Consider the following 255,426-nt stretch of genomic DNA (forward strand, 5'->3'; position numbering starts at 1 on the left):
TGAAGTCGAACCAATCAGTGACACTGAGGAGCATACAGATGGAATTGATGATGAGTTAGAGCTAGATGAGCATGATGAATTGGTTGTTATAGAAGAGCAGACTCAGTCTGAACCACCACTACCAGGAAATATCACCTAGGTACGGAGCTCAGGTCGAAAGCGCAAGAGTCGAGATGATGACCTCTTTGAGTACCATTAAGTATTCTCTATTATACTTATTTTAGCGGAAATAAATTCATATTGGACTATCCCTTGACCCTAAATTCAACTATCTATTGCTTGTAAGGGGAATACTCAATATTACGCCTAGAAATTGCATAATTTATGTAGTCAGAGGCTATCTTATGTTTGCAATTTTTGTAGCCCAAGTTAGGGGCCCGGACCCAGGACTGGGTCGAGAGTCTCAACCCGGACCCAGTACTGGGTTGAAGAACTCGACCCAAAACCCAACCCAGTCCGGGTTGGGTCCGGGTTGGGTCCAGGTTGAACTGGGTTCTGCGGAAGTCTAACTGATATTACCCTAGTAATATCTATTCTTAATAGATTTTCAGATGATTTTACCCTTATAATGAGTGTCCTTCGCTTAAAGTCTATCTATATAATGAAACTATTATTATCTGCTCTTAATGTGAAGGAGTCTAAGGAGAATCTACTGTAATATATCAGAGCGTTAGAAGAGCTCTTACTCGTATATACCCTACTTTAGGTAGCAGTAGGCCTAGATCTCCAAGGAAAAGAATACCTAAAAAGTTAGTCAAATAGTCTTAAGGTGTAAATAGAAGCATATATACATTATTACTATATTTAGCGCTAAAAATACTATGCGAGCGTTAAATATAGTACATGTGACCGGGCAGTCTGGTCAGAAAAGAAAATAACAAAAACGATGGTGTTCATTCTGACAGAGTACTATTGTCGACGGGACTTCCAAGTTAGGGAAGGAAAAGAAGAAGAGAAACAAAGAGAGTCCCAACTATCCACAGAATCCATATCGCGCGCCAGGCACAGTCTTAGCGTTTGTCGCCTCGGGCACGCCAGGCTGGTCACAGTACAAGCTGTTAGGGGCTTCTTAATTAGGGCTTTAAATTATGGTTTAATATGCTGTAGAAACGATTTAAGGTCTCTTATATAGCATGATAAAAAATACCTGTAAATATAGAGCGAAAAGATATTAGGCTATGAAGATTACGCTAGCGCCTAGGATTATATACTACATAAATAACACCTTTCTATATCTAGATCACTACTATTTATGTTCATTTCATATATGTAGGGCGAATTAACTACCATAGAAAATAGACTATTAATTATACATTCCCCATTTGACACTATTATGAGATAATTAATCATAGATCGCCATACATTCATTTATATATGTTTACCCTCCTCATTTATTTTAAACATCTAAATAGAAATGAATACCGGGCTTCTATAGCCTAAAATTCATTCGTTCTAATAGTTATTTGCTTCCTAACCAATCATCGTAACATAATTCTTATGTACATAGGTTAGAAGAACAATTTATAATACTGGAAGTCGATTTATTAGACCACTAACGCCATTAATCTCAATTTTCTCTCTATTAGACCTATTAGAGCGACATTTCTTCATACCTAAATTAATTATAGTCGCTAAATCCCCCGGGGGAGGGTGGCATTTTGGGGTTCATTAGCCAACTTAGACTTACGACTTCTAAATTTGGATTTAGTAATACGCTTCGGATATTTTATGTCTGAGTCGTAGCCTATAAATGAAACAATTACCATTCCTACGTTCTAGGACCCTCTTATAAGCTAGTCGATTACCCTCTCTATATGGCTTAAACGCTTTTATAATTAACGATTTCTATTTTGGCTTGAATTAGTGAAGCTTATCGATAATTATTCGGGATGTGCTAGCGTTGTAGGGCTCTTACGCTCAATTAACTGCCTAGTCGACTATCTAGCGGTAAGTATCTAAAGTGAATATTACGCTTTGAATTGACCTTTTCCTAGATGATTTGGGACTAAACGAGCTACTTCGAAAGTATTTTAAGTAGTCGATAGTTTAAATCTTTCTACGTAGGCCCGTATGAGTGTTTTGAGTAAATTAGTCTTAATGATATATTTAACCGTCAATAACTAACTTGTCCTCAGCTGAATAAAATTGATGGTGACTTACTTTCAGGCTGAGTGACGTTATTACTATATGAGTACAAGGATACAAACACAGAAAAGTTTACCCAGCGGGCTGGTTGAGTATACTATATTAGAACCCTGCCTCAATAATATTGTGGCGACCTTTTTGTCTTCCTCTTGCCTGTGAGGGTCCAGTTTCAACAAAAAGGAAGAAGTGACATTCTACGAAAATCTTCAAACTAGAGAAAAGAAGAACCAGAAGGGAAAAGGAAACAGACAGACTAAATACAGAAGAGCAACAAAGAACGACAAACAGGATCACGTAATCCGGCTTGTGCCTTCAGATCTTCACATTGCCAATATAAAAGTTGATTTCTCAGGACCAGGCAGGACAGTGCCAAAAGTCTATAAATCCTAACGAGATTAATGAAATTGGAGGGGCAGACCTACCGCAAATCAGACATATTTGAGTGTTAGGCTTTCGGCTCGCACCTGAACTAGTAACCCCATTCTGCTCTTTCATTTGGTAATATCGAGACTAGGACCACATAGCATAGCATACATAGCGCTACACCCCTTATAAGAATTCCAACCAATTAGCTTTTAGAAACTACATAATACTAGACTTCGGTGTTCAACAAAGTTTTAAAACCGTCAACATCTATCTAGTTCCTTGTTTTTTCGCGATATGCAATTGATAGCGCTCCTAAGCACATGTGACCGTGGTGATGATTAGATATTCACTTTTTACGAGGTCAACACTAAATGAAGTCAACGAACTAACCAACCGACCATAACATGGTTTACTAATTAAGTTCACCATTTGTAATGCGGTACAAAAAAAGGGCACAAGCAGACTAGATTAGAGTACGAGTAGACGATCCTTTTTCTATTCCTTTTTCTCTCCTCTTTATGTTGCCCCTACCAATATTTACTATACCAAGTAGATAAACCATTGATTGTTCGTAAAATAATAGATAGATCCACTCTATTATTAGTGGACTCGATCGTCCAAATCCTAGGGCTAGCATTAATGATATCGTGGGGATTAAGATCCTGGGTGTGGTATATTTTACAAAATGAATACCGCAGTACAGGTTTCTCATTCCGAAACCTAAATGCACTATCCATTATCTGTTATAGAAGGGATACAGATGAGAATATAGAGATAGTATCGAGTAAGCAGTATGGATTTAATATGATACCCAAGGAGAAAACAAGTCCACCTAAACATGATCGTTGTAAGTTGCGTTCCTTTGTTCTGCATAGACTAGTGTGCGTTACAACGCGGTAGTTTTAGAGTTGCACAGTTTTGAGCAAGACAAGCGGAGCAGCTTCTATTATCTACTAGTCACATCTACTACAATGTAGTAGCAGTTGATATCACGCGAATCCAAGCAAGTTGCGAAGGGGAAGTTTACTTTTATATACCACTAATTACGCTATCTAGGATACTTATAGTAGAGGTTTCCTATGCTATAGGAGATTCTACAAAACATAACTCAACTACTCCTGCTATATCTAGCTATTAGTTTAACTAGCGTTAAGAAACGCTTAATTAAACAATTTGCGATTATTTCAATTATAGCGCGTAGTCGTTTTAGTTAAGGTCGAAGATCTAATGAGATGAATAACATACGATTAGGCTAGTAGTAGGCCAGAACTACATATACTCTATTTTTATTAGTTGAGGTTCGCTCAATATTGAACTAAAAGGGTGAATCGAGAACGCCAATGAGGCCAATTCGGCTATGCCCTCTTGATTCTCGTGGCAAGTCGTTACTATAATATAGGTAGGACGTTGACAACTTGTTGAACAGCATATTTCTAACCGCAGCGAGCTAGTGATAATTATTTTGCTACCAATTATACGACAAAGAACTATAACAAATCGCGGACGAACCATTTCCTTTTAACGTAATGTTCTACGCATTCTTTTCTTTTGTACCCTCGTCGAGGGTAAGGCATATACTGATTATATTTACTTGAATATAGACCTGATTATACTTCGTGCGAGGTCCTAAAAACTATTTTCTTTGACACTATACTATTCACTGGATAGTCCGACGAGGAAATTATTATCGTTGTTCATTATATATTAAGGGGCTTCAAGCCCTTGATTGTTGCTAAATTTCTTAATTACTAAAACCAAGATATTAGAAATTGTGAACGATAATCTAACCCTATAGGAGAACCTAGCTTATAGGATAGTCAATCTGTTAATTAGTAGATCGATGGTCTTTCTCTCGACTATAAGATAGTGAATTAATTTAGTTCACGGAAGTCGATACGAACATAGTTAAGGAGGTTTGATCTCGTACTTCTTAGTATATGAACTCTGCTAACTAGATTGAAAAGTTTGAACCTCCTTATATTATACTAGAAATTTTAAATTTGAGACTAAAGTACCTCGATACTAGAAAGATTCACTTCTTAATATTTAACCCTTTATATTAGCCTTGATTATATAGTATAATGTATCGATTCGTAATAGAGTTTCAATCTACATGGTATAGATGTGATTGGCCGTCTTTCATACTATAGTATAGCATTTAAAATAGCGACTTAGGGTACAACTTGTTAAAGATAAGTACCATATATATTTAATTAACAAGTTTGAATATTGTTTAGTAGATAAAGTCGCGACCGTTATTGCCTTTTATATTAGAAACATGGAGACGCTCTTTTAAACCCTAGTCACATAATATACTAAACCTAATATAGATTGTGCGTAAATAACTAGGTTTATACGTACTCCTTCATAATAATATTATATTTTACATAAAAAACCCTCTAATACCTACGACCTCTCTTCTACCGAATGCCTATCGACGTCCCTATGAATATAGTTTAATATGTTTATACTTTTCTAAATTGTACTAGTATCGAAGAGAGTGGTCTAATAAGGACGTCTATAAAAAGTGCGGAGATCCTTTAGGACCATAATGCTAAAGATTAGTTATCATTAGCTTAGATATTCTAAGCGATTCATAAAGCGATATAGCGGCCGTCCTTCCGTTTCACTTACTATATATGACTAATAGATAAAAAGAATCTAGCACTATTTATATACATAAATACCTCAAGTTATAAGTATACTTACAAGCCTCACGTTTTATACAAACTCAATCTACAGACTAAAGAAGCAGTTGACCCTATCCTTAAATAACAAGCAGTCATCACAAATATTATGTTTAGGTAAGCTTATCAAAATATTTGCGCGGCGCAAAGTCCTTTCTAGCTCCTTTGCTAACATATAGTTTAGGCGGCTGTAAAGGTCCTTTTTACATTCGAATAGCAGCCGCATCTAACGCTCTTAATTTAAGCCCCTATTTCCTTTATTTTAAGAAGTTTTTTAAGGCGAGCAATTTGTTGTGCCCTAATTTGACCTAATTAGAAGAGAGTACGCTAGAAAAATGGGTTATTTCATTCTATTGCATAGAGGAATATAGCTTCATAGAGGAATAATATTAATTGCTAGCGAGGTTAAGCGAGTTGATCTCTATTAAATCGTATATAGCTAAGAGGCAGCGGATGGGAGACTTTTTAGTTTTGAAGGGTATCTAGCAAGTTTAATAATTATTCTTTCTATTGATTGGCTATATTCAAACCCTCCTATTTAATGATACTATGGTTTCGCGAAAGCGATTTGAAACTACACTTCTATATTGTGATAATGCTAAGGTTCCTGCTAATTTCATTTTCTATGGCTCATAGTATTATATTATAGCACGCATAGGGATTTTCCTTATAGAAACGGGTATGAAATTTGTCCTTATCGGCAAATAAATTTAGAGGTTCTAATTTTGTCTTGAATAAGACATTTTAGTACCCGAACGGTATCTATATGACTTTCTATCCTAGAACTTCAATTCTTAATCATGTTGTACTAGAGCACAATAAGGACAACAAAGAGACTCTATGTAGTCTCTATAGGCTAAGCCCTTTATGCTAGAGGACTCCCTCATCTCGCCTCTTTGGATTATAAGTAGTACCTACTAGAGTCTATAAAGCGTAAGCGATGCAAATAGATAACACTAGAAATTGGCCATTAGTATCACCCTATATTTAACGTAAAGTGATTGTTTGATACATTTAAGCTCGAGTAGCTTTCCTTATAACTTCGCTTTTATCGACGCGACGAAATTTCGCCGAAAAAATAATCCGTATAGGAAATAATAAGCAAAACAACCTATAAGGATATTAGTAGTCTTCGTTGATTTGATGATAGCGGATAGGGAGACTTCCTAGCTGTCTTATTGGAACAATAGCTCTATAATGAATGCTTCTACTTTCCTTCGGCCTTAGAAATGGACATCTCAGTGCACGATATATAGATTTTCTACTAAATAAAGAATCGTGAAGATAAAAATTCTAGAGCGGACGAGCGAGAGGGCATATTGAAATAGCCCGTTTCGATAGTAGAACCCGGATGCTACTATAGGTAGAAACATTTAGAATCGAGCCCTCTCTATCCGAGCTCTACTATTTTGGGTATGGCCCACTCGTTCAACAAGGATTAAATTAGCCTAGCTTTAGTAATTGATGTTCTTATAGTCCCCTTAGACGGTAATAGCGTCTATCAAAATAGGGAAGGTCAACCTCCTATGAACCTATTAAGGCTCCGATCATTCTACGCATTATTAGGTATAATATACAAACGTTGGCCCGCTGAGTTTACTAATCAGGTTGCTTTGCTAAAGTTGGGCTTGTATGATTTGCGGTAGGACCGTAGGCGGTCTATACAGAACGAAAGTTCTTATCAACGTAGTATGTCTAGTTGGTAGAGTCTAGGTTCAGATAATATCAGAACTTCAGACTTACAATAAGCACGGCCTATGTTGAACGAAAATGGACATCCAATACTATTCGCGACGCGTTTCTACTGGTCTAATTTGAAAAGAGGTGTAGGCGGTGAAAAGGGGCGGTGAAAAGGGGCGGTGTAAGGGGGGTGGTATTAGACATTTGCGATGCCACTGTAGCTCTGTAACGATGTACTTGACTGAACTATAGAAGAGAGAAAAACATAAGTGTATTCAAATTACGGGAAAAGAATCGGAAACTCTGCCAAGACCCTTTCTCTATACTTCATGTGAGAGATAATAATAGATTGTGACAATTGCATGTATGAGGAGTTCTACTAACTTCAATCTAATACACCGAGCCCTTCTTTGGCATGTTTTTCATCAGGTAGTTTAAAAATGAATTTTCATGTAAAATATACATCTTCACTCAGACCCGTACACACGATAACCGCACTTGATCAGCATCTCTCATCCGCAAAAGCAGCTGGAGATCGACATCTTGAGTGGTAGCTAGAATTCTGCCACGAGTCTGCCCACACGTTTCTCCTGGTTTAGGAATAGCGCGCACGCGATGGTAACGTAACACCTTGGCCATGACTGCCACAAATTCTACCTGGGAGAACTTGTTACCAGGACAGCTGTGCCCGCCATCAGCCCAGGGAAAATAGGTGCACCGTGCCGGGGTGACAATCCGCTCATCAGCTGGTGCAGTTGATCCCAACTTCGGAGTAAGGATTCGCCCAGTTTCTAGCAAGAGCGCTGCGTCAGACTCGGATGCAGATGAGGTTGTGATCCATCGTGCTGGCTTCCAGGAGAATGGATCAACCCAGTAGTTTGAGCTTATGTGGGTATTGATGAGGTTGATGAGCAGTCCGGAATTTTGAGGGATCACTATGGTCTTGTCTTTCACTTTTAGAGATTGGGGAGAGCCGTATGTCAACTTCGGGAGAGATGGAACTGGCGGGAAGAGTCGGAGAGTTTCGAGCTATTTATGTAAGATTGGGGGTTCTGATATGATGAGATAGATATTTGACTGACCATAATCGCTCTGCATCGATTAAGCTTGGGAAATATATCGGAATAATGTCCCTTGGTATTTTCCGGGATTGATTGCAGCTCTTCTGCTACCCAATCTTGCACCTCTGGGTACGCAGACAAGAGTAATATCGCAAAACTCAGGGTGTTGGCCGTCGTATCGTGACCAGCAAAGTTGATCACAAAGATATTACCAAAAATCTCATCAATAGAGAGTCCTTTGGATGACGCACCAGACATCTCGCTTTTGGGACTCTTGTTCTCGATATCCATGGCTCGTACTAAAGTCGTCATTAGACTTCCGGAACCAGGCTTTCCTTCATTCAAGGCCTTGGTCTCGTCATTGAGCATCGTAACCATGTGATTTTTAAAATCCTTGGCTGCCTTGCCAAGTCTTTTCCACCCTTTTGGCGCAAACGGCAGACATAGAATATTTCGTGGGGCAACCATCAATAAAATTGCATTGTCGAGAATAGTTTGCAAGGAGTCACGGTAGTTGGCTGGGCCACTCTGATCATGGGCATTGCGGAAAGGGTACGATTTGCGAAATCCAGTTGCAGCCAGAACGTTTAATGACACCGTGCGTGTATCCCTTGGGACGCTGCTGATCTCGCTCGACTCCTCACCAGCCCATACATCGAGCATTTGGCAAGCTTGCTCGACACTTTCGTCCCATGTATAAGACATGATGCCTTCGTTGAATGGAGCCGCCACGATCTTTCGATGGCGTGCCCAGTCCGGTCCATTAGCTGTGGAGATACAGGGACCATAGACTTCTAACACCTCTGTTGGACAGGAGTAGTTAGTTCAGGAAAATCATTAGAGCATGCATTAGTTCAACGCACTATACATGATGCTTGGACGAACAAAGTCCATTCGTCTTTGAAAAATGTTGTGGATAGCCTCAGATTCAGCCACAATAACGGTGATCTCACGCGGAGTGGCAAGAGCCCAAATCGGTCCATAGCGACGATCTGAATCTCCTCGATCAAGAAAAAACCACCCTCGACGCGAATAACGCCCGAAGCTGCCAAAGGTGAAAGACAACTTGTCGAGCAATGGCCACACATGGGGCTCGAGAATCATCCAAAGTAAGTTCTGGGAGTCAATGCACAAACGCACGACGGGAATGCCCATAGCGGACGCCCGGCGATAGTTAATCTCCATCATAACCATACTCCACCCGAAGTAGATCAGGGCCAGTAAGCCTAGAAACAGCAGGAACATTTCGGCTAGTCTGAGGGCCTCAGAAGAAAACGATGAATGTGAATAATTTAGAAAATTACGAAGACGCGAATAAGGGGAAATGGGAATTTTTGCAAAGGGATAAACAAAGACGAGGTACCCTGGCTATTCGACTGAAACGCTGCCCCCGCTAGCTGTTGGAGCTACTGGTCGGTCACAGATTGTGCCATCAGGAGAGGTACAAGATTAGCAGGGATCTACATACCTTTTTTAATTGACTAATCGCGACGAGAACAATTCGTAATGCCTACGCTAGGCGCTATGATACCCAACACGCTAAGCGGAATCCCTCAACGGAGCGCTCCGCATGCTAGTCACACAGAGCCCCCAGCTAGTATCATCTTTACGAGGAGGAATCTTACTTAGCACATCTGCCCTGTGCACCAGAGTACATTTCAGCCTTCAGGAGCCCTCGTGCGTAGAGTACGACCTGTTAAGGCTCTCCGTGCTTATAGTGGCTGTTGGGCCCGCTCCAGGGCTCCAATCAAAGACCCACGTCTGCCTGAGCCAAATTTAACAGGTTCATGATTGGACTAGCCTTTGGCCCCCAGAAAAAGCTTGGAGGAATAAGGCTGGCCTAGAATCATCGGACATATGTGTTCAATCGTTCCCAAAAAGCTCAACCAAAGGATACTTTAGACGGGTACATATCACCAGAGGAGGCTTGAACCGTGAATAGCCTGGCTGAGTACCTTCACATGAGGTTATCCTGTTCTCTGGCCTGTCTACTGTAGGCTCCACATTTCAGTCCCTACACTCCAGGGGCCGTTGGGAGGCTTATCTATCTGAGCCTACTTCCCTTGCAGTTTGAAAGTCGGACATAAACCCAACCTATTTGCGGGTTGGGTTGCGTTGGGTAACGGGTTCGATGGTTTTTGCGGGGGCCTAGTTATTATTACCTCGCCGGTGATGCTTTTATCTAATCTTCTTACAATTCAAATATATAGCATAGCATATATCCTAATTTCGTCCGACGGACATGACATACAAGGGATTTGCTCCTAGACATGTATAACTGTTACTCGAGATTTGTTCATGATACCTAGACAGCTAGCACTAAAACCTGCGCTAACAGATTCTTCATATTGTGTGAGCATCTGGATTGGCCATATATCGCGCGCCGTACAGCTACTTGTTAGTATACCTTACCTCTATTATTTATAATACGTCTATCTATAGTTTGAGTACCCTTCTAGACCATCGTTCTTCACGTAGCTAATAAGTATTTACCCCAAAATAGTTATCTTATACCAGGAAGGAGAACTTTCTCCTAGCCTCAAGTTACTAATACACTGTCTATGTAGATTATTGATAATTGATCCTCTTGTAGCTTAGGGAATACCCGGGATAGTTAAGTATCTAGTTTTTCAGTTTCTTCTAATTCCTATATCAAGCCAACGTATAGTTAATAGTAGAACCCCCCCCCCCCCCCCCCCCCCCCAAACACAGAAGAGGTAGAAGTAGACGCATAGGTATACGCTAAAATGTCGATCTAGACCTACCTAATAGGTTGTGACTGGTGTCAAATATTGACAACACCTAGAGTAATTAGGATTTTGAACTAGGATATAAGGCTCGAGGAACTCTAATTAGCGAGATAATATAAGAAAACGAGGTTGCTAAAAAGTAGTCCATTTCTATATAAATTTAGTCAATACTAGGGCCTCTCTTGGTGAGATAACATATAAAAGTAATTAACAATGCATTTACTATAGTGCATTAGGGTAGAAAGGATGCCTGTGGAATATGTTTGAATGTGATAATCCTGCGATCTCAGCACATCACTAAGTGGCCTTAGTAGTAGTTAGTGAAGGTAGTTAACTCTGGCACCCTAAGCTAAATATTTAACCACTTGCTGGTCCTGACCAGTTCATTCTAGTCTCAGCTTGGTCCCATAGGTCTTCCTGATATTGTAAATAATTGCTGCTCGACTCTTCAGATAGCCCTGAGCAAGGAGAAGCTGACTCATACGACCGCAAAAATGAATAGCGTGGATGGGACGCAAATGGTATCTCGATCCAAGGCCGGCTCCACCGAAACTGACCCCTTACTCCTTGTCAGACCAAATCCTCGTGCAAAGACAGGGGGCGTTTTCAACCAGAGTACATAATAAGCCAAGAGGAACAAAATTGCAATTACAATCGCACCAGTCCCAGCTAGATCTCCAGCCTCCCATGCAAATTGACGCCAAGCCATTCGCTTCAAACGCTAGCTTCAATGATGGTGAAGATCACCCGTCTTATCCCATTATTGTTCCACATTCTTGTCATCATGCGTCTCCTGCGTTCCCCTTGAAGCCCCTGTAATATATTTGGAGCTTGGTCCTGCATAGTGAGTGGTCCTGTTCAAAAAAATTTCTCACATGCAGCTGTGGTTCCCACGCTTGGAGCACCTAGCATCGTTGAGAGTCTTGACAGCCATGTCTAGTCGCATAAAGTTTGCAGAACCTATTTCGAGGAACGGGTCAAACGAACCCTCAAGGAGGCATCTGGGAGAAAAGGGCTCGGCACGAAGAGTACCGTCCCCAGGAAGTGAAATTGTTTACCCTACAGGATGGAGACTTATCCTTACCACGATAGGGTAAATTTCCAGCTAAGTGCCCGAGGGCTGCTGGATGGCGAAGACTTACCCATTATTTGGCAATAGGCTCCTGATTGGATTTTTTCTCTCCAATTTGGATGTTACTATTGTAAGCTCGTCTCTCACGAGTATCACAGATAGCCTGGAAGGCTTCGAGAAGAGAAGCTGGATTGTCACTGGATATTTGGCCACTTACACAGGTATGAATCAGAATGCAACTGTTCAATTGTAATCATTCCCTTCGCCTCCTGCCCTTTCAGAGAATTAATTCCATATACCTCGACACGACTTCCCATTCCCTATCCTCGTTCTTTATAACTGATTTCAAACCTTTTCTAGGTTCCATGGCAATATGGACCAAAGTCAGCGATATAATTGGGAGGAAATATGCCACAATTGCCGCACTTGTGATTCTGCTCGCGTTCTCTCTTGGATGTGGGTGCGCCCAGACAGTCAATCAATTGTGAGGTCTAGAATAGTCCTATGCTGGCCAGTCGTTCCAAAACTAACCCTGCTGGCGCAGAATAATACTACGAGCATTACAAGGAATAGGAGGTGCTGGTGCGTACGCACTGGCAATCTTATGCACCTACGAGATAGCCCCTAAAACGAAGCTTCCGACCTACAGCGGTCTCATGTCATTCTGTCTGGCCCTTGCCTCTTTGATAGGCCCAATCATCGGAGGTGCCCTTGCTCAACGCTCTGCCTGGAGATGGGTTTTTCTCATCAAGTACGTGAGGGTCCAATGGCTCTGTATATCGAATGGTCAACTAACCATTGTTTTCAGCGCTCCGCTGTGCGCTACTGCGATCATTGTCCTTGTTATCGCCATGCCTAATAACTTTGGTCTTGATCAGCACACCCCCTCATTCAGAACGCGAGCGTCATATCGCTCATTTGCTAATCTTGATCTCGTGGGCTCGCTTCTGATAATGACTGGCTCGTTTTTAACAGTCACCGTCTTGAATGAAACGGATTTGGCATTTTCATGGTCCTCGAGAGAGGCGATTGCCCTCCTTGTGCTTTCGAGTGTTTCCTGGCTTGCTTTCTTTGTCTGGGAATGGCACATCTCGGGCATCCCGGGGAAAGACCCAATATTTCCTAAGCGGTGGCTTTTTGATCGTCCATGGCTGGGCATCCTCATGTGAGCCAAAACCACACTTTCTTTGATGGAGCGATCCACTCTGACTGACAATTTCCAAGTTCCGCGTTTGTCACCGGTGCACCATTCAACGTCGTTCTAGTCTATGTTCCACAGCAAGCTCAGATTCTGTTAGGCAAGTCGCCTCTCGATTCCGGTATATATTTGATTGGGTATTCGGCTGTTGCAGCTGTTGCCGCGGCCCTGGCCAATATCGCTAGCTCCAGAGGACGCATCCCATTCATTTACTCTCTGCTCGTGGGCTGTGCCATCCACACCGTCGGTGTGGGACTTCTTTCGACTGTTGCCACTTCGAAGGGCTTCCACGTCACAGATATTGTCTACGAGATTATTGCGGGTGCAGGAATAGGGCTGACAATGGGTATCCTGATGCTCTCGATACCATACGTAGTCGAGGACAGAGATATCGGTAGGTCTCCCACCGAGCAACTCGCTGATAATAGCTTATGTATTGACTGACTAACCTTTTTTTTCCCTCAACATAGCGATTGCCACTGGCGCCGTGATCCAGTTCCGATTCCTTGGTGGTGCTATCAGCCTCGCTATTGCATCTAACATCCTAAATGGCAATCTGGCGCATCGTTTGCAGGGTATTCTGTCATCGCATGAACTACATCTTTTCCTTGAGAATGTGAAATCGATTCAATATCTATCTCCGGATCTACAGGAAGAGGTGCAGAATATTTTTGCGTCTAGCTACAGTACGCAGCTGAAAGTCATGATCGGATTCGCGGCCGCTCAGTTACCGGCAATTCTGCTACTGGTGAAGCCAGGCCGACAGCTAGCGGCCCACAGAGTACATTCAGGATAATAACGGCGGCCCCTTGGCTTGCCGCTAACTGTTTCCGGAGTCCTGCCTGAAGGGCGAATGTCGTGCTGGCGCTGACAGGGCAAGATCAGGTGACTTGGTCTCGATTACGAACCGGATTCAGTTTACCTCGATGCGTGGGCTATTGGTTGAATAATATCTAAATGAATTGGCTAATTTATGGGCACGCCATCCGAAAAGGGAGCGACGTGAGGACGGAGTTCTATAGCAAGTGCGGACTCTTAATCGTTAACTGTAGCCTGAGCGTTTTACCAATAATATATTCATTGCACCATATTTTCCTTTTTTTTTTTTTCTTTAAAACTAAGATTGGTCAATATCCATGGGGTCGTCGTCCAGATCATCCGTGTTAGTCTTCTTGCTTTCCCTGCTCGCCAAAGTGGCCGAAGTGGAACTCTGTCTCCCAGACCTGGCCCGCGCTCTGAAATCCTCAATCGCTCTCCTTGTCCAGTCGGACTCCCTCGGGACCGTCAACGACGAAGAATCCTGGTATAGAACCAGTTCTTTGCCCGCCGAACTTGCCGATTCCGGGATCGACATCAGCTGGGCGATGCCCGGGAGAAAGATCAGCGCATCCCCCTCGGTGGTGTTATCATCCGCCAGCTCGCGATCGAGGTCGTGAATGTACGTGGTCGTGTTGGTGTCATCCAGAAGCATCGGATCGTGGTCACTGGGAGCAGGGGAGGGATCTGCTAGGAAGGAGAAGAATGTGTCAACCTCGTCTGCGACCTGGGCCAGGGCGCACCATCATCATCCTACCCAGCAGGTGCAGGCGACTGAGTTTCTTGGCTAAGGGCTGCGCGCCATCGGGATCACCCTCGGCCGGGCGTTTCTTCTGTACCCCATCTTTCGCCATCCACCCCGTCTCTTCGCGCTGGTCGGATCGCGAAACGTCGTCGTCGTCGTTGGTCGCGTGGGGTGGCTCGATGCGCGGACGGGGGAGGAAGTTGACTCATCTGGGCTGCCACACCTTTTCTTCCTCTTTCTTTCCTTCCTGCACCACCACCACCACCACCACTCCCACCACTCCCACTACCCGCAAAATGGCCTCCAACGATGGCCCCCAGTGGACGGCGCAGCGAGTGCGCGATACCTTTCTGGACTATTTCCAGCAAAACGGTCACTCCTTCGGTGCGTTGCTACCCCGCCACCGAGAATTTTTTTGGGGCTCTTCCCTTTCCCTTGACCTGGCTGACTCGCTGCTGCTCAGTTGCCTCCTCTCCTGTCGTGCCCCTATCAGACCCAACGCTGCTTTTTACCAATGCGGGCATGAACCAGTTCAAATCTATCTTCCTGGGCACCGTCGACCCGCAGTCCGACTTTGCCAAGTTGAAGCGCGCCGTGAACTCGCAAAAGGTAGGATTCACTCCCAGCCGTAGGCTCGGCCGTGGTTAATTGTTCGATCTAGTGTCTACGTGCGGGCGGAAAGCATAATGTGAGTGTGACCGGCTGTGTTCCACGGGGGGGGGGGTAGGTAGGATGCTAACCAGCCCAGGATTTGGATGATGTTGGAAAGGACAGTTATCACCATGTGAGCGTCTCCGCGAGACATTTGCCGGATCTAAGTGAGATACTGACTGCTGTCAAACGTTCAGACCTTCTTCGAGATGCTCGGTAACTGGAGCTTCGGCGACTACTTCAAGAAAGAAGCAATCACCTACTCCTGGACTCTCTTGACCAAGGTCTACGGACTCGACCCGGACCGTCTCTACGTTACCTATTTCGAGGGCGACGAGGCGGGTGGTCTGGAGCCCGACCTAGAGGCCAAAGAGCTGTGGAGGTCCGTGGGGGTCCCCCCATCTCACATTCTCCCCGGGAACATGAAGGACAACTTCTGGGAAATGGGTGACCAAGGCCCCTGCGGACCTTGCAGCGAGTTGCACTATGACCGAATCGGCGGACGCAATGCGGCTCACCTGGTCAACCAAGACGACCCTAATGTTCTCGAAATCTGGAACAACGTGTTTATCCAGTACAACCGCGAGTCGGATCGCTCCCTGCAACCTCTCCCGAACAAGCACATCGACACAGGAATGGGGTTCGAACGTCTGGTGTCAATCTTGCAAGATAAATCGTCGAATTACGACACAGATGTCTTCACCCCGATTTTCGAAGCCATTCGACAAGTGACTGGAGCTCGCGAGTACCAGGGCAAATTCGGTGCCGAGGACGCTGATGGGATTGATACAGCGTACCGGGTCGTTGCGGACCATGTTCGGACCCTCATGTTTGCCATCTCGGACGGGGTGATCCCCAACAATGAGGGTCGCGGATATGTTATTCGGCGGGTGCTACGCAGAGGCGCGCGGTATGCTCGGAAATACTTCCAGGTGGATATCGGAAATTTCTTCTCAAGACTCGTACCGACGGTGGTAGATCAGTTGGGGGGCATGTTCCCTGAGCTGCAACGAAAGCAGCAAGATGTCATGGAGATTCTGGATGAGGAAGAGTTGTCATTCGCTAAGACCCTGGATCGGGGTGAGCGGCAGTTTGAGCAGTACGCTCAGCAAGCCAAGGTCAAGGGGTCCGATCAACTACATGGCGCCGATGTCTGGCGGCTGTATGATACCTTTGGCTTCCCAGTCGACCTGACCCGCATTATGGCCGAGGAACGCAGCCTAAGGATTGACGACACCCAGTTCGAAGAAGCAAGATTGCGCGCTAAGGAAGCCAGCAAGGGCCAGAAAAAGGCTGCCACACACACAGTGAAACTTGATGTCCATGACCTCGGAAAGCTAGAGAAGATGAACGACGTCCACAAAACGGATGACTCTGCTAAATTTGCCAAGGGCAACATCACTGCTTCCATCAAGGCGATTTACCACGGAAAAACGTTTTACAATAACACCGACAGTATCCCTGATGGAGAGCAGCTTGGCCTAATTCTGGATCGTACAAACTTCTACGCCGAACAGGGCGGTCAGGAAAATGACACCGGTCGGATTGTCATCGATGGACAGACAGAGCTGGAGGTTGGTGATGTTCAAGTCTACGCAGGCTACGTGCTGCACACAGGCTTCATGAAATACGGGTCCTTTTCCGTGGGCGACACTGTCATCTGTGAATACGACGAACTTCGCCGTTGGCCCATCCGCAACAACCATACTGGCACCCACATTCTAAATTTCGCCCTACGAGAGGTTCTGGGGGATGGTGTGGATCAGAAAGGCTCCCTCGTGGCGGCCGAGAAGCTCCGGTTTGACTTCTCTCACAAGTCCGCCGTTTCAGATGCAGAGCTGGAAAAGATCGAAGCCAAGTCGACCGAGTATATCCGGCAGAATTGCGCGGTCTACGCCCAAGAAGTTCCTCTGGCAACTGCCCAGCAAATTTCCGGACTACGAGCTGTTTTCGGCGAGACTTACCCAGATCCTGTCCGCGTCGTCTCCGTTGGGGTCGAACTGGAAGAAATCCTGAAGGATGTCAAGGACCCTCGATGGAAAGAGGTCAGCATTGAATTATGTGGTGGAACGCATGTCCAGAAGACAGGTGATATCAAGGATCTGATTATCTTGGAAGAAAGCGGCATCGCCAAGGGTATTCGTCGAATCATCGCCGTCACGGGCGAGGAGGCCCACGAGGTGCAGCGGGTCGCGGAGGAGTTTGGGAAACGCGTTGACCGACTGGAAGGCCTACCTTTCGGACCTGAGAAAGAGCAGGATGCCAAGCAGATACAGGTGGATCTGAACCAACTCACCATCTCTGCAATCCAGAAGGCAAGGCTCCGGGAGCGCTTCCTTGCGATCAACAAGAAGATCCTCGATGGACAGAAAGCGCAACAAAAGTTGGAGTCCAAGAAGGCGCTGGAAACCATCACCTCCTACTTCGAGTCACCCGATAACCAAGGCAAGTCTTGGTTGGTAGCTCGGCTTCCCATCTCGGCCAATGCCAAGGCCGTTAGTGAGTCTCTCAATCACGTCAAATCCAAATTACAGAACAAGACGGTGTATCTGCTGGCCGCAGACACGGAGCAAGGTCGGGTTGCGCACGGATGCTACGTTTCCAAGGTTAGATTTCACTCTATTGATGTTGCCGACTGATGTTAACTTTCGTTGCAGGAGTTGAGTGACCAAGGCGCATCCGCGAGCGATTGGGCCGCTGCTGTCTCCAGCGCGGTTGGAGGCAAGGCGGGAGGCAAAGGACCGACGTCCATTGGCAATGGAACCAATCCGGACAAGGTCGATGAAGCCATTTCGCTGGCTTCGGACTACCTGAGCAAATTCAAGCTCTAGTCTACTCGGAAGAGGAACACTCTTGGAGAGAGCGCCGTGGTCTCGGATAAAATTTTATCGCCAATATTGTGTTATATCGATTTTGACATGAAGAAGAGATTAACCATGAATTGAGCTCGTATTTCTTGCGCCATAGCCACCGATTTTTAAGTTATTGTAGTAAAACCACCATTCTTACATCTCCCCGCACTGAACAATCGTGACATCCTGATTCGGTCGGTCTTTCGTCGTCCGTGTCCGCTCAATCATGTGGACAACATCCATGCCGTCAATGACCTGACCAAATACCACGTGTTTATTGTTCAGGAATGACGTTTGGGTGGTGGTGATGAAGAACTGGCAGCCGTTGGTGTTCGGGCCCGAGTTCTAAGTGACTCAGTCTTCGTGTCGAACATGGAAGGGGGAAGAAAGAACTTACTGCCATGCTCAAGAGCCCGGCCCGGTCATGCTTCAGCGAGAAGTTCTCATCGGCGAACTTGGGGGTTCCGTAGATGGTACAGCTTCCCGATCCATCTCCGTTGACAAAATCGCCGCCTTGGATCATGAAATCCTTGATGACACGGTGAAACTTGCTCCCCTTGTAGCCCTGAGGCCGTCCCTGGGGGTTCTTGCTCTCGCCGGTGCAGAATTGGCGAAAGTTCTCTGCCGTCCGCGGGGTGACGTTGGCAAAAAGCTCTATCTTGATCCGACCGAGCGACTCGCCTAGGACCGATTTAGTTGAATTGGAACTTGAAGGGGGACAGAGGTTATGTATAACTCACCCCCTAGAGCAATGTCAAAGAAGACGACAGGGTTGGCGTCCGCCATATGTAGGATATGATATGTAGATATGGTCTGACTGGTTGGTGATTGCCTTTTTTTAAAGGTCCAATCAAGTCAGTCGGTCCCGTGACCGCCCAACCCCAGACCCTGCTTACCTCAGAAACTACCTTCCTTCCCCGTCTCCACTTGGGATTTCCTTCGTCTGACGACTACGCCTTAGTATTATTCTTCCTCAACGAACACGACATCCCTTGAATGCCAGGCCGCTCTCGGTCTCGGCCATCCTCATTCAGGTTTGCTTTCTGCCTGCCTCTGGGATTCCGTGTCGCCGACCGGCGTGTTCACTGCCAACCCCCCTCTCGCAGCCAGCCTCCGCTGCATCTAGTCTCCTGAAGCGCGAAGGCATGCATATGCTCGACTGGGGATGAGACTCTGAGAGCTCATTAACTGTCGGGAAGATTTTAACCATCTTGACAACCATCGCCTCCTTCCCCCGTCTCCCACCCCTTCTCCTTTCTTAATCACCCCAAAATGGCATCCACCACGACCACGGCTGCTGCCGCTGCTACGACTACTAGTAATAGTGGCAATAACGGGGGCAGCACAACCAGCTCACCTCTACTTTTCTTCGTCGCTCTCGGCTTTGGCGTGGTATTCACCAATTTATGGTAAGTCTCACGGAACATCCGGGAGGGCATCAATCCCTCCTCGGAACGGTCGGCGTTTGGATAAGATTAGATGTCTGATGAATATGCACGCAGGATTATCGTGGGAGTAAAATACTGTTTTCGCTACAACCAGCGGAACCGTCAACTTCGAGGAGAAGACACTGGAGAGCCCATTGACTTGGTAGCCATGCCTCGAACCCATCGACGACGGAGGGAAAAGAAGCTGATGACGATGGACGAAGTCAACGAGCGCTTCCCGCTTGTCAAATACAAAGTATGGAGGTCTTCTCGCGCAAACCAAGGCCTACCAACAGAAGGAGGGATAACGGCCCCGAATAGCAGGCCCAATAGCCTGAAAGATGAATCGGGTGTAGTCTCTGGGGTCGTGACAGCCGCACTATCGCCATCCGAGAGCGCAAATGGCCGAACGGAATCGAACGCCTCGCAAGCCTCGCAAGACCAACATGCCGGAAATTCGGTGCAGCCGACAGACGAGAAAGCGGCCCCTGTGACTGGTCTCTCTTCCGAGCCACATAGCATAGGTGCAAGCAATTCTCCGCAAGAATTTAAATGGCAGCACAATCTGAACTCGGAGACCGTTGAGCCAGATGAAGATGAAGATGATGGCGATCAGATCCGCAACGCACTTCCTGCTGAACTCTTGCCAAACCCAGGGGACTCTTGTGCCATCTGTCTGGACCTGATTGAGGATGACGACGATATAAGAGGTCTGACCTGTGGGCATGCTTTCCATGCCTCCTGTGTCGATCCCTGGCTGACGAGCCGGAGAGCGTGTTGTCCTCTGTGTAAGGCGGATTACTACATACCGAAACCCCGTGCGCCAGGCACGGAAAATCAACCAACAGGGGACCGGCAAGGTCGTCGTCTTGTTATGGCTAATCTGGATACGATTACGAGGCCATCTCCAACTGCTCGGACCGGTCATCGAGCGAATCCGTTCCGAACGCAATTATCATTACCGGGGCGATTATTCTCACCATCCAATCGAAGGGGGGACCGATCTGCTCCGCCGGATGGGCGTTCGCAACAAACGCCCCACGAACCTCGCAGGGTGGATGAGCCGGTGAGCGCGGAACAGCATACCTGGCCACGCCTAGTCCCAAGTCGCCTTCGGGGCCTTTTCAACCGCACCAGTCGAGGGCAGCCTCCGTCGACTGATACGGGGTTGGCGCCAGCTGACCTTTCACGATCCGAGCGCCGGACGCCTCGCGAACTGGAAGCTGGTCCGAACTAATGGCTCACTCACGAAACCTTCTCTGCATGCTGGATCAACATCTGGAATGTTGACTGAGACGCCTGCTTCTTGTTATTGATGACTTGATATGTGTAATTTATTCTTTCATCTTTGATCTTTGATCTTCTGGCGGGAGTTCTGGCATCCATGCGATTTGGTTTCCCAGGGTAGCCTTCGGGGCTTGCTCTAACCCTTGCAATACCAGGAAGTCCAAAAGAAATCGATGGGGAATCAACTTTGGGCGGTTTCATGACATGAAGTGGAGGAAGCATTTACATTCCAATTTTATCTACAAATGGATAAAGCGCACTTGTGACGAACGAACCCGTGAGCCTAGGTGGTTATATGAAAGTAGATACGTATGACATTTCCCCCTCTGCCTTCAGATCTTTACATTGGGGCCTTGGTGCCGCCCACACCTGCCCCGATCACGCTCGGCAGCTCCTGCTGGCCCACACTGAACAGCATCCCGATCGCGCTGCTGACCATTGCCACAACCAAAATGCTGACCCCAGCGATCAGGAAGAAGGGCGAGCTGATATCCCTCTTCTGACAAGCTGACCCACCCCATTGGATGGTCTCGGTCGTGCCATCGTCTTTCTTCACCACTGTTTCTGTGCATCGGCAGGCATAGCAGCTGTCCCCGGCTCCTGAATTGCCTGATCCGGATTTTTTATAGCAGTGGCCGTGACCCGAGCAATTATTCGTTGCTTCAACACAGGACGAGTTGGAGGCATGGCACACGGGGGTGAGTGTGGACGGCACCGACAAGTCTTGGGCCGACCTTCTAACTGCTCTGGGTTGAATCGGGTTCGGGGCTCGAGAGAGCATGTTTGAGATGCCCCGGCGGGCCAGCTTGTGTTCCGAGTCATTGCGGCGCGGTAGAATCAGGGCGGTTATCTCCTGTTTGCCGGAAGAAGATAATTTGGTTAAAGTGTGGAAGAAGGACTCCAAAGAGTTGGCGACGCGCTCAGAATCACCCGAAGAACTTTGGGACTGAGAGGAGTGATTTGATTAGAGTCTATCAGTTGAATCTGAGGGGCATTCCATTACCTTCAGTAGTATTCTCGAAGCCGACAGTCCGGGGCCGTTAGGGGTCCAGGTTTCCACCGAATCAATGAGTCTGAGAAAGTCGTGGCCGAGCAAGTCCCCCCCGGAGGAGAGAATGGGGTCTTCGGATACGCATTTTTTGGCATTCTAGATGTGAGGTGCTCATTAACTCGGGGCCATTCAAATCTTGGATTGGCATCAGAGAGTAGTTACCTCAGAGGTCATTGGCAGACCGGCCGTACTGTGGTAGGTGCAATGTTTGCCATTGATTGCGGTCCCATCACTTCCGAGGAATGACTCCAGAGCATCGCTGTTCATGAAATCGGAGGAAGCATGAGGTACGCGGATATAGCTTGGTTGGCTCTTTTGGATCGCCGAACCTGTTCGGAGGATCAGTCGTCGCCCACAAATCCTAGGGACCAAACAACATACCCACTTGCCCATCGATCCCCTCGAGCAGCACCAAGCTTCTCTTGGGGGCGTCATGGTCATCGGCGCCTCCAAATAGCGTACCATCGGACTGGACAAACTGATTCAACTGATCCGCGGTCTCTGTTTCCATCTTGCCCAGCACCGCTGCGAGAGAGGACTTGGTCCGGAGCTCCAAAATCAAGTGGGCGACATCTTCCGAGACGGCCTCTTGTCCATCCTGAAGGTGGAAGGTGAAGAGAGAGGCATCAAAGGCGCTTGCTCCAAGTGCACCTGTAACGGCCAGGGCCAGGATCCGGGAGGACCAGCGCATGTTTGAAGAAGAATGGGAAGCCGTGATGCAGAGAGAATCAATTACATAGGTAACTCCGTTGGACGGAAGGCGGGTGATAAGGTCACGTGGCTCTAGACTCATCCTGTGGACTAGCCTGGCCGTCCACGGTTCTGGTCTTCCTCTTTCTTGCTTTCGTTCTTTTCTTCTTTGCTACCTCTTTCACTCCTCTTTTCAATGCTCCCGCTCAGGCGTCTCCTCCGACCTGCGCGCGCCGCTTCCTCTGTCTTCCGCCGCGCTCCATACTCTCATCATACAGAGCCTCCAAATGTCCGTCATGTAAGGTTCAGGCGGCCCTGGATCAGGTGTGTATTTCAACGTCCTCCCTCCTGGAGCCATCATGCTCATGCAGCTCAGGTCCTTCGTCACAAAGGCTTTGCTATACGGCACAGCATTTCATCTCTGGACTACTTTCGTGCTGGTCCGATTCGACGACGACGCAGACGACACCGACTCCGCTCAGGAACCCAGCCAGGTGGCTGCGAGTCGAAATCTCCACGGCGGCAATGAACCTGGCGGAGGCGATGTCGAAGAGGTGGAAGCAGAGAGTCCTCTGTTCATCCCGTTGGGCTGGTCCTGGCTACAAGAGGGCGAGCGGTACACAGCAGCGGACCCGGAATGGCAACAGTTTGTCAAGATTTCCATGGACCGCCAAAAACTTCAAAAGTTGAGAAGTGAGACGACCCTTTTTCTGTCTGACTCCCGAATTACTGACTGTTGCAAAAGAGGAACTGGCTACGATTGTACAGGATTCCGTCTCTGGTCGAATATCGCAAATCCTCGGGGGCCCCATCTCGATCACCGGATTTTGGCTGGTCCATCAGTTTCCCTCCCGCGCTCCACCATACTACATGCGATCAGGGTAAGTGCATGTGGTTGCTTGTGGCCGACTGTAGCACCTGCTGACACCAAACACAGGATCGAGTACTCCGATGACGGCATATCTTGGGTTTCCAAACCTCTGGATCCCGAAATGGGTGATCGATTGCAGAGTTACATGAAACCGGTCCACGTGGCTCTCGCGATTAAGGATGCCTATATGTTGGTCTTGAAAAGGCAATGGACCCGCTTTACCGATCCCGAAGGACAGGCACTGGATGTCGTGGAGGGTCTCTCGGAGGGTCGTCTTTCACCAAACGGTGAAAACCTGGATGCAGTTCAAGAGCGCGGATCTCCCGGTTTGCCAATGCCGGACGGTTTGCAGGAAAAACCAGCACCTAGCTCCGAAAAAGCCATCTCGCACCCATCCTCGATCCTCTCCTCCTTACAACGGCTCCCCTTGCCGAACCTTGGCCCCGGATCCGATCTATACCTGGCGTCGATGGCTTTCAAGTTGCGCTTGAGCGATTACCGGAGCCGAACCCCACGGACTCCTCGCCGAGGCACCTTCTTTATCTCCGGGCCGGTGGGCCTGAAGGGCCCGAATGGATTCTGCCGTTTCGAAGTGAAGGGCGAATATGATCCAGCGACCGGTCAATGGCGAACGGTGGACCTGTTGCTGAAGGACCTGAACTTCCGGCGACAACGGGCGCTGGGGTGATTGGGACAATAATAATGATGATGATCATGATAATCAATAATGTACATAGTTGCAGTAGTTAACTAGATCGCGGGGTGATGACGCCACTCCCCCCCCACACTGGCTGGCATCTGCTCTTCTTCTGCTACCTCTTTTCTTCCTCCTTCTCTTTTCCCTCTCCCTCCTCTTCTTCCCCCCTTGTCCAAACATAGTACCTATACCATGTCTGTGCCGCCCAAATTCGCGGGTATCAAGCTCGCCTCAGCAGGACCCTCTCCCCACACGCTCGAGTTGTGTAGGTATTGATGAATCCGACCAACAATTACATACTGAACTAAACCTCCCTATCCAGATCTCGACTACGTCTGTCCGGTTAGCCTATCCTCGCCAGACAGATCCCATGTACAACCATTGACCGGCCTCTAGTTCTCGGCCAAGCTGTTCAACACCTTCTACGCGCTCCGACCGATGATTGCCCAGCAGTACAGCCCGAAACTCCAGGTCATCTTCCGCCAGCACATTCAACCGTGGCACCCGTCGTCGACCCTCGTCCACGAGGCCGGGGCGGCAGTCCTCCAACTTTCCCCCGAGAAGTTCTGGGAATTCAGTGCGGTCTTGTTCCAACACCAGACCGAGTTCTTCGATGTTAGCGTGGTCAACGAAACCCGGAACAAGACATATGCCCGTCTGGCCAAAATTGCTGGGAGTGTCGGCGTGGACGACAAGCAATTCCTGGACTTGCTGACGATCAGCGACACACCCGGCGAGAATGGCAGTCTGAATAGTGGCAATCAAGTCACCAACGACATCAAATTCATGATCAAGGTAAGCACCGGACTTGGCCATCACATCGCATGTTTCTAATGTCATCTAGGCGGATCGAGCCCTGGGGGTCCATGTTTCGCCAACGGTGTACTTCAACGTAGGAAGTCCCCGACCCCATCGACACAGAGATACCCAAGGTACTGACGAGTGCGCAGGGCGTGGAAGAGCCTGGTATCAGCAGCAGCTTCACGGCCGCCCAGTGGGAGGAATGGCTGGCCAAGAACGTGGTCTGAAAGCCACCGGGACCGTACATGTTAGGGAGACCGTCCACTTCGTCGGGTCAGGCAACGGAGCAGGAAAACAACAGAGAAAAATAAATGAACCATGTCTCATTTCAGAACTTCCATTACGAAGCTGTAGGGGGGACCCTTATTGAACACACTCATTCCGCATGTCCATACCATCATGATGGCCCCCGAATGGTATCGTCTCTCCTGGTGTTTACCAGACAGTTTCATGGTGGTGGATCTTTGTCCCACCACCACCCGTCGGCTGAAAGCCAGAAGCCAGAACCGTCGATGTTCCAATGCACCGTCACCACCAGGCTACTGGGTCAGTGGAGGCTGGTAGTTAAGAGGGCGCCTGCTCGGTGAGTTAGCGGCGCGCGAGAAAATGGTGTCCATGGACAAGACCAACTTGAATAGCAGGATGTGCGGTTCTGGCTCATGCACCTCGTAGTGTTCCCATCCCAAGCTCTGAGAGAAGCAGGTTAGCTTTTGTTCTTTCGGTCGTATTGGGCAACCTCCACCTGTGTGATCCCCAGTGCGCGCCACTCCTCCTCCCACAACAGTTTCAATGTCCCCTTGGCGCTGTCGAAGTACTCGGCCGGGATTTTCTTTAGCATGTTCTTGGGCAGCTGAACATGGCGGTATTCGAACTTGTCATCGGAATACCTGTTTGCGTTAGTGATTGACTTTGGAGGCAGCGGTTCCTCCGGTACCTTGCCGAATAGTGGATTGAGTCGATGAATTCATCCAGCCGTTCTCGCTCGGATTCTAGCAGGAGACGCGGCTTTTTGTTTCTTCTGGTCGGATCGATCTCCATCGGGGAGAGGATGGGAGGATAAACACGCGGTGATATGTGCAAGGTTTCTGTCAAAGACGACTAACGGTGGTCAATTTGACGGATCTTGGGGGGTGGTAGGCGAGGCGCGTGAGCTGATCGGGGGAGGTGGAGGGATGGAGACGCGCTCACCGAATGTATGTGCTATTCCGGCGCGTGGATGTGCACTGACAGGGAAGAGGAAGGGAAAAAACCAAGGGGGAAACGAGCGATAGCAGGATGGTCGACTTGGTTTGTTTTGGAGGGGAAAGAACAAGACCGAGCCGTGAGGTGCCTGAATGCCTGATTGCCTCAGGCGGTAATACCGCTCTGACTAACCACCTGAACCCAGTAACTATGGGCGCGTCTCCCCCAACACGTCCTTCTGCCTGTCGGCTGGCCATTGGGATCTTCGAGATCAGCCATTGCTTTTCAGCGCGCTCTGTGAATCCGACGAACTAGCTTTTTGCTTTCTCACTTTCTTCGCGCATAACTTCGCCACTTCTGCCGGACCAATCCCCAATATGAGCACCAAACGGCGCGTGGCCGTGGCTGCGCCCTCAGAGACCAGGCTCCGTGGACAGAAGCGCCGGAAAGTGTCGGTAAGTTTCTCTTCTGTGGATGTCACGAATGTGGTAGATCTCGAGTGGCCGTGGGCGTTGTCGCTGGACGCGCCGTGCGACGGAGCTGGATGAGCAACATCCGAGCGCAACCCTCGTGCCCTGTCCTTCATGCGCAAAGACCATGGTTATTCAAACAATCTAATTATGGACGACACGAAATAGGATGATGATGACCACATGGACTCCGACACCTCGCGAATGATTACAGATATCGGCTCCGAGCTTTTGTCGCAAATCAAAGCAGCAAAGGACCGAAGGTACGCTACATTCGCGCACTCATCCATGCATTGCTTGTTGCCACAGGTGCTGACACCGGCTCTCCTATAGGGGTCGTCTCATTGCTGAGGAATTTCTGGAGTTGCCTGACCGAGTACGTCGCATTCATCTCACGCGCTCCGCAATTGCCTTCGGAGGTTCTACTAATGCTCGAGCATAGAAGCGGAACGCCGCATATTACAAAGCTATTCCGAACCCTATCGCATTGGATCTTGTCAAGGTGCGCGCTCGCTATCTTCCCCAGTATTGCCTGGGTGTTGCATTTACACCTGCTCACCTGACCCCTTCACAACAGGATAAGTTGAACGACCACCAGTATGATTCGACAGAGGCACTAGAAGAGGATTTGGTCCTCATGGTTGAAAATGCGAAATCATATAACGAGGATTCCAGCCAGATCTTCGCCGATGCGATGCGCATCCGAAGGATGGTCATCGACCTTATGCCCAAATTGATCAAGCAACACGGTGGCCTTCCAGCAGGGGCAAGGGCAAGCGAAGATGCGAAAGACAAAGGGTTATCGCAAGGGGCCTCAGACGGCGAAGAAGATGAAGAGGAGGATGACGAGGAGGAGGAGGAAGAGGAGGAGGAGGAAGAGGAGGAGGATGACGAGGAGGAACACGATGAGGAGACCGAGGAGAGTTTCGAAGGCGATACCCTCCAGCAGGCACAAGATAAGATTATGACAGAGCTGGCACGGCTAAGAGACGACGAGTGAGCATTATGACCGGACCCATTTTCTGCCGTCTATTGGCTGACCCTTGATCCAGTGGCGATGAGGTTTCCTATCCGTTCATCGGGAAGCCTGATCGGAATCTCTATCGTGACTACTATGAGATCATCCAGCATCCTGTGTCTATCAGGAGTATCCAAAAGAAAGTCCGCGGCACAGACATCAGAAACAACCCTACTAAGGTGACCGCGTATCCAACCTGGCAGGCCTTTGAAGAGGAGGTCAGCTACATATGGCGAAATGCCAGAGAATACAACGAGGATGGCAGCGATATCAGCAATCTCGCGGGCATCTTGGAAGTAAGATTATTTTGATGATTTCTCAAGTTCTCCCATTGACGAATCGACCAGGAATATTTTCGACGGCGAGTTGCAGAAGCCAAAAAGCTGGTCCTGGATCCCCCTCAGGTAGATGGAGACCCCGATCCGCCTCGCATCAAACTCAAGATGGGCTCAATGACGCCCAACCCAATGGGCCAAAAGTTGACATTGAAAATGTCTGTGCAGAACTCGGACCCGCCCTCGCGAGATGATGCACGTCGATCCGGCGTCACGGTCGATAACGAAGCGCTGAAACGCCAACAGGACCTTGTCCGAGCGGGATCTGCTAGTCAAGAGCTCGACGCGCACCGAATGTCCCCTCGGACGAGACTCCGAAGAGGCTTTGCAAGTCCGGGATCGAGCACACCATCCGCTGTAGAGCAATCGCAAACCATTTCTATGGGAATCAAGGATGATGTGTCATCCCAGTACGAGATGTCACAGCCTTCTTTGAATGTTCCCATGGGGTATGCCAGACACTCGCTTCCCGGGCCTGGGGGGTTACCCTATCACGAGAGTGCGTTTGGCCCAGCCATCTCAATCCCCTTACATAGTGACCTCTCTGTTGACGATGCGATTAGATCAGACACCGTACCAACAGCCCCCCGGCATGGATTCTCATTTGCGACGGCCTGGACAAGGTTCGTTTTTGGTCACCCAATGCGGTGTTGATGCAGCTACTAACCGTGTCCTAGACGCCAGCTCTGCTCTGATCCAGAATATTCAGATACTCACCCATCCGACGCTCGCCTTGCCGCAAGACTTTTGCTTGGATATCCCTCCGTCGGCCACGGTTGCCCAGCAGTCGATCACGATCAACCTGCCCTCGTCACACAACCTGTTGACGGTGCGGCCTACCTTAGCATCCAGTACACCACAGCGACAGATCAAGTTGGCCACTCTCATGGGCATGCAGCGGCTGAATCCGACATCTGGGGAGGCTACCACTCTGAATTATGATATACAGCTGCCGCCGGGCATGAGCAAGGTCGACGTGGAAGCCATTGCAGGACCGGCACGAGGCGTGCCCAAGACTGGGGGGTCGGAGATCGACTATGAGCGAGTCAGCATCTTCTTCAATGTTTTGCGGTGACTACCGGGTTTGATTTCTCTATCTAGTTATTCAAGGATTATTATTGTAGTTCATAGTTCACCATTGAAGAGTATTGACAGATGACTAATCCCGAATAAGATTCCCACCGCGTGTCTTTTACACGGAACTTGCCTACACCAACTGCCTCAAGGAATGGCCCCAACACCCTCTGTGACTCCCATTCGGCAACAATGATGCCGGCTACTCCGGCCTGGCCGGATGGTCCTTCTTCAGGTTAGTCTCGATGATTGCCACGGTTGCACTCAACTCACTCCCTAACGTTCCTTCCCCAGACGACCCCTTCTCCGTGGCGCACATCCCCGATTCCTTGTTGAGAGCAGAGCTCCTGCGACGAGATGCCGACTCGGCAGCATGTGGCACCACCGAGCGCGGGGCCTACAACACTCCATTGCATGTTATGGCGCTATTCCTCATTCTCGGACTCAGCACATTCGGTACGTTCTCTCTCATTCCTTTTTCTGGGCGGGCCCGGCTGATTGCTGTTCGCGTGCAATCAGCATGCTCATTTCCTATTCTCGCTCGTCGTTTTCCCCGTCTCCCGATTCCACGCCGCTTTCTTTTCATATCAAGACACTTTGGCACTGGCGTGCTCATCGCAACGGCCTTTGTGCATCTGCTTCCGACGGCCTTTGTCTCCTTGACGGACCCGTGTCTCCCTCGATTCTGGAGCGTAACGTACCGGGCAATGGCCGGTTTTGTAGCTATGATATCCGTCTTCGCCGTTGTATGCGTTGAGATGTTTTTCGCCATGAAAGGTGCGGGCCATGTTCATGGGAATGAGTACGATAATCTCATCGGTGAAATTGGGCGCGACTCGATGAGTGATTTTGGACCCGAGGGCACCAGTTATTCGAGACTGGAGGCGAACGAAGCCCCGGACAATATCCGCCTTGACAATCTCGACAACCATCGGGTAGAAGCTGCAGATCGGCCATCTGGTTCATCCCATGGGTCTGACCAGCGGCGCTTAACAGGTACGCTCTCGGATAAAGAGCGCAATGATGGAGAGACTGATGATGATACGCCCGCCAACGGGCACACGTCACGAACGTCTCATCAGCACCTTCGGCCACGTCTGAGTGGAAGTTATCGGCACCAGACGCACTCGGAGCTGCCGATCCAGAACCCACAACGCCAGCTTCTGCAGTGCCTACTTCTCGAAGCGGGGATTCTGTTTCACAGCATCTTCATTGGCATGGCGCTGAGCGTGGCCACGGGCACTTCGTTCATCGTCCTCCTGGTCGCCATCGGTTTTCACCAGACCTTCGAGGGATTTGCGCTTGGGTCTCGAATCGCTTCACTGATTCCGGATCTCTTTGCGCCGTCCTCGATGAAGCCGTGGCTGATGTCACTGGCGTACGGCACGACCACTCCCCTTGGCCAGGCTATCGGTTTGGTGCTCCACAATCTCTATGATCCAGCAAGCACGACAGGTCTTCTCATGGTTGGTATCACCAATGCGATCAGCAGCGGCCTTCTCCTGTTCGCAGGTCTCGTTGAACTTCTGGCGGAGGACTTTCTGAGCGAATCCAGTTATGAGAACCTCAAAGGCCGGCGGCGGATCGAAGCCTGTGTGTCAGTGGCTTGTGGTGCCATCCTAATGGCTTTTGTTGGTGCCTTTGCATGAAATGAGTAATGTTATAGAGTTCAGCCCCCAGGGGCGTTCAGTATTGTCTCGTTTATCTTTTGTATAGTAAATATATCTCTGATGGATGTGCATCTACTGTACTCTCCAAGAAGAATGGTCGTCCGTAATTAGTTCATTTCAATCGATAGCCAACTATATATCTGGGTATTCTATTTTTCACTCCGCATATTCGCACTAGCAGGCGTCATATCGTCCATCATTACCATTCTTTACAGCAGAGACTCAATCACCAGGGCACTCGCGCCGCCGCCGCCATTGCAAATCCCAACACAGCCCAGCTTGCCCTTCTTGTCCTTCAGGACTCCGATCAAGGTGGCCAGGATGCGAGCACCACTGGCTCCGAGAGGGTGACCAATCGCCACAGCACCGCCGTGGATATTGACCTTGTCCTCTGAGAGACCGAGGAGCTTCAGGTTGGCCAGTGCCACCACACTGAAGGCTTCGTTGATCTCAAAGGCGTCAATGGCATCCTGGGTCACTCCTGCGTGCTTCAAAGCCTTGGGGATCGCCAGGGCAGGGGCGGTTGTGAACTTGCTGGGCTTTTGAGCAGCATCACCCCAGCCCAGGATTTTGGCAATGGGCTTCAGGTTAAGCTCCTTGACCTTGGCCTCGGATACCAAGACCACGGCGGAGGCACCATCGTTCAGCGGTGACGAATTCGGCGCGGTCACAGTACCAGTACCGGGGATAAAAGCCGGTTTCATGCCGCGAAGCTTGTCGGGGTTAAGCTGGGGAAAAAGAAAGCCCATCGTCAGCTGGATTCACATGGGCCAATTTGAACGGTGCTTACATTCTTCGGCTCGTCATCCTGAGAAATAGTTACGCCAGGCTTGCCCCTGAATCCGGGAATCTCGATGGGCGCAATCTCGTAATCGAAAAGGCCAGCCTTTTGCGCGGCCTGGGCCTTCTCGTAGGAGCGGATGGCATACTCATCCTGCTGCTCACGGTTGAATCCATGATCCTGCGCACACTCCTCGGCCTGCAGGCCCATAAGCTCCTGCTTACCGTAGGCATCCATCAGGCCGTCCTTCATGATACCATCCACTAGACTCTGGTGGCCGTATTTGGCGCCGGAGCGCATGTTGGGCAGGTAGTGGGGGGTGTTGGACATGGATTCGGTGCCACCGGCCACAACAACGTCGGCGTTGCCGGTCATGATAGTCTGGGCACCGAGGATGACAGCCTTAAGACCAGATGCGCACACCTTGTTCACTGTGGTGCAGACGGTGGAGTCCTGAAGCCCAGCACCGATAGCGCATTGCCGGGCAGGGTTCTGGCCGACGCTGCAGAGAGAAAGGTTAGCCGGGTCCCAACCGATCTGAAGGGTGTGCCACTCACTTGGCCGAAAGGACATTGCCAAAGAAGACCTCCTCAACGTCGGTGGCATTGATACCCTCAGCCCGGTCCACAGCCGCTGCAAATGGCGTTAGTACTGGGAAGTGATATTCGCACGCAGAATTGTACCGCACCTTTGATCGCATGGGAACCTAGCTGCGGGGCCGTCAGACTGGACAGTGAGCTACAAACAGACGATGTTAGCAATTGAAGCAACAACCGAGTTTATCTCTCCGCCACCTACCCCAGGAACGAGCCCACAGGTGTGCGGGCGGTCGAGACGATGTAGACAGGAGGCAGGGAAGAAGACATGGTGGGTGATAGCAGTAGTGGTAGTAGTATGTAAGAAGATGAGAGGGAAATAATGAATCAATCGAACGAGAAAGAAAAGGGGGGAGGGAAGGGAAAGGAAAAGGAAGAAGAACAGAAGATACAGTGTAGCCCACAGTATGCTCGGTGGGCCGGTGTGACTGACTGGACGCTCGGGCCACCCAGAACTCTTTCTACTTATTCTTTCCGTCCTTCAACTCCCACCAACGAAACCACCCAAACTCTACCCACGATGGACGACCTCTACGATGAGTTTGGTAACTATATCGGTGGCGCCGAGTCCGACGAGGAGGAAGTCCAACAGGAGGTCCATGCCTTTAATCTGGACGCCTACGGCGAGGACGACGGCGAGGAGGAAGATGTGGTCCATGACCAGCAATTAATGGAGGTCGACGGTAGGTTATGCCTCCAATGATCCTGGGGCCATGCTCACCCCATCAATTACAGAGGGCCCTTCGAACGCTGTGGTCTTGCACGAGGACAAGCAGTATTATCCTAGCGCATCCCAAGTCTACGGCACCGACGTCGAAACCATGGTCCAGGAAGAAGATGCGCAGCCGCTGTCCGAACCGATCATCGCCCCCGTTCAGCAAAAGAAGTTTGCAATCTCAGAGACCGAACTCCCGCCCGTGCATTTCTCCCGCGAGTTTATGACAGATCTCCTCAATTTCCCCGAGCAAATACGGAACGTCGCGCTGGCCGGCCACCTGCACCACGGGAAAACCGCGTTTATGGACATGCTGGTGAAGCAGACCCACGATCTGACCGACCGGCTAGAGAAGCGCATCGGCCGACGACGGGAAGAGCAGCTCCGATACACCGACGTCCACTTTCTAGAGCGAGAACGCGGCCTCTCGATCAAATCGGCGCCAATGAGCTTGGTTCTTCAGGGAACCAAGGGCAAGTCGCATCTCCTCAACATTCTTGATACTCCGGGACATGTCAATTTTGTCGATGAAGTCGCGACCTCGGTTCGCCTGGCCGACGGCGTGGTGCTCGTTGTGGATGTCGTCGAGGGCGTTCAAGCAAACACCGAACAGATCATCAAACATGCGGTCTTAGAGGATATACCCCTGACTCTGGTTGTGAATAAGATGGATCGACTCATTATGGAGCTGAAGCTGCCGCCGAACGACGCCTATTTCAAGCTGAAGCATGTGATCGAAGAAGTCAACACGGTGATCGAGAGTGTTCTGTCAGATCAGGGCGAGAAGCGGCGCTTGAGCCCGGAGAAGGGCAATGTTGCCTTTGCGTCTAGCTCGATGAACTGGTGTTTCACTTTGCAGTCCTTCGCTCGGATGTATGCAGACACCTATCCACGGCTGGATTCGTCAGAGTTTGCTGCGCGACTGTGGGGGGATATCTTCTACAATCCACGGAGCCGCAAATTTACTCGCAAGGGAATGGAGGAAAACGCAAAACGGTCGTTTGTCAAGTTTGTCCTGGAGCCCATCTATAAGCTCTACTCCCATACGATCAGTGAGAGCCCCGAGGATCTCAAAGAGACCCTGGCAAGCGTTGGAGTCAGCCTAAAGCCGTCTCAGCTCAAGTCGGATGCAAAAGAGCTGCTCAACCTGGTTTGTGAGCAATTTTTCGGCCCTGCCACCGGGTTTGTGGATATGCTTGTTCAGCACGTCCCATCCCCGGTGGAGGGTGCCCAGCACAAATTGGATCGGTACTACACCGGCCCTCTGGACACAAAAATCGCGGCTTCCATGGCCTCCTGCGACCAGGATGGCCCCCTGGTGATCCATGTCACCAAACTTTTCAGCACAACCGACGCGGCCAGCTTCAATGCCTTTGGAAGGATCATGAGTGGTACGGCTCGACCGGGCCAGCAAGTCCGCGTTCTGGGCGAGGGATACACGCCCGAGGATGAAGAAGACATGGTCGTTGCCACCATTTCAGATACGTGGATTGCGGAGACAGCCTACAACATCTCCACGAATGGTGTTCCCGCCGGGAACTGGGTGCTGCTGGGTGGCGTGGACAATTCCATTGTGAAAACGGCGACTCTGATGCCTCTCAAGTTGGATGATGACGAAGAAGCATATATCTTCCGGCCTCTTCGGCACATGACTGAATCCGTCTTCAAAGTCGCCGTCGAGCCAGTCAACCCATCTGAATTGCCCAAGATGCTGGAAGGGTTGCGCAAAATCAATAAAAGCTACCCGCTCATCTCCACCAAGGTTGAAGAGTCTGGTGAGCATGTGGTCTTGGGAACTGGAGAGCTCTACATGGACTGCGTGATGCATGATCTGCGCAGATTGTATTCCGAGATGGAGATCAAAGTGTCCGACCCCGTCACTCGTTTCTGTGAAACCGTGGTCGAAACCTCTGCGATCATGTGCTATTCGATCACGCCGAACAAAAAGAATAAGATTACCATGATTGCGGAGCCCTTGGACGATGGCATCGCAGAGGGGATCGAAGGGGGCAAGGTCAGCATCAAGGACCCTATCCGCAAGGTGGCTCGGTACTTTGAGGAGAACTTTGATTGGGATAAGCTCGCCGCCCGGAGTATCTGGGCATTTGGCCCCGAGGAATTGGGCCCCAATATCCTCCAGGATGATACATTACCGTCACAAGTGGACAAGAAGCTTCTCGGCACCGTTCGTGACTCCATCACCCAGGGCTTCAGCTGGGGTACGCGAGAGGGTCCCTTGTGTGAAGAACGTAAGTATTTTACTCCCCCGAAATCCATTGATATTGACTGACTGACTCTCATTTAGCGATTCGGAACACCAAGTTCAAACTCACCGACGTGTCCCTTGCCGATCAAGCCATCTACCGTGGAGGAGGTCAGATTATTCCCACCGCCCGCCGGGCTGTGTATTCGTCATTCCTGATGGCATCTCCTCGTCTCATGGAACCGATCTATTCTTGTACGATGACGGGGCCCGCCGATGCCGTTGCTTCGGTCTACACGGTCCTGTCTCGGCGCAGAGGGCACGTCCTCTCGGACGGTCCGATTGCCGGTACGCCCTTGTACTCCGTTCGCGGCTTGATCCCGGTGATCGATTCATTCGGGTTTGAAACCGATCTACGGATCCATACCCAGGGTCAGGCCAAGCTCAGTCTCGCTTTTGATAAGTGGAGTGTGGTGCCCGGCGATCCACTAGACCGAGACGTCAAACTCAAGCCGCTGGAAATGGCACCAGCGATGGCCACTGCGCGAGACTTTGTCCTGAAGACGAGGCGCCGCAAAGGCCTGGCGGAGGATGTCACGGTCAGCAAATTCCTGGAGCCGGAGCTGTGGAAGGGTCTGAAGGAGAGTGGCGTTTTGGACTCATGATGATTAGAAAAAAGGGTTGGGTGGGAATCTGGAGTCATCTTATTAGGAGTTTTGCCCATGTACTCTATCTCTAATAGACACTACGCTGGTGGTTGATTTGGTGTCATAGCAAAATGGTCTCATTATCATCATGTCAGGTATTCCGCATAAACATCATGGTCTCGATGGACCGCGGGCCCAGTGTTAAAAGTACATAGATTGGCGGGGAATGGAATCACTTGCAGGTCTCCAACATCTTGGCAATCACCTTCATCAGCGCTCCATTCTCCAGCGCAGCAGCGACCCGTTCCTTATCCGCGAGCTGCTTGTTGACTTCATCTGCCGTACTATGGGTACCTTCTTTAATACGCACATCCAGACGGAAGCGAGGAGGCAGCGACTGCTCCAGGCGAACGCGTACCCCAAGGCCGATGACGGTGGCCAGACTGCAGTGGGTGATGGTGGGAGTGATAAGGACGGTGACGGTCTGCAGAGGCGAATCAGGGACGTTCGGGAGGGTCGGAGTAATTTTGATGTCGGGCAGCGAGACAACAGCCAGCTCTCCCAGCGAGACGGGGTGCTCAGGGTCCGAAACCGAGCCTACGAGATCTGCTGGCTTGTGAGTGACCGCCCACACTAGAGGAGCGAGGTCTTACCGTAAATCTCCTGTTCATCTATCGGCTCCTCAAGGAGATTGTCATCATCCGAGTCTTCTGACTCGTAGGGACTGGCGCAGAGGAAGTCAGCCGGGTTGGCAGGTGAGGGCAGAGCCGACGCAAAGATGCCGGTGCCGTAGCCGGGCTTGTGCGGGACCGCAGGGCGTAGACGGGTGGGCAGATCAGCCGCATTGAGGATGGTCGGATTGGAGTTCTGCATCTCAGCCATGGTGAATGGGTGTGGGAGAGGCAGTGCGAGAAGGAGATGGACGAAAGAGAGAGAGAGAGAGAGAGAGAGAGAGAGAAAGAAAGGTCGAGGGGCAGCGATAACGGGAGCAAGGATCTTATCTCCATCACGTGCCCTCAGCTAGACCAGCCTCGGCCAGTTGGTGTTTGAGAAGCCAACATAATAAGTTGGGGAAAAATAGGGGTTCATCACCATGATCATTCAGGGGCTGAGTCCCTCCTTTGACCTGGGCATTTTGCCTAAAGACTATGGCACCGTAGCGGTGTCCCCATGTCTATGTCAATAACCAGTGAAATCTCGACTCGGGGGGGTATGTCCCCTCCTAGGATGTCGAGGACATCCTTTCCTGTATGATATACATATATATTTAAATATGATTGCATCATCAGGTCCAACCTTCATATATGTAGTATAATAATCAGAGTGATCGGTATACAAACGATCTGCCGCTCTCCACCTTCGGTTCCACTTGGCAACCCGTCCGCCCCTCAATAATCCTCTCGCTCGCTCGCTCGCTCAGCTTCACCTCCTTCCTCAGCGGCACCACCACCATCTCCTACCCCTCCTGTTGTCTCTCCCCTTCGGTCCCAATTTTTCTTCTTCCGACTGTGTCGACACTATGACCATCTAATACCTCTCTCCTGTTCAGTCTGTTCGACAAGCTGCTCATGCTCTCAGCCTCTACGGATCCCGTTCGCCCATCCGCGCTCCCCCTGCCCAATTCGACGGCAATGCGCCCAGCCGTTTCATCGACTTGATTTATCCCCCGTGACCACTTCGCGACTCTACTCCCGACCATTCCGTCCGATTCCCGTGTCCCCCCACACGCCCCAGCTACTCTCCAGCAGGATCGCACTATCCATCGGGCGCTCTGTCGCGTTTGTGTGAACGGGTCTGTTTCGATGACCTGCTCCTGTTCGACGCTTTCTGGACACCCTATTCCTCTGATCCTTTTCCGATGTCTATTGGTTGCTACGACACTACACTTGTGCATATAATCCCTGCTTCCGTTTGCTGTCGACGTCATCTCTGCGAGCTGATACGACCTCTCTCCCCGATCTCAACGTGATTCAAAGGCGGGCCTTTGCACATATATCTTCTTGGATTTCTTTGATATCGTCTTGACTATTCCATGAAATTGGAATCCCCCTAAAAGTATCAATTGTACATCTTCGCCAACTCAAAACTTTGTCACCAGCGATGCAGGGTTACACTTTTACGCCTCCGTCGGGGCCTCCTCGAGAAGGCCAAAAAAGTCCGTCATACCCCAGAAAGCTGATTTGTTTACTTCGTGTCATTCCAAGTGGCCGCTGATCTGATTTCCGTATAGATTATGTGTTCGTGGACGAACATAACCGGCATAAGAGATTGAAAGGTACGCGAAAGAAACTCCGAATCCCATGTGTCAGATGCTGATGTGCGTGATACCCAGTGATGCGGGCATGTAATGGTTGCCGGAAACGAAAAATCAAATGCGACGCAGCCACAACGAATACATGGCCTTGTTCCGCATGCACTCGGCTGAAGCTCGTTTGTGTTCCTCCGGCTATCGGCCAAGATGGAGAGTTTCCGGAAACCCAGGTTGATGCAGCTTCAACAGACGCTGGAGGCAGCTCTGCTCCTTCCGAAGCTTCGCATCATTCTTTTCCGGTTCCTCCGACTTACAGGGACACTAGTCAAGCTGCAATGGGCACGATGCCTTCTTATGACTCAATGGGGATATATTCCCAATTTGTCCAGGCGCCTCAAGGCCAGCCCGGTATATACAGCTCTCCTCCGATGGCAATGCCACAGCAATCATACCGGCAACAACAGCCTTTCCCAGCACAACCACAGATGTATGTGGAGCCGGAACAATCAACAGCGGAGAACCTCAGCGAGGTCCTTGGCGAGTTGAAGATCGACGAATCTGGCATCGGTAGGTTTCCTCCTCTCGCCAACTTCAAAATGCTGTCAAACAGCCATGGGAAACGCCACTGACATTTCCTTCAAGCCCCATACATCAGAAGACAGAGGGCGGACCGTGTCGAGCCTGATGCCCCTGTTCAAGACGATACTGAGGACAGACTTCCGCCTCTGAGCACGGGGGCCGGCGCAACGATTCGTATTCCACCAGAGCTCATGCCTGCGGACGAAGATGTGATGGCTTATTTCAAGATATTCTTTGATGATATTCACCCCTACCTGCCAGTAATCCCCCGTTCCCATCTTTACTATCAATGGCAGAACGATCGGACTTCTATCTCCCCTCTCCTTCTTGAAGCACTGTTTGCGTGCGCGGGTCGACTGTCCGACGAGGCTTCAGAAGGTGCCCAGTGGCTCGCTTTGGCAAACAGTCAGTCGAAACCAATTTACATTCAATCCCGTCAAAACTACCTGTGCTAACTTTATTCTGGCAGGGCACGAGCCAAGTTTCATGGATGTTCCGCGGCTGAGTACCATACAAGCATTGCTTCTTCTGTTGAAGGCCAGAGAATCCCGCCCAAAGAAAGGATATTACTACAGATCCTGGCAGACCGTCAAGACCATTGTATCCATGGCCAAGGATTTGGATATCCACGAGCATTACAGTCTTCACGCGGAAGGCAAGCCTTGTGACCTCAGCCCGATTGAATGTTTGGTGTCCACACGGGTATGGCAGGCTCTGTTGGTCGTTGAAGTCATGATTGGAGCACCTCAAGGTAACTTTTAACCCTCTTGTTCTTTTTGACCCAAATGGTGGTCTAACTGAGTCCTTCAGGCCGATCGGATTTTGGCGTCGATCCAGAGACAGTGGACATGCGTCCGACGTTGGACATCCGAGGTCTCGATCAGTACGAGGTTGACCGCTCCCGACAGCACGCCTATTTTGTTCGTAATGCTCACCACATTCGCATCATCGCGGATGTCTATCACAAAGTAAAGAAACAGAAGGATTGGGAAGCCGACCCTCGCTTTGCACAAAAGAATCCGCTCTTCACCGACTGGCTTCGTAACTTACCCCCGGACTTGCAGGTCAATTACCCAGCTGATGGTTCGCCTCCGTGGCTTCCATCACACTTTGTGGGCAATATGCATTCGCACTGCCACCTTGGGATAATTCTCTTGCATCGCCCGCAGCTGCTTGCATCACAATCATTTACAGCTGGGGGTGGCTGGAAGGTTCACATGTCGCTATGTTATTCTTCTGCTCGAAGCCTGTGTCGACTCCAAGAGGCTATTCTCAAGCAGTTTGGTCTACCTGGTCTGCTGTATATGCAGAGAGGTATTAACTTTGCCATCTATTGCATTCTCACATGTACCATGCTACACCTGGTTTGTGTTCCTTGACACGGATTTCCCCCGTATGCGTCTGACATCTGCAGGTTGCCATCACTTCTCCCGATCCTCAGTTTAACTCTGACGCCCGGGAGTATTTCACTCGGCATATGCGAATCCTTGAGCGATGCTCGGCTGCCTGGCCGATGCCGGAAATCCAAGCTCAGATCGACTCCTTGAGGCTGGCCTTCTCCGCCGATACGAGTCGCCCGTTTGAGTTGAAACCGAGCTTTCCATATGGGAGTCCTTCGGAGCCATATCACCCCAGCCCGCCACTTGACGCGCATTATCATCCGCATCTCAGTCAAGTCCCAGCCAATGTCCAATCCAGAGTGGGTTTCAACATGCATCCATTAACTCCTCCAATTTCGGCTGGTACTGAAGACTCCAAGTCCGACACATCCTCCCAGTTGCAGTCCCTAGGAATGGTGCCCCACCAGCCCCCTACAACTCATCCACTGGATGCACCGTTGGTAGATGAAAATAGTTGGGACCCGACTCGAATCATCAAGTATGTGATCATCTGTAATCTTCTTCGGTGGGAAATCGTATCTTTGCTGACCCAGGATTTCATTTAGCCAATGGGACATGGCCTTCTCCGTCGCACCCTCCTCCGTTAGCACGAATTCGCCCCCAATGCCTATGAACAACGCGGCCCAGAGCGTACCCAATATGGTGCATGATCAGTACGTTCAATACGACTCGCCCACTAAAGTGACTTCTGTTGCACCACAGCAATCTATTTCTCCACAATTCCAACAACCTCCGATGATGATCACGGCCCGAGATTGGCAGCAAAGCGTTGCTAGCGTGTATGACCCTCAGGGCCTGAAGCGGCGATGGAACTACTCGGTTGATCTCGGTTCCCAAGATCATATGATGAAGCGGCATCGTGGATGAAATCTTCTACTGCCTGGATTCCTCTCTTCTGGACGGGCGCCTTTCGGCTGCCCTGTCTTTTGTCTTGGTATATTTATACCTCTTTCATTTGGCTCTCTGTTTCATAATCGGCGCCATGGAACATAAAGCAAGGTGTCATGGAATACAACTAGGGCACAGCGACAGTGGATGGGATGTGATGTTGAGGGCAATGCAGGCACCGCCGGCTACTTGACATGACCAATTTCACGAACTTTGCTGTGCATCACAACTCCCTCTCACCCTCTGCCTTCGGATTCACTGTTTCGGTGGGTTGCATGGAATCCAGACCGTAATTCAATGGCTCCAATAATTCTCTTTGTATCAAACAGTCGGTATCTGTCGTTTAGATCGTGAAAGAAGAGTCGCAGCTGCAGACCGCTTCGTGTATTTGTTTTCTTTGAGGCACTCGGTTTGTAGTTGGAGAATTCCGACTCGAGGGGACCCAAAGGAAGAGACAAGGATTGCAGCGCCAAGAAATAATGACCGAGGGCTGCTCCTAGCATCAAAAGAAGACTTCTTTTTCTTTGTGGCTAGATTCTCGACATATAGATAGATGTGAGGTATCATTTCCTGACATTCATGGCTGAAGCTGCTTAACCCACTCTGTCGCCGTAGACACAATCAACCACGCCGACCAATGCCGATTCTTTCCTCGCGGGATCGCACAATCCTCGCCTTGTCGCCTGGCAGAGGCTTTAGTTCGTCGCTTGGGTCAAAACCGACCGTCGAAGTACCCTTAGCATGCTCAGGCTGCTTGTTTTCTTCGGCCAGCTTGCGAAGTCGCGCTTCCTCAAATGCAGCGACGTCTTCAGACGTGACTGCGATGGCTGTAGGTTTTCGTCGAAGCATATTATTTGATGACCGAGGATGGTTGTAGGAGTCGGTGTGTGTTTGTTTCTGCCAGCAAGAGGAGCGGACGAGCACGTGACCATGCACAGTCTTCTTTCCGTCTCCCCGGCCTTGTTCGTTCTTCATCTCCATCCCTTGGCACACCATGTTCCGCCCACAGCTTCGGCAGGCGCTGTATTATGATCGCGCCCGGACCGCAGTTTTCACTCCTGCCCGTCAACTTTCAGTTACCCGTCCACTGGCTGCAGACAAGAGCCAGTCTCCAGGTATGTCCGGCCACAAGAGACAGCCATGCTCAATTGAACACCCGGAACTTGAGAGCAAAGTCTCAAGCCGTCAATTATTCGTTTATTGTACTAATATCGCCCCCAAACAGCCCAATCCTCCGGGCAAAATCGACGCGGTCCTTCTTCTTCATCGGCCGGCCCTCAGAAGAATGCGCGAGGAATCGATGCACGATCATTCGCGGCACCACGGGCTGGTGGAGAGCCCGCGAAGATTCTTCAAACCGCACGACTGCGTCGGGGCCCTGCAGCCCGCAAGACTGGCAAACCGCCAGCAAAAGGAGGTGTGAAAGGAAAGAAACAGCAACGGGCCCGAGGTCCACGGAGATCTGAAGCGGATGAGGGCGATGATTTTGGAGCATCTGATATCGACAAAATCGAACAGGAGCAAGTGCTCCAGTCTCGACCGCGTCCCACGCGCTACGAACCCCAGGATATCGACTTCTCCACGCTCAAGGAGACCTGGCCCTCTCTCCCAACAGACGCAAATTCACGGTCAGCGGCCGTTTTCGAAAAGTTGTCCAGTTTGAGTGGCCGCTTTGCGAATGGATACGTCCCGCCATATGAATTGGGAAGACGGCTGTGGAAGGGCCAGAGCGTGCTCTTCTTCAGCGAAGAGGAAAAGGCAGAGGCTCTGCAAGAGACTAAGCGGTTGGCCCAGCTGCGTGCCGACAAGTTGACACAGAAGAAGGGTGAGGATGTGGAGCCCAAGGAGATCGATTTCGCACCCATCGACGCGAAAACCACGAACGGCTTGATGGAGACACTCGCGCAAGGGAAATACCCTACATTGGACGCAGACAAGGACCAATTACCCGCAATCAGCAACGTGATGAGGAACTTGCGCAGCAATGGGACCTACCAGTCGGCAGGCAAGCAGCCCCAATTTGTGGCCAAGGTCGAGTCGCTGCTCGCGGGGCCCAAGGTCAAGCGCACCTAGCCATCTGCTGCTTCCAGAGGGAAACTAACTGTACGATATCACTTCTCCTGCCCATATCGGGGCCTCTGGTGTACCTAGATTTACATATGGAATTTATTTCTTTATATTACAAAAGTCTTCACGGGGACAGCTCATGCTTGTTCCAATGCGCGCTTGGCCGCCTCGAATAGATCCTTAACGTCTTTCTGGCCCTTATCGGAAGCCTTTTCCATCTGGTCATGAGCTTTGCGCACATCGTCCGGCCTTGCCACCTTCTTCTTCTGCATATCTTGCAGACGCTTGTGCATCGCTCCGCGCGAGTCGCGGACTGCACTGGCGGCTTTCTCAAATGCCTGCTTAGCAGCTAGAACACTCTGATCCCGGGACTCCTTCGTGGGCGGGGGAATGGCGATGTTGAGCTGGAGGGCATTGTGCGGATCGGGCTGCGGCGTTAGGGAAAGGGTTGAGGAGACAATTGCCGATGTGATGGGTTTGATGTGCTGCCAAAGGAGGTCAGGTAGTCAGTCAACAGCGGACAGATTGAATTGAAACGAAATAAAATGCTCACATCCTCATCGGCCGCCAGGACGGTGACCGTCCGCCCACCCTTGGGCACGACCTGGGCCAGGTCCCCCAGCCTGACGGAGTCATTACGTTCTTTGCTCAGATGAACCCTCAGTCCCTCCAGGGTCGTAGTGTTGAAGCGGCCTCCAGCACGAAGCTTAGACAGATCATCTTTCAGGCGCGCGGCCGCGGCCGCAATGCCGGTGTGCAATTGTGAGAGATCAAATGGGTCATCAGATGGCGAGTCATTGCTAGTAGATTCCGGCTCAGGCGGAGCGCTTCTCTTGGGCTTGTCCTTTTTCTTGTAGAGGGCCGGCGAGTGGGTGAAGCTACGGCTGTGTTGGGGCAAAGTCGGCCGGTGCGGGAGGTATTCTGGGACAGCAATTGGCCGAGCACGAATTGCTACACGTAGCCAGAGCGCGCGGGAGGACTGGGCCACGATGCGGTGCATGGTGGATGGGGTAGTTGAAGGTGTTTTGCTTGGGGCAGGTGGTGAAGCGCAGACGGACGGTCGCCGCCCGCCGATCCAGACCAGTCACTCACTTATATAATACAATATTACGAGGAGGCATTCATTCATCACGAAGTCATTAAATTGCAAAAATAAAAGGCGTCATCTACAGGAAATCCATACTTTTAAAACTGCGCCCAAGGTGTCCGGCTTCGTTAAAACACACAATGAACTGGGGAAATCAAAAGGCCGGAAGTCTATAAATCATGCCATTTACCGAGTAGCCATGGCCTTGGTGATCAGGCGCTTGAGGGCCAGCTCCTTCTTCTTCAAGTCTTCGGGGGTGGAGTCCTCAATCTCCAGTTGGGCCATGGCGTCACTGAGAGCGGACTCGATCTTCTCCTTGTTGCCGCGCTTGATCTTCAGGGACATGGTCGGGTCGGAGACAATCTCCTCGACACGCGAGATGTACGACTCGAGCTGTTGGCGGGACTCGAACTTCTTGGTGAAGGCCTCGTCGCTGGTCTTGAACTTGGCGGCGTCCTCAACCATTTGATCAATCTCGGTGCTGGACAGCTTGCCAACAGCGTTGGAGATGGTGATGTTGGCGCTGCGGCCGGAGGACTTCTCGGTGGCGGTAACCTTCAGGATACCGTTGACGTCGACCTCGAAAACACACTCCAGAGCGGCCTCACCAGCCCGCATCGGGGGGATGGGAGCCAGGGTGAACTCACCCAGGGAGGTGTTATCGGCACAGTTGGTGCGCTCACCCTGGTAGACGGGGAACTGCACGGTGGTCTGGTTGTCAACCACGGTGGTGAAAGTCCGCTTCTTGATGGTGGGGACGGTCTGGCCACGGGTAACGACGGGGGCGAAGATGTTGCCCTCCATGGCAACACCCAGAGAGAGGGGAACAACATCCAGAAGCAGCAGGTCCTGGGTCTCAGCAGAAGTAGCCTTGCCCGAAAGGATGCCGGCCTGGACGGCAGCACCGTAGGCAACGGCCTCGTCGGGGTTGATGCTCTATAGATATAGATTAACACGGGGTTTACTCGAGAAACTTCTTTTGGATCTTACCTTCTCAAGCTTCTTGCCATCGAAGAAGTCGCTCAGGAGCTTCTGGATACGGGGGATACGGGTAGAACCACCAACAAGGACAATCTCGTCAACCTTGCTCTTCTCCAGGCCAGAGTCCTTCAGAACCTGCTGGACGGGCTCCAGGGTGCCGCTGAAGCTCTTGGCGTTCAGGTCCTCGAAACGGGCACGGGTGACCGACGAGTTGAAGTCCTCACCGTCGAACAGGGAGTCGATCTCCACGGTGGTCTGGGTAGCGTTGGACAGGGTACGCTTAGCACGCTCGCAAGCGGTACGCAGACGACGGAGGGCACGGGCATCACCGGACAGATCCTTGCCGGTCTTGCGCTGGAACTCCTTCTTGAAGAAGTCGAGCAGGTTGGTGTCGAAGTCCTGACCACCCAGGTGGGTGTCACCAGCGGTGGCCTTGACAGTGAAGACGCCACCCTGGATGTTCAGCAGAGACACATCGAAGGTACCACCACCCAGATCGTAGATCAGGACATTGCGCTCCTTCTCAGACTTACCAGAGCCAAGACCGTAGGCAATGGCAGCGGCGGTAGGCTCGTTGATGATACGGAGAACGTTGAGACCGGCGATGGCGCCGGCATCCTTGGTAGCCTGACGTTGGTTGTCGTTGAAGTAGGCGGGCACGGTGACGACGGCCTTCTCGACCTTCTTGCCGAGCTTGATCTCGGCAACTTCCTTCATCTGTTCGACCGGGTTAGACCAGTATTCGCCAATGCGAATCAAGATATCAGCCTACCTTCATGAGGACCATGGAAGAGATCTCCTGGGGAGTGAAGGTCTTCTCCTCACCGAGGTACTCAACCTGGACGGCAGGGCTGCCACCCTGATCGACGACCTTGAAGGGCCAGGACTCGACATCCTTCTTCACGATGGGGTCATCAAACCGCCGACCGATCAGACGCCTTTACCACACTAGTCAGAACCATATATTACCGCAGTGCGATGGGGTTGTCACGACTCACTTGATGTCGAAGATGGTGTTCGCCGGGTTCATGGCGGCCTGGTTCTTGGCGGCCTCACCGATCAAACGCTCCTTGTCGGTGAACGAGACGAAGGAGGGGGTAGTGTAGCTACCCTGGTCGTTGGCAACTGCACGAGGCCGTGGGTCAGCGGGCGGAGTTCATTTGTCATTTTTTTCGAATCGACAACATACTGATCTCGACATTGGTGCCCTCGTAGTTGGCAACACACGAGTAGGTAGTACCTGAATGAACCGAGTCAGTAAATAATCGAGAACACACACAATTGAACCGGAACACGAACCCAGGTCGATGCCGACCGCGCCGTCATAAACTTCGTCAGACATTCTCAAGGATAAAGAAAAATGGGGGGGAAATAATCAGAGAGGGAAGGGATGAGAGAGGAAGAAGAGAAGAGGAAAAGAGAGGGGCAGTCCAAGCGAAATTTTTTTTTATGAAGAGAGTCGCCCACACTCGCTTTGATTGGACCATGAAAATTTTTCGGGAGGCGGAGATCACGTGAGTGGGTCTGGAAGGCGGTGAACGGATGATTATTCTCTATAGTTCTCTACTTGCAGTGCCTATGGACCTCAGTTACTTCTACTTCAGCTTCGTCCATTTGCCATCCGAGGCCTGGCCTGTCGCCTCCTCATGCCATTCCTGCTCTTCCAGTAGCTCCCATTCCGCACTCGCCATCTCCCCAAGTAGGACCGCCTTCAACTTGTCCACGATCTTCGTCGGGCTCGGCAGTTTCCAGGTCCGCATAAACTCAGTTCCCTCCGCGGCCCCGAGGAAGGAATGTGCTGTGCCGTGAGAATAGTGTCCCAGCATGGGAAATGACTTGGTCCGCTGGATCGTCGTCTTGGGTGAATCTTTGCCGCCTGTCATCTGGGTCTGAGTGTCCCGACCCGCAAAGGCTCTCATGAGAGTTGACGCCGGCGTGGGCGGGGCGACCAGGAGCTGCCACATATTCTTCCCAATGTCACACACGTCTTCCCATGACTCCGAGGCCAGGTTGATGCCTTGAGTCCGACAAAGCCAAGCGACATTCCAAGCGAGCAGCGTGGCCCCTTCGAGAAAGAGAGCATATGTTCCCGGGTCCTCCTTGACGAGCTTGGTCAGCGGTTTTTCAATTGTCAGAGGCCTGGGGCGTGGCAAGTGGATGCGTGACTCGGCGGTTTTCGATGCCGTCGGACTGGATGAGGAGGATCGAGAAGCCTTGTCCGGGGTCTCGCGCGCGCGATACGACCCAGCCGGTGCGTAGATAGTAGCTGTCGGGTAGTTTCGGTGTGGGAGAGTCACTTCGGCGGGAAGTCGTAATGACAAGTAATGTGAGACCAGGACAAGCAGGTGGGCGATATTGGAGAGAGACGTCGAGATCTGGGCTGGCGTAGCACCTGCATACCTCTTGTTAATACACCTCCCCACAGAACATGACCGTAAACTTAAAACTTACCATTCATGTCTCTCAAGTCTTTGATCACGATTCCACCAATTGCATAGCCTCCTGGAACTTGTCCTTTCCTCGAGACTTTCTGTCGTAAACCGTATAGATTCGCCGCTTCCCGACAAAGGAAGATGCGTGCCTCCGCCGTCTTGCTGTGCAGGGAGTGCCATAGGTGCTCCGTCCTCTTCGTTGTGTTCTGGACGCCTGTCAGAATCCCCGTTTCTCGCTCCGAAAGCTGATACTTGGCGGATTCCGCGTCAGAATGTCTGCGTGATAGGCGTGCCTTGCAGCCGGAGACGTGGGCCTGTTTGTCCCTGATCTCTGATCTCAAGTCATCGATCTGACGAGAAACGACCTCTCTTCTCGATGACAACTCGGCTTGCCGAGTAGTGATCGCTTGGATGGTCCAGCGTCGCGACGAGTCAGGAATGGACTCCACAGATCTCTTTTGATGATTTCCATCGGTCACTACTGATTCGATCTGCTGCCCCAAAAATTCTCGCTCCAGGAGAATCTGGGTGCTGTCGATGCGAAGCTGATAGAGCTGGTTGCGGGCACATGTTGGACAGTAAAAGGGCAGGCGAGCATGAGGAGTGCGGGAACATGCGTGGCAACTCATCGCTGAGTGTGGGTGTTCGATGTCGGTCGCATTTCCATGCTGGCCGGGGGAAGAACCATAGAGGTGGTCATCGGGAGAGTGTCATGCCGCATGATGATGAAGTCGCATGGTCAAGTGTGAGCGGATCACCTGACAAGGGTAGTTACCTAATCCAAACATTGATCGGTTTCGACCCTCCCTTCAACTTCACCATGGATAAGGACGAGCATCTGGTTCACGGCTTGGAAGCTTGCGACTGGGAACAGCTGCAACACCGCTATACCGACGCGATGGATGAGTATGGCCGAATGGAAGAGAATCTGCGTGCCGAAGCTGCAACACTGCTCGAGGTAGAATCGTCAATCACCACACAGAGCTTCAAAATCCTGACCGATCTGTAGATCTTTACGGCGTGGTCTCAGACTACAGTGCTGCAAGATGAAAACAGAGCTTTCAAAAGGTTCGACTATCTCCATTTTCCCTTTTTGGAGACGAATCTGACCTCTGGTAGGTTCAAGACTCAGATGCAGCATGTGCAGCACTCGGAAGTCAACGTGGAGCACAAGAAACAACACTGTACGTGAACAGTCCTTATTTTTTTGATATCAGACCCTGACCTGGAGGCCAAGACATGGAGGTTGTGAAAGCCTTTGAAAGTGCACTGAAATTGCTCAACGAGCAGCTCAAGGGATGAATGCCCTGCTAAGGGTGACGCGATATCTTTCGACTTGATTGATCATGGTGTCTGCTTTACCTCGGTTCATGGATACGAAGTTATGAAATGAAAGCAATGTACTTTTAGTATTAAAATCACTGGTTGATCGCATAATCAAGAGATAACTGTCAGTGAAGGACTTATACAAGCACGGGTGGGGTCTACTTTAAGAGAGGGATGTTCCAACTGAACAGAATATGAAGATTTAAACACCAATATAAACGAAAAATTGATTGTTAATTGAAATATCCATCAAATTCAACTCGCCCGGCCACTGATGTCTTGCCAAGTAGCATTGAAGCGTCTGCCAGTGCTGGCCAACAGTCCTTCCTCTTCTGCCTCCTCGGCGTCTTCATCGAGCTGTCTCTCGTCCAGTTTCGGCGAGCGAACCAGCGAGGTGACAAAGACAATTAGATACAGCCCTACAGCAGTCATGTTAGATGTTGAAAGGATAAAAAAGAAGGAGAAAGTCCTTACCCAAGAAGAAAAATTGCCCCCAGAAGAAGACAACCCCAAAGAAAGGGTAATTCAAAGTAACGCGATTGAGGAATGTGCTGACAACACTCGGCGTGCACACTCGCTGCGCGGCAGAGTTATTTGCTGCCAGTTCCGAACATGGTTTGATAAGCTCCATAGCATCTGAGCAATCGGGTTGTTCCAGAGGAGAACGAGGAGTGCGATCACAGAATGTCTGTGGGCCAAATGTTGCGTACTGGGGGGCAACCACCATAGAAATGGAGTAATTCAGAGCCAATATGATCAGCATTACCAGGGCAGTCGCCAAAAGGAGGGCCTGGGGAGAGGTATGGCCTTTCCGAATTTGAAAGATCCGAATCCACAAGAAGCGAATTCCCACAGCAGCAATTCCAACAACGGAGCTGCAAAATAGTAGCAGAACGAGAATGGTAAAAATGACATAGTCGATGGGGAATACCTTGGCCGATTGAACAAGGGCCCAGTTAACCGGATTGAAAATATTGACGTGACCAAGAATATACCCACATCGGTGCTTGCAGACGGAGTTTTTGGCCTTGTCGATTGCCGTCAGAAGCATCGAGACCCATATGATGAGTGCAATCAAAAGCATGAGAATGCCAAACAGGAGCTTGAAGGGGCGGAAAATTGCCCCAATCTTGTACCATGCCTTTATCAACCAACTGCGACCCTCGCCCTGGGCCTCTTCAACCAGACGCTGTCGCCGAATGAGAGTCCGCTCTTCCCTTATCAAAGTATCGAGCTCCCGACGGTCCTTAGATGATAGATGGTCCGGATTCCCCCCACAACGGCCTTCTAGTTGTCGCTGCCGCTCACGATTTGTCTCAAGCAGCACTTCCGTGTTGGCTTGTAGGCTTGGACTGGAGATAGATGGTGCAGACTTGATCAAACTGATAGGGAGAAGAGCCAGACCCGAAGAAGTATACAGGACGTAGAGACAGAGCCCAATGGTCATCAAGAGCCCAAGCGCAAAAGTCAGCGCACGCTCGCCGTCTGAAACTTTGTTAGATTTGCGGACCGCTGCAGAGCCTCTAGGATTGGCACTCACGATTTTCCGTCAGCAACTTCTTGAAATAATCCAAGTCCATGCCACTTTTATTCTTTGACGACACGGGCACGAAGAATCCGACGACGAAAAGGATGATTACGATCGCAACAAAGGATATGGTGTACTTAAGGGCACCCCAAAGACGCTGCCCGATCGTTTGCTCTCCCGTTTCATTGGAAACCTCGTCATATTCCTCATACCAGAAATAAGTAAAGGGAATGACCAGGAGACAGAGGAGGGCATCCAGCGAATAGAGGACGTAGTAGACGATGGTCAGGGAATAAGTGATCTTATCGACCTCATCCTGGGTGGCCCAGTCCTTGCGCCGGCCCAGTTTGGAAGACGTGGTCGAGGAAACAAGAGCGACATCCACAGGTAACAACAGCGCCGTCGCAAGAAGACAGGTAATGGAGACAATGCATGTCAGCGTTACTGATGGCGAGCGGTCTCGAGGGGTCTGGTAGATATAGATAAATACCGAGGCCACTGCAAGCAGAAGGATGATCACCACTGCATACACAACCCCGATCAGGGACGTCTGGAGCAGCGCCATCTTGAGTAGATGCCGTCAGTCGCTAGCTTTGTAGTTCATATAGACAGACTGATGCTATTCACAGCAGCAGGAGTTGGTTGATTGAAGAAGGATGGTTGTGATCTAGTGCAAGTTCTTGATTTCCAGGTTGTCGTCATTTGTTACTTCGAGATGCCGCTAGCCCATAGCGGGGATAGCGTGTCCCGTGACGATAAGGAGTCACCTGATGTTATCAATCAACTCCGTCGCGTTTCTGCTTGTCCTTGTTGGGTCCCTCAATTCAATTGCAATGATCCTCATCCAACGAGGACTTGAGGCCGTTCAAAAAGTCTGAAGCCGATCTGCGCATCGACGCGGCTGGGTTCTCCAGATGCAGTGCTATACGGAGCTGTTACCCCCAACCGGGGTCACCCATGCCGTGGCTGTTCCTTTTCTCTCGGCAACCGCCCGGAATCTGATTGTCGTTAGAACATCTCTTTTACAAATATTCACTCTGGTCAATGTGTCTCATCAACCGACATCTGAAAGTGTCGACAATGCCAGCCAAGAGACAACGACGAAATTAGTTCTCGAGAAGGAGTACCCTCTCCCAGGAACGGTGACAGATTTGAGCCGGGTCAAGGTCTTGAACTCCAAAAGTGGTGGTGAGGCTATTTTGCTTGCAGTTCGAAATGCCAAACTTAGCTTGATCGAGTGGAACCCCGAGCGGCATAACATTTCTACGATCTCCATCCACTACTATGAACGAGAAGACTTGACCCGCAGCCCCTGGGTCCCCGACCTGAGCCAATGTGGCAGTATCCTCAGCGTGGATCCAAGCAGTAGGTGTGCGGTCTACAATTTTGGGATTCACAACCTTGCCATTCTGCCTTTCCACCAGGCCGGAGATGACCTGGTGATGGACGATTATGGATCGGAGCTCGACGGCGAACGCCCTGGCCGCAAGGATGAAGCGGAAGCCGACAAAAGCAAAGACACAGCAGCACACCAGACTCCTTACGCATCGTCCTTTGTTCTGCCATTGGCGGCCTTGGATCCGTCTTTACTGCATCCCATAAGTCTCGCATTTCTATACGAATATAGGGAGCCGACATTCGGCATATTGTATTCACAAGTTGCAACCTCCAATGCCCTTATCCACGAGAGAAAAGACGTGGTTTTCTACACTGTTTTCACGCTAGATCTGGAGCAGCGGGCGTCCACGACTCTACTTTCGGTTTCAAGATTGCCGAGCGACTTGTTCAAGGTGGTTGCCCTCCCGCCCCCCGTGGGTGGTGCTCTGCTCATTGGTTCGAATGAGATTGTGCATGTTGACCAAGGCGGCAAGACCAACGCTGTGGGTGTCAACGAGTTTTCCAGACAGGTCTCATCATTCTCGATGACAGATCAGTCAAATCTGGCCTTCCGACTGGAGGGCTGTGTGGTCGAGCGCCTCGGCGGCGATAGTGGTGACCTGTTGCTGGCACTTTCATCGGGGGAGATGGCACTGATCAAGTTCAAGCTCGATGGACGCTCAGTGTCCGGCCTCACAGTTCACACTTTACCTGCACATACAGGTGGAGATCTTTTGAAGTCAGCTGCATCATGCTCAGCTTGCATCGGTGATGGTAACGTCTTCATCGGTAGCGAGGACGCAGATTCCGTGCTTTTGGAGTGGATCTCTGCAAAAAAGCTTCGGGCCGAGTCAAAGCAAACAGCCAACGGCCATGAGGATTCTGCAGAAGATGACCAAATGGATGACGATGTGTACGAAGATGATCTGTATTCTACTGCCCCTCAGATGACAGAACTCGACCGACGTACATCGTCCGCGAACTCGACTCCTGACTTCTATCATTTCCGATTTCAGGATCGGCTTTCCAGCATCGGCCCTTTGAGAGACATCACTCTAGGCAAAGCTTTACCAACCGCGAAGAGCATGCATTCCACACACATTGACGGTGTTTCCGCCGAGTTGGAATTGGTGGCAGCCCATGGTTCAGACAAAGGGAGTGGTCTTGTGGTTATGAAGCGAGAGATTGACCCTTCTACAACCATGTCTATGCAAATTGATGGCGCTGATTGTGTCTGGTCGGCCACCGTGACCAATGTCAAAGGAGTTTCGTCCAATCCCAATCAAGTGGAAAGCAGTGCCTCCCGTCAATATGTGATTATTACGCGGCCCACAGATGAAGAAAAGGAATCATCTGAAGTTCGTGTGGTAGAGGGGCAAGAACTGAAGCCTTTTACAGCCCCCGATTTCAACCCGAATGAAGATCAAACGGTCGATATCGGATCGTTGGCAGATGGTACCCGAGTTATTCAAGTCTTGCAGAATGAGGTTAGAAGTTACGACATGGGTAAGTTTCCTACCGAAAGTATAAGTGAGAATGGGAAGGCTAACAGACCACGTAGATTTGGGTTTGGCACAAATCTATCCCGTGTGGGATGATGAAGAAACTAGCGAGGAACGCGTGGCTGTGAGCGCAAGCTTCGCTGATCCCTATGTTGTGATCGTTCGGGACGATGCAAGTCTCTTGCTCTTGCAAGTGGATGAAAGTGGTGACCTTGATGAAGTGTCACTTCCTAATGAGATCACTTCATTAACATGGCGCTCTGCCTGTCTGTATCATGACAAAACTAGAGCCTTCGCGATCACCGAGCCGAGCTCCCATAACGATACCCTGATGTTTTCACTGGACGTTGAATATAAGCTCTCGGTAAGCTGACCAGTTATGACCATCTAATTGAAGTTTCTAACCAGGCCTTGCAGATATTCCGACTGTCTGATTTGAAGCTGGTATCGGCTGTCGAAGGCATTGATTGTCTGCAACCAGTACTTTCAGCTGAACCACCCAGACGGTCCAATACACGGGAAACTTTGACCGAAGCGATTATTGCCAATCTTGGTGACCAGTCTTGCTCCTTCCCTTACTTGATCGTATGATCGTCCCCATTTCGTTGCATATCCCTTAGATGCTGATTGAGTCATCTTTTAGCTGCGGACCGACGGCGATGATATTTTTGTTTACAAGCCAGTGTTAACACCGCCTGATCTTGATGATGGGGGTTTGAAGAGTCTGCGATTCTACCGGGAAGCCAACCATACCCTGCCGAGGACGCCTTCACAAGCGACTTCTGCTCAACAAGACGAGAATCAGCAGCGATTTAGGCCTCTCCGAATCTTGCCTGACGTGTCGGGGCTAAGTGCGGTTTTCATGCCTGGAGAATCGGCGGGATTCATCATCAGAACGCCGGCGAGCTCACCACACATTATGCGCCTCCGAGGTGGATTTGTTCGATGGCTGAGTAGCTTTGATTCGTCAGTCATGGGCTGCGAGAAAGGTTTCATCTATGTGGATTCCAAGGTAAATTATTTTCTCATCGATTTGGATCCTTCAAACTAATGGCCACTCTAGGAATGCGTCCGCGCCTGCCAATTACCCCCAGAAACCCTGTTCGACTATTCGTGGACGTTGCGCAAAGTTCCCCTGGACGAACAGGTTGATTTCTTGGCCTATTCGTCATCCTCCGAGACCTATGTTCTCGCAACAAGTCAGCAGGTTGATTGGAAACTGCCAGATGACGATGAGCTGCACCCTGAATGGCGCAATGAATGTGTGTTGCTCTTTATATGCGTTTGAAAGGATATTATCGTGTGCTAATGCAAGTCTCCAGTGAATTCATTTTCCCCAAAAGTCACCCAGAGCTCCATACAGGTCATCAGTCCTAAAACGTGGACAGTGATCGATAGGTAAAGCCTTCTGTGATGTTTATGGCCGGGATATTTCTCTAATCTTCGTTGTCCCTTAGCTATCCTTTGGATGCCGCTGAACAAGTAACTGCCGTTAAAAACGTCAGTTTGGAGCTTTCGGAGTCTGGCAATGATCGCAGAGATATGATCGTCGTCGGCACTGCCATTACCAAGGGTGAAGATATACCAGCTCGTGGTTGTATCTATGTTTTTAGCGTGGCCAATGTGGTCCCGGACCCCGAAAAGCCCGAATCAGGCCGCAAACTCAAGTTGATCGGAAAGGAGCCCGTGAAGGGCGCGGTTACGGCGCTGTCGGGCATCGGCGGCCAAGGCTTCGTGATCGTAGCTCAAGGCCAGAAGTGTTTGGTTCGTGGATTGAAGGAGGACGGCAGTCTGCTTCCGGTGGCATTCATGGACATGCAATGCTACGTCAACGTCGCGAAAGAACTAAAGGGCACAGGGATGTGCATCCTAGGAGACGCAGTGAAGGGACTTTGGTTTGTCGGATACTCGGTAAGCTTGTTCCCACTTCCTTTATTCGATCAATCCCAACGAAGGATCTAACACCCCGCTCAGGAGGAGCCTTACAAGATGACACTCTTCGGCAAGGACCCCGAATACCTGGAGGTGGTAGCCGCGGATTTCCTTCCCGATGGAAACAAGCTTTACATTCTGATCGCCGATACCGACTGCAACCTACACGTTCTACAATACGATCCAGAAGGTACGTTATGGATAAATAAAAGCTTCGCTAGCTCGGTTTTTGGCATTAGCTCACTGATCTTTTCCCTTTCAGATCCAAAGTCCTCCAATGGCGATCGACTGCTCAGCCGAAGTAAATTCTACACGGGCAACTTTGCATCCACTGTGACCCTGCTACCGCGTACTGCCGTTTCATCCGAGCTCATCGCCCCCAGCGAGGACGAAATGGACTTGGATCAGAGCCTCTCCAAACACCAAGTGCTCGTCACGGCGCAGAATGGATCCCTGGCGCTGGTGACCACTGTCGCGGAAGAGTCGTACCGCCGACTGTCAGCCCTGCAGTCACAACTAACCAACACGTTGGAACATCCTGGTGGGTTGAACCCACGCGCATTCCGTGCCGTGGAGAGTGATGGCACCGCGGGACGAGGGATGGTCGATGGCAACCTGCTACGCCAGTGGTTGGACCTGAGCCGGCAACGCCAGGCCGAGATCGCCGGCCGCGTTGGTGCGACGGAGTGGGAAATTCGAGCTGATTTGGAAAGCATCGGTGGGGATGGACTTGGCTATTTGTGATCCCTTTAATGAAGGGGCGTATTATTAACAATCAAGTCATCCATCTATTTCACCCAATTTCGCAGGCTCAGATCCGATCGTAGTTAGATCTTCCTTTGTTGCCCTTTCTACATATTTAATTGAACTAGACACAATTGGACAGATCAATGATTTTTCGTATATTGCCAAAGAGATGCTGCGGATTGGTCACCGTCGGAAGACGAGAGAATCGGCATCACGATCACTGCGAGTAAATAGCGGCGTGACATCATAACACGATGGGATATAACAGGAAGAGACAAGAAAACACCAAGGCGAAACCGTAAATCCAAGGTTCCCCCACCTCCAGGGCCTATAAGCCAAATCCCAGCGGCCCAAGTCCCAAAATAAGACAAAAAAACACACACAAAACTCCATTACACGCCCTTTTTCGCCGGGTACCCAAAAAAAAAAAAGAAGAGAGACCCCCCAAAACCCCCCAAGTGGTATGCCGTATCCATATCCGTATCCGTAACAGTTCCAAATAAGCAAAAGCACATGCAGCATGGCAGCATTGAATAAATCATGTTTTTGGTTTCAAGGGGGAAAAAGAATGGACGAGTGGTCTAGCAGAGCGAATGATAAACCAGACGAGGAGCAGACCTCGATTTGCAAAATGCAGATGCAACCGCAAGAGATATAATGAAACGAAACGCCGCCACTGTCCTTTGGTGCGCCAGGCTGATCATCAATGAACAAGAATCAGAAGACATCTTCTGCGGCAAAGTAGCGCTTATTCCGCCCACGGGTGGCGGCGAATTTCACCTCGGGCATGTTGGTGTGGTGGACGACATGCGGCCGGTAGACTGCATCGACGGGTGCCTGCCAGTCATCCAGTCCGAGAGGGAAGTACTCATACAGCAGATCGGTGCTCTCATTCGGGAAGGGCAGCGAAGATGCAAACTGGTGCGGCAGATTAGCCGTCTCCAGTAAAGGCAAGGATGACACGGTGCTGCGTGCCGGGCCATGGGAATGAGACATCTTGCGCATCTTGGCCGGCGGAATGGACGAGTCGAGGTTGATGGCCCGCTGCGGAGGCATCTGTTGAGGGGAAATCTGCTGGGGAGAAATTTGCTGGGGAGAGATCTGCTGAGGAGAGATCTGCTGCGGGGGGATCTCGCTAGTATTGTAAGAAGTCACCATTGTGGAGTCTAGTTGAAGATTGGGATCCCCGCCCTCTTCCTCATCCAGCAGGGACAAGTTGATAGGTGCTGCAGCACCAACGGACACAGCGCTCACACGGCGTTGGTGCTCAGCTGCCTGAGAAAGTTGTTCTGGACTGGACTGAGGAAAGTAGGATTGATGAGCCTGAGGGATGACATTGCTCGATGCGGACTGCGGGATCGACGTCCAGTCTGGCGTCATCTGTGGTTGCTGAAGGATGCTAGGTGGGGGGGACGGACGTTGTCTCTGGGGAGCTACTCTGCACAGCACCTGATGAGGCCTTGGCCTTGGCAGGGGTGATGCTGGCGCGGCGTGGGACGGACTCGCTAGTTGGTGTGCGGTTGAGTGTTGGCGCGTTGTTTGCTTGATTCTTGCGAGAGGCGGCAGCACTACCACTCAATGGCAGGTCCTTGCGGGACTGGAAGTTCCGTGGGCTGCGGCCACGAACGATGACCGGCCCCGACTGCACCTCCGAGATGGAGATCTTGGCGCCGGTCGACAACGTGGCGACCACCTTGAGCCGAACCACAAAATGTTGTTGTAATTCCTTCCGACGTCCATTGTTGGCGGTAGCCACGCGGAACTGCAGACGCTTCCAGGCGATGGGGAAGGTCGCGTAATCGGTGTCCAGGTCCTGTCCGGCCATGATGTCCAGCGGAATTGGTGGCGGTTCCTTCTCCACCTTGGCACCCGTGCTGGGGTTGCTCTCTTCGACCGCTGTGCCAGAGTTGGCAGCGGCTGCCGACGGAGTTTTCCATGGCACAGAGATGATCTTCACCGGGTTCCCCTCGACAGACTCGGTGGCCGAGACGGTGAGCTCCTGGGCGAGAATTGGAATGCGGTCGCCTTGATCGGTCATGATATAGCGCATCCCTCGCGGCAGGGTGACGGATCCGGTAATTTGGAACAGATTGCGACGATAGCAGGTCAGTTCGGCGCCTTGCTGAGGCGGCGCGTGCTCGGAAGGCGAGGTTGTATAAGGCGACTCGGCCAGGAAGAACATCCCGTGTAGCTGCGCCGACACGGATAATGATGTCCTCCGCATTGAGTAGTCGAGCAGGGTGAAGTGGTAGACTGGCAGGGAAAAACTGAGCAGCTTGTTGTTGTGGTCGATGGAGGAATCTTGGGGTTGCTCTGGCGGCACGGGGTCGAAGGGAGCGACCATATCGGTGAAAGGGTCCTCATATCCGGACGGAAAGCGCTTGAGCGAGTGTGGGATGTTATTTTGTTGAAAGGCGATATCATCGCTGCTACTCGCGACCCATCAGCCCTAGTGTCCTCGGATGGACGATCTTCCCTCGTGGGTCCCGTCCCCCCGTGCGATCGGATGCATCACTTACCTGACAAAGGTCTCCGTGTCGAAGTTGGACCGGTGGTCTGGCAGGTCCAAGCCAGGCATGGCATTCAGATAGTCGGTTCCCTGGAGATTTCCGAGGGACAGCGGACTGGCCAGGTACGGCGGCATAGCCATGGTGTCGAAGCCCTCCATGGCGAGGGTTGGGGGAGATGCGCGCTCGAGGATAGGGAGAGGGAGAGGGCGCGTACGAAGAGGAAGAAGAAAAGAAGAACAAGGAGGGAAAAGAGAGAGAGTAAAGAAGACAGGGACGGGAACAGAAAGTTGGGAGGGAAAGAGAGGGAGAGAAGAGAGGGAGAGAGACCGAGAGAGACGGAGCCGGAGACAGTCGACGATGGGAACGGATTCGGGGAAAAGTGGGACCGTTTTGCGGAGACGAACGCAGCGGGTTAGACCGGTTTATCGTGCAGGGTGTATAGCACGATGGCGATAGGAGCGGACAGGATAGGACAGGTAGGAGAGGATAGGTCGGATAGGATAGGATAGGATGCAGGAGAGAGGATGTGAACAAGTGACGAGGGTTTCCCCCGTACTAATAATCTTCACCTTTTTTGCCTCCCACTGCCGACCCTGAAGATCATAGTCTTGCACATCTTCAGATACCTACAAGGCTCTCCGGATCCCAAATAAAATAAAATCTCTAAAATGATTCTGCAGGGCACTCTTTTCCGCTCTTCCTCTTCTCAGCCGATCAGCGACCGTTCGGGGCTGGACCACCCCGGGGAGGGGAAGCAGAGGATTACGCCCCCCGTCCATGATCAACATGGGCCCGTCTGACATGCAGCGCTGGCCCAGACGATGCCCACACACCAATCACTGGGGCGGGTGTTGGTTTCGGGTCTCTCGCGTTCTCCGGGGGGTTGCCCTACGCCAGCCTGATTGGGCCCAGCTCCGCCCAGGAACCGGCCTCTGGACCGTCGAGGCACACCACGAAGAAGTCGCCTCGTGGGGGCCAATCACGGCGGCGATGTCCGTCTTTCATCATCATAATCTACTTGTTGGTTCTATCCCCCGTTGATGCCTCAACCCCCCAAACACCCAAAGAAAAACCACCGAAAGACAAAACCCGGTCACGACCGTCCTGTAATCTGCCGCTGGTGAAACCACCCCCGTCGCGGCTCGCCTCGTGTGGAACCGTGGAAGACTCACGCTCTTGCCTGATCCAGGGTGGGAAACAAAACCCATGTGAAAAGAGGAAAACAGGAACGATAACAGACAACCGCCAGATAAAGCACGAAACAAGAGGTGAAGCTCTGGTGGGCGATCATCGAGCTCCCCCCCCGATCCTTCATCTCCTGTGCATTTGCCCGATCCGTCCATTTTTAGGTCGCTCATCCGCACTCACCCCTCTGGCGATCCGGTGATGCCGAAGCCCTGTTCCTGCGCTGGAAGCTGCAGTCCTGTTCCGCCCAATCAATGGCCGGGTGCCTCGGGACCAGCATGTTGAAGTTTAGAGGGCCCTGTCCATCATGACATCTTGCCTCCCCCCCCACCCACCCTTCTGGAGATCATTGCGCGCTTCCCGATGCGTATTTGTGCCCGAGCAGACACATCGGAGCAAGGGTATACATCCGGCGAGGATCGCCTCGAGACCTCTGCGCACTGTTCTTAGGCGTGTACGAGTGATAGAAAGGCACAAGAAAAACTAGCACCCCGCCTAACAAGAATGGTGGGATGCCGGTGATCATCGAGTCGATCGATCTAAGCGCGTTCAGGGAGGATCTGGTCCACATCCAGCGACCCAGCGACGCGGTCGACCTCTTGCTGTCGAGGTATGCAGCGAATGCAAAGTGCGCGCCAGGAACAACTGAGATAGAGTGGTACTGGAAGCATACCGCGCCCTGATCCCTTGGTACGGCCATTTCCCGAACGAGCAAGATAGAGGAATGTGGGCCGGCGCCAGCCCATGACCGGCAGCAGAATCCACCCATTCCCGGTTCAGCTGGATTCGAATCAATCTTCCCGTTCGGACCATGTACTCTCTCTGCATCTGTTGCGGGTATCAATTCCACATGCTCCTCGGATCTTTCTTTTGCCCCCGCGACGGGTGCATGTTTGATCGACGAAGGATGTGAGAGGATTCAACCGTCCATGGTCATGACATGGCGAGGGGAGATTCCTTATCGGCAGAGGTAGCGGCTATTGTTTCTATTCTTTTCTTGTGATGTGCAAAACACGAAACAGGCGCACCCCCCAATCCGGCCTAGGCGAATTCACTGGTCTGTAAACTCCGGGCCTGATTTGGCCCCGATGTCCGAGGGCAATCCCTCGTTTTCGTTTCACGGTATGGACGTGCCCTAGCCAGTGAGCCCTGCAAAGCCCCAAAGCCCGACGGTTTTCTGCTTTGGCCCGCTGACGGGCACACGGGATACACGATCGATAGAGGATCATTGCTGTCTGCAGACCCTGAGCCGGGTGCCGTTTCCACTACACGATCGCGCACCCCGTGCCGAAGCCCTCACTAAAAGCGGGAGGCAAAAAGTGGGTGCTTGACTTTCCAAGCGGAGTCCGGCTAAGCCCCCAAGGACCCTGGTCCCTCCGTTTGAGCCCAACGGACGTCCGGGCCATTGAGCGTTCGCGGGGAGGGAGGTGAAGTGGAGTTGGGACAGGAATAGTAGTTCACTAAGGTGCTAGTCGCGGCCAGCCAATTAATTCCCAACACCCTCAACCCATGGACGGGAGTTCATTATACCAGTCGTCGCAAGGCTGTTCTTCCCCCACCCCTGCGACGTGCAGCGGAGGGCGCACAGAAGCCCGAAAGAAGGACGCAGGGGGAGAGTTTAGTATTTTCGAGACGATCTCCCGTGATGCTGCTCGTGCAAGCTGCGGTCACTCGCTCGCTGCAGGCATCCAGAAAACTCCAATTGATTCTACGGACAGTACGTTTCTGTGCGACCCGCATGCGGACTCGATGTATATGTCCCGAACCAACTTTCGCCGTGGCCAATAATCGTGGTATATGCAGGAAACTCCTCTCGGTCACAAAAATAAATAATAAATCAAAAAAAGAGTCAACCAGTCCATCCTTCCGAAGAGAGAAAGAGAAAGGAAAAAGCACCCCCCCAGATAACCCCTCCTCCAAGTAACACCGAACGCGGGATGGATATCATAGACTGTGGTGGAAGGCGAAAATCAAGCAGCTAAAATTAGAAACGTGTAGAGACTATCACCAGCCCCCGCACTTCGGTCAGGATGAATGCATGATCGTCCAAGTAGCGGCGTCGCAGTTGACCTCTTCGAAATTGTGTAGCATAGTAAATCCCATGGTGGATAGACAGTCGAAGTTGCCGTCGCCGTCGACCTGCAGGACAGCGGTCAGTATCTACCGAAAAGATTGAGCCCACTATCAAAACGGAAGGAAGCACCTACGCAATCCATGACCACCGCATTCGCTTTTAGCTTGCGGATCTGTTTGATAGCCAACAGAATCAACCCCTGCATGACGGTGGCGTATTCTCCTGCATAGGGGGAGATGACCGGAGAGGAAATACCGCCGACAGATGTCTGCACTGCGCGCAGCGCTGGCATGTGTTCGGCCAACGCCGACCGCTCATTGTATATCACAACGCTTCCTAGGACCACGCCATCCAGCGGACGCTTTGCGCGGATGATGCCGCAATTGGGTGCACCGCCTAGAGCCATACGGTAGATGTCGATGACTCCCTGCCGTGCAGTTGTCTTGATGTGGTCGAGGATCGCCCGCGCAAAGTCCCAGCCGTAGACGAGGTCGTAAGTCACTTCCGCGTTCTGCAGACTGGTAGCCAAGCCCTCTGGGGGAGTCCATGAAGCCAAGTTGTGCAGCACTACGCTGCAGACAGGACGCGACAGCGCGGTGTTCCAGCCAAGGTTGGCGAACCACTGCCGTAGTCGCTTGCGCTCCACGGGGTTCGCAGTCGGAATGCCCAGGTAGATTCCAGGCAGGCGCGATCCGAGCTGGAAGCGTTTCATGCCTTTGCGCTGTAGAAGGGTGCGAATAGCACGGTTGTGTAGCGAGTGTCCGATGGACAGCTTGCGCCGGTCAGGGTCGACAATCAGACAGGCAATGACGCCGGTGCCGGTAGACCGAAAGAAGTAGGTCGCGCAGAATCCATACAGCGCCTGCGTGCTGCTGTTGCGGACCACAAAGTGTGCTTCATCGATCTCTTCCTGGCGCAGCAGAAAGCTGTTGGAGGTCACGCCGAGCAGTTCAGAGCGTTGGCCAAGAGCACAATCGCCCCGAATTGTATCCAACAACACATCCAAAGCATTGCCGTCTCGCTCCTCGTTCCAGCTCTCCACAAGCCAATGTTGCCGTGACTGATGGATCTTCTGACTGCGACTAATCGAGCCTGGTAATGCACCCGTTGGCGTCAATTCGCCGTATAGAACCTTGACCAGTGCTTGGAGTGCCGTCTCCGTGAAGTCGTATGTACAGAGATAAGTCTCAATCGTTGGATCCATGGCGAAGTCATACGGCGAGCTGACCGCCACCACGATCACTGGCTTTTCACGACGTTCCCCGGACGGGGAGTATTGGGACTGGCAGATCATCGAAACATGTTTGGTGAACCCTTGTTGGTAGAGATTGCGGTTGGCATCTGCCGTGATCACGATAACCGCACTCGCCCGATTGATAAGGTCCTCGTGGATAGGACGCACGCCATTAGCCGTGTACGAGGTGTGCAACACACGCCCGCTCCTCTGTCGCGAAAGCGAGCGCCCAAGTTCCTTGAAGACACTTTCTCCACTCATCACCGAGGCGGTTCGGTCCCAAGACAGCGAGCCGTGCGGGAAATGACTGTTTTTTCCTGACACTGATTGTGACACTGCTGATGCCGGCAGTGGCTTCACCAACGGAGTCAAGAGCAAAAGTTCCTCGCCGGCATCGATAACATTTGACAGGGGAAGAAGGTTGTGCTTGTCCCGCAAGACCGAGATGGAGCTGTTGTATGCTCGCGTGGAGAGGCTGGTGTGGGATGGTTGCATCTGAGTGAGCGAGAGGAGTCCCGGTGGGTTTAATGCCTGGTCCCAGGAAGTGCAGCGAGCCTTCAGATTGAGCACACGGCGCAAAGACTGCTGAATCCGAGGTCGGCCAATAATCCCGTTCTCCACACCCAGCTTTAACCCGTTGATAGCTTCTTGTTGCACGGGAAATGACCGACAGATGATGATAACATCGCACCCAGCATTATTTGCCATCACCGTGCCACCACCAACACCAATATTGTGCGTCAAGGCCTCCATCTCGAGACACTCTGATACGACGACTCCTTGAAAATCGAGGTCTTTTCGAAGAAGATCATCCACGACTTGGTCGCTCAGACACGCGTGCATGACATTCATGCCAGCGGACGACATGGATACCCCACCTACCATCATGGCATCCAGCCCGTGGGTGATGGCATTGCGGAAGGGTACTAAGGCGCTCAGGCTGAGTTGCTCCAGCGACTCCGTGATGATGGGGACGTCGGTATCCGAGCCGAGAAACTCCAGGTTGCCGTAAGAAGGGAAGTGCTTGCCACAGGTGACGAGCCCTGCTTCTTGATATCCTCTCATAACCTGCACGCCGTATTGTGAGGCTTCCTGGGGGTCGTCACCAGCGGTTCGGACGCCCAATGGTTGATTGCGCACATTGGTCAACACGTCCAGCACCGGGCCGAGAATCCAATTGACCCCGACAGCCTTGAGCTCCTGCGCTGTTGCCACTGCCACTTCATGAGCCAGCGACTTGGAACCAGTCGCCGCAATGCCCATGGCGCTGGGAAATTGGCGTATATAAATTTCGTCATATAAACTGTTGACGCCGCCATTCTCTTGATCCAGAGCGATCAGTAATGGGACCGGATGGCCAGCATCACGGGCGATCGTCTGCAGTTCAAGAACCAACCGGGTTGTCTCCTCAGCGGCTGGAGTGGGAGAGTCAGTAAGAGCGGTCAATCAATGGCAAGGAAATCGAATCATAATACATTTGAGATTTTTGGCCGTGAGCAGCACGGAGCCCAGGTGGTAGTCCTCAATGAGTGAGCGGATCTGGGGGGTGACCGTGGTGCCATCAAAGCCCATCATAAAGAGCTGGCCCATTTGTCTGGGGAGTATGTGTTAGCTGGAGGTAAACAAGCTGCCTTCCCAAAGGGGAAATGAGCTGAATCAGTTGCGCGCCCTGGGGTCCCACAGCCACACCACGCCCGTGGAGGCGGGAAATCTGGGGGAAAAGCTGGGGGGGCACAGGGGGAGGGAGCATGGGGCACCGAGTGAACCAGGCCCAGAGACGGATTGCGACGAGGCTGATCGACATACCTATCCAGATCCTCCCAACCCGGGGGCAGCAGCATGTCCTCCATCGGGGCCATGGTGGCCCTGGGACGAGGAATGCCAGCCAGTGTCCCCCCTCCAGGCCGAGAGCCGCGATCGGGGGGCGGGGGCGCGATGATGGAGGATGCAAACAGCCAGAGGACACCAAGCTCGGAGGGAAACGTGGGATGGGGTGTGCACCGTGTTGGACAGTTCGTTCGTTACGTGTCCAGGGGAGGGAGGGAAGTTCACGCGCAACGTTGCTCTCCGCTCGTTAGCTCACTGACAGCAGTCGATAAGATCGATCCGATAACTACCATGCAACAATAAATGCATCTGTCATCATGGTCACGTGTGTCTCGGTCTGGCCCGAGGCTCCGCAGTGTATGGACAGTGGCACCGCAGTCGGAGACCCCCTTCTCTGACCGCCTACGTTCTGCCACCTCTATTCTGCCGGCCTAAGACGCTGCCAGGCGTGCGGGCGTGTCCGGCTGGTCTCCTCTAGGAAAGCGGTAGGGCGTATTGGTCCAATACATGAACCCGTAACTGCACAGATGCAACCGTCGCACTGGGGCTTCTTGATGGGACTGATGCAACCAACCGAGATGGAACCATTCCATGCCCTTGTTGAGAGCCAGCACTACGTACAGACAGAGACGCTCTCAGTAGTTTGTTAGTGTAGGGATTTACCTAGGTGGTAACTAACTCTGGGTCCAACACTACTACCACAGTCACGACGTAACAGCCATGGCGCTTTGGGGTCTGGAGCCTTCTTGACTTGTTCATCCTTTTGACTCTTCTTCTCTCTTCCTCTCTTGAACTTCATCCTTTCTCTCTTACCCAACACTCTTCTTGACTCGACATCTCCCTCTCAGCCCTATTGTTCCCTTTGACCTGTCCGAGCGCCCTCGGTGACGTAGCCATCATGTACGTGTCTCCACAATTGTCTCGGACTTAATCCTGACAGCTGCCAGGCGTGTCATTATCAGAGAAGATCCCCAGACGGCCTCGGAGTACATCGCCGAATACATCATCAGTATGTCCTCTCGATCGCCAATGATGATCTCGACACTGACAGATCCCAAGGCCGCATCAAGACGTACAACCCGACCGAGAGCCAGCCGTTCGTGCTGGGTCTGCCCACCGGCAGCAGCCCGGAGATCATCTATAAGATCCTGGTGCAGCGCCACCGCGCCGGCGAGATCTCCTTCAAGAATGTCGTGACGTTCAACATGGTATGTTTGTCCGGAGGCACTGATTGAAAACATATTCCTAACTTCCCACAGGATGAATACGTGGGGTTGCCGCGCGACCACCCGGAGTCCTACCACAGCTTCATGTACAAGCACTTCTTCTCGCATGTCGACATCCCACCTCAGAACATCAACATCCTCGACGGCACGGCGCCCGATCTCGCGGCCGAGTGCGCATCGTTCGAAGCGCGCATTGCCCGCGTGGGCGGCATTGAACTGTTCCTGGGTGGCGTCGGACCGGACGGACACATTGCATTCAACGAGCCCGGCTCGTCGTTGAACAGCCGCACGCGCGTCAAGACTCTGGCGTACGATACGATTCTGGCTAACTCGCGCTTCTTCGATAACGACATCACCAAAGTCCCCCGCATGGCGATGACGGTGGGTATCCAGACGATCATGGACTCGCGGGAGGTGGTGATCGTAGCGACGGGTGCGCACAAGGCGTTTGCCATCCAAAAGGGACTCGAAGATGGAGTGAACCACATGTGGACACTCTCGGCTCTACAGCTACATCAGCACCCGCTGGTGGTCTGTGATCGTGATGCCACGCTGGAACTTAAGGTGAAGACCGTCCGGTACTTTGAGGGCATCGAGCAAGCCGGCACGGATGCGCGCACGCAGGGTCCCGCCCTCGTCTATCGTCCTCGCACCTACGTCCCCGCTCCGCTGCCGACCAAGAGGCCCTCGCCGCGCCAGCAGCCCACCCCCGACGGCACGCCGCAGAAGGTGCCCATGGATCTGCGCATCAACACGGAGCTCCAGCGTTCAATGGAGGAGGACGAGCTCACACCTGACAGTATGTCCTCGCGCATGATCGACTCGGCCGTTGGTGGCCTTGACAGTACGCTGAAGAACGACCTAGTCCTTGACCGTATGGGCGCGCGGATGGCCGCCCACTGAAAAGGTTTTCAAATTCATAGCGTTATTTTCTGATTTCCTATCTGGTCCCTAAGACAATGTGTTTTCTGGGGTTCTTGATCTTTTCCTGCTTTCTAGTCAATATCGGCATGGTTTTCCGAAGATCTTATTTTTCTCTATGGTTACGGAGGTCGCGGAGTTTTTGTCTTTTATTTCTCATTTCATTTCACATCTGCAAAGAGAATAGATACGTGGTGAATATCACTCCAATCAATATCCCATATGACATTATTTTGATACATGAACGCTCTACCGAGTAAAAAATGGATTGGCTGGGATGGACTTTTGTTGCTAAATACATACACTCTATCCATGCAATCAATCATCGCGACATATACAACATCTTATAGCTTGGCAAACACCGAGGCCACCGCACCGCTCATATCGACCAGGGTGCTCTTGTTCTGCATCCAAGACTCAATGCCGCGGCGGCCATTCTCCACGCCCAGACCGCTCTTCTTCCATCCACCCACGGCCATCTCGGCGGGACTCTCGCCCCACGTGTTCACCCAGGTGATACCGGCCTGGAGCTGGTCGATGATCCGGTGGGCCTGGTTCAGATCCTTGGTGAAGACGCCGGCAGCGAGACCCAGCTCGGTGGTGTTGGCGCGTTTGACAGCCTCCTCGACAGTGTCGTAGTACAGGATCGACATGACAGGTCCAAAAATCTCCTCCTGGACAATGCGCATCGAGTCATTGCAATCCGTGAAAACAGTCGGCTGGACCCAGAATCCAGCCTGGAGGTCCTTGGGCACGGCCGGTTTCTCGGGACCACCACAGAGGAGGGTAGCCTTGTCAGTATCGATTCCGTGGCGGATATACGAGACCACCTTCTCGTAGTGAATAGCAGAGCTCAGGGGACCAAAGTTTGTCGCCTCATCAAAGAGCGGACCCGGCCGCACATGCTGGATCTTCTCGAGCAGGCGCTTCTCAAAAGCTGCCTTCATCGAACGAGGGACAAACACCCGGGTACCGTTGGTGCACACCTGGCCCGTGGAGTAGAAATTGGCCATCATGGCACCGTCAACCGCACTCTCCAGGTCGGCATCAGGGCAGACGATCAGCGGGCTCTTGCCGCCCAGCTCCATGGTCACGTATTTCATGCTGCCCGCCGCAGCCCCCGCCACTTTCATGCCTGTGGCAACCTGGCCAGTGAACGAGACCTTGGCGATGGTCGGATGGCTGGTCAGGTACGCGCCCACGTCACCAGCACCGTTGATGACATTAAATACGCCGGCGGGCAGACCAGCTTCTGTGTAAATCTCCGCAAGGGTCTGTCCGTGGAGCGGGGTGTATTCACTTGGCTTGTAGACCATGGTGTTGCCGGCGGCAAGGCAAGCAGCTGATTTCCAGAGGGCACTAGAGGAATGTGTGAGAGGGCTTTCTCTTACATAGAAAGGGAAAATCATACATCTGAATAGGGTAGTTCCAAGCTCCAATACCGGCACATACCCCCAAAGGCGCCTTCTTGGTGTACACCCAGGCATCCTCGCGCAGCTGGGTAGTCTCTCCGTTGAGGCCGCCACCGCCAATAAAGTTGGCATAGTATTCCAGGACATCGGCACCGGTCACGACGTCGACAGTACTCGTCTCCGTAAAGGCCTTGCCCGAGTCGAGGGTCTCGGTCTTGGCAATTTCATCGTTGCGTTCGCGGAGGAGGGCAGCGGCCTTGTGAAGGATGCGGGCACGAGCAATGGGCGGGGTATTGGACCATCCCTGGAAAGCCTTGTCGGCAGCCGCAATGGCAGAGTCGATGTCGGCGTGCGCGGCGATCTGGATGTCGGCCAGCGGGGTTGCGGTGGCGGGGTTGATGGTCTGAAAAGTCTTGCCGGACGAGGCCGCACGGACCTGGCCGTTGTAGTAGAGCTGGCGAGTCGGGTAGGGGAGGGACATTGTGGGAGGTGAGGAGGGAAGGACGGAGGAGTTTCGGGAGTAATGATGATCTGTTTCTGGCCTCGGACCAGAGATTCTTCTACACACCGCTAGGGTCACCGCCTGTGCAGGCGATGGCCGAGCCGTTAGGTAACGGGTACAAGTGGGGCCCGCAAAGGTTGTATGGCGCGGGCCAGTAATGGGTATTCACGTCGTCGTCGTAGGAGGAGAAGTAGAAGTGAATAATTAAAAGTATAGTAGTGAGAGTGCTACGATGGGCCACTGAGGCTGTGGCGTGAGTCTGGTATCACTTGTAGGAGTACGAGTACAAAGTATGTGAGGGGAAAGTGAGGCTGGAGCTCCGAGGGAAAAAGAACGCTAAAGAGCCCCAATTCGCTGCATGACGTAGGTGTTGGACTATCTATACCAGGTAGACGTTCCAACCACAATTGACATGGATTCACTGGTTGAGCTAATGGGTGATAGTATAGTTGCATAGATCGGCCTATCGATATCCGACTCGCTTATTGCAGTCTCCAGATACAGACGCAGATACAACTCTGAATCCATGTGGACCTGCATTATCTAATGCACTCCACCTTCCAGATCGCCGCCACTCACAATGCGCCAATCGTCGGGTCCAACGAGAAAAAAAAACCCAAAAGCACACGCGAGGGACGGCCGAATCGGGCTACTAGAGAGAGAAGCCACTTAAAGGCCTTCCCGCTCTTTCCCGTCACTAGACTTTCCCCCTCTGCACCTTCACTTTCTCTGCCTGGCTCCAATCCCATTTCAACATGGCCACCACTAACGAACTCCCCGCTGTCGACGTCAACTCCTACGACTATGTCATTGTTGGTGGCGGCACCGCGGGCTGTGTCATTGCCGCACGCCTGGCGCAGTACCTGCCCAACAAGCGCATCATTGTCATTGAGGGGGGTCCCAGCGACTACAACGATGACCGCGTGCTCAACCTGAAAGAGTGGCTTGCCCTGCTCGGTGGAGAGCTCGACTACGACTATCCCACGACCGAGCAGCCCATGGGCAACAGCCATATCCGGCACTCCCGCGCCAAGGTGCTCGGTGGTTGCTCCAGCCACAACACTCTCATCTCCTTCCGCCCCTTCGAGTACGACTGCCAGAACTGGGTTGCCAAGGGCTGCAAGGGCTGGGACTTTGAGACCTTCACCCGCCTGGCTGACAACCTGCGCAACACCATCCAGCCCGTGCACGCCCGCCACCAGAACCAGCTGTGCAAGGACTGGATCCAGGCCTGTTCGTCGGCCATGCAAATCCCCATGATCGACAATTTCAACGACGACATCCGCAAAAAGGGCGAGCTGACCGAGGGTGTGGGCTTCTTCAACGTCTCGTACAACCCGGACGATGGCCGCCGCAGCAGCGCGAGCGTTGCCTACATCCACCCCATCCTGCGTGGTGAGGAGAAGCGTCCCAATCTGACCATCCTGACCAATGCCTGGGTGTCCAAGGTGAACGTGGAGGGTGACGAAGTCACTGGTGTCAACGTGACCCTGCAGTCCGGTGTCAAACACACCCTGCGCGCCAAAAAGGAGACCATCCTGTGCGCCGGTGCCGTGGACACCCCGCGTCTGATGCTGTTGTCCGGTCTGGGTCCCCGGGAGCAGCTGTCCTCGCTGGGAATCCCCGTGGTGAAGAACCTACCCGGTGTCGGCGAGAATCTCCTAGACCATCCGGAAAGTATCATCATCTGGGAGCTCAACCAGCCCGTGCCTCCGAACCAGACTACTATGGACTCGGACGCCGGTATCTTCTTGCGTCGCGAGAAGCCCAACGCTGCCGGCTTCGACGGCCGCGCCGCCGACGTGATGATGCACTGCTACCAGATTCCCTTCTGCCTCAACACCGCTCGTCTGGGATACGACGTGCCCGCTGACGCCTTCTGCATGACCCCCAACATCCCGCGCCCCCGTTCGCGTGGTCGTCTTTACCTGACCTCGGCCGACCCCTCTGTGAAGCCGGCGCTGGACTTCCGCTACTTCACCGACCCCGAGGGCTACGATGCCGCCACCATTGTGGCTGGTCTTCGGGCTGCCCGTGAGATCGCCAAGGAGGCTCCGTTCAAGAACTGGCTCAAGCGCGAGGTGGCTCCCGGCCCCAAGCTCCAGACCGACGAGGAGCTCTCCGAGTACGGCCGTCGTGTGGCCCACACTGTGTACCACCCTGCCGGAACCACCAAGATGGGTGATGTGGCCAATGATCCTCTGGCGGTGGTGGATCCCAAGCTGAAGATCCGCGGCCTGAAGAACGTCCGCATTGCGGATGCCGGTGTGTTTCCCGACATGCCCAGCATCAACCCCATGGTGACCGTTCTGTCCATTGGTGAGCGTGCCGCCGAGCTCATTGCCGAAGAGGCCGGCTGGACACCCTCTCAACCTCGTCTGTAATCGACGGAATGGTGATGTGAAAAGTGTTGCTTTCTTTTGTTTTTCGTTTTGCATATGAGCGAGCGGCGCAGTGCTCCGTCCGAGTCATAGATAGAGGGTCCACGCGAGACGTGGATTGTTCTGTAATCCCTTTCCACCCCTTCACCATCTGCTAGACAGAGTGTGAGATTCTTCCGTTCATGGATATTTATATATGACATGCAGTTTTAACTAGTATATCTTGGACATAGGAAGTTAACTCATGAAGACTAAAATATACATGCAAGTTCCAATGCACATTTACAGATACACATATATATATATATATACACATTGATATCTGAATCTATCATCATATGCTTTCTTGTCGTGCTCTATGCGATCTTTCGCTGGAGATAAGAAAAAAAGTGCAATCAACGCCGAAGATCCATCCCATCGCAGAGAGAAACCACCCATAAAATGTTGGAAAATACGCAGATAATGACGTCCTGGGATATTCAACGCCAAGAAAAAAATTTCACATCGCCGCCGCTTTATCGGTATCATGGATTTTGACCCCAAGCTTCCACACCTGGTCAACCGTCAGTGTCCGACCCGAGTAATCGTCCTCCTTCTCACCCAGCACAACTAGATCGGCATCAGCGCCGCTCGCCAGGGATCCCTTGACGCCCTCCAAGCCCAGCAAGCGTGCCGGCGTGGCCGTGACGGCATTGATCGCGTCTGCCGTGGAGGAACCCGACCAGCGACGGAAGTTGTTCACACACTCGATGAGCGTAGCCGAGCTGCCAGCAATCTTATCGGATCCCTCCAGGGTCAGACGAGCGCCGGTCTTAACAATGCGCTCGCCGTTGGTCCACTCGTACACACCATCCGGCAAACCACAGAGGCGCATTGCATCCGTGACCAGCACCAGCCCGTCCGGATGCGCGTTGTACGCGATCTTGATGGAGGTAGGATGCAAATGGATGCCGTCGGCAATGACCCCGTAGAACGGACGGCGCCGCTCGCTCTGGCCCAGTAGGCCGAAGATGCCCGGGTTGCGGTGGTAGAAGGGCCGCATGGCGTTGAAAAGATGGGTAATCATGCGCGCGCCCTGGTGCGTGGCCGATACGGCCTGTTCGTAGGTGGCGTCCGAGTGACCGATGGAGAAGATGATACCACGCTTCGTGATTTCAGGAATCTGCGACATCATGTCACCCACCTCGGGGGCGGCGGTGATCATCTTGATTGGACCGGGGTTGTTCATATGCTCCGCGCCGTAGCAATGCAACAGATCCTCCAGGTTCTGAGCGGCGCGCAACACTTCGGGCTTGTGGATGCCATTGCGGCCGGCGCTGAGGAAGGGGCCCTCGACGTGCGCACCCAGGGACTCGGCGCCATCTTCGGGGCGGAGCGTACTCGCTGAGGGGCCAAGAGACGGCAACACCTGTCATAGCCATTTAGTTTTCGCAATAGACCGTCGAGAACATCTCGCGCTTACCTTCCAGTAAACCTCCGGCGTGGAGCTGATCACCGTTGGCAGGTAGGACGTCACACCGGTGCGGGCCAGACCGTGATTGACCATGCGCAGGCCCTCATCGTACTCCTCCTTGGTGTCACAGGGCACCGAGAAATCAAAACCCTGCGCGCCGTTCAGCTGCACATCGATCAGACCGGGGGCCAGAATGCGGCCGCCCAGATCGATAATCTCGTCGGGGGAGAGGTGAAGTTCATAAAAGGCCTCCTGGTCCTTGAGGATCTTGCCGGACAGCGAGTCGATCCAGAGATCCTGTTCGACGAGCTCAGCACCGCGCACCAGTCGGCAGTTGGTGAACTTGGTGATGCGCGGGTGGGAGGCCGTCTTGCCGGGCATGATGGTCATGGGTGGATGATTCGTAGGATGGGGAGTCACCGCGAAGCAGCGGGGAGCCATGATATAATGGGGCCAAACATATTAGGGTAGGGTAGACTACCATGACGATAGATGGATGCAACAGTAGTGGACGGACGGTATGCCGAGTCCGAGAGCAGAGACAGAGAGCGAGAAGGATGTACCTGTGCGGGTAAATTGTGTGGGGAGGTACATGTGGTGTACAGTGGCGTGTACCTGAGCCCACTGCGACGCTAAAAGGTTGCATCCCGTATTTACAATACAAGGTTTGCATCATGACCAATGGATCATCCGGACGGTCGCATTCGGCAAGGCTGCCTCTACCAAGTCACAGAGCCTCCAGTTTTCGACATCCCCACAACTTCTCCAGTCTGGCGGGGAATCGGTCGACTTCCGAAGACCATAATGAATCATAACGAGGGTGTCCCACGTCGCATGCGACATATCCCCACGGGCGGGAGGCACAATGGAACAGACACTGCTCTCCCCCGGCGATGATTTAACTAACCAGTATGGCCTCCATCGATGAGAAAATCTTCCGTTTTCATGTTCGCTCTTGCCCGACACCCACCCACCCCCAGACACCGGAATTGGCTCACGGGGCCCACCAAACATTCCAGCCGTGATCCTTGATCGGATCGTTGCTCGCATCCCTTTCTGGCTCGTTTCTTCCTCTTTTCCATCATGGCCAAGGTCCAGTCCGAGCTGGAGATGTCGGAGAACGTGGCACACGAGTCCACACAGAAGAAGCAGCAAGATGAGCAATATTCAGAGACAACGACCATCCAGAGAGACGACCCCGAGGCCGGGCCCGACCACGCCGTCGTCGGCCCGCCATGGATGTACAAGCCGATGCTGACCATCGGCTCCTTCCAGCTGCCGTGGTTTGCCTCGCCCGAAACCCAGCTGGTGCTGGTCTCGTTCGTCTGTTTCCTCTGCCCCGGCATGTTCAATGCTGTCTCGGGGCTCGGAGGCGCGGGCCAGCTCAAAACCACCGATGTCAACAACGCCAACACCGCGCTCTACAGCACTTTTGCCGTCGTGGGCTTCTTTGCCGGGTCGGTCGCTAATCGCATTGGGCTTCGTTTGACGCTCTCGATCGGTGGCTTCGGCTACTTCCTCTATGTTGCATCGCTCCTCTCCTATAATATCAACCAGAATGCCGGGTTTCTGATCTTTGCCGGCGCGCTGCTCGGCGTCTGCGGTGGTCTGCTGTGGTGTGCACAGGGTGCGGTGATGATGAGCTATCCCCATGAACATGAGAAGGGCAAGTTTATCTCGATCTTTTGGGTTATCTTCAATCTGGGTGGCGTAATTGGCAGCCTGGTAAGTTTTTGAATATTAAGCAGCGCCCGATTAAAAAAAAAAGATCTAGCGCTGATATGACATTGATAGATCCCTCTCGGTCAGAACATACATTCCAAAGCTGGCAAGGTGGACAATGGCACCTACATTGCATTTCTGGTTCTCATGGCAGTAGGATTCGTCCTCTGCTGGGGCCTCGCCGACGCGAAGCACATCATGCGCAAGGATGGGTCCCGGGTTATTGTGATCAAGAATCCCACCTGGAAATCCGAGTTCCTGGGGCTGTGGGAGACGCTTCGCAGCGACTCCTATATCATTCTCCTGTTCCCCATGTTCCTGGCCAGTAACTGGTTCTACGGGTATCACTTCAACACCGTCAACGGCGCCTACTTCACGATCCGCACACGTGCCCTCAATAGTCTTCTCTACTGGCTGATGCAGATGGTCGGCGCGTTTATCTTTGGCCAGCTGCTCGATCTGAAGTTCTTCTCTCGGCCCATGCGCGCCAGGCTCAACTTTGGCTTGCTTTTTATGATCACGATGGGTATCTGGGGCGGTGGCTATGCTTTCCAGAGACAGTATACGCGGGAAATGGTCAAGGATGACAAGAACTTTGTCAAGACGGACTTCACAGACGGCGGCTATATTGGTCCCATGTTCTTGTACATGTTTTACGGCTTCTATGATGCTGCGTTCCAGACCTGCACCTACTGGTAAGTGGACGAACGACTCGGAATTTCACCCAACCCTTGCTAATTTGCTGCTTAGGTACATGGGCTCGCTTTCTAACAACGCCCGGAAGCTGGCCAATTTCGCTGGTTTCTACAAAGGAATCCAGTCGGCCGGTGCAGCTGCCATGTGGCGGTAAGTTTTGATCCTCATTTCCTCCGGTGTCCCATCACTGATAGCCCTCACAGCCTGGATGCTGAAAACACACCGTTCATAACCGAGTTTGCCTCATGCTGGGGTCTGTTGCTTGGCAGCATGCTAATCGCATCGCCTGTGATCTGGTTCAAGGTCAAGGAGAGCACCGCGGTGGAAGATGACCTGCGCTTCTCGGACGAGACGGCCGCCGACGTTATCGGTGATGAGGATAAGCAGCGACCTGCAGAGGAGCTTTGAGAAAAGAAAGAGATGGGAACGTCAAAGCCGAATCTTTTCTGCGTGATTGTATTTTTATATTGGGCGAGTGCTACGATACGTCTGTAGATATAAAATCTCCTAAAAATCCATATATCTATATGTTAAGCAATGCCTATCGCGACATTTAGATATTCGGATAAGGCTCAATTGTCCCCTGTAAGCACTAAAATAACCCTAAGCAAGCCACTCGGGCCCGAGCGTCCATCACGCAATATTCATATACAGACAACGCACGATCACCGCAAAGAAACAGAATTAGACAGGTACCACCATCAACGTCGGCAGCGACTCGTAATGTGTTGCTGAATTGGGGCCATGAGACCCGAAATTCGGACTGTGTTTCCATCTGAATTGGAAGGTCCAGGATGTTCAAGAGGACTTGGCTATGCTTTCCATGGGTTGAATATGCAACTAGTTTCACTTCTACTACTACTGTCTCAGGGTCTTCAGCATGAACTTGATCTCCACAATCCACGCCAGTCCCTGCCGATCAGATCCAGACTAACGGGCACTGCTGCCTAGGCAGATGATGACAACGTTCCCGTACCGATGTCTTGCATCCATCACATGTGATGCCGAGTTCCAATCGGCCCGTGAGACATGAAGATCGGATGCATTGCACACAAAGTTATGTTGTTTATGAAAATTAATCATTTCCATTTCCAATTGCTATGATTTGCCCGAATAGGTATCCTTCTATCACAAAATACAACACAGACATCACTGTCGTCACGGACATTAGAAGAAGTAACGCGCCGAGGAACACCGCTCCCATTTTTTTTTTCTGGTGTCGGACGCACCAGATCCTCCCAAAAAAATAATAAGACAATAAGTAATTAAAAAATGTCCAGGATAAAAAAGGAGTTAAAAAAAAACAAAAGCACATGCTTTACTCGCCCACGGTGAGTCCAAGATCCGTGTCCAGATCGGCGGAGAGACCGGCCGGGTTGCGTGCGTGAGCCTCGGCAGCGCGGGCCTCGGAGCGATCGGCACGGTCCAGAGTCGCGCCGTCAGTCGATTTGGGATAGATAGAATCGAACATTGCGTTCATAGTATTGTCCGTCATAGTGGGGCCGGATGAAGCGCCATTTTCGTCCGCAGCAAAAAAGTCATTGCCTGCGTCGTCGAAGTTGATCAGGGCGTCGAAATCGTTCTGGGTCACTTCAGCGTCGTTGGCCAGGTCCATCAGTTCGGTCAGGCTCATTTCAGACTCCAGGGCAGGCATGGCGAGGGAATCTTTTTGCGTGAAGTTCGGGTTGAGGTTGTTTGTGCTGCCGTTGTCGCTACCGTCGGAGTGTGGCGGGGTCGAGGCGAATATACCTGAGGCGGTCCGCGCGCCGGCGGTTGCCTCCTTGGGGTTGGGGTAGGTCAGATCTGGAATCTTCTGGGCGAGAGAGTCGGGCGGTGGTGTCAGGGTATCAAGGCGGCTGCCTTCGCCGGTGACGTTGCGTCGGGTTGACTGCACGTCCTGCGGAGCAACTGTGAGTTGGATGCCGGCCTTGCGAATCGCGGCCTCCAAGAACGATGTGGCGAAGTCGGCCGACGCGTAGATCTCGCGCAGGCGTTGGAGGATGCGCATGCACTGATAGAAGCGCTGGAGGCTGGTCATTCGAATGCTCGGGTCGCTCGACTTGATGTCCAGCAGATGGATAATGACTGCCGGCAGGAGCACCGTGACTCCAGTCGTAGGGTAATACCGAGTCAAGTCTAGGCTATGAAGGTCCTGGGCAATGTTGGTAATTTCCACTGCCGCATATCGTACCTTGTTTCGCGACATGTCCTGCAGCTCCGCGTCCATAGATGGATACGGGATGGCCGGAAGAACCTGGGGGCGATGTAGCGCACTAGATGTCGTGAGGTAGACCATCTTCAGCAGGGCACGATGTGAGTGCAACACCTCCTCTGCCTCGGACAGTTTAGATCCGCCGGATGAGACGTATTGGGTTTCCACGGGGAGGTTGGCCAGCCAATCCTCCAAGTCCTGATCGCAACGGCGCACTTCGAATGTTTCCGCAGTTGACTTCTTCGGAACAAGCATCATAGTCGTCTCCATGGTGCCGCCGAATTTGTGACTCAAAACCGAGTACTGGGCTGACAGGACGTGGCTGACGCAAAGGCACAGCTTGGCCTTCTCGATGAACATGAGAGCCAGCTCGCGCTGGTGACCCACGTTCTGCAAGATCTCCGAGTTGCCCACCATGCTGACAATTTCTGGTGAGAATGGGTGGAATTCAAAGTCGTCCAGGGTCAACATCGGCACGTCGCAGTCATCGTCCTTGACGCGCATCGGGCGCCGCATGCCTAGGGCAATCAGCCGGTCGCGAGTGTATGTGCTCCACCAGATACGTTTCCACATCCGCTGGCGGCGAAGATCCATTCGCGAGTTCCCGGGGTCCCGGTGAAGGCCGATGGTGTGAGCCAAAGACAAACTGACTCCCATCCAATGCCAGGTGTCCTTCTGGTCGTCCGGGGTTTCGTACCAGTAGGTCATGAGAAGAAGAGACTGCACCAAGGAGATGCGGTCGACTTCATAGTCGAAATCATAGAGCAACCGAGCGCGTTGGAAAAAGATTTTGCGAGCTGCTTTGCGAGTTTGGTAGCCCGCGGCCTGCAGATGCTTCATGTCAATGAAGGCCATGCCAGCGAACATAACCGCCTGAAACAGCAGTAAACTGATCCGGTGAATGCCGTCGTTGTGAACGATCGTTTGCAGAAACTCCTCCAGATCCAACAAGGGCATGTAGGTGTGTACGTAGTGGATGTAGCTCTTCAACAGTTCATTCCGCAGGGCCACATCAGGGACGGTCAGCGCTCCTTTGGCGGCTAGATACTCGATGTCCTCCTTTTGCAGTCGTGCGGGCAGACCGCGAATATAGTCTGGGAGATAGACACCGCCGCGTGGGCTACCAAACGACGGGTCCAACAGCTGCTGAATCTGCGAAGTGACGTTGGCTAGGGGCATCGATGCTGGCACGGCCAGGTTGGGTGCCATGCGACGACGGTAACGGTCATCGGAGCCAATTCGCTGCACCTGGGTTTGATCTGGACCTGAGGTCAGCTATATACAACAAGGATTTGGTGGGAAAGGACGAACACAGCATATGCGGCATATGCTCCCGGTGGTCAATATCGACCGAGGTCTGCGAGGGCGAGGTGGGCTCCATCTCGTTGAACCCCAAGGAGTCGCTCAGTCTGTTGTGCAGAGTCAGATTGTCCTCCGACGCCTCGCCGGGCGAGTCAACAATCTGATTGTTGTTGTCTACTTCGACCCGAGATTTCCTGCGAGGCAGGCTCTATTAGCCTCAGGGGATTCTTTTTCTTTTCTTATTTTTTTTTTAAAGAAAAATTTATGATTCTTATCGACTTACTTTCTGCGCTTGCTCTCCGTCACGATGCACTCGACCTGGTCGAGGCGACAATTCGTGCAGGGCGAGCCGTTTTCTACGACATCGCAGCGCACCTTGCGGGCGCGGCAGCAACAGCATGCTTTGGAAGCGCGGCGCTTGACGGGCCGATTGTGGCCCGACAGGCCGGCGACAGAGGCCTTGCGCTTCCCTTGCGAGTCAGATTCGGTCATTGTCGCGGTGGCATTAATAGTCATAGTGTGAATGGGGAAGCGGCGTGGGCGGACATGCGTGTGGCGAAGCACATACGGTGTTGTTGAGAGAGTATAGTGTGGTTCGCGCGCCCGCCGGGGAGAAGGATGGTTAAGTATGCGGGAGTTAAGTTGAGTCTGGGGGCCCCGGCAGAACCGGGGAAAAGCCACTGGACTAGTGTCTGTTCCCCACCACGAGAGACATTTCCACCTTTGTCCCACAGGCGTGTCGTCACTCTGAGCTCGGGCCGGTCACGTTACCCCTCTCGGTCCGTTCGGAAGGTATTCCTGTTTAGGTGAGTCGGCTGTATGCTACGATTCTTATTAACTATGAAATGTTTCTCATCTTTGGGGATGATGATGAATCTGGCAGTGGTACTACTATCATGATACTCGTTGGACCCAAGGAAAAAGAAGACGAATAGTAACCATCCTGCCAGGAAAACTTCTCCAGTGGGCCTGGACAGAACTCCGAAATACTCCAGCAAAACCCCGATCCCGTGTGTGGTCGTGGAGCGAAAAGGGATCGGAGCCGCTAGCGTAGGGGGGACCAGTCGAGGCTGCCAGACAGGCCGATGGGCGGAGAATGGTTGGGCCTGGTGGGGGCGGTGTCGCAAGTAGGTCTGTTTTGGTGAGAGGCATGATTCTTCTTTCTTGGAAGCCCCATCCATCATCATAATGCCTCGAGAGATGTAACAGTGTCACAGGGTGAACTCCTCTATCAGCGGTATAATTGCCATGGAGAATCTAATTGATGTACTATTTAGTATAGGCCCCGCCAGAGTGAAAGAATTCTGCTCGAGTCGCCGAGACTGATCTTCCATGCCCCTGACCCGTCGTAAACCGTGGCAAGGGCCCAGATCACGGATTAGATAATAATAATAATCGCCCGGCGTTCGACGTTTCTGTGGGACCGAGTCAATCATTCCTGCAGCTGGAGAAGAAACTGCCGATTGTCGGAGAATTCATTATGAGTTTGATCATGGTCAAGGATGGCATTGTTCTTGTGCTTCAATTGTCCCGGACATGATTGGTTGGTATTGCCCCTCGGCTGACTACTGGAGAGAGCCAGCCCTCGTTCCGCGGATGCCAGCAATCTTCGACCACTCCGTTGTGCGCAATAATAATGGAGGACTGTGGGGAATCCCAACGCCTCTCCAGGCCGGTCGGGGCTTTGCGGGGCGTGATGCTGAGAATTCTGCGCTCGCACGCGGATCCAGTAGTGGGACGCCAATCATGGTCAGTATCGCTGGAAATTCCGAAACCTTGCACAATTCCGCTGTCTCTCCCAGATCCAGGTTCCATGCCACGGAACACCACCCGATCCCTGTATACAATTAGTCAGGTCAGGCAGGTATGTGTAGTTCTCCCGACTCGGCCAGGCCAGCAGTGCCGAGTCTAGCTTCCGAGTCCACGTTGAGTAAGGGTCTTGCCATGATTGGTAAGGGCGAAACTCTGCACCACGGATAACCGGATATGTAGGTTGCTGTAAGAAATCATTCACTGCAGGATTGCGGAGTGCCCTATCCCACGCCCTCGGACTTCTGCCCGCACAGCCTATTAGCCCCCATGGATTCCAGGGTTGGGGAAAACGGCTGATCGGAGGCTAGCGAGTACATAGTTCCCCAGTCATCCCACGAGCGCGGACGGGCCTGTGGCACGAACAGGACATATGTTGCTCGACTGCTCCGTACTATGGAATTATTTCCCCACGCTTTTTGACTTCGAAGAGAAGCCGATATGGAGGGCTCGCCCTGTCAGCAGGCTCGAAATCGACTAGGGGGAGGGGGTGGCGGTAGCACCGCTTGGAGCTCCCACATGGTTGGGCTAGACTGAAGCCGATCGCAACACGAGGGGAAACGGCGTCGTCATACCTAAGCAGTGAAAGTTGGTATTGGCTGCCAACTCGCTCACAATTCACAATAGGTGTGGGCGTGCATAGTCAATGCGCGCGCGGCTCATAACAGGCTGCTCACACACCAAAAAACCGGGTGTGGACTTTGGTGGATTTGCCTCCAACGGGAGTGGTGGCACTACTTACCTAGGGTTAAGCTCGGACGGGCGATTCGCGGGCTGACAGGCGATTCTCGGGGTCAGACTGGGTTGGATGGTGATTCGCTATGCCTGTGGTGCCAGTAAATAGCATCATCACATTTAGTAGATACTCTACAGGGTACGTACGCAGTCATTCAATAAATCATATTCACATATTCACAATAAAGTACGCCTGGAGGTACCAGGTCTTGAAGAATCATAACATTTCCGAAACAACGAGAACACCAACATCGGCGAGGGAGGGGAATCAAACGAAGAGAATCCAAAAACACACTGAAAATCATACAAGGTCTAGTATTCACTCATATGCCGCCACGGCCCATTCTCTCAATCGATCCCATGATCCCTCCACGGCCAGGGGTGAAGACTGCAATGCCCGACTTGCCGCCGCTGTTGGTTCGCGAGTGACCACCCGGAGCACCGTATCGGGGGATGCGCTTCTCGCCGTGACTGGGGTGACGGATGGACCCAGATCGACCAACGCTGCGACGGAGGGTGTCGCAGTCTTGTTCAGCAGATCCATCATTATTATCGTCCGCAGGAGCAGACGAGGAGACGGACGGTTCGCGGACCGGGTTTGGAGGCTGGCTTTGCTGAATAGCAAGCCACTCGTCCACCGCAGCGACCAGCTCGCCCTTCTCAGCGCGTTCGGACTTGAGTTCAAAACGCAGGTGGGCACTGTCTTCCTTCAGCGCGGCCATTTCCTGTTGCAGGCCCTTGATCTGCGCCTCCAGGACGCGCTTCTCGGTCTCATGCTCGTCGTTCTCACGGGCAATCATGCTAGCATTGGCAGCAACCATAGATTCCGAGGTTGCGGCGTCACGCTCAGACCGAAGACGCCTAGCTTCCTCGCGAGCAGTCGCGAGTTTATTTTCAGCCTCGCGCACGCGCTTCTCCCAGCGTCCCTCATAGCTCTTCTTGAGCGCGGCGACCTTGGTCTCATGCTTGCTCTTGTACAGAGTATGCAACTCACGAGCGACTTTCTCCACGGCGTCCTGGACTTCCCGCGCGGTATCTTCAGCGCATTTGGAGGCCGGAGCTGCCGAGCCAGATACCTCTGATGCAGAGGTACGGGCGGCCGACAATTGGCTTTCCAGCTCGACGAGCTTGCCCTCCAGCTGTTCTTTGCTCTTCTCAGCCTCCTCGGCCTTCCGGGTCAGACGGTCTCGTTCGCGCTCGCCTTCGACTAACTCTGCACGGACAGACCGCAAGACACTTTCCATCTCCTTGCCCCGGCGATCCCATTCACCTTGCTCAATCTGCAGAGCTTCTTTGCGCGCAGCTTCGTTCCGTACTTCTTCTAGAGCTTCACCGACGCGTCTTTCCGCATCGGCTATCGCCTTCTTCAGACTGGCGACCTCGGCGTCCTTTCCACTCAGCGTGGCCTTGAGGGACGAGATCTCAGACATGAACCCTGATTTAAGAGACTCCAATTCCCGGGGCGTGATGGTGGGGATAGAGCGAGGAGTCGGTGCAGGTGGAATATCAAAATCCAGTAGGGACGCCTTCGACGGAGACCGAATAGACTCCCGTAGTGCCCTCAGAGGTGACCGTCGCGACGGAGAGTACCGGCCACTCTGCATGGAGTGACGGGGGAGGAAATTCATGTGATCTGTGAGATCAAGCAGGTTGGGTGTTTCGCCCGGATTGTCTGTCTCCTGAAACTGTCTCCGTCTTGGGGTAGGGGATCCAACAGGCGGGTCACCGTCAACTATCGCACTGCCTCTGTATGCCCTGCGCGCTGTTCCCGGGGTGGCCGGATTATGGCGGTCTGTCAGGGCCGGACTGGGCGCAATGCTGTTACGCATAGCTTTGACAGGTGAGGCACCCCGAAGGCTTGCAAATTCAGTCATGTCCACATTGGGCACAGCGGAGAAGGTGCTGAGGCATGTGTCGTCCATTGAGTCATGCATATCATCGTCACCAGCTGGGATGAAGTTTTCTTTGTTTGCGATTCCACTATCGCCATCCTCTCGAAGCACAGTGCTCATTCCCTCGTTGTGCTTGTCTTCCATCACGCTATTGGCTACCGTTGAGCGGTTATGGGCGGCCGAGACCATGCTCTGGTTGTCGATGAGACTGGGATCATCGTCGACATGGATGTCAGGATCGCCCACTCGACTCACCATGCCCTTCTTGCATCTCTCGTTCATTTGCGTCTCATCCCCATGATCCTGTGGGGTCTGGTCAAACGACCGCTTTCGGGGCGTAGCCGTAGCGGAATTTCTACGATAGGGCGACTGGGACATGTGGCGCAATTTCTGAGAGTTGATTGCATTTTCCTCCGGCCAGAAGGGTGAGCTAGCACCCGCGTCGATGACCGGCTGTGCATCCAAGTCAGGCGATCCACCTTGCAGTTCGCGCAGCTTTTCGAAATCAACCGTGTCGTCCCTACCCTCAGGCCGGAATGGGGAGCTTGTCGGGACGTCAAGTGCAAATCTTTTATTCAGACCCGGTGACATGGCCGGCTGCACCTGACGCAGCCTTTGGAAGTCCACCGTCTCCTCACGAGCGTCAGGCTGGAAGGGCGAGCTAGTGATATCATCTGTGTCGCGCTCACTCAGACCAGGAGACATGCGCTGGATCTCGCGCAGTTTGTGAAAATCGACTGTGTCCTCGCGAGTCTCGGGTTGGAAGGGTGAGCTCGGGGCCTCGTGGAAGGAGTCGTTATCATTGACATCATCATTATCATTCTCGTGATCATTTTGGACGTAGAAATCGTTTTCGTCGACGGGGTACTCATGAGACTCCATATTGAGCTCCAGGGAATTCTTCAGCGGACTCGAGGGGAAGGGGCCCGCAGACATGGGCTTGGTGAGAAACGGCGAGGAAGTCAACTTTGGGGAGTGGGCTCGCACGTTATGGTGGGAGGAGGATAAGGGGGAGAGCGGATTTGACATGGTGCGTGGTGCAATGGTGGTCGTTACCTGGCGTTGCAGATATGCAGAACGTCAACACGAGCCTGTGGTGATGCTTTGTTGTGGCGGTTGCCCAGTCAACACCGCTAGTCCATATTGGGTCATCCGCTCTGTATACCGGCATGAAGTCAAGGAACACGCGATAGTTCTCTCTCGAATACACTGTCCTTCTATACACAGTACTAAGATCTGTGGGTATCTATCTATTGATGTTTCTCTGCCTTCATCGGACCCCTGAACGCCACCTCTTATATCGTAACCAACAATGATTCGTAGACCGCCAATCAGGCCCGTCCCAAAGCTCCAAGCTTTGTCCTCCCGTAGGCACCGCCCTTTGCCTTTCTCATCTCCAAGGCCCGCCGATAGGGTGGAGCCGTGGGCGGTTGCACCGGATCTAGACTGACGTGGTCTGGCGGCAGAGTGTAAGATGCGTCAGAGTCCCAGGCGGAGAGATCGCCACAGGCGATAAAAGAGGGGATCCATCGGTTCTCAGTTGCGAATTTGTCAGATGACACTTGCTGTGCTGGTGGTGGATTTGTGGCCGGGTGAAGAAGCCGGACCTCTGTGGTGTGATTGGGCGGAGCAGTACTCGTTGAAGTCGACGATACGCCTGGTTGCTGAACACACCTGGCTTCCGCATTTTCATCTTGTCCATCAGGCACTTGAACACCGACATTGCCATTTTCTGATAGAGACACTGGCGCTGCGGCCCCACCAAAGAGGGGGTTCTTCAATGCCTCCATTCCTGCGACCCCACCATGGCTGACGGGTGGGATGAAGCCCTCACAGACCACGAAAGCTTCGAGGCTGCTTGCACGACTACTCCGTGGCTTCGCTACGCTGACTCGCTCGAACACAGTGCGCAGCTGTGCATAAAGCAGGTCGACATCGCGGCCACGGAAGATTTTGGCCACAAATTTGCCCCCGGGGCGGAGCACGCCTAGCGCCAGGTTGAGTGCTGCGTAAAGCAATTGAGATTGAATATAGATATCGAGGTCATGAAGACCCGTCACATCCGGGGCACCATCAGAGATCACCAGGTCGACCGGGTGAGGTTGTCTGATGGCTGCTGGCGCCGGAGATGGCGAAGCAGAGGAAGAGGTAGATGAAGATTCGTAGGCCTCCGGGTCCAGGGCACGCAGAAGAAGAGGGATAGTCGAGGGGTGGGTGATATCTGCCTTGAGAGTCGTGATGCCCTCGAGGGGCGCCATGGGCTGCAAATCAATCGAGACGATTTTGACATTCTTGCGAGGCTTTAGCTCCGAGTTTGGCGTGACGTCCCTGTTCATCTCAATGTCTGAATCCACTGTTGTGGCACCCTCTTGTAGTGCTTGGCTTTCCCTCCGCTTCTTCTCAATCCATGACCGTCGACCAAAGCTCTCGCCCTTGATAAGCACTCGGCTCAACACTTGGCTCCAGCTTCCCGGTGCAGCGCACAAATCCACGACGCGGGTGACGTTGTCTGGGTTCTCGTACTCGAAAAGATCGAATTGCTCGTCGATCTGGATGAGCTTGAAGGCCGAGCGCGCGCGCCAGTTCTGCTCCTTGGCGAGGCGGTAGTAGGCATCGCGCTTATCCTTGGAGGATTTGCCCATAATGAACCGCAATGGTGAATATAAATGAGAATGATGATGAATAATTAATTCATGGACGTGGGGAGCGATAAGATGCGAAGGCGGCCATTTTTTTCTGCCGCTTTTTTTTTTCCTTTGGCTTCGGTCGTTTCTCCCACATCATCCCATTGCTTTGGCCAAACTCAACCAGCATCATGGGCCAGAAACGAGGGAGCGAATCCAAGACCCAGGCGCTGCAATCAAAGAAGCGCCGGAAGGCCGCCAAGGCCTCTGCAGAGGACGATTCTTGGGACGGACTTGTCGAAATTGATGATCTCAACTGGAAGGAAGTCGCTCTTCCTGATCGACTAGAAGATGCCCATGGGTTTTTTGGGCTCGAAGAGATTGACGGAGTCGACATTGTGCGACCGGAAGGCTCTGGCGAAATCCGATTCAAGGTATGCTGTGACTGAGTTCATTGCCGCAGAGCTGCTGCTGACCAATGCGCTGGTTGTTTATAGGCGAAAGCCGGAAAACCGAAGAAGTCCATTCTGAAGACACCCTCAGTGCCAATCGAAAACAGCGATGCAGAAGAATGGGCGGGTTTTAGTGACGGAGAGTCATCCAATGAGACTGCTGGCCCGGCCCACAATGCGCAAGAATTGAAGGAGGGCAAGGAGGCGAATAGAAAGGAGGCAAAGGAGGCCAAGAAGAAAGGACCCAAAGCCAAAGAACCGGCACAAGATCGGAATATCAAATTGGGTCTCTCATTTGCAGCGCTCCAGGAAACAGAAGACGATGATGGCGTTGATGTATCGACCTGGGATACTCTTGGCCTTTCCCCTGAGCTCTTGACGAGTCTGTCAAAGTTAAAATTTGGCAGTCCGACACCGGTCCAAAAGTCCTGTATTCCCGCGATTTTGAATGGGCATGATGTCGTTGGAAAGGCGTCTACCGGTTCCGGTAAAACTCTGGCATTCGGAATTCCAATCCTCGAATATTATCTCGAGCAACGGAGGGAGGATGACGGCCAAGAAAAAGGCCAATCGTCTCCAATAGCGCTTATACTTTCCCCTACCAGAGAACTGGCGCATCAGCTGGCTAAACATATCGGAGACCTCACTACGAATGCCCCGGACACCGATGCACGAGTTGCTCTTTTGACCGGAGGTCTGTCAATTCAAAAGCAGCAGAGGCAACTTGCCACAGCTGACATTGTCATTGGCACACCGGGCCGAGTTTGGGAGATTCTCAGCACTGGGCAGGGGTTGATCCGCAAGATGCAACAGATTCGATTCCTCGTCGTTGATGAAGCGGACAGGCTCCTCAGCGAAGGAAATTTCAAGGAGGTCGAAGAGATCCTTGCCGCCTTGGATCGGCAAGAAGATGGAGATTCGAACATGGATGACGATGAGGACAAAAAGCAAGAGCCCAAATATCGGCAGACTCTCGTGTTCTCGGCTACGTTCCACCGTGATTTACAGCAGAAGTTGGCAGGGAAACGCCAATGGACTAGCGGTGATCTCCTAAACAAGAAGGAGTCTATGGAGTATCTCCTCAAGAAGCTGAAATTCAGGGAAGAAAAGCCCAAGTTCATCGACGTCAACCCCGTACAGCAGATGGCAGAGGGACTTAAGGAGGGCATTGTCGAGTGTCCTGCGATGGAAAAGGACCTTTACCTCTATTCTCTTCTCCTCTATCATCCCAAGCATCGAACCCTTGTCTTTACCAACTCCATCTCCGCCGTCCGCCGGCTCACCCAACTTCTTCAAAACTTGCAACTCCCTGCACTCGCTCTTCACTCATCAATGGCCCAAAAAGCGCGACTGCGCTCAGTCGAGCGGTTCTCTTCACCTACGTCAAATCCTAGCTCCATTCTTGTGGCTACTGACGTTGCGGCACGCGGTCTCGATATTAAAGGCATCGACTGCGTTATCCACTACCACGCACCACGCACAGCAGACACCTACGTCCACCGATCAGGACGTACGGCCCGCGCGGGAACGACCGGTAAAAGCGTGATCATCTGCGCCCCCGAAGAAGTTGTCGGAGTTGCTCGACTAGCCGCCAAGACGCATGTTCAGAAGTCCAACGGCAACGGACCAACGAAGAAGCTTCCCCTGGAGTCCATTGAAATCGACCGGCGCGTTGTCTCTCGCGTGCGACAGCGAATAAATCTTGCCAAACGCATCACTGACTCCACCATCGCGAAAGAGAAGATCTCTGCGGAGGATAACTGGATGCGAGCTGCTGCCGATGATCTCGGCGTTGAATATGACAGTGAGGAGTTCGATGAGTCGAAGGGTAAGGGTCGGGGTCGTGGTGGAGGACGGCACCAGCGTGACAAGCAGGCTAGTAGCATGACCAAGGCTGAGATGGCTGGACTCAGAGCAGAGTTGAAGCAATTGCTCTCGCAGCGGATCAATATTGGGGTCAGCGAGCGCTACCTGACTGCTGGGCGGATCGATATTGAGGCTCTTCTTCGTGGAGAAGGAAACAAGTCGTTCCTCGGGCACCTTGACCCACTGAACTTCTAACCCTTCTGTGTATATCCTATGTATCCTCCAATATACCAATTCGCCTTGCTTAAGAATCCAAAGGTAGATACTGAAGCTACGGTTCCATAAGAGAGGCCAGGGGAAGAGAGTGAAATGACAGGCAACTATCATGGTTATGTAAATATTGCTTAGGCTGCCTCATATGGAACCTATACGTACAACGCCCACGGTCGATTCCCAATGCTGCCTAGATGCATTATTTAGAGGCATCTCTACAAGAGCATTAACAAAAATTGGCACAATCTCGAGGTCGAGGGCATCAAGCGTAGTCACTCCTATCGTTTTAAACTGCGTCTAATTGATCGAAGCCCTAACTGGCTCATCGGTATCCTTATCGTTGCCGGCATGCCGAGTTGATACGGGCCGAACTACATCCCGATACTCGGCTTCTGCCCCACTATTGAACAGAAAAATCAGTTTGCGGGCTCTGAACAAGAACTCAGGTGAGATGTTCATTTACATGGGAAAATTAAAATACCAAAATATCCTAGCGAATAATATATCCATTTGTCACTGGGGAAAGAGAGGTAGTGGCCTAAAAAAGATCCCGAGTCCGATTGCCGGAAGATCTCGCAGGTCCACTCGGCGCCATAAATCAAAAATTTCCATCGCAAGCCTTGCGATCATTCTTTCACCTAACAGGACTGCCTATATCTAGGTATCGACCATTGTTTGCACCAAGCTAGCTGCTCCGAAACCCGCTTCCACATCTGGATACTCCCTTATTATACTCGACGTCACAACCAGGTACTTGGTCTGAGCGCAGCCTTATGGTCACCGCTAACCCACCCCGTCTTAGATCCCATCAGCGAGGAGTATATACTCTGCCGCAATGTCTTATTTCCCCCGAGCAGCCCGAGAGCTGCTTCGCCAACCATCAATCGCAATTCCTAAAGTCCCATCCTCGCCCTTCGGGCAAATCGCCCATCTACACCAGAAGGGACCTGCACGATCGGCAGTTGTCCACGAACAAGCACTCCCACAAGTCCAAACACAAATCCCTCCAGTCAAAGCGGCACAATCCTCACAAGTTGAGCCAGCCAACATCGACACACTTATCTCCCACATTCCTCTGGTCCAATCTCTGCGCGCAGCACACAAAACCTACAAAGAAACTCGCCCACACCTCGCTATCCCACCACCGATACGGCAGCACCACTTCGTGGGCGGGAGTCTTTCTGGGTCGGGGAAGCTGGCCTTCCAACCGTATATGTGGACCAGCTCTACCCCAGCCTCTCAACAAGAACCAAATTCCAAATCCGGAAAGGGTACATCTAACAGCAACGTGACATCAATCTTCCACATCGGCAGCGATCTATGCGGGCACCCCGGCTTCGTACACGGCGGTCTTCTGACTGTGCTATTTGACGAGGTCTTTGCGCGGTGCGTCTCAGCATCCTTCCCGAGCGGGTTGGGAATGACAGCAAATCTTAATGTGGATTTCCGGAAACCTGCTCTCCCAGACCGTTTGTATGTCCTCCACGCGAAGACAGTCAAGGATGAAGGACGAAAGGCTTGGGTGGAAGGGCAGATGACATATCTTCCCTTGCCGCTGTCTATACCTTTGGAGTTCGGCGGCATTGTTCCCGATGCCACGGAGGCGTTGACGGAAGAGAGTGAAGGAGCTGTTATGGTTGCGGAGGGCAGGGCGCTTTTCGTAGAGCCGAAGTTCGCAGATGTGAGTATTCAATCCTTATTCACTGCCCTGTGTCCAGGTGTGGTCGGCTGACATGATTGAATAGTCCATGGTTTCGATTTATCGGAACTAGACTGTGGAGAGACGAGTTACGATATAATGTTGCTGGGTTCTATAGAGGCGGATTCTAGACAGATACCTTATTATAATAAACACTATAATGTTTCTTGCAAGTGCCACCTATCGCGGTCTCAGGGACCACGTATATCTCTACGAGGGTTAACCAGCTGAAAAGGAAAGATCGTCCATTGCTATCTAATACCGGGATGATAAAGGCTTGTCCCTCACCTTGATGACGCCGATCAACCCAGATGGCATAAAGAATCAAGGAACAAAACAAACGCCCGGTTGAAACAAATTTGGGGGAGTGGCGAAATGGGAGGGGGATACAATCCGGAAAAGTGTAATCAGGTCATCGCATCATGAGAAAAAAAAGCACGTTCGCTTTCAGTCTTCGTCAGAGAAGACGCGGTATGAAAATCATTGAATTTAGCAATGCCGGCAGTGCCAAGTGGTAGAGCAGAGGGGAAGGGGGGAAGGGGAAGAGGACCGAGGTATGTAATTTACGACAGGTGGAAAGCACCCTGGCCCTCTTTGATGGCGACTGACAATCGCTCCTTCAGGAAGTCCAGACTGCTGTAGTCTGGCAGCTTGAGGTAGTTGACGCAGGTCATTACGCTGGGAAGATAGTCATCGGGTGTGTATGGCGGTTCGCTTGGGCGGCAGACGACCGTGAAAATGGGGGTAAGACTCTTGAATCCTGCATTTCAACGTTAGTCTCAGCTGATCACCTAAACTGTTAGAAGACTTACCGCCGATGGGTAGTTTCGGGCTACCCGTAACAAACTGCAGGAAATCTCGGCGCTGCTGCTTGCCCATCTCGCTCATGGTCTGGAGCAGGTTACGCACACTGCGGCTGTCCATGTTGAAACCGTGATCGGCCTTGATTGAGTCTGTGAGGGTTTCGATGGTCCAATCCTCTTCAGCCTGCCCGAACAACATGACAAGTTCGTTCGGGGTGAATGCCCGAAGGGCAGAGTAAAGGAAGACTTGGGAAAATCCGGTTCGGAAGGCATCCACCTGGCGCCGAACACCGCTGCCCAGTGTCATGTCCACAACTCTGTCAACATAGGTGTCGACATTCTCTATGGACAGCGGAACGTTGGAACCATTTGGAATCAGGTCAATGTTGGGGTAGCCTGGCAGTGTAAAGTCAAGGCCCAGATCGTCGACAGAAACACCATCAATCAGCACCTCCTGCAGCGCCTTGGTTTTCTCTGAGGAAGACATTGACTTGCTCTCTTCAATGTCGCTCTTGGCACTGGCAAATCGTTGCAGCATGATCAGCGACTTGGCAAGGTCCTCGTCCACTGCCTTGACAGTACCGAGCGACGGGGCGACGGAAGAAAGATTATCTGCAATTCTGAAGAAGGCCGGGTTGAAGGAGATATCGATAATCCTGGAGTCGAGCATGGAGCGCGCAACAAATTTGCCCAGGATCTTGAAGATATTCAGCTGCTTCTTGCCAGATTCCGAAGCAGCTTGCTCATCGCTTATGGGCGCCGGGAACAGACCTCGTTTGCCATATGCGTACTCCCCTGCGGAGTCGCCATCGTTCTCTCTCCAAATCTTAAGTTTCTTCTTCGAGAATTCCTTGGACACCGTAGAATAGAACTCAAGAGTGGGACCCAAGCCAGTTCCCACTTCCTCGAAGTACTCCACTTCCAGAATGCTTGCTGAAGACCCGTAGAGCTCCATTACCTTCATTGCAGAGTCGAGGATACGTGTCCGTGAGATTCGCACCTTTTGACGTTGGAGACGACCAAGGAACGGCCTGTCATCGCGTCGCAGATCACGGCGGCTATCCTCCCCGCTCTGAGAGTTGTGCCATCTCATCATCGCCCGAGAATAGCCAAATGCGGTAGACTGCAAGAACAGATGCCTGGTCTCGAAGGGGAACAGGAATGGGAACAGTCGAGATAAATCTTCACTCCAGCTGGGGAGGCAGCTGCTCGCCACAATCAAAGGCTCTTCCAGTTGCCGGTTCATCTTGGCTGTGAGCTTGGTATTGATGAATTGGGCCAAGGGCTCCGGCGTAATGGTAGGAAGATCTCGGGACACGGTAAGAATGTCATCGATTGTGGCATTCATTTCATGCAGTACACGGAGGAGACGAAGAATTGACGCAGTGATGGTGTCCTTATTCAAGGAAGAGGGCATTTCAAGGCTATTTCCCTGAGCCGAAAAGTCGGGCATGCTAGTCGTAAGAGTGGACGGCTCCGGTGGCGGCGGACCAGGAACACGTTTGAAAGTGACAGTGTGAACAGCAGACCAGACATTTCTGGCATAGCCTTCGCCCACGTGTTCACGATTATGATGAACAGCACGATAGACGGTGGTCTCACTTGAGATAGGCTTGCCGTCCACACTGAACTCAATATGCCAGTCCTGGGGAATCGAGGCCATCGCAGCGGCGTAGGAAGAGAAGGGGCGCCCAGCAGTAGCCAAAGAGCTGCCACCCATGGGGGTAGATGAAGCAGTATTTGGAGCCGACGAAGACGGCTTGGAAGCCGGAGTAGACTGAGAGGGAGTTCCCACTCGAGTCCCATCCTCTTTCCGGGCCGTAACCTTGCCAGAGGATCCAACCTCCATATTGACGGCCGTGGGATCATGAACATTGTCATCCTCAAGGTCGTTTTCAAGATCGTCAACGATAGCGTTGAGCTCCTCATCCTCATCAGGTTCATCAATCTCGTCTTCATCCTCGCTCAGTTGTCTTTCGTCAGCACACTCAAGGGGCTCGTCATCATGCTCTCCGTCCTCCTCCTGGAGAGGGGAACGGAGACGAGATTGCTGGGTAGGAGCCGTCCGATCGTCATCAGTGGGTTCGGTTGCTTGACCACGCGCGCCTCCAGTGCGGGTTGGAAGATTGCCACCCAGCTGTGATCTAGGCGAGTTGGACGCAGCAAGCTGGTCGCGAATCCGAGCAGCGTTAGCGATCTGAGAAAGAATATTGTCTCTAGATCGTGACTGCCGAGGACGCTCTGACATGGTAATTCGTGGCTGCAGGAAATCTTCGAGGGCCTTGAACGTAGCAATGGCATGGATCGAGACCATGATGTTTCTGTACGGGCGAGGCACCTCAGACCCATCCTCAGCAACGAGTTTTAGCCGAAGCTGTTTGCCCAGCATGTACGTCGCGTTGCTGCGGGTGTTCTCCAGTGAGTTGTGGCTGACAGTGATCACCTCAAAATGTTCAGTTCGGCTCAACAGGTCCTGCAGCTTTCGAATCAGAACACTGAATGGTGTGGTTGCGGTACTTTGACTCTGGGCCTTCTCAGAAATGGATGCGCCCATAAATGCCTGCAAAAATGCAGCTCGCGCATTGCGAATGCCTGGAGCCTGCAAGTTACCAAGAACATCCAGCAGGACTTGGATAATGCCAGAGTTAAGCAGCTCCGAACTCGTAATGCTTTCCAGAGCATCCCCATCGAAGTAATATGCCAGTTTCTGGAAAAGAGAAAGGCCCTTTTTGTTTCCGCGATTGGAGAAACATTTCTCGATGTCGGCAGCCAGCGATTGAAGCTCGGTCAGAATCTTCATAGCCGCCGCCCGAACCGCACCACCGTTGGTGGCTTCATACATCTTGAGGAAAGCACGAGCATCATGAATAACAATGTCGTTGATAGCAGTGTCCATTTTCTTGAGATCCTGGCGTCCAGAAATTGACGAACTGTCTGATTCCGACAGATCGTCGTTGTCCTCGTCCGGATCATCATCCTGATCATCGTAATCATCGGCATCCTCATCTGCGGAATCATTGTCTTCCTCGGCTGCCGGCTTGATTTCATGAGATGAGTCAGCTGGTGGTTCAATAGCCGCAGCGCCGGAAGAGCCAGGGAGATCTTTGCCATTTGAAAGGAGTCCCTCTGATAATTTGACAATTTCGGATATGACCCCTTCGCGATGGAACTGGTGCTGATAGACGTGCTCGAGTCGCTGGAGGAGCAGCTCGGAGCACCGAAGAGCCAACGCAACCAGAGACGGATGGTCCTTTTGAGAAAGAATGGCAGCAAGGAAAGAGGCATACGGCACTGTACGCAAAGCGTCTTCAATGAGGGTAGGCTCCAGGATGTGCAGCATCTTTAGCTGTGCAATAAGAACCTTTTGCCGAACATTGAGATTGACCGTACTGGAGAAGGCGTCGGTTAAAGTCGGGAACAGTATCGTAGCAAACCGCTTGAGTTCTGACTTGCTCTCGGCCAACAACTTGCGCCTCTCCTCTGCGGTTTCTTTTGACCTGGACGACTTCAAGCTGACAGACATGCTATTGTCAAGATAGGAGCTGAGCACGGTATCTGTCCGCGAGCCCTCACGGTTGGGAATGCCTGGCAGCAGCTCGCAGATAACATTAAGTGTCTCGAACACCTGCTCACGCGGCCGGTGAATCAATGCCTGCATGACCAAAACACTGTCCATCTTGACGGCCGTGTTATCCACGTCTTGAGGGGGGGAGACGCCTGTCAGAATTTGGTAGAGGGTATCGACCACGTCCATTGTGAGCAATTCATTCGACAGTCGAGGGCTGGCCTTTGCTGTGATAGCCAACACGCGAAGGAATTGAGTGTGGACATGAGGACCAATCAAATTTGTAGTCCCCGGAAGCAAGAGTCGGAGAATGGCTTTCAGCATGGCTGGTTCAATCAACTCCTCCAGATTTGTATGGCGATGTTTGAAACTCTCAACGATACGCGAAACACATAGACAGCCCTGCTCGACAACTTTCGGATCATTGCTCGAGAGAACATTGAGAAGAGTGGGCATCACATCTCGAACAACGGGGAACGAATCGTGGGGGAGATTGCGACAGCAGTTGGCCGCTGTTGTCACAGCAGTGCGTTGGGTACTTGTCGGGAAGAAATCCAGGTAAGTCAGACAAGCCGTGAGCCCGCCTTCGCGTACGATGGACGCAGGAAAATCGACTGAGATTTTGGCCAGAGTCTAGAAGAAAGCAACGTCAGTCATAAATCGAAGGCAAAAGATGTCCAACTCTCACGCTTAAGGCCTGCTCGGCGAGGTCAATGAACTGTATATCCAGGAGTTTTTGACACAAGATGGGCACTGCCCCCCCGTAGACAACGTTAGCGACAGAGCCACGCAAAGCCTCCATGAGGTTGGCAAGACAGCGACAGGCAAGCAGCATAATCTCCGGATTCTCTTCGCCAAACTGGTTTGGCTGCATAAGTGCCACCAGCTCCTTCACGTACGGATCGGGCGAGAACTGGCCCGACAAATTATCTTCGTTCGACACCAGCAGGAGGTCCGACAACTCCTGGAGGGCGATCAGTTGAACGGAGGGATCATCCTTTTCCCTCAGATTACAGAGAATATCTCGAAGGCGTGAAGACATGCCAGACATCATGCCACTGAGGGCACGAAGGGTACTCTGCAAACCCATAGGGCCCCGGCTACCGAATAGGCTGCTATGGAACGGGTCCAAATCTTCCTCGTCGAAAGCCGAGGGATTGGTGTCATCATTGCTATCTCCCGTTGGGGACGCTTCCCGTTCTTCTTTGTAATCATGTTCCTCCAGATCCTCCTCCGCATCTCGCATTAAGACGTCCGGGTTTGCCTTTGCAGAGCGCTTCTTCTGTCGCCGGGGTGGAGGAGACTGCGTTGCTCCAAGTCGATCTGCTACAGGCAGATGATGCCGTTAGTATTGAGAAACTATAATAGGATATCTTATTCGCTTACCATTTCGGCTCGTTTTTCGACTCGGAGCGGGTGGAGACGTAGCGTTCTTGGAAGACTCCTCCGATGGTCGTGACGACGGACTATTCAGGTACAGTTAGCTTCTCCTTCGGTTTCCAAAAGGGTCTTAAACCCACCCCGGTTGTGACATGGCTGGGCGGCTGCGGGCGCCTCGGCGAGCAACTGCGGCAGCAGGGCCAGCAGAAGTAGCCGATTGCGAGGCTGTGGTCCGCTGTCTCTTGGATCTCCGCGGGGGTGAAGGTTGTGCTGGCTGGTCTGGGATATCAGAAGGGCGGTCGCGACGTGAGGAGATCTTGCGTTTTCGAGATGGAGCCGAGCCAGCGGCCGAGATGGGGGCAGCACCGGAGTCGGTGGAGGGAGGAGGATCTGCAGCGGTTCTCGCGGACGAGCGAGTGGTTCTGGATGACATGAGAAACTGGCCTTCTTAGGATCTCGATGGGTGGATGACGTGAGAAGAGAGGGTAAGGAGACAACACCGAGGTAGGTAGTTGGGAGAGAGAGATGACGAAGGAATGTGGAATCCTCCCGCAGTCCGGAGAATCCACGCCGAGGAAGTGGAGCAGGACCGCGGCCAAGGTGGGTAGAAAAGGGACGAAGGAGAGAGTTCGGTCGTCCACGGGGTTCTCGCAGGGTGGGAATCCCGTGGAGATCGAGGGTCGGGGGGTTGGGGATAGATAGGTCAAGTCACGGCGAAGAGAGAGGAAAGTACCTCAGGGCAGGAGAGGTGGCAGCTCCCGCGGGAGAGACGGTGGGATAGTCCTCAAGGGGGTCCTGGCGGTTGGCGGAGGGCCTTTGCCTGGCCATAAGTCGTTGGGGAGAGGGGGTTGGAGGAGCTGGGATTGGGTTGTGGTCAACACCGTTTCAACCCGCCATCCGGACACCAGTCGAAGGCTAGCCGAGACGGGCGAGAGGATGAGTAGGTCTGAAGAGTGGAAAGCTTTGGCAGCACAAAGAGAAAAGAGTGGATGGGAGGGAGATGATGGACGAGTAGGGATGAAGGGGAGGAAGAAGATGTGATGTGGTGGAGGATGTGGTGGTGACGACGGGAGTCGGGAGAGAGTGCAACATTCGTGCCTGGCTGCCTTAGTGTTCAAACGCCCTCTTATTATCGTTACTACTCCCTAGGTAGCGATATCCTTCCTATTCCAGCCAACTATTTCCATTCTGCCCAGTCTCCGATCGGGCATGAACTGGCGAGCGCTGCTCCGCGGATCATAGTCCGGGTCCTAGTAGTTACCTAACGACGGTAACTACTATATACTAACTACCGTGTAGGTAGTATATACCTCCTACATGTAGATACCGGTATTCTCATCATTCATAATCCTCATCACCGAGACATAGTATTTAATCGAATCTAATCATCTGTTGTTGTCCACTCTGGTTCGGTGGTCTAGTTCTGTCTCTCTTGACTCACCGAACACTTCCCTTTCCTCCTCCTCCGCCTTCGGCTGTTTCGCCCCTTCGATTTCGCCATCGCTTTTCTTTCCGCCTACTCTTCCCTCTCTCAATCTCTCTCCTTCTCTCCCACATTTCTCTCACGTCCCCTACGAAATTGTCCTCTCTTACCCCAGATTCCTCCCGGAATCCCTTTCCCAAACGGCTGTTCCTACCCCGGCCCCTCCCCCGCCATGGCGACGGAAATGATCGGAGGGCAGAGTGATGATGTCCACCAACCTCCAGCCCATATCCCCCCAGCCCCGATGGAGGACTACGTCTTCCCCGAACTGCGCTTGAAGCGCAAGATGGCCGACCCCGAGAAGACACCGCTGATGCTAATCGCGTGCGGCTCGTTTTCACCCATCACCTACCTTCACCTGCGCATGTTCGAGATGGCCGCGGATTATGTCAAATTCAGCACCGACTTTGAACTCCTCGGAGGATATCTCTCGCCAGTGTCTGATGCATACCGCAAGGCTGGCTTGGCCAGTGCCGAGCATCGGTAAGGAAATCTTGCTCTCGGAGCCGGTCGCACTGGAGCGCTGATTATAAATCCAACAGAGTCGCAATGTGTCAATTGGCAGTAGACCAAACATCCGACTGGCTGATGGTCGATACGTGGGAGCCGATGCAAAAGGAGTATCAGCCCACCGCCGTGGTGCTGGACCACTTTGATCACGAAATCAACACCGTCCGGGGAGGCGTGGATGCCGGAAATGGAACCCGGAAGCCCGTACGGATTGCTCTGCTGGCGGGCGCGGACCTGATCCACACGATGTCTACTCCTGGTGTTTGGAGCGAGAAGGATCTCGACCACATTCTGGGCAAATATGGGGTATGTGGGCTGCCTGTTCTTCTTGTTTCGTCTGCTAATCATCGCATCAGTCTTTCATTGTGGAACGCAGCGGTACCGACATCGATGAGGCGCTGGCGAGCCTGCAGCCCTGGAAGGATAATATCTATGTGATTCAGCAGCTCATCCAAAACGACGTCAGTAGCACCAAGATCCGGCTCTTCCTCCGGCGGGAGATGAGCGTGCGCTACCTCATCCCCGTGCCCGTCATCCACTATATTGAGCAACACCATCTGTACGAAGATGACGGCACAGCGGAGAAGGGCAAGGAACGGCAGGACGCAGGGAAGTCGGGTTGATGCCCAACCACCCATTGCAACCAGCGATACGCAAGATACGATACCCTCTGCCGGCGGGAGGTGAAGCGACGACATGACAATGATTTTTTCCCTTGGCGTTTTCCAGGAAGTGGACTGGCGGCTGTCTCACCTGCTTGATTATTCTTTTTCCGATGTACATAATGCCTCGTTCCAGCCTTGATTGATATACCCTCTGTACATATGACGAGGATAATTAGACCTGCCTAGACCCGTCACGGTGTGGGAGTATATGTATCCGCTGTAGTAGATCGGAGTTACTCGATCGGGCATCTAAGGATTCACCATCGGAGATTCGGATGACACCATCTGGGCATCTTACGGATGTATACTATCTGCAATAATCCTATCCGGGATATATTATAAATAGAGGCTGTGTAGAATTTAACGAATGGTACCCAGTCAATGTACGAATATCCTCCTCACTACTAGTATGTCTGATCCGTTATCATCCTTTATCGATCACCTCCGATCTTCCTTCGCCTCCACAATTTCCACTCCTTCAACGCAGCCCGTGTTGGTCTGGGCAGCCTTCGTCCATCAGCCGAGATAAATTGGTCTGACTCTCCCTAGCCCTCTCCATGATGGACTATTAGCCCTTCTTCTCTCTCTCCCCCTGCCCTCCATGTCCTCCCACAACGGCCTCTCGCCCTGGCCACTCACCCCACCAGATCAGAGCGATCCTCATTCTTCCCCGACAAATCAAGATGTCTCCACCGTGGTAACAGCCATCCACGTCCTCTCCACCGAGCGAGCCGCCCTCGCCCACCTCGAACACATCTACCAGACCGATGCACGGGCACAGCAGGATCTCGCCCGAGCCGTGGAGCAGATCGCGCGCAGCGTGCGCGAGGGCGGGAAGTTGGTAGTTTGTGGAGTGGGCAAGAGTGGCAAGATCGGGCGCAAGATCGAGGCGACGATGAATAGTTTGGGGGTGTATAGTGCGTTCCTGCACCCGACGGAGGCGCTGCATGGGGATCTGGGATTGGTGCGGCCGGTAAGCCTGATCTCCGTCCATTGTGCATGGATAGGGCTGACTGACTCGGGATCTAGAGTGATACAATGCTCCTGATTTCTTTTTCAGGCCGTTCGCCTGAGTTGATTGCTCTGTTACCGCATATTCCGGCCTCGGTCCCTGTCATTGCGCTTACATCTCACACTTCGCCATATACATGTCCCTTATTGTCTCTGCATGGTCCGTCTGGGATGGGAATTCTGCTTCCTGCCCCTATTCATGAAGACGAGGGGTTATCTTTTGGTGTGGGTGCGCCGACTTCATCTACAACAGTGGCTTTGTCGTTGGGAGATGCATTGGCCATCGCTACAGCACGGAAACTTCACACGACACCCGGCAAAGGTCCAGCAGAAGTCTTCCGAAGTTTCCACCCTGGTGGAGCTATCGGGGCAGCGACAGCCGCAGCAAACACGCCGACGACCGCGCCACCCAGCGATACAACGACGGCATTTGACTCCCCTACTTCCTCCGTTTCGACCTCCTGGGATGACCCCGCCGGCGGCACTATGATCCCATGTTTTTCGTTGCAACCACCGCCAAAACCTCGTCAGATTCCTCGATCCATGCTCGTTCCTATAGATCAGATCCCCACAGTGCCTCTTTCATCCGCATTGTCACCTCATGATATCCGCTTGCTCGACATACTTCTCACAGCAATCCAACATCCCGACGCCAAGTCCTGGGTATTTCTATCTTCGTCGGATATTGTGCCTCCACGGCGATTTCGCTCTGTTCTCGCACAGTACGATAACGTGGATAGGCGCGTTTGCCAGATAGATACTAAAGTGTCTGTACCTCGAACAGAATGGTTGCTGGTATCAGACTCGACGTCCCTGGAGGAACTGCGCCAAATGATCTCCACATCCCGAGACGGGCCTGACCCGGTCTCTGTCATTGCGGTGGTAGATGATATTGCAAATATGACCAGGTGCATCGGGGTGATGGAGGCGGCCGATCTGTGGGATGAATGATTTTGTTGAATCTTGTATATACTATCTGCATGGTTGCATCTGGTTGACGATGTTATGCTCCTTTCACTTCTGTCTTTTCTGCATTGGATTTAGATCATGGCATTGAACAGTCCTGCCATGTTTTGTTGGATTCTCTATTGTTAATACAGAGACAATGCAATAGCTAGGTAAAAATACATTTTATACACTCCCTTCAAAATCAAGCCTTGTGAATGGGCTTAATTCCCTTATGAATTGCCGCAATTCCACCCGTCAAATTCTCATACCCTTGCCCCGGAATCATAAACCCAGCCTTCTGGATCATACCCCGGAACTCCTCCTGGCTAGGAAACCGCTCAATGCTCTCCACCAGATACTGGTAACTATCGCGGTCACCAGCGACGATCTGCCCGATGAGGGGGATAGCACTGAAATTCCAACGCTTATACACCGCATCAAAGAGCGGGTTATCGACCTTGCTGAACTCCATGCACGCAAAAACACCGCCAGGCTTAAGAACCCGGAAGGCCTCATTCAGCGCCGCCTGCTTATCCGTGAAATTGCGAATCCCAAAGACAACGGTGTACAAATCAATCGAGTCCGACGGGATGGAGGGTATGCTTTCGGCGTTGGCTTCGAGGAAGGAGAGGCGCGGCGTGTTGTAGTAGGGTGTTTGTACGGAGCGCTTGCGACCCTCAGCGAGCATGGAGGCATTGATATCGCTGATCGTCACGCGGGTGTCGAGATCGTGGTTGATGTTTGTGGCGTGGTCGAGCATGCGGAAGGCGATGTCGCCGGTCCCGCCGGCGATGTCGAGGATGTTCCAGCCCTTTTGGGCGGAGGGGTCACGCGCGGGCAGGGAGGAACCTGGGTTGAGGGAGCGCACGAAGTGGTCTTTCCAGAGACGGTGGATACCCAGGGACATGAGGTCGTTCATCGTGTCGTAGGAGGCTGCGACGGAGCTGAAGACGGCACCCACTGGGGGTCTCGGTCAGCCCCATTGCTGTCACTCGTAAGCAGATTGTAGACATACCTCGCGACTCCTTCTCGGATTCGGGCACATTGGTGAACCCAAAGTGTGTCATGCGTTCATCCTGTTGGGGCTTCGTCTGCTCCCGGACGATGGGTGCGCACGAAAAACAGCGGTAGGAAGCTGGAGCATGGAAGACATGCCGGGTGGTGCCAGATCGCAGGGCGCGAACGAGGCGTGGTGACATTGTGAATTAAGTAGTTGTGTAGATAGGCAGGTAGTTGGAGCAACAGGGGTTTTGCCTGCCACCGACGATCCTGCCTGACTTTTCCGCTACGGGACCCACCTCGGCCTGACAGTGTCTAGAGTAAACAGCTGGTACGTATAGGTATAGGGAATAATAGCAACAGTTAATGAGGTCGGATTTATTGGGTGGGTTGCAGTTTGAACAAATTACTGGAGACTTCCTATGAAGACATGGTGTTACTCTAACAAGAAAATGTATGTATATAGAGCAGTCTGTCCACCTATTGGACAATGAAGTATAAAAACACCTGGAATATGATTCCTAATCTTATGAATAACGGATTGTGTGTACTTGTCAATCCCAATCATCAATAAATACATACATACTCCCAGAACGACGCCCGTTAAGGTCCATTCTATGCAAGGACCGGATCGATTCACCCAATCACCACTTGTTGTTGAACACTTTTCCATCAACATAGTTCACCAGCTCCTTAACCGGAGAGAGGTGATCATGACCCGCACCAAAGAGCATACCCTGGCGCAGAACCTTGCGGTAGTTCTTGCCCGGAGATACCTTTCCAAGCACGTACTCCTGGCGAGTCTCAACGCGCGTGGGGACGGGAATAGAGCGGCCCACAACGGCCTCCATACCCTGCCAGGCAAAGGTGATGGCCTCCTTTGCACCAGCGGGAATCCCGGCTTCGTCTAACATCATAATGCGGGTGTTGGGATAGTTCTTCTGGATGAACGCCGTGATATTCGGGTTGTATGCACCACCGCCGCACATGAAGATCTCCGCAATCTCCAGATCCTTCGGTGCATAGCGACGGTAGTGGTCCACGATGGCCTGGGCCGTGACACGGGTGATGGTGGCCACCACATCATCAGCACGAAGACCCTTGGCCTCGGCCTTGGTGATCAGCTCATGCGCGAGGGTGTCGCGGAAAACTTCACGCCCGGTGGTCTTGGGAGGGTCCAGGTCAAAGTATGGGTGGCGTAAGAAGTCGTCGACGAGCTCCTGGTCAACGGTGCCACGCGCACCCATCTCGCCGTCCTTGTCGTACTCACGTTCGCCGTTAGTGTAGTGGCGCACCACGGCGTCGATAAACACATTGCCTGGGCCGGTATCAAAGTCATAACATTCGTCCACGCCGCCGTGAGTATCTGGCGGAATGAAGCACACATTGGCGATGCCGCCGATATTCTGGCATGCCCGTAGTTTAGTTGGATGGTGCAGCACCAGCGCGTCGAAGAATGCAATCAGTGGAGCGCCCTGGCGTCCGGCAGCCTGATCACTGACACGGAAGTCTGTAACCGAGGTGATCCCGGTGCGTGAGGCCAAAAATGAGCCCTCGGCCATAGTAAGCGCGCTCCGAGTCTCCCCCGGCTCGGGCATGGAAAGCAGCCAGATAGTCTGGCCGTGGGAGCCCAATACATCGATGGTGTTGATGTCGACCTGATAGTCCTTGCAGAATTGATGAACCGCAGATGCAAACGTCTCGCCCAGTATGACATTCACTTCTGACAACTCGGAGGGCGAAGTCTGGTTATGCAGAATCATGTTCATTACCCGCTTCTTGATTACCGGCTCCAGTGGGATTTCCCCATACTGTACAGAGTTACGTATTAGTAGTGCTTTGCGGATGTCAGAAAATACTCACCTTGAGCAGTTCAAAGTGCATTGGCGACTCGGGAGTCTCCTGGCGGAAGCGGCAAAGAGCACAGTCGATACCGTCCTTGATTAAATGTGAGCTTCATCTTCCTATAACGGAAAGAACAATACTCACCATCGACGTCCCGCTGTTCAAACCCAGGACAGTAATGTCCAAGGCATGGCCGGAGGTGCCGTTGACTGTGTTTGATGTCATTTGAGATTTACTATACGAAGCCAACAGCAATATCGGAGGAATCGGAGAAAGCCATGAGGGAGCACTGGGTCTTATTTAATGAAACCTTGAACCCACACCCCATCGCTAAAACGACCGGATGGTGGAGAACACATGCCCAGCGCAAATCGACATCACTTTTGACATCCAATTGGCCTGATCCCCGAGAATGCCGTTTCGGTTGAAGGGGTGATCGGCAAAACGCTTAATTCCCGCTCACGGCGAGACACCGAACAAGGGCTCACCATTCGAAAGCATGGGTAAACGGCTATACGCTTGAATAAATCGTGGAGGAAGCTCGTCCCCACGCTTCGTAATATCAAGCGCATCCCGATCAACTGGGGACGCTCCGCTTTATATATGATTCGAGATCGCCCGATGGCAACCGGCCGATGAACTGCCGGGCACAGCGACATGGGCTACACGACTCTGTGGAAACGGCTCTCGCCACGGCAACTGAATGTTGCCATCCAGACTTTATCACTAATTTCGATCTTTTTCGAGGGCTATGACCAAGGTGTCATGGGCGGCGTCAACGCCTCGCCCGACTACGTGACCACGGTGGGCATCGGGAAGCCGGATGGCACCGTGACAGACACCACGCACCAAGGCGGCATCGTCAGTGTCTACTACTTCGGCGCTATCTTCGGCTGCTTTGCTGGTGGCTGGCTGGCAGACCGAATCGGTCGAATTAATGGCCTTTTGATTGGCGCGTTGTTTGCTTTGGTCGGCGGCGCCTTGCAGTCTGCTGCTCAGAACTCAAATTTTATGATATGTGCTCGAGTGGTGACGGGAATTGGCACTGGAGGCAAGTTTATGGGTGTTTAGAAAGGTGCCTCATACTAACTCTCATCATTGCAAAAACAGCCCTCACCGGTATCACCCCTGTCTTGGTGTCGGAAACCTCTTCGGCAAACCATCGCGGGGGGTTTCTCGGATACGTCTTCATTGCCAACTGTGAGTTGAACCAAATACCATTGTGGCAGACATTTCTAATTTCATCTAGACCTAGGAATATCTATCGCGTATTGGATCTCCTTCGGCCTCGCCTTCGTCAACAATGGATACTCAGCTGTGCGATGGAGGTTTCTCCTGGCCTTCCAGTGTTTCCCTGCCCTCATCCTTGTCAGCTTTATCAAAATGCTGCCGGATAGTCCCCGATACCTTGCGTCCGTTGGTCGGAATGAAGAGGCGCACGATCTCTTGCAGCGTATTCGCAACCACAAGGCCACACCGGAAGAGATTGATCGGGAATACTTGGAAATTATCACTTTGGCAAAGGACTGCCAACGCAGTTCTCCCATCCAGTTTGCAAAGATATTGCTTGGGAAGGGTTCAAAGACCCATGCAAACTTGGGCCGACGAGCCTGGCTCTGTATCTGGCTTCAGATCATGGCTTCCTGGACTGGTATCACAGTGCGTATATCCCGAATTTTCTCTCAGATCTTTATTAACCTACGTTGCAATCCAGGCCGTCACTGCATATTCCCCGGTCCTTCTGCGCCAAGCTGGATACAGCACCATCAAGCAGAATGGTCTGGCTGGAGGCCTTAATACAATTGGAATTATCGGCACAATTATCAGTGCTCATATTGTTGATCGCCTAGGCCGCCGTCCCTGTCTGATGGGTGGCGCGGCTGTTTTGTTCGCTGTCAATCTCATTGTATGTATCTGTCTCTCTATGTGTTGTCTATTGCTAACTGTATTCCAGGCTGGAGCTGTGTATGAAGGCTCGTTGCATAATCCGGAGAAGGCCGCCCAGTACGCCCCTGGTGCTGTGACCATGCTGTTCTTGTTTAACATTGGGTGGGTTATCTATACACCACTTCGAACCCTTTTCTTAACTGACATGATGGGATTTGACAGTTATGCTGCTACCTGGGGGACCGTCGCATTCCTAATTCCCACAGAGATCTTTCCTAGCGAACTGCGAGCCCAAGGAAATGGCTTTGGGATTACTGGATGGGCCATTGGCGTGGGAATGACTACTTTGGTCAACCCGATCATGTTTGATACTATGAAGGTATGTTTGCCAAGTAGTCTTTTGCTATTGGCGCCGCTGACCATCTCATCTTAGAGCCGAACATACTTTCTCTTTGCTGGTCTCAATCTCATTTGGATCCCCATTGTCTACCTCTGTGAGTCTGGCCCTGGAATACCTAAAAAGATGCAAGCTGACAATTGGTTTAGTCTACCCGGAGACTCGTAACCGCTCCTTAGAATCGATTGAAACACTATTCTCGACTTCAAGTCCCTTCTACTGGAAGATGGAGAAAGCATATGAACTGCATGGTGATGTTCTGGCCGAACACAGAGTCAACAAGGGCGGAGCTCCTGATGCTGGAAAGAATGCGCGGACTTCTTCTGAGAAGCCAAAGGTGGAGAGGATTGTGTAATACCACTTGTATCTTGTACATTATAGGGAGGGTGTTCTTGGTTGGTTGAATTTGGTTCTGTGAACGGGACAGAAGGGAATAGATATAGAAAATCCATAGTTCCAAACGAGCTTATTGATCCCGCATGCAATCCTTCGATGTGTCACGAGATCTCAAAAGAGCGTTAGAGCAATACCCTCATGGAGTTTACTTGATCCTAGGTACGACCGCCCTTAATCAGTGTATAACTTGTAACCTAACTAACTAGATGAGATAAATTACAACTCGATATCTCAACAACAATAGCTTTTTATAGTATCCTCATAGTATTTAGATCATATCTAACCTATTTCTGAGATTTAGACACTGTGAGATTCTGTTCAAATATATATATCTAGCGCATGCACTCCTATATTTGTTAGTAATGCAATAAATGTCTGTTGAACTTTGTTTTCACTTCGTTTGTACTATTGATGACGCATAATAGTTTTCTACTAATAATAACATACAAGGAACTTGTGGTTATTGAAAAATTGAGTTACGAAAATCATGTTTTTACTATGGTTGTTTTGGGGTGCGGCGCTCCCTTCTGGATTACATTACTTACGGGTTCCAGGTGATCGTGCGCCAAAAAACACCTGATGGTGGGTCAAACGGAAAAGCTCCCTCACATACCCGCTGACTAAGAACGCGTGACTTCATACTTGCTGACTCATCTCCTCAGTGCGGTCTCGCGGTTCTCTTCTTTTGTTCCACTGCACTTACTTTCTTGAGACAAGAATTAATCGCAAGGGGGGAACTTAATTGATTGATGCATTTCTCAGTCTTGTCCTACATTCGACGACATCGATCTCCTCTCCCCAGACAGACTACACGTGTCGTAGTACACTAGGCGCTCCTTACTGTCAAGCTTCGTGCAATCTGCAAAGCTCCGCGCCTTTACCCAAACCTCCTACCAACCTGGAATGATCTAATGAATGAATGAATGTCGCTAAAACCGCAAAAACCACGGAAGCTGCAGCGCATTTCCAAAGCCTGTACGTATCCTCTGGCCCCGGCCGATCTGGGGTTCTCCACTCTTTAGTTTGGTGACCTGTACCCCGGATATCAGACACTAACCCACGCAATGCAGGTGACTTCTGCAATAGACGCAGTATAAAATGCAGTCCAAGCGAGGATCCGCTAGGTCGCTGTCAGAATTGTGTCGATTTTGATGTGTCGTGCACCTTTAATCGCCCGGCGAAACGCCGGGGCGTCAAGGCCGGCACTCGCTTTAGTAGTAGTGACGTTCAACTCGGGAGGGAATCGGTCGATCATGGTGTCCCTTCCTCAACAGCATCTGGATACCGAGAAAGAGCCTCCGCATCTCCCGCTTCTCGAAGTTCCTACCGTTTGTCAGTCTCTGGCGACCCCTGGCCTACTTTCAACCCGGGTTGGTTGGCAAGAGAGGGTGATGACGAAGATGCGGCGCTGCGCAGTTCGTGGAAAGCATTTGCCATTGCGTGTGACCGGCAAATAATGAACTTGGTCCAAGTTTATTTCGAGATCGTCTATCCAATGTATGGCCCGTCAAATTGTTCCAGCTGACTATAGTGACTGAACAGCTCATCTCTAGATTTCCATTATTTCACAAGCCGTCGTTTATCGAGAAGATCAATCGCAAGGAGCATCTCCGCAACCAAGGGCTTTTTGCCTCAACGATGGCGGTTTGCTCCTTGGTCTCCGGTCGTGCGCGTGACGGTGCATTGTACTCAAATAAGTGGCATCGAGAAGAGCTCATGGATCCACCATCCGAAGCCTTCTATGCAGCAGCGAGGGACTCTATTCCTCGAGATCTTGTGGCTGCTAAAGGAATTAATTATATGCGTGCTTGTGCCATTCTTGCTATTGCCAGCATTCAGAATGGTCAAATCAAATGCATGCAGAAGTATTCTGGGCTGTATCACACGCTGACGTCGATGGAGGGCCTTCATGACGAAAAGCTTTGGCCAAAAGATTTAAGTCCCATTGAAATCGAAGAGCGTCGGAGACTGGTACGGACTTTTCTTTTCTATATATTGCTGCTTTACTGACCAACGTGGCAGTTCTGGTCAATCTATACCTTAGATATCTATGCAAGTGTTGTGTGGGGAGGCGTTATTCGATACCGCGAGGCCCATTCATTGGTGCGCTATCCGACTGAAGTGGATGACGAATTCATCACAAGTCAAGGCTATAGCGTGCCACCAATATCACCGGAAGCAACATCCTTTCCTCCAGGCGAAGCCACCGTGGTATCCCACCAGCCTGTGAATTGGCTGCGTGGTTGGAACTTTACCACAGACCTTTATCGCATCCTTGAGCACGTTATTGATGGAAACAGACGGCGATTTTCTTCAGTAAATGGGACTACACAAGTCTGGTCTCTATTCAGCCCAACATCCATGTCGGAACCAATCGTTATGGATAAAGTCCTCACTCTGTACTCTGTACTTCCGTCACAGTTTCGAGAGACGCCGCCAATTACAGGAGACATGTCTAAGGACTTGTTTGGATTCCAGTCCGCCAATATCCAGGCGACACTACAGCTCCTTCGCATGGTCCTTCTGTCTGCGGAAGAGATTGGCGTCGAGCGAAAATGTGACGTTGCAGGAGAACTGCTCAGCGTATTTTCGAATGTACCAGTGGAGTATCTGAAAGCGATCAACTCCCCTCTGGTATGTCTTCTTCCCACTACATATGTCGAATAAGTGCTAATAGTCTCTAGCTTCATCACCTCGGCGGTATCGGTTATATCCTTGGGTCTGTCATGGAGGGAAACCTGTGTGAAGCATCATACATCCGGGTTCGCACACTACTGTACGTGCTCAATCCATTCCCCTGTCGTTGCATACAACCCGACCTTTGACTGATCTGGAATGTAGTCTTGAAATGGCAAATTTACTTCAACGTCTCGAGACTGGCCTCCACCGAGCTGCCGGCACCAGCGAACGACTACGGTCTCAGGTTGATCGACTAGACGCTTATATGCGTGCCTCGAGGATGTTAGATCTTACAGCAGCAAGCAACGCGATGCAAGTATCAGACACAAAGGCCGAACTTGCTCTTCCCTCAGCATATCCACAGGCCAACCCGCCCGTCGGAACCACACCTGCTGCTGGCTTCGACCAGATGCCACAATTCCAGCTGCCACCAGAACTGTTAGCAGATTGGCCATGGCCGTTTGATTCTTCCAATTCCGAGGGATTTTTTCCTCTGCCGTTTGAATGATATTCTACTGGGGTTTTGATGCTGGGGTCTAGGGAGTGTGGATTTATAACTGGATCGGTATGTAAAGCGGATGTTACAATATATTGTGCGAGTATCAATAAACATATCTGAAGTGAGGATGCTCCTTGTCTGTGAGATCCTGGAAATCTGCGGAGGATACACCTACGGGTGCTTGGGATTCGGATGGGACTTTTCTGGCCTTCTTGCGATTTTCTCTAGCCAAATAGAGCCTGATGGGAAAATATGTCAGCTACGGGTGCTTTATTGCCTCCTGAAGTAAAGACTTACACCATTAGAATCTCGATCACGATCATGAGGGCAACGCTGACGTAAAACGCTCGGAACCCAGTAGGATACGTAGGGGCTTGGCTGTCAATAAAAAACTGTGGAGCAACAATTTGTCCAACAGCATAAGAAATGAACATCATTACCTATTGATCAAACGTAAGTGTCAGCATTTTGCTATAATCTCAAGAGACGGGGAAACTGACACCACAAGTGGCCTTCTTAGTAAATCCACCAATATTCGAAGAGATCAAGCTCAAGCACATAATATATGGAATAGTGTTGACGTAGAGAACTATTAACCACGTTAGATTTGCTTTTAAAAGGCGGTTAAAAGCATGGATACTTACTATAATTTGGCGCAAGTCTCTGTGAGACAGGTAGAGCTATTTGTAGAAAGAAGAGAAAGTTAACGGAGTAAAACTCAAGCAGTGGAATAGAACTTACTCTCAATCAATACACTTCCAATCAGCACGATGATATTTGCAAGAATCATCATCATGCATCTTGTATTAGGAATAACCTGGGAGATAACACCGGCCAGGACATTGATGAGTAGTTGAATTCCATTGGCAGGCATGCCCATAACCACGGTCTCGCGGTCTGAGTATCCCAAACCTTGGAGAACAATCTTGCCAAACTGCTCGTCTTTAGCAGAAATCTCAAAAGGATGTGCCTCATGGACTTACAGCAGTCAACCCCCCTCCGGGAATACATTGTAAAAAGCTCTGAGCACACAGCATCCAGACTTGTATGTCAAGGAGAGCCTCCTTAACCTGGTATAGTTTGTATTTGCGATTTTCAATACCCGTGTGATTTTGAGCAACCTGAAAAACTTCATTAGTATGTCAATTATATATAAATTCCTGACAAGGGACATACTCTCATAACGCTAATTTTTCTTTCACGCTCTGTCAAGAACCAAGCAGTCATCGGAGAGGTCGGCAGGAAGAAGAAGAGGAAAATCCCCCATGCAATACTGATGGGACCAAAAACAAGAAAAACAACCTGGTAATTTGGATTAGATTTGAGATTTTATCAATCGGAGAAGGAGGCGTCGTACCTGCCATGTGGCATATTGACTTCCGGTCCACGCTCCCCCGGACACAGCATATGTGATCGAGTCGGCTATAAACCCACCGACGCCTCCACCGGCCCACCAAATCGAAGCGCGTAGCGGTTGCTCGCCTCGAGTCCAGTATTGAGAAACTAGAATTGTCAAAATGGGGGAGTAGCAAGTCTCAAAGACACCCAAGAAGAACCGACACACGGACAAGCCCGCGAAAGAGTTGGTCGCCGCTGTGCATGTTGTAGCGACACCCCACAAGATGATCATCACTCCAAAATATCTGCCAATTGGCAATTTTTGCATCAGAATCGAGCTTGGATACTGCGCAAAGAGGTATCCGAAATAAAAAATTGAGTTGGCCCAGCTATATTGTTGCCCTTTCAAGTGCTGTTCCCCCGAGCAAGTCATTGTCAGTTTAGTTTGCGAAATAGCTGCAAGGGTAATTGATTTCAGGACGCACATCGCCGTCCAAAATTCCAAAGATTGAAGATTCTCCCAAAGCCACTTTGTCCATGAAGGAAAGAATATATGTAATAGCCATCTGCAGAGAGGCCCGTCAGTTCTCAACGAAGCTCTGTACCCGATATATTCTCTCTTCAAAACATACCATTGGCAATAAAATGAGATCAAGCTTCCAACGAACAACCCGCGCCTCATCTGCAGAATATTCAAACATGTCTCCTCCAGATGAAGCGAAAATTTGCATTGAGTCATCCTGATTCTGGTCTGGTGGACCGTCTTTCGGGGTTTCGACGCGGGCCTCGCCCGCCTCCGAGTGCTTCTCCGTCATATTGTCAAGTAGCAGACACGTATATGGCAAAAGGGAGGAATTCGACAAAGTACATAGCCAGTGCTGGTATATCTTGCCACAGCATATTTATACGTAGCTTTCAATTTAAAATCAGCTAGCAGAGAAGGACTATCTCCCCGCATAGCTGATCCCTGCGCGTGTGGAGAAACCGTCGGCTCTGCATTCCGCTTTGCCTTTTCGGGAGCACTTGGCGACCCTGTCGCTGATAAGCCCTAATTAGGAAGCGCCAAGTAGATTCCACGCTAGAGATGGATATGAGAACACCCACATATTATTATTTGGGGTCAAGTGACAGGCCATTAATCTTCCATTTGTGGAACACATAACTGACTTTGGTTGGTGCGTTCTTACAAGATAGCGTCGCTAACAGCACCTAAAAAGGAAACTTCCCTCATAGCCAATCACGATACTTCTGTCTTTACTTTAAAGATCAGGCAACAAATTGCCGTTCATATAAGAGCACGCTTCTGGATGTCCACTATTAGTGAAAAAAATTAACTTGAGCGAGCTCCAATCTGCGGCACCAAACTAAATCATCATGAGGACCGCAGTTGATTCTTCTTCCTACCAACATGTGGTCGTTCGAGGCCTACCATACGAACGTGGTTATTCTCACGGCCAGCAAGCTGCCCCCAAAGTCAAGGCCAATGTGGAATACTACAAACGGCCCGGGAAGCTGACTGAACAGTAAGGAATCTAATAAGCATTCATTGCACGCTTCTCTAATAAATACCGCTAGTGCATTGATGGAAAAGCTCATTAAGGATGTGTATATTCCCAACATCTCCGCGCACTATCCTGCGGCCCTCGAAGAGATGAAGGGTATTGCCGATGGTGCTGGTGTGTCGCTGGAAGACATCGTTCTGCTGAATGCTCGATATGACCTGGCGCGAGTGGATAACCCTGAAGACGACCAAGCGAACGAATGCACGAGCGCATTCTTTCTCAAGGAGACCACACAGAGCGGAGATGTCCTGAACTGCCAGAATTGGGACATGTCTGCGCGGCTGTGGTTGACGGACTGCATCATCTACCTCGAAGTGCATCCAGACCCGTCCGAGGCGAAGCCGTCCATGTTTCTGGTCACTGAAGCCGGACAGCTGGGCCGTTCCGGGATGAACTCATTGGGGATTGCCGTGACAGCCAACTCACTCATGTCTACCGAGGACTATGCGCCCAGCCCCAAAACACAAAAGCCGGTGATGCCAATGTCTTTGCTTCGACGCATGATCCTCGAATGCAGTCATTTATCTGAGGCGTTCACCTTGCTTGAGAATTTCCCACGCCATGTCTCGAATAATCTCACCCTCGCCACCGCCGAAGGGTTTGGTATCTGCCTGGAGATAACTCCTAGCCGAATTCACAAGGTCTACTGTGACATCGACGACAGTTACCTCGTTCACACGAACCACTTCACGGAAACTTCGTTTCTGGCGCGCCAGGATGTGAAAGACCGGTATCCAGGTGGAAGTAGCTGGTTTCGACGCCAGCGATTCGAACAAGGCATCCGGCCATACAAGAACGGCCTCGTCAGCAACGAACAGCTGATCAAGGCTTTCTCGGATCATCTGAGCTATCCTGAAGCCTTGTGCTGTCACCCGGATAAAAACCCACTTGATAAGGTCATTGGAGGTTTGCCTGGGTACCCGTTCCGAGGATCGACTGCCACAGTGGCCTGCGTGATCTATAATCTTTCCCAAAGGACAGTCACGACGTGCAAAGGACCTCCATGCCAAGGTATTTTCAAAACTTTCCAGCTTGAAGGACCGGTGTCGCTGGAGGATACTGCGCCCAAAAAGAATGGTAGTGAATGCAAGGAGCGTCGAGAAGTCCCGTGATGTGACCCCGGATGGGGAATGTACGAGGTTGGTGGTTTTTGCATTATTCATAGAACTGATATTGATATAATCACAATTCAAAAAAGATCTTTCATACTTGCCCTGCTGCCATTGCTATCCTGCCATTGGATAATCTGTTCCAATAACTCTCTGCTTTTGACCACATGGAGACCCCATTGATTGAGATCTTTCATATAATCAAGAATCCAGTCTTGATAGACCTCATCGTCAATTTCGATTCCAGCGACAAATAAGGGGAGGGGCCAAATAACAGAGCGAGGGGATTCAAGGGACTTCGATTTTCGGAAAACCCTGCAGAGACGGACAATCTCTCGCGCCGCGGATTGGGCGTCTGGATCTGTTCGAACAGTTGGGTTGGTGACTCGGTTGAGCATTATTGTAGAGGATAGGCAAAGTGCGCGGACGGTCATGATGTGAAAAGTGCTTGTGTCAACATTTTGGGCCCAATTTGAGCCTAGCATATGCGAAGGAAAGACGAGTTCACACTCCTGAACAAGTCTTAGTTAGCACTTACGAAAGAAAGAGTCTAGTAAAGACAAAAAGCAACTCGTGGTCACTCACTGCGTGGATTCTCGCTAGGTTAGCACGCAAAGCATCGATTTTCGCCTCTCGCAGCTCCTTCAATAAGGGTTCGGCGTTACTACTGGATGGCTGTTTCTCGCTTTCCCAAACCTCAAAAGATCGAAGTTTACTGAGGTACGAGAATATCACGTCGAACTTTTCGCGACATCGTTCCTTCCCCAGTTCCTGGTCATTTTCTTCCTTGGGAAGACCGTTTCCAAAGCATTCCCGGAGATAGGACTGCTGCTTCCGAGGCCCCCGTAGAGTTGGAAGGGCGTTCAATTCAACCAACAGCCCCATCAGGTCTTGTTGCTCATGGTCGGCAGGGTCGACACTCCCACCCAGAAACAGAAAACGTAACTCCATAAAAGCAAGCCAGATGACGATCCGAGACTCGATTATCCCAGGCATAGTATTATTTTTCCAGTGCCGGCGGAATGTCACTTTAGTTTCATTTATTCGGGCGATAAATGAACTGAAATCGCCCACGATGAGATCGTGATGACATAGGAAGAATGTGGTCGAAATATACTGAGAGAGTTTCTCCGACGAATCAATCGGAAAGGATGCTGGAGATGTGGTCGAAGATCGGTCACTCAGCTCATCGGATAGTAATTGAACAAATTGCGACGCAGTGGTGTAATGAGTTACTCGTGAGGATTCCGAGTAAAGTCCCAAACGGAAGAGATATGCATATGTCCAGCTGAGGATACCATGGAACAGTGGTGAGTTCGGAATTGCTTGCGCCAAGTTGATGAGATAGTGGTAACAGCTCCAGATAGAGCTTTTAGTCGAAAGCCACTCCGGGACTCGGTTCATGTATTGACTCCAGACTACAAAATCCCAAGCTGGGTCTGTTAAACTAGTTAGAGGACCTGAAGTAAAGTTGTCCTCAGTACTTGATTGTGGAGAGTGCAATATGGAAGGCGGAAACAGGACTTGGTAAGCGGCAAATGGGTCCATTGGAATAGTCTCAGTGCCCTGTCGTTGCCGAGCAGTTGTAATAAGATCAGCCCGTCTGTTGAAGTTGTCTGGAGCAATAGATGCATCCAAGCTTGATGTTCCCATGTCTATTCGGAAGTTATCGAACAGTTCATCGAACATTGAGCCCGAAGGCGTGTCGCCGACGGAATTTGCTTGCATAGGTGATTGAACTCCATGACCCGGCGTCTGCCTATTGCATGAAATGAGAGGACTGGAAACCTGAAATTCCGATGGATCATCCTGTCTCTGCTGAGATGTGGACCATGATCTGAAATTCTGATGGAAAGAAGAAACACAGGATAGCCGTAGGCGGCGACAAGCGTCACAGGGCGTGGAACGCGAATTACACTTGACTCTGCGCCGGCGACAGGTGAGGCAACCGGCGACGGAGCGAGATCCTCGGCGCGCTGAAGTTTGGTCGCTCCCTGAATGTCTCATGGTGTGTCCGGATGGGATTGTCCGGCGGTGCGGAGTTGACCATGTTTCTCTCCCCCACGCTCTAACCAACCCTGGAAAGTCAACCCCAATCCGTGAAGCCTCAGGCATCACAAACATTGTGTTGATGTCCTTGGAATGAAGCACGTCCTATTTCTTGGAGTGCCAGGCCATATTTTGTTTACCACAGCTTTCAGTATGGATTATATTGCAACAATAAGCTGGAGAATGTCAAAGGTGACCTCTAACAATGTATGTATGCATATCACTTATCTCGATAAGTTTCCACTTTAGTTCCGGTACTAATTGTATCCCACTTTTTCAAAGCACCGCAGGGGGAAGAACCCCAGACTGGCCCCGGATATATCATTAGGAATAAATCATAACGTCATCCAGCCTCTCTAACATCGGGCTCACCTTAACCCTCAGACAGGGTTGTAGCTTGCCAAATCTGCCGAAGCAAAATCTGGGAACACGCGTGTGATAGTTGCATCGTACTAGATTAGATGACCTCTACGTCTACGGCATTCCGGACATATTGTTTAGGGGACATAGACATTTACGCGAATAATAGTACAAGTGCGAGTATCATACAGAGCCATCGATAAAAGTTCGGTGATAGCGTTGCGCCCGATGAGACTGGACAGTCAAATGAGACGACAGCGGTGACGTGCTGCGCCAATCGTTTACTCATCCTTGGATCCGATGGCCAGAGCCTGCTGAGCGAGCTTTTTGTTCCGCCGAAGAAGAGCGGAAAACTTCTTGTCCAGCGAGTCCACCTCCTTGCGGGTTCCTTCCAGGTCTTTCTGCGACTTACCCGCGAATGCTTTCAGTTCATCATCCGTTAGGGCCGCAAGCTCTTCCAAGTCAGGGTTGTTTCCGGACGCAATGCCTCCGCCGAGGAGGTGCTTGGCGGTGGCTGCGGCGAAAGATCGCACAGCAGCCGGGGTCGAGTTGACCAGCTCGGCAGTGTTTGCGACTGCCCAATTATGAGTGCGAGTTGTGTCCGCGTCCATAGCAGACAGCACATTCGGTGGCAGCGTGGAGGCGGATTCGGGCGATTCCGCCGCAACCAGCGCTGCATTCGGGGATGTAGCGCCCAGTCTGTTTGACGTGTCGTCCACCCAGCAAATGTTAAATTTCTCGGGAGTCGCGAAAAGCGCTTCGAGACCACCACTGCGATTGCTGGGATCGGGTCCATCCAAGGTAGGATCCACTACATCATTCATTCTCTTCTCCAGCTCGATGTACTTATTCTCTTCTTCAGTCGATAGATGGGGGATCACGCAGCCACGTGGGGTGATCAGACATCGATTCTTGGCCTCGGTACCAATGCGAACAAACTCCCCGCGCAAAAGGGTCTTCCGATGGTCCTCGGTCAACTCAATGGGATGTCTGAGCAGGTCATAGTCATCGGCAGTGCACTTCATGTCGACACGCTGAGAGAGGTTGGCGGGGTTGAACAGCGAAGAAGTATGGAGATTCAGTTCCTCAGACCTGTGCATAGCAGCAAGCAGTTCATGAAGTGGCTTCGTTCGTTCCAGGAAAAGATCTCTAATAGAAATCCCAGTGGCTTCAGAATCCCTCATCAATTGTTCCACGGTGTTGTGTGAGCGCCACTCCTCCACAGGAGCCCTTTGCTCGATGGGCTGCTCTGGCATTGTAGGGGTCTTTGCCTCTCGGGCCAGTTCTTCCTTTTCTTTCACGTTCTTGGAAGAATCAGTTTTGGGTTGATTCTTCTTTGGAGAAGACTTGTCTGGCTTGGCTGCAGTCACACTCTCCGGCACAGCGTCGGCAGCTACGCTACCAGACTCAACAATGCTGTTGGCAGGCTTCTTGGTTTTGCGCTTTCTTCCAAGGATTGGAGCTTGCACAGTTTCCTCAACTGCAGGAACGGTCTCGACCTTCTTTGCCTCTGCTTCTTTAGCCTTCTGTCGTCGCTCCTTCTTGGCTTGGCTCTTGGTAATGGCCCGAACTGGGGCAGAGCCGATACGGTTAGAAGCTGGAGGCGAGCTGGCGCGAGACACAGAACCGGACGCATAAAAGTCAGCCTCGGACCCAAACTCAATCGGGGTATCCGGACGACTGTTGGACGATATGCTTTGTTTGCGGGATCTTGCGCCACCTGTTCCCGCAAACGATGCGACAGATGGAGCAGTCGGGACTGGTGGAGTTTCGGCCTTGGGGGTGTCCACCACACGCAGTACACGAGGTTGGCGAGGCCCCGAAGAGTCAGAAATTCGCGATGCAGTAGTGAATGGCGAGTTCGGGCGCGATCCAATTGCAGAGGCTTGAGCAGGATGCGACTCAATCTTGGCAGAAACAGCTTCTTGAGGCTGGGCAGTACCAACTGACGTATTGAGCTTGATCGGATTTACTTTTTCGACGGAAGACAAGTTCGCCTCAGAGCCAAGTCTAACAGCGGAATCAATCTTGCCGGGGGCGATTGAAAAGTCGTCCTTGAGGCGGCCTTCAGTCTTGGTGGCAGATTTCGGCACGGGCGAGCCAAACGATATCTGAGATGCATCTTTGACATGACTGGAAGGACGTGTTGTATTAACACCGATGGGAGGGGTTGAAGGGCGAGACAAAGCGTCGTCATTTTTCGGTGTACCAAATCCAGAGGACAATTCTCCACCCAGGCCAGGGGGCGGCATGGGAGCAGGGGATGAACGATTAGAAGCAGTCAGGTGGTCCTGAAAGGTACCCGAACCGGGATGAGCGTGGGGAACCGGCAGACCAGGGGGCAGATTTGGGGTCCCGGCGCGGATGGACGAGTCGCTGGATTTGAGAAAGCCAAAACTGTCGACAGGTCGGCGTTCTTTCGACTGCATACCGAGCGGAGGAAACTCCTCATCCACTAGAAGACCCTAGTCAGCGTTGGTTCTTCCCACTCAAATCCAGTGAGTTGGTGAGCGAAAGGTTTCCCCAGAATGGTATTGGCAGAGGTCAACAGAAGGCGAAGGAATCTCACGGTCAAGACAACTAGGTGATTGATGACAGACAGCGACGACTAATCGGGGATACAGAACACGCAAACAATGGTGATTACACGACGGGCCCCGCTCAATCACGGTCAGGTACAGAAGAGGGCTGAATATCTATACAAACCGCCGGTGTGAGACAAATTTTTTCAATAGCGCCCTGCTTTGGTTTGAAAAGGCAGGGCAGGGAGGTCTTAACGTACATTAATCCATGATCGGGCCATCTGGGCAGTCATCAAGACGCCACGAATAGCAGATCGAAGCCCGAATGCAAAATGATTGAAAGGGATGAATGAGAGCCACCGAACGAGAAGGGAGACCCAGAAGACATGCGAATATGTCCATGTTTGAAATGCAAGGAAACACTTGAGCCAGAAGCACGGGAATAGAGCACAACAGTAAAACAAACAAGGCCCATCACCAGACGCCAAAGACAAAGCTAGCTCGTTCAGAGCCGCCTGCCTTGTGTGAAAGAAAACAACAACAAACAAATCGAAATGCAAACCAGACACCATGGGAAGAAATGATATCATGTCATCAAGGGATACAGACCCGGTCAAACAATGGAAAAGGACCAAGGAAATTTGATGACCCAACGAAAGGCAACGAGATAGGAAAGATGCAAGGACGTAGGAAGTTGGGAGAGTGATGATCGCGACCTTCAAAAGCGACCGATTCCGCTGCCGTATACCATCGAAGGATTGTACCCACCTTGGCCTTGACTCCCGTACAACGCTTGCCCAGCACCAGCGTTCGCGCCGACCTGATGCATTCTCGCTTGCAAAATGCTCGGGTCCGCAAGATCTACTACACCACCTCCGCCGGAGGAAGTGTTAGCGTGTCTGTGCTTCTTCCCCTTCTTCTTCTGCTTCTGTGGGCCACCAGATTCAGGATATGCTCCCAGCTGGGGCCCATAGAAAGAGCTGAGAAGGCCATTCGTAGGAGTCATGGGAGATGGGGTATTGTGCTGTTGGAAAAAAGGAAATAGGGACTCACGCTTAGTATTTTCCTGGCCTTGCAAGCCACCCACATTCGTGCCACCTCGGCCACGCAACAACTCACGCATCAGCTCCGGCGTCGCTTCTTGCTTTCCGATGTTGGATCCGAGTCCAAGGTTGTTGTTTGACGTGAAACCATGTCCTTGTGCAAACATCCCACCTCCGCTAATGGGGGGTGTACCAGCGGTCTTCAAGCCTGGCGGGGGGCCCTGAGCACCACTTGCGTAGAAACCGCCCGCAAGAGCCTGTTGAGGACTGGGAGCAGACAGGGGGTTTGGAGTTCCGGATTGCATCTGACCCAACAATCGTGGGTTGGGGACATTCTTCGAACCGGCCTCGTTGGCAAAGGCGAAACGGGACGACTGCCGATTCTGCGCCTGTAAGGCATTGAACTGCGCCATTTGACTATGTAGGAGACCTTGACGAACCTGAGCAGCTTGATCCAAGGCAGCAGAGCTCAAGGGATCAGCTAGACCAGCCTGCTGGTTGCTCGCAGATTTCAGTAGCATCAATTGCTGTTGCTGGAGGGGGTTAAGCTGCGGCCTGCAAGATTCAAACCTTGGAACTGGTGGCTCGAGGCAGAAACAGGGGAGCCGACAGTGGAGTTGTCTGCAGTGCCTTGCTGGGAAGGTGGTTGGATAGCTCCATGGGATTCACGGCTTTGACGACCTCGGGGTGCATTGGCCTCTTCTGGTTCTCCACCCAGCTGCAAGCTACCGGCTTCAGGTCCCTCATCTTCGGTGGAAGACTGAAGAAGCTCATGCTCACGCTTGACGCGTTCTTGCTCAACCTTCTCGCGCATTGCCCTTCTCTTCACACCCCCGTACGGATCAATGAAAGACGGGTAGTTTAGGATCATGGCAGCTTCATCTGGTGACAACTCGGAGGCCGAGAAAACAAACTTGAAGTCGGGAGACGTGACTGCTTTCAACAGACTGTCAAAAGGTGTTTCCGCCTTGATAGGAGCTTGGCGGGACGCGGTTGCCAGCGATCGAGTGGGGGGCAGCGATGGTCGTTGGGCATCCTGAGTAACCGGCGAAGGTTTCTCACTGCGCTTGTGATCTTCAGTGGAGGTCGCGATTGTGGCGCTCACAGGTCGTGGGCTCTGAGAAGCCTGGCTCCCGGTAAGACTGGCTCGCCTCGTCCGACTGATAGGAGCGTTGGTGTTCGCCCAGCTTGCGGATGAGGGCAAGGCCGGTCCATCTAGAATACCAGGACGGCCACTGATGGAATCGTCCTTACTCGGCTGACGGCGTATGGGGTGGGAGACCGGTTGGGTGGCACGAGCACTGGGGTGAGATGGGCGTTGGCTGGACAATGTGTTCATCGACGAAAGATCCTGACGGCTGTAGCTATCACTATCCTCTCCGGTCTCATGCAAGAATGTGCAGTTGCGGTTATTGCACTGCTCATTGCGAAGAAAAGACGAGCAATACTTGGTCGTTCCGTATTGAGCCCTGTTAGCGTCGAGCAATGTTAGCACAGGTTGACAGGCCTTTTGGTACAGCGCATCATCTTACCTTAGAACCCGGTCACCATTCGCCGATCCATCCACGGCAGCGATGCATGTAGCAGCATCGAGCTTCCGCGAGAACGTAACGTAGACACCAATACCCTGATTGGGATTGCCGCCAGGCTTCGCCTTGCTGACCACGATCTTTTCGATATCTCCATATTGCCCAAAGTAATCTCTTCCACGGAGAGTTTGGAGAAGTTGATTTTCGTCCCGTATCGTCGGGTTGAGGCCGATCACGTAGACCAGGTTCTTCTGGACAACGCGAACCCCGGCCAAGTTCTTTCGGCTGGACGCTTCGATTTCTCGTTTCTCTGCCTCCTTCTTCTTTGCTGCTGCGGCCTTGCGGTGTTTCAAGGCCAAGTCTGCTTTGAACCTGATGCGAGAAGACGATGTGAGCAATTTTAGTATAGGAATGCTGGGGGAAAACTTACTCATCCGCATTTGGAACCTTGTACTCGATCGTGCTGTCGTCGTAAGAGCGTCGGCAGTTCGGGCATCGACCTTCCTCGCTGTGGGTTTTGATATTGTTGTAGCAGAATTGGCAAATCTATAGAGCGCCAAGTATCAGCGGTTGCACGGAGGAAAATGAACGCCAGGTTCCAGCTGAAGGACTGGCGCATGCTAAGGGGGTGTCATAGAACGTACCTGATACCCACAGGGACAGGGCTTGAAGTTCTTGTCCGAGAGATCGAACTCTTCGATGCAAAGGGGGCTAGCGGGGATGTCAGTGCCGGAGTTGCGAGTTCTGAAACCCAAGGTAAACGTACCAGAACTCATCATCGTCGTCGATGACTGAGTCGATCTGTTGGCGACTAGACATAGTCACGGGAAATCTGCGATAGAGCGAAAGGCCAAGTGGAGATCAACCGTCGAACAGATGGGTGAAGGACGGGAGGAGAGAAAAAAACGCGCTCGCCTGGAGACGATGGGTGAAAAGAAGAGAACGGAAGGGGAGTGGGAGAGGGGGGAGAGTGGACGGAAGGAAGGACGCGATACAGGCGAGAGATGATGGGGAAGGAGGTTGAGCGGCGAAGGAGAGAAAGAAGGGAAGGAAAAGAAGCGCGGCTGCAATTTGCTGGCATTGCCCGATCGCGTTAGGCCCGACGGGTTATGTCAGCATATCCACGTGACTGGTTACTCTCGCCCAACCCAACTCACCTCCCATCACAATTCGTGCCCTTTCCTTTCCAGTTGCGACCGCGCCTGCCATTGCCCTCCCGCCACCATGGCTTCTGCACGCTCTTTGATGCGAATGGGCACCGGCCGCTCGGTGGCTTCGGCCTCGAGATCCTCAATGGCCGGCCGTGCCTTTTCCTCGTCTTCCCTGCACCACGCTCCCAAGGCATCGACTGCGCCGGGCACACCGGAGCCCGAGAACATGCGGCAGGCCCAGCGTCCGCGTATGTGGATAATATCAATGGCGGATCTCTCATACAATTGAACTGACTTTTCTTCATCTTCCAGCCCAGGGACCTCTGCGTGCCCCGGTCATCAACCCCACGGACAAGTACCAGGACAAGGCCGACAGCCTGCATAAATATGGACAATATGTCATGTCTTGTCTCCCAAAATACATCCAGCAGTTTACGGTCTGGAAGGATGAGCTCACCGTGTACACTGCCCCAGCGGGTGTTCTCCCCGTCATGAGCTTCTTGAAGAACCACACAGCGGCCGAGTTCACCCAGGTCTCCGACATCACCGGCGTGGATTTCCCGACCCGCGACCAGCGCTTCGAGGTGGTGTACAACCTGCTCAGTGTCCGCTATAACTCCCGCATCCGCGTCAAGACCTACGCCGACGAGGCCACCCCGGTGCCCAGTGTGACCAGCCTGTTTGAGGGTGCTCTCTGGTACGAGCGTGAGGTGTACGACATGTTCGGTGTCTTCTTCTCGGGCCACCCCGATCTGCGCCGCATTATGACCGACTACGGTTTTGACGGCCACCCACTGCGCAAGGACTTCCCGCTGACGGGATACACCGAGCTGCGGTATGACGAGGAGAAGAAGCGCATTGTCATCGAGCCGCTCGAGCTCACCCAGGCCTTCCGCAACTTTGAGAGTGGCAGCACTGCGTGGGAGCCTGTTGGCGCCGGTCAAAACCGGACGCCCGAGTCGGTATGCAAAATCCCGTTCTGAAGTGGGCAATCATCGCTAACTCACCGGATCATATAGTTCAATCTTCCGACCCCGAAGCCCGAGGAGAAGAAGGAGGAAGAAAAGAAATAGAAAGGCATTGTATGCGTATTACTTTCCTTGCCATATTTGTATGTACATACCAGTCTGCGTTAAATCGACGGTGTTTCCACGAACGTGGTCTCCAACTCAAGAATGTCGCAATCCTGTAGACTTCGTAATTCTTTTCGTACATTTCGCTATCATTATCAACAAGAAAATTCACTCAAATCTAGCCCATTAGCAAGTTGCGAGTGTGGTGTGTCGTGACTACTACTACTACTACTACTACTATTATCAGTCTTGGCACATGATCCCGCCCAAGCGCAAAAAAAAAGTTACCCAGCACCTTCTTTATTCAACTCAACCAAAAACCGCCCTCCGCAACAACCACCCTCATCCTCCTCTCAATCGCAGTCTTTGGCTATCTCGGATTATTGTCTCGTGCGATCTAATAACATCCACCATGCCGAAACGCAAGCTCTCCGAGCTCAACGGCCCCGCGCGGTCCAGCGACGCCCGCAAACTCTCCATGCAGGCCGTGCGACTAACACACAAGTTCGACCTCGGCGTCCAGATTCTCATTCGCGGCCTGAAGGTAGCGCGTGGCTTTGAGCGACAGAAACTGAGCCGGCGTGAGAAGACAGCAAAGTCGCAGGAGAATGCTTCCACGACGTTGTCACGGCTGGCGGAGGAAGTGAAGGCTTTGAAGGTGTGTTTCCAGGTGCTGCTCAAGGTTTTGCTTTGACAACCTCTATCTTGGGAGCCTTTACTAAACACTGGATTTATTTGCCAACAGGAACTCGACTACCAAGTTACCGCAGAGAAGTACCTATTCAAGCAGCTTTCCAAGACAAAGCGGATTGCCGAGACATCTGCGTTCGGCGAGTTTCAGGAATCGAAGAAGATCTCCACAGAGGGACCCAAAAGCACTGCCGAAGCGAATATCCAGGCGCGACTGTTCAAATCGACCCCCGTACAAAAAGTGATGCCGGACATCATGGCTGGAATTCGGACGCTGCTGAAGTTGGAGGAGCTCCCGGCTGGAAAGCAGCAGAACGCTAAATCCAAGACGGGTCCAGCGCAGAAGGATAAACACGCCCAGCGGAAGCCAGAAGAAGTGGAGGCCGAGTCATCGTCAGCGGGAGAAAAGGAAGCCAAGCCCGACTCCAAAAAGAAATCTCTTTCGACTACGCAACGCATTCTTCCACCGGAAGCAGATCAAAACATCTCTGGCGCAGAAGGATCAGAAAGCGAGGACTTTGCCCAATTCGACAATCTCGTGGGTGGCTCAGACTCCGAAGATGAAGACTCCGAAGAAGAAGCCTCCGCCAACCACGACCTCCGGACCCAACGCAACCTCAAAGCAACAGCAGCAGACGACATCTCCATCTCATCAGTCTCCCGCTCCCCCTCGCCCTCACCCTCCTTTTCCGCCGCGGAAGACGCCCCACCACCACCAACAAAAAAGCCAAAAGACAGCACCAAACCCTCCAAAGCCCCAGCAAAAGACACCACATTCCTCCCCTCACTAATGATGGGCGGATACTGGTCTGGCTCTGAGTCCGAAGCAACAGATGACGAAGCCGCAGCGGGGCCACCAAAGCGCAAGAACCGGATGGGCCAGCAGGCTCGACGCGCGCTATGGGAGAAGAAATACGGTGAAAAAGCGAATCATGTCCAGAAAGAAATGAAGAAGCAGAAGAGGAACAGAGATGCTGGGTGGGACGTTAAGCGTGGTGCAATGGATGCTGGGAGGCGTGGTGGACGGCCACAGAATCGCCGCGATGAGCAAACGGGTGCTAATACTTTGCCTTTGGGTAAAAGTAAGAGTGCGGCGCAGGATACCGGGCCGTTGCATCCTTCTTGGGAGGCGAAGAAGAAGGCGAAGGAACAGGCGTCCACGGCCTCGTTCCAGGGAACGAAGGTTGTGTTTGATTAGGATTTTCCTAGAAACTAGACATGCTGTCATGCCCAAAATCTTTCATCGCCAACTACATGAACATCGGGGGGTCTCGGTGTGACCTGACTTCATCAGGGCGCGGTACATCGTCAAGGTGCGGCCGGATACATACAAGTGCAATCATCTGCATACAGACCTGAACTAGATATTATATTCATATGCATATTCGGCTCTGAGTAGCTTCAGACGAGTCCATGGCATTATAGATATTCTCTCTCACCAAAATTAAAAACAACAAAGTACAGACTGAGCTGACATTCAACATAAAATGGTATACCGAGCAGTTAAACAAACCAAGCAATGACAAAAACGCTGAATGCAAGTCGACAAAACACAAGGTCACTCATTCATAAACTGCAGCCAGTGCGGATCGGCAGCAACTTCATTCTTCACATCCGAACCCACCATGCCAGGCTGGTGAGTCTGCGCATCAGGTTCAAAGAAGGGGATGGCATTGAACTCGCCGAGCTCCTGCGGAAAATTCGACACGAAGTGATCGAAGCCATAATTTGGCATTTGGGATAGCGACTGCTGGGAAACTGAGAAGTTATCTGAAAGCCCGCTGCTGGGAACATCCCCCCCAGGATATCCTGATCTGGACCCATTATGCCTGGATCAGAGCCGTTGCGGCCGTCGGCCATTACTGCTGTTGACGGTGTTATGGGCAAGCCGGGTACGGCCGCGGCCGCGGCGGCTGCAGCGGCGGCGGCAGCAGCGGGAGCATGGAGAGAGCTCAATCCTTGATGCGCGGGTGGATCGTTGACAGCGTAGACTTCCTGCTGCTGTCTGGCGATGGTGGACGGGGAGACAGGCCCGGTTTTCCAAAGCATCTCCCAGTTTTTGAAACGGTCGTAGGCAGACTCAATGCCCCCATTGCTTTGGGTCTGCTGGGTCTCGCTCCACACTTCTAAACGACGAATAGCGCGCTCGAGCGCTTCAATGACGCTGACTGCTGAACGCGCCGAACCAACACCCATGGACATGATCTTGATCAAGGAAATACCCTGTTCCAGGGCGGCGCCAAGTCGTTCGGTCCGTTTGGTCAGACCTTGTGCCAGGATCACCAAGAGTGCAGCCCGGCAGGAACTAAACTCAGTGAACGAAGCACGAGCAAGTCCAGTCTCATCACGGAGAAGTCGACATAGATCAATGATTTCCAGGGCCGCCTCCACACAATCGGTGACGAGGGCCACGCGGTTCTTGGAAAGACCGGATGAACCCTTGTACAGAGGCGCATGAGGAAGACCCTTGATGTTGCTGAACAGGAACGGTCGTCCAATGAAGACTCTGGTCAGACAGTAGTCCAACTTCAGATGGACATTGGAGCGGAAAAAAGGCTCTCTGGGGTTGAGATCGCGACAATCTTCCGGTAAAGTCGACCACCACTCGACCAGATGTTTGCGCAGGTTGAGTAGCCGCTCAAGACAGTCCGGCTGCTGGGTTTTGCGACAGGTCCGGAGAGAGGTGCTGATCGAGTGTTAGTTCGAGTAAAATTGACATAACGGGGAAATGCCTACATTTCATTCGAGACTTCTCCAAGCTTTAACGTCAATGTGATCAAGGTCACCATGTTTGTGTGGTTGGACGGCTGCCCTGCGGGTGTTAGACCGGGGAAGTCTACTGGGGGTGGTGCATCGACGTCGGAATCAGCTAAAGAGGCTGGCCTGCCATGAAGAATGCTGATCCGCCTGGGAAATTGTTAGAGTAGGGATCAGAAATCTAGAGGCAAGACTCACTTCTCAATCGTATAAGCCGTCCAGAAAACTCGATTCCGCACTTCAATTATCCGTGGTGAAAGCCCTTCCCCATGGTATCTCCGATGCATCCCATTCTGAATTGCCAGCTTGAGAGCCAGACCGAAATATGTATAGCATAGCCCCGATGTGTCCAGCGGGAGCAGGTATGTCCCAATCAAAAGACACGCCTGCACGCTCCGAACAGAAGCTGTGGCAATGATATCCGGTAAAAGCTTGGACGCAAATTGATAGAACGTCAGGCCAACCTCGTCCTCCGAGAAATGGTGGTCCTGGTTCGCCGCAGAATCATAGGGCAAGCAATTTACCGGGGTGGATGATTCCATATGGGCAAACTGCGTGCCTACCGCTAGGACCATCAGGATAGCGCACACCGCTCCGGCGTCGTCGGGCAATAAACCGTCCGGATTCGTATAGCAGACCGCCAGCTTCTCGCGGAGCCAATCTTCTTCAATGTAGAAGTTGTTGGTCTGCGCATATTTAAAGAAGATCTGGACCAGGAAGTCTGCCACATATCGGGGTGGGAGACAGGTGATTGATGCAGAGACCAACGAAGACCCAGATTGCAGCTGTGTCGATCGCCATCGTTCCTCAAATGGCTCGACTTCGGTGGTAGCCTGGAAACTCAATTAGCACATATTTTTGGACACTCAAAGTAACTCACTTCTGGGGCCGCAGTCTTCATCCACTCGTCAATCTTCTTCCGGATTTTCATGGAGAAATTCAAGTAAGAAAACTCCCCGGAGTATTCTTGCAACGCCCAAGTCAGTCTATCAAGTGAGCCTCAAAGCAACATAATAACATACGGGTGGTATTATCAGGCAAAGCCTTGATAGTGAAATCCTCCTCGTCAATAGCCAAATCCTCCATGTCATTACCATCCATCTGATTCGAGAACACATCCGAGTCCGAGCTCCGATGTTTGCCTTTCAAATCCTCGGCGGCCTGGCGCAGGGAATGGATATCGAAGGTGCTATTAGGCATGTAATGCGACAGGATGCGTTCCATGAGTCGCACCCTCTCCGCCTCAGCAATATCATGACGATTCAAGGTCGCCGCTCGCTCCAGGAGCCTGTCATGTTCGTCCAGTCGTCAGACAAACCAGCGCGAATCGAAAACGAGGGGTCGAACTCACGAGACACTCGCCGACCGGCTCTTCTCGCTCTGGTCGATATGCGTGAAGAGACATTGTCTCCGATAGCGCAGGCACCGGCGACAAGGGACACCGCCCTCGCATTTCTCCTTTACTCTCCGGCAGCCGTCACACCTGCGCGGAATGCATTAGCGAACCCGTGCGGGCACCACGGGGTAGAGACAGCATACGCTCTGACGGCTCGTTTGCGATTTTCTTCAGCTACGCGCGGGCGCTTCTGCTGGTGCTGCGCGGGAGTCGAGGCCGGGTCGTCCATGGCAAGCAAAATCGAGTCACAGAGAGGCGGCCGACATTGCGGAGGTGCGGAGCCGAAGCGGAGACAGAAAGCGGTGCGGGCGTGGAAATAGTCTCAGACTGCAGAAGTGCCGAAAGTGCCCACCGACTATACGATAAACTCCAAAGTAAGGGTTACCGAGTTATCGGCTGGGTAGTTTGAGGAAGTGAGTTCTGATTCTGTCGGAGGCACAGAGGAGGCGAGAGGGGATCAGCTGGACGATAATGCTACTGTCATTCTAGGGTCTCTTTCTTCTTGTTCTACGACGATGTACTATTGTCTATGTCTGATGATGCGCCTGTTTCAGATAAGACGCCTGTTCAACGGGCAGTGCTTGCCAAACGGCCCCCAGAACAGTGGGGGCCGTCAAACACGAGGTGTGGCTCAGGAACCATCGGCCGATCTGCCTTGTAACAGGCATCGGCAAAGCATCCATCCTTGCTGAATTAGGCAGGTGAAGGACATGACAGGCAGTCTCTTGACATCACCTCTATAGGCCAGCGAGCCGATCCGCACTGCCGTCAGAATCCCTCGACGTGCGTGCCCAGGCCCATCTCGCGCCCAACCTCTAGCACCTTCTTCCCCACCACCAGGTCCATGAGTCCCATGCCCACGCATTTGTAGATGACATTGCAATCCGGGCGCACGTCCAGCGCACCGCCTGGCCCCAGCGCCCCCAGTAAATCGCCCATTTCGGTCAACTGCTCCTCGTGGATCTGCGCGGTGATGAGCTCGCCTGCCTCCTCGAGACAAGCGGTCTTGGAGTCGACGTAGATCTTCCCACCCCCTGACAAGAGCGTGTCGGTATCAATCTCATGCATATGCGGCTTGTATGAGCCGATGAGGGAGATAAATCGCTGTTTCGGAGCAGCTTGGAGCGCAGAGAACGAGAAGTTGGGTGCAGGCGATGGAGTGCAGCTGAAGATCACGTCGCAAGCTGCTAGTTCTGCGGTGAGTCGGGCCTCGTAGTCATCCACGCCCTCCTTGGCGAGCGTAGCAAATTCCACATGCGAGTGACTCTGGCGCAGAGGAGCAATGACATCGCGCTCCGTTTCCTCCAGACGCTTCCAACCCCGGTTCACGAAGGTGATGCGACGGATCTGGTCCGGGTACAGCAACAGAGCCAGTCGGGCATGCCATTCCGCCTGGCGACCAGATCCGAAAATAAGAATGGTTTCTTTAGAGATTGCTGTACACCTCACGAAGAGGGTCATCGTGGCCAGCGCCGTGCGAAAGGCCGTCACTTCCGCCGCAGCGAGAAGACCCTGCAAGCGACCCTCTGGCGAGAAGACATTGATGACCCCACGAATCCCACTGCTGCTGACGGTGACAATCTTGATACCGGTGCTGGCAGTGTCGGAGACCGGCATGAATATGCAGGTGTTCTGATCTTTGGTGGTGAACACGGTGCGCAATGGCTGGTGGATGAGCTGCTCCGATGCCGGAGCTGTCGATTTGGACTCAGCAGAGATGGCAATCAGGGCTTCACCGAGTGCGGTGATGAGTCCATGGCTTTGTTTTTGAGTCAGGCTGCGGAAAATCTGGGCTACGTCTGGCTCGGAGAGGACGTGCATTTTGGATTGAGCGGGTATGGGGCTGGCCGGGTTGATGTGTCCGCGGCAGTTTGTGAATCAAGTTTTTTAGGTGGCAAACTTATTGTTGTCTGTGTCGATAGATGGTTGCGTCGGACAGATTCTCACAGTGGTCTTGCGCAAGGAGATGGGGTGTAGGAAATGTTCCGCACATCAGATGGACGATCCGCGGGTTATCTGGGCGGGGTGGAATCGTGGAGAATGCTACAACTATGATTTATTTACAATAATGATTCTACATACTCGGTATCCCATTAATCATAAGAATAAAGTTGGATTACTATCATCATCGGCAGCCATAACTCATGAGCAAACACGCTAACACCATCTATAGGATGCATCCCAAATGCAAAAATGCAATCAACCACAACAAAAAGAAACCACCAGTCGTCCGCAATGCAGCAAAAGCAAAAGAGAAACTAAAAAATTACGCTTCAGTTGCCGCCTCTGAGAATCATCCAGCATCGGCGCTTCAACTCGCTCATCATCGCCAGCTGGGACTCCTTGGTGCGCCCGACCGCCTCGGTATTCTCCATAGCCCGCCGCATGAGAAAACCCATGCACTCCTTGACGGATCCCCACGTCAGCAGCTTGTAGACATGAGGCGCCTCAAGCGGTGTGACACCGACAGCGGCTTCGGCGCTCTCGAAGCCCTGCACCAGCTCGCAGCTCACTTCGTCGGCCATGCCTTGCAGCTGGGCGTAGCTCAGATCCACGTCGTAGTTTTCGCCACGAGTCGCCTGCAGCATGCGCAGGGCGTGGGCCTTCTTCACAGATTCGCGGTTGTGCGTGGCGATGATGACGTTCACCGATGGCAGTTCCGTGGGGGTATCCTTCGCAGGAGGCTGCAGCATGGAGTTGTAGCGACGAGTCAGGAGAGCCTCGACAATCCCGTCGTAGCATACGTCTGTCTCCTCCTTCTCCGCCCAGATCAGATTCCTCGGCTCCGTCTTGAGATATGCACCGCGGACGAGCTTGACACCCAGCGTGTAGCCCTCGCGTCGGGAAGTCTCAAGGTGACGGGCCAGAGTGGCGGGTGTAGAGCGCAGGTAGGCCTGGTAGGTGCCGTAGAAAGTGGCGCGGCCCGGGGTCTTGGTGTTGCAGTATTTCTGGTACTTCATGATCCAAGCCTCGATGCCAGGTTGCACGGCTTGCTCCTCGGCGTCGACGAGCAGACGCACACCGCGGGCGACAGCCATATCACAGACTTTCTTGATCGAGACATCCATGAATTCAGTTGGTGGAGCTTCCTGCTGCAGCAGGCGGAGGGCGTCGATGCCCATTCCGGTGAATCTAAGTATCGCGTTAGACAGATAGTCCAGAAAGGTTGGAAGATGAACTTACTTCAAAGCAATGAAGTCGCCTTCATGGGCCATATCAACAGTGGCCAAAGTGCCATCCAGCCACATCTGGATCTCCGCGCGAGCAGCCTTCGCATCATACACCGCATCCTGGTTTTCGCCCACCAGAATCTCCCGCGCATATCCCAACAGAACACCACGGCAGCCCAGGGACTTGATATTCTGAATTGACTGCTGCACTTCGGCCTTGTTCTCGCCGGCATTAAACTGCTTGTAGATGGTGTGCTTGACCAGCATGTTCAGGAGCGGGTTCTTGGCGACATCCCACAGTGCGGTGCGTGGGTGCGCCAGGCGAGACAGGGTATATATGCATGGCTTGAGTAGGATGGGGGATGACGAAATAGACAACACCAGCAACGATCTCAACACGTTCGCCAGCGGCAACTTGGCCAGTGGCGCGGCGAGAGCCTGCCGCGGCGGCGGAGCGGGAGCAGGCGCGAGAGGCTGCCAGAGCGCGCTGGTCGCAGTGGCCGCAACCGAGGAGCGGGTGTTGCTCGTTTCACTGACAAACCTCTTGCCAGCCCGGCAGGGCGCAAGAAGGGAAGCGACCTGTGGGCGAGGTGCAGCTTTCATTACTAACTTTTGTGGCGGACGAATTATACTTGTGATGTAGGAGATGAGGAATAGAAAAGAACAGGAGTTCCAAAAAGGATTATGGTTGGTAGGAGGTTTGGTTGAGAGCCACGGTCGAGTGAACCTGATATGTAGGCCCAAGCAGGACTAGTTATCTACACTTGCTGGACAAGGGCCGGTGGCAACCGCCTGCCACCGGTACGGTCGGGGAGAGGGCGATGACACACAGGAACCACCCGTAGCTTCTGGCGCGGAAGATCGGGAAACGATGGCACTACGATGACCGACCGAGTATACCTCTCTGGCCGACTTGGATATTTTCCCCGGACCGCCAGGCGGATGGCCTGGTGCAGAAAGACTGCATGAACTGCCATCCTCATCCCCGCGGCCATGCTTATCTCACACCTGGTCTGTAGGGTGTCGGGGGCCCGAGTCCCTATACGGACGCGGCCCGGTTGGAGATTGGGTGATTGATAAGAATGGCAAAATGACCGGCCCGGTGGTGAGTGCGATGGGGGTCACGTGGAGACGGCTATTTTCGGCTGGTTGGTTTGATCACGAGGTTCCACAGCAGATCATGCTATGGGGTACGAGTATGATCATCACGGGCTATCTACTGAGTGTTGGTCAATTTTTGCTGTTCATCGGTGCAAGATATGGTGGAAATCACTCCAGACGAGGTTGATCCCTGTGCACCGGGACTCCCTCTCCTATAGGCTCCGCAGCGACCACCCACCCGCCGATCCGCAGCACTGAATCTCATCTTAAAACCAGCCACCAATCAAACCGCTCCCACCCCGGCCCGCTGGCCTTAAGCCTCACCCGTACCGGGAGACGACAGAGTATATACCGGCACCAGTGGCTGAAGTCACAATCATAATGTCATTATTGTAAACGTAATAATTACTATGTCACGACGAGAGTCCATCCTACCGATAGGACACGCCCCGAGCGAACCCTGGCGCCGAGGACAAGCGCCGATCGGGCTCCAGTTTCTCGGCCTGGACACCCCACAAATGGGGGGGGCACCTTTTCTAGAACGGGCGAAGTTTTCCATGCACATGTCTGGCTAGCCCTGATACTGATACGCCCCGTTTAGCCAAGAACCCATTGTAGGTACCCTCCGATCAGACCCGGATCCGGTAGGGGAGTCTCGTTTGTGTTTCTGCTTCCCCACAAGTCAGACTCATCGTTCTCGCCGTCTTTATCCCTCACACCCCTGGGGCATAATTCAGTGGCAACTGTTTCAACTCTCTTATTACGCGGGGGATCCAGTCCGGGGAACGAGAAGAATAAAAAGAGCACGCTCCACCCCGTTTTCCCAGTCAATTGGGTTCTAGGGACTGTTAAAGTTTTCTTCCCCCGTCTATCTTTTTTTCTTTCCCACACTCAGTCAGCGACCTACCTTCTGACACTTTTCAAAATTCCTGCCCACCATGGAGACATCACCGAAGGGTCTGGAGGAAGGCATATCAGCCACCCCTCTGGAGTACAATGACGAGAAATCGATGGGCCAGGTGGATCCCATGCCGAACTCGCAAACCCACCGTGGACTGAGCTCCCGGCACATCCAATTTCTGGCATTAGGTGGTTGTATTGGTACCGGCCTGTTCGTGGGAAGTGGTGCGTCGCTATCGACCGTTGGTCCTGGTAAGTGTCCTTCATGAACAATCGTTAGGGAGATGTGAGAGCTAACCTTCTTGGACTGGAAGCCCCCCTGCTCATGGGATACATCGTCATGTCGACTGTTGTATATTTTGTCATGAATATGCTAGGCGAAATGACAACCTACCTACCCGTCCAGGGAGTCTCCGTCCCGTATCTCATTAACCGCTTTACAGAGCCAAGTTTGGGGTTCGCCATTGGTAAGTCCTGTTGGTGGTGAGTGGTGGAGAACCGTTCTAACTATGTGGCCAGGGTACAACTATTGGTACTCCTTCTCAATGTTGCTAGCATCCGAAGTCACAGCCGCCGGATTGGTCATCCAGTATTGGCCAACCTCCGTAAGTGTGGGCGTGTGGATTGCAATTATCCTCGTGGGTAAGTAAATCACGTCGGGATGTATCTGCCTCTTATCTAACGGAACCCAGTGATTCTCGTTCTCAACATCGTTGCCGTCTCATGGTACGGCGAGGCGGAGTTCTGGTTTGCGTCTCTCAAGATCATCGCCATCATTGGTCTCATCATCCTGGGCGTGGTGCTTTTCTTCGGCGGCGGCCCGAACCATGACCGGCTTGGATTCCGATACTGGGAGCACCCGGGCGCTTTCAAGAAGGGATATCTCGTGTCCAATGTGAACACCAGCCGCTTTCTAGCCTTTTGGACTGCATTGATCAAGTCCGGATTCTCGTTCATTTTCTCGCCAGAACTCATCACCACCGCCGCTGGGGAGGCTGTCGCCCCGCGTCGCAACATTCCCAAGGCGACCAATCGCTTCATCTACCGTCTGTTTGCCTTTTACGTGCTCGGAAGCTTGGTCATCGGTGTGACTGTCGCTTACAACGACAAAAGCCTCCTTTCCGGTGTGGCCAGCGGTGGCTCTGGTGCTGGTGCTAGTCCGTTTGTCATTGGCATTCAGAACGCTGGTATCCATGGTCTGAACCATGTGATTAACGCTGTTATTTTGACATCTGCTTGGTCCTCGGGGAATTCCTGGGTGTACGCTGGATCTCGTACGTTGTATTCGCTTGCATGCGAGGGCCAGGCCCCGAAGGTGTTTACCCGCTGCAACAAGAATGGCGTGCCCTACGTGGCTGTTCTGATCACCTGGGCGATTGGCCTGCTCGCCTTTTTGAACCTGTCAAGTTCGGGAGCCGATGTTTTCTACTGGTTCACCAACATCACCACCGTGGGCGGGTTTATCTCCTGGGTCTTGGTGGGAGTTGCTTATCTGGTTTGTTGCCCTCCCTCATTTCGGTATGTTGTGCTGACCAGATACCTACAGCGTTTCCGAAGTGCCCTGCAGTTCCACGGGCTTCTTGAGTCCCGGCCATTTAAAACTCCCTTCCAGCCATGGGGGACGTACTATGCCATTTTGATGGTGGGGCTGCTGGCCATCACCAATGGCTACGCGGTGTTCTTCCCGGGCTCCTTCACGGCGTCGAGTTTTCTCGTGTCGTATATTGTTTTCGTCATCTTTTTCGTGCTCTATCTGGGCCATAAGTTTTGGTACAAGACGCCGTGGATGGTCAAGGCGTCCGAAGTTGATATCTTCTCTGGTAAAGAGGAGATTGACCGATTGAGTGAAGAGGATTTTGAGAGACAGCCGCGGAACTGGCTGCAGCGGGTGTGGTGGTGGATTGCATAGATAAAAGTGGACACTATAAATTTCTCCATAGATCACTAGAAGAATTTTCATTGCTCTCTAAAGAAGATGGCACCGTAAGAAGTATTTGGTACCTACTTCAGCCCCACAAGGTTAATCTCACCGGCCAACCACTCTTCAGTCCCGGCCCGGTTGTGCCACCCGGGAGCGCTGCCGGCCCTGCTCGCTCGCCGATGTGGGCCCGGCCACTTTTGTACTGGGTGATGTACTGGGTACCTTCAAGCCGGTGGTAGCCGGTACTTAGCATCGCCCACGGTTTTGTACCCCGCGTGCTTCTCCAACGGACGCATTCTTCTTCCTCTTCTTTACTTCTTTTCCTTCCCCTCTGCATCTTCCACAGTTTTGGTCCGTGGTTTATTGTACCGCAAATATCCAAGATGCAGTCGGTTCTCATGCGTGCCAGAGCTCCCTCCGTTGCGCGGTGGCAGTCGCTCACCTCGCGCGTGTCTCCAAGCTCGCGGACCTTGGGCACGTACGCAACTTTCAAGATTCCGCAGATTAACAACGAACCAAACGTAAGTTTTTTGTTTGGAAGCAATGACAATGTTGACTCTCTCTCTAATGATGGATTTTAGAAACACTATGTGCCTGGCTCACCGGACCGCAAGGGATTGGAAGATGCGCTCGCCGCCACCAAGAAGAATGCCCCGCACACCGTGCCTCTCGTGGTTGCAGGGAAGGAGGTAAGTGCTTGGTCGACGAAAAAGATACATGCAGCCATCTAACCCCATTGCCTACAGATTAAGAGCTCTCAGACCTTGACACAGACCAATCCTGCCACCCATGCTCCGCTCGCGACCTACTCTAATGCTTCCAAAGCTGATGTCCAGTCCGCCATTGACGCGGCTCTGGCTGCTCGCAAGTCCTGGGCGCAAACTCCCTTTGCAGAACGCGCCAGCATCTTCCTGAAGGCTGCTGATTTGATTGCGACCAAGTACCGTTATGAAATCATGGCTCTGACTATGCACGGCCAAGGCAAGAATGCCTGGCAGGCCGAGATTGACTCGGCTGCTGAGCTGGTCGATTTCTTCCGATTTGGCGTCAAGTACGCCGAGGAGCTGTATGCGCAGCAGCCTGTGCACCATGCGCCGGGAGTCTGGAAGTGAGTTCTTTTTTGCCCTCATGAAGACTACTTTTTGCTAAGTCTATACCAGCCGTCTTGAGTATCGTCCCCTGGAAGGCTTTGTCTATGCGGTCAGCCCGTTCAACTTCACTGCTATCGGTGGAAACCTGGCTGGCGCGCCCGCGTTGATGGGCAACGTTGTGGTGTGGAAGCCCTCGCCGTCCGCTATTGCCTCCAACTGGCTGGTCCACCAGATCCTGCTTGAAGCTGGGCTTCCCAAGGATGTCATCCAGTTCGTGCCTGGAGAGGCCGAAGAAGTGACCAGCACTGTCCTTAACCACCGTGATTTTGCTGCCCTCCACTTCACGGGCAGCACGGATGTCTTCCGAATGCTGTATGGCAAGATTTCTCAGGGTGTGGCGGATGGCAAATACCGCTCCTACCCTCGAATCGTCGGCGAGACTGGTGGCAAGAACTTCCATCTGGTCCACAAGTCGGCAGACGTCCGCAACGCGGTGGTCCAGACCGTGCGTGGTGCCTTTGAATTCCAGGGCCAGAAGTGCAGCGCCACTTCCCGCGTATACATTGCCTCTTCTATCGCAGACTCGTTCACGAAGCAGTTGGTCGAAGAGGTGCAGAAGCTGAACGTTGGAGAGCCGTCTGAGTTCACGAACTTCTGTGGCCCTGTCATCCACGAGGCCTCGTTCAACAAGCTTTCCGGTGTCATCGAGGAGGCGAAGAAGGACCCTGAGCTCGAGCTGCTGGCTGGCGGCACCTATGACTCCTCGAAGGGTTGGTACATCCAGCCCACCGTCTACCGCACCTCGAACCCAGACCACCCCCTTCTTTCGCGGGAGCTGTTTGGACCCGTCCTGGTGATTCATTCGTACAAGGATGCCACCGTGACGGACTTCACCAAGATCTGCGAGAAGATCGACAGCAGCAGCATCTACGGCCTGACGGGATCCGTGTTCGCGCAGGACCGCGGGGCCATCCAGGTTGCTGACGACGCTCTGCGCAACTCGGCCGGAAACTTCTACATTAACTGCAAGAGCACTGGTGCTGTTGTCGGCCAGCAGCCATTCGGTGGTGCTCGTGCCAGCGGCACGAACGACAAGGCTGGCAGTGCCAACTTGCTGTCGCGCTTTGTGAGCTTGCGCTCTGTCAAGGAGGAGTTCTGCCCTACCTACACCGTTGCCTATCCCAGCAACGCTAACTAGAATCATTTCTCCGCGTTGACATGGCATGTCTTATGATATACGGACACCATCTTGCATTTTACCCTTGGCGTTATGTTTCTCCCCCTAAACGGGAAATCCAGTGGATTGTTTCAGTGGCGGAAATGGTTTTCATGTATAAAATTCCATCCATAGTCGCAAAAATGGTCGATTTTCTCTATGTATTGCAATCAGCCGCACAATTTGTTAAGAGCTTTTGCATATTCTCCATAGCCTTCTTCGCAAACGCATCCATCTCATACTTCTTTCCTTTCCCCTGTGGACCCGCATCAAAGATCTCCATCGAGAACCAACCCCGAAACCCCGTCTTCAGCACTGCCCTAGCCACATCCTCAATGGGCAGATATCCCCCATCATACGGCATGGGTCTATAATCATGACTCCACCGCCCACGGGGTCTTAGTCCATCGATAGTCTTATCCTCTAGCGGCGGAGAGACCTTGTACGCATCCGAGATCTGGAGCAGGTAGATCTTATCCGCCGGCACGGAACGGGCGAGCTCGCACATGCTGGCTTCAAACCGCCTACGGAGCTCCTCTTGAGAAACATTTTCAATCAATCCAGACTGAGTGGTCGGATCGCCCCATTCGCTGCCGCCTGTCTGGAACGTGTCGAGACACAGTCCGACGTTCGGCTTGTCGACGGCTTGCACAACCTCCCAGACGTCTTTCCAGCCCGGTGCGTGCGTGGACCAGCACCAGTTCTCGTAGGCGAGCCGAAAGTTATGCTTGGCCAGCAAGTCGGCTAGTTCTCGGAGATCAGCGACAATGGTGTCGCGCGCCGTGGAGATTTTGGAGACAGGTGTATCAGTCGCGCCCACCTATATCCCCACAAACTATCATAAACAACCAATCTTTTGCGGAGATGAAAAAAAAGGAAGGAAATCAAGTACATACCTGTAATAAATCAGTTCCCACAACCTTCATAATCTCAATCCAGCCAAGCGCCCTCTTAAACGCGTCCTCCCTCTCCGGCGAGCCCTTAGCCCAGCCCTCGAAATTCGAAAATGGCTGCAACATCATGACCTTCAGTTGATTCGCATCGCACAATTTCCGGATCTCCCGCGCAACCGTCAGAAGCTCGGAGTAGTTCTCCGGCTCGATGGAGTGGTTTAGCACATGGGAGCCGTAGTCGAGTATGTCGGGGAAGGAGAGCTCGATGGCGACGAAGCCTGCTTGGGCGATTGCCTCAAGCTTGCGCGGGAGGCTGTCACTGGGGCTGCAGCCTATTGAGCAGGTGGCGTAGGAGAGGGGGATGCGTTGGAGGGAGGATAAGTCGATTTTGGACGCCATGTCTTTATTTTCGAGTCTGGTGATATTCTGGTGAAAAGAACGATCTGGTGGACTTTGCACAGTTGCCACGAGATATTAGGCCAGATTGGTAATTGAAATTGCGACTGAATTCAGTAGGAATACTGAGCTTCCTGTCTGTTTATTCTGCGTTCATCATGATGCAGTGGGGTTGTTTTTAGGGATGATTGCGCATGTCGTCAAGGTTGCATCATTCGTCTCATCAGAACAACCAATTCTCATATGCTTTGTATTTTAGCCGAACCACCTGAATCATCTCCGGAGAAAATGTTCCGTCCCGTTCTTTGTGCCTGGAATTCCACCCAGACCTTAAGGTGGTCGTCTCTCAAGAAATCCTGATTGGCCGCCATGATGTAACCTGGTCGTCTAGTAGCAACAACAACTCGGATTGCAGACCCGATTGCCACCACCGATTATTTGCTCAAGAGATAGATGTCTCCCACTTGATACTGAAACGCTCTGCTCTCGGCTAACCTGACCCTCCTATACCCTTCTGAAATAGCACATCCGAAGGACAAAATATCCAAAATGCCATCCGCAGACCCACTTCAGAGATTCAAGCGTATTGGGGTCGTGGGTGCTGGTAACATGGGCTCAATGATGACCTTTGCCTTCTCGGAGCTGGGGCTCGACGTCTCAGTCTGGGACGTCGAAAGGAAGAACGTCGATCAGATTATAGATTGGACCAAAAAAGCGAAAAACGTCAAAGGCAAGATCGAGGGTTTCTACAAGATCGAAGAGTTCACCAGGAGCCTTGAGGGTAAATCAGATCGAAAGCTATTCATCTTCTCTATCACACACGGCCAGCCCGCTGACTCGGTTTTGAGCATGATGAAACCGGACTTGAAAAAGGGTGATATTATTCTCGACGGAGGCAATGAGAACTACCGTCGGACTGAACGGCGTCAAAAAGAGTGTGCGGCTATTGGAGTCAGTTGGATCGGAATGGGGGTCTCTGGCGGATATCAGTCTGCACGGCATGGACCCAGTCTGTCCCCTGGTGGAGATGCCAAAGCGCTGGAGCTCGTCATGCCTCTGCTGGAGATGTATGCCGCCAAGGACCGCAAGACCGGCACGCCGTGCGTGACGCGGGTCGGCCCGGGAGGCTCAGGGCATTTTGTCAAGATGATCCATAACGGCATCGAGGGTGGCATGTTGTCGGTGCTGGCTGAGGCGTGGTCCTTTATGCACCACGGGCTGGGGATGGACTACGACCAGATTGGAAACGTCTTGATCAAGTGGAATGAAAGCGGCGAGCTGCGAAACAACTACCTCGTCCAGATTGGCGCCGATATGTTGAAGAGAAAGAGAACCACCCAGGGCGACTACAAGGGCGAAGGTGCCAGCCGAGACGATGGATACGTGTTGGACGACGTCCTCGACAAAGTGGTGCAGGACGATGATGGCACCGAAGGTACACCTTTCTGGTCGATCATGGACTCTGCAGCACGCCATGTGGCGTGCCCGACTCTTGCCGCGGCACATTATCTGCGAATCGCAAGTGGCAATCGCGAGGAGAGACTGCGCGCGTCCAAGAAGCTGCACATGCCTATTCCCAAGCCAATTGAGAAAACTCAGGACTACAAGAGCGTGATTGAGAATCTCCGTTGCGCGGTTTATTGTTCTTTTCTCGTGTCATTTTGTCAGGGCCTGGAGCTGATTGCTCGTGCGTCCGAGGACGAAGGCTGGGACATTGATCTCGGTCGGTGTCTGCAGATATGGCGCGCGGGCTGCATCATTCAGTCCGAGTACATTGCTGACATGTTGCAGCCCGCGCTGACGTCGAACAAGCGTCTCACCAACATGAAGTTCGTGGATGAGGTGGCCCGCGAACTGCACAAGAACTTTGATGCGCTAAAGGAGACCGTCATTGAGGCAACCCTATCGGATCAGTATATTCCCGCCATCTCGGCGAGCTTGGAGTATCTCAAGTATGAGGGGAGCATGGCACTGCCGACCAAGTTCATGGAGGGCCAATTGGACTACTTTGGTGCCCATGCCTACAACAAGCCGGGCATTCCTGGTGAAGATCCGGGTCCAGTCAAGAAAGGGCCACATCATTACGAGTGGAGGCCTGCGTAAGCTGGGAGAAGCTGTTGCCGATAGATCTAGCTGCAAAAAATTGTACACATTATGATGGTCCTTTCCTTAGGAATGAATGCCTCGCTCTAATTCATAGATCAGATCTGTGGATGCCTGCTGCCTCAGGCATTTAGGGCCCACCCCGCCACTTGGTCTGCGTGTAAATTCTGGTCTTCACCACATATTTCCGGTCGCAAGTTCGTTCACTTTTCTGAATCTCAAAAAGAATCCGCGACCTAGTTGGCCCGCAGAATGACTGCTCTCCCTGATACCTACGATGGTACGTGTATCCTGCCCGCCTCTCCCTCTCGAATGCCCCGCTGGGTTGATTTAGGCTGACAGATCCTCAATCTCACAGGCCCTGTGCCGATTGCTGTCATTGGCGGCACTGGTCTTCGCGAGCTGCCCGGCTTCACCCAAGTGGCCTCGCTGAACGTCTCGACGCCATGGGGCGCTCCTTCCTCCCCCATCACTATCCTCCACCACCAATGCCGACACAATCACAAGACCGTTGCCGTGGCTTTCCTCAGCCGGCACGGTCTGCACCACCAGATCGCACCGCATGAGGTTCCCGCTCGTGCCAACATTGCTGCCCTCCGCTCAATCGGCGTGCGCAGCATCATTGCCTTCTCCGCCGTCGGCAGTCTCCAGGAGGAGATCAAGCCGCGCGACTTTGTCATCCCGGACCAGGTGATTGATCGCACCAAGGGTGTGCGGCCATGGACCTACTTCGAGGGTGGTGTGGTTGCCCACGTCCCTTTCGGCGACCCGTTCGATGAGGGTATTGCCAAGGTCGTGCGCGAATGCGGACACAGTCTGGAGGGTGATGGTGTGGTTCTGCACGACCGCGGCACCCTGGTCTGCATGGGTATGTGACATTCTCCCCACTGACTTTCGAGTCGTCGCTAATATTCCAACCTTTGATACAATAGAGGGACCTCAGTTCTCCACCCGCGCCGAGAGCAACATGTACCGCTCCTTCGGCGGCAGCGTGATCAACATGTCCGCCCTCCCCGAGGGCAAGCTGGCCCGCGAGGCCGAGATCGCCTACCAGATGATCTGCATGTCCACGGACTATGACTGCTGGCATGCGACCACCGCCGACGTCACGGTGGAGATGGTTATGGGCAACATGAAGGCCAACGCCGACAATGCGCGTCGCTTCGTGACGGCCGTTCTCGATGCCCTTGCCGAGGATGTGAACGCCGATCTTGTCCAGGCCAAGCACCTTGCTGGGTCGATTAAGTTTGGTGTCAGCACGCCTCTGGAGCAATGGAGCTCGGAGGCCCGGAAGAAGATCGATTGGTTGTTCCCGGGCTACTTTTGATGTGGACCGTTTACGAACGTATGGTTTTCGGGGATTTTTGGGTTTGTGGATATATGTTTGATGAGTATATCTTCTTGATAGATACTTTATGGATAGAATGCCCTTTGCAGGGCAAATGAATATGGCATGACTATGACGGCAATCGGCCTCAGTTGTAATTGCTGTGTTATGCTACTATAATTTCACCTGTCAAACCGGTTGAAATTCCATCCTTCCATATGCCCCCGACGCTCATCCCCCGGTCCCATAGATCCCAGGCCCCAGAGCCTCGGATCCCGCCAGTGTCAGCCCCGTCATGCTCATCACATCAAATGGGAGCTGGAAAGAGTTCCAAGCAGAACCGCAGAACTCAAACGAATGTTATGGAGAAGACATGAATCATTCGACCACGCTGAACAGTCACAAGGTATCATTTGCAGCAAGGCTAAGCTAACTCCGAGATACGATGTTTGAATGCTGGGATCGATACCGTTTGACCTGAGCAGCGGAGCACGATAATCAATGGTCATGCAGGTGCATATAACGCAGTAGCCACTGGTGCTACTAGAGTAAGCACTGACCAGGTCTCAGAAAACTGAAAAGAAAAGGTAGGAGAGAGAGGGGGGAGGGAGACGACCAGTTTAGAAGACAAAAGCGAGAAGAAAGCATTACTATAAACAAAATCCTGCATGAGAGGCGTTAGACACCCCCAGGCCACAAAGCAAACGGAGATACATCTTAGCACCTTCTCGCCTGGCAGGGCAAGAAGACAGCATTGTACACACGGAGGATAATAAGGAGGTTGGTTTTCTGATTTAGAAACGAGAAGTTACATTGTTTGACAATTTAGAGACAGCAACGGCCAAATTAATATAGCTTCATACCAGTGCATCAGAAAAGGCAAATAAGAAAGCAGTTTCTATTAAATCATCTTGAATTATACCAACATTAGTTCAAGCCCAAAAAGAAAGGAAGGAAGCTGGCAGAGCAAAGCTGAATAGCGAGAGGAATGATCGCGTTGTTTGCATCCGAGTAGGGACCGGGTTTGATTGTCCAGCCCCAAGGAGCTCCGACGGCGAAATATATCATAGCTAGACCATGCCATGTCAGTGTATCCGCGATAGAGTTACAAACAAGAAGTACAGCGAGAACTTACCAGCTGATATGACAAGACAAATTGCCCAAGTCCACTTGAACTTCTGGACCATCTTGTCCAACCCAATGTAGAACCCAGTTGGACCGGGTTCCTTGGCGGTAGAGGCCCACTCGATATTGATACTGAATGCGTGGCAGAGGAGGGCCTTGGCACAATTCAAACTGATACCGCTGAAGTAAATGATCAGGAAGGGAAGCCACTTCAGAGCATTCAACAGGGCCCTCCAGAATGTTACTTCCTTCAGCTGGTGCCGAACCATGCTGAAGGCAACAGAGGCAAAGCCATTGAAGACAACTACCAAAGAGCACCAGATACCCCACGATGGAAGATAGTAATGGTCGATTTCGGAGTTGAAAAGACCGACTAGGAAGTAGTTGACAGTTGCCAACAGCATGCCTGCCGCAAGGGCGTAATCTGGGACAGGTTAGCGTGTCTCGTTGGGCAAGATTCCTGACAGCCTTACAGGTGAAAATATAGGATATGATGGTAACTTTGCTTGTAATAGGCATGTTGCTCCAAAGAAAGCGCAGGAAGAGCCTCGTCACTGGACCCCTGTAGAACCATTGGTAGCTAATTTATAGGTGTTAGCATGCAACACCTTGATAGGTTGAGTAAAGCTAGTATCACTCACAAGGGATGGAAGACCAGCTCATTACAACCGTAGGCGTATTTCTCCCACCGAGTCAACTCGTCGTATAGTGTGAGAGACACGCCTTCCTTAAAGCCACCGTTGTGGTAGGTCGCCAGACGGACCACCATGCCTTGCATCTGCAAGCGAAGACTGATATCAAAATCTTCCGAGACATGTGCATCAGACCACCACTTTGTCTGGCCGTCCTTTGGATCGACAAATTCAATACTCTGCAGAGCCTTCCATCGAAGAAAAGCATTGTGACCCACAAAGGGAGAAACATCGCCAGAGCCAACACCATATTTGATAGCAGTGTAGACGACGTTTGTGAAGTATGCAACTATCAAAAGGGTGAGACAGAATGGAAACAAGCCAAGATCGGGGAAGTGGGAGACACGTACTGCCGTTCTCGAACGTGTTGTGAACAACTTGCATAACACCTGATCCATGCTGGAGAATCGCCACTTCAGGACTCTCATGCATCTCCAACGCACCGTAGAGAAGAGAGTCAACGGGAACTCGTGTATCGCAATCAATGCTGTAAAGAATATTTAGTGATTGAATGAATATACTGCAGAATAGACTTACAGTAGGATAATCTCCCCGATGCGAATATTGCCCTCGGCCCCTAGGGTTTGTTAGTGGACTTCCAGGAGTTGTGTTTTCAAAAACTGACAGGTGCGACCTTCATCAGCAGCGAGCATGTTATCGAGCGCCTGCTGGTATAGCCGATCATCGTCATCGACCGTGATATCCTCCATGGCACAACCTCGCTGTTGAATATCTAATTGTGTGAGACGAGCTAGCTCATCCTCAACACGGTTTGAGAAGGCAAGACCGTAATTCATGTTACTGGCTTTCTTGAATTTGCCTTTACGTTCAAATCCAATCTTGTTAGCCAAGGCTTGAGGCGTTTCAAGATCATCCTCTTTCTCAGTATTCAGGTCCTCGCCAGCAGGCTTGGACTTGCGGAACCATCCCAAGCATGACCGGCTTTGCTTCTTTGTTTTTTTGTTTGGCAAACGTGCCGTGTATCCAATTCCGTTTTCTCGGTAGTACTGCCTTCGTGCCTCCGCGAGCTCTGGCTGGATGCATTGCATGCCGTCATCATTGATAAAGACAGAGGCGGTTCCTCCTTGTTCTTCATAGTATTGGACGGCGGCAAGGACACTCATCATTGTTGGCACAATGACACTGTGCAGTTCGAATTAGTATCTAACGTCGAAGGAAGTCAAGCCAGCTTACCCTTTGAGACCTTCCTTATAAACAGGCATTTGGATTGTAACATGGGGCAACTCATAATCTCGGTGTGCCTTGGGGTTGGGTTTGATGGCCGAATGAAACTTGGAGTTCTTGAGACAAAATCCGGCGGGTAGAAAGAGCTGGAAGACACTGGTGACCAAGACGATGAAAAAGAACTAGAAGCTGTCAGTATACTCCAAAATGAGATAGAAAAGACCCATACCAACGAAAATAAACCAAGTGGCGGGATTGTCGCGGCCTGAAGAATCTCAATAAGCGGCAGATCAAAACGTAAATAAGCGAAGAGCCTACCAAAGCAAAACGAATATAACCACCATCCCAGCTGTATTCATTTATCAACTGCGGACTATAGTTAGTTAGATGCACAAAGATAAGATTCCAGAAGACTCACTCTGGATACGCCAAGTGCTTGTGTCAGGATAACCAGCATGATTGCCAGACTGATCTTGACGGCATGAACTCGGAGTGTTGGCCTGGGAGCTGAGTTGCTTTCCAAATCTGGAGCGTCAGCGTCATCTTTTTCTTCCAATGCGACAGCTCTGCTATAGATCTCATGTTTCTCATCTAGCGCGCCGCGGACAGGGGTGGAGGGAATGTTGCTGTCGGCCTTCGTTGATCGCAGCATATCCGAACTGTTGAAATCCATTGGGGAAGAACGCCCGGAGATGCGAGGAGTAGTCGATGTCGAAATTCGAGGGCCCTGGTAGTTATCGTCATGCTTAGCAGAAAGCAAAAAACCTCCAGGTGAAAAACTCACTCTTCCACCAAGCTGTTTCTCAACATCAAATGCTACGTTTAGAATAGCACTTGCATCGTGAGACCAGATCAGGACCACACGCTCTTGTATAACAATACATGCTCGTGAGAAATGGACCAACGCAGGGTCCACATCGCTAAGAGAGGCCACAATTGGGATACGTGCGCTGGTGCTGTCAACAATGAGACTTTTCTGACCCGGAGTGATGGTGTCGATTATGGCGGTAGTTAATCTGGAAGACATGGCCACTGCGGCCGTTTCGTTCAACCTAAAGATCGCATCTGCCAGCAGGGGAGACACTTCTGCGGGGAAGAAGGAATATCCTCGGTCTGGGATCTTAACTGCGACGCAAGTTGAAGACAAGCCTTGCGACCGAGAATTGCCCTGCGCCTCGTCGAACCAGCCGAGAAGGGTTGCTCTTCGAGCCAAATACTGTGACATCTGTACAAATTAAGACATGCCGTGAAGCGAGCCAACTTGAGATTAAATCAGAACATACCGCGATAGGATCATCATCTTCTTCGTTTTCAGAGATTGCGTGCGAGACCAAGGAATGAGCCACAGATGGCGTCCCTCGTCGAGAGCGCGAGCTTGCGCGCGGAACAGCCATGGGAGACAAGACTCGTGCGACCTCAGCAGTATCTAGACGGGGAGTTGAGGATCGAGAGGAAATGTACACAACTTCAGTTCGGCCTTCATTCTCAATAGAGTCATCGCCTGCTGGAAGCGGCCAATGTTCTGGCTTAGATGGTCCATTGGAAAGGTCGCCGTCTTGCGGATTGACATCCATTGTAAACCGCGACTGTGTTGAGAAGAGACGTGCACGGAGATTGTCACAAAAGGTGCTCTGGCGGATATCAATGGGCTTCTTTCATATCTTACAGGCGAGACAGGTGGGTAAAAAAGGAACTCGGAATATAAAGATATACACAGCTAGGAAATCGTGAACACGAAAAAAAAGTAGAAGATACCGACAAGGACAGCACTCCCTGGTCTAGACCCGAACATACAAAGCGGCAAACCGACGGTCATCGCCGATACATTTGATTTAGAATATAACAGGCGACACGACTGCGCCAGCAAGCGCTATTGAATGTGGCACTTGCAAGTTGTGCTGAGCCAACTCTCGTTTCCATAGGAAAGGCCCAATCGTCGAAGAGGATAGCCTCACGGCCCTATGCTAGAGCGGTGCCTTAGACAGTGTGGATCAGGCTGGACTTCAGCGGATCCACGGACACAGCTTCAGTATTCGCGTAATTGAGCTTGTATTAGATGGTTAGTAGAATCCAGTCTCGGTCACACCGAGTTGACAGCGCATACGAGTAAGCGCTATGTGAGCCATTCGGCCGGTGAAAGGTGTACCTGGAACGGTGCAAACAGACTCCACGGGTAATTTTGGGCGAGCCTGAAGCGCTCTGGTACTTTTGTCCAGAACCCCCTGGGAGTTTTGCCGTGATAAGTGGCTTATCGGGCTGTTGATTGGTGCTCGGGTCTCTCACCCCGGCGGACCGACCCTGGCTGAAATCTAGACTAAAGCTGGCTGTATTAGCGGCCCGCACCTTTGAGCTTGTTATTCTAATGTCCTTCCAGAACCGGTAGTAGTGCTTGATAACAACTATATTTTTGGCTGGTGAAGATAAGTGATTTATTTTTGCCAGTCAGACTTGCAGCTCTACAGAATAATCAATCATACATCATTTTACCCGACAACATGTAATGCGCCTCCACACCATGGCAAGTTTGGCGTGCAGAAAAATCGTATCAGTATTCAAAAGAGAACTAAAGAACTAGTAAAGAGATCTAGAACGATCAACACGCTCCCTGCTGCCACATTCGGACAGATTTGACGATCATGGCCCGGTCCTCGGGCTCGCCCCAGCTCGGCAGCCAGGTATTATTTGCCAGCCAGAAGTCTCGTGCGGGAGTCTTGCTACCATCCGTCCATGGCTTGCCTCCAACATCATCTCTGGAAGATGGGAGTAAATCATTAATTGATGCTTAAGAACATCGAGAGAGAATAAACTCACGGGAAATATCCGTTGGTTCCGCCCACAGCGACATTGAGAATGAGATAAAACGGCTGGTCAAAGGGCGTGTTGTCTCTGCCAGTCTGCCAGGGGTCGGTTGGTGCAGAGCCGTTTACCGTATCGTCGGCAAAGTCGCCATACGTCCACATATTCTTGTTCTTCTTAAAGTTAAAGAAGAGAACTTGCTGTAGTGACACAAAACTATTAGCATAGGCATAACCCCGTCGATAATCAAGAACGTACTCGGAGGCGGCCATCAAGCCAAGTAAAGAGGTAATCTTCCGACCACTCCAGACCAAAAGTATGAAAGCCATCGGAGTACTTGGTTCTCTTGGCCCCCCATTCGCCATAGCTTTTCTCGTACGCATCATTCTCATATGTTGTGCCCCAGTGCATTGCTGAACTGATAATGTTGTTCCCCAGTGGGTATATTTGCGCATCGTTGCCCCTGCTTTCAGCGATATCGATCTCGCCGCTAGCTGGCCAGGGGCCATAGACATTACCCTGAGGCATCATCCTGCATAGATAAGTACGTGCATATGCCTTGAATAATATGAGGACAAGGTAAAGCATACCAAATAGCTGGCCATAGCCAATCCCCAGCAGGAAATTTTGCAACCACCTCGATTCGGCCATACGTGATGGTTTTCTTTCCGAAAGTAGTAAGACGGGCAGACTGAACTGGATTGATAATCTCGCCCGAGGTCGCATTGCTGTGGACTGCACATTCTGAATTCTGGTTCAAGTCAGATACTCGCTGGTTTTTCGAAGTGCATGTTCCCGCGGCAGTCAAATTGACAGTGTACCCGTTCATCAGTTGGCTCGGAGTGATATTCGTGCTTTCAGTGGTCAGCGTCGGCAAGATATGGAGGCCGTCAGAATCAACAAATGAATTCTTGGAGTCCGCAGTAGTCCAGTCGAATGAACCAGTTCTAGATTGCAATGATTAGATGAGGGACAATCTCGGTGGAAGTCGTCCACTCACCCAAATCCATTAAGCTGGACTTCATGGCTCCATACATCTAGATTCAGTGTGGAGAAGTCATCATCGAGTATCAAACAGTACTATAATTTGGTCATTAGAGCCTGATTTCGAGTCTGACTTTCTAGAACAAACAAACCTCATGCCGCGGAACGGTAACGTAAGAATTATAGCAGATGTAAGTAGAAACCGCTGGATAACAGTTACAAACTGAATAACAAAACCTTTCCAAGGGACATTGTACTTACCGATTGCGATAGAAACGCAGGTATAGAAGATAATGCTGTCCCAGTTTGGGATTCGCTTGCCGCCCTGAAGCCAGGGCTTTTCAAACCTGAGACAGTCAAATAAGCCACGGCGACTCGCAAATGAGGAATGCTGCTTACTCTCCAATCAACCGCGAGCTCTTGAAGCGACGTCGAGGACGAGTTGCTGCCGGTTCTTGTGGTAGGATTAGTAGCTGGTTTTCTATGCAACAGAGGCCACATACCCTGAACTTCGGATACAGCTGATGATGCTGGCCTCCGCGACCGAATAGACCGAATGGATGGAATAGGGGTCGCGAATGGTGGAGTTGCGAAAGGGTTTTGAGAAACGTGGAAATTCTCTGGAGTATCTGCTCGGTCCATCATGTTGGATGTCTATGTCCAGCTCTCGATTACTATTTTTTTCGTATGAGTATACCACGGCGAGAAATGTAAACTGTCGGTTCCATCTGGAATCATAATATAAGATAGATCGTCGCGACCCATTTTTTGACTACGCCTCCCGACCGATCCAGATTTTCGCTCTGGCTATCGACGATAAGTGAAGCTTGGTGCCTTTTTTGTTCTTGCGGTGACTCGCGAAAATATCTGGAAGAACCAGCCGAGCGATAAAAAAAGCGTGGCGTGGCCATTTTCAAAAGTACTAGAACTGCTAGGTGGTGACTAGAGAGGTAGTAGCCGAGCACCCGGAGTGATTGGTCTAACACAAAAGCGTGGCCAGGAACATGATCTTCCCTGGGATTCGCCGGAACCCTATTGGCCCCACCGATCCTATCGCATAAAAAACCCTATTTCTAGGCTCATTATTGACCGTTGACCTGCAGCGTGTAACTCCGGTATACTTAGAACCGGCCGAATGTTCTCCGATGACGTGTCTTGGTAGATTTTCAATTTTGAAAAGATAGGTTATTTTAGCAGAAGCTCAGCCGCAACTATGAGAGAAACACTAACCATGAACTCGCTTGCAAGTCACCTACGTTAACCACGTAGCTAGCGCTGAGATCTACATCGAGGAACGACGAAACTTGCATGAGGCATCTATGTACTAGTCGGTCTCATATGCTATGAATATATCTAACACTAAGATAATAATTCCTATCGCCCTTATTTCTGCCAAATAGAATGGACTTTATATTCAACCAAAGCATAGCTTGCTACAAACCGGAGTCGCCGATAGCCAAAACATGACTTTTTGGGCTGAAATTGACGAGGTTGCCTGATACCAGCTCATCGAAGACAATGACCGGTATTTCCGTAACCACACATCTCCCTGGTGGCTTGACACGTTCGCGGATTCTCGCCAAAGACGCTCATTGATAGGCCCGTGAACTCCGTCCCCACCGCTGAACTGGCAGAGGAGCTGAAGAAAAGCTAAACCAGGCCGAGCCATCTCTGCGGGTGTTTTTGGCGGCGCTGAGAACATGCTCTATAGGGTTTGGTGGAACTGGTCACACTCATGCCTTCAGCCCTTGGGCGCATTTCTGGCGTCGCTATTGAATTCTGTGTCTGGGAGAGGCACGGGAGCCCCGAATAATATCTGCGTTGATTCGCAGTTGAGCTATATAAGGCCACTGCGCACCGTGTCATCTATCTCCAACCCCGATCTTGTTATCATATGCAACATCTCCTCATTTCAGCGAGATCTTTTTGGTACTTCACTTATCAAATGGCTGCACTTACGCTCCTTTTCTCCACTTTTGCTGTGGCCTCTGCCACTCCGACAGGCTTTACTGTATGTTGAGGCCCACTCCCACAACTTCGCAAAGATATACTGACCATCCAATAGGCCGCTTTGGTCCCCAGACAATCAGTCTCCAATAATGGACTCTGCGGTGCATACAACGGCACTGCTACCTGCACTGGCAGCATCTACGGCACCTGCTGCAGCCAATTCGGATACTGTGGTAGTGATACCGACTACTGCGGATCCGGCTGCCAGAGTGGCTACGGCACCTGCGGAGCCGATACCACTCTGAGCTGGTACGGTCTAGGGTGCTACTCCGACAGCACCAATGCTCGCGCCCTGAACACCTCCGTTCTCGTCTCCGGCAACACCGTCGAGGCATGCCAGTCAACATGTGCTGCTGGAGGCTTTACCTACGCCGGAATGGAGTTTGGAAGCCAGTGCTACTGCGGTACCGCCATCGAGAACGACTCGGAACCCATTTCGTCCTCTAGTTGTAATATGGCATGCGCAGCAGACGAGAGCGAGATCTGTGGCGGATCGAACGCTCTGAGTTTGTATGTCATCGTGCCTATCTGGCAGAGCGTGGGATGCTACTCCGACACCACTCTTAAACGCACTTTGGCTGAGTCCTACAATGTTGGCGGTAATACTGTGGAGAAATGCCAGGCGGCGTGCAAAGCGGGCGGATATATCTATGCCGGCATGGAATTTGGCACTCAGTGTTTCTGTGGCAACACTATCGACAACGGCGGTGCCCCTACCTCTGGCTGTGGTACCCCATGCCCGGGCGACGCATCTGAGACCTGTGGCGGAGCCAATGCTTTAAGTTTGTACTACCTTTTCGGGGGATCTGAACCCGAGGAGAAGAAGTAGTTCGTCACCTATTTAGTTGCTCTTTGGCTTTCGAGCTATTTTTCGGCTTCATATTCTCTTGTTGCAGTGGAGTATAATAAGTGTAGTGATAATGCTATAAGTTGTTTATCTATTTGAATTTTGCGTACAGAAAGGGAGATAAAGGTCACTTGTGAAGCCTAAGCAACTCGCCCGCGAATCGATTTGGAATCAAGCGCTTTCAGCTTTCATGTCCTCTTCAGCCTGGCTCTTAACGATCTCCCTGACCTTCTGCCATGAGTTCTCTACCTCGGTCACGCGTGTTTCCATTGTTAGGAGAGTTTTGAGCTCGTCGGGAAGAACCTGCTTGTCGAAATCGAAGCCGGGTTCGTCCTTTAGGGCCTTTTGCACAACATCAGAGAACTTCGCAGGGTGGGCAGTTGACAGAGAGATATGATGCTGTTGCGAGCCAACCCGAGCGATCGATCGGTTGGCAGCGGTAACTGCGACTGCCGAATGGGGATCAAGGATGTATTTCGTCTTTTGGTAGCACGACTTGATGGTTTCGATGGTCTCTGCATTGCTTACGCGGTCACTCTCAAAGGTTGACCGTCCGTTGTCCAAAATGTCCTTGGGTACGGGACCGAAGCCGCCGGTGCTTTTTAAGGACTGATACCAGGCTAGGACGTCTTGAGCAGCTTGTTTTTTGCTAGCTTGATCATCCATGCCCCCCTTCGCGGCATGTTCTCTAGCGAGGAACCACATGAGTCTCTCAAAGTTGCTAGAGACTAAGATGTCCATTGCCGGGCTGTGGGTCTCTTTGCAAGCGTCGTCATTCTTTTCATATCGGCCAGTCGTCCAGAAACGATGTAGGATGTCGTTTTCGTTGGTCGCCACTTCTAGCTTCTCCACAGGCAACCCCATCTTAGAGGCAAAGTAGCCCGCAAGGATGTTGCCAAAGTTTCCAGTAGGAGTCACGAATTTGACCTTGTCTCCTAGCTTGAACGATGGTGATTTCTTGACCAGCTGGAAGTAGGCAAAGAAGTAAAAGACGATCTGGGCGAGAATTCTCGCGAAGTTGATCGAATTGACGGCACCGAGCTTCAAGGCCGCGTTTGTATCAGCATCGCCAAATAGAGCCTTGACGATATCCTGGCAATCGTCAAAGGTGCCCGTGACAGTAAGATTGTGAACATTCCTGTCTGTACAGGTTGTCATTTGCGCCTCTTGGATTGCGCTGATACGCCCCTTGGGGTACAAGATGGTAACTGAGACATCCTTCTTGCCCCGAAGACCGTAGATGGCTGCGGATCCGGTCTGTTCCATATGTTAATACGAAGTCAGATCAACGGCGCATATTAAACGTACATCACCACTTGTGGCACCGACCACGGTCAGATGGTGGCGGTCTTTCCCGGTTTTCCCCTTATTTTTGCGGACCAGGAAAAATTCAAAGAGGTTACCCAGACACTGCAATGCACAATCCTTGAATGACCAGCTTGGGCCGTGGAATAGCTCAAGAAGGTGAATGTTGTCGTCCTGTAGATGTACTAGGGGTGTAATATCGTCTGCGCGGAATGTCGAGTAGCTGCGATCAATGATGGCTTTCAAATCGTCCGCGGGAATCTCGGCGCGGGAGATATAGAGGCTGAGGATTTGGAAGGCTGGACAGGCGGTTAGATATACTCATTCGGGCATAACAACTCATACGTACCGAGCTCTTGGTAGGAGAGGTCTGCCCAACTCCGCTACATCGCCGTTAGCTCTCGTTCTTCTCCAATGGTCAATGGTTCCCTACCCAGTCCTTTGCAATTGGAACCTCATGGGGCAGGAACAGGCCGCCGTCCGCGGCGAGTCCCTTCAAGACAACGGTCTCGAAGGAAAGCTTGAACAGATCAGCAGATGGTCAAGGAGCCACACAGTATTACTCACGCCGTAGTCACCGCCTCTGGTCGAGAGATATTTCTGGGATTCAGTCGCCATGATGATGCAATTGTCCTTCGAATAATTGATATCTGTCTGTTCTCACGGCAAAGTTTTTGCCCCGCGGAGGCCGGCATCGGCCGTGACTCAACGGAACATCAATGGTCCGGTCCGGTCAACATCTAGTCGAACTCTTGAGCTCGGGGCCTAGGGCTAGCGTTCATGTTGATTCTCAGATTCTTTATCTAGAATTAAGAACAATCACCACTAGCTCGTCTCAGAATTGGTTTCTGCTGAAATAATGGTAAATTCAGACTCTAGAAGCGTGACAATATATAGTGGGGGACCCATTCAACCCCCACTTTCACCGCTTTCCCACATCCATTCCCGAGCAACATCGACCGGGGTAGCAACTATTTTGCAATAGATGTCAGAGATGTGTTCGTAGGACCACTAGAGGTCCATCACGAGCGGAGATTCGGAACTTTTGGGCTTTTAAGTCGGAGTTGAGCCAGGGCGATTCGGGCTTTTTGACGCGTGATTGGACGCCGGCCGAAACTATTTCCTCGACCTTCTTGAATGGGATAAGCTTGGTGCCATCGGAGAGGTGCCGACGCGTTTGGTCTGCCTATCGCGATCGGCTAACCTCGTTGGCTCACGGACTCCGCGCAGCAATTAGTTTGGATATAAATACGCAGGGGGGAGGGGAGAGATATTTTGTTGGAACATGGGCGACCCTATCGCGAAACACCCCTGTAACCTAATCGCAAGAACACGGCCAGTATGGGCAGCAATAGCAGATATCGCATCGGTGTTGATGTAGGAGGTGAGCGAAGAAATTCTGCAACCAAATAAGAGAACTCAAACTGAGAAAAGAGATCAGGCACCAACACCGATGCCGTCCTCATCTCCCTCGACCCTGTTTCGATCATCGCGTCTCATAAGGCACCAACTACCCCGGATGTCACGACGGGAATTATCAATTCCGTTCGCGAAGTGATTCATGCGTCGAAGGTGTCTCTTAGCTCCATTGGGTGCGTCATCATCGGTACGACACACTTTGTCAACGCTGTCGTCCAGCGCTCGGCAGCTCTTCGCCGCGTCGGTGTTGTAAGACTATGCGGCGGTCCGGATGAGGGCTTTGGGCGCAACATTCCACCGTTTGTCGACTTTCCTGTCGATTTACGAGCGTGCATCGAGACGCCTCACAAGTATTTCTGCAATGGTGGCTATCAGATCTCCGGTACTGAGATCAGCCCTTTAGACGAAGCGGAGATTCGTCGTGTTACGGAAGAATTAGCTAAAGACAAAATTACTAATGTGGTTCTCTCCGGGATGTACGCCCCTTTGAACCATGCGCAAGAGATTGCCGCTAAAGAAATCATGGAGAAGACTGTGGCGGAACATGCGGGTTTCAAGCCACGGATTACTTTATCTCATCAAGTATCGGGATTGGGGTTTCTGGCTCGCGAGAACGCTGCCATTCTGAACGCCACTTTGAGGCCTCTGGCAGAGAAGACCATATACGGCTTCCAGAAGGCCATGGAAGATATATTCCAAGGAAACCCCTACACTCTTTACCTGACACAAAATGACGGTAGTGTTCTCGGTGCCTCCGAAGCAGTTGAGCTACCTATTCGCACTTTCAACTCAGGCCCAACAAACTCTATTCGTGGTGGAGAGTTCCTCTGGCGCACTGCAGAGAACGCAGACAATCAAAGTAAAACACGCACGGAGCCTTTGGTGGTCATTGATATTGGAGGAACTACATCCGACAGTGGCTTACTGCTTCCAAATGGTCTACCTCGGATGAGTTCTGTCATGAGCCTTGTGGGAGGTGTCCGCACGAACTTTGCACTTCCAGCTGTCGAAAGTATTGGTCTGGGTGGTGGCACAATCATCAGAGACCTGAGTAATGGGGAACTTTCCGTGGGGCCAGATAGCGTGGCTCTGGAACTCTTACAGAAAGCACGGCTTTTTGGCGGGTCATACCTCACCTCCACCGACATCGTTGCTGCATCTGAGCTTCACATGCCTACCGGGGATAATCCCTTCCAGGGAATGGGTGATCCGAGCCTTCTTGCAGATATTACTCCCAAGGTGGTCAGCAACGCTCAGATGCTCATGCGACAAAAGATTGAGGAGGTCGTGGATCGAACCAAGATTCAGAAGGGAGATGTGGACGTCTTGATTGTCGGTGGTGGAGCGCCGATTGTAAACACCAAAGAGCCTCTCATCGGAGTCCGTATGGTGCGAACGGTCAAGGGCGGCGAAGTAGCCAATGCGGTTGGTGCTGCTATCTCACAAGTATCGGGTGTCATTGATACTGTTGTCGATACATCGAACTGTACACTCAAAGAGGCACAAGAGACCGTTTCTCAGTTGGCGATTGGCAAGGCTATCGAGAATGGAGCCAAGAAGGACACCGTTCAAGTCGCTGAGGTGACCATGTTACCTATTCAGTACGTGGATGCGAAAGCTCGAATCTTGATACGAGCTGTTGGACAACTTGACATTGTTTCTCAGCAACAAGAATCGACGAAGCCCATCAATGCGCCCATTTCGGAGGGATCTGAAGAAGAAACCCCAAACATGCCCATGTCGAAGACGATTTCGCAGCTTGAAGCGGAGAAAGTGAATATCCAGACTTACCGACCTCAAATCAATGATCAGCAATGGATTATATCCGCCACAGATCTCGATTTCATTGCACGTGGATGCAAAATTCTGGGCTGTGGTGGTGGAGGTGATCCCTACCAGGAGTATCTCAAAGCAAAAGCCATTATCCGCAACTCACCTGGTACAGTCAAAGTGGTCTCTCCCGAATATCTCCCAGATGACTCGTTGGTAGGCTGGACCGGCTGCATGGGTAGCCCAGAAGTGAGCATGGAGAGGCTAGAAAACAACGAATGTTTGCAGGCGCATGACGAGCTCATGCGAGTCACAGGAAGCCCACCCGTGTCCGGATTTGTGGCGCTCGAGATCGGCGGTGGAAATGGCGTTGTCAATCTCAGTGTTTCGTCCCATTATGGCGTGCCTTGCGTCGATGCCGACTATATGGGTCGCGCGTATCCGACTTGCTGGCAAGTGACTCCAAATGTTTATGGGTCACCCAGAGGCGATGCTCTCGTACCGACGACTATCGCCAGCGGAGATGGGTCGTTTATCACTATGACCAAGTCCCGCACAGACAGGCTGGTTGATAAGTCATTGAGAGCTGCCTGCGTGGAGATGGGCTGCCGTGCCGGTAGTGCCGGCCCGCCAAAGACTGCCAAAGTGGTTAAGGAACAAGCAGTCACGAATACTATTTCACTGGCCTGGTGGATCGGACGAGCAGTCGCTTTGGAGAAGAACATCACCGACAAGGCTCAGCGTATCATAGATGAAGTTGGTGGCCCGGAAAGCGCCTCCATTCTCGGCCAGGGGAAGATCATCAGCGTCTCTCGAGTTCTCAAAACAGGCCATACATACGGTGTATTGGAAGTGGAAGGCTCTCTTAAAGACGGAACAAAAGCAATTCTCAGTGTCCCGTTCAAAAACGAGAATGCTTTTGTCGAAGCCGTCACTACTGAGGGTGAAAAGAAAGTTCTGGCGGCTGTTCCAGACCTGATCGCCGTGATCGACGCGGAAACAGGTGATGGATTGGGCACACCGGAGTACAAGTATGGCCTTAAGGTGGTCATAATTGCCATTGCAGCCTCACCAAGGTGGACTGATACGAAGAGAGGTATGGAGGTGGGCGGGCCTGGGTCAATGGGCTTCGAGGAGATTGGATATGTTCCGATCGGGAAGTACAGCAAGCCACGCAGTGTAATCGAGGTCTTTGGTTGATATCTGGAGTATATACAAGACTTTGCTATCCATTGATTAGAAATTATTAGACTTTGAAATATAAGTGCGCACTAGATACAGAGTTCCGATTGGACACACTGAGTAACGAGAAAGTTGCGCTCATTGGATATTTGGTAGCTTCCACGGGAGTAGCATCAATGAATCAATCCCCCAAGGCTTCAAAGTCTGCCTGAAGAGATGAACATATCCCATCGACGAATAGATCCTCCTCCTCTAGCGGCACCCCCAAGGCTCCAGCTTGCCAACTGACGGCACACACCAAGCTACGTCCCTTGACACTGACGATGTTAAACACAAGCGGTGCGCTGAGAACATTAGCGGGCTGCGCAAACACCATCTTGCTGATCTTGTATTTGGGACTTGCACCGTCGTCAGTGTCATCAAAAGCAAGTAAGTTGCTCACTTCGTACGAGCCATCCCGCCGCTGCCCGACTTTTCCCAGCGTCCAATTCCTGATACTGGGGGCGTATCGCAACAGGCCAATTGCTTGGTCCTGCAGCCTTGTGGCGCATGCAGCGAGCTTCTTCGTCATCGAGCTTGCAGCCGCCCACATCTCATCCGACAACGCAGGCGTTATGTGCGTTAGACGCGGAATTACCTCGTGATGGCCAGATACAAAAAGACCCCAGGTGTAGCCTGGGGTGCCAATGGATCCTCGCATGTCAACCGCCGTCTGTGAGACGAAATTGGTTATGTCAGGGTTGGGAATGGCTTTGCTCAACGCCCGGACAATCAGCTGATGCACTATTGCGGTGAGTTTGGCATCATGGCTTCTCGACACCTGCAGAGCCTTTTGTACTATCGGGGCCTCGATCTCAAGGAGTCTCACTCTGCTGTTGAAGGCGGCCGGGTCGAAGCTCATGCGCGAGCCAGTCCAAGTACCGGCATCGACTGTGCTGGCGGCTGCGCGGAGCCCGAGGATTCCGGCTAAGGATTTTGGCAAGTATACTGCCATCAACGGCCCAAGTAGAAACTTCCAAGATATGGGAAGTCTTTCGGGTGTGTCAAAGGGTGCCGAAAGAGTTCGAGTTGGTGGGGTCACTAAGAAAGACCTCTTCTCATCCGTACAGGTCTTTTGTCGCCATGCGTCTAGAAAAGTGCGATGAAAGGCTAGTCCGACCATGCCGTCCCCGAGAGTATGAGAGAACGCAAAAGCTATAAAGCAGCGCGTCACTGCGGAGTCATCGGGCGCCACCAGTGGGAGGACGACGATTCGCCAAGGTGGAATATCAGCAGGCCATGGCCGGTCGAGTATTGGTGGCAGGATCTTCTGAAGAGTTGCCGTCTCTCCATGACTATCGCTGTCATGGATTATAGAGATATGGTCCTCGAGATTAATAGTGGAAACCCCTTCGTAGGCTGGCTTTTCGGTATGCTTGTCCTTGACGACCACGCTTAGATATGGATACGTCAGGATGCAGTGCTTCAGGGGCGGAATGAAGGACTGAGCCGAGTTCACGTCTATCTCTTCACTCGCAACCTCGTAAATTGCTCCAATGACGAGCGCGTTGTAGAAACCGAGGTCTTCGCGACTGATGGTGCGGCGCTCATTGGGACCTGCTTTTTCGTTAGCGCTGCAGATGTACTCCTGCATACAAATGGCCACTAACTTGCGAATCTCATGAACATCTTAGGCTGCGACAGCCGCGAGGGTATCCTAATTGATTGAATTTTCGTGCTGTAAGCCGCCAGGTCTGTTCAGTTCAGATTGTGGCTAGCGCTGACTGAGCCTGTGGATCTTCTGGCGCGACCCGATAAGGAAACCGCCCGAGAAGTGGTTTGGAGGGAACCTCTGCGTCCCTGACACCAGCGAAAGATGTGGATCTGAAGACGATCGATCTATGGGGACAGGCTGGTGGAATTGAAAATTGAGTTTGACCCGAAGACTGTCTTCAAGGACAGTCTTACTCAGTTGGATGTAGAGCAGGCTAGAGTGTCTCGAACATATTGTTTTTCTATTCCTTCCTCAATTGCTCCTGGCACTCACGGCACCTGTGGAGTATGTCTCGCAACATCCATTATGGATTCACGCACAATGAAGTGTGGAGATGGGCCGCTATGGGACTCCATACATTTACCCCAGTGAGTTGCCCTAACTAATTGAACTCCCCCTCTATTGAGATGGATTCGGTATTTTCTCGGCCGTGAATAAGGTGGCTAAGCATAAATCGCCATCTGGGTCATCAGTGCTGGCCCGGGATTTTCTCTCGCCTCCCCCGGAAATGGCAGCCACCTCCCAGGTTTTTCTCCTGAAGCTCCCGATCGCATCGGTGGCGCCCGGGGAGTGCCCACGTGACTTCGATTTTTTCGGGCGTAAAAAAGTCATCCCCCCCCCCCAAATAATCTTCAATTTTGTCTCTTCCAACCGTTCAAGCTTTCATCCCCAGCTCCCTCCCATCAATAGAGCTTCTTTCCCTCCGTCGCCTTTCGTCCCTGCGACTTCTTTGAATCCGACCCTCACTCTCCTCCTCCCTCCCTTATATTCCCAATGGATCACTCAAGGGACCCTTGCCCGTGGGTCGCCCTCAGCGACTTCGGCGGTGCTTTCTGCATGGGCGTACGTCTCGTCAACAACCGTCTTTTCAACCATCCAAGCTAACTCAGCTCCAGGCGATCGGTGGTGCAGTCTGGCACGGTGTGAAGGGCTTCCGGAACAGCCCATACGGTGAGCGCCGGATAGGTGCCCTCACAGCCATCAAGGCTCGCGCTCCTGTGCTCGGTGGAAACTTCGGCGTGTGGGGAGGACTTTTCTCGGTAAGGAAGGATGTGTGACCCATCTTGAAGGTCTATACCTAATAAATGATCAGGTGTTCGACTGCACCGTGAAGGGAATCCGCAAGAAGGAAGATCCTTACAATGCTATCATCGCTGGTTTCTTCACCGGTGGTGCTCTGGCTGTTCGTGGTGGTGTCAAGGCTGCTCGGAACTCTGCAATCATGTGCGGTGTCTTCCTGGCAGTCATTGAGGGTGTTGGAATCGGTTTCCAGCGGATGATGGCAGACAACACAAAACTCGAGGTATGATGATCGTGATCGGCTTCCCGTGCAGGTTCATCCGCTGACATGGCCATCGTTATAGCTGCCCCCGGCGCCTTCGACCGAACAGAAGGCCCTTGCTTAAGTCGATTTTCCACCCACACCCCCGGGCCTCCTCCACCTCCCCTCTCGGCGGCCTGCTCGCTTTTCCTTCTCGCTGTATCAAAACTCACGTCAAGTCTCTCTTCTCAGGAGTTTGGTTTGGGACATTATCATCATCATTTTTAAACGACACGGCATAGAGATTTCCTTTTTTTTCCCCGGCATTTTGCGCTTTTACCCGGTTAATGTCTTCTTGAGCGCTGTGGTCCGACCCGATTTCCAGCGTCGGCGTGTGTGTTTTTCTCGGCAGGCAATTATGATCCTGCCACGAAAGAAAAGCTCCTCTTTTCATCCCCCAAAACCAAAAGCATTCGGATGGGATGGTGATGGATTCTTGTACATTAACACATCAGTGCGCAACTTCACTGCATATACACATTTTCAACTACTCATGAGATCAATTGCCGAGTAGGATTCTATGACTAACTGATAGCCTATCTTCTGCCTCAACCAGCACTAGACCAACGCCAATTCAGGCAAAAGCCGCTCCCCCGCATCAACCACCAACTATTAATTCTCGCTCCCCCCGCCGAACCTGGTTACACCTTGGAACACACGCCAGCATGTCCGACCTACCAACCTTCAAGCCCGCATTGATCCTGCACGGCGGCGCAGGCAACATCCAACGCTCCAAAATCCCACCAGATCTCTACGCCAGCTACCACGCCTCGCTACAATCCTTCCTGCGCTCGACCTACGCGCTTCTCAATGAAGGCGCCAGCGCCCTCGACGCGGCAGTGCATTGTGTCTCGCTACTGGAAGATGACGAGCTGTTCAATTCCGGTCGCGGCAGCGTGTTCACCAAAGCGGGAACCATCGAAATGGAAGCTTCGGTGATGGTCACGTCGCTCCGCGACGACCCTAATCAGGAGGGCCAGGGCGCAATCAAGCGCGGCGCAGGCGTGATGGGGATCAGGAATGTCCGCAATCCTATCCGTCTCGCTCGCGAATCTCTTTTACGTTCTGGCGTCACTGCAGACGGCGAGCCCTCCAACGATGGAGGGTGTCTGCACTCCCAGCTCGTCGGGCCACATGTCGAGAAGATGGCTAGCGAATGGGGGCTCAAATTTGAGCCGGACGAGTACTTTCGGACGCAGCGCCGCTGGGACGAGCACCGGCGCGGCCTGAAGGGTGAGGAAGATCCCATCTTTATGAGCCAGGGTACTGTGGGCTGTGTCTGCTTGGACCAGTGGGGCAATCTGGCGGTTGCAACTAGCACGGGTGGAATGACCAACAAGCTTCCCGGCCGGATTGGCGATACGCCTACGCTGGGCACGGGGTTCTGGGCTGAGTCCTGGGAGGAAGCATCCAGCGGTACCGCTGGGAGTGGTGATTCCAACGCCGGTGCCTTTTCGGTCAACGACCTGGTCCAGGAGGCACGGTCCTGCATGACGGATTGTTTTCCCGGTTGCATGAGGGATTCGCCTTCTCCGTCCCTGCCCGTTCGAGAGCATTCCGCATCTGAAAAGGCGCCGCTACTGTATCAAGGAGCCGCATCTCAACATCGAACTAAGAAGCGAGCCATTGCCGTCTCCGGAACTGGAAACGGTGACTCGTTCCTTCGCGTTGCAGCCTCCCGCACCGCTGCCGCCATGCTACGATTCGGCTCGTCTGACAAGTCCCTTGCTGACGCAGTCACCGCCGTTGCCGGGCCAGGCGGCGACCTGCAACGCTCCGCTGGACCGCGTTGGAAGAAGACAGGTGAAGGCGAGGGCGGTATGATTGGCATCGAAGCTGACACGGGACCCGCTGCTGCTGATAAAAAGCTTCGCCGTGGCAAGGTTGTCTTCGATTTCAACAGCGGGGGCATGTGGCGTGCTTGGGTTGAAGAGGATGAGAATGGGAATGATGTCGAGAGGGTTATGGTTTTCAGGGGGGAATATAAATAATCTCATATAGATGGCGGTAACTAGAATCTGACATCGTTGTTGGCATGGTTTTACAAGATCCTTACATGTATAACCCTGTAGATGACAGAGCGAGGTGGGCCTCGCGCATAAGCTATCGGGGTTTAAGTACAGCAACTCATGAGGAGAAATTCATCATATCATAATCATGACCATCACCATCTACCAACCCTCCAACGGAGTAAGCTTGGCCAAAACCCCATCCTTCGGCGACACCGTAGCACTCTCTCTCACTTCCAACTTGGCATCCGGGAACTTCAATTCCATTTGAAAGTGACCGACCATAGCAGCAAGCAAACAAGCGAGCTCCGACTGGGCGAATTTCTGCCCAATACAGCTGCGCGGACCATGCAAGAACGTCAAGAAGGCATAGTTGCTCGTCGCGCCACCAGTATTCGCCTTCCCCGGACCCATAAAGCGGTCCGGGTTAAATTCCTCTGCATCAGGACCCCATAGTTCTTTCATGTGGTTCGTGACCTCTGGGGCGATGATCATAATGGTACCCTTGGGAATCGGGTGGCCGACCAGCGACGTGTCGCGAGCGGCTGCGCGCAAGGTTGTAGGCACAGAGGGGTGGAAGCGGAGGATTTCGTTGCAGACTGCGTTGAGGTAGGGGAGGTTATCCACCATGGAAGCGTTGATGGGGTCTGGGTCTTCCGTTGATACGGAGGGTAGATTTGCGCGGACTTCTTCGCGGAGACGAGTTTGCACGTCGGGATTCTTGCACAGAGCATAGACAGCCCATTGGAGTGCTGTGGCGGTGGTTTCGTGGCCTGCGCCGAGGAAAGTCATGAGTTGGTCGACAAGGTTTTCCTCATCGAATGTGCCGCTGCGCAGTGCGACGGAGATGATATCCACGCTTTGCTGCGCATCCGGGTCCTTCATCTTCTCTTTCTTCTGTCGGATTGTCTGTCGGGCAACGTTGCGGATCGTCTCGCCGCCCTCGTTGATATCCTTGTTGCGCTTTGTGGGGAGTTTCTGCATATACTTGCCGGGGATGAGAAGGATGCTAATGACGATCAGGATCTTGGTGAAGAACCCAGGCGGAGTGAAAATCTTCTTGTAGCCCAGGCTGAGCGGATTGGATGGATCCCGTAGCGAGTCGAAGTCTTGGTCCATGCCTGCTACGCCGATGATGTCGAGCGTGGCCCGGCTCGCCCAGTTGCGGATCTGGACCGTGTTGTCCTCCTCGGGCTTTCTTTGCGCCAAGTCCATGTCGATTCTTTTCACCATCTCTACGCTCTTGGCCCAGAATATGGGGTACAGATCCTTGATGTGGCGGAAGGCAAATGCCGGCATCAGGTTCTTGCGTTGGAGCTACTACAATGTTAACGTGCCTCCCATTCAAAAAGCATATCTGTCATACCTTGTGCTCATCGCCCTCGGCAAGCAGGATGCCATCACCGGTAACGCGGCGCAAATTATCACGGACCGGCCCAGGCTTCTCAAAGTCATAGACCTTTGTCACAAGCAGCTCGCTCAATGCCTTGGGGCTGGTTAAGAGGACGCGCTCCAGATTGCCGATTCCATAAAACCGAATGAGTCCATCATTGGGTATGGTTTTTACCCATCCGAGCATCCGCTCATATGGCGTCTGGAACACGTTCGTATACCCATGGCCTGTGAGCAAGCTCCGTCCCTGAATTGTGTCCGTTAGTTGCATTCAAGGAAGCAATGGGACTGATCCATACCGCGGGAGCCGGTATGTGCTTCAGAGGAGTGAAAAGCTCAGGATACAGAACGACCTGGTAGAGAATTCGGGACACGGTGAGGATGGAGAAGAGCACGGCGACGGTCACTATGCGCGAGTCGTAAAAGGCGTATTCGGGCTTGAAGTACATGGCGGCGGCCACGCCCACGTACAGCGCGCCGAAACCCTCGTTGACGCGTCCCATTGTTTTTTTCAGTGGGCAAGAGGACCAGATCGCATGCACTCACTCGTTGGTCGAATTAATCCTTCAGCACCACCCAGGGGATCGTTACGGGCGAGATTCGCAAAGTAGTTAGGAATTCAATGTTGCGTGGTCAAAACTCGGCCCGTCAGCAAAATGTCGCAGCCTCGGATTGGATTAGCATATGATAACACAACCCACACCGTTCGGTCTCTTTGCAAACATCGACTGACTGACGGACTACTGGCTGACTGTGCGATTGTCTTTCTGGGCGCTAGGTTGATAGTTCCAAATTTTTTTAGAAAGGAACAGGATACATCAGGCATCCATTTATTGTCGCCGGAGACGGGATTTCTCAACACCGACGGGGGTGGGATTATTCGCAACCCTTCCCTCATTAGGACTACCCGCTCGTTGGACCTAGGCATGGTTATTGGGGACAGATCACCACTATGGAACCATGAACTCGCAGATCAAACCCCCATTATTACTCTCCAACCCCCGTAATCCGCTTGAACTCGCCCACAGTGTGCTCCCACACCTGCGTGTCCATTCCCTGTCGGCGGAGCTTCGCCAGAATACCCACAACCTTGGCCTTAGTGCCTTCCCCATCCCAGTTGACACTATACACTCCACTACCACTCTCCCCGTCCGTCCCCACGGCTATTTGAACATCCCCCGCCACGGGGACCACCTTGATGGACTTATCCGCAACACGGGCGGGATATTTCGCACTCGTCGCCAGGAACAGATGCCGCTCGCCGGCCTCCTTAATCGGGATGCAGAACAGCCATCCGAACAGAAACAGAAAGACGCCCATGATGCTCACGTAGATGTTACTGGTGTCTTTGCCAAGGCCCGTCTTCACAGCGCCTGGGTAGTCGTGGATGAAACTCACTTCCGGGGCGCGTTGGGCCAATACCTCGAGCGCTAGATCTGTCATGGAGACGAGGTGCGCACGCGCGGCCAGGAGCGAAAGCTTCCTAATTTGAAAATCCTCGGGGTCTATTGCGCCTTCTTTGCCGCCCGCCAGCACGCTGACAACGCGTCGGAGACTGGTGGCCTCGCGCAGGAGTGGGAGGAGGTTGAGTGCGAATCGCGTGCGGGCATAGTATCCGATAGCGACGGGGATATGCATCTCCTCCGATGTTTCTTTGGGGTCCTCATTAGCATCAAAAACTAACTGTAGACTATCACAATGCGTACCAGTATGGAACATGGCAGTCCCGCAACTGAGGAAGAGCAGATTGATGGCATTCTCCTTGTTCTTGATCTCGCGACAGACCTCATCCACCGCCTTGATGAGACTGCAATCCGCCTTGATGAAGATAAACTCGCCCTCTGGATTTAGTTGGCGGCATTCGGCTTTGATGCGATTGCCTGCGTCTTGCGAGCGCCCGACAAAATACACACGAGGCTGACGAGCATTGCGTGCGAATTCCTTTAGAGTGCTCTCGCCGATCCCGCTGGTGGCTCCGACGAAGACAGCGACGAGACCGGGCGGCAGGGACGTCGCGATCTGAGCATTTGAGGCCTGGACCTCGGATAGGGAGACCATTCTGGGCAATATAGATAAAAAATAAAATTTACGACTGGACTGCCTTGCATCAGGGGTCCTCTTAAATAGGAATCCATCATTAACATTCTTTCGTCGGAATATCAAGTTGTCATTCACCTCGGATTTAAGGCGGACGGGCAAAAATGAGCCCGTCGGCCCGGGGGGCAACAAACCTCCCGACTCCAAATGGCATCACATATCATTAAAGCATGGTGTCGTCCGTGAACGTGTGTTGCAGTGTTTGAAATGTCTGTGTCTTGGTTTGTACATTGATATGGTCTCTAAATAATTGGAACCCTCCTAAGCAACTATAGACTGCAAGTCTGATGACCTAACTGTGGCCTATTGGCCAATTGACTCAACTCAAGCAGAATCAAACAACCCAAGCAACGCACCCCCAACTCCAATAATCAGCGGTGCATACCCCCAATGCGCTCCTTGGCCCTCTCCCCACGTCCAACACACAAATCCATCCGCCAAGGCCACCGCACCATTAGCAACAAGCACCCACCCCAGGGACTGGCGTGTTCCCCAGAAAGAGCAGATGTAAATAGCGACTCCCATGAAGATGTCGCGGATGCCATAGATATACATTAAGCTATCGACTAGCTGCCTCTCTGGCAGAGACGTGGGATAGTCCCATGCGAAGAAGGTTAGCCCATGTTGCGGGCGGAGGAAGGCGTTGAAGCCGAAGCCGATGGAGATGGTTGCGATGGTGTTTGCGGCGAGGTGAAGGGCTTTGTTTTGGGAGAGTGGCATTTTGTTGGGAATTATATTTTGGATGATAATGATAAATTCTGGCTTGGTGGATTGAATCCAACGATTGACGACGGCGTTGTTTGCTGTACCTGGTAGATGGGAGAAAACGTGAACAGGGAGAGAGAAAAGATGGCTGGGGTATCGTTGCCATTATGTACTTTCGCGATGGAGCAGCTAGGACGCTAGCCGTGCCGAGGGTCCACCATTCCTGGGGTTTAGAACGTGCTCCGGGGTCGGGTTTAAAGTTTTGAGCTCGTGGGGAAGTCGGAACTGGTCCTATAGTGGTTGCTCGGATCGATTTCTATGGAACAATCGCATTTAATACCCCCCCGACTCTCCCTCCTCCGCCATCGGCTTAAACGAAACCTCGACAGGCTGATTCCCAATCCCCCGTTTCCTTGCCTCCTCCAAAATGGCCACTGTCGCCGTCGCCCCGATTCTCGTAACCCCCAAACTCATAACGTGCAACAAATCATCCAACGTCCGCACCCCGCCGGCCGCCTTAATCTGCACTTTCTCCCCAGACGAAGCACGCATCAACTTGAGATGTTTCACCGTTGCGCCTTTGTAATTATACGATCCATCAGCCTGCTTGACAAACCCATATCCCGTCGAGGTCTTCACAAAGGCAACCTCCAACTCGGTACAAATCTCACAAAGCCGCGCAATGTGTTCCGTCTGCAGATAATCATTCTCAAAGATCACCTTGAGAATCGCATGGTTTGCCGTGACAGCCTCATTGATCAACCGGATCTCCTCGCGCACATACCTCCAGTCCCCGCCGAGGACCTTGCCGATATTCACCACCATATCGATCTCGGCGCCGCCGGCCTGCGCTGCGGCAGTGGCTTCAGCGACTTTGATTTCGGTGGTGCTGTTGCCGTGTGGGAACCCGATGACGGGGCAGACGAGCACATCGGTGCCTTCTAATTCTTTTTTGGCAAGCGAGATTAGATATGGTTTCACGCAGGCTGTCGCGACGTGGTTTTCTTTGGCGATCTTGAGGCCGGAGAGGATGTCACTGTCTGTCATGGTTGGGTGGAGGAGGGAGTGGTCGATCATTTTGGCGAGCTGGGGGAGCGAGACCGTGATTCGGTTGGTGGTGGTGGTGGTGGCCATTTTGTGGAAGTCTTGTTCACTTTATCTGCTTTGTTTTCAGCAAAATGGGGGGAGTCGAGGGGCTCTTTTATACTCCCGGTATGACTGAGGGGGTCCCACTGTATCAGAGAAAATGGCTCTGGTGGAGACGGAGCTGCTTTGCCACCTATCATTGGGGTTATTCTGGGGCAGGCTCACTATTGTAGAACGTTCATGGAATCTATACTACGGGGCCATATTGAAACAGAATATACAGCACGAAGTATATCACTAGACTGAACGCAATCTTTGTTCATTATTAGTCGCTTTTGATTCAACATGTCTAGTCAAGTATGTCGATCTTATCCTGCCGATTTCTTCAGATACACACCACCTCCCCGACTCGAGAATCCCCACCGGATCTGGTTGGCCATGGAGATTTCCACATCCAATTCTTCGGCCCAGGTCCAGACCAGTCCCGGGTTCTTCTGGAACCCACGACCGACAAGCACGAAATCCAGCCCGTTGTTCTCCAACAGAGAATTGGCCAGAGAAGCATTGCTGATCATCCCGACGCTACCAACCTGGATGCGATCCCCAACAGCCTTCTTGACCTCCACGGCAAAAGGAGCCTGGAAGCCCGCCTTGGCATGGATGTGCTGCGCCTGGTGGTTGCCGCCACTGCTGATATCCAGCACATCGATATTCCCGCTCTCAGCCAGTGCCTGCGCGAAGCGAACAGTATCCTCCACACGCCAGCTGGGTTCGTTGGGCATCACCTCCTCCAGCCAGTCGGTCGCCGAGACACGCAGAAACACGGGCATATCCTTGGGCACGTTCTCACGGGTCAGCTTGGCAATCTCCATGGACAGACGAGTGCGATTCTCAAAGCTGCCGCCGTACTCATCGGTGCGATTATTCGTAGCAGGAGAAATGAAGCTCATGAGCAGGTATCCGTGCGCATTGTGGATTTCCACAAAGTCCACCCCGGCCTTGATGGCACGCTTCAGCGCGGCCACGTAGTCCCGCTTGAAATCCTCAATATCGGATTTAGTCATGGCCTTCGGGGTCGGGAACCGATCGGTGAAGGGCACGTTGGTCGGACCATAGACCTTGTCCGGCCATCCGCCCACCGCGGCGGTCGCCATATCGCCCGAGCTTAACCAGGGCGCGACAGTGCTCGCTTTGCGGCCGGCGTGCGCCAGCTGGATGCCGATATGCTGGTTCTGGCTGTGCACGAATTCGACGACGCGACGGAGCGGTTCGATCTGCGAGTCCTTCCACAGGCCGTGGTCTTGCGGGGTGATGCGGCCCTCCGGTTGCACGGCGGTTGCTTCGACCATGATGAACCCGGCCCCACGCTGGGCAATGCCGCCCAGATGCGCCATGTGCCAGTCCGTCATGTGTCCATCGTCGGCGCTGTACTGGCAGAGCGGGGAGAGCTGTCAAGCAAGATATCAGCCAATAGTTCGAAAATTTTCGGTGGACCAAGAACACTCACCCCGATTCGGTTCTGGAAGGTTAAGCCCCGCACCTTCATGGGCTGGAAGAGCTTGGGAGGCTGTGATCCATCCGATTGCGGGATCGCGGCAGATCCGGCCGGAGGCACTTGGGCCGGGGTGTAGTAGGAGATACCCTTGGCGGGCTTATTGGCGATGTCGGGGTGATTAGGTTGGGCCATGGTCGCGAAGGAGTGTGAGGGAAGTATGTAGGTGGGATGCAATGGAGCATTTATATAGACCTGCCATTTTGTCCGTCTTACTCCACCGGCTTATAAATGCGCTGGTTCGCCGACGTCACCATTATAGCTCTGATCGGAAGCGGAACCCGCTTTGAGGAAGAAGAATATCGGGTAGAAGTCCGATAATCGCATCCTGCGTTGGATGTGCCCTTGTATATGAAAACCCAGACGGTGAACGGGGTTACGCGAGTCCCTGCATTCAATTCATTCATTGGGCCTCAGACGGCGGGAGTGACGGAGTTACGCGAGCCGCTGGCGGGCAAACCAGAGGCGCTTACTGGTCCCGGCTAGCGTTCCATTGTTGTTGCAACGGCGGAGTGGGTGCCCCTTTTTGACGGCGAGGGTGAATAACAAGTGTGATAGTTCGAAGAATTATCGGAGTCGTCACGAATCAGAATAGCCAGAAGAGTACAATGACAATTATAATCGAGATCATCATGATCGGGCACCACGATCAATACACAGTAGATTTCCCTTCACCGACTGACGATCCATCAGCCCTAAGACGAACCCCTTCTCCACCCCTGTGTTTCATCGCTTCTGCTCTCCTCTCTTCCACACTCTTTCGCTCTTTCTTTGTCCCTCACACGCGACATTCATTCTCTCTGGCACCATCACTCGTCGTTCTTTCATCTAGCCGCATTACAGTCGACATTCTTTCTCCACCATCGAGCTCTCGTCGAATCCCATCCGCCCCTTGTTAGCGCCTGCGATCACCGAGAGAACCACTCCAAGCGCCGGTCCCGTCAATCACAACTACATACAACAACTGCAGTGCAGGCCGTTCTGAAACATCCCTGGTCCGGATCGTCCAGGCGCTGCGTGGAACTTGCGTCAGTTGCAACTCGACCTGGCCCCTTCAACATTCCTTTGCCCGGCCTCCCGCTGTAATGCGCCATTCTCGCCTCTAAGACACCCATTTATTCAGTCGCTCTCTTTTGCCGGAATTTCCATCCTTCAGATTTCCTGTCCGTCTCGCTCTTCCGATCCGTGACTTTTTTCGGCTGGTCCGAGGAAAGTCCATATCTGTCCATCTGTGATCTCCCCACCCGTTTGCCGCCTCTCGATCGCTTCCTGGCAGGACCAGGCTCATACCGACGATGTCTTGCTGCGGAGATCGCGAAAAGGGTCACGCCAAGTTGGAGGAAAAGTGGGATTATGTGGTACGTGGGCAATGAACATAGACAGGACGGGTGTATGATTGACTGACATTGCCAGAATCTGGACGACTTCAAATCCGAATCTTGCTGGACACCCTTCTCCTACTTCTTCCTTTGGGTTTTTCTGTTTGTCTCGTTGGCTGTCTATGGGGTCGACACGTTCACCGCAGTCAATCTGATCGCCTTCTCCCGATGGGCCGGTCGAATCAAACCGGCCATCCCATTCTACATCTCGCGATGGATCTTTGCTGCTTGCATTCTCTTCTCGTTCGCTCTCTTGGCCTACCGTTGGATGAACGCGATTCGTGCGATGCGCTCAGGCAGCATCACACGCAGTTACATGGATCCCCTTGCGGTTCGCGTTCAGAGTTTCCGCATCTTTGGCTCCAAAGGTCGTGGCTGGAAGCGATACCTTGTCTTCGCGGAATTGACAAAGAGTAAGAAAGGTGCGGAGTACGTCGCCCTGTACTCATACTTCTCTTTTCATTCCTGGATGACGACGGTGTTCGCCGATGGGCCGCGGCAGGTGCTCAACGGCATCACGCTGTATTCGGTGACCAAGATGGATCTTCTCCCGGGGGGCGAAAATGCCCATAAGGACGATAACGCTTCGGGAATCAGCCAGTTCTTCAACAACCTCCAAAGTATGGCCGATGACAACGTTCTCCAATTGGTGGTGTTGCTTGGCATGCTCTTCACGGTGATCATTTGGATCATCTCAGCTTTGAGGCTGGCCTCGGCAATTGTGCTGTACCTGATCTACCTGTTTCACCATATCCCGGCCGAAGATGGTACCTTGACCAGGTATTGTCGCCGCAAGATTAGCACGCGGCTGACGCGGATTGTGCAGCGCAAAGTCAATAAGGCTCTGCAAAAGGGCTTTATGTTGCAGGAACGCACACCCACTCAACCGAGTCTCGCGAATTTAGATACGAAACCGACGCTGCCGTCTCTCGACCAAGACAAGGGCCCAACCGTGGCTACTATATCGCGCAGTACCACCATGACCACCCTGCCGCCTTACACGCGATCAAATTCTTTTGCCCCAGAACAGAACCCCACTCTGCCAAATCTGGAGTCACCTTACTCGCGATCAAATTCTGCGGCCCCAGAGCAGAATCCCACTCTTCCAAATCTGGAAGGTGGTTTTAATGCCAGGCCGCCGCTCACTCGAACAACCACTCAGTCATCAGCTTATTCTGAGTCGGCTTCGTTGATGGGCCATGCGGCGACGATGGGATATAGTCCTCTGGACCGTCAGAACTCGCCGGCGCCACCAGTTCCACCGCTGCCGGCCTCCATTCAACCTCCCAGATCTCGAGGTACTCCTGGTCCGCCGCCGTTTGCCAACGAGTCCGGCCGCAGCAGCCCTGGGCCGGGGTATCGCAATTTGACTGACAGTACCCCCGGACCTGGCCAATATCACGCGTTCAGTCCTGCCACGGACCCCTATGCTTCCCGGTCACACACACCCGGCGCTTCTATTTCTGATGACTATTTTAGTCGCGACGAAAATCCAACTCGCTATGACGCCTATGGTGCTCCTGGCGTTGCACAAGGCGGAGAAGACGACTATTACGCTCGATCTGGAACCCAAATGAGTCAACGTGGTACCCATCGCCCGCAGGCTGGTCCTTACCAAAGATCTTTCACACCAGCCAGCACGGGGGGAACGCCTCCGCCCATGAGCGCTGGCCCCACTGCGCGATCCATGACCCCGGCAAGCTACCGTGGAACCCCTCCCCCGCCATCAGGCGGACCAGCAGTACGACCTCCACCTCGAAATTTCACACCTCTCAGCCAGACCAGCACCCCTGGTCCTCAACAAGGAGATAGCAGCGGTGGTGGTGGCGGGTATGCAGCCTACAGCCCAACATCGATGGGCCCCCCTCGACCACCACCAAATCGGCCAATCCCTTCCGCGCCATCAGGCTACCAACCCTTCACACGCGCAAACACCGCCTCTCCTTCCGCCATGAACCGCAATGCCAACAATGGCACTCCCCAGGGATATGGGTTTACTCGCGCAAACACAGACCAGTTCTGAGCTGAAGCGGAGCTGCCGTAAGAAACAGAAAAAGGAACGTCGATTTATGAAGTACCAACTGCAGAAGAGCTGGCTCTGTCTACTGTTGCTGTCCCTGATGACCGGATCGGAAGGATTCACACTCTCCTTGTTAATACTTCTTCATGACCAGCGAGCGAGTCTGAAGATTATTGTACATATTCCAACCCTAACCCCATACCCACGCGCCCTTTTTTGTCGGTTTGACGGTGTCTATGATGGATCTTTTGCTTCGAATATGATATGGATTATCACCTTATTTGATTTTGCTTGGCGTAAGATGTCGTAGATGGTCGCTATGTACATGTACATATGGGCTGTTGCTTCTGCTATTAAGTAGGCACTTAAGATACACATTAGAGCCCTTTGATTCGCTCCTCCCTACCCTTCTCACACTGACTCTCCATAGTAGAAATCCCCTATGCTTTCTTGTTTCTAGCGTGACCGCCAATCACAACTAGTTAGTTGTTATCTAATTGCGAGGCTGAGTCAATCGGCTCCGCTCTCAAAACAACACTTTCATTTCTTGCATCTGTTACCAGCGCACGAGATGCCATTGCTTGACCTCCCGCCGGAGGTGATGGACCTCATCATTCGCGCTCTCTCGTCAGAAGCAGACATCAACGCGCTGGCTCAAACAAACCGAGGCTTCCACGCTCTCCTGAACCACTACCTCTACTCTGTCAACATCCACAACGGCGGCTCTGGACTAGTATGGGCTACCCGCAAAAGACAAATACGGGCAATACAAAAATTTCGGAGCAGCGGCGATATCGACGAGATACATACTAGTTACACTTTCGAGGCATTCCTACTCCTGATTGAGGACAATGACTTGGCCACGGTGCAAGTTTTGGTTGACCTTGGTTTCGTCCCAGACATCCCAGATCTTCTAAGTTTGGCAGTGACCCTTGGACATGAGGATATGGTGCGGTTGCTAATCGCCTCGGGTACTAATCCCACCTGCCCCTACGCTCTCGCCGAGGCTGTTACTTCTGATAGGGTCTCTATTGCAACCTTCCTGCTGGAGAGTGGTGCAGATGGACACCATCGGCACTATGACGATGGCGTCACCCTGCTGCATGTGGCTGCTCAGGCTGGTTATGAGACCATGGTCAGACTTCTACTGGACCACGGTGCCTGCCCAAGGGGCCGCAACCATCGCCAAGAGACTCCAATCCATCTAGCAATGGCCGAGGGCCACGCCGGTGTTGTGAAAATTCTTCACGAAGAAGTAATGACAACCGAACCACGCGACTCAGATGGCCGCACGTTTCTACATGTGGCAGCTCTTGCTGGCAGCGTGGATATGGTCAAGTATCTGCTCCATCACCGCGCCGATCCAGAAGCGCTCACCAATCAGCTGGAAACGCCTCTGATGCTAGCATCGCAGGGTGGCTGCACAGAGGTCGTCAAGCTTCTCCTTAACAAGGGGGTATTGACTGAATTAAGTGATCACGGTGGCTGGCGCGCATTGCATCATGCGGCGCGTGGCGGACACGATGATGTACTGCGGGTTCTGCTGGAGCATGGAGTGAACAAACAGCCCTTGAGCACATCGACTCCTCCGGAGACGCCGCTTCAGCAAGCTGCACTGGAGGGACACCTGGGTGTTGTGACGCTTATGCTTGAATACGGAGTCGAGGTAGACCCGGATGCCCTAGAAACTGCTAATGTAAAAGGCCACCAGGCTGTGGTCGAGGTATTGGAAAATTGGGGGAGGTGATGCCAAGATCCATTAGCTGTCTGATAAAATATAAAATCCATGGGGCTCACTGCAAACAACTAGATTATGTATAGTTATACCTCCCTACAAAGTTGGTTAACTATACTACTTTCTGCCTGAGGCACCTACTGCGACGGGCCAGATAATCTCCGATGATCTTATCTTTCCCGTTGCATCACCCTTACTCTCCTTCCCCCTTGCATCTGCGAAAGCGTGATACGTCGCCATCAGCTGCATCGGTCGCGTCTCCATGCTTGTTCCCCAGTCGAACCCTCGCCAAGCTTGAGCGCGCCACGGCTTTCCTTCCTTACGATCTGCGACGCAGCCCTGGATAATGCACGTCGAGATATCTCCGCAGTCGTCAGGATGAATGGTGAACACCGACAAGTCAAGCCCCGCGCGTTGACATTACAAGACAACATGAATGGGATCTCCAAGGGCAGTCAGGACCCTGCTGGAAACAGATTGGGCAACGGTCTTAATGGAAATACGAAGTCTTCTGGGACAGATGCAACGTCATCGCCTCCACCGGACAATGATAGCATGGGAACCTCAGCCTGGCCCGATATTCCCGCCGACGAGGAAATCATAACCCGAGATCTCGGCTTGAATGACCATGTCGAAGCGAATAGCACAGCCTCATCGGGCTGGCACTCCACGAATGGGACACATAAAAAAGAACTTCAGCCAGCGGAATCGCCAGACCAGGGTCTGGGTATCCTTGTCGAGCATACCCATGACGATACAACGAATACTGGTCGGTCATCGGTCGTGGATGTCTTGGAAGGCCAGAAGATCACGGCGGCCCTGGCAGAGCTCACCGGAGACGGCTCGTCGCAATCGGCCGAGGGAAAGGAAAAAGTGATAAAACTATCTCCAGCGAAGATCCAAGAACTCACGTCGTCACCGGACTCGATTCCCTACCGTGTTGCAACACCAGACACAAAGCCCGGCAGAAGAGGGGTTTCGGATTACGACAATATCAATGCGGTGATTTCTCGATCCGAGGTACCGGATATCGAACAAGCACCTATCAGTGCACGGACAGCCGTCACGGATAGCGTGCTGGAGGCTCGGCCAGGTAAAGATGTCCCCTTCGAAGAAGCATCTGTACCGGCAAGCCCATTGTCCGCTCGGCAAACCATTCCTCCATCTGCTCGAAATCGACCCCATCCATCACGCACATTTTCAACACCTGCTTCTTTGCGACGGACACTACCTGTTTCACCTAATAATGAACGGTTGGCACAAACTTGGGCTTCACGGCCGAAACAAGACAGGCCCACAACAAAACATATGGATCGCGAGTCCAAGGGCCATCTTGGCCCGTCGCCCCAGATCAATGAGACACCTTTGTCTTCTCCACTGCCGCCATACCCATTGCCTCCCGTTTCAATACCCACGTACCTCCAGCTCGAGCTCGCGTCGGGTCGCCCATCTCCACTGTATATTCATCGCTCTGCAACAAGCGACTTTCCCTACGAATCGGCACATGTGAAGCTTGAGAGGCTGATGAATTTTCTTCGACTGCCTTTCGAACTGGAGCAGGTGCTTTGGTTTGGCGCCCTCGCGTGTCTCGATTCATGGCTCCATACATTCACCATTCTCCCTCTTCGGTTCGTCAAAGCTGTGTATATATTGGCCGAGTCTTGGGTGATGAACCTGGACGCCGAAATTCGCTTTATCTGGAACTTCGTTCTCAATGGAGTTGGACGAGTCTGGCAAAGAAAGATCCAATCGTCTACGGACGATGCAGGTGAAAGACGTGGAAGCGAGCCCGATGCAGCCCCTCGACTCGCATCTAGCTCCTCGGTAGCGCCAGAGTCTACTTCGGTTGACCGAGAATCCAAACATCGACACGGAGACTCTTCACGGAGGAGACACCGCACTTCCGAGGTTCGCAAGCATCATCACCATCATCGAAGGCGTAAATCGATGCCCTCGGCGTTGCTGCCCGATGACAAGGCCGATATTTTGACTGGCCTTCTCATGATTGCCACTTGTTGTGTTTTGATGTATCTCGATGCGAGTCGGATGTATCACTGGATTCGAGGACAGGCGGCCATCAAGTTGTACGTGATTTACAACGTCTTGGAAGTGAGCGACCGGCTGTTGGCTGCTATTGGACAAGATGTGCTTGAGAGTCTTTTCTCACGGGAAGCACTCGAACGTCGACCGGATGGACGCAGCAAGATTTTTCGTCCATTTGGGCTATTTTTGCTTTCCCTGGTTTATACTGTGACACATGCCACATCACTCTTTTACCAGGCCATGACACTCAACGTGGCAGTGAACGCGTACTCCAACGCCCTCATCACTCTACTCATGTCAAATCAGTTCGTGGAGATCAAATCTACAGTCTTCCGCAAGTTTGAGAAAGAGAATCTCTTTCAACTCACCTGCGCCGACGTTGTTGAACGATTCCAACTCTGGCTGATGCTCACTATTATTGCCTCTCGCAATATCGTGGAAACAGGGGCATTCAACTTCGTTGGTGATCTAGGGCTCGGGTCCAGCATTTCCAGCCAGTCCTCGTCCACTGCCACCAACAGCACACCTCTGTCAACACCGCCCCGGACCGCGTCGTCTATCATACCTCAATCGTTCACCTTCTTTCCGTCGTCAATATTGACCTCTCTGAGCAATGCCAATTCTTTCCTCCCGACGCTGGCACAAGTCTTGGGCCCCGTTATGGTTGTTCTTGGGTCCGAGATGCTTGTGGATTGGCTGAAGCATGCGTACATCAACAAGTTTAACAATACTCGTCCCGCCATCTATGGCCGTTTCCTTGACTTGCTCGCCAAAGATTACTACACCAATGCCTTTGGTGATCATAATCTCACCCGTCGTCTTGGTCTACCTGTCATCCCGCTGTCCTGCCTGTTTGTCAGGGTTTCCGTGCAAACGTACCAGATGTTCCTCGCGTCCCTGCTACCCCAGCATCCTTCATCCACCGTAATGGATTCCGCCTCCCTTTCATCCATCCACGACCATTACTCCCCAGTGCCCATCCCGTCCGGACCGCCTTTGAGTCTGCGGACCCTCCTGCCTGCCTCCGCCGCGCACTTCAATACCTTCGTCCGCACCGTCCTAGCCAACCTCATCCCTACCCCCGCGCAATCAGTTCAGATTTTCACCGTCATCCTGGTCCTCACAGGATTTGTGGTCCTACTCATTCTCAAGCTCCTCTTGGGTATGGTCCTTCTTGCCTTCGCCCGCTCCCGCTATCGCAAGATGAACCTATCTGAAAACGAGGCCCCGCCATCCCATTCCTCGTCTCATCCTCAGACGGCCACTGGATCTTCGGCCCCACGCCACCGCGAGTTTGCTGTGGAAGGCAGTCGTCGTGTCGGAGGCTGGGGCATGGTGGAAGTAGGCGATGAAAGGCGTCGATGGATTTATGCGGATGACCCTGACGGGCTCCAGCGCCTCAAGGAGAAAGAGGAACGAGACAAGAATAAGGACGGGGATATGAACATCGACCATGTGCAGCGGTATGAGATGGTTGCTAAGAAGATCTGGTAGTAAGTGGCGGTATGGTGTATTCGTGTAATTTAGATGTATAGCATAGTAAGCGCCATAATCATCGTGAATTCTTCAATATTAGAGCTCTAGCTATGTATAATGTCTCAATGTCTAGGTCGTACAAAAACACTACCATCTCATTCAAGACGGCAGATTCCAAATAAAATCTAGTCCGCCCCCCTCATACATAGGAAACTGCCCGCCGGTACTGCTGATCCCAAACGGGGCCATGGAAGGATCAAATGGAAGTGAAAGCCACTCGTCACCCGCCATGTCGTTCAACGAAGGCATGAACCCCAGCTCGGGCGTCAAATTCTGCGACGCAGGCGTGCCCATCGGATTCGCACGGTCTGCATTATTATTATTGCTGGTATTATCCGGCCAAGGTGGAGGAGCCATCGATGATCGTCGCGTTGTGCCTTGACTGTTTTTCATGACTTTCGACGATGCCAGGAGATTGCGCCGTAAGCGCGAGACGTGCATGTCTAGGAGAGCTGCGTAGCGGGTACTCAGGTGGACGTCGTCAAGGGCATTGGACTTGAGCGCGTCGATTGCTTTTTCCAAGATCTCCAGCGCCTCTTGGAGCTTTGCATGCCGCGTGCCGAGGCTGAGCGCCTTCATCAGGAAGATCGAGGCGCTGGTGATGCGCAGCACAATTCGCACAGGCGAGAAACGCAGCGCCCCTGCCTCGGCGAGATGGGTCACTTTCTGTAGAATCTGGCAGCATCCATCGATGACTTCCTGGATGTATTCGTAGTCGGTGGGATCGATGGTCATAGGCCGCATTTCGTCGAAGTGGTTTGGCTCTGTGTCTGCCACGGCGCGTTCCACGACGGCCTGCATGCCCACTGAGTGGGTGTACACGCGCACGAAGTTGTATTCGATGAAGAGGTCGTTGTAGAATGCTTTGTCCAGGACTTGGGGCTGTAGGTACTTGTCTTTCCACTGGTTGAGCAGTGGCCGGAAGTGTTCTAGGAGGCCAACATATCGGCCCGTGAGAAGTTGTTGTCGCGAGAAGACGGCTGATGGGAAGAACATGTCAGTCACTGATTTGGCGAGCTTGGTCAGCTCGATCCACGAGTCCATGAACGTGAGCCAGGTGTTTCCTGGCTGGCTGAGTCCGCGGGGTCGGCGGCCTCCCAGGATGGCGTGGTTGAGAGACTGCGGGATTGGAGACATGCATCCTATGCGCCAGGCGAGCTGGTTAATATACACGTATAGAAGACGCTGGACGCGCTGCCTGCGCAGGGTCATTTGGTCGACCCATTGCTGTTCTTCTTCGGAAGAGCAGTTCGTATCGCTATCGTCATTGTCGAAAATGCCCAGTTCATGTGCAAGAGAGAGTCCGCACCCGAGGAGCATCCAAGACATCTGGTCCGATCTTCTGGCGGGCTCGATCATATCTTCCACCCATCGACTCCCAGAGTTATTGTCTCCGTTCTCTGAATGTTTCAAATTCGGGGCAGGAGAGATCAGATCGTCATCCCACCCGTCCGTTTCAGGAGGAAAATGTAGAGACCGAGGATGCCACTCAGACATCAGAAGAAGTGCTTCGACAGTCCCCAGGCTTCGGACCTTGGACTTGGTGGACTTTTCTTGACCGAAGATGAGTCGCATCGTTAACTGTTGGCAATGCTGCCAGAGTCGATGGTGAATGAAGAAGTTTCTGGACTCGCCGCCTGCCCCGGGAAGGATATGATATCGAGAAGAAATCATGAGTATGGTACAGCATAACACCGGCTCTCGAGTGATTAGCAAGTAGTGATTATTATGATTGGCGTAGAAATCAGTCAAAATTGGGGAGAGCCAAGACATATTCTTAAAGAACCTGGCAGTAGTGTTAGTTATGAGCGTGAAAAAGATATCCTGAGGAGCTTACATATCAATATAAGTGACAGCCTCCCGAGCGGTAAACCAGCCCTGTTTCACGAATCGACACGCTTCCCATATATCCAAGGTCTCTCTTGCAGCATCGGATAGCTCTACAGGGCGTCTAACCCTGGGCATCGGCTCAAAGGCCGCGGGACTGTCGTAGTTCCTGGGAGTGGCTCGTTTTGTAGCCCTCAAAGACGCATTACCAGTAACTGACTCGGGCGTTGTGTCATTCTCGTGATTTTCTTGGTCATGCGCAGTTGCAGCCTCGAACAAGATGTTCAGCGCATCATTCCCGCTCGCGACGACCGTCCGCATCATCGAGCTTGCTAGGGTGGAATTGGACCGGTGTCGATTATTGGGATCATATGATTGTGATGGGGAGTTGTCGGTGTGTCCATTATGCTCGTTAACAATGGGCTCTCGGCCTCGTGAGTCTAGGGGAGTCTGTCTCTGAGGTCGAGCGAAGTTCCATCCTGACTGGAATGGACTTGTCGCACTTGGAGTGTACGGCCCGCCACCGGGAGTTGATTGTAGATTGTGGTAAGTCGAGTTACCGTCTGGCGCAACGCCATGATATGAATGTTGGATATTCGACTGGTCTAGAATAGTTTGTGAGTCTGTCCTCGCATGTTGAGGCGAGACACCATCTTCGTTTTCCTCAGATGACCGAGCTGCATCACCGTTAGCACCTACCCTAGAGACTAAAAGTGGAAACTAACCTCGTTTGCGAGACCTCTCCCAAGCGCGCTTCTCCGGGAAAACACATTGCCTTAGCTCCCTCCGGCATCTCGCACACGGTGGGCCGATGGGTAACCCATCCGGCCCGGTGCCTAGGTCGCACTTCGCCTTGCGTTGCCGACAAGGAATGCATGCCTTGTAAGTTCGCTGGTAGGGCCGGTCCGGGCGGGGTGGCCGAGTGCCGTCGTCCATGCTCAACGAGCCGTCGCTGTGCGGCTGGATCAGGGAGAAGTTGATGATGAATTCTCCGTGGTGTGGAGAGTGAGTGGATGAACGTTGCAAACGCGCTCCAGTCGCTACTGCTAGCACTGTCACCGGCCTGTCTGGCTCGTTGGTCGAGACTCAATTGGAGCCTTAGAGGTTGCAATGTGGTTTGTCGTGAGGTGTGGGCGTTAGCCGCCGGTATCCGATGCTGACCGCTCAGCAATTCGGGGTTACAACTGGGACGGGCTTGGTCTGTTTACGCAACGAAATTGAATGTTGGGGTCAGAGACATTATTCGCAGAATACTACCTGATTACAACATGCAGGTACCATCCATTGCGAAACATGGTTTCTACTGGAATGGTTACACGCTGCGTGCAGCGGGCCACATGGAGATCGACCTACCTATACCTCGGTATTCCGCAGGAGCTTGCATGCAATGCACGACATAATACTAAGACAATCGTCGTTTTATTCGCACCCCTGACATTGTTAACTTTAATGTCGACAATTGGAATAGGGTACTTGCACTAAACATGAGATCCGTGAGAAACGGGCTCAGCAGAAGATTCTTTCGTACTAAGCGGCCCATCCTCTCAACGGCACATACAATACGACAATTATGGAGATATTTACCTACCAGGCGGTGATGAAGTCATTCAATAATATATTGATTGGCTCCATAATAAACACAGAGGGAAATCAGCGGATATGCAGGTTGAGTTTCAGAACGTGAACACTCGGATGATTACAGCGGGGCTGGTCAATACGAAAGGATTGACATTCCTGAATAACTATAATTTCAGTGTGATTGGGGGTGCACCTCCGGCCGTTGTAGCGTTACAGACTGCCGAATGAAAAGGTTTGGCTGCTAAATTATCGAACTATACGCTACCTCTAGTCGATACGCTGGAGGAGTTGTTTCTCAATGCGAGGATCGCACTGATGAATTCTTATCTACTACAGCAGGTCATGAATTTCCCATTCATCGAGTCGCAAACCAAGGTTGAGATACCCGACTCAATGGCTAATTCATGCTTTAAAATTATTCATCCCCCATGTCCCCCACCTGAGCCGTTTGCGACCATCTTTCAATGCTACAACATCTGCGTCTACTCTCTCCTGATCCTCTGGCTTTCCTATGGAGTCGCCATAGTCCTCACCCTTCTCAGAATTGCTTCTGGCATCTCTCCATCGTTGCTAATACTGGCTCTTACACGAAAACTTTTCCAACAATTCTCTGACTTTCTCGTGCCATCTCTCTATCTGCTCCGGTCAGGGTCGCTGATGCGGACGCTATAGACCTAACGCCAGAATATGTGAATAATCTGATCGTATCTTTCCGGACTATTATATATCTGTTTCTGAGGATGAAGATGTACCGATGCAGGACTATGGAGATTCCCAAAAGGCTGTATGGTCTCGAAACAGGATTGGATTATGTATCTTTAAAGTCGGAGATGAAGTAGGTTATAATGATGAAACCCTATCTTGTGCTAGAAAGAACTTACAGTAAACGGAATAAAGTAAAAGATACCCCTTTTTACCCTAGGACGAAAATATAATTGACTATTATTAATAGCTTCCCGTAAGACGGTCTCCGAGCATGCCCGTCCGGCCCAAAGCGGCTTCCTGCTTCCCCAGATCAGTCCCGGAACCCATTCCGCGCCAGTGTTCACACCAAGTATAAACCCGTACGCCAGTCGCGGAGGTTAAGCATTTCACCATTTGTCCAAGACCTCCTAGACAGACCAAATAATTACCATGGCCGATGATCTCACGCTCTACACCTACTTCCGCTCGTCCTGCTCAGCGCGGGTCCGCATCGCCCTCCACCTCAAGGGCCTCACTTTCACATCCGTCTACGTCAATCTCCTTAAAGGCGAGCAGTCTTCCGCCGAACACAAAGAAATCAATCCCTCAGGAACCGTCCCAGCACTCGTGGTCAAGCGTGTCTCTGCCAAGCCCTTAACAATTACCCAGTCTCTCGCTGCACTGGAATACCTCGACGAGGCATTCCCAGACACAACACCCCTCCTCCCCTCAGACCCAGAAACTCGCGCTACAGTGCGCAGTCTCGCATCTATCATTGCATGCGATGTCCAGCCCGTGACGAATCTGAAGATCCTGAAGCGCGTGGCCCCGCTCGGCGCTGATCGGGAGGGCTGGTCGAGGGATTTGATCGAGGATGGTCTGCGCGCATATGAGGCTATTGCTGCCAAGTCGGCGGGCAAGTTTAGTGTTGGGGACACGATCTCCCTGGCGGATGTATGTCTGATTCCGGCGGCTTGGGGTGCTGAGCGGGTGGGCGTGGATTTGAAAATGTTTCCGGTTGTGAATGAGATTGTGCAACGTTTGGAGGGGGAGAGTGCCGTAAAGGCGGGGCATTGGAGAAGTCAAAAGGATACGCCAGAGGAATTTAGAGTAAAGCAGTAGGGATAGGCTCTTGGTTCTTGTCACTGTTGCAGCAAGCGACCCTTAACGATGATCGATGCCAGTGATTCGTGTATTTCATTCATTGCGAAGTTTCTATTTACGACCCATCAAGATGATTCCCATTCTTTTTCATTTCGCGTTGTCTAGAGCGGGTGTGCAGGCAAGATGGTGCCGACACAATCACCGAAACCGACATAGTTCCCTTCGGAGCCAGCCACGCCGCGTAGAACGACCGTGTCGCCATCCTCTAGGAAAAGACGCTCCGACCCATCCTCCAGCTTCAGCGGGTTCTTGCCATTAGTCTGTTCCAGCAGACTTCCCTGGGTCTTGGGCTCCGTGCCTGAGATAGTGCCCGAGCCCAGCAAGTCACCGGTGTTCATATTGCAGCCCGTGATGGTGTGGTGAGCGAGCATCTGAGGGAATGAAAAGAGGAGGTTGCGAGCATTAGTCTTGGAGATGGTCGTGGGCTTACCGCCCTTGTTGGTCAGCTCGACTTCAAGGGCGATGTCAAAGGCGCTGTCCGCGTGCTTCTCGCGCAGATACGGCAGCAAAGACTCGCGGTTTCCTGGTTCCAGGCCGGAGGCACGGAAAGGCTCGAGAGCATCAATCAGGACCACCCAGGGCGTGATGGTCGTGCCAAAGTTCTTGGCGTTGAACGGGCCCAGTGGGACGTACTCCCAGGCCTGAATGTCGCGCGCAGACCAGTCGTTCATGAGCACCAGGCCGAAGATGTGGTCTTCGGCCTCCTCGATGGGGACAGGCTTGCCGAGATCATTGGGCGTGCTGACGAAGGCGGCAAGTTCCAGTTCGATATCGAGGCGCTTGCACGGCGAGAACGTCGGCACTTTGGGGGTAGCGGCCGGGTTGGCCAGGATCTGGCCGTTGGGACGGTGCAGAGGCGTGCCCGAAGTTACCACCGACGAGGCACGGCCGTGGTAGCCCACGGGAAGGTGCTTGTAGTTAGGCTGCAGGGCGTTGTCCGGCCCACGGAAGAGCACACCAATGTTGTAAGCGTGGTTCAGGCCGGCATAGAAATCCGTGTAGTCGCCGATCTGCATGGGGAGGTGGTTGGTGACCTGCGACAGAGGCAACAGGGCCGACTGCTGTAGCGAGGCATTATCTTTAAGCACCTGGGGGAACTGGGTGTCGGCACGGAAGACGTTTTGCAGATACTCGCGCACCTGGCGGTGCACGGGGCGTCCCAGCGCTGCGAAGGCATTCAGAGTGGGCTGGCTGAACACACCCAAGTGCTGCTGGATGGCGGGGAGCTGTGCAAAGCCGCCAGACGAGGCGAAAGCGCTCAGGTTGAGCGCATAGTCGCCGATGGCAACCGCGGGGACCCGCGAGGCGGACTGGCCTGAGATGATACCGAAGGGGATGTTGGCCAGCGAGAAGGGCGAGTTCTTGGGGATCTGGAGCCACGACGCCATGATGGATAGAGATGTGTGTGTGTTTGTGTGTGTGTGAACCGTCAGGAAATAATGTTTACAGCCGAGTGGCTCTTTACTACTTTAACTGCGGGTTGTTGCGCTGCCCATTCCGGGACAGCGGAAACCCTCCGCGCCGGGGTTGTATGGATTGGGTGCGGTGTAGGGTGGCTATGACGCTATTCCCATTTTTCTGTCCACCGTATCTGATCTATTAATGAAATAATAACAAGGGCGGTAACCCTATAGAATAACCCTCGAATCATTAATCTCGCAGAACCGACAGTTTCCGACAATTCATTATGGTGTGGATGGTCGGAAGACGAATTAATCATAATGATGACGACGGGACGGGCGTGTGGATTGCACTCATCTAGACCGAACGGACTAACATCTCTAGGACAACCCCGCTTAGTCCCGGCAATCATGGATTCCGCGGTTGCGGACATGCGTTGCCGCGATGATGATATTATTATAGTCAAGTAACAGACGGGCTCAACTTCAACAGCATTCTCTCCAACCATGCCCGTCACTAACTTCGCCCATCCGGATCCCTACGCCTACCAGACGGGCTTCGACTCGTACCACGAGTATGTGTCATTGATTCATCCGTTGAGATCTAGCTACTAACCGCGACCAGGACCGAGGCCGTCAAGGGCGCCCTCCCCATCGGCCAGAACTCGCCTCAAAAGGCACCGTATGGTCTATACACCGAGAAACTCTCGGGCACTGCATTCACGGCGCCGCGCCACGAGAACAAGCAGACATGGGTCTACCGCATCATTCCCGCCGCGGCGCACGAGAACTTCACCGCTGAAGATGCGGACTCGTATCACACTTGCATGACCACCGAAACGCACAAGCTGCACCACATCCCCAACCAGCTACGCTGGAACCCCTTTGATCTCAACGAGAAAGTTGACTGGGTACATGGTTTGCACCTGGTAGCCGGCGCCGGTGACCCCACCCTCAAACAGGGCATGGGTATTTTGCTATATGCGGCCGGCAAGGATATGGGCAAGGAAGCCTTTTATTCGGCGGATGGCGATTTCCTGATTGTGCCGCAGCACGGTGTGCTGGATATCCAGACGGAGCTGGGCCGTATTCTCTTGCGTCCGAATGAGATCTGCGTCATTCCCCGAGGTGTCCGGTAAGCACTCTTCCACAATGGCTCGAATTCATATTGTTAACCCCCTGTTAGATACCGTGTAACCCTCCCCTCAGGCCCGGTACGGGGCTATATCTGCGAGCTGTACCAGGGCCACTACCAGCTTCCCGAACTCGGGCCCATCGGCTCGAACTGCCTCGCCAATGCGCGCGACTTCCAAGCGCCCGTCGCTGCCTTTGACGATGAGGAAGAGCGCAGCGAGTACAGACTGTACAGCAAGTTCAACAACACGCTCTTCTCTGCACGCCAGGACCACACACCCTTCGACGTGGTCGCCTGGCACGGCAATTACTACCCGTTCAAGTATGACCTCGGCCGGTTCAACACCATCGGATCGATCTCATTCGACCACCCCGATCCCTCGATCTTTACCGTACTCACCGGTCCCTCGGACCATGTGGGCACCGCCATTGCAGACTTTGTTATCTTCCCGCCTCGTTGGCTGGTCGCGGAGGGGACCTTCCGTCCACCGTGGTATCACCGTAACACTATGTCCGAGTTCATGGGCCTGATCTGCGGGAACTACGACGCGAAGACGGGCGGTGGGTTCCAGCCCGCAGGTGCAAGTCTGCACAATGTCATGAGCGCTCACGGACCGGACTCGGCTGCCTTTGAGGGAGCGAGTAATGCGGAGTTGAAGCCGCAGAAGATCGGGGATGGGAGCTTGGCGTTCATGTTTGAGAGGTATGTTGGCTTCCATTGCTGTTACGTATGCACTGTGCTGACCCGATTTTTTTTTTTTAATTAGCTCTCTCATGGTTGGTGTCTCGGAGTGGGGATTGAAGACCTGCCAGAAAGTGCAGGAGGAGTATAATGAACATAGCTGGAAGCCTCTGAAACGGCATTTCGTGAACCCAGACAAGAAGGCCTGATTGAGATGAGCCAGTATAGGGAAAATGTGATGCGTGTATGGATGCTCTTAGTGAAATAGTCTAACACAATACGGGATACTTTTGGACCAATCTCTAGCACCCCCGGTGGTGAGGATTGAGAAATATATAAGTGATCTAGAAGTGGACTGTTGTAAAAAGATAGATATTGATTTTTGTATATTTTCTACCATCCCACTATTTACCTGATCTCACTGGTATCTCAGGCGAATCATGCAATCACGGTTTGGGTTCCCAAGGCCTGCCCATATGTCTGCATGCAAAATCAAAGTGCGCCAAAAACTGGATCTCTCGATGTTTCTCACGCCGCGAGTAGTAGAGTAAGCTTCCAGTACTTCCAAGCTGTCCATAATCCAAAAGGACTTCTTCTGGTATTCATCGAACATATCCAGCACATGTTCTGTGATAGGCAAAAGAACGAGTCTCGCGGAATATCGAGCTAAAATTAGTCAATACCAGCGTAGGGCCGAAAAATCCTGCGTGCTTGTTATCGGCTTACCGTATTTTAGCCGCTTGTTGTTAGAAGATCCCTGACCTCTGACGCTCCGCACGACCCCGCTCCACGTATCTTGGAAGAAGCTACTGAGTGCAACCCGATAAATATCAACCATCGAGCCACCGGTTTCCTTTGCTCCGACTTGTCAAGCCCATCGACTGAATCCTTGGAATCAAAAACAGTCTCGAATCATTAAATTATAAAAAATGAGCATCGACATAGTTCAAGGCAGTGATCTCGAATTCATTGCACCACCCCTCAAACATCGCGGCGACGGCCTCGCTTTCAAGAATCTTTTCCGCGGTGAAGATGGCACGCCCGAGAACTACTACCTCGCGTTAGCGCGGCAACGCGACTTCTACTCGCCCCGCCACAAGCACAACTTCGACCAGTTCCGATACGCTGTGCGGAACGACGTCTCCATCGGCCCAGACATGCTACTGCGCGAAGGCGAGCTGTGCTATCACCCCGAAGCCGTGCACTATGGACCACAGAAAGATGAGGGCGGAGACCGCGATGTCCTCGTCCTGCAGTTCGGCGGAGCCAGCAAGCAAGGATATCTGTCGTTTGACCAACTGGCGACTGCGCAGGCGGCGTTGAAGGAGAAGGGCCGCTTTGAAGGGGGCAGATACTACGCCGATAGCGACGGTGCCGCGTCCGAGGGTAAAGATGGCTATGAAACGCTCTGGGAATACTATAACCACCGGCCTCTGGTATACGCCGAGCCTCGATTCGATAAACCGATCATCGTCAAGCCGAAAGGGTTCGACTGGAAGCCATACACCAGTGCTGGCCAGGGGGTTTTCAAGAAGACGCTCGGAGTGTTCACTGAGCGGGAAACGTGCGTGCAGATAGTGAAGATTGTTGCTGGGAACAAATGGCACGTTCGCGTCCAGGATGCGATCCAGCTTCTGTACGTGCTCCAAGGGAAGGGCGTGGGATCTCAGCCGACTGGAGGCACAGTGGTGCTGTTACACGAAGAGAGTGCTATCCGCCTGACGCGGAATTCGCACGATATCCATCTTTCAGCAAGTACGGACGTCGAGATCATGCGGTTTGTTCTACCTACGTTGTCCTAGAGGCAGAGAGCAGAAATATGATTTGCCGTATATACATTGTTTTAGAGATGGCTCTGTGGACCAAGGTATGTAGGGTGAGATATATAAATCAGTGTAGATCATGTTCAATCCAAGCAAGTCACCCCTCAACCTCCTTTCTCATCGCCTCCTTCACGATTGCGCCGCACATCTTCGCATACGGATTCGTCTGCACAGCTAACTGTTGTGCAACCTTATTCCCATACCGTCCCCCAAGAAAGAAATCCTGACTCGCCATCTCCTCGAGCTGATCAGCGGCCAGTCCGCGCAGTCGCTCCGGTCCCCCACCGGTTTCTTCTTTCTCTCCGTTCATGTTCTTTTTCAACCGTGCCGCTTTTAGTAGCAGGTACCCACGATGAGTGTGTACGTCTGCTAATAATCGTGCTTGTGCGTTTGAGACTGGGTCTGCGGGGGAGCGTGGTGTGGCGAGGGTGATAGCTTGGCCGAGGTCGTTGAAGATACGGGTGGCGAGGAGGGTGGATTGGGGTGTGAAGAGAGAGTCGTCTGAGTTAGAGTCTGTGTTTTTGGTCTTGCTTTCGTCTTGTACGTCTGCTAGGAGTCGCAGTGTTTGTGCGCGGTTGGTGTATGCTGATGGATAGGTCGGGTATTTCTCGACGAGAGCGTCGAAATCGCCGACCGCAGATTCAACTATTTCTCGGGTTGGGCTATCACCAGATATTTGGCGGATTATTGATGCCTCCCGCTCTTTGAGCGAGGCCAAGTCTTGCTCAGAGATGGATACACTTGACGGCCATGGTGGGAGCGAAGGGTCGATCACAACCCCGGATGAGGGCGAGGACTCGGCGTCGAAGAGAGCCTGGAGGACTGCCGCATCATTGGTGGTGAGATGTGGTTTAGTTGTAGTCATTTTGCTGATTGATTGTGCTGTCAGAGTAAGTGCAACAACTAAATTCAGTGGTGATGCCGCGATGATAATATGGCGGATATTCCCGGCAATCGGCGGGTATTTCGCCAAAATCCGTGGTCAGCCGAACTATGAACCACCAGCTTCACAGAATATCCGAGCCATGGTGGCGGCTACTGTGGGCAGTCCATATGGATGTGACTTAAAGGTGCAGTTCTGCAGCCAGATTTAGGAAAGTTCCATCATCAACTTCCATCACCAACTTGCCCCTTCGAAAAATACTTGACAGAGAAACCAAAAATGGCTCCCTCAGCCATCTCAACCAGCCCTCCCCCCTCCGAAACAAACGGGACCTCGTCACTGGCGAGCTACCGGGGCTATGACTATATCCACTGGTACGTCGGCAACGCCAAGCAAGCGGCAACCTACTACATAACCCGCATGGGATTCAAGCGGGTCGCATACCGCGGCCTAGAAACCGGCAGCCGGGCAACATGCTCGCACGTCGTTCGCAACGGCGACATCACCTTCATCCTCACCTCTCCACTGCGCTCGCTGGACCAGCTCGAGCGGTTTGATGCCGAGGAGCAGGAGCTACTGAAAGAGATGCACCGACACCTTGAGAAGCACGGCGACGCTGTCAAGGATGTTGCGTTTGAGGTGGATGACGTCGAGGCCGTGTACTATGCTGCTGTGAAGAACGGTGCAAAGGCCGTTTCGGAGCCGAAGATTCTCGAGGATGCCAATGGGTGTGTCAAGGTCGCTACGATCCAGACTTACGGAGAGACGACACATACTCTCATCGAGCGGAATGAGTATCACGGCGTCTTTATGCCGGGGTATCGCTCTGAATCGGGCGCCGAGGATCCTCTGGCGAAGTTCTTGCCCGGCGTGCAGTTGAAGCGAATTGATCACTGTGTTGGGAATCAGGACTGGGATGAGATGGACAAGATCTGCGAGTAGTAAGAACCCCTCCCTCCTTTGTCTCTACCATATCATCAACTAACAGCCATGATCCAGCTACGAGAAAGCGCTCGGCTTCCACCGCTTCTGGTCCGTAGACGACAGCCAAATCTGCACAGAGTTCTCAGCGCTCAAGAGCATCGTGATGTCATCCCCGAATGACATCGTCAAAATGCCCATAAACGAGCCCGCCAAGGGCAAGAAGCAGTCCCAGATCGAGGAGTACGTGGACTTTTACAATGGAGCGGGTGTGCAGCACATCGCCCTCCTAACGGACGACATCATCCGCGACATCACGAATCTGAAGGCGCGCGGCGTCGAGTTCATCAAGGTGCCAGAGACGTATTACACGGACATGCAGGCGCGTCTGAAGAAGGCCGGGCTCGTGCTCCACGAGGACTTTGAGACGATTCGGAGTTTGGATATTCTGATTGATTTTGATGAGGGAGGGTATTTGCTCCAGCTTTTCACAAAGGTATGTGTCTCTATCTCTATATCAAACTTGGTTGTTTGGTTGGGAGTGAATGGGTGACTGATTTGCGGTATAGCATCTCATGGATCGGCCTACGGTGTTCATTGAGATTATCCAGAGACACAACTTCTCCGGATTTGGGGCTGGGAATTTCAAGTCCCTCTTTGAGGCTATTGAGAGGGAGCAGGAGCTGCGCGGGAATCTAATTTGATGCGGACGGGGACAGTTGCTTTGACCCAGACTGGTTTTTTATATTTCTTACGATTGCATCTAGCGCATCTCTATGTAAAATTGCTCAATACCATCGCATAATTGATCTGAGTACCGTCTCTTTGCTTGGCGTGGACAAAGTGGGATATGATGCTGGACCAGCAAATGCAGTGCGTGAACTGCTGCTCCGTGATCACTTCTTTTTCGATGAGCTGGAACCACCAGGAACTGTTGCTCCTCGCCGTTTGTATTTCCGAGGATCTAGACCGTCAGGACATATTCTCGTATCATTTAGACAGACACATACCTTTCCGGCTCATCAGCGCCCGGTTTCGGGTCCCCTTTCCACCTTCCCAGAATCCGCTGCCCGCCTTACCGACAAGAACTGCTTTGCAGATGCCACAGGCTTCGGGTCTGTAAATCTGTTCGCGGGAGCAGAAGCCACTGTGATTCGTTAGTTTATCGCTTACTTATTTCCACCGAGGAGAAAGGCCAACATACCAGATCATGCGGTTGGCGTGTTCATTGGGATGATCTGTTTCAGCGTCATGGCATCTACAATATCGTTAGCATGTCCGCTTGTACTACGATGCTGTCAACTGCCAATTAAACCATACCTGTCACATGGAAATACTTTGGCACAACAGCCGAATCTGAACCAGCGGTAGCTTTTCCCGTAATGTTGACAGCGGCCACGCCGGGGCAGCTCCTGACCAGCGACAATACCAAGGACCTCTTTGGGCTGTTATTTGGTCAGTACAATCTTCAAATATCTTTAAGGGGGCTTCTAGCCTTCTTCTTCAAAGGAAGAGCACCGCGGCCAGATACTTTTCGAGTATACGAGTTAGAATGAAGTCGTTTCAACGCTTGATTTCTTTGACTCACCCGCTGCGGTCCCGACAACCAGGAACTTGACTTCTGGAATCTTTAAGACTATTTTAAAGTAAGCGGTAGGCTAAAGTTTGTAACAGGTAAATGCTCACCCATCTTGCGATGGCACTGTCGGCAAATCGCCATGGCGCTTTCTCCACGAACGGCCGACACTCCCGGAGAAGGATATACAGTTGAACACTCTGAACATGTTGGAATGAAATGACTGTTCTAAAATTAGTTACCGAGCCAACAACAGAAACAAAAGGCTCACCTTGGAAGAAGATCCCCTACAGTGCAGCCATCTAGGTCCAAGTAGCCAGCGCGATTGGAGTGAGAATGCATCAACTGTCGCCGGAAGGCTGGAATAAACTCAATAAGCCTCTGGTCCGCAAAGTAGCTAGTTAATTGGACTCACCAATGCTCATGGGATTAGCGCATTTCTTGCACGATTCCATCTTTGGCGAAACATCCTTCTCATCCTTGGCCTGCGGCACATTCTTCACATCGAGTGGTTCTTTGCATCGTTCACATTTGACCGTGATATAAAGATTGGTAAGCTCCAATAGCTCGATGCCGTACAGCTCCAGGAAAGGAAATGACAGAGCAACACCTTTGCCAGGAGGCTTGTCCACGATTGCAGGGACAGGTGCGCCACCATCCTCCTCTTCCTCTTCTTCTTCTTCTTCGAAGGAGTCCTCGTCATAACTTGATTCTTCTGTGGTTTCATCGTCACTGTTTCCATCTGGAACAGACCATTCAGGCGGCCGCGGGATGACATGTAAATGTGGTCGATCTTCTGTATCTGCCGCCAGACCGTCATGGACGGGTGGAGCTTGGGTGGGTTCATCAACGGTTTCTAAGACTGGTAAGGGCACATCTTCAGGCTCCTCGGGAAGTGGCGTTTTGGCAAAATTATGCAGGTTGCTGGCCAAGTAGTTGATCTGAGACACCAAATTCAATTGAGAATTCTGCTCAATCCATTGCGCAAATCCCATCTCCGCTGATCTTGCCTCGGTGCTGTCGACTCCTTGTATCTCAATAGAGCTACGTTCCAACGGATATAGTTGGGGAACCAGCAACTTCACGGTCTTGACAGCTTGAAGTGTTCGGGGTAGACGGTCTTGTTTGGTCGGCTGAATGGGGACGACGAAAGAGACTCCATCTGGCCTTTTCTGAAACATGGGAAGTCTCCCTAACCGAGCTTCAATCTGCTTGGTTTCGGTTGCCCGTCGTTTCTCAGCCTGGGCTCTCTCTTCAGCTGTGTAAGTGGGTTTCGCAGGTGGCGGTTTTGGTTTTGGCGCTTCCGTTGCAACCTTCGGCGCTGCTGTTGTGGTGTGCGATACTGGAAGTCGGATTTGAGCGTTTTCAGAGCCTGCAGCCCCAGTGCTACCACCGATATTTGCGACAAATTTCAGTTTTGGGCCCCTTTCGAGGGTTGTAAGCAAACGCTCGAGCTGTCTGTCCAGAGCCTTCATCCAATTGAGCAGATTCCCTTGGCCACTTGTCCGCAAGGTAAAGTCGACAATGTCATCAAACCCTCTGGCAACGTTTTCTCGGAACTCGGGTGCCATATCGGAGTTCGTGACCTGCAGCGCCGGTCGCCCTTTCCCTGGGTATGAAGAAGGGACATGAAGAACACATTGCAAGCTGTCCAGCTCAAATGGAAAATCCGGATCTGACGGAGCCAAGCCAAAGGTTAGAGTCGATCCCAGATCATCGCCGCTTTCTTGAGGGCGGAAGCGCCGCCTCAACTGGTTGATCTGAAACTCTCTTGGATTCGTCTGTTCAACTTTCGACATGGGCCTTTGAGGTCGGGCAGTACTGGTCGACGGATTTCCATCCACAGTCAAATTTTGGATGTTGGCGGCTACATCTTGGACCGAAGGCTGGGCATCATCCTGCGGTCCGGACGGCTGTTCAGACGCGCTCTGGTTTGATGTAATGACAGAAGCGTCATGAACATACGGGCAAGATGCGCCAGCACGGCATCCTAAACGAGTGTCAGTTTCGAGATGCTCTGAATAGACATTCCAAACAACGGCCTCCTGTTATCGCTCTCATGACGATATGGCCCCGACTGGCATGCCAGGCGTGTATACTTGCAAAACAACACCAGGCGTATACGAAATACCAGGACAAGTACATACACCTCGTATATCCTGCAGAGTGAAGGACCTACCTTTTTTGGAAGCATAAAAGCGGCACTTGATAGGCTTGCGGGGGTGTGATTGGGGCGGCCGAGGCGACCTGTCTGGGTCCGGAACGCCTGGCGACTGAGCCGCTGACAAGTCATCACTTGTAGAAGACGGCGGCTCTGGCCCTAGCATAGTGGTGAGCGTGTGATCAAAAAGGTTGCGGGCCGCGGAGTGCCTGGTGGTGGGGGGCGAAGAGACCAGCCCTGAGCGTCAAGGGGCGGAGTGCATATCACCAACAGGAGGACCAAAAAAGATACGAGATGACGACTTACGGTGAGCGTCAACTGACATGGGGAAGGGCGGCAGTCGATCGGGGCTGGATTGCCAACGCAGAGATCGGGTGACGGGCAGTGGGCACGTGACGGAGAAGAAGTGAAGCCGTGGTGCAGGTGAAAAATCAAGGCATACGGCGTAGGGGTGGAATGTAGTACAATGGAGCAGATCGTAAATATAGCAGTCGTCTCTGCAGAAAGCGCGTGGATGATTTCATGGCGGGGCCCGCTTAGTGCGGGTCTAAACACGTTTTGACTCATTTTGAGTAATTCTGTCTACACCACCACGCTTCCAGTCACTCAGGATCGATAGTTACTGTGTATGCCATCATAGACCGAGCAATGGGAGGAGTCATTCGACTGAAATTACTTGATTATTTCCATGGGACTGCGTGGCGGCTACATTATCTTGATACTTGCAGCGTTACTATAGTATCGACCTGAGCCACAGGCCATAGAGCAACATAGCGATCTAACAATCTATTCCTCTCCAAATATCTCGCAGCAGTTGGAGCAGAGCACCGTTGTTGGCATGGCTGGGCACTGCCGTGCTGTTGGATTCCGCGGCTTCCCTCGGCGATACGCTCGTTAGTTAGCATTGGGGTATCCCCTGCGGTGCGATGACGATGCCGTAATATTCTCCGGGTGAGTTGAAGGGAAATCCGCCGTTGAATACACTCTACATGTACGTATAACAAAATAGGCAGCGCTAGACTACCACAGGGAAATATGTTACAGATGGCTCGATCGATGTGATGCGAAAACATCAGCAACTAATCTTTCGGGCCATCCATGCAATGGATTGGAGTCGGCTTGTGGCTGTCTGTGCAGCACCGCTGGACATGTCGATATCTGCCTGAAGCTATTATGGGACTGAAAAACGAAAAGATCAACAGTATATCATGCACAACCACGAAACCCTCTCGGAACTCCCCGTCATCGGCCACATGGTCAACCCCTGCTCCTCCCGAGACGGCCATGCTCCTTTCCATAGTTCTGCCGCTACCTTCCGATAAACCCTGCCTTATTTCCCCCAACAAGAGCGGCGGCCTGAGCTACGACTATTGTCTCCGCTCACCCGCAGAAGAGGGGTCTGTTTTCTAGAACTCAAGCACCCCGGTCACTTCGATCGGGATGCAACATCGGCCCCCTGCCAGTATGACTCAGGTGATTTTACGCTACGGGGATGGCTTCTGAGCCTGTTTACACCGACATTTACTTTTTTCCTCTGCTGCGTGAGGGGTTATGACAACTGCGGCAAATGAGACACGCAGATTAGCCAATAGTGATGTAGCACGGAAATCAGAGAGCCGGGAGGATCCCCCATATTATCATATTATCGGGATGGAAAGTTCCGACCGAGCAGTACGCGGGGAAAAGTTTATGGTGGCTTGCGATAGCGGCCCTCACCATGGAGGGTGGCACCCTCCCACATCGTTTCACACCCTGGTCGCCTCGGCGAACATACAACGGCGTATCCAGAGCCCTGGGATTCGGTTGAATATGATCCGAAAGAATATTCGAAGATTTCTCGGGTACAGGAGGACAAGCAAGTACGTAGGTATAAAGATACATCTTGGCATCAACTCTCGTCCGAAAGCAATTGTTCCTGCCCCAGTCAGACAGAACAAAAGCTTTCTTTTGGGCCAGCGCCATGTGGCGCGAAAAGACCCGAAACAGTGGAAGCGGAATCGCCGTCAGGTATGGTCAGGTATGTAATGGGCCTCGTACGACGCTAAACCCCTTGCGGGGCACCGGATCGCCCCTTCTAGAACGCTTCCAGAAACTGTTCACAAGACCGTGGGTGTGCGGCGCTCTTGACCACGGCTGTCTGCGTTGGGATTGTCGGTTGGGAAATCTTCATTCACCCCTTTCATCAGCGTGAGTACGAGATGATGCAATCTTGCTTTCGCGTTGGGAGTCTGAACATGTCCACTTGTATTTCAACAGAATGGTCTGATTCGCCGGAGCAGAGCACTCCCAGAAGAGTCGAGACCAGGGCGGGGCGCACGTGATTTGATGTGCTCGGCAGGAAACTGTCCCGAGAAATATCAAAACAGGCGGAGGATCGGTCATCGAGCTACTATTCTTATCATTCGGGATTGACGCCCAACTCACTCGGCGTTCAGCGCCTGGTCTCGTCGGGCTGTAACTGTAGGATGGGGCGGAAGCAAAGGATCCGTAATGACAGCAAATGACATCAGGTAAAGGCCGCATAATCACACACGTACAATAAAGGCAAGTCTTGTAGAAGATAGGAAGTAATCTATTCCTTGAATCAAACAGGATACAGATGCAATCAATCCAATTGAAATTAGCCCAATTCCGGCTTAGTGTTTGACAGTCAAATGACCCCTACAAGGTCGGATTCGGCTTGCCGACTCCTTCGCGGACATGTCAGTGGCTTACGGGTACTCCGCAGGCGATATCAAGCCAAATCCTTTGAGCTGAAACTCAAACCAATGCCAAAACATTGAACACTCTGACCGATCATTTCGCACAAATATGTTGATCTCATGCATCCCACATACACACGGCATCAATAATCCGACATCTCTAACAACTAAATAGATACAACGGTCATAAACTACATCAGTTTCATGAAAAACACACTGATACTCGGTGAGACGAGGCGAAAACTACACGCGTCGGAACTTCCGACGAATCATGCCTAGTCCCAGTTCTCTGGAAGGTCCACTGGGTATCCACCAACTAAGTCCTAACGTAGACAAGATGGGACAAAACACAGCTGAGATTCGAAAAACGAGTGATATTCAGCTGGCTAGAACCTTTTGAGGGACTTTAACGTCTCCCTCTTTTTTTTGTTTGAGTGGAGGTGGCTGGACTCGCTCCGATGTTACCGGCAAGCGGCTCTGCAGAGCCTCGCTCGTACATGGATCGCGACGCGCATTGATTTCTTAGCTTAAGCAGTTACCGCTGCGACCGCGTGTAATTGGGCAGATGTGCATGTAGCTCTCTACCTACAGTGTTACTTTCTTAAAGAACCCCACCGCTATGTTGTTTGGGTGGCCGGATACAAGCCGACATGCTATGTCAGGCTGAACATGTATGTAAAAGTTCGTGGAGAAAGCATATCCTAAAAAGGAGGCGGTGTCGGGCGTTTTAGGAATCTGTGATGGGTGTGGAGTGTTCCTAGGTTCTGGAGCACAATCCCGGATCCACACTTCTCGAATTGATGCAACATAGCCTTTCACGTCAAAAAGGGTTATTACTACTTACTATTATTGATTATTAACTAAGAAAATAAAGAAGGTTCTGTAATTACGTCACTCGACAAAGATTCCTAGGGAGGACAACATGAGAGGCTGCCTTTTAACCGGAAGTAGTTCCCATACTATTGAAGGTGTATCTAAACTATGGATGGTACTACTGTTATATACGGTCATGTGCATGGCAGGAAGAGAACCACATGACCAGCTCTGGATTGGGGGCCGAGGTGGATCCGACGGGCACTACGATAGCATCTACCTCACCTTGACTTATGCATGATGAGACAGATAAATTTAGACCGAGGTGCAATTCAAACATCCGGATTCCTTTGGTGGATGTTACTGCATATGTCCGTATTCATTGGACATGGCAAGCTTCATTGGCAGAAGTTCAAATCAAATCAGACCAGCGAACTACAACAAAGTCTTGACAGGACAAAAAGCGACGAATTGAAGTGCAGCGATTTGTATAGAATTACACATACATCGAGAACACTCCCATAGCTATTTGTGGTGGTTTTAGTATGGAGCCGATGTAGAATTAGATCGTAAATAACGATCGGAGATGCTCTTTCAGCCTCACATTCTCCTCATGGCAGTAGTTAGCCCAGAGCCATAACGACAGTCTTTACTCTTCCAAGATGTGATTTATATGAGAGCATGTATGTATGATGTGCGCCTCTCCGCCTTAGCCTCGCCGAGGAAGTCTCCATCGCTGCAGCCAGACTGTGTTGAGAAGCACGCGCTCAACCATCCACGTGGAAATTCAGTCCGATCGCGAAAGTCAGGCGAAGTGCGCATCATGAATCAATCTGATTTATATACCAGTAACAAGATATGTGGTAGGCATTAAAGACGAGACCAAGAGTCCTTCCTCGCGTTTCCTTCCCAACTTGCTCTGTCCGCATCTCACTCCATACTCCATAGACCCCACCCAATTACCCCCGGTGGAGACATCACGCTGTCAAGTCAAAACAGATGATGAAAAAAGATGTCATAGACCGACATGCAGACATGTGGAAGCGATCTGTGCTGCTAAGAACTCAAAAAGGAGATCCCGGGAGGGGGCTGGCCAGGGATCTAGGCCCTTGCCCTAGAGAGGCAGGTAGCGAACCTGATTGCTCCAGGCTAAGTTTAGTTCAATCTATGAAAGGTACTTTTGTTCCCCTCTCCCTCCGGGCCGGGGGTACAGGATCCCAATCCGCACGGGTGGAGGGTTCTCAGCTGATCGTGCCCGGTCACCGAGGGTCTGGGTTCCCTTCCCATACACCCCCGATCCTTCGGTTGGATTTCAGTTGTTGCACACCTTGTAAGCGATTGTCTATTTCTGCGATTTCCCTCTTAGGCAGGTCCCATTTACATACAGTAACTAATTTCCACCTGGACTAGTTGCCTAGTTAGTTAGCTAGCTAGATAGAACAGGGATGTAGCTATAGCTACAGTACATAGCTCCCCTTTAAAGCAATGCTTACTTTCTGCTCCTGATAGATACAGATAATGGTAAGTAATCTTGAATTCAGGACTTTTTCCCCCCCCCACACCACCACCACCACCCTCCTTCATACGTGTCAGCGCCACAGACAATGCGCTGCAGACGCCAGGGCGGCTTGAGTCAACCTCGTAGGGAGATGCCGTTATGAGCAGGGGTAGAGGCGCCGGGAAACATTTTGCGGACCTCTAGAGATCCATAGCTGGACAGCGCCTACATATAGCTATCAGCACGTAATGGGGAGAGCTCCAGACCGCTAATTCCTCCCTGCGTGGCGCCAGCCTCACTTCATGTCTACATACTAACAACAGGTCTTTAGGTATGATTGTGCATGCGAGTTGTGTCCGTTCCAAGTTTTGATTGAATTTTATTTTACTTTTTGGCCCGCTGAAGGAGCACGGGTGTCGTGATAGTTATCTAGCGTACACAGGGAGACAGCATGTGAGAAAGGAATCAAGAGATCGATCAGGATGGTGGCTGGAGGATGCGGTCTCGACCCCAAACCACCCAACGCTTGGCAAATCACGATAAAAACAGAGATACAAAGCGCATGATCATTGGCAAGTCAGATCCTTTGGCCGAATTGTTTTTTGGGAGGGGGGAACTTTGTATCAAGATTCTTTCTTACAAGCCAAAAAGGCAGCATTAAGCCCCCAATGTGTGTTTGTTTCACATGAGACCCGAGAGGAAATTAAGAGGCTGTACAAGAAAATTAATATCGTAAAAACCAAAATAGTAGTACTAGTAGTAGTAGTAGGGCCGGCGCCCAGCGAATGCTGTGTAAGGATAACACCCCCCAAGCCTCCTAACAAAAACATAAAATCCAAATATCCAGATGTGTGCGCCCTTGATGCAAATGCAGGTTCATAATCGTACGTGGATGTTGTCACATGAGACAGTCCAACAAGAAAAAGAAAAAATCACCACCCCTTGACATGGTACTCCCAAGGCCCGAAATCAGTCGTGTAATTTGTCCAAGAGCCATTTTTAGCCAGGTCTTTGTCCTTGGGCTGGCCGCCCGGATTGGCATTCGGCCCGATATTAGCTGAGGCTTCGACTTGAGCTCTCCGAGGGTCTGGGTACTCCTGGAGGTTCTTCATGTCGTGGGCGGTGTGTCGGCGTTTGAAAGCATTGGCGGTTGCGCTCTTTTGTTGGCGCTCCCACAAGAGGTGTTTGCGAAGAGACTCTGTCAGCTCGGTTGCAAGCATATTGCGTCGAGTGGTGCGTGGAGAATGCGCGAGAGATTGCGTCGTTGGCGGTTTCATGACGATGGGTTTAGATCGAGGAACGTCGGGGCCGCGCATAGTCAAGTTCTCTTCGTCGTTCTCTGGTGGAGAGGCCGGAATAGATGGGCCATTAGGTGATGTCAGGCGCGAGCGCTGTAGCGCGGGACTAGATCGGAAAGCGTTGTTTTGCATCCGTCCCGGTTGGTGCATCATCATTGTAAGCAGCGAGCGCCGCGATACCAAATTAGGTCGGGAATCCACCCGCTGGAACATTTCTGGTCGCTCTCGCTCATCCACGCTGGACCGTCCGCTCTCCGTCACTGAATCTTCCCAATCCGAGTCTTCGTCATCCTCGATGGCACTCTCCGAAACATCGTCGTCGGTCTCGATGGCATCCTCGTCCAAGCGGCTCGGGCTCTTGGGATGTCGTATAGTTCGTGATGTGACATGGTCGCTAAACGAGGCCATCTTCTTGGCTGGGCTGGGTTTGCTACCCACCGCGGGTGAATCAGCGACAGGGTTTTCCGAAGCAACCATGCGATCTTCAAAAGAGCTCTCGTCATCGTCACCGGACGAACCACCTAGTGTGAACATTCCGCCCTTTTTCTTGAGTGGTGATGGCTTTAATTGCGTGGTGGATTGAGAGGGGCTAGGGTCGGCGGATAGCTTGGCCTGCGATCGAAAGGACGACGAGATGTGGGAAGGTGAGAAGCCACGAACAACGCTGGGGGATTTCATCAGACCGGGACAGGGAAGAACTCCCGAAGACGAAACACTAGTGTCGGACGCGGTAACTTGCGTCGAATCGCTGTCGTCGTTGCCTTCCGGGGCAGTGGTCGAGCATGACTCCGTCGAGTCGTGGGGTTTTTGGGTCGGTCGTGGAGGGAATATAACCTGCTTGGCTGTCGAGACAGCGGAGGGAGGAGTGGGAGTAGAAGTCGACGGGCGTGGGGTGATGTCGACCACGGGCGCGGTAGGGCTGACCACGGTGGTCAGAGGTTCTAGGCACTTGCGTTCTTTGATGTTGAGAACCATGCGCTCCAGATCTAGGGAAGTGATATGCTTCTCCTTGCCCCGGCCTAGGCTGGCCATCGAGTCATCACGAACGACCGCTGGCCGATAGTCCTGGCATTTGGGTCGTTTGATGTGAGCCTCTATCCGCTCTGCTTGATCGGATGCGGCCGACTCGACACTAGCGGAGAGCTCCGGAGGCTCCCCGGCTTCCGAGCGAAGGAGTGGGAGCACGGAGGTATCGCTGGATTTCTCGGGTTCGACGCAGAAGGTTTCGCGAGTCCATAGGCGCCAGCTGAGGTTTTCGAGTCGACGGCCCTGATCCATGTAGTCGGCACATTTTGAGAAGACTGCGTCCCGAGTTAGTTTTTGGTTCCAATTTCAAAGACAATTCAGCGTCAATCTCACCCATCCACATGCCATGCAGACTCTGTGCATTTGCGGTGTCCACCTTGTGGATATTATCAGCGTCCACCGTTAACACCGGTGTTGTAAAACGCGACGGCATTCTAGCGACGCCACAGCTGCTGCGGGAGCGTTTACTGTCGATTGATGTGATGTGTGGGAGTTGTTCCGGGGTCGCCGTCTCCCCCGAGAGTGATCGTACGGCGCTGAGGAGCGGTGGTTCAAGAATCTCTTCGGATCCGGCGGTGTTCTCGTTAAGATCGGAGAGAGGGCGGTCTAGATGCTGACAGGGGGATGTTTGCAGCAGATCGAATTGTATCTGGCGGCAGAGGTATATCGAGTGCTCAGATACGAGTTGAGTTGTCAAGAGAGGGGTGAAGAAGAGAGAATTCGTAGAGGCCCGTCAAATTTCCGTCCAGAGCGCCACTCGCGATGCGGAGATCTGGCAGTGGGTTAGGGCGGAGGTTATCGGAACGGAGGCGTAATGGGAGTGGGTCGGTCGAACAGCGGTGGGTATGTGCCGCGTTTGGGGTTGAGAAGAAGAAAACGAGAGCGAGAGAGGATGGGAATGGGAGATTGGGGTTGATGAGTGGAAGGCGAGGGAAAGAGGTGAATGAAGGAGGAGGGAAAGGGACGGAGCGAGATAGAAGAGGAACCGAAACCGATAATTATGACAGAGAGAAAGAGAGGGGAATTATTATTTATGATGTACGGTACGGTAACAACCAAAAAGGGAAAATATTAAATGATTTAATCGAATTACTACCGAGGGTCGGTGAGAAAAATCAGTGTGTCACGAGGGACGGGTAAATACCAAACGGTCATTACCGGTATGGGCCCCGGCCTGTTTCCGTCTAGAAGGCGCTTCAGATTCCTTACTGCTTGTGACTTGGAGGGAAGATGAACTGTCGCACTTGCTGGTTGGCCACTGGAGAGTCCGGCTGATAGTATTGCTGTGTTGTCTCTTCTGGTCACGGAAGGGTCGTTCAACGAGCGAGCAGAGATCGGGACGCCACGTTGTTCTAGTGTTCAAGCCCCCAATAATGGCAATATACTCATGAAGGAATCTCGAACGGGGAGGCATTGCCGGGCATCATCAGGTGGCGGAGGGAGCACTGTCTCTTACCGCTCTTTTTTTCTCTTTTCTTCGGTGTCTTCCGAAAGGACACACCCTAGTTAGGTAGAAGAACCTACGTACAGATTAGAAATCACCTTCCAAACGGAGCCACCGTCACAAGCTCTCCCAACACTTAAGTTCTATGGAGGAAGTATGTCAAAAGATTTAGCCGTCCGGCGGTGCCCCGGACTGACGGAAAGGCTCAGAGCTCCCGGGGGACTGGGGAGGACGGGGCCGATCGATCCTCTGGTGGCCCCCTTGGTCAGAGAGTCACACAAGATGCACGTTTCATCCATCATGTGATGTGAGTCGGTCTGGGGTAATTGGATGTCCGCCAGCCGTCTCCGCTACTGACCTCGCACTACGACCGTTCTCCATATTCGGGTGGTACCAGTAGATGGAGCATATCCCAGTCGATGCTGTGGCGAGAGTCGTAGTTAGTTGCTCTAGTCTATCCAGCCGAGGCAGCGCAGCTGAACAGCTGATAAGGAAGACAACGCATTGGTGGCAAATCACGGGTCACGCGGTCACGAGGGCATCACCTGACATGGGGTCCAATAGTAACAGTATAGGAGTAGACAGGAGTAGTAGAGATCCTATTATTATTGTCGCCGTGTAGATGAATTGGTGGCGACGTGCTGTCACATTACCCTGAGCCCGTCAGGTCTCCCGGTGCCTGGATTCGGCGACCCGCGCCACCCCGCCGACCAAATGTGACAGCCCTAATTCGCATCAACAAATGAGCGCCCCGATTTCAATGCTTTTTCTTCGTGTCGCATCTCCTGTCAATAATCACATTCCGTTCCCCTCGCCCGCCCTATGTACCCCGGCCCGCCCTCCCCGGTAAGGTATAGATTGTATGTTGTTCTCTGTCCCGGATCTGCGCAAGGGGCATCAATCCGGGGATCGCGGAGGCGGCATCCGCGCATAGTTTCGTCGCTCGCCCTTCTAGACTCTTGGTCAGCTGAGCGGTCGATCGAGGGATCGTAGAGTTAATCTGTAATGAGCTGGTAGGATGCGTTCATGCCAGGAGGGAATGCTGCGATCCATGGGTTCCTTTGTTGTTTATTCTGGGGTAAACTATCGACTATTTCCCGTGTACCCCGTACTGCAGGAAGGGAATGAATGACACAGTGACGGCCGGGCGAAGTATCCAAATCGAGTAGTGACTGACTCGTCTAATGGTTCGATTGCAAGCCAGCCGGAAGGAAGATTTGCCTTTCCGGCCGATCATCTTGTACTTTGGAGAATCATCTGTTTCACCTCAACCCGATCAATATGAAGAGAAACGTAGCTGTATCCCCAATGCGATACATATCACAGGCGATCAAGAGAGCCTTCTTTCTGATAAATTCGAGATCGACCTATACTCATCGCTGTCTTACCCTCAAGCCTCGATATACAATTGAGAGAGACCGTCGCACTCACGCCGAGCATGCCTCCCAACGTTCTAGATCCAGCCCTGTTTCTCCTTGTTTATTGATATGTGAGGTAATCTCTCTCCCCTTGACTCCTGCAGGGAAGGGTATGTAATCGGGTATCTGGGAGCCCTAGCATGCCTCTGTTCATTCTCCGACAGCTGCGGACCCACTTCCCGGTACACGGACTTGAATCTCCAAGGGGTGATTTGTATAATGTTATCCATGTGCTCTGGCCCTCTATCTCTCTGCGACAATGCGAGGGCAGAGCCTCCTAGTCAGGGCGACAATGGGTTGAAAGAAAACTGTGTTAGTTTTTACAGTATCTGGTATTTCATGTTTCTGGTGTTTCTGTACCCCCGATCCGGCCAGACGTTGGTCCCAAGACTACACTCCAGATTCTTTGTCCAAACCCGGAAAATTTTTCAGACAGGGGCTGGGAGACGGATCGAACCACTCAAAGGGAGGGTTACGTTCTGGTTCGTTGGTTACCAACTGCCTAACTGTCCATACCGTTCTTGCATGCACGCAGCCGTCGTGATCTGGAGTCAGCCTCACTTCCCAGAGTTATCAAATCGAATCCTCAGTCTCCCTAATACACTGAGTTCTGCTTTTTCGTTCGCCGGACAAACAACGCCACGATCCGCCAGTTTTGCAGCGCTTTCTGCCAATGATCCCAGCAACAGTAGCTATTTCGGGCTATATGCAGCAGCTTATTGGACCAGGGGCGGCTATATTTTCTTGAAGTATTCCTTCCCCTGATTCGCGGCGACGATCAAAGACAGTTGACGTAAAACGATTTGCTGGCGAGCTCATGTAATTCACTAGGGCCTTTGTCTGTCCATGTACAGCTGATCCGTGGGGTAAAGTCTAGACCATCACACATTTGCCATCCTTTTTGTAACTGTCTATTTGCCGGACGCCACGGCGCGCCAACTAAGATCGATGGGGGGTACCATGATGGCTGTTTGCATTTATTGGGCGCTTTTTTCCCCGCCCACTAAAGAATAAACGGCTGTCTACTGACACATGACGCCTAAACACAGAGCCCGGGTTGATGTTCAGCCTAATTTCTGGGCTTTGTCACCTGGCTTTTTCCCCGTCCGCCACGGCGCCTGTTGGGCTTCGGGGCTCCGTCCGGGGCGAACGAAACACGAAGAAATGAGTCTCGCTTCGCCCGATGGCTTGCAGGGCATGTCGATCATTTTTTTGTTTTGTTGGGCTCTTTGTTGAGAGGGCGTAAACGACGAACTTAGTCGTAAAATTAACACCATGTGCCAGCCGGATGCTGATCAATCCCGGGTCTCCTGTTTGTTTACTACCCCAGATTGTTCCCGCCGCGTCCGGACTGAAGGACAACACAAGAAATAAAATGACCCGTGTCCGGTCGCATTTTGCAGACGAAGTATCGTATCGTCCGTCGCTGAATGAATACGATACGAACTCCTATTTCTTTTCTTTTTGATGAGTTGGCAGTCGTGTGATGGGATCAACAGCAGCCCGAAATAGAGACGAGAAGATATGAGACGGGATGAAGGGCGGCAAGAGAGATCCTAAGACCCGGGCGCCTACGAACAGAACGCAGCCACGTCAATGAGACCCCCGCGCCATGTGATGAGGGAGGAGCGGGAAACCCGACACTCAATCATGAGGCTGATGCCCTCCGTCGCCCGTCCCGCATGGAATCCCTATTTTTACCGCAGGTCATATGAACCACGCCGGCCAGCAGCTAAAAAATTCGAAGGCAAGGAGAGAAGAGCCCATGAATGGCATCATTCGCACACAGGGTCACGTTAGGCGCATTTTCAACCGAAGCCACAGACCAGGTCTCACCGGTTGCAATATGGGCTTGGACGACGAAAATTGGAGACCATCTCCCGGATCGGAGTTCTCAGATGCTACTGTCACACCGTACCGCCGATGAGTTCGCATCGGAGCCGTCGACGCGGGTGAGTTCGAAGTTTAACCTACTTGACTTGACATTCAAGATATTTCTGTCGGATGTCGCGGTATTCACGACTGGCACAGCGCTAGTCGGGGAATGTTTTCTTTTCTTGCGCAGCATGAAATCGAGCTTGTGTTCTCGTAACTATCTCCTGAGCGGTTATGCTTGAGCTCTGATGATTAGTGTCTCTCGGGTGACGCTTAGATTAATTTATGGCATGTTTCACCTCCAAGATTGCTGATTACGAACTACAGGCCTGCAGTAACGTTATCGCATACGGCTTTCGAACACATCCATACAGTTCGCTCTCCTGAATTCTTGACAATTTATTTCTAGATATTCGGACATGTCTTAGCCCTCTTTCGCCGTGAACATCAAGGTTTCCAATTCATGAACCACGAGTCGCAGGAATCGGGTTATACTACTCGTGAAATCATGGGTCGGGCCAGGCTAAACTCTGATCTCGATTTAAACCGGCTCAAGCAGCCTTTTCTGACGCCTTGTCTCTCTTTCCTCTAAAAAGGGACATAGAGTTGACGCAGCGGACGGACGGCTTTACTCAGATGGCGACTTCCATAGGAGATGGTGGAACACTTTCGTTTTTTGTGGCTGCTTATTCTGATCTGGACTTACTAGTCGAATAACACCGAGCGGGTGAGTGGTGGCTAAGCGTTATACATTATACCATACCCGTGGTCTTTTTTCCAGGGAGTCCTATAGGTTGGGTAATTTGTAGTGTTGCGCGATGTATGTCCGGTGGTTCATTCACCGTGTGAGATGGTAGTGGGAGTAACTAGAGCCCGGACTTGTGTAGCTGTTACACTTATCAAGATATTCCGTGGAAGTCGTGGGTTAGTTAACTTGGATGTGTCATAGCTCTTCCGATAGCTTGTCCCTATCTACACTTGTGCAACAAATGATTTCGTCATAGCTCCCGTTTCGGCTAGTGATGCTCGTCGCAACTAGGATCCGTGTGTAGATCTTCAATTTGTGACTCTGCGATCATGACGACGTACAAAAATCGATGTACACATTACCACTAGCAAAGAAATAAATTAAATGCTGTCAGTTGATATTCTCTTGTCGGGTAGGTCTAGATTGTGAATGTGATAAGTCCAGCCTTTTACCGAGAACCACTTGCCGCGGCAAGAAGTGTAGATCATCTGGATCGTGAGGTCACCACGCCCAAGTGCCGAGCGAATCTAAGATACATCCTGGGGAAATAAAGTACAGACCGAGGTATGCATGAGACCAAAAGAATTTCCTGATCCCCGGAAAAAGGGTGTTCAAGCCTGCTTTCTCTTCCTTTGAATCCTTCCTTTCACCTCGGCTGACACGGCGGTGGCTGGCTCTCGTGAATACAGACAAATGCACATAACAATTCTAGCTCTTTCTCACAAGCTTTCATGAATCTCTATTGCTCCGATTAGTCTGCCGCCCGCATGAAGATATTTCAGCGTACAATAAGCCAATATCCTCCTTTTGTATGACATCTGGTCGTGCTGGTACATACACATCTACGGAGCAGTATAGACTAATACGTATGCATATTCGTGCGATATAATATTTATCCATTGCTTTCGCTGGGTATATCTGGTTGAGACCCAGGATTTTCTGAGTGAACAGATCCCCGTAGGTGTTATTATGTCTGACAGATTTTGCGACCTGGAACTCCTTCTTTTTGTGTGAAAGTATCCCATTTATGTTCGACCACCCCAAAACCCGGGTCCGCGTTGGCTGATGCCCAGAGCAATGAGAAAGCAAAGAGACAAGAAGATAGGATCCCCCACATGGGGATCGTCAGAATGCCGAGAGACTTCGTACGTCGAACGGGTTGAGATGAGGAGACTGACAAAATATTTTTTCGGAGAGTGTCAATGGAGGGTCCTCGAACCGAAATAAGTAATCCTGGAGGGCGCAGAATTGCCAGAAAGTCGCAGCGCCCAACACTCCTCCAAGTTTATCCTAGAGGGTTCTTGTCCGCCCTCTTTCCCCTAGCTAGGTGGAAACCAGGTGATTAGTGAATCCTACGGGGCCCTCAAGTGGAATAAGAAATAAAAGCTTCTTTGAACTGGCTCCTGGGCGGATCTGTTTCTACCGTTATACCAAAAGATGCAAGAACCCTGCAATCAGCCTCGCTGTCCATGTTGACCTGGATAAGGGGGGAAGTTAGTTGAATCATTGGAATTCGAGAGAATACTTCACTTTCCCATCATCTGAATGCGATTAATATGTACTTGCAAGTCCATAGGTGGACCCGTATGGATCGGCAATCGCTCAAGCTAAGTCAATTTCTGGAAAGTTCGGGACGTATGTTAGCGTTCGATTGACAGTTCTGACTGGGCCCCAAGGATTTCAATAATCATTATTAAACAGAAAATTATACGTCCTGATATAGGATATATCATAACTGGGCCTTGCATTTTTTTACCACATGTTTTGTGGGTAAGATATGCGATTGACCAAAAGTATTTTTATATGGTTCGAGGTCCAAAATATACATCTACTACTCTTTGCTATATTTCTTGAACATTACTGCTGGAACAGACCGAAGAACAGCACTCCTGAAAAAATAGCGACATTCCATATTATAGAGAAAAGGTAAACATCCACTTGAATAGATCTAGGGACATCCCGGCATGACAGATCATCAATCCTTTTTTTCGTTGCCACTATAACTTTCTATGTAAGAGACCATGCTTTACATAAGGCCTAATAAGAAAAGACCTTTTTTTTGAAGATTCCACTGCTACCAGTCTATCCGCGAATGATCTAGAACTCCTGGTCATCATCACCGGAGATGATGACATTGTTGATCTATGATCTATTAGCAATATTCACAACGAAGCTGGTGAAAACCGTACCTTGAGGACCATGCGGCACAGCTGGGTCGCGAGCAGAAGCTGCTGGCGTTTCCCGATCAGCGGGTCAATGGCAAAGTGCTCCCTCATGTCTGTACCCAGAAAGTTAATCAGAGAATATTATGGAGGAAGAGGGTGGCCTACCGTTGGTACCGGTCATCATGCAGTCAACACCCAGGCGGGCATTCTTCTCCTTGACCTGACGCGACTTGATCGACGCCAGGGTCTCAATCGGACTCAAACCAGAGTTCTCGGCCAGTGCCATTGGCACGGCATCTAGCGCATCGGCGAAGGCGCGCATAGCGTACTGCTCAATACCGGGGCTCTAGAACAAACAATTAGTCAGTGAGTCTTAGGAGAGAAATGGTAGGCAACGCACATTGACAGCAGCATCCTCAACGGCCAAAGAGCAAGCAATCTCCGCTGCACCTCCACCGTACACCACACGGTTGTCTCGGACAAGGTTGCGCACCACACACAGGGCATCGTGTAATGACCGCTTGGCCTCATCGATAATCTTTGGATCAAGTTAGCCACTGGTATGATTTGCTGAGAGGTTAAACTCAAAAACTCACCATCTTGTTGCTTCCACGGATGAAGACGGTCACTGCTCGGCTGTTGGCACACTCCTCAATGACCAGCATCTTCTCCCTCGTGGTTCCAAAAGTCATCTCACGGACACGACCCGCAGTGCCCAGCTTGTCCGCGCTCAGATCTTCAAATCGTGGCACGATACGGCCATTTGTGGCAATGGCAATCAGCTCGATTTCGGGACCACCAACCCACCGAACAGCAGGCAGGTGGTTCTGGAGAAGCAGATGGTTGGCCTCGTCATCAAAACCCCACTGGCAAATGACCAGATTGGCACCCGAGTCCTTGAGATTCTGGATCATCTCCGTGAACTTGTTCTTCTCGTAATCCTGAAGCTTCTTGAACTCCTCCACGGACGTGATGTCCAGCTTGTGCTTGGTCTTGGGCTTCGGGGGCTCGAACGGGCAAGTCAGGATGGCCAGCTTGGCGTCCCGGACCTCATCGGGCATCTGAGGGTGCGAGAAATCCTTATCGACGATCACACCCTGGACCAGTAGCGAGTCCTCGAGAGAGCCGCCCACTTTTCCGTCAACCTTGATCAGCTCGAAGTCGACATCCTTGCGCTGCAGGTCCGCAACCGAGAGCACGGCATCAACGGCGATCTTGGCGAATTGGTCATGAGACTTGGAGACACTGATAAAGTTTTAGCGTGGATCAAGAAGACAAAGGGGAAGTGGCGCATACATCTTGCTGCCCAAGCTGGTTTTGGCAACCTGCAAGAGGTTGGAAGTATCGTCACGGGAGAAGGGGATCTCATCACTGATCTTGTCAAGCTCTGCGATGGCAATCTCGCAGGCCTGGTCGTATCCGTCTGCTATCCGAATGGGGTGGATGCCCTTATCGATGAGTTCCGAAGCCTGTTCCAGCATGGCCGCTGCCAGCACCACGACACCCGTTGTCCCATCACCGATTTCCTCATCCTGCGACTTGGAGAGCTCGACCAGCAGCTTGGCCACGTTATTCGTGATTTCCATCTATCAAAGCCCCAGACATCAATATTGCTCAACACCAATTGCGAATGATAAAAAGGGGTGGTGCTGTCGTACCTGACCGAGAATGGTTGCGCCATCGTTCGTAACCGTAATATCCCCGTCGGGGGAGATCAAAATCTTGTCGAGACCGCGGGGACCCTATATGACAGAAATCAGAGGCTGCTCATCCCAGCACAGGTTCGACCACCTACCAGAGAAGTCTTGACAATGCTGGCCACTGTCTTGGCGGCAACAATGTGCGACTTGACGGCCTCGTTGCCATGTACTCTCTTCTTCTTCCCCTGGCTGTATGATAGAAAGGTCGCGGGTCAGCGCAAGGTATAGTTGGCGGGCAACGCATCCCACATACTCTCGGACCACAATGAACGGACGCCCATTTTCATCCTTCAACATCTGGGCTGGAGTGGGTGTCAGTCGCTATCACAAAAATCGGCCGTTGAATGTTAATCACCTTGAGATAGATCCAGCTCTGTTCCGTCCAACAGTCAGTAACCGCACGGTAAGAGGAATGAGGGGCATGAGATGAGGGAGGCGTACGCATTGCCATATTGACGGCGGGCTGCCACCGGGCAGGAGAAACAATTCCGCAGCGAGAACACTAGAAAGAGAGAATGAAGCAAGGAGAGTGGTGGCAGAACAACACAGTAGTCGAGGAGTTGTTTCGTTGTGGTGGAGGGAAGAGTGAGGGATGAAATTCTGGAGACACACACCCGATCGGGCTAGTCGAAAGCTGCTTGCCTAATCCGACGTAGCGCCTGCCCTTTCCTTCCGCCTTTATTCACGCGCCTCGCGATTCACCAATCATTCATTGTCCTCGTGAACTTGTCTCTCCTTCTGCTGTTTCGCCCATCTAGTGCCCCCGAGGTGTACGCCTCCAGTCGCCAAGCTGTTCAAACGATTGCTTCACCTCGTTTCCCCCTCCTCGCCTGGAACCATGCCGCGTGAGTGTTTGCGCCTGGATGCGTCGCGAGCGCGGTCGAAGCTGACCCCAATTCCCAGCGCCCCTGGAGGACCTTGAATCTGACGGTGAGGATCTCGGCGATATCCCACACGGTGGTCCCGAGACCGAGCAGGAAGACTCGGAAGAGGATGGCGAGGAGGAGGAAGGACTGTGAGGCGCCGCGTTGGATCTCTGGTCGATTTCAAGCATCTAATAGGGTCATAGATATGTCGTTGAAGATATCCTGGATCACAGATTTGTCAAAGTATGCCACATCCACCCCGCCAATGGTACCCTTCCACGCGCGCTAACCAAGATCACAGGGCGAGCTTGAACTATTGGTGAAGTGGAAAGGATACGAGGAACCCGAGGATCAAACATTCGAGCCAGAGGAGGGCCTTTTGTATGCTCTTTATATCTCTCTATCTCAATTGAAGCCCTGTTCACATGTCCCTACAGAGAGGGAGCCCACGATATCGTCGCCGAGTACTACAAGAGGATCGGTGGCCGCCCCCGGCCACCTCCCAAGCCGGCCAAGGGCCCAGGACGCAAGCGCAAATCCATGACCGATCCAAAGCCCGCCCCGTCACTGGAATCACCACTCTCGCCAATCAAGCGGCGCAAGCCATCCCCCAAGGAGGAGGCAGAGGAGGCAGCCAAGAAAGAGAAGGGCAGTGAGGAGGTCGGCTTGAACTGGGTGTCCAAAGCCAAAAACTGGGAGAACCAAGTCGACTCCGTGGATACCATTGTGCGCGACCCGGATACCGACACTCTCTTTGCTTTCCTCAAATGGACCAATGGCAAGCAGACGAAGGTCTCCATCCAAAGTTGCTACGAGAACTGTCCGCAGAAGGTATACTTCGATTTCAATATAGCTCGAATGATACTGTTGCTAACGCTGTTTCTTTCCTCAGATGCTCAAGTTTTATGAATCACATCTGTATGTCTTGGCTCTGCTGGAGGTAGGAGATGAGCTGCTAACCTTTTCTTGGCTAGTGTTTTCAAGGACGAGAACAAGGACGAGAACAACGATGAAATGAATGGAAACACGGTTACGAATGCGAATGCGATGGATACTTGAGCGTATCATCTCGTTCTGTGCTTGTATCGACCGGATAATGGCTGGCATGCCTTGGCCTTCCATTTTCCTTTTTAATGCTCACCCCATGCCGCTTTCGCTCCCTGAGTATCATTGAGCAGAACCCCGAGTGACCTTTTGGTTTCGGCATTGTGAGATGCCCTAGAGGTCTGAGGCTTTTTCTGGTGCAACGTCTAGAGACATGGTGATTTCAACATAGTAATTTCGAGCCAACGGGATTAGCCTAGATTTGGACATGGCCTTATCATTTGCCATTTCAAACACGCTGTTCAAACTACGTAGTCTTAAGCCTCCGCCTCTACTAACTAATCAGGGGATCCCTGACTCCCGCACAGCCATCAACATTCCGATTGGCCAATTACAAATACAATATCAATCATGACCTGAATTCTCGCCAGATTTTTATCTCGATATCATTGAATGCTTCGCTCCACCCCCGGCGCGTTGCTTAGTCCGGCTTATCGGCCTCACCAAAGAAGTCTGGCTGGGGATTTTGATCTTCGGAGGAGCCATACCTTGAGGCCAGAGATTGTGTATTTTTCGCATTCTCCAGTATCCCCATTCATGATAATACCCATTGGTATCGGCGTTCCCAATCACCTGCTCATTGTCGGGAATTGGGTTGCCATCGTTCTTCATCTCACTGCTAAAGGCATAGCCATATTTTGAATCTTACGTGGAGACCTTTTACTCTCCACTTGGTCTATCGATGTTATTGGGAATGATTCATTCCGGTTTCAATCATTCTCCATTTCACGTACTTACTTTACAAACAAACGCCGTTTCCCTTATCCATTGCTACCCGCTGAGACGAGATGTACCCGCAAAAAAGTCATTAAACTCGTTCTTTATCCCCGTGCCATGCTCAAATATTCCCATCTGGCAGTGACCGCCTCGTCTCCATGTTTTTTCAGCACGCGCTCGACGCCGTAACTATCACCTCCCTCAAGACACTGGTCGTCCTCTGGTGTCCAGAACCCGCGCATGTCGGTGGGAATATCCTTTCCGGCAGCGACGAGTCTGAGGACTTTGTCCGCGATTATGGGATTCATGCTCGTGCATCGCAGGGTATTGATCACTTCCGATTCATCGACGCCGTGTCGTGCGATTCGTGAATCGATCCACAAATTAATATCGTGAATACCAACCCACTCGTCATAGTCTATGTCTTCGTCTTCGTCCTCGGATTTCCCATCGTCCTCTTCTGGCTCTGGAGGAGATGGGAAGAAAGGGAGTTCGAGCAGAAATGCTGCTGACATCGCTGGCTCACTTGGTGGGGGCTTGCTCTGGGTTGCAGCAGCCTCGGCTGCATGTGGTGACTGGGTAGGGTGAGTAGCAGCGGGTTGAGTGGGATCTGGTTGGTAATTCCGCGGCAAGGGTATTGCCAGACTCGGCGATAGTGGCCTGGATTCACGAACTTCATGCGGAGACTGGCGCGTTGCCGGCGTGGCATTTATTAGAGTAGTCCCCGCAGATATCCGCTTTGGAGATGGTGCCAGGTCAGCACCAATTGGAAAGACACTGGATGGTCCGGGAGTAGAATCGCGTTTCCTTTTGGGAGTCCTTGAGGAAGCCGCTTGTAGCTTCGGCTCCTCTACCCTAACAGCCGGCTCTTCTCGATATTGAACGACTGCCCACCTAGGGGGATTAGACTCGATTGGTAGAAGATCTTCGATTGGCCTGGGTTCACCACCTCCTGGACGAGGACTGCCCCGAAGTCTCTTGACATAGCGAGAACGCCAGGACTGCCAAGGATGCTGGGGATACTGCACGAAAATGACAGTTAAACGGTGGTCCTTCTATAGTGCACACTCACACATACATATTTCTCGAGCTCTTGATATACGCCGTTACCGTTTCCCCCCGTACCTGTAATCTCTTTGTACGCTGCAACCCAGTCAAAGAGGAGTTGGTCATCTTTGAGCGTGTAGCCTGCTCTGGTGGCCTTTGGGGCGATGTAAGAGGCACCCATTGGACGCGGCCCTGAGGGTTGTACCTGGTAGGGTTCAAAAGGCTCCAGCTGGCCTTTCTCGACGGTACGCTCTACCCACATGTAAGAGTAGCTGGTTTCGGTAGTTTAGTAAGAGTGAGTCTATCATGAGGTGACAAGAGTGGCCTTACGTGTCAAGAGACACATCATGGCCCTTTTTTTCAGGGTCCACCAATCTGATGTCGGCATCTTTGGGACTTATCACTACACGGCCGCCGTGATGCTATGTCCGAGTCAGCTCGATGGTCGAGACACGAACGAGGGAAACCATACTTTGATCAACTCCTTCAATGCGCGTCTTCGGGAGACATACGAAGACACCCAGAAGAGTGTTCCGTTGAACAAGTTGGACAATGGCGCGGCCATGTTGAGTTTCAAGCTCACTTGCGATTCACTGCGACGCGTCACATGCCCCCGTATCGCAGGGCATGCTCTCCGGACAGACGCGACCAGTCGAGCGGATTGATCTGTTTAGCAATCTATGGTTGGCTGATGTTCTGGAAGTGAAGTCGAGGTATGAATGAATGACCGCATGTCTATCTTTGTTGGGCCCGACGGACCAAGACACGGGATCACATGACCGTGTGGTGCCTGACAGCCGCATCAACACGAAGTCTTCCTTTGTTTCGGTGCAGGTTGCTGGGACAATTCATCCCCCGTCAGAATGGGCACTCTACGGACTGTGGCCCTGACCATCCTGGGGATCTCGGCGTTTGTCTTCATTGCCCTCTTCGGCAGACTGCCGCTATTCCGGTGAGACGGCCTCAAGTTGTGGTGAAAGCAAAACTAACCTTCGTCCCAGCAAAACCCCCGTGGCTGTTCTACACCGGGCCCTGTGGGTATATATCCCCAATGGAATTAACTTCATCGACTCTCGCCTGCTTGGGGGTCGAGTAGTGTGGCTGTGGAAACGATCCGGCAGTTACGTCCTCAATGAGAACCATCCATTAGTCTTGGTGAGTGTGACAGACCCATCAAAGAACGACCACACTAACTCCGATCGAGATTTTCTTTTTGTCCTTGCTCTTGATTGGCGAGTATATCTTCCTGCCACCGGCCTGGCCCCGGCTCTCCAGCTCTCACAAGTCCTGGGTGCTCGCCGTGGTCGTCGTACCATATTTTCTGATCTACAAGTGCGTGGTGACCAAGTCCTTCATCACCTCGCAAAACTACGAGGAAGAGATGAAGCGATATCCCTACGACCGGGCCCTCTTCCACCCAGGGAATCACTGCAGCACCTGTCACTTCCTCAAGCCGGCCCGTAGCAAACACTGCAGCATCTGCCGGGCCTGCGTGTCAAGACATGATCACCACTGCGTGTGGCTGATGAACTGTGTCGGGGCTCAAAACTACCCCTACTTCCTCTTGCTGCTCCTGTCACTTTCCGTACTGTTGATCTACGGCTCCGTTCTGGGCTATTCGCTGCTCTGCCAGACCCTGGAGCAGTACGTGTCGCTCGATATGCGCGAAGATATGCGGGGGAGCTGGGTAACCTATATCAATGTCTGGACGTCGGTTATTACCTTTGATCCCCAGATCGGGACGGTGTTTTTGTTGATGCTCATGACGGCCCCGTTGACTGTCGCGTTTCTTGTCTACCATACCTATCTCGTCTGGGCAGGCATGACGACCAACGAGAGCGCTAAATGGTCGGATTGGAAGGAAGACGTTCTCGATGGATTCGTCTACAAGGCCAATCGGAATGAGATTTTTGGGCTATCGTCCCGGTCAGACTGGCCGGTCCATAGCGATCAGATTCTGGTCGTCGACGACGAACCTCCACGAGGCGAGTACGTGTTGGCAGCTGCCTCCAGCCGGATCGCCCATCAGGGTCGGCCTGAGGCACCGGTGGATGTGCGGTGGAGGCGACTGCGTAGTATGCGGGATGTGGACAATATTTATGACATGGGATTTTGGCTCAATTTGCGAGATGCCATGGGATTTTCCGTGCGACAATAATAATAACGAATTTATTGACCTGACGCATCTTCTACATAGTCCGGAGTGCTGCTATACGTACATAGTTGCTCCCAGCGAATAGCGGGACCAAATTCTGCGGGCGGAAATTTTCCCGACCTTCTCACCTTCTTCCTCACCCACGCCCTTTGTCCCTGCCACGTCCAACCCTCGCAGGCAGAATGGCGGAGGCCAAACCCCGTTGCACTCCGGCGGAGCTAATGCTCAAGGTCATCCTGGCCGGCACTCTGAGCCACTACGAGACTCGAGGCATGATTGACGACAAGCGCCTGGAGCACATGCTGGCCGCTGGAAAGCAGATCTTGTACAAGACACACCAGGAGAGCGATGTTCGGTAGGTACATTGTAGTTATTGTGATTGATAGTGCTAATAGTCTTGCATAGGCACAATCTCGGTATGTCGCCGGACATCTGGAAAGGCCTCACCGACGTCCTCACCAACGCCATCCCCGTCCTCGAGTCGCAGTCCTTTGCGTGGAAAAACCCTGCCTCAGCAAACTACGACCACTCCTCCTCCAACCTCATCGCGTTCCATTATTTCTCGCTCGTCAAGGACATCGAGCGTCTCAATGACCTCTGCACCATCGCGCGCAACCTTCTGGCAACAACAAAGAAAGCACAGAACCTTGCCGCGGAGAAAGGGTTCGACCAGAGGATTCTTGCATTGATTGACACCTGTGTGCGTGTAACGGCTCGTGGATTCGATGGAGAAACAAATGCACGAAATGAGGAACGGTGGCAGAAAGTGGTCAACCTGTACAAGCGGCTGTTGATTACCTGCCTCCAATACCTGCACAATTTCATCATGCATAACGAACAACGGAAGATGGTGCTGTGGCTGGATCTTTTTGGGTATCATTCCACTGGTGATTCGAACATTATTCAGCCCAAGGAACCGTTGGACCAGATCAATGGTCGCGCGGAGGGAGTGGCACCCATCGTAAAGACTGGAGAACGCGTGGTGAACCCTCCCATTCGAGCATTATATGATCAGACCGCCGAGGACTTGTTATTGGAGACTATCTCGAACTTCCCTCGGGAGCCATCCACGATCAAGGAAGAAGCGGCGATGTTGCTTCTCGCCAATATCAAGGACCACATGGAAAAACTACTAGGCCGAGACTTGACCGCTATCCAGGAAATGGGCAAGGACCCGGTACAAGTCAAGGAGATCCGCGCTGCATTGACAGCTATCCTGGGCGCCAAGGTGGATGGGTGGTCCGATCTTCAAGACCGCGCTCGTGATCTCCCACCTGCGCTTCCGGAAGATGAACCTCCGCGCAAACGGCCGATTCTGACGATCGACCGCAGTTATACCGCTGGTTACCCGCGCATCTGCTGGGCTGATATGCCAGACCTCAATGAGTTTGGTGCACTTGCTGCTGTGGATGCACCGGTCACGGAAGAAGACACCAGCATGCCACGGTCAGCTCAGTCTGCGGCTGAGACGCTTCAAGAAGCCAAGGATGAACTTATGGCACGGCTGCAGGAGTCGTCCCAGCTCGGCGGTGATCCAGATGGGGACTATGATCACGACCATGATCATGACCACGATCACGATCACGAACACGACCACGATCACGACCATGACCACGATCACGACCACGACCACGAACACGAACATGACCACGATCACGACCACGGCGATGTAGGGACAGTGGGCGACGACGATTCGCGCAGTTTGGAAGCTGTCGCTGACGGAAGTATTGAAGAGGACGATGAAGAAGACGATGAGGACGACGACGACTACCGGGGTCGACCAGGCGATCAACAGCGTGGCCTTCTGACCGATATTCCTCTTGTCTTGGGACCCGCGGAGATTGAAGCTCTACCTATGATTGTCCAGGCCGGCATCGTCGACAGCTTTGGGTTGAAGGGAGGCGAACGCAATGGTTCTCGGAACATGCAAGCCATGCGGTGTCATGTTCTGCTCACCCAGGAGACGGGTCGAAACCTGCTGCGCGAACTTCTGATCTTCATTGCGGCATGGGACCTCCCTGACGATGAGCTCTACTTCAAAATGATGGTCCAGATCATGGAGGCCGTGCTCAAGAACGGACTCATGTCTCACGCATACTCGGACTTTGGCCAACCCAAGGACATCATTTCTCCCGCGCAGGCAGTGGTCATCAAAATCCTCACCCACATCTTTCGCTCCAAGTACTCCCCGTCCCCGGTCACCGGCTCCTCGCAAAAGCGCGTTCCCTCGCCACTGTCGCGCGTCGACATCCTGACTGTGCGCTACATCTTCACCATCTTCCGCGGTAACATCATCCCAGAAACCTGCGCCCTGATCTACCTGCAAGGCCAGATCCGCGACGGCATGGCCCTGCCCGAGGACTTCCCCTTAAATCTGTGGGACATGGAACGGGTGTACGAAGGCGTCTATCAGTTCCTGGAGTTCTTCGCCGTGCTCACAGAGAACAACGACTGGAAGAACCTGCTCGTGAAATGGGAGATTGTCTATGACCTGGTAACCCTCATCAAGGAGCTGGAAGCCAGCATCCCCAAGGGCCAGCTCAATTCTCTATCCTTTGGCTCTGTCCCTCCGCCTCCCCCACCCCCGCGCAGCACCTCGCGCAGCACCGCCGAGTCTGCCCTCCCCACCGCCCCCGTGGCCGTCGAGCGGCCCTACGACCCTAACGACCCCGATCCCATCGACACCTGCGCCGCCAGCGTGGACTCCCGCCCGGAATCCCCACCTATCTCAGAAGACCCCTCTGAATTCGAATGGCGCAACCTCAAGAAACTCGTTGTCCTCGTTCTCTCGTCACTCGTGTGGAAATGTCCCGAGGTGCAAGAACAGATCCGTCGACATGGCGGCGTCGAGGCTATTCTCTGCTGCACGGCTTTCGACGCCCATAACCCTTACATCAAGGAGCACGCCGTTATGTGTTTGAAGTTCTTGCTGGAGGGGAACCGCGAGAACCAGCGGCTTATTGAGGAGTTGGAGGCGCGCGAGGTCGTTAAGGATGAGGGAGGTGTTTTGGAACGCAGTGGTGTTCAGGCTATGATTGATCAGGCTGGTAAGCTGGCTATTCGGCCAAAGGACGGTGGTTTGTTGATCCACGAGTAGATTAGATGGTGTGTTTGCGCTGAATGTCGGCCCACAGTATAGATATGAAGATGAATCCTTGCTCTTATTCCCGTTTCCTCCTAAAACCAACCGCCTAATAGAGGAACAGCTTTCTCTACCAATGTTCTTTCTTAATGAAGCCAATGGTATCTGATCTATGTTGATAGCAATTACCCATACATCCCATCCCACTCTTCCTCCTCATCCTCCTCCACGATCTTCTTCCGCGCCTCCGCCTTCTCCCGTAATTGCTTCGCAAAATCCACCCGATCCAGCGGACACGTCCCGCGCAGCCGCAGCCAGGGCCGCACGCACTCCAGATCGAACAGGTGCGTCGGGTGGCAGGGGAGCTGGACGACAAGCGGGTATTCGTCTTCCAGGAAGGGGTTGTTGCAGATTGGGCAGGTTTGCGTGGCTGTTAGGGATGATTTGGGGATGCGGTCGAGCACTGCAATGAACGGATTAGTTTTTCTTCCTTTTTCCTCCCTGGTTTAAGAGGGGTGGGTAGCAAGGGAACGAAGGAAAAAGGAAGGAAGGTATATCATACTATCGCAAAACTCCTCACTAACACCCTCCACCTCCCGCGGCGGTGTATCCGCCTCCTGGAGTAGCGTCTGAATCATCTGCGTCAACAGATCGCGATCTACACCCGCGCCAGTGCTGGCGCTATCGTCGCCGCTGGCACTGGTCTCCTGACCCCCCGCAGCGAAAGTGGTACCTGCAGGGTCTGCACCACTACCAACATCGGCGTCGCGGCGCATGACTTCCAGCGCCTCAGCGAGGCTGTAAAATGCGGCGCTCACATCGCCGGGTACGGGCACGGCATGCGGACGGTGGTCTGGGCCCGGGGTGATTTCGGAGAGAGTTGCGAAGAAGGTGGAGAGGTCGGGGCGGCGGCGGCGTGGGGAATGGGTTGTTGTTGAGGGGTCAGTTGTGTTGTGTTCGACTGAATTGGGTTGGGATGTTAGCAGTGTGCTTTCTTCTGTGGTCTTTCTTGTGCTGGATTGGAATGGATTGGAGACGGGAGGGTTCTTTCTGGGAGGATGGAGGATGGCGTACTTTCGTAGGTGGACATGTTGGCGGTGGTTATCTGGTTGGAAGATCCAAGGAGGAAAGGAGGAGCGATGAGCCCGGAATGGGCTGGGCTGGGGGGAAATGTCACACAGAACTGTTTGGGGAATTGGAGAGGAAGAAGTGGAGGAAAGCCGAGGAGAGAGGTGTTGAGGCAGCAGACTGATAACGCAAGCGTGAGTGGGGCAGATCTACAGCCAACTACAACGAAGTAACTACGAAGTATATAGGCGAAAGATGGAATATTCAATGTCTAGCGCAATGCCCATCAGAATAAATACTTGATATCAATCGTCCTGCTCAGCTCCAACGCCATGCCAAAGCCGCTGGCAACAACACAATAGAGAAGTAAGCAAAATTATGAGATCGAGTCGTATCCCCCGTACCCTCATTCCACCACAGGATTTCTCTCCTCCTGTTCCTCCGTAATCCCGGAGCGCAAGTAAGCATCATTGAAAATCTGCGATAGACACATTTGCAGTATGATCGAGATAGCCTCCAAAAAGTCCATCCAATATGCATGGGCCCATTCAATGAGGTGTTCCGGAACTCGAGGGTACAAATAGCGGGCGATCAGGTTGTCGATTTTCATCTGGGTGTCGTCGTGGATGCCCAAGGACGCGTATCGGGCTGCCAGTTCTTCCAAGATTTCATCCATGTTCGTTGGTTGCGTATTGTAATCCGAGCACTAGCAATTCAAATATGTCGTAGACTAAGGGAAGCGACCAAATATCGATCTCTTCAAGTCGGAAAGGTCTGGGCGGGTGTATCGACAAGGTGAGCAACAAAGACCGAATATATATATATATGTATGCCCTATTCTGATATGCAACGCCAAATGAAACCTACCGAACGCTCCTATGAAAAAAAAAACAAAATTTTTTTTAAAAAAAAATCACTGAATGACCGATTTCCGCCGGGGCGACTTGGTAGTCAACAACTGCCTCATGCGCCGAATCTTTGCCCACCATTCACGGTCCGCAGTCTTCTTTGCCTCGTCATTTTCATCGTCTTCTCCGAAATCTGCCGATGGGGTACTCGCGTCCGTCTGGACTGTATCCATGGGTGTCGTCGAACGGAGGTGACGGCGATGCTTGACCCGTACAGCTTGCGCCACGAGCTCCCAGCCACTCCGTAAATCCTCTGTTCTCTGGTTTGGCTTGCCTGTGCCGCTCTGGGCGATCCGGTCAATCCATGGACAGTACTCCATGTGCTCGGATGCCACGTCCAAGGAAACGTAGACGGTTACATCGCCGTTGGCCTTGGGCTTGTACAGCCAGAGACCGAGACGGCGGAAGCACGCTCCACAGCCGACAAGACCGGCGGCTCCATCGGATACTGCATCCCAGCCGAAAAAGGCTAGGGTAAATGCCGCGCGATTTAGAGGAGTCTCCGTCGACGACAGACCCTTGGCTTCTGTGCTGTCTTGGTTCTCACTGCTGGCTGCTTCGTTATTCTCTGCTGGTTTGTCGGACGTCTTCGACCAATCCTCGGGCAGGATCTTCAAAAGCTCGTCAAGTTGAAAGTTCTCTGGTGTTTGCATAACATCATCGGCCGGTAGCTTATCGCCCATCTGCAACATGTTCAAATAGCGTTTGCGAAGCCCCGCAAGGGCAGAGTCGGCGTTGGTCAACGGCAGATGTTGAATGGTGTCTAGTAAAATGTTAAAGAGGGAAATCCATCCGGTATCGTGGCTGTACAAACCATCACAACCCCTGTTCCGCCACGGACAGCTCTCACCATGGCCATCATGTAGTAATTTCGCGAATTCTTCGACCAGTTTTGCACCTGCAGGAGTGTCATTTAACATTCCCCCTTCCTTCTTTTGTTTTCATCGTAAACCACTTACGGACTTCTTTCCGCTCCTGCACCTTCTCCGCGTCATAGCCATCCAGCTCATCAATCTCATCCGGCAGCTTAACCACCACGGAGCCACCACACCCACTAATGCAAGACACGCGCATCGCATCCGTGCAAATCCAACCACACTTCGCCCATTGTACCTCGTTGATGGGGTTTGGTTTCGAGGTCCACCGGTCCACACGCCGGAAGGTCTCCAGACGCTCGAGGAAACGCTCGCGATCCCAAGGCACGAAGCTTGGGCGCTTGTTCGACGACGCGGATGCGAGCCTGTGTGCAGGCCGGGAGATCTTCTGGATGGAGTTGCGCACTGCAGCCAGATCCGATTGGTCGCCGCTACTCAGTCGGACTTTCTTGATTGATAGGTTCGCGGGGAGGCGATCTTGCGCCGTCGCGGACGTTGTGGCGGAAGCTGTTGCTTTGGAGACATTGTCGGTGATGGGCTTGGAGATGGATTCTAGCATGCGGTGGAATTTGCGCTTCTTGGATTCCACGGCGTAGGACATGTTGGGCGCGCGGAGGGTTGGGCGAGGTTGAAAGGAAGGTCAGGTTGCGGCGAAGAGTAAGAGCTGTGGGTGCCTCAGGCAGAAGGTCAGGTCAGCTCAAATCAGCTTGTTGAAAGTCAGAAGGCTGACAAGAAATAGTTTGTTAATACCGTTATTTAGTAACCAGGCAATTCTCTCATTCATCGTTAAGTTTGTAAAATACCTCTTGTCAGTTCTTGAACTACGACTTGCTTGAATGACGAGTGTCGTGATTGGCCCACTCTTTATCAGCAACATTCCCTTGATGCGTTTTCTTCTTCCTTTCCGCACTCTCGACCTCGACCGCCATGGCCTCGTTGGTACCAACTCTGCCGCTATGGCGCACCCTTGCACCTCGTCTCTCCAGAGACCTCTTCACCTGCCGCCAATGCCTGCGCAACCAAGGCCTCGCGGCTAAACCTTTGCGCCGATATCACGCCGTGCCTTCCCCCCAGACCCGAGTCCGGTCCACCATCCTGAACAGCAAGAACCGCCAATTTTTCACATCCAGTCTGAGAAAATCGGCTACTGCATCGACCTTTGAAAGCGCTGCTGCAAATGGAGCTAAGGAAGCCAAGTCCACGTCAAGCTTCCCCGGCGTCAGCGATAAGTCCGTTGCGTACTGGCTTCTGGGCAGTGCTGCCAGCGTCTTCGGAATTGTGGTCTTTGGTGGGCTGACACGACTGACTGAATCGGGGTATGTTCTTTCTTCACAATTGTGGCACTGTGAACATTTCACTGACAAGCCAATCCTTACCAGACTGAGTATCACCGAATGGCGACCCGTCACCGGCTCTATGCCCCCCATGAATACAGAAGACTGGGAATCCGAGTTTTCGAAATACCGCGCCTCCCCGGAATTCCAGTTGCTGAACCCACACATGACCCTGTCTGAATTCAAGTCGATCTACTACATGGAATGGATCCACCGGCTCTGGGGCCGGTTCATTGGGCTGTCCTTTGTCCTGCCTGCCGTGTACTTTGTCGCGCGCAAGAAGGTGTCCACGCCCATGGCGTGGCGTCTGGCAGGTATTGCAGGTCTTATTGGATTTCAGGGCTTCCTGGGCTGGTGGATGGTCAAGTCTGGTCTGAAAGATGACCTCTTTGCGCCGGGCAGCCACCCGCGAGTGAGTCAGTACCGGCTTACAGCACACCTAGGCGCGGCGTTCACGTGCTACGTCGCGATGCTGTGGAACGGGCTTGCTATCCTGCGATCTCACCGGCTTCTGGCGGATGCGACTTCGGGCCTGGGCCAGCTCGACATGTTGCGTGATCCGCGCCTAAAGCTATTCCGCCGCTCTGTCGCGGGCCTGGCTCTCCTGGTTTTCGTCACTGCCATGTCTGGAGGTCTGGTGGCCGGCCTGGACGCAGGTCTTATTTACAACGAGTTCCCCTATATGGGTAAGGGCCTGACACCACCGAGTTCCGAGCTGTGGGACGCACACTACTCCCGTCGCGAGGACCGCTCTGATCTCTGGTGGCGCAACATGCTCGAGAACCCGTCCCTCGTCCAACTGGATCACCGCATTCTCGCCATGACCACTTTCACGGCTATCATGGGTCTCTGGGCGTACACGCGCCGCTCAGCAACGATGAAGCGTCTGCTGCCGCCAGCCGCGAAGAAGGGCGTGCATGGCGTTGTGGCGTTTGCCTTTATGCAGGTCGGTCTCGGCCTCTCCACTCTGCTCTATCTTGTCCCGACCCCTCTGGCCTCCGCCCACCAGGCTGGAAGCTTGTTTCTGCTCACCTGGGTCCTTGTTCTCGGTAGCCGCGTCTGGCACCCGTCGCGGACGGCGAAGTTGCTGCAAATGGCAGCCAAGGCTCGTGGGCAGCAGCTATCGCACGCGGCTGCTTCCAAGAGGCTGTGATTGAAGACATGAAGTGTCGTGAAGCCATCCAATTAATTGTGAAATCATTTCCGTAAGGTTGGGTAGCTCATCGTGGAACCTGTCTTGTACCATCTCCATTCATCTTCTGCTGTATGTTTTTATTATAAATCTCTTTTCAGCCCCTTACTATGTAAAAAAAAGACCGGATTCAAATCCAGTGAACCGCATTATTCTTCCATTGACCAATTCACCATCTAGATATGGTACATTTAATCAATTCGTGCACTCATCCCATTCCGCCAATTCCAAAAGAAGCACACAGATAAACAGATCCTCCAACCTAATTCGAATCCGCCGTCATCGAGGACGAAAATCTCGCGCGGCGCCCCGGGTTGCGCCGAACCCTCCGCGACTTTGCCCTCTGCTCATCCTCAACACTACTGTGCGAAGTCCACGATAGTGTCTCCTCGGTATCCATCGACTCATCCGGTCTCGCGTAGTCGAGATCCGTTGGCTCGGGCAGCTCTCCACTGGTTCCACTAGCATCACCGCCGCCACTTGCGGAGGATACGTCTCGAGAGCCAGATCCAGACGGAGGAGTCGCGCTCAAAGAAGACAGATCAGATGTGCGCGTCAAATCACTCGGCTCGGAGCCAAGGCTATCATCGGCAGTACTAGCGCCACCACCAGCACCAGTAGTCGTAGTAGGTGTAGGTGTAGGTGTCGATATATGTCTCTGCTGAACAACAACAGAAGCCGAAACCTCAGAAGCAGGCGTATGGAGTGTGCCCAAGTAATGATGCGAGCGATCGCCGCCCTTCGCTTCGAGACAGAGCCGGCAGCACTGCCAACCACAGGACAGGCAGCGGACCATACCGTTCTTGTTGCGACGGTCACACTTGTCACATTTCGCCGTGTGGGCGGCAACGTTGGCGAACTGGACTGCCACGATTTCTGGGCCGGTTGTCTGCGGAGGTGGGTGCCATTCTGGTCGAGGAAGAAGGAGTCGAGGCTGCTGGTGCTGAATCCGGGCCTGCTGCTGCTGCTGCTGCTGGTAGTTACGCTGGAAAGAGGTGGTGGAAGGAGTGAGAGGAGTCACAGTCACAGAACTGGTATTCTCATGAGGTGGATACTGATAGTGGTACGTCCTCTGCGGCGTATGGCAGTAGTAAGCCTCTGCGCAGTGATAAACCTCCTGTGTCTGGGGGTATTGGTGTTGAGCAGACTGAGCAAGAGATGTGTTGAAGCGCGTAACTGCACTGTGCCACATTTCTGTGTCCAGGGAGATATAAATGTTAGCATGTTTACTTCCTTCACGACCGATATGCGCTTCAAATGACGAAGCAGACCAGATTGTTCATCGTCTCCATTTCGTCATTTCTCTTTCATTTTTTCGGATATGCTCACCTTCAAGGTCCACCTTGGGCTCGCGGCGTCTGTGCTCCTGGTAAATAACATCTCGCGCATGTACAGAATGATATAGCGCGTAGGCCACAGGTTGAGAGCTCAGATATGCATCAGCCATGATGGGAGGACCACCCGGTCGAAAGCCCGAGTAGTAGTACGCCTGCAAGATAGAATATATCAGTAAGTATCGTATCCCAGCGAGGTCTGCTCTGCTTGTAAGAAAGACAGAAGAAAAGACAAGAATCAGACATACATTGTGACTCGGATCAGGAAACTTTCGTGGGCCGTGAACAGGATACAGCGGAAAGTCATTGGTGATGGGATTTGGGTCGACCTGGAAGCGGAGTCCGTTGTCTGCCTCGAGCCAGTAGCCTGGATGGCAGTCGATGAAGATGGCGATGCCCTTTTCGTGGACGGAAGGGAGGTGGCGGTTGGGGTCTTGTGGGAGGGGGACGGTTGTGTACTCCATCGTTGTGGTTGGTGAGGATACCTGATAGATGAAAGACGGTTATGGGGAGAGTGAAAAGGGGAGTTGAAGGAGAGGAGAGAAAGAGGGAGAATGATAAACAGAGAGTGTCTGTGGGAGAGAGAGGAGCAGGACGTAAGGCAACTTGATAGAGGATATCATCTGGCCTGGATCGACGGTGACTTAGGGCTGTTGGCAACTCCCCGAGCATTTTAGGAATAGAAGGAATATCCCGCCATCCGGATTCTTCTACATCTACTTTCTAGTGGAGAAGATTTGAATGTTCTTTTTTGGAAACCCTAAGTTCATCTGATGCATTCCTCGTATAGAACCATTTACCATTTGCAACCACATCATGCGAGACAACCAGGAAACGAAAACTCCCTGGTATCAACATTCCATTCCATCCTGGACAAAGATTCATTTCAATTCAATTATTTGTGGGCTGTATATTCATCGTCAGTGAGACCGGCTCATAGAGATTGGCGGAAATCAATAACGTACGAATTCCCTCCTCGGGCTGGGGCTCAACGCCAGCGACCTCGGCAGCAAGCTTGTGCTCGGACTTGGTCACATCGTCCTTCATCATGGGGAAGGCCAGCACCTCCTTGATGCTGTAGTTGTCCGTCAAGAACATGACCAGACGGTCGATGCCCATGCCCCAGCCACCCGTTGGGGGCAGACCGTACTCGAGAGAGTTGCAGAAGGTCTCGTCGATCAGCTGGGCCTCGTCGTCGCCCTGCTCCTTCTGTCGGGCCTGCTCCTCGAAGCGCAGACGCTGCTCGAACACGTTGTTCAACTCAGTGTAGGCATTGACGATCTCCTTCTTGCAGACGAAGGCCTCGAATCGCTCGCACAGACCGGGGTTCTTGCGGTGGTACTTGGCCAGCGGCGACATCATCTGCGGGTGGCCGGTGATGAAGGTTGGGTTGACGCAAGTTTCCTCGATGAACTCGCCAACCAGCTTGTCCAGCATGCGTGCGTTGGTCAGAGGGGGCGAGCAGTCCACGTTCATCTTCTTCAGCATGCGCTTGAGGAACTCGTTTGTCTCATCCGTGTGCAGCTGGTCGCCCGGCGGGAACTTCTCGCCGCACGCCTCCTCCAGCGCAGGAATCATCTCCACCCGCCGCCAGGGTGCCTTCCAGTTCACGTTGTACTCCTCACCGGACTGGGTGTGGAACGTAGTCTCGTAGCCACCAGTGACGTGCTTCACGAGGCCCGAGACCAGCTCCTCCGTCAAGTTCATCACATCGTACACATCCGCATAGGCCCAGTAGAACTCGCAGGTGGTGAACTCGGGATTGTGCGTGAGGTCAATGCCCTCGTTGCGGAATTGCCGGCCCAACTCGTACACACGCTCGAGACCGCCGACAATCAGCATCTTCAGGTACAGCTCGGGAGCGACGCGCATAAACAGGTTCATGTCCAGGTCGTTGTGGTGTGTGACAAAGGGTTTGGCCGTAGCGCCACCGGCGATGGCGTTCATCATGGGGGTTTCGACCTCGGTGAAATCACGGCTGTCGAAGTAGTTGCGGATGTAGGAGACGATCTTGGCACGCGTGCGGAAGATGTTGCGCGAGCGGTCGTTCATGATCAGATCCAGGTAGCGCTGGCGGAAACGCTGCTCCTTGTCCTGGAAACCGTAGTGCTCGGAGGGGATGGCGTGCAGGCAGGGCGCCAGGAGGATGACCTCGGAGGCGAAGATGGACAGCTCGCCATCGTCGCGGTTCTTGGGGTTGGTGCGGCCGGGGAAACCAACAATACCGATCACGTCGCCTCTCCGCAGGTGCTCGTGCTGGTCCTCGAACGACACGCTACCAGCCGCATTCTGAGCCTGGCACATGACCTGGACCTTGACACCCTCGGCACGAATATCGTAGAAGATCAACTTGGTGCCGGAGGAACGCTTGGTGTAGATACGGCCGGCGATGCGAATGGGAACGTCGGGCTTCTGCTCGCCCTTGGCCAGGCCGTCGTACTCCTTGAGGAATTCACGCAGATCGTTGGTGACCTGGAACTTGTGCGGATACGGGTCCGGCTTCTTGGTCTCGCACAGCTTGTTGATCTTCTTGCAGCGGATTTCGAAGTATTGCTGTTCAGCGGAATGAGTCAGTCTGGCTTATCGGAGTCATTAAGTGGGAATTTTGGTACTTACGTTGGGAGTCAGGTTCGCCTCCTCCTCCTCCTCTGACACCTTCTTCTTCTCAGCCTTGGGAGGAGCAGCAGCCTCCTTCTCCTTCTTCTTGGCCTCCTTCTCGCGGACCTTCTGGCGGCGCTTCAATTCCGACTTGGACACCTTCTCGCCGGTGACCTCATCGAGCAGAAGGTTGGCCATGGAAGCCTCAGCCTCCTTCACGGGGTTGGAATCCGTCATGATTGTGGAGGGTGGTGCTGTGTTCAAGGTCGGAAGTGGATGGTGGGATGAATCATGATCCAGGCGGGAGAAATTTTGGGGGAGGGAAAGGCTGCCCCGCCGCTCATTGGGCCGTGCATTATATACAACGCCCTTGCTTGCGATGACTCAATTCAATGAGTGGGAGATGGTAGTCAACTAGTGGGAATATTCTTTATGGTTTCTAGTCTTGTACCTGTATTTCTTTTCTTGCTGTAGTATCCTCGTCGCATCATGAGCGGCATTCTCCAAACGGGAGTCAGGGCTTAGGGCTAACTGATAAACAATAACCAATCAGAGCACTCCAGTCGAGCTGGGCGAGTTGTTATCGCCCCGCCGGCATACGATCTATATGAATTCAACCAAAGCAATCTTTTTCATATTCTCACTATCCCAGATATTCCTACAAGACACTTTTTTATTCCACACAAAACTTCGAAACCACTGACTCCCAGTCTCAAAACACCACCACTCAAAACCCCCACAGTTCCAATTCACCATTTTTGTAAATCGCCATTCACACCCATCCACAACCAAACGCCAATCAATCATTCAAACAACACGTCGCTCCAGAAAAGAACTTTGCTCCAGCCCTAAAAAACACCCAATCAACCCCTTATTCGAAAGAATCCATCTTGTAGTCATCCTGCTCCACAAACAGAGTATTATCCGTATCTTCATCCTCCGGGTTGCGGAAGGTATCCAGCCATGCCAGCGCCTTCTTGACCTTCTCGTGCACCTTCTGCAGATAGTTGCGACGGTGCTGGCGCTCTGGATCTTCTGCCATGAGCTCAAGGCAACGATCGAATGCTAAGATGGTCCAATGATTAGCCGCGTTCGGAAGAGAAAGAAAGAAGGGAAGGGATAGGAAGAGCAGGAAATTTACAGTTCGGGCCGAAGATCTTCAACTGAGCGTCAATGGCACCCACGAGCTCATTGCGACATTTCAAGAACAGCTTCATATAGACGGACTGTCCGATGACGTCGAGGAAACGGGAGCTCGCAACGTCGTAGTATGCGCGAGCTCTCTGTACACGCAGTTAGAGATGCCTCTATTTAATCCTTCGTATAGGAGGATCGCTTACCGCCATCATTTCCACCTCCTGTGCAAATGGGTCCGGACCAAGATCTTCGAGGGAAAGCTTGCTGTTCACCACGGGACTAGCCTCATTGGTCGAGCTAAACTGAAATCCACGGAGCTCGAGGTAGCTCTTGCCGCGGGCGAGAAAGCGGGCGCGAGTGAGCTCCTTCAATGCCGTGTTCTGAGCCTTGTTGAGCTGGTCGATAGCCCGAGTGAAGGGCTTGCCGTTCTCCATTTTGTAGATCTCACGTCCGTAGGCCAGGTGCTCGGATTTAAGCTGGATCAAGTAGTTCATGATACTGCCTTTGACTTCCCGGTACAGGCCGGTCTGATGGTAGTCACTAAACACTTTTTCGACCATGTCCAGCAACGTGTTCTGGACTTCCGTATTGGTGGCATCAACAAAACGATGCATCAAGCCCTCCCAATGTTCGATACTGGCACGCTGCAGGGTTTCAATAGCACGAGGGTCAATTTGGTTCGGCATACCAGCCGAGCAGAACTCGTCCTTGATGTCCCTAATACCCTCCCAAGTGAATTTCTTTCCTGGTCCATCCCACACGCTGAAATACAACAATTCGTATCCCGATGCGCGGACGATGACTGCCGACGAGGGGTTTACCTCTGGCGATCGCGGCTCGGCGATGGAGATCTTGCGTTTCTTGGGCGTTGCGCCTGGGCCGTCAAGAACGACACAGTCAGAGTCCCGAGCCAGAGATTCCTTGTCAGAAATTGCGGGCAATACCACAGTGGGACGGGTTTTGGCAAGTGCCAGTTGGAAATCGTTGACAACCTGGTTCCAACGCTTCTGCAAAGAGTACTCCGAGGTGCCGCTGCCGCCATCAATATTCGCACGAAGTTTCTCCAGGAGCTCGCACCGCTTCTGGTAGATTATGCTCTGCACGTTTTCAATCATGCAAGCGGGAAGAGTGCCCAACTCAGCATCGATGGTGGCCTCTTTCTCCCTGATCTTCGCAATGATGGACGGTAAACATTTCTTGATCTGCTTCAAAAGCAGATCAGACAGTGCGGACTGGAGCCGCTTGGTGCCGAAACGGTTCCGATACATGTAGAGATCATCGGTCCACAAGCCGCCGGCGAAGAATCTCTCCTCTTCCACACGCGCCTGTGTGTGGTCCACCGCAGGGTTGGGGTTGTTACGCACGACGAAGTAGCCATATCCAACCGTGAACTTCAAACCTGCAAGAATGTCCGCCCACTGTTGATAGTTATCACGGCCCGAAGGCACTCGGTCGGGCTTGGTCAACACACCGAGGGTGCGGTCATTGGCGCCGCGAATCTCACGAATCAATCGGGCAGCGTTAGAGTTGGTAGCATCCTCGGTCATGGTGACCGCTAGCAAAACAATACAATTCTCCTGAGACACGTATTGTTTGACAAGGTTTTCAACGAGCTTGACTAGATATTGTTCATGGGCGTGCTCGGGCTGGCTAATCACACCGGGAAGATCGTAGAACGACAGATTCGGGAATCCAGGAGAGCAGATGTCCAGGCGAACAACGTTCGGAGAGAATTTTACCAGTATCTCTCGAGAGGTTTTGTCGTTACGACCGGGAACGTAATCATGGAAGTCGCTGCTAGGGTTCAAGGTCGCCAGCTGCGCCCACGATAGAGCATCCTCGACCTCACTCTTGTCTGTCAGAGTGACAAAGAGTTCATCCTCTTGGGCACCACCCATCAGGACCCAGGGCCCCAACGGCTCGGAGCGGCGAGGGAGCTTGGTCATCTTTCGATCAGGATCGTAGATATATCTTTGCGATAGATAGATATCGACCCTCCACAGCTGGCCGGGCTCGCTCTCAGACATGTTGATTTCAAGAGGGCAGCGAGTGCAGGTGTCAGCGCTTCTAGGGACCTTGATCTCAGAAATGCCCTCGATAAGAGAGCTCTTCCCGGTACTCTGGTCGCCAACCACGCAGATTTTGGGAAGGGCGATCTTACTATCTTCGATTCCCAGGTGGCTGAGAGCCTGGATCTTCTTGACCAAGTCCTTCATGTCCAGGGCGAGGAGGTCGAACGTGCCCCGCGCCATAGAGGGGAGAGCATTAGGGTAAGACATACTGAGCGGAGCTGTAGAGAGTGAGGTCATATCGGCTTCTTGTTCAGCAGGTATGGCTAGACGGCCAGCATACTCACCGCTGTCTCCTTCACGCTTGAAAAGAAGGGAGGGTGTTGAGAAGGCCGAGTCCATCCAATCTTGCGTTGATGGAGGGAAGAATAGAGAGATGTTGAACCAGACTAGAAGATGGAATGAAGAACACAAAAGAGGGGAAAAGAGAAGAGAAGTTGAAAGAAGAACAAAGAGAGAGGAAGAAAGAGAGAGGAAGAAAGAGAGAGGAAGAAAGAGAGAGGAAGAAAGAGAGAAGAAGAAAGAGAGAAGATGAAAGAGAGAAGATGAAAGAGAGAAGATGAAAGAAGAAAGAGAGAAGATGAAGGAGGAAGAAGAAGAAGAAGAAGAAGAAAAGAGCACGGAGGGGGAGCTGAAGGAACAAAAGGAAAGAGAGAAGACGGAGGAGGAAGAGAGAGTAGAAGAGGAAGAGAAAGAGAGCAAGAGTCTACAAACAATCAGGAAGTTCATGTTCTGTTTTATACCCAGAGCCAACATTGAGTGATTCCATGTTTACCTAGTATGCCCAACAATAATAATCTAGATTATACATAATGGTTTACTGCTCAATTTCGATTTTCAAATAGACGCTGCGCTGAAGTAAATGGCACGACAGAGAATAATTATCATAGCTGCATCGAAGGCCACATGGTGAGAAGAAGGAGTAGTTATTTTCATCAAAGTCCAAACAAAAGACCCAAGATTCTGACCAGTCTCTTTACATGATGACCTCGTTGGCGACATCCTGCATCATTGTGGTTAGCGACGTTGGCGGTTAGGGAATCAAAGAGACATCATACCCGTTTCAGCTCCTTATATGGCAGACACACACAGTTCTGCACCCGAACCTCATCGCCGACGCTGCACTCCTTGCCGAGGATCGTAATGCTCTGGACTTTGACGCCCTGCTTGACGATGCTGGTCGAGTGACTGCCAATGGGGATCGGGGTGCCTTCGACGCGCGCCCAGGACCCGACCCGGCTCGCCCAGCCAATGATCGAGTGCATGACACAGGCGTCGTGGCGGATCTCTGCATCTTCGAGCACAATCGAATCCTTGACACGGGCACCGGGACCGACCACCACGCGCGGACCGATGGAGACGTTCGGGCCCAGTTTGGCGGTAGGATCGACGGTAGCGGTGGGGTGGATATACACCGGGGGCACGATGGTGGCGGACGGTGCCGTAAGCTCCGGGGACTCCGCCTGGAAGGCCTTCTGGAGGTACAGGGCGTTGGCGGGGACGGCCGAGCCGGCCGACTTGATCTGCCGCCAAAAGTCTTTGGTCTCGTGGACAAAGAATCGGTTGCTATCAGCCAGATCGGACAGGATGTCCTGCTCCAGGCGGAGGACCTCGTTCTTCTCGGGATCGTCCTCGTCGTCCGTGGCGGCAATGAACGACGACTCGAGGTTGTCGGAGGACGGGTACGACAAGATGCGCGGGCGGGTGGTGCGGCGCTTGATGGCGCTGCGGATAGACGGGAAAATGCACTCCGTCGCAAAGAGGTACACACCACAGTTGATCAAGTTGGAGATATGCGACTCGGGCTTCTCGACGTAGTGCAGGACCCGCTTGGTGTGCGAATCCGACACGATGCATCCAAAGTTCGTCGCGGCCTCGTTGCTCACCCGCGTGCCGAGGATGACGGCCTCGGCGTCCTTCTCCTCAAACAGCTTCAGCATCTCGCCGAGCGGGAACGAGCAGCACACGTCAGCGTTCAATACGAGTAGCCGCTCAGGCTTGCCCTTGAGGATCGCATCGCGGAAGTGGTACAGCCCGCCTGCGGTGCCTAATGCCGTATACTCGCGCAGATACAGGATGCGGAACTGGGGGAACTCCTTGGCGGCGTCCTTGATAAAGTCCCGGAACACGGACTCGTCGTAGTATCCCACCAGAATGACCTCGCGCACCTCATCGACCTTGGCTAGCGCCTTGAGGCAGTGGTGAATGATCGGGTGACCGGCGACTTCGAAGAGGGGCTATCGGGGGTGTTAGCGATGGGCACGGATGCATCACTGGAGATGGGCAACGCACCTTGGGGACATCGAGCGACAATGGGCGGAATCGAGTGCCTCTGGAGGGACCTCCGACCTGTGGTGGGGTCCGTCAGTCCATGTTTTCTTCCGGGGGGGAGAGCCATCACTGACCAAGATCACGGCCTTGGTGGAGGCCTGGGCTGGGTGTTCCCGCACGGGCACTTGCAGCATGGTGTAGGGAGAGGTGTAGAGAATATGTAGTGTTGACAAGGGTCAATAATAATGGTGAAGGTGGTCAGTTCCCGGCCAAGCTACCACGCCAAGCGACGCATGCGGCGGTGGGGCGTCTGGCCCCTGACCAACATGATTGGTGAGGGAACTAACTATGGATGGATGTATAGAGCTGCGAACTACGCGATAAGCGCTAAGTAACTTGACAAGAGATGATTGATTTTCATTCTTAGTGACGTTGCTCTCAACCTGTCAAGGGGAGCGCCGATCATGTTCAACTATGTCTTTTGTAGACGCCCTTGTTGCGCGTAATTCCACTCATTCTCTTCGCACCTCGTCAACATGCGCTCGAAACAGATGCCTTTCGGGCCCTCGATTTATTCACCGCTATCCTTTCATATCATTCGCACCATCGCCTTCGTGTCATCCGCTGTCGCCGGTACCATTCTGAGCGTGTTTATCTACCACCTCCATAAAGATGGCTACATGCTGCCATACACCTTCCTGGTGGTAAGTAACGACCTCGCTGATTCCATAAATCAACCAAATCAACATATCCATTAACAACCTTGGAATCTAGCTCCTGGTCTCAGCCATCCTCTCCCTCCTCACCATCTTGCTCACCAGCCTAATTCAATGCACCTGCGGCCTCTCGACCCAACTATCGACCACACTCAACACCCTCCTTCTACTCCTGTGGCTGACATCAGTAGCTTTGATGAGCTGGAGCATGTCTGGTACTATATTGACGCAGTGCAATACTTCCGACTGGGGCAATGGCACCGGTATTGCTGTCTGTCGCTCCTACAAGGCGCTGTATGCATTTACGGTAACAAGTATGATGGCGTGTATTGCGTCACTGTGGATTGATATCCGCGCGCAGGGGATACAGCGCCGATATCGACGTGGTCAATATGGTGTTGTGATGGGTAGCGAGTTTCGGTTGGGTGAGGATCCTGTTGGTGGGGATATCAAGCTTGCGGAGCGAAACTATGAGCCTGGGCCTGTACCGGTGTCTATGCCTGCAGCGGCGACTTTTGATGAAATTCCTCCGCCATCAACGTCCCAGACTGGTCAAATATACTCCGCCACGTTGGAACGGGACCACGCGCGTGAGGCGCAGGAATACTATGAGGCCGCGTCAGCGCGGAGTCGACACAGTGCGCCGCAGGGGAGGTTTGGTGCGGGCGCGGTTGGGCGTGGGCATGGATATGGTCATGCATTTCCAGAATGAGTGGACATAACTGTATAGCAAGATGTACCAGCACCGATTTCTAAAGAACTATCTCGTCTACACGAACATAACTCTGCTCTATGGCCCGCCTTTATCTGCGGTCGTCGGGTCAGGGAAGCGGAGAAAGCCACATCTTCTCTGTCATTCTCCGTTGTTTGTTAGCCGGTGCTTGCAAAATACGACTCCTGCCAGTCACCCTTCCGAGTATTTCTCCAGATCTCTGATCGTGGACTGATGTTTGAAATGGCAGTTAATCAACCCATGTATCGGGCAGGTCTGGTTATCGCTGAAAATTCCTGAGTGAGTACGAGAGGACAGACCTCCTCTGTCCTCCTGTCAAGTAAAATATGCTCCAACGGGAACATGCACCTCAACGTTCCGCAAGCAATTCGATGATTGGAAGGATTTTCGCTCTGCGATTTGCGTAAGGAATACGAACAGATGCCGACTATTGACACGGTTAGGACTGGCCAAGTTGAATTCCGCATTTGACGCTGTTTGTCGTGATTGAGGCTCTGGGCTAGCGATGTCCATTTTTTAGTCACTGGGTTGAACTTAAGCTAGGATTTGACCAGGGTATGGTTAATTAGGGCTACGGGAGAACGGGACTGGGGGGATGCATTCGATTTCGTTCTTATGTTTCCTTTTTCTTTCTCTTTCTTTTTTGAGAACTGTGGGAGGTCTGTGAATGGTGCGTTGATTCTTTGCTGATTCTTTGCTGATTCTTTTTTATTTTGGAACGTACAGGGGAATCAGATTGCTCTATCTTTTGCAACTCGTCGGTGTAGTTGGTGCCTGGATCCTCAGGGATGTTCAGGCCCCAACGTCCAGACCCGCGCAGAGCTTTGTTCCTGTAACCACTGACTCCTGCATCTCCCAGTGAGCGCATTTTAGAACATTTTATTCTCTCATTTCTCATCAACTCCCACTTCACCTCGCCTCGCCCCACCTATCAACCTGACCTTGGCAACCATACACCGAAAAATGGAGTCTTCTACCAGCTCTGCAGCTGTGAAACCGCCTTCGGCACGGCCAGCAGTGGACAGCAAGGACAACGCAACCGCTTCGCTCACCCCAGCGGCCGAGCAAAATGGATACCCCAGTGACCAGAAGCGGAAGATGACAGAAGAAGAGGCATCCGCCGTCGAGCAATCCAGACAGGCATCTGGACCCGCTTCAAAGCGCAAGCGACTCCAAGAACGACACCAGGCACGCAGACGCGGACGCACACCACCCCCTCGGTCTTCTCCCGCCGTGACCGTGCTCGCAGTCCGAACGATACTATGCCACGCGATGACTACACCCGGCGATCACGATCCCCACTCCCACCCCGATCTCCTTCGCCGGACGCACAGCCGCGACAGCGGAAACGACCTGGTGGTGGAGCGCGCATGGGGCTGGTGGATCCTCAAACGATGCGCCGTCGGCAGGAGGAGCGCGACCGTGCACAGGAGGAGGACGCGATGCGAATGTCTCGTGATCGAGGGGTGTCAGATGTGGTCCGGCAGCACTACAATGCGGTTCCCCAGCGAGGGCGCGAGTGGCGCAAGACAGAAAGCAAGATCAAGGGGCTTCGGAGCTTCAACAATTGGGTGAAGAGCACGCTGATCCAGAAATTTTCGCCGGACGAGGAGTTCCTCTCTCGCTTCGGCAAGACCGATGAATGGGCGAACGACGGCAGCTCGGGCCCGCCCCCAACAGACGACAAGCGACTGCTCGTGCTCGATCTGGGCTGCGGCAAGGGCGGCGATCTGGGCAAATGGCAGCTGGCTCCGCAGCCGGTTGATCTCTATGTCGGCCTTGATCCGGCTAATATCTCCATCGAACAGGCGCGAGAGCGGTATAATGGCATGCGGAGTGGTCGTGGACAGCGCGGCCGTCGGCCCCCGCAGCCGATTTTCCACGCTGAGTTCGTTCCAAAGGACTGCTTCGGCGAGTGGCTGGGCGATGTCCAGATCATCCAGCAGGTGGGAATTGATGCCAATGCTGGACCCGGCGGGTCGATGATGGCTGCCCGCTGGGGCGGTGGTGGTGGCTTCGATATTGTCACGTCCATGTTTGCCATTCATTACGCATTTGAAAGCGAGGAGAAGGCTCGCCAGATGCTCCGCAATGTGTCCGGATGTCTCAAGAAAGGCGGCCGTTTCCTCGCCGTGTGCCCCAACCCGGATATCATCAGCAGCCGGGTCGCTGCATTTCACAAGCAGCGCCAGGAGCGCGAGGCGACCAAACCCGCCCAGCCGGAAGGTCCCGAGGATGGGGAAGTCGAGGAGGATGACCGAGCGCAATGGGGCAACGATATCTACCGTGTCCGTTTTCCGGGACAGACACCCGAGGACGGTGTCTTCCGGCCGCCGTTTGGATGGAAATACAGCTATTTCATGCAGGAGGCCGTCGAGGAGGTTCCTGAATACGTCGTCCCGTGGGAAGCATTCCGAGCGTGAGTATCCTTGGGAGGTTTTGGGTGCGCGGCTGACTTATTTGTGGCTAGTTTGACCGAGGACTATAACCTGGAGTTGCAGTACCGCAAGCCGTTTATGGAGATCTGGGAGGAAGAGAAGAACGACCCGGAACTGGGCCCACTGAGCGAGCGCATGGGTGTCCGAGACCGTGCGACGGGCGCGTTGGCGATGACCGAGGAGGAGAAGGAGGCAGTCAGTAAGTGGATGTTGGCCTGCTGGGTGTTATATTTACTGACTTTTCCAGGCTTCTATCATGCATTCTGTTTCTACAAGGTTTAGCGGAGATCAAGGGCATATTTGTATTCTAGTAGACAATCCAATAGTTATACCATGTGCCACATGTTAGATATAGTTCCAATAGTGGATGTCGAATCGACTGCCCCAGGCACTAATGATTACCCCATTCGGCCTAGTGCTATCGCGTCGCGTAATCTCAACTCTTTCATCATCTTCACCGTCAACCCTCCATTCAACGAGCAGGAGAGCATAAATCCCCTTTTGTCCACCATGCTATCGGCAACACCACGCCAATCGGCAACGCCGCGCCGATCCCGGGCGCCGCAATCACATAACCCATCCAGCGCGGCCCGCAGCAGAAGACAAGAAAGCCTACCGGCCTCACGGCCGCCTCTACCACCCTACGAACTGCCCGAAGCGCCTCTTACAGCCGAAGCCCATCGCAAGCTAGCCTCGCTGCTTGAATCCCCATCTTTGCGCCATCTGAAAACTCACATCCAGCACGCGACGGAGAAACTCACTGATTCGGCGGGCGAGATAAACGACCGCCTCTGCGACGCGAAGGTACGATACCAGCGTAGCAAAGATGCTCGACGACGCAATGAGGAGAGTGCAGATGGTAACGAAGAAGAGGGGACTGCCGAGAGCGATGAAGAGCATCGCCGTCTCGAGGACGCGGAGACCAAGGTCAATGCCGTTACTGAGCGGCTCGAGGCTAGGATGCGTCTGATGATTGATACAGAGGGGAAGTTGCAGGGTCTGACAGATGCTGTTACGGATGTGCAGATGGAGGAGGCGCAGGCGCAGACTGCTGCGTTGGGACCTAGACGAACTCGGAGACAGAGGCCGCGACATGGGAATGATCAGGAGGAGGAGGATAATGATGATGATGATGATGATCAAGAGGATGAGGATTTTGAAGACACGCCGGAAAGGGAGGTGCGAGAGCGCAATGCGCAGAATCCGCTTAGTCGCAGGGTGGAAGACGCGATTGCGGAGAAGGGAGGCAAGTGGGAGGATCTGTCTCTCACAGAGAGGTGAGTGTTTTTGACCCCTTCTATCACTCCAACAACCCATCAACGGTGCTAATCTTGACCTGCAGGTATTCAACACACAACGCCTACGTCGGCTTTTACCGAATGGTCCACGACTCCAAATTCCCCGGTGACGAAGTGCCGCCGCTCCCACACTCCTCGACCTGGTTCTCGCACCTCGAAGACCTACATACGCAATCCTCCCAACACCGAAACACCAGCACTAGCCAGGCCCAAGCGCGACGATCCCGCAAACGCGCCCACAGCGTTGACTCAGACGACATCGCCATCGAGCGCGAGCGCATCTCGCTCAAATGCCCACTCACGTTACTCGACTTCCGCGATCCAGTTACCAGTACGAAGTGCCCACACAGCTTCGAACGTGCCGCAATCACGGACATGATATCGCGCAGCAACTCGTATGCTCCCGCTGGTGGGAGCGCGGGTGGACGGCGTGTCCGCATCGTCAAGTGTCCTGTGTGCGACATCCCGTTGTCGCTGGCTGATCTACGGGCTGATCCTGTGTTGTTGCGACGGGTGCGCAGGGTGCAGGAGCGGGCGGGTGATGAGGATGAGGATGGAGATGGAGGCAGGGATGAGAGTGCGAGCCATGGCGGTCTGTTGCTTACAAGTGATGGGCCCAATGGAGGGGATGAGGATGTGGATGTTGATTTGGATGGCGAGGATCAGAGGGAGGAGAGGGAGAGCGCTGCTGCTGCTGCCGTTAGGATCAAGTCGGAGCGGAGGAGTGTGGCCCCAGAGCAGAGAAGTGTGTCCTCGGAGCAGATGAAGGTTGAAGGGATGGAAGATAGTAACGATGAAGCAGATGGATCATCGGAGGAGGAGGATGGGAGGACGGACTCTTCGGACGAATAATACTTTCCCTTTCAGGAGACAGGAGAATATAATTCTGATGGAACGCATTTCATTTACCGGAATAGAAGTTGTGGGAACAGCATCTGTCTGCCCGGGCACTATAGAACGAGAACCGGGGCTCTAGTGGGAATGGATCATAAACACGTAATAAAAAAGAGCTCTGGCTCTAGCTCTCTCTTTGGAATTGGCAACGCAGAAAGTGTGCACTGGACAAAAGAAATAGACAAAAAGAAACGGAGTCATCTGCGGTCGACGCAGGATGGACGACTCGACACAAAAACAACATGGCACTAACAATGTCCGCACAACGGAGAAGACCCAGATCCGGTCATCCATTGCTCGGAGAAAGATCAAGGGATGGGGATAGTGGGTATTGGTATTCGCTCGTGGAGGAAAAAGGAAAGAATAGAAACAAACAAACAAACATCAAGTTCGTCAGGGACCAAAAAAGCCATCGCTTTCCGCGGAGAAGAAAGTGACCCAGTCAGCCAGCCATTTCAGCTGTCCGGCACGGGCACACTTGCGCAATCCCCTCCGAGGCGATGAGCACACACGCAAAAAACAGATCTTGTTTCTCCGGCGGGAATTCTCCCCAACATTGCTTTTCCGGCTGGCATGTCAAGGCAGAAGAAGGCGAAGCAGGGCAATCTACCGTAGATAGGGCGAACGGATCATCTTCCCGTCAACACTCAAACCTTCCCGGATGTGTAATAGAAAGAACCTAGCGGAACGGGTCTATCGATTCGACGGGTGGGAGACCATCAATCACAACTGCGACGATGATGGGGATGGGGATGGGGACTCGGCGATCAAAAAACGCGGGCAAGGGGACCGGGTGATAGGAACGGAGCCGATTGAAAAAAAAAACGATGCAGACCTAGACGATTCGGCTGTATGAAGAAAGCGTCGCGGGAAATCGCCTATTTCGTGATGAGGTTCAGATAATCGGCGACGATAAGGGTGACCATCCTGATTAGAAAAAGAAAATATGGGGTTAGTGGGGACACACGATCAACCACGAAGTGGGGGCAACTAACGCATGAGGCGCGATCCGCACGTAGTATGTTCCAAACCCGCGGTAGAAGCGCAACCAGCCCTCCTCCTTGACGACCTTGCGGGCGCAGTCCAGCAGGCCACGGTAAGGAAATTTCCCGGTGTTCGGGTCCTTCTGCTGCTTCTGCAGACGGGTCTTGATGAAGTCGAAGGGCAGAGAGAGGAATGAGGCGAAGAATCCCGCGATGGCGGATGCTGCGAAGGTCTGGTTTTGCGCGGTCAGCGTCGTGTGCTGTTTCAGCTGCTGCTTCGCTTCCGCGAAGAAGGTCAGCTGGCCGAGGTTCAGTGCCATGGCGCGCACGACTGTGGGCAGGGCGCCGGCCCACAGCGCGGCGATGCCTTCGTGCTTGGGGATGCGAATCAATGCATCGAAGACGGAGCGGTAATTAGCGCGGGCTGCAGGTGGCTTGAGGCCGTCGGACTGCATGCGCACGAGGGCTAGGTCCGCCGGGTTTCCAATCATGGCTGCTACGCCGCCGGCCGTTAGGCCTGCGGCGGCACGCTCGGCGAAGGTGACCTTGCGATCTGCGGCGTCGGCGCGCACAGTCAGGGCTTTGATGAAGGTGTCGAAGAAGCCGAGCCGGGCAGTAGTGTAGACGGCTTGACGGAGAAGTCCCGCCGAGAGACCCGTGTACAGGTCGAGGACCTTGCCCGAAGCGATGATTTCGCGAGTCACGCCCAGGGCGGATGGGCGCGGACCTGCCCGCGCTCCCTCACCGGCTAGCTGGAGACGCACCTTGACCATGTCGACGGGCTGGATCACGCAGGTGGCTGTCATGCCAGACAGGCCGCCGTTGACGAAAGGGAGTGCGGCACGGGTCCATGGGTGACGCAGAAAGTCGGAGGTGGTCTGGGATGGATTCTCAATGGCGGACTGGGTAGTCTCGGCCGCCTGGCTGGCGGCATCTTTGACAGACTTGGATGCCATGGTCGTGGCGGACGATTCACACCGGATCTGGGATATGGTTAGTGTTGTGGACTAGACGGTAGATTGGTGGCCAAGGGCAGAAGAGCAGGCCATCAGCGTCCCCTGCGTTGATGCGGGCGGAAACGGAGAACTCAGAGGGGAACCCCAGACAGGGAACAGACAGGGGAATGAACCTTCTTTTCGTGATGTAGATTGGGATGTGGGAGAGTTCAGCGATGGACAGGTACAGCGAACTCGATGACGTGAACACTGAACTTCAAATGTTGAAGGTAGCACAAGAAGAGACGACCGCAGTGAGAAACCAGGATAGAAAGAAGAACAGAAGCAGAGAGGAGAGGAACAAGCCGATGAGGAGGCGCGTCACGGGCAGTCAGATGATGCGGGGAGGGGGCTGTACTGGACTTTGTACTTCTCTTCTGGTCTTTGTATTGTACTGGTCTCCCTGCTCTCCGGATCGGGCGGCTACTCTTGTCCCCGGGCCCATTAAATACTGTACGATCGAGTATGCCCTCTTGGTCTCTACGAAACAGCTCCCCACCGTTACGTCGATCCGCCGGGGTTGTCGCACGAGGGACAACTGTCGCACTCGTGGGAATGCGGGGGACAGGCAACGGTCATCCCTGTTGAGCAGACACCGCTATTTATGGCTACTCTGCCCATTCCCTCTTCTTTCTATCCCTTGCTTCTTCTTCTTCTACTTCGTTTCTTCTTCACTCTCCATCCTTCTTGTCATCTTTCTCCACATCTTCCATAGCGCCACGAGCTAAACTCGGAACCCCACTTTGTCGCGCTATCCCCCTTTGGGCGCCCACGAGAACTGCTCGGGAAACCGCCTGGCCCGATTACACAGTACAGAGCTCGGTCAGCTTGGCCTGACAGCACTGCTGCTCTCCGCCTGCCCGGATATCCGAGGGAAACAGGCATCTTCTCGAGACAAGCCCTCGCCGGCGGACAATGAATACCCTTGACACCGATGCTCGCGGAGTCGTCATTACTCACCCATTAAGTTAAGGCACGCTTCCTATCTTCAACCAACTCCGGGAACACTACGCGGGACACCATCTCCCGACAATTCGGCAAGGCAAACTCTCAATGGCAATCCAGATCGGCTATTCCGCACAACCAACACCTGCGGTTATTCCGCCTCAGTAATATTCTCCCGCCACGCAATCCGCGCCTCGGGCCAGTACCCGAGCACGTCAACGACCACGGCAGTTAATCCAATCGGCGCTCCACAATTACATTCACTTCGGGAGCAGCGATGTTGACCTGACCATGGCCCACTCATCCACCTAGCCAATCTCCTGCTCCCGCATACCAATTGACTTGCCCGTTCTTAGCTAGCTTTTGTTGAGGCGACGACAGGGCCCAGCCTCGACCCACCGGATCTACGCTAATGTTATGATTCCTCCGATTCGGGATGAATTTTTCTGCCGATGACCGGCATTTTCTCTGCGGTATCATCACTCGGCTATCATCGCGGTGTTTCTCGGCGCTGGGTTTTGTGACTGTTTTAACTTGCGGCATGCCTAAGGCGTCAGTGCTCTCAAGCCTAGAGGGAGAGTAGAGTTAGAAATACGTGATCGTCTAGACAGACGATCCAACAGGCTGACGGACTCACCAGTTCCTATTCTCGGTTCAGCACAAGCTTGCCGATTAGATAAAAATGAGCCTGATCCATATGAGTGTGACAGAAAGGCGTTATCCGTAGCCTCAGAGAGGCTATCGGTGTTGTAAAGGGGTCCTAGCCTGGGACCGCCGTCTTGAACACGCACTGACATGGTCTTTACCTATCCAAGTAACAGGCTTGAACTGGACGGGAAATAGGAATTGGTGAGGCCGTCGTCCTGTTGGGGCCGAGCTCCTGTACGTAGGATACGATACGTTTTCGGACTTTGCTTTGGTCCGTTGGGGGTCGATCCAACTAGATCGCAAACCCCGGAGATGTCTAGAGATGTGCTTTGCAGACAATTCTCTATAATGGATCCGTCGGAGTCTAGACTACTCTCATTCTCACAAGGCTAAGCTAAGCAGCCGATTAACCGGGCATTAGTATTGACCTGCCAATGTACACGCTCATATTTTCTAAAATATAGTGAAGTTAAGTCATGGACTACTATTAATAATGTACCCAAGTAAATACCTACATATCACCTCATTTGTTATTTTCCGAGACAATCATGACCCTCGAGGCCTGGAATCTGTATACTCCGTACGCTATGAAGTCAAACGGACTCCTCCGGTATTCCAATCAGCAAGTAGTCGCAAAACCCGGACCTCCGCGCCAAGCACAATCTTTGCACCGGGTTCCGCCGAATATAGTACCGTACTACATACACAGTATAGTAAGTAGTGCCAATCCAATTCCTACGTACAACACGTGGTATTCCTCCGATATCTGGAGTGTGTAAAAGATGATGCCCACCGCGGGATCGAATCCTCCCCGCCAAATATCCGTCGGTCCTCCTCCGCGGAAAGGGTTGTCGGCAAGGACGCACAGCTCGGAAGCCTTTCCGCCACCGGCTGGGAGAGAGGAACCGGCAAATACGTCTGTATGTGTCGGGCGGCGGCTGTGAGGATGCGGGTTGCGGGTTCTCGGAGCGGTGCGCGGCAATGTTGATGGTTTCTCGGTGGGGGGTTCAGCAGTGGGGGACGTGTCCACTCTATGGAGGGAGAGTGTCTATTTATTTCTCTGGACGGGAAGAAGCAGGTCAGCTGTTGGTTCTAGAGATTTGGATGGCTTTTGTTCCTCTAGGATTAAAATAATACACCACAACACCGGATGACGGTAAATTGGGTGCAGAAAATGGCTACCTTAAGGAATTCACGAGGCCCTTTGTACAAGATCTTGATCATCCACACGAGATGTGATACGATTGATTATGAACTTACTGAGCGCTCAGGGGTATTAAGTAGTCAGCTCAGGCTTCACTCAAGAGGGTGGTCAGAGCAGATAATCAGAGGTGACGTGAGACATCATTCTATTAGGCACAGTCCGAGTCAAAAACAGATTCCCCTTCTTTCACTCAGGAATTGTTTCCTGAACCCTAACAGAAGTGCATTAAACTGCCTTTAGTTACTCTATAAATAATCTCTGCTTAGTTGTATCATATTAAGTGATTTCGCTAAATAAGTCATTACAAGATACTGTAAATCTCCATAGGGTCGGGTAGAATAGTTCTGGCAAGAGTATCTCTCAGTATGGAAGCCTGGCATGTCAGTCGCCCACTCACTCCTCCTGCATGCACACGGTCTTTGTCTACTCACTTAACTATCACTCATTTTACTTTATATCAAAATTTCATTCGTTACTAGCGTCTGTTCAAAGCTGACAACCCCACCTAGGCTGATGGATCTCCCAGGGTTTCGATTGAGTTTAGATGTAAGTGGAAGTCGGCACTATATCGATTACCCATCTCAACCTGCAGAGCTCGAATCATGGGAACAGGAGTCGTAGTACACCCCGACCCCAGGATATTTTCGTAGCCTCTACGACACGCGATCCACCGGTAGCCCTACATCTCAGCTATGCACCCAAAGGGCTCTCAATTCTTGGTTGTCTGATTAGTCACATTAGTGCCTTTTGTTAACTAGCTAACTAACTAACTAGTTAAGTTAAATTAACTAATTAAGTTAACTAACGTAACTAAGTTGGAAACCATTGTAGAGCATATGCTAACCCAGTCCTGGCGCCAAGCCTACCGACCCCTCCTCAGCCACAGATAAAACCCTCGGTTTCAGACAACTCTCAACCTCATCGTCACCTAACCAAATCACGAGAGGACAGGGCTTCTGCTCCCATGCTTCCAAATGGATGGGGTTTCTGCGATCGCAAGCGTGATTGCGGTCATTCAGCTTGCGAGGAGCGTTGTGAAAATCTGTGCGGGGTACATTCAGGAGGTGAAGGATGCACGAGACGATATCATTATCTTACAGCAGACGATTATAGGCCTCCAAGACGTTCTTCAAAAACTTGACGGATTGATTCAACGCCCTGAACATGCAGATCTACGCACCTCGCCGGTGGTCAATCATATCAGCGACTGTTTTTCAGAACTCAAGGCCTTAGAAGAGGACCTTGATCCAGGAAAGCGGGAAAAGGTGATGAATTGGGTTGGGTTTCGAGCCTTAAAATGGCCTCTCAAACGTACAGAGATGGATAGAATCATCCAGGTTCTCGAGTCATACAAATCATCTTTCACTCTATCTTTGCAGATTGACCAGACGTAGGTTACTTGATTGAGCACACTCAGACCTTGCACCACCAGCTCATACTTACCTAGTTCTCGCATCACCGACCTGGCTCAGAGTGCAAATCGTATCGACGAAAAGTCGGATCTTGAGAAGTTGCCAATTGCGCGTTGGGCCGCATTCAACTCATACGTGGATCAACATGAAGATGGATGTCTTCCAGGGACGAGATCTGATCTACTTCAACAAATTGCAGAATGGGCTGCCTCACCCAAGGGAAAATGCATCTTCTGGCTGAACGGGATGGCTGGGACAGGAAAATCGACAATTTCCCGCACGGTTGCAAAATCGTTCGAGCAAGACAACCTACTAGCTGCCAGTTTCTTCTTCAAGAGGGGCGAAGAGGATCGAGGGAATGGCATGAAGTTTTTTACCACAATTTCTAGACAACTAGTGGACCGCATTCCTCAAGTGTTACCTAGCATTCGGAAAGCAATTCGCGACGACCCCGACGTTGTAGCAAAGTCGCTGAGGGAGCAGTTTGATAAACTGATTCTTCAGCCACTTTTGAGTTTGGAACAAGGCACTCCCCATATCCCAACGGTGGTGATTGTGATTGATGCATTGGACGAATGTGAAAATGACAATGAAATACGGGTTATACTGCAATTACTACCACAGCTACGAAAGTCAAATGCGGTGCGTCTACGTGTTTTCTTGACAAGCAGACCTGAAATGCCAATTCGCCTGGGGTTTTCGCGGATTGGGGATTATGAATATCAACATCTGGCTCTCCATGAAATTCCAGAGGCAGTGACAGAAAAAGACATTTCTTTATTTCTGCATTACCGATTTGCCCATATCAGAGAGGAGAGAAGGATGAAAACGAAGCGTGATGAGAGGGATGGAAAAGGCGAGGAAGATCAGAGTGACTGGCCTGGGAACGATATTATTCAAATCCTGGTTGGGATGACAGTCCCGTTATTCATCTCGGCTGCCACTTTGTGCCGATACGTTGGAGATCCAAAGTGGAACCCTCAGTTGCGCCTTAACGACCTCCTGAAGGACCAAACCAAATATGCAACGAAGATGGAAAAGATTTACCTACCCATCCTTGCACGACTTCTTGATGGCCAGGATGATGACGAGTCAGAACAGCTGGTACAAGAATTCAAGGAAATAGTTGGTGCTATTGTCCTCCTTGCTGCCCCCATTTCGGTCACTGCGCTCTCCCACTTTTTTGGCATTGACGAGGAAGTTATCAGCATTCGATTGGACTCGTTGCAGTCCGTTCTCAACATACCAGATGACCGAGATCTGCCGGTCAGGATTCTCCATTTATCTTTTCGCGATTTTCTGGTTACCTCCAAGAGTAGATTTCACGTGGACGAACCGCAGACACACAAGAATATCACCGTTCGTTGCCTTGACACGATGCGAAGCTGTCTGAAAAAAGATATCTGCAACCTAGCAGTCTATGGAACCCGAAGATCAGAGATCGAAACACAGTCCATCCACCAGCATTTAACACCGGAATTGCAATACTCCTGTCGTTATTGGGTACATCATCTAGTGCGAAGCAAGGACCAACGCACTGTAATACATGTGATTCTTCTATTCCTTCAAGAACACTTCCTGCATTGGGTGGAAGCAATGAGCATTCTGGGCCTTGTATCCGAAGTTGCTGGGATGATCAACGTATTGCAGACAGTTCTACATGTAAGACCTATTGAACTCCTTTGTATATTAATGCTAACGGCTTAGGACGAGGACGATTCCGCAATCTCCGATTTTCTTCATGATGCAAAGCGATTTGTACTGAAAAATAGACAAATAGCCGATATCGCGCCTCTCCAACTTTATTGCTCCGGTCTTTTGTTTGCACCCACAGAGTCAATAACCCGGATGGCTTTCGAATCAGAGCTTCCTAAGTGGATATTTCGGTCACCTGAGGTTGAGGAAAACTGGAGCGCCATGCAACAGACTCTTGAGGGCCATTCGGCTTCGGTTCAGTCTGTAGCGTTTTCCCCTGATGGCCGTCTCCTAGTGTCCAGTTCCTCTGATCGGACAATCCGGCTCTGGGATTCCGCCACAGGCCTCCTACAGCAGACTTTAGAAGGTCATCTAGGAGCGATTCCATCTGTGGCATTCTCCCCTGACGGCGGGCTACTAGTTTCCGGCTCATTTGACAATACTATCCGGCTCTGGGACCCCGTTACAGGAGCCCTACTACGGACACTCGAAGGTCACTCAGCGTTAGTTCAGTCAGTGGCCTTCTCCCCCGACGGTCGATTACTTGTGTCCGGCTCTAGAGATAGCACAGTCCGACTATGGGAGACCTCGACGGGCGACTTGCAGAAGACTCTCATTGGCCATTCAAATTCCGTTGAATCTGTGATATTCTCCCCCAACAGCCTCCTACTAGCGTCCGCTTCTAGTGATAAAACAGTCAGGCTCTGGGATGCCACTACGGGAGCGTTGTATCAAACTCTTGAAGGCCATTTAGGAGCAGTTTTATCAGTGGCATTCTCCCCTACTGACTGGCTGCTGGTATCCGGCTCCTCTGATAACACAGTTCGGCTCTGGGATCTATCCACCGGAGCCTGGAAGCAGACTCTCGAGGGTCATTCGGGGCCGGTTCAATCGCTAGCATTCTCCCCCGACGGCCGGCGGCTAGTGTCTAGCTCTAGGGATAACCGAATTCGGCTCTTCGATCCCGCTACAGGCGCCCTACAGCAGATTTTTGAGGGACATTCGGGAGCCGTTCCATCGGTGGCATTTTCGCCCGACGGACGGCTGCTAGTGTCAGGCTCCAAGGATAAAACAGTCCGCCTCTGGGATCCGGCTGCAGGTGCCTGGAGACAGACTCGCGAGGGCCATTCGGGAGCGATTCAGGCGCTAGCATTCTCCTCTAATGGCCGGCTGCTGGTGTCCGGCTCATTCGATAACACAGTCAAGCTGTGGGACACAGCTACGGGAGCCTTACAGAAAACCCTTAAAGGCCATTCGGGACCGGTTCTATCGGTTACATTCTCGCCAAACGGCCGGCAGCTTGTCTCTGGCTCCTTTGATAACACTATCCGACTCTGGGATTCCGCGAGGGGAGCCCTACAATATAGTCTTACGGGCCATTCCGGGGCGATAATGTCATTAGCTTTCTCCCCCGATGGCCGGCTACTAGTGTCCGGCTCATTTGATAATAGAGTTCGGCTCTGGAATCCCGCTACAGGCGCCTTACAGCAGACTCTCGAAGGCCATTTAGGTTCTGTAATGTCAGTTGCGTTCTCCGATGATGGTCAGCTACTGGCATCCGGCTCTAGGGATAAAAGCATCCGACTTTGGAATTCCACTACGGGCGCCTTGCTGAAGACTTTTGAGGGCCATTTAGGAGCGGTTCAGTCACTGGCATTCTCTCCCGACAGCCGATTGCTGGTTTCGGGTTCCTGGGACAGGACCGTTCGGCTCTGGGATCCCACTTCGGGTGCCCTACAGCAGACCTTTATGGTTGAAGGGGTAGTCACGCAGCTAGAGTTTTCAGAAGATGGTAGACATCTCAGTACTAATCTGGGGCCCCTCGAGATCTGGTCCTGTCGTGACAAGCATGCCCCAAATCTACCTCGAACCACTCTCGAGATAACTATACAAGAGGACCGATGGATAAGTTTTAACGGTATGAAAGTACTGTGGCTTCCTTCTGAATTTCGACCCATGTGTTCAGCAGTTAAACATACCACTCTTGCTTTGGGTCATGCATCAGGGCACGTTTCGTTTTTAGAATTTACGAGCCAAATAAAGCCTTCTTGAATGATCAATCTCTTCTCAGAGGTAGGGATTGGGGGCATCGAAGAATCGTGAACTGCTCTATTCTCCCAAGAAAATGTGCAATAGAACCTTAACAGATGCCTAGAATATGCTCATAGCTATTAGAGTTATCTGTTCTCAAAATAGCAGTGACGCAAGCAGTAAGAACAAGAAAGAAGAAATCCCGAATATGTTAGATAATCCGGCCAGAGAGCAGTCGCATCTGGGGCGTAGCTGGGCATCCTTGAGCTTCATCTGCTGTATAATACATCAAGCAGCCTTTTCTTTCCATTCTGCCCTAACCATAACCACAAGCGCTTTAAGGCATTTCTGCAGCAGATTCCTTGATACCATCCTTCTCGCACACTATGACAGTCGTCTTTCGTAGCGATTCCTTAACGGGATTAGAGCTGTGGAATATATGAGTGAGCTCTTCGATAGAGCGACCCTTGGTCTCGGGCAAAGTGAAGAACATGAGAGCGAATTCGAGGAAGTGGAATAACACTGCGACGCTGAGTCAGTAACAACATTAGCTCGGTGAGAGAGTAACCGACTCACAGAAAATTGTATACATCTTCCAACCAATGTTCTTTAGGGCAGTCGGGGTCGCGTAGAAATTCACAAAGTTAGCAGCAGCGCTAATAATGCCCTGGAAAGCCATGCCTTTTGCACGGATGTTGTTGGGAAGGATCTCCGCGGGATACACGGTCTGCAACGTGGACCAGGTAAAGGAGAAAAAAACGCCGTAGAGGAAGATACAGGCGATGAAGCCGTATCCCATACTCTGGGTAATTTCAGGTACGGGAAAAGATGCAAGAACATTTATGGGGATATAGACAAGACCAGTGATGAATGTTCCCCAGAGGAACAGCTGACGACGGCCCCACCGGTCGACAAAGACGGTTCCAATGAGACCGCTGACAAAAGATATTACGGTGTTGATGGCGTTCATAAGCAGCTGCTGGCTTGAGCTGGTAATCCCGGCATTCTCCAGCATAACCGGCATGAAGTAGCTAATGACGGAGCCACCAATGAACTGGGAGAAGACCGAGACCAGGAAGATCAGCCAAAGTCGATAAAGATTGGCCTTGGTGCTGAACAGCGCTTTGAAGTCCCACCAACGGCGGCCACCCGTCTCAACTTCGAATTGATAGTCCTCTTCAATTTGAGCACACTCCCAATTGACGAGAGGCGAGCTTTCCTTGCCACTGCCGTGGTATTTGACGAGCATGTTGCGGGCCTGCTCCTGCTTTCCTGCCGCCCATAGCCAACGTGGACTCTCGGGGAGGAAAAACACCGTGAAGATAACGATCAAAGATGGGACAGCCTGGATGATGACTGGAGCTCTCCAAGACCAGTTGGACGCAAGGAAGCCAGTTCCATAAGACGTCCAGGTGCACGCTGTTGACAAACGTTAGCCTATCTTTCTGCTGCACGGTAGACTTGAAATACCAATTGCTCCAATGTAGTATCCACAAACGTTATATAGGCCACCAAAGAGACCGCGCCATTGCGGAAAGGCAACTTCGACCAGGTAGACAGGGGCCGCCGTATTGGTCAGACTAACTCCCAGACCGATTAAGAACCGGCCACCCATGAACAGCTTTACATCACTGGCAACCGCTTCAAGGATAGCGCCTAGAACAATGAAAAGAGACCCTGTGAACATGCCAACGCGACGCCCAAAGAGATCAGAGAGAGGTGCTGCAAAGGCTGCACCGACCAGGTTGCCGAAAGAGTAGATGGAAAATAGCAGGCCCGTGCCACTGCCTTCCATGGCTGTGCCAAAGTAGCTATGGAAGTAGGGCATAGCATTGATGCTGCTCATGAGTGTACCGTCGAACCCATTCATGCAGCAGTCTAAGTGGATTACCAAGTCAGTATCATTCTTTTCGGCACACCAGACAGCAAAACATACTCAGCGTAGTGACGACGATGACACCGTAGAGAGCAAAGGAGCTCCGACACCACGGATTCAGTTGCTCTTGAGCTAGGGCATTCTGGAAGCTGACAGACGCAACTTGCTTCTCCTTGATGCCCTCGGTGATTTGAGGGTGGAAGAGGTCTTCAATATGCTTGGTATCAGGATTTTGTTCGGCAGCCGCTGCCTTAACCTCAGTTTCCATAATGTATTTCTTGTCAGATAGGCCTCAAGGAAGTAACATTATTATCCGCATGGCCGATTTCCGCAGTATATACGTTGAATTAGCGGCTTTCAGTCAACACCACGCCACGTGAGCTACATTGACGCCTCAGACAGAGTCGTTCAGACATTGCCGACTTCTCTAAGAGAACCAGGGGGAGTTAAATCGTTTGCCCCTTGGCCAAAGAGGAAGGAGCGGGGCCAGCCGCTGGACGCCGACATTGGCCCCGCGGTTCGACTGGTCGTTTGACGTGGAGATTACCCCAGTTTCGCGGTTGGCTTCGCTTCAAGCAATGGCTTCGGCAAGGCTTCGTGCGAACTCTCCGAAACTTGCTCCACGCTAGCCCATTTTGTGCTTCTGGAGGAAGATAATATCGTTCCGCGCTCAATGCGTGCCGTCTACCCCGCCATCGGGTTGGCGGGAACGGCATCCCAGGATCCGTCGATATCGACTCCCCTCCCAGTGCAGCAGACTACTGATACTGTGGCGCCGGGGCCAATCTCGGGAGTCCACATGCCCTGGTGGGTTGGGGGAGCCCAGAGCTCCCATTATAAAACAATTTTCAATGTTCAATTGACCTGAGCAGCTGTGTGAAACCGCTCCTATTCAAGGCTCACGAGTTAGGTCGTACGCGATGGAGGACGACCGTACCTTTCCCCAGCGTGCCTCTGGCAGCACCGTCAAGCCCAACCCGACTACGGAAGCCACTCAACGCGTAGCTGGTCCCAACCTCTTTCGGGATGGAGAGAATGTTCAGTTCATGTGGGCAGACAAAGTCCTGGAGCACAGCTTCTCGGACAATGTGCTGCGCCTGAAGGTGGTCACTCTGCACCAGACGCACCGCACTGCTCAGACCCATGATTCGGTAATGCACCAGTTCATCAAGGAAGAAGATTCCTTCGGCCAGCTCGTCTTTGAGGTCTTCTTTATAACTAATCACATTTTTCGTGTGCGTTATGCTGGCCAGCAGAGCATTCTGGATGCCGTGAACGATGACCCGGCTTTCCCACCTCCCGAAGCACGCATGTTGTCGAATATCCCCAAGATCGTCCCCTCAACCTTCTCTCTGAATGCCGATAACGGCAATATGGAGCTATCTACATCCAGCGTCCGCGTGATTGTGCAGCCGAGCCCCTTCCGCCTGCTCGGATACCTGACAGGCGCAACTACCCCGTTTTGGAAACAGCGTCTCAGCGATCTATTCACCAGCGATGTCATTCCTTGCTCGATTGCTTCCCACCAGAGTCGCGAGGCTGTCTTCGAGTCTTTCACTCTTGATCCACAGGAGCATGTTTTCGGTCTCGGCGAGCGCTTCGACAGTGTAGAGCGCCGCGGTCGCCCGGTGGACTTTGTCAACCACGACGCTATTGGCACTAGCAACACTCGCACTTACATCAACGTTCCCTTCTTCTGGAGTACGAACGGCTACGGCTGTTTCGTGAACTCGATCGCCCGTACCGAATGGGATATGGGCATGAGCGAGGCTGGTAGCATTGGCTTCTGCACTGAGGAGAATTACATGGACTACTTCATTCTGGCTGGCCCTTCTCCCAAGGAAATTCTGTGCAGGTACACCAACGACCTCACCGGTACTGCGCCCATTCCTCCCGTCTGGTCTTTCGGTCTCTGGCTGAGCCGGAACTCCTATCAAAACTGGGATGTCGTCCACGAGATTGTCAAGAAGGCCGAGGAGGTTAACCTTCCTTTCGATGTGATTCACCTCGACACGGCCTGGTTTCAAGAGGACTGGAACCCCGATCTCAAGTTCGGTGACCGCTTCCCCGAGCCCGAGAAGCACATGGCGACCCTGAAGGAGCAGGGCATTCGCACCTCCCTGTGGCAGTACAACTTTGTGCCTCCTAGAGAAGACAACTCGCTCTTTGTAGAGGCTCGTGAGGGTGATTTCTTCGGACACGCTATCAAGCCCGATGGAACCCGCAGCAAGGACTTTCACTATTACCCTAATGACACCACCGGTTGGAAGACCGACGATCTGGTCATTGATTTCTCCAACCCTGAAGCCGCCGACTGGTACGGCAAGAAGATCGAGCATCTGATCGAGCAAGGCGCATCTGCCATCAAGACTGATTTTGGTGACTGCATCCCCGCCGAAGCTTCCTACTTTAACATTGAGGGACGTCGCTTCAACAACCTCTATAGTCTGGTCTATAATGCTGCCGTGCGCAAGCACGTGCTGGAGGTCAGCACCGACACTGCTCAGTGGGCCCGTAGTGGAACTGCAGGCAGTCAGCGCTACCCTATTCACTGGGGTGGTGACTCTCAGTGCTCCTGGTCCGCACTGCAGGGTAGTCTGCGCGCCACCCTGTCAATCGGGCTGAGTGGCTTTGCTTTCTTTAGCCACGACCTTGGCGGCTTCATCGGAAAGCCGACTCCTGAGCTCTACATTCGTTGGGCCCAGCTGGCTGTCTTCAGCAGTCATGTCCGCTCTCATGGCGCTGGTGACGAGAACGGTCGCGAGCCCTGGTTCTTCGGCGAGCAGGCTGTTGAGATTGTGGGCGCCTTCATGCGCCAGCGCTACCGCATGCTGCCTTATATCGTTGAGCAGGCTCATGTCAGCACTACAACCGGTCTGCCCATGGTCCGTGGGCTTGTGCTCGAGTATCCCGAAGATCGCAACGTCTGGGGCATCGAAGGTCAGTACATGTTCGGATCCGATCTGATGGTCGCCCCGACCCTGCAGCCTCTGGCCGAGGCCAGTAAGCACGCTATTTATCTTCCTGCTGGCATCTGGTACGACTTCTGGGACAAGAAGAAGATTCTCAGCCGCGGCGAGTGGGTCGACTTTGACATAGCTCCTCTGGACCGCATTTATGTCTTTGTCAAGGCGGGTGCCATGCTGTGTTGGGCGTCTGACCGCAAGCGCACCTTCAACAAGGTTGGGGCCATTGAGAGAGTTGAGATCTATGGTCAGCGCGAGGGTGCCTGGTCTTGTGGCGATGGCCAGGCCTCTGTTGTTGATGTGATTCGCGGCGAGAGCGGGTACAGTGTTGTCGGTCGGGAAGCCGTCAAGGTCGATGCGTTTGAATAGATATATAGATAGAAAGCTGTTGAGTTGGACGTGTTTGAATAGATATAGAGCGACTACCCTATATTAAGATCTTTTATATTGCCTAGATGTAGTACCGTTTTAGTACGAAATTAGGCTAAAGAATATCTATAACTTTAATTTAAATAGCTTCTCACTAGGCTAAGGAAAACCTTAGCGCGTCGAAAGATTGATCATTGCAAAGGTAGATAGCATATCAACCCCAAAATTCATGCGGTACAGAGATTCGGAATCGCCATCTTTTCCAAGAGCTGAGGATATACTTTTAGTCCAGTCGGGTAGGTTTTCAAATTCTCCTGAAACTCCTTCGTCATGATCGCGTCGGCAAGGCTTGTAGATGATTCCCAATGCGCAACGTTAATTATGACATTGCTCTCCACGCCGGCATATACTTGGGCAGAATGAAAGCCGCTTTGGGCCTTCATTATTGCTGCGTCTGTCTTCCAGACCGCTAGAAATTCGTCCATCTTGCCCGGAGGCACGACGAATGTGTTCACCAATGTGACAGGGCCCCGATGTTGCTGAATTTGGTTGAGGAATGGCATGTTAGGGTCAAGGTCGCTGAAGAAATGGGACTCGTCGGCCATCTTTGCAGTCGAAAATGGGGTTGTCTGGCAATGTGCATGGGAAGGTTTTAGT

The 255,426-nt window shown here is 52.2% G+C and overlaps 102 protein-coding genes across 102 annotated transcripts; 47 read left to right on the forward strand and 55 right to left on the reverse strand.

The window, feature by feature from the left end:
• Positions 1-7,349: 7,349 nt before the first annotated feature.
• N7510_005597 (cytochrome P450) lies at positions 7,350-9,184 on the reverse strand (the record flags this gene model as incomplete). The annotated part of the gene is made up of 3 exons (XM_056977523.1): positions 7,350-7,907; positions 7,961-8,742; positions 8,803-9,184. 3 exons carry the CDS (start codon positions 9,182-9,184, stop codon positions 7,350-7,352), a joined length of 1,722 nt encoding a protein of 573 aa, XP_056833555.1.
• Positions 9,185-11,816: 2,632 nt separating this feature from the next.
• Positions 11,817-13,755, forward strand: N7510_005598 (uncharacterized protein; the record flags this gene model as incomplete). Its single annotated transcript, XM_056977524.1, is given in 7 exon segments — positions 11,817-11,982; positions 12,122-12,245; positions 12,306-12,498; positions 12,640-12,926; positions 12,986-13,025; positions 13,041-13,353; positions 13,430-13,755. The coding sequence occupies 7 exon segments, from the start codon at positions 11,817-11,819 to the stop codon at positions 13,753-13,755; spliced, it is 1,449 nt and encodes a 482-aa protein (XP_056833556.1).
• A 321-nt stretch (positions 13,756-14,076) lies between these two features.
• On the reverse strand, positions 14,077-14,629 carry N7510_005599 (uncharacterized protein; the record flags this gene model as incomplete). The annotated part of the gene is made up of 2 exons (XM_056977525.1): positions 14,077-14,495; positions 14,533-14,629. 2 exons carry the CDS (start codon positions 14,627-14,629, stop codon positions 14,077-14,079), a joined length of 516 nt encoding a protein of 171 aa, XP_056833557.1.
• A 187-nt stretch (positions 14,630-14,816) lies between these two features.
• N7510_005600 (alanine--tRNA ligase) lies at positions 14,817-18,002 on the forward strand (the record flags this gene model as incomplete). Its single annotated transcript, XM_056977526.1, has 6 exons — positions 14,817-14,904; positions 14,984-15,129; positions 15,182-15,208; positions 15,269-15,304; positions 15,369-17,777; positions 17,829-18,002. 6 exons carry the CDS (start codon positions 14,817-14,819, stop codon positions 18,000-18,002), a joined length of 2,880 nt encoding a protein of 959 aa, XP_056833558.1.
• A 174-nt stretch (positions 18,003-18,176) lies between these two features.
• On the reverse strand, positions 18,177-18,809 carry cyp3 (putative peptidyl-prolyl cis-trans isomerase; the record flags this gene model as incomplete). The annotated part of the gene is made up of 3 exons (XM_056977527.1): positions 18,177-18,368; positions 18,421-18,704; positions 18,764-18,809. The coding sequence occupies 3 exons, from the start codon at positions 18,807-18,809 to the stop codon at positions 18,177-18,179; spliced, it is 522 nt and encodes a 173-aa protein (XP_056833559.1).
• A 486-nt stretch (positions 18,810-19,295) lies between these two features.
• Positions 19,296-20,687, forward strand: N7510_005602 (uncharacterized protein; the record flags this gene model as incomplete). Its single annotated transcript, XM_056977528.1, has 2 exons — positions 19,296-19,432; positions 19,526-20,687. The coding sequence occupies 2 exons, from the start codon at positions 19,296-19,298 to the stop codon at positions 20,685-20,687; spliced, it is 1,299 nt and encodes a 432-aa protein (XP_056833560.1).
• Positions 20,688-21,077: 390 nt separating this feature from the next.
• N7510_005603 (DUF3844 domain-containing protein) lies at positions 21,078-22,479 on the reverse strand (the record flags this gene model as incomplete). The annotated part of the gene is made up of 4 exons (XM_056977529.1): positions 21,078-21,683; positions 21,741-21,884; positions 21,951-22,117; positions 22,170-22,479. The coding sequence occupies 4 exons, from the start codon at positions 22,477-22,479 to the stop codon at positions 21,078-21,080; spliced, it is 1,227 nt and encodes a 408-aa protein (XP_056833561.1).
• A 195-nt stretch (positions 22,480-22,674) lies between these two features.
• N7510_005604 (uncharacterized protein) lies at positions 22,675-24,037 on the forward strand (the record flags this gene model as incomplete). Its single annotated transcript, XM_056977530.1, has 4 exons — positions 22,675-22,802; positions 22,855-23,171; positions 23,224-23,359; positions 23,416-24,037. The coding sequence occupies 4 exons, from the start codon at positions 22,675-22,677 to the stop codon at positions 24,035-24,037; spliced, it is 1,203 nt and encodes a 400-aa protein (XP_056833562.1).
• A 201-nt stretch (positions 24,038-24,238) lies between these two features.
• On the forward strand, positions 24,239-25,074 carry N7510_005605 (DsbA family protein; the record flags this gene model as incomplete). The annotated part of the gene is made up of 5 exons (XM_056977531.1): positions 24,239-24,311; positions 24,369-24,388; positions 24,443-24,841; positions 24,891-24,938; positions 24,997-25,074. The coding sequence occupies 5 exons, from the start codon at positions 24,239-24,241 to the stop codon at positions 25,072-25,074; spliced, it is 618 nt and encodes a 205-aa protein (XP_056833563.1).
• Positions 25,075-25,386: 312 nt separating this feature from the next.
• On the reverse strand, positions 25,387-25,885 carry N7510_005606 (cyclin-dependent protein kinase regulatory subunit CKS1; the record flags this gene model as incomplete). Its single annotated transcript, XM_056977532.1, has 3 exons — positions 25,387-25,536; positions 25,590-25,734; positions 25,782-25,885. 3 exons carry the CDS (start codon positions 25,883-25,885, stop codon positions 25,387-25,389), a joined length of 399 nt encoding a protein of 132 aa, XP_056833564.1.
• A 2,075-nt stretch (positions 25,886-27,960) lies between these two features.
• On the forward strand, positions 27,961-28,927 carry N7510_005607 (Bromodomain; the record flags this gene model as incomplete). The annotated part of the gene is made up of 2 exons (XM_056977533.1): positions 27,961-28,183; positions 28,389-28,927. The coding sequence occupies 2 exons, from the start codon at positions 27,961-27,963 to the stop codon at positions 28,925-28,927; spliced, it is 762 nt and encodes a 253-aa protein (XP_056833565.1).
• A 244-nt stretch (positions 28,928-29,171) lies between these two features.
• Positions 29,172-30,575, forward strand: N7510_005608 (putative ZIP family zinc transporter; the record flags this gene model as incomplete). The annotated part of the gene is made up of 1 exon (XM_056977534.1): positions 29,172-30,575. The coding sequence occupies one exon, from the start codon at positions 29,172-29,174 to the stop codon at positions 30,573-30,575; it is 1,404 nt and encodes a 467-aa protein (XP_056833566.1).
• A 230-nt stretch (positions 30,576-30,805) lies between these two features.
• erg10B (acetyl-CoA C-acetyltransferase) lies at positions 30,806-32,243 on the reverse strand (the record flags this gene model as incomplete). The annotated part of the gene is made up of 5 exons (XM_056977535.1): positions 30,806-31,324; positions 31,387-31,879; positions 31,935-32,010; positions 32,066-32,115; positions 32,176-32,243. 5 exons carry the CDS (start codon positions 32,241-32,243, stop codon positions 30,806-30,808), a joined length of 1,206 nt encoding a protein of 401 aa, XP_056833567.1.
• A 250-nt stretch (positions 32,244-32,493) lies between these two features.
• On the forward strand, positions 32,494-35,556 carry N7510_005610 (U5 snRNP component Snu114, putative; the record flags this gene model as incomplete). Its single annotated transcript, XM_056977536.1, has 3 exons — positions 32,494-32,656; positions 32,709-34,937; positions 34,994-35,556. The coding sequence occupies 3 exons, from the start codon at positions 32,494-32,496 to the stop codon at positions 35,554-35,556; spliced, it is 2,955 nt and encodes a 984-aa protein (XP_056833568.1).
• Positions 35,557-35,770: 214 nt separating this feature from the next.
• N7510_005611 (iron-sulfur cluster assembly protein CIA2) lies at positions 35,771-36,420 on the reverse strand (the record flags this gene model as incomplete). The annotated part of the gene is made up of 2 exons (XM_056977537.1): positions 35,771-36,144; positions 36,192-36,420. The coding sequence occupies 2 exons, from the start codon at positions 36,418-36,420 to the stop codon at positions 35,771-35,773; spliced, it is 603 nt and encodes a 200-aa protein (XP_056833569.1).
• Positions 36,421-37,638: 1,218 nt separating this feature from the next.
• Positions 37,639-37,854, forward strand: N7510_005612 (uncharacterized protein; the record flags this gene model as incomplete). The annotated part of the gene is made up of 2 exons (XM_056977538.1): positions 37,639-37,741; positions 37,769-37,854. The coding sequence occupies 2 exons, from the start codon at positions 37,639-37,641 to the stop codon at positions 37,852-37,854; spliced, it is 189 nt and encodes a 62-aa protein (XP_056833570.1).
• Positions 37,855-38,274: 420 nt separating this feature from the next.
• N7510_005613 (fungal specific transcription factor domain-containing protein) lies at positions 38,275-40,635 on the forward strand (the record flags this gene model as incomplete). The annotated part of the gene is made up of 6 exons (XM_056977539.1): positions 38,275-38,356; positions 38,432-38,773; positions 38,838-39,119; positions 39,179-39,732; positions 39,783-40,246; positions 40,314-40,635. The coding sequence occupies 6 exons, from the start codon at positions 38,275-38,277 to the stop codon at positions 40,633-40,635; spliced, it is 2,046 nt and encodes a 681-aa protein (XP_056833571.1).
• Positions 40,636-41,277: 642 nt separating this feature from the next.
• Positions 41,278-41,505, reverse strand: N7510_005614 (CDC26 family anaphase-promoting complex subunit; the record flags this gene model as incomplete). The annotated part of the gene is made up of 1 exon (XM_056977540.1): positions 41,278-41,505. The coding sequence occupies one exon, from the start codon at positions 41,503-41,505 to the stop codon at positions 41,278-41,280; it is 228 nt and encodes a 75-aa protein (XP_056833572.1).
• Positions 41,506-41,650: 145 nt separating this feature from the next.
• On the forward strand, positions 41,651-42,729 carry N7510_005615 (uncharacterized protein; the record flags this gene model as incomplete). Its single annotated transcript, XM_056977541.1, has 2 exons — positions 41,651-41,771; positions 41,882-42,729. 2 exons carry the CDS (start codon positions 41,651-41,653, stop codon positions 42,727-42,729), a joined length of 969 nt encoding a protein of 322 aa, XP_056833573.1.
• Positions 42,730-42,860: 131 nt separating this feature from the next.
• N7510_005616 (ribosome-recycling factor) lies at positions 42,861-43,723 on the reverse strand (the record flags this gene model as incomplete). Its single annotated transcript, XM_056977542.1, has 2 exons — positions 42,861-43,208; positions 43,277-43,723. 2 exons carry the CDS (start codon positions 43,721-43,723, stop codon positions 42,861-42,863), a joined length of 795 nt encoding a protein of 264 aa, XP_056833574.1.
• Positions 43,724-43,996: 273 nt separating this feature from the next.
• Positions 43,997-46,133, reverse strand: hscA (putative Hsp70 chaperone (HscA); the record flags this gene model as incomplete). Its single annotated transcript, XM_056977543.1, has 6 exons — positions 43,997-44,746; positions 44,801-45,508; positions 45,564-45,729; positions 45,790-45,916; positions 45,981-46,031; positions 46,091-46,133. 6 exons carry the CDS (start codon positions 46,131-46,133, stop codon positions 43,997-43,999), a joined length of 1,845 nt encoding a protein of 614 aa, XP_056833575.1.
• A 253-nt stretch (positions 46,134-46,386) lies between these two features.
• Positions 46,387-47,852, reverse strand: N7510_005618 (Atg14 domain-containing protein; the record flags this gene model as incomplete). The annotated part of the gene is made up of 2 exons (XM_056977544.1): positions 46,387-47,183; positions 47,243-47,852. The coding sequence occupies 2 exons, from the start codon at positions 47,850-47,852 to the stop codon at positions 46,387-46,389; spliced, it is 1,407 nt and encodes a 468-aa protein (XP_056833576.1).
• Positions 47,853-48,043: 191 nt separating this feature from the next.
• N7510_005619 (uncharacterized protein) lies at positions 48,044-48,525 on the forward strand (the record flags this gene model as incomplete). The annotated part of the gene is made up of 3 exons (XM_056977545.1): positions 48,044-48,181; positions 48,233-48,407; positions 48,455-48,525. 3 exons carry the CDS (start codon positions 48,044-48,046, stop codon positions 48,523-48,525), a joined length of 384 nt encoding a protein of 127 aa, XP_056833577.1.
• A 279-nt stretch (positions 48,526-48,804) lies between these two features.
• N7510_005620 (uncharacterized protein) lies at positions 48,805-50,642 on the reverse strand (the record flags this gene model as incomplete). Its single annotated transcript, XM_056977546.1, has 3 exons — positions 48,805-48,968; positions 49,024-50,034; positions 50,090-50,642. 3 exons carry the CDS (start codon positions 50,640-50,642, stop codon positions 48,805-48,807), a joined length of 1,728 nt encoding a protein of 575 aa, XP_056833578.1.
• A 349-nt stretch (positions 50,643-50,991) lies between these two features.
• Positions 50,992-55,632, forward strand: N7510_005621 (cleavage/polyadenylation factor CFT1; the record flags this gene model as incomplete). Its single annotated transcript, XM_056977547.1, has 9 exons — positions 50,992-52,960; positions 53,016-53,320; positions 53,374-53,541; positions 53,600-53,968; positions 54,020-54,218; positions 54,279-54,354; positions 54,414-54,867; positions 54,931-55,078; positions 55,151-55,632. 9 exons carry the CDS (start codon positions 50,992-50,994, stop codon positions 55,630-55,632), a joined length of 4,170 nt encoding a protein of 1,389 aa, XP_056833579.1.
• A 720-nt stretch (positions 55,633-56,352) lies between these two features.
• Positions 56,353-58,303, reverse strand: N7510_005622 (NDT80/PhoG-like DNA-binding family protein; the record flags this gene model as incomplete). Its single annotated transcript, XM_056977548.1, has 3 exons — positions 56,353-57,005; positions 57,073-58,064; positions 58,155-58,303. 3 exons carry the CDS (start codon positions 58,301-58,303, stop codon positions 56,353-56,355), a joined length of 1,794 nt encoding a protein of 597 aa, XP_056833580.1.
• A 1,373-nt stretch (positions 58,304-59,676) lies between these two features.
• Positions 59,677-60,099, reverse strand: N7510_005623 (uncharacterized protein; the record flags this gene model as incomplete). Its single annotated transcript, XM_056977549.1, has 1 exon — positions 59,677-60,099. One exon carries the CDS (start codon positions 60,097-60,099, stop codon positions 59,677-59,679), a length of 423 nt encoding a protein of 140 aa, XP_056833581.1.
• A 1,256-nt stretch (positions 60,100-61,355) lies between these two features.
• On the reverse strand, positions 61,356-64,497 carry N7510_005624 (putative beta-N-acetylglucosaminidase; the record flags this gene model as incomplete). The annotated part of the gene is made up of 4 exons (XM_056977550.1): positions 61,356-61,469; positions 61,538-64,053; positions 64,114-64,232; positions 64,445-64,497. The coding sequence occupies 4 exons, from the start codon at positions 64,495-64,497 to the stop codon at positions 61,356-61,358; spliced, it is 2,802 nt and encodes a 933-aa protein (XP_056833582.1).
• Positions 64,498-64,782: 285 nt separating this feature from the next.
• Positions 64,783-66,594, forward strand: N7510_005625 (uncharacterized protein; the record flags this gene model as incomplete). The annotated part of the gene is made up of 4 exons (XM_056977551.1): positions 64,783-64,822; positions 65,406-65,474; positions 65,525-65,673; positions 65,725-66,594. 4 exons carry the CDS (start codon positions 64,783-64,785, stop codon positions 66,592-66,594), a joined length of 1,128 nt encoding a protein of 375 aa, XP_056833583.1.
• A 362-nt stretch (positions 66,595-66,956) lies between these two features.
• Positions 66,957-68,505, reverse strand: N7510_005626 (uncharacterized protein; the record flags this gene model as incomplete). The annotated part of the gene is made up of 2 exons (XM_056977552.1): positions 66,957-67,971; positions 68,024-68,505. 2 exons carry the CDS (start codon positions 68,503-68,505, stop codon positions 66,957-66,959), a joined length of 1,497 nt encoding a protein of 498 aa, XP_056833584.1.
• A 776-nt stretch (positions 68,506-69,281) lies between these two features.
• On the forward strand, positions 69,282-70,910 carry N7510_005627 (GMC family oxidoreductase; the record flags this gene model as incomplete). Its single annotated transcript, XM_056977553.1, has 1 exon — positions 69,282-70,910. One exon carries the CDS (start codon positions 69,282-69,284, stop codon positions 70,908-70,910), a length of 1,629 nt encoding a protein of 542 aa, XP_056833585.1.
• A 496-nt stretch (positions 70,911-71,406) lies between these two features.
• On the reverse strand, positions 71,407-72,750 carry N7510_005628 (N-acetylglucosamine-6-phosphate deacetylase; the record flags this gene model as incomplete). The annotated part of the gene is made up of 2 exons (XM_056977554.1): positions 71,407-72,315; positions 72,370-72,750. 2 exons carry the CDS (start codon positions 72,748-72,750, stop codon positions 71,407-71,409), a joined length of 1,290 nt encoding a protein of 429 aa, XP_056833586.1.
• Positions 72,751-73,443: 693 nt separating this feature from the next.
• Positions 73,444-75,186, forward strand: N7510_005629 (unc-93 family MFS transporter; the record flags this gene model as incomplete). The annotated part of the gene is made up of 4 exons (XM_056977555.1): positions 73,444-74,085; positions 74,155-74,777; positions 74,833-74,928; positions 74,982-75,186. The coding sequence occupies 4 exons, from the start codon at positions 73,444-73,446 to the stop codon at positions 75,184-75,186; spliced, it is 1,566 nt and encodes a 521-aa protein (XP_056833587.1).
• Positions 75,187-76,096: 910 nt separating this feature from the next.
• farB1 (putative C6 transcription factor (Ctf1B)) lies at positions 76,097-78,808 on the reverse strand (the record flags this gene model as incomplete). The annotated part of the gene is made up of 3 exons (XM_056977556.1): positions 76,097-78,249; positions 78,302-78,486; positions 78,576-78,808. 3 exons carry the CDS (start codon positions 78,806-78,808, stop codon positions 76,097-76,099), a joined length of 2,571 nt encoding a protein of 856 aa, XP_056833588.1.
• Positions 78,809-81,159: 2,351 nt separating this feature from the next.
• Positions 81,160-83,757, reverse strand: N7510_005631 (uncharacterized protein; the record flags this gene model as incomplete). The annotated part of the gene is made up of 1 exon (XM_056977557.1): positions 81,160-83,757. One exon carries the CDS (start codon positions 83,755-83,757, stop codon positions 81,160-81,162), a length of 2,598 nt encoding a protein of 865 aa, XP_056833589.1.
• A 302-nt stretch (positions 83,758-84,059) lies between these two features.
• N7510_005632 (tRNA methyltransferase TRM7) lies at positions 84,060-85,370 on the reverse strand (the record flags this gene model as incomplete). Its single annotated transcript, XM_056977558.1, has 1 exon — positions 84,060-85,370. One exon carries the CDS (start codon positions 85,368-85,370, stop codon positions 84,060-84,062), a length of 1,311 nt encoding a protein of 436 aa, XP_056833590.1.
• A 173-nt stretch (positions 85,371-85,543) lies between these two features.
• mak5 (ATP-dependent RNA helicase MAK5) lies at positions 85,544-87,865 on the forward strand (the record flags this gene model as incomplete). Its single annotated transcript, XM_056977559.1, has 2 exons — positions 85,544-85,786; positions 85,850-87,865. The coding sequence occupies 2 exons, from the start codon at positions 85,544-85,546 to the stop codon at positions 87,863-87,865; spliced, it is 2,259 nt and encodes a 752-aa protein (XP_056833591.1).
• An 853-nt stretch (positions 87,866-88,718) lies between these two features.
• N7510_005634 (PaaI family thioesterase) lies at positions 88,719-89,655 on the forward strand (the record flags this gene model as incomplete). Its single annotated transcript, XM_056977560.1, has 2 exons — positions 88,719-89,564; positions 89,629-89,655. 2 exons carry the CDS (start codon positions 88,719-88,721, stop codon positions 89,653-89,655), a joined length of 873 nt encoding a protein of 290 aa, XP_056833592.1.
• Positions 89,656-90,145: 490 nt separating this feature from the next.
• On the reverse strand, positions 90,146-95,763 carry N7510_005635 (HECT-type E3 ubiquitin transferase UFD4; the record flags this gene model as incomplete). The annotated part of the gene is made up of 5 exons (XM_056977561.1): positions 90,146-90,342; positions 90,395-94,583; positions 94,639-95,276; positions 95,337-95,416; positions 95,471-95,763. 5 exons carry the CDS (start codon positions 95,761-95,763, stop codon positions 90,146-90,148), a joined length of 5,397 nt encoding a protein of 1,798 aa, XP_056833593.1.
• Positions 95,764-96,985: 1,222 nt separating this feature from the next.
• On the forward strand, positions 96,986-97,946 carry N7510_005636 (nicotinamide/nicotinic acid mononucleotide adenylyltransferase; the record flags this gene model as incomplete). The annotated part of the gene is made up of 3 exons (XM_056977562.1): positions 96,986-97,296; positions 97,356-97,629; positions 97,680-97,946. 3 exons carry the CDS (start codon positions 96,986-96,988, stop codon positions 97,944-97,946), a joined length of 852 nt encoding a protein of 283 aa, XP_056833594.1.
• Positions 97,947-98,589: 643 nt separating this feature from the next.
• N7510_005637 (Sugar isomerase (SIS)) lies at positions 98,590-99,950 on the forward strand (the record flags this gene model as incomplete). Its single annotated transcript, XM_056977563.1, has 2 exons — positions 98,590-98,961; positions 99,018-99,950. 2 exons carry the CDS (start codon positions 98,590-98,592, stop codon positions 99,948-99,950), a joined length of 1,305 nt encoding a protein of 434 aa, XP_056833595.1.
• Positions 99,951-100,149: 199 nt separating this feature from the next.
• Positions 100,150-101,146, reverse strand: N7510_005638 (class I SAM-dependent methyltransferase; the record flags this gene model as incomplete). Its single annotated transcript, XM_056977564.1, has 2 exons — positions 100,150-100,907; positions 100,963-101,146. 2 exons carry the CDS (start codon positions 101,144-101,146, stop codon positions 100,150-100,152), a joined length of 942 nt encoding a protein of 313 aa, XP_056833596.1.
• Positions 101,147-101,590: 444 nt separating this feature from the next.
• N7510_005639 (UPF0075 domain protein) lies at positions 101,591-103,016 on the reverse strand (the record flags this gene model as incomplete). Its single annotated transcript, XM_056977565.1, has 3 exons — positions 101,591-102,757; positions 102,810-102,884; positions 102,936-103,016. The coding sequence occupies 3 exons, from the start codon at positions 103,014-103,016 to the stop codon at positions 101,591-101,593; spliced, it is 1,323 nt and encodes a 440-aa protein (XP_056833597.1).
• A 432-nt stretch (positions 103,017-103,448) lies between these two features.
• On the forward strand, positions 103,449-105,430 carry N7510_005640 (putative MFS sugar transporter; the record flags this gene model as incomplete). The annotated part of the gene is made up of 8 exons (XM_056977566.1): positions 103,449-103,854; positions 103,902-103,991; positions 104,041-104,450; positions 104,506-104,697; positions 104,746-104,840; positions 104,901-105,057; positions 105,112-105,172; positions 105,225-105,430. The coding sequence occupies 8 exons, from the start codon at positions 103,449-103,451 to the stop codon at positions 105,428-105,430; spliced, it is 1,617 nt and encodes a 538-aa protein (XP_056833598.1).
• Positions 105,431-106,522: 1,092 nt separating this feature from the next.
• On the forward strand, positions 106,523-108,658 carry N7510_005641 (putative C6 transcription factor; the record flags this gene model as incomplete). Its single annotated transcript, XM_056977567.1, has 5 exons — positions 106,523-106,977; positions 107,025-107,442; positions 107,494-108,105; positions 108,156-108,247; positions 108,313-108,658. Coding segments are annotated over 5 exons (1,923 nt in total), but the record flags the coding sequence as incomplete, so codon positions are not given.
• A 94-nt stretch (positions 108,659-108,752) lies between these two features.
• N7510_005642 (pantothenate transporter) lies at positions 108,753-110,802 on the reverse strand (the record flags this gene model as incomplete). Its single annotated transcript, XM_056977568.1, has 10 exons — positions 108,753-108,888; positions 108,947-109,089; positions 109,150-109,238; positions 109,294-109,329; positions 109,391-109,583; positions 109,633-109,770; positions 109,826-109,951; positions 110,007-110,399; positions 110,473-110,553; positions 110,620-110,802. 10 exons carry the CDS (start codon positions 110,800-110,802, stop codon positions 108,753-108,755), a joined length of 1,518 nt encoding a protein of 505 aa, XP_056833600.1.
• A 559-nt stretch (positions 110,803-111,361) lies between these two features.
• Positions 111,362-112,661, forward strand: N7510_005643 (peptidase C45 acyl-coenzyme A:6-aminopenicillanic acid acyl-transferase; the record flags this gene model as incomplete). Its single annotated transcript, XM_056977569.1, has 2 exons — positions 111,362-111,510; positions 111,563-112,661. The coding sequence occupies 2 exons, from the start codon at positions 111,362-111,364 to the stop codon at positions 112,659-112,661; spliced, it is 1,248 nt and encodes a 415-aa protein (XP_056833601.1).
• A 77-nt stretch (positions 112,662-112,738) lies between these two features.
• On the reverse strand, positions 112,739-114,386 carry N7510_005644 (fungal transcriptional regulatory protein; the record flags this gene model as incomplete). Its single annotated transcript, XM_056977570.1, has 2 exons — positions 112,739-113,170; positions 113,244-114,386. The coding sequence occupies 2 exons, from the start codon at positions 114,384-114,386 to the stop codon at positions 112,739-112,741; spliced, it is 1,575 nt and encodes a 524-aa protein (XP_056833602.1).
• Positions 114,387-115,348: 962 nt separating this feature from the next.
• N7510_005645 (CCR4-NOT core ubiquitin-protein ligase subunit MOT2) lies at positions 115,349-120,980 on the reverse strand (the record flags this gene model as incomplete). The annotated part of the gene is made up of 7 exons (XM_056977571.1): positions 115,349-117,522; positions 118,358-119,165; positions 119,231-120,101; positions 120,165-120,533; positions 120,592-120,707; positions 120,806-120,872; positions 120,928-120,980. The coding sequence occupies 7 exons, from the start codon at positions 120,978-120,980 to the stop codon at positions 115,349-115,351; spliced, it is 4,458 nt and encodes a 1,485-aa protein (XP_056833603.1).
• A 405-nt stretch (positions 120,981-121,385) lies between these two features.
• On the forward strand, positions 121,386-122,295 carry N7510_005646 (complex I 30 kDa subunit family protein; the record flags this gene model as incomplete). The annotated part of the gene is made up of 2 exons (XM_056977572.1): positions 121,386-121,560; positions 121,625-122,295. The coding sequence occupies 2 exons, from the start codon at positions 121,386-121,388 to the stop codon at positions 122,293-122,295; spliced, it is 846 nt and encodes a 281-aa protein (XP_056833604.1).
• A 502-nt stretch (positions 122,296-122,797) lies between these two features.
• Positions 122,798-124,273, forward strand: N7510_005647 (BUD22 family protein; the record flags this gene model as incomplete). Its single annotated transcript, XM_056977573.1, has 2 exons — positions 122,798-123,043; positions 123,131-124,273. 2 exons carry the CDS (start codon positions 122,798-122,800, stop codon positions 124,271-124,273), a joined length of 1,389 nt encoding a protein of 462 aa, XP_056833605.1.
• A 360-nt stretch (positions 124,274-124,633) lies between these two features.
• Positions 124,634-127,457, reverse strand: N7510_005648 (Zn(II)2Cys6 transcription factor; the record flags this gene model as incomplete). The annotated part of the gene is made up of 8 exons (XM_056977574.1): positions 124,634-124,833; positions 124,896-125,761; positions 125,812-125,982; positions 126,031-126,665; positions 126,713-126,798; positions 126,855-127,120; positions 127,184-127,315; positions 127,372-127,457. The coding sequence occupies 8 exons, from the start codon at positions 127,455-127,457 to the stop codon at positions 124,634-124,636; spliced, it is 2,442 nt and encodes an 813-aa protein (XP_056833606.1).
• A 539-nt stretch (positions 127,458-127,996) lies between these two features.
• Positions 127,997-129,049, reverse strand: N7510_005649 (putative proline utilization protein PrnX; the record flags this gene model as incomplete). Its single annotated transcript, XM_056977575.1, has 1 exon — positions 127,997-129,049. The coding sequence occupies one exon, from the start codon at positions 129,047-129,049 to the stop codon at positions 127,997-127,999; it is 1,053 nt and encodes a 350-aa protein (XP_056833607.1).
• Positions 129,050-129,501: 452 nt separating this feature from the next.
• Positions 129,502-131,001, reverse strand: N7510_005650 (proline dehydrogenase family protein; the record flags this gene model as incomplete). The annotated part of the gene is made up of 2 exons (XM_056977576.1): positions 129,502-130,360; positions 130,412-131,001. 2 exons carry the CDS (start codon positions 130,999-131,001, stop codon positions 129,502-129,504), a joined length of 1,449 nt encoding a protein of 482 aa, XP_056833608.1.
• Positions 131,002-132,437: 1,436 nt separating this feature from the next.
• Positions 132,438-134,308, forward strand: N7510_005651 (uncharacterized protein; the record flags this gene model as incomplete). The annotated part of the gene is made up of 5 exons (XM_056977577.1): positions 132,438-132,651; positions 132,714-132,866; positions 132,919-133,041; positions 133,092-133,894; positions 133,946-134,308. The coding sequence occupies 5 exons, from the start codon at positions 132,438-132,440 to the stop codon at positions 134,306-134,308; spliced, it is 1,656 nt and encodes a 551-aa protein (XP_056833609.1).
• A 395-nt stretch (positions 134,309-134,703) lies between these two features.
• prnC (delta-1-pyrroline-5-carboxylate dehydrogenase prnC) lies at positions 134,704-136,609 on the forward strand (the record flags this gene model as incomplete). Its single annotated transcript, XM_056977578.1, has 4 exons — positions 134,704-134,841; positions 134,902-135,009; positions 135,067-135,428; positions 135,481-136,609. 4 exons carry the CDS (start codon positions 134,704-134,706, stop codon positions 136,607-136,609), a joined length of 1,737 nt encoding a protein of 578 aa, XP_056833610.1.
• Positions 136,610-136,784: 175 nt separating this feature from the next.
• Positions 136,785-137,919, reverse strand: N7510_005653 (sugar phosphate isomerase/epimerase family protein; the record flags this gene model as incomplete). The annotated part of the gene is made up of 2 exons (XM_056977579.1): positions 136,785-137,447; positions 137,524-137,919. 2 exons carry the CDS (start codon positions 137,917-137,919, stop codon positions 136,785-136,787), a joined length of 1,059 nt encoding a protein of 352 aa, XP_056833611.1.
• Positions 137,920-138,465: 546 nt separating this feature from the next.
• N7510_005654 (6-phosphogluconate dehydrogenase, decarboxylating) lies at positions 138,466-140,019 on the forward strand (the record flags this gene model as incomplete). The annotated part of the gene is made up of 1 exon (XM_056977580.1): positions 138,466-140,019. The coding sequence occupies one exon, from the start codon at positions 138,466-138,468 to the stop codon at positions 140,017-140,019; it is 1,554 nt and encodes a 517-aa protein (XP_056833612.1).
• Positions 140,020-140,271: 252 nt separating this feature from the next.
• Positions 140,272-141,346, forward strand: N7510_005655 (S-methyl-5-thioadenosine phosphorylase; the record flags this gene model as incomplete). The annotated part of the gene is made up of 3 exons (XM_056977581.1): positions 140,272-140,299; positions 140,378-140,887; positions 140,952-141,346. 3 exons carry the CDS (start codon positions 140,272-140,274, stop codon positions 141,344-141,346), a joined length of 933 nt encoding a protein of 310 aa, XP_056833613.1.
• A 927-nt stretch (positions 141,347-142,273) lies between these two features.
• N7510_005656 (uncharacterized protein) lies at positions 142,274-145,922 on the reverse strand (the record flags this gene model as incomplete). Its single annotated transcript, XM_056977582.1, has 13 exons — positions 142,274-142,416; positions 142,482-142,895; positions 142,945-143,051; positions 143,113-143,452; positions 143,514-143,650; positions 143,701-143,740; positions 143,789-144,306; positions 144,358-144,530; positions 144,578-144,613; positions 144,667-144,714; positions 144,767-145,075; positions 145,133-145,573; positions 145,632-145,922. The coding sequence occupies 13 exons, from the start codon at positions 145,920-145,922 to the stop codon at positions 142,274-142,276; spliced, it is 2,997 nt and encodes a 998-aa protein (XP_056833614.1).
• A 1,019-nt stretch (positions 145,923-146,941) lies between these two features.
• On the reverse strand, positions 146,942-148,773 carry N7510_005657 (glycoside hydrolase family 16 protein; the record flags this gene model as incomplete). The annotated part of the gene is made up of 9 exons (XM_056977583.1): positions 146,942-147,098; positions 147,160-147,344; positions 147,403-147,676; positions 147,735-148,091; positions 148,145-148,224; positions 148,281-148,333; positions 148,390-148,475; positions 148,528-148,582; positions 148,632-148,773. The coding sequence occupies 9 exons, from the start codon at positions 148,771-148,773 to the stop codon at positions 146,942-146,944; spliced, it is 1,389 nt and encodes a 462-aa protein (XP_056833615.1).
• A 1,300-nt stretch (positions 148,774-150,073) lies between these two features.
• N7510_005658 (uncharacterized protein) lies at positions 150,074-150,967 on the forward strand (the record flags this gene model as incomplete). The annotated part of the gene is made up of 2 exons (XM_056977584.1): positions 150,074-150,139; positions 150,194-150,967. The coding sequence occupies 2 exons, from the start codon at positions 150,074-150,076 to the stop codon at positions 150,965-150,967; spliced, it is 840 nt and encodes a 279-aa protein (XP_056833616.1).
• Positions 150,968-151,156: 189 nt separating this feature from the next.
• Positions 151,157-152,908, reverse strand: N7510_005659 (threonine synthase THR4; the record flags this gene model as incomplete). Its single annotated transcript, XM_056977585.1, has 5 exons — positions 151,157-152,242; positions 152,294-152,589; positions 152,640-152,673; positions 152,724-152,810; positions 152,858-152,908. The coding sequence occupies 5 exons, from the start codon at positions 152,906-152,908 to the stop codon at positions 151,157-151,159; spliced, it is 1,554 nt and encodes a 517-aa protein (XP_056833617.1).
• Positions 152,909-153,631: 723 nt separating this feature from the next.
• N7510_005660 (hydantoinase/oxoprolinase family protein) lies at positions 153,632-156,679 on the forward strand (the record flags this gene model as incomplete). The annotated part of the gene is made up of 2 exons (XM_056977586.1): positions 153,632-153,674; positions 153,732-156,679. 2 exons carry the CDS (start codon positions 153,632-153,634, stop codon positions 156,677-156,679), a joined length of 2,991 nt encoding a protein of 996 aa, XP_056833618.1.
• A 163-nt stretch (positions 156,680-156,842) lies between these two features.
• On the reverse strand, positions 156,843-158,294 carry N7510_005661 (uncharacterized protein; the record flags this gene model as incomplete). Its single annotated transcript, XM_056977587.1, has 1 exon — positions 156,843-158,294. The coding sequence occupies one exon, from the start codon at positions 158,292-158,294 to the stop codon at positions 156,843-156,845; it is 1,452 nt and encodes a 483-aa protein (XP_056833619.1).
• An 894-nt stretch (positions 158,295-159,188) lies between these two features.
• Positions 159,189-159,820, forward strand: N7510_005662 (uncharacterized protein; the record flags this gene model as incomplete). The annotated part of the gene is made up of 4 exons (XM_056977588.1): positions 159,189-159,257; positions 159,311-159,454; positions 159,508-159,717; positions 159,779-159,820. The coding sequence occupies 4 exons, from the start codon at positions 159,189-159,191 to the stop codon at positions 159,818-159,820; spliced, it is 465 nt and encodes a 154-aa protein (XP_056833620.1).
• Positions 159,821-160,400: 580 nt separating this feature from the next.
• N7510_005663 (isoaspartyl peptidase/L-asparaginase) lies at positions 160,401-161,726 on the forward strand (the record flags this gene model as incomplete). Its single annotated transcript, XM_056977589.1, has 1 exon — positions 160,401-161,726. One exon carries the CDS (start codon positions 160,401-160,403, stop codon positions 161,724-161,726), a length of 1,326 nt encoding a protein of 441 aa, XP_056833621.1.
• A 180-nt stretch (positions 161,727-161,906) lies between these two features.
• On the reverse strand, positions 161,907-163,639 carry N7510_005664 (cytochrome P450; the record flags this gene model as incomplete). The annotated part of the gene is made up of 3 exons (XM_056977590.1): positions 161,907-163,061; positions 163,111-163,383; positions 163,436-163,639. 3 exons carry the CDS (start codon positions 163,637-163,639, stop codon positions 161,907-161,909), a joined length of 1,632 nt encoding a protein of 543 aa, XP_056833622.1.
• A 484-nt stretch (positions 163,640-164,123) lies between these two features.
• On the reverse strand, positions 164,124-165,194 carry N7510_005665 (Short-chain dehydrogenase/reductase SDR; the record flags this gene model as incomplete). The annotated part of the gene is made up of 1 exon (XM_056977591.1): positions 164,124-165,194. The coding sequence occupies one exon, from the start codon at positions 165,192-165,194 to the stop codon at positions 164,124-164,126; it is 1,071 nt and encodes a 356-aa protein (XP_056833623.1).
• Positions 165,195-165,557: 363 nt separating this feature from the next.
• N7510_005666 (DUF4267 domain-containing protein) lies at positions 165,558-165,953 on the reverse strand (the record flags this gene model as incomplete). Its single annotated transcript, XM_056977592.1, has 1 exon — positions 165,558-165,953. The coding sequence occupies one exon, from the start codon at positions 165,951-165,953 to the stop codon at positions 165,558-165,560; it is 396 nt and encodes a 131-aa protein (XP_056833624.1).
• Positions 165,954-166,271: 318 nt separating this feature from the next.
• N7510_005667 (2-deoxyribose-5-phosphate aldolase) lies at positions 166,272-167,072 on the reverse strand (the record flags this gene model as incomplete). Its single annotated transcript, XM_056977593.1, has 1 exon — positions 166,272-167,072. One exon carries the CDS (start codon positions 167,070-167,072, stop codon positions 166,272-166,274), a length of 801 nt encoding a protein of 266 aa, XP_056833625.1.
• A 320-nt stretch (positions 167,073-167,392) lies between these two features.
• On the reverse strand, positions 167,393-168,711 carry N7510_005668 (NADH:flavin oxidoreductase/NADH oxidase; the record flags this gene model as incomplete). Its single annotated transcript, XM_056977594.1, has 2 exons — positions 167,393-168,472; positions 168,532-168,711. 2 exons carry the CDS (start codon positions 168,709-168,711, stop codon positions 167,393-167,395), a joined length of 1,260 nt encoding a protein of 419 aa, XP_056833626.1.
• Positions 168,712-169,871: 1,160 nt separating this feature from the next.
• Positions 169,872-171,978, forward strand: N7510_005669 (uncharacterized protein; the record flags this gene model as incomplete). The annotated part of the gene is made up of 2 exons (XM_056977595.1): positions 169,872-169,934; positions 169,990-171,978. 2 exons carry the CDS (start codon positions 169,872-169,874, stop codon positions 171,976-171,978), a joined length of 2,052 nt encoding a protein of 683 aa, XP_056833627.1.
• A 568-nt stretch (positions 171,979-172,546) lies between these two features.
• Positions 172,547-173,722, forward strand: N7510_005670 (uncharacterized protein; the record flags this gene model as incomplete). The annotated part of the gene is made up of 1 exon (XM_056977596.1): positions 172,547-173,722. The coding sequence occupies one exon, from the start codon at positions 172,547-172,549 to the stop codon at positions 173,720-173,722; it is 1,176 nt and encodes a 391-aa protein (XP_056833628.1).
• A 366-nt stretch (positions 173,723-174,088) lies between these two features.
• N7510_005671 (TAPT1 family protein) lies at positions 174,089-177,247 on the forward strand (the record flags this gene model as incomplete). Its single annotated transcript, XM_056977597.1, has 1 exon — positions 174,089-177,247. The coding sequence occupies one exon, from the start codon at positions 174,089-174,091 to the stop codon at positions 177,245-177,247; it is 3,159 nt and encodes a 1,052-aa protein (XP_056833629.1).
• A 141-nt stretch (positions 177,248-177,388) lies between these two features.
• On the reverse strand, positions 177,389-180,052 carry N7510_005672 (uncharacterized protein; the record flags this gene model as incomplete). The annotated part of the gene is made up of 3 exons (XM_056977598.1): positions 177,389-179,075; positions 179,127-179,793; positions 179,842-180,052. The coding sequence occupies 3 exons, from the start codon at positions 180,050-180,052 to the stop codon at positions 177,389-177,391; spliced, it is 2,565 nt and encodes an 854-aa protein (XP_056833630.1).
• Positions 180,053-181,828: 1,776 nt separating this feature from the next.
• maiA (maleylacetoacetate isomerase MaiA) lies at positions 181,829-182,500 on the forward strand (the record flags this gene model as incomplete). The annotated part of the gene is made up of 1 exon (XM_056977599.1): positions 181,829-182,500. The coding sequence occupies one exon, from the start codon at positions 181,829-181,831 to the stop codon at positions 182,498-182,500; it is 672 nt and encodes a 223-aa protein (XP_056833631.1).
• Positions 182,501-182,643: 143 nt separating this feature from the next.
• On the reverse strand, positions 182,644-183,930 carry fahA (fumarylacetoacetate hydrolase FahA; the record flags this gene model as incomplete). The annotated part of the gene is made up of 1 exon (XM_056977600.1): positions 182,644-183,930. The coding sequence occupies one exon, from the start codon at positions 183,928-183,930 to the stop codon at positions 182,644-182,646; it is 1,287 nt and encodes a 428-aa protein (XP_056833632.1).
• Positions 183,931-184,449: 519 nt separating this feature from the next.
• hmgA (putative homogentisate 1,2-dioxygenase (HmgA)) lies at positions 184,450-185,967 on the forward strand (the record flags this gene model as incomplete). Its single annotated transcript, XM_056977601.1, has 4 exons — positions 184,450-184,517; positions 184,568-185,077; positions 185,129-185,779; positions 185,844-185,967. The coding sequence occupies 4 exons, from the start codon at positions 184,450-184,452 to the stop codon at positions 185,965-185,967; spliced, it is 1,353 nt and encodes a 450-aa protein (XP_056833633.1).
• Positions 185,968-186,687: 720 nt separating this feature from the next.
• On the forward strand, positions 186,688-187,560 carry N7510_005676 (uncharacterized protein; the record flags this gene model as incomplete). The annotated part of the gene is made up of 1 exon (XM_056977602.1): positions 186,688-187,560. One exon carries the CDS (start codon positions 186,688-186,690, stop codon positions 187,558-187,560), a length of 873 nt encoding a protein of 290 aa, XP_056833634.1.
• A 118-nt stretch (positions 187,561-187,678) lies between these two features.
• hmgX lies at positions 187,679-188,446 on the reverse strand (the record flags this gene model as incomplete). Its single annotated transcript, XM_056977603.1, has 1 exon — positions 187,679-188,446. One exon carries the CDS (start codon positions 188,444-188,446, stop codon positions 187,679-187,681), a length of 768 nt encoding a protein of 255 aa, XP_056833635.1.
• A 297-nt stretch (positions 188,447-188,743) lies between these two features.
• On the forward strand, positions 188,744-190,089 carry N7510_005678 (4-hydroxyphenylpyruvate dioxygenase family protein; the record flags this gene model as incomplete). Its single annotated transcript, XM_056977604.1, has 3 exons — positions 188,744-189,405; positions 189,464-189,881; positions 189,955-190,089. The coding sequence occupies 3 exons, from the start codon at positions 188,744-188,746 to the stop codon at positions 190,087-190,089; spliced, it is 1,215 nt and encodes a 404-aa protein (XP_056833636.1).
• Positions 190,090-191,362: 1,273 nt separating this feature from the next.
• N7510_005679 (uncharacterized protein) lies at positions 191,363-192,760 on the reverse strand (the record flags this gene model as incomplete). Its single annotated transcript, XM_056977605.1, has 1 exon — positions 191,363-192,760. The coding sequence occupies one exon, from the start codon at positions 192,758-192,760 to the stop codon at positions 191,363-191,365; it is 1,398 nt and encodes a 465-aa protein (XP_056833637.1).
• A 6,307-nt stretch (positions 192,761-199,067) lies between these two features.
• N7510_005680 (uncharacterized protein) lies at positions 199,068-200,892 on the reverse strand (the record flags this gene model as incomplete). The annotated part of the gene is made up of 2 exons (XM_056977606.1): positions 199,068-200,734; positions 200,793-200,892. The coding sequence occupies 2 exons, from the start codon at positions 200,890-200,892 to the stop codon at positions 199,068-199,070; spliced, it is 1,767 nt and encodes a 588-aa protein (XP_056833638.1).
• A 7,149-nt stretch (positions 200,893-208,041) lies between these two features.
• Positions 208,042-210,130, reverse strand: N7510_005681 (chaperonin-containing T-complex subunit CCT5; the record flags this gene model as incomplete). The annotated part of the gene is made up of 9 exons (XM_056977607.1): positions 208,042-208,086; positions 208,134-208,222; positions 208,275-208,455; positions 208,510-208,647; positions 208,706-209,354; positions 209,406-209,695; positions 209,768-209,851; positions 209,905-209,998; positions 210,063-210,130. Coding segments are annotated over 9 exons (1,638 nt in total), but the record flags the coding sequence as incomplete, so codon positions are not given.
• Positions 210,131-210,647: 517 nt separating this feature from the next.
• Positions 210,648-211,734, forward strand: N7510_005682 (chromo domain-containing protein; the record flags this gene model as incomplete). Its single annotated transcript, XM_056977608.1, has 7 exons — positions 210,648-210,654; positions 210,713-210,824; positions 210,879-210,918; positions 210,977-211,056; positions 211,113-211,506; positions 211,568-211,593; positions 211,650-211,734. The coding sequence occupies 7 exons, from the start codon at positions 210,648-210,650 to the stop codon at positions 211,732-211,734; spliced, it is 744 nt and encodes a 247-aa protein (XP_056833640.1).
• An 866-nt stretch (positions 211,735-212,600) lies between these two features.
• N7510_005683 (putative transcription factor Rap1) lies at positions 212,601-214,108 on the reverse strand (the record flags this gene model as incomplete). The annotated part of the gene is made up of 4 exons (XM_056977609.1): positions 212,601-213,518; positions 213,575-213,815; positions 213,874-213,965; positions 214,016-214,108. The coding sequence occupies 4 exons, from the start codon at positions 214,106-214,108 to the stop codon at positions 212,601-212,603; spliced, it is 1,344 nt and encodes a 447-aa protein (XP_056833641.1).
• A 298-nt stretch (positions 214,109-214,406) lies between these two features.
• On the forward strand, positions 214,407-218,795 carry N7510_005684 (uncharacterized protein; the record flags this gene model as incomplete). Its single annotated transcript, XM_056977610.1, has 5 exons — positions 214,407-214,495; positions 214,545-214,698; positions 214,748-215,689; positions 215,890-216,053; positions 216,104-218,795. The coding sequence occupies 5 exons, from the start codon at positions 214,407-214,409 to the stop codon at positions 218,793-218,795; spliced, it is 4,041 nt and encodes a 1,346-aa protein (XP_056833642.1).
• Positions 218,796-218,965: 170 nt separating this feature from the next.
• On the reverse strand, positions 218,966-219,870 carry N7510_005685 (uncharacterized protein; the record flags this gene model as incomplete). The annotated part of the gene is made up of 3 exons (XM_056977611.1): positions 218,966-219,243; positions 219,343-219,741; positions 219,855-219,870. The coding sequence occupies 3 exons, from the start codon at positions 219,868-219,870 to the stop codon at positions 218,966-218,968; spliced, it is 693 nt and encodes a 230-aa protein (XP_056833643.1).
• A 384-nt stretch (positions 219,871-220,254) lies between these two features.
• On the reverse strand, positions 220,255-220,524 carry N7510_005686 (uncharacterized protein; the record flags this gene model as incomplete). Its single annotated transcript, XM_056977612.1, has 1 exon — positions 220,255-220,524. One exon carries the CDS (start codon positions 220,522-220,524, stop codon positions 220,255-220,257), a length of 270 nt encoding a protein of 89 aa, XP_056833644.1.
• A 237-nt stretch (positions 220,525-220,761) lies between these two features.
• N7510_005687 (uncharacterized protein) lies at positions 220,762-222,232 on the reverse strand (the record flags this gene model as incomplete). The annotated part of the gene is made up of 2 exons (XM_056977613.1): positions 220,762-221,654; positions 221,716-222,232. The coding sequence occupies 2 exons, from the start codon at positions 222,230-222,232 to the stop codon at positions 220,762-220,764; spliced, it is 1,410 nt and encodes a 469-aa protein (XP_056833645.1).
• Positions 222,233-222,558: 326 nt separating this feature from the next.
• On the forward strand, positions 222,559-224,118 carry cox15 (cytochrome c oxidase assembly protein cox15; the record flags this gene model as incomplete). Its single annotated transcript, XM_056977614.1, has 1 exon — positions 222,559-224,118. The coding sequence occupies one exon, from the start codon at positions 222,559-222,561 to the stop codon at positions 224,116-224,118; it is 1,560 nt and encodes a 519-aa protein (XP_056833646.1).
• Positions 224,119-224,419: 301 nt separating this feature from the next.
• On the reverse strand, positions 224,420-225,955 carry N7510_005689 (uncharacterized protein; the record flags this gene model as incomplete). Its single annotated transcript, XM_056977615.1, has 3 exons — positions 224,420-225,408; positions 225,487-225,646; positions 225,740-225,955. The coding sequence occupies 3 exons, from the start codon at positions 225,953-225,955 to the stop codon at positions 224,420-224,422; spliced, it is 1,365 nt and encodes a 454-aa protein (XP_056833647.1).
• Positions 225,956-226,386: 431 nt separating this feature from the next.
• N7510_005690 (lysine--tRNA ligase KRS1) lies at positions 226,387-228,326 on the reverse strand (the record flags this gene model as incomplete). The annotated part of the gene is made up of 3 exons (XM_056977616.1): positions 226,387-226,397; positions 226,457-228,044; positions 228,108-228,326. 3 exons carry the CDS (start codon positions 228,324-228,326, stop codon positions 226,387-226,389), a joined length of 1,818 nt encoding a protein of 605 aa, XP_056833648.1.
• A 634-nt stretch (positions 228,327-228,960) lies between these two features.
• Positions 228,961-231,637, reverse strand: N7510_005691 (putative dynamin GTPase; the record flags this gene model as incomplete). The annotated part of the gene is made up of 3 exons (XM_056977617.1): positions 228,961-229,154; positions 229,231-229,372; positions 229,430-231,637. 3 exons carry the CDS (start codon positions 231,635-231,637, stop codon positions 228,961-228,963), a joined length of 2,544 nt encoding a protein of 847 aa, XP_056833649.1.
• Positions 231,638-232,271: 634 nt separating this feature from the next.
• N7510_005692 (mannose-1-phosphate guanylyltransferase) lies at positions 232,272-233,760 on the reverse strand (the record flags this gene model as incomplete). The annotated part of the gene is made up of 4 exons (XM_056977618.1): positions 232,272-232,298; positions 232,354-233,532; positions 233,588-233,644; positions 233,701-233,760. 4 exons carry the CDS (start codon positions 233,758-233,760, stop codon positions 232,272-232,274), a joined length of 1,323 nt encoding a protein of 440 aa, XP_056833650.1.
• A 342-nt stretch (positions 233,761-234,102) lies between these two features.
• N7510_005693 (uncharacterized protein) lies at positions 234,103-234,994 on the forward strand (the record flags this gene model as incomplete). The annotated part of the gene is made up of 2 exons (XM_056977619.1): positions 234,103-234,270; positions 234,341-234,994. The coding sequence occupies 2 exons, from the start codon at positions 234,103-234,105 to the stop codon at positions 234,992-234,994; spliced, it is 822 nt and encodes a 273-aa protein (XP_056833651.1).
• Positions 234,995-236,277: 1,283 nt separating this feature from the next.
• On the forward strand, positions 236,278-238,734 carry abd1 (mRNA (guanine-N7)-methyltransferase; the record flags this gene model as incomplete). Its single annotated transcript, XM_056977620.1, has 3 exons — positions 236,278-237,434; positions 237,486-237,652; positions 237,842-238,734. The coding sequence occupies 3 exons, from the start codon at positions 236,278-236,280 to the stop codon at positions 238,732-238,734; spliced, it is 2,217 nt and encodes a 738-aa protein (XP_056833652.1).
• Positions 238,735-238,832: 98 nt separating this feature from the next.
• On the forward strand, positions 238,833-239,603 carry N7510_005695 (SUMO ligase MMS21; the record flags this gene model as incomplete). Its single annotated transcript, XM_056977621.1, has 1 exon — positions 238,833-239,603. One exon carries the CDS (start codon positions 238,833-238,835, stop codon positions 239,601-239,603), a length of 771 nt encoding a protein of 256 aa, XP_056833653.1.
• Positions 239,604-240,523: 920 nt separating this feature from the next.
• N7510_005696 (putative mitochondrial dicarboxylate carrier protein) lies at positions 240,524-241,584 on the reverse strand (the record flags this gene model as incomplete). Its single annotated transcript, XM_056977622.1, has 2 exons — positions 240,524-240,572; positions 240,641-241,584. The coding sequence occupies 2 exons, from the start codon at positions 241,582-241,584 to the stop codon at positions 240,524-240,526; spliced, it is 993 nt and encodes a 330-aa protein (XP_056833654.1).
• Positions 241,585-249,895: 8,311 nt separating this feature from the next.
• On the reverse strand, positions 249,896-251,702 carry N7510_005697 (MFS lactose permease; the record flags this gene model as incomplete). The annotated part of the gene is made up of 4 exons (XM_056977623.1): positions 249,896-250,080; positions 250,135-250,977; positions 251,029-251,436; positions 251,495-251,702. The coding sequence occupies 4 exons, from the start codon at positions 251,700-251,702 to the stop codon at positions 249,896-249,898; spliced, it is 1,644 nt and encodes a 547-aa protein (XP_056833655.1).
• A 405-nt stretch (positions 251,703-252,107) lies between these two features.
• On the forward strand, positions 252,108-255,042 carry N7510_005698 (alpha-glucosidase; the record flags this gene model as incomplete). Its single annotated transcript, XM_056977624.1, has 3 exons — positions 252,108-252,241; positions 252,345-254,751; positions 255,010-255,042. The coding sequence occupies 3 exons, from the start codon at positions 252,108-252,110 to the stop codon at positions 255,040-255,042; spliced, it is 2,574 nt and encodes an 857-aa protein (XP_056833656.1).
• Positions 255,043-255,426: the final 384 nt, after the last annotated feature.

This window comes from Penicillium lagena (assembly GCF_028827675.1).
Source record: "Penicillium lagena strain IBT 129212 chromosome Unknown utg000003l_segment0_segment0, whole genome shotgun sequence".
NCBI lineage: Eukaryota > Fungi > Ascomycota > Eurotiomycetes > Eurotiales > Aspergillaceae > Penicillium > Penicillium lagena.